Genomic DNA, 286,637 nt, shown 5'->3' with positions numbered 1-286,637 from the left:
ATGTTTAAAATTTGAACACTTGAATATAATTTAAACACTTTGAATCTCTTCTTCAAAAAAAAAAACACTTTGAATCTCTATGACATGGACCACGTATTAACAGTGTGAACACTAGGTCAGTTCATAGAAGAAACGCGTTGTATAACTCAAGTACAATGTTAAATGAGCAAGGGTGGATACATCTTTGTAAACGAATGTGAGTAAAGAAGTTAGTTCACGAGACCAGAACCTGTTTTAGAACATGGAATAAAGGCCCCCTTACTTGAAAATATATGAAAATAGTTGACGATGTGACTAGGAGAAAGATTAATTTTATGTGCCAACAAGAAACTAAAGGGGTGGCTGAAAAGGTGAAAGAATTAGATAGTTCAAGATTTAAGCATTGGTACACTGGAAAAGTTGGATCAAGAAATGGTGTAGGCATTATTGTGGATAAATAATGGAAAAAGGATATTGTAGATGTAAAGAGGATATGAGATTGGATTGTATCCCACAAATTTGTAGTTGAATAAGACATCTTTAAATATTTTTTGAAAGGATATAAGACAACTTTATTATTATTAGTGTTTATGAACCTTAGGTAGGGTTGGAAGAATATCCTAATGTAAAATTTTGGAAGGATTTGAAAGACTTAATTCAAGACATACCACAAGAAGAAAATATTTTTCTAGGAGGGGATCTAAATGGGCATGTAAGGAGTGTTTGATAAGTTTTGAAGACGTGAATGAGGGTATAGCTTCGCGGAGATAAATGCATAGGGTAAATCCATCCTATATTTTTTGTTGTCTTTTAATCTTACTTTATGAAAACAAAATGGAGTTTTATTACATACAAGAGTGAGATGTCATGTTTTCAGATAGATTTATTTCTTATAGTAATTATGACAGAATGTTTGTTTGAACTTAAAGTTTTACCTACAGAGAGTTTGACTATCCAACATATAGTATTAGTTATTGATGCAAGGGTTAAGAGAAGAGAGAAGAGGAGATACCACAATTGGGATACAAGGATCAAATGGTGGCACTTAAAGGATGAAAACACAAAGTGTTTTCCTACAAAAGATTTTAAAGGAAGGTTGCGTCAAGCTACATAGAAGCGAAAATGATATGTGGAACAAGATGACATATGAGATTAGAAAAGAAGCAAAAAAAGCACTAGGAGAATTAATAGGTTTTGGAACTAGATAGGAGTAAAGAATCTTGGTGGCACTAACATGTTCAAATTAAAGTGAGAATCAAAAGGGGATGTTTTAAAGTGTGGTATATGTGTCCAAGTACAAATATTTAGGAAAATTATAAGAGAGCTAAGAAAGGGTCTAAGATGGCATTGAACGCAGTAAGAACACAAGCTTTTGATGGGTCATACCAAACCTTACACATCAATGCGAGAGAAAAGTTTTATATATATATTTTTCGGTAGTTAGCACTTTTCTATCTACATTTTTCAAAAACAAAAAAAAAAACTAAGAAAGAAAACATGGATCAAGTGAAGTGTATTAAAAAGGAAGATGATAAATTTATTGTTCAGGAAAGAGATATAAATGGTAAATAGAAGTAGTATTTTCAAAACTTATTTAATAAAGGCTGTGATATATATACTCGAACATGATAGACATCGGAGAGGAGGATATAAACTATAACTACTATCATCAGATTCAAGAACACGAGGTAAAAGAAGTGTTGAAATGGATAAGACAATAAGGTAGTTGAGCTTGAAAATATATCTATTGAAGGGTAAATAAGTACGTTAATTTCCCGTGCTTAGCATGGGTATCACACTAGCTTATCATTGAGAAACATTGATCAGACCAATGGACTGTGTAATGGTACGAGGCTGACAGTTACACATCTAGGGAAGAGCACGATAGCTGCTACCGTAATTACAGGAAAAAGGGCAGGTACCAGGGTATTCATTCCCAGGAATGGATGAATCTTATTCCGAGTGATACAGGACTACCCTTCAAATTCATGCGCAGACAATTTCCATTGACACTTTGTTTTGCAGTGACAATAAATATAAGTCAGGGTCAATCTTTATCTCGAGTGGGAGTTGATCTTCCTAAACCCGTGTTCACGGATGGACAACTCTATGTCGCTGTCTCTCGAGTTACTTCTTGAAAAGGTTTGAAGATGCTCATCTTCGATGAAGATAATAATGTTTGCAAGGAGACCACAAATGTTGTGTATCATGAAGTTTTTTCAAAAAGTATGATCATTGGTTATGTTTTAGAATTGTTGTTGCTATAATTTAGAAAACTAAAGTTGCATATTGTTTGGAAGTCGTTTTTTTTTAATTTCTTTGTAAGGCGTACTGGTCATTACAGGAAATGCAATTTCTATATAAGCAGATCCTCCTACCATTGACTTTTAATTGATGCACTTTTCAGGTATAACAATACGCGAAACTATTTTTTTTACATCGTTGTTACCCTAAAATACGATATTTACTAGACATGGCAACAAACCCCGCCCCCGCCAGACCCGGCCGTCCCAGCCCCGAATTTAACGGGGAAAAACCGATTTAACCGGGTGCGGGTCTGGGGGAAATTTGGAGTTTTAGTACGGGGCGGGGGCCGGGTGCGGGGGATGCTTACACCCGCCCCGCACCCAACCCCGCTCCGCATCCGCTTTTTAAAATTTTGTTTATTAAATTTTATAATCTTATTTCCATAAGCACCAACCTATTTTAATATATTATTACTCTTTAGAAACATATTTACAATAATTATTTTGCTCTTTTGAAATAAGTTTATTAGATAGATAATTATTAATATAATTATTGTATTTTTGTTGCTATGAAAAAATATGCATTTTTTAAATATTTTATAAAAAATAAAGTTTTCGCGGGTGGGGGTGGGGGCGTGGCCGGGAGACCCGTCCCCATTGGGGGCGGGGGCGGGTGTTCAATTTTTACCCCCGCCGGGGCGGGGGCAGGTGCATGGGGGTGTGGTTATGGTGCATAAGGAGATCCTTATGCACCGTGCATAATTGCTTTCTACACCCAACATAATTGCTTTCTACACCTCAAGTGAAAGCTTAATTCTAATAAGTAGAGGTGTCAATAGAGCCCCAAATTTCTAATGACTCATGTTAACCAAGGCTTTGAATTCCCAAGAAGAATTTTGGAGAGAAAAAGCTTGAGATCAGCGTTTTGTTAGTGGGGATCGTAATACTGCATATTTTCATAGGACTTCCAAAATCCGGGCAGCTACAAAATCTATTTCTTTTTTACAAGATGGGGATAACGTTATTACAGATCCTACGGAGCTAGAAATGCATATTTTATCATATTTTCAGGCAATATTTAGCATGGAGAACAATTGTGTACAAAATGCTTTGGTGGATGACACTATTCCTTCTTTAGTGACAGAGGCAGATAATCAAATGTTGCTGCGTTTTCCTTCGAATATTGATATCAAAGATGCTGTGTTTGCACTCAATGGTGACTCAGCACCGGGTCCGGATGGTTTCGGTGGCCATTTTTATCAATCTTATTGGGATATTATTGGTCCAGATGTAGTCAATTCCGTGCAGCAATTCTTTCATGGTGCGGTGCTTCCTCCTAATATTAATTCAAACATGATTGTGTTAATTCCGAAGGTCCCAAGTGCAAGTTCTATGGGAGACTATCGTCCTATTGCGCTCGCTAATTTTCACTTCAAAATTATTACAAAGATAGTGGCGGATAGGCTTGCTAGTATCACTTCTCGTATTATCTCCGTGGAACAAAAGGGCTTTGTTAAAGATCGCAACATTTCGGATTGTGTCATTATTGCTTCTGAAGCGATTAACTCTCTTGGTAAAAGTCAATATGGTGGGAACATTGCTCTTAAGGTTGACATATCCAAGGCATTTGATACTTTAGATTGGAACTTTTTGATCCTGGTTCTCAGCAATTTCGGTTTTTCTCCAACTTTCATCAATTGGATTCTTGCCATTCTTAATTCAGCCCGTCTGTCTATTTTGGTTAATGGGAAAGCGGTTGGATTTTTCTCTTGCACTCGTGGAGTTAGACAGGGCGACCCTCTCTCCCCTTTATTGTTTTGTTTGGCTGAAGAGGTTCTTAGCCGAGCCATATCTGCTTCTGTTGCCAGGGGGCGCCTTCTTCCCATGTCTTACTGTCGGAGTACAGCTTTTCCAACACATGTATTGTATGCTGATGATATAATGATATTTTGTACAGGTTTGAAGAGTAATATCCGGGAGATTCTCAGTATTTTTAATGAATATTCTGCTGCTTCTGGCCAGATTGTAAACAATGCAAAAAGTCGTTTCTACACAGGTTCTATGTCTGTGTCCCGGATTAATATGATTGCTAATATGTTGGGCTTCAATGTTGGCGCGGTGCCATTCATGTATCTTGGTTGTCCTATCTTTCTCGGGAAACCAAAAGTCAATCATTTCAGAATGATCACGGACAAGATTCGCAATAAGCTAGCAACGTGGAAGGGATCTATCCTTTCAATCATGGGTCGTGTGCAGCTGGTGAAATCTATCATTCATGGGATGCTTGTATACTCATTTCATGTTTATTTTTGGCCTAGGCGGCTGCTGAAGCTTTTGGACTCTTGGCTAAAAAAAATTATTTGGAGCGGTGACGTTCAAACAAGAAAGGTTTGTACGGTTTCTTGGAAGATAATGTGTCGGCCCTGGTCTGAAGGGGGGCTGGATATTAAACCTACTCGGCTGATCAACGAAGCTTTAATTCTTAAGTTGGCGTGGGATTTCTTGTCTACGGAGTCGCAGTGGGCTGATCTTTTCAAGAGGCGTTATTTCAAGCATGGGAAGCCGATTGCACACTATTTCAAATCTTCGATATGGTCGGGTATAAAAGGTCAGATTGGTACAGTCATGGAGAATTCTTTGTGGATTGTAGGCAATGGTGAAAAAATTAACTTTTGGATGGACAATTGGCTTGGGGAAACTTTGGTGGACTTAATTCAGTTAGAACCTATTTATCATGCTCATCTTCAAGGGAACGTGTCTGATGTTATTGTTGATGGGGGCTGGCTGCTGCCTTCGGCTTTAAGGAATTTTGGGGACATTCAAAGTCGCTTAAATTCTTTAACTATTCCTATGGGACAGCTCCCTGACGTGTTGGTGTGGACTCACGCTTCCGATGGTCTTCTGACATCGAAGGCTGCATTATCTTTTCTGCGTCCTTCGTCATCTTTGATTCCATGGGCTGACTGTAACGCCCGTCTTAATTATTTACTTAATTTAATGAGGATTTATATATTTATTTATATATATGATTTAAGAATTTAAATATGTTTGCATGATTTATAGATAAATTATGTGATTTTCTAGAATGACGTGAAGTATATTGATGTTGTGAAGTTGTTATGTTGGTGTGACTTATTTTATTATTAAATAAAATAAGATATGAGAAATAAAATAAAAATATTAGAATTGGGCTGTGATGTGTAAAGAGTAAGTTTAGAGGTGAGAAGAGTAATACGAAAAGATAAATAGGGCAAACATAAGTTAGAAACGTTTTGACGTGAAACGCTTTTGGAGAAAAGGGAGAAAAGTCAGAAAAGAGGAGAACTAGAGGGAGAGCTGCGATTTCATCATAACCAGGTAGGGTGAGACTAATTTTCAATATTATTAAGAGTATGATTCTATAGGATGAATTTAGCATGATCAGGTTAAGTTTTGGTGAGAATTGAGAATTAGGTTTAAGAACAATTTTGATGATTGAACCATGAACAGATGTTAGATTGATGCTAAATTAGTGTACAGAACTCAGATATACCATAAGATGATAATTAGATGTTGAATTGAGGTTAGAATTAGGAGATTAAGTGAAAAGTTGGAATTTTTAGGTTTCTGGCCGTACTGACATTCATCGCTCGCACCTGCGAGCAAGAACACTCGCAACTGCGAGCTAGAACCCAGAACTCGCAACTGCGAGCAATGCAACTCGCAACTGCGAGTGACCTGTGAGCCCGCAACTGCGAGCAGAATAACTCGCCACTGCGAGTAAATACGTAGGAACCCAGAATGCACACTTTGCTCGCCATTGCGAGTGAAGTTACTCGCCACTGCGAGTTAGGCTGTTAGTTGCCCAAAATTGTCCCGATGCGATCCTTTCGCACGTGTAGTCTTGAGATGACCTTAGAAGTAAGTTAGAGAGCTGTTTAGGATGCTTTCATAAGCTCCAGAAGTCTGTTATGGTGACTGAAACTAGAAGTGTTGCTGCATGAATGCTATAATGATGTTTTATGATATTTATATTGATGTAATTAATTCTTTATGTGAATGTTAACACATTCAAGCGTTGTTAATTGTTGTATGTTGCTGCTGTTTTCTGTTGTCGACTGTTAGTGTCTTGAGGTTGCATGAGTCGGTCTATGTTGTTGGAATTTAAGAAGTCGTCCGTGATTATGAGTCGTATGAGTTGTACACGTCGTTGTCTAAGTTGTTGGAAGTTGAGTTCATTGCATACTCATTAAAGTTGGGGGCTTTAAGCCCGGCAGCCTTTGTGCTCATTAAAGTTGGGGGCTTTAGGCCCGGCAGCCTTTGTGCTCATTAAAGTTGGGGGCTTTAGGCCCGGCAGCCTTTGTGCTCACACGTTGAAGAGCCTATTATGCTCATTTTGTTGCTGATTGGTACCACATGCATTTGCATATCAAGAAGTTCATGATGTTTAAGTTGTCGAGTTGTTGTCGAGTTGATAGAGTTGCATGGTCAAAGATGAGTCGTGTTGTCAGGTTGTTGTTGAGTTGATAGAGTTGCATGGTCAAGGATGAGTTGTGTCGTCAAGTTGAGTGTTAAGTTGATTATGATTTGTGATGAAAATTAGTAATGGTATTTGATGATTGTATTTGTTATGAAATGAAAAATATGCTAATTGTTAATTGTTGATATGTTATTAATGTTTAAGTTGTTAAATGCATTTTATTAGATTATATGCTTAATGTATTGATTATGAAATCTCACCCCTTCTGCGTATATGTTGCCTCGACCGTGGGTAATGTGCAGGTAATAAAGACTAGCTGTGTTCGTGAGTAGACTCCTCACATCGTGTCGTCTAGGATGCTCTGATACGTAACGGGATGGGGATTGTCTGATGCTTGTTTTCCTTGTTACGTATTTTATTTAATAAATGTTGAACATTTTTATGGAGACTATTTGAGATGTTAAGTTGTGGCCTTTTATGCCAAAGATTTTATGTGACGTTGCGAACTAAATTTCCGCTGCATTTGATTATTGAATTTTATAAAGACAGGTTGCTTAAATAAATAGTATTTCCTAGTATTATATTTGTTGTTAAATGATGTATTGATGTATGTGATGCTTCGTTATGTTGATAAACTCTGATAATTTTTATGTAATTTTTAAGTCGGGAAAACGGGGTGTTACAATTGGTATCAGAGCAGGTCGGTCCGTCCGGCCAAGTAGTGAGTCGAGTTGTGTCTTTAGGAGTTGGAATACCACTATATGATATTCTAAATGTTGTGTGTTGTGCAGAGAAGAGACCTGGAGGCTGCGAATCTTATTTGCTATAAGAGGACTAGAATGGCTGGAAGAAATGATGCTGCGATTGCTGCTGCTTTGGAAGCTGTTGCCCAAGCTGTGGGACAACATCCAAATGCTGGTGCTGGTGCTAATGCTGATGTGAGAATGTTGGAGACCTTTCTGAGAAATCATCCTCCTACCTTCAAAGGAAGGTACGACCCTGATGGAGCACAGACGTGGCTCAAGGAGGTTGAGAGAATTTTCAGAGTTATGCAATGTACTGATGATCAGAAGGTGCGTTTTGGAACGCATATGCTGGCTGAGGAAGCTGATTACTGGTGGGTGAGCCTCCAACCTACCCTAGAGCAGGATGATGCAGTTATTACTTGGGCTGTGTTTATGAGAGAATTCCTAAACAGATATTTTCCTGAGGATGTTCGCGGGAGAAAAGATATCGAGTTCCTTGAGCTAAAGCAAGGAAGCATGTCGGTGACAGAGTATGCAGCAAGGTTTGTGGAGCTGGCTCAGTTCTATCCACACTACACGGGGGACAATGCTGAGTTCTCCAAGTGTATCAAGTTTGAGAATGGTTTGCGTGCTGATATTAAGCGAGCCATTGGTTACCAACAGATCCGTGACTTTTCTGCTTTGGTGAGCAGATGCAGAATCTATGAAGATGACAGCAAAGCTCATTATAAGATTGTGAGTGAGAAGAGGGGTAAGGGCCAACAAAGTCTCCCAAAGCCTTACAGTGCTCCTGCTGACAAAGGAAAAGGAAGAGCTAATGATGAGAGGAGGTCTAATAAGAAGGATGCTGGTGCTGAGGTTGTTTGTTACACTTGTGGCGAGAAAGGCCATAAGAGTACTGCTTGTACTAAGGATATTAAACGGTGCTTTCGTTGTGGCAGTAAAGGACATACACTTGCAGAGTGTAAGCATGCGGACATTGTGTGTTTTAACTGCAAAGAAGAGGGTCATATTGGGTCTCAGTGTACGAATCCGAAGAAGACTCAGACTAGAGGGAAGGTGTTTGCTTTGACTGGTACCCAGACTGAAAATGAGGATCGTTTGATCAGAGGTACTTGTTATATTAACAATACTCCTTTAGTTGCTATTATTGATACTGGTGCTACACATTGTTTTGTTGCTTTTGATTGTGCTTCTAAGTTGGGTCTTGTTGTGTCTGATATGAGTGGAGAAATGGTCGTCGAAACTCCAGCTAAGGGTTCGGTGACTACTTCTCTTGTTTGTTTACGATGTCCTTTGTCTATGTTTGATCGTGATTTTGAGATTGATTTAGTTTGTCTGCCTCTGAGTGGAATGGATGTAATTCTGGGTATGAACTAGTTAGAGTACAACCATGTTCTCATTAATTGTTTTAGTAAGTCGGTGCGTTTCTCTTCTGCTGAAGAGGAAAGTGGAGCAGAATTTTTGTCTACTAAGCAGCTGAAGCAATTAGAACGCGATGGGATCTTGATGTTTTCCTTGATGGCATCCTTATCTTTGGAGAATCAAGCAGTGATTGATAAGTTGCAGGTGGTGTGTGATTTTCTTGAAGTTTTCCCTGATGAAATCCCTGATGTACCACCGGAGAGAGAAGTTGAATTTTCTATTGACCTTGTTCCGGGAACGAAGCCTGTGTCTATGACACCTTATCGTATGTCAGCTTCTGAGTTGGTTGAGTTGAAGAAACAGTTGGAGGAATTGCTAGATAAGAAGTTCATTAGACCGAGTGTTTCACCTTGGGGAGCGCCGGTATTGTTGGTTAAGAAGAAAGATGGAAGTATGAGGTTGTGCATTGATTATCGACAACTGAATAAAGTAACTATAAAGAATAGATATCCACTTCCTAGAATTGATGATTTGATGGACCAGCTGGTGGGTGCACGTGTGTTCAGCAAGATTGATTTAAGGTCGGGTTATCATCAGATTAAAGTAAAAGATGAAGACATGCAGAAGACGGCCTTTAGGACGCGATATGGTCATTATGAATATAAGGTGATGCCTTTTGGTGTGAGTAATGCGCCTGGCGTGTTTATGGAGTATATGAATCGCATTTTCCATGCATTTTTGGATCGCTTTGTGGTTGTGTTCATCGATGATATTTTGATTTACTCTAAGACAGAAGAAGAACATGCAGAACATTTGAAAATCGTTTTGCAAGTGCTGAAAGAGAAGAAGTTGTATGCTAAATTGTCTAAGTGTGAATTCTGGTTGAACGAGGTAAGTTTTCTGGGCCATGTTATTTCTGGTAGTGGTATTGCAGTCGATCCATCTAAAGTTGAAGCAGTATCACAATGGGAGACTCCTAAGTCAGTTACAGAGATTAGAAGCTTTTTGGGTTTGGCAGGATACTATCGAAGATTTATAGAAGGATTTTCTAAGTTGGCACTTCCGTTAACACAGTTGACGTGTAAAGGTAAAACCTTTGTGTGGGATGTTCATTGTGTGAATAGTTTTAATGAATTGAAGAAGCGTTTGACGACGGCTCCAGTTTTGATTTTGCCAAAACCTGATGAACCTTTTGCGGTGTATTGTGATGCGTCCAAATTGGGCTTAGGCGGTGTGCTTATGCAAAATGGTAAAGTTGTTGCTTATGCATCAAGACAGTTGAGAACTCATGAACGAAACTATCCTACTCATGACCTTGAATTAGCTGCAGTCGTATTTGTCCTTAAGATTTGGAGACACTACTTGTATGGTTCGAGATTCGAGGTGTTTAGTGATCACAAGAGCTTGAAGTATTTGTTTGATCAGAAAGAATTGAATATGCGACAGCGACGGTGGCTCGAATTGTTGAAGGATTATGACTTTAGTTTGAATTACCATCCGGGTAAAGCTAATGTTGTTGCGGATGCCTTAAGTAGGAAGAGTTTACATATGTCTGCTATGATGGTGAAGGAATTTGAATTACTTGAACAGTTTAGAGATATGAGCTTAGTTTGTGAAATGTCGTCTCGGAGCGTTAAGTTAGGAATGCTGAAAATTGATAACGATTTCTTGAAAAGTATTAGAGATGCACAGAAGGTTGATGTTAAGTTTGTGGACTTGTTGGTTGCTAGTAATCAAACTGAAGATGGTGACTTTAAAGTCGATGATCAAGGTGTGTTGAGGTTCCGAGGTAGGATTTGTATTCCAGACAATGATGAGATAAAAAGGATGATTCTGGAAGAGAGTCATAGGAGTAGCTTGAGCATTCATCCGGGAGCTACAAAGATGTATCATGATTTAAAGAAGCTGTTTTGGTGGTCAGGATTGAAACGTGATGTGGCACAATTTGTGTACTCTTGTTTGATTTGTCAGAAGTCGAAGGTAGAGCATCAGAAACCTGCTGGGTTGATGACACCGTTAGATGTACCAGAATGGAAATGGGATAGTATATCCATGGATTTTGTGACGAGTTTGCCAAATACTCCTAAAGGGAATGACGCAATTTGGGTGATTGTTGACAGATTGACGAAGTCGGCACATTTCCTTCCGATTAATATTAGTTTTCCTGTGGCTCAGTTGGCAGATATTTATATTCGAGACATTGTGAAGCTGCATGGTGTTCCTTCGAGCATTGTGTCAGATAGAGACCCACGATTTACTTCTAGATTTTGGAAGAGTTTGCAAGAGGCTTTAGGCTCTAAGTTGAGATTGAGTTCGGCTTATCATCCTCAGACAGATGGTCAGTCGGAAAGAACAATTCAGTCACTCGAAGACTTGTTGAGAGTTTGTGTACTTGAGCAAGGTGGGACTTGGGATAGTCATCTCCCGTTAATAGAGTTCACATATAATAACAGCTATCATTCAAGTATTGGGATGGCACCTTTCGAGGCTTTGTATGGTCGGAAGTGTAGGACTCCGTTGTGTTGGTTTGAAACAGGTGAAAGTGTAGTTTTAGGACCAGAAATTGTTCAGCAGACTACTGAGAAAGTGAAAATGATTCAAGAAAATATGAAAGCGTAGCAGAGTCGACAAAAGAGTTACCATGATAAGCGTAGGAAAGACATTGAGTTTCAAGAAGGGGACCACGTGTTCTTGAGAGTTACTCCGATGACCGGTGTTGGTCGTGCATTGAAGTCTAAGAAGTTGACTCCGAAGTTTATTGGTCCTTATCAGATATCTGAGAGAATTGGCACGGTGGCTTATAGAGTTGGCTTACCACCGCATTTATCAAATTTGCATGATGTGTTTCATGTGTCGCAGCTGAGGAAGTATGTTCCAGACCCGTCCCATGTGATTCAGAGTGATGACGTGCAAGTTAGAGACAACCTTACGGTGGAGACTTTACCTTTGAGGATTGATGATCGCAAAATGAAGACGTTGAGAGGCAAAGAAATACCTCTAGTGAGAGTTGTTTGGAGCGGCACTACTGGTGAAAGCTTGACGTGGGAGCTGGAGAGTAAGATGATGGAGTCTTACCCAGAGTTGTTTGCTTGAGGTAAATTTTCGAGGACGAAAATTCTATAAGTTGGGGAGAGTTGTAACGCCCGTCTTAATTATTTACTTAATTTAATGAGGATTTATATATTTATTTATATATATATGATTTAAGAATTTAAATATGTTTGCATGATTTATAGATAAATTATGTGATTTTCTAGAATGACGTGAACTATATTGATGTTGTGAAGTTGTTATGTTGGTGTGACTTATTTTATTATTAAATAAAATAAGATATGAGAAATAAAATAAAAATATTAGAATTGGGCTGTGATGTGTAAAGAGTAAGTTTAGAGGTGAGAAGAGTAATACGAAAAGATAAATAGGGCAAACATAAGTTAGAAACGTTTTGACGTGAAACGCTTTTGGAGAAAAGGGAGAAAAGTCAGAAAAGAGGAGAACTAGAGGGAGAGCTGCGATTTCATCATAACCAGGTAGGGTGAGACTAATTTTCAATATTATTAAGAGTATGATTCTATAGGATGAATTTAGCATGATCAGGTTAAGTTTTGGTGAGAATTGAGAATTAGGTTTAAGAACAATTTTGATGATTGAACCATGAACAGATGTTAGATTGATGCTAAATTAGTGTACAGAACTCAGATATACCATAAGATGATAATTAGATGTTGAATTGAGGTTAGAATTAGGAGATTAAGTGAAAAGTTGGAATTTTTAGGTTTCTGGCCGTACTGACATTCATCGCTCGCACCTGCGAGCAAGAACACTCGCAACTGCGAGCTAGAACCCAGAACTCGCAACTGCGAGTGACCTGTGAGCCCGCAACTGCGAGCAGAATAACTCGCCACTGCGAGTAAATACGTAGGAACCCAGAATGCACACTTTGCTCGCCATTGCGAGTGAAGTTACTCGCCACTGCGAGTTAGGCTGTTAGTTGCCCAAAATTGTCCCGATGCGATCCTTTCACACGTGTAGTCTTGAGATGACCTTAGAAGTAAGTTAGAGAGCTGTTTAGGATGCTTTCATAAGCTCCAGAAGTCTCTTATGGTGACTGAAACTAGAAGTGTTGCTGCATGAATGCTATAATGATGTTTTATGATATTTATATTGATGTAATTAATTCTTTATGTGAATGTTAACACATTCAAGCGTTGTTAATTGTTGTATGTTGCTGCTGTTTTCTGTTGTCGACTGTTAGTGTCTTGAGGTTGCATGAGTCGGTCTATGTTGTTGGAATTTAAGAAGTCGTCCGTGATTATGAGTCGTATGAGTTGTACACGTCGTTGTCTAAGTTGTTGGAAGTTGAGTTCATTGCATACTCATTAAAGTTGGGGGCTTTAAGCCCGGCAGCCTTTGTGCTCATTAAAGTTGGGGGCTTTAGGCCCGGCAGCCTTTGTGCTCATTAAAGTTGGGGGCTTTAGGCCCGGCAGCCTTTGTGCTCACACGTTGAAGAGCCTATTATGCTCATTTTGTTGCTGATTGGTACCACATGCATTTGCATATCAAGAAGTTCATGATGTTTAAGTTGTCGAGTTGTTGTCGAGTTGATAGAGTTGCATGGTCAAAGATGAGTCGTGTTGTCAGGTTGTTGTTGAGTTGATAGAGTTGCATGGTCAAGGATGAGTTGTGTCGTCAAGTTGAGTGTTAAGTTGATTATGATTTGTGATGAAAATTAGTAATGGTATTTGATGATTGTATTTGTTATGAAATGAAAAATATGCTAATTGTTAATTGTTGATATGTTATTAATGTTTAAGTTGTTAAATGCATTTTATTAGATTATATGCTTAATGTATTGATTATGAAATCTCACCCCTTCTGCGTATATGTTGCCTCGACCGTGGGTAATGTGCAGGTAATAAAGACTAGCTGTGTTCGTGAGTAGACTCCTCACATCGTGTCGTCTAGGATGCTCTGATACGTAACGGGATGGGGATTGTCTGATGCTTGTTTTCCTTGTTACGTATTTTATTTAATAAATGTTGAACATTTTTATGGAGACTATTTGAGATGTTAAGTTGTGGCCTTTTATGCCAAAGATTTTATGTGACGTTGCGAACTAAATTTCCGCTGCATTTGATTATTGAATTTTATAAAGACAGGTTGCTTAAATAAATAGTATTTCCTAGTATTATATTTGTTGTTAAATGATGTATTGATGTATGTGATGCTCCGTTATGTTGATAAACTCTGATAATTTTTATGTAATTTTTAAGTCGGGAAAACGGGGTGTTACACTGACCGCATTTGGTGTTGTGCTATACCTCCTTCTCATTCTTTTATTTTTTGGAGGATTCATCATGGTAAGATGCCCACGGACGACAATCTTCGTGCCCGTGGTTGCATTGTAGTGTCGATTTGCAGTTTGTGCTTGTCGGCGGAGGAAACGTCGGATCATCTTTTTCTTAGGTGTCCTTTTGCATTGCATTTGTGGAACTGGATAAGTGGTAAATTGAATTGTTTTATTGATTGCACTTCAGCAGACACCCTCCTCTCTTGTACACCAGTCATGTGCTCCTCACAGGTTTCAAACGTATTTTTGGCGGCAATTTTGCATACACTGCATGCTATTTGGTGGGCTAGGAATTCCTTGCGGTTTACAAATGTCACGCAAACTTTGCACTCAGCCAAGGCTCGTATTCACTCAAACATTGCAATGTCCGGGAATCTCTCGAACGGTAAGTGCTTGCAATCTGATTTCTCTTTCCTTGACACTTTTGCGGTTTCACCTAACTGTAGACGTGTCAAAGATATTATTATGGTTATGTGGAAGGCTCCGACGCCTCCGTGGTTAAAGGTTAATACAGATGGTTCGGTGATAAATGGCTATGCAGCTTGCGGTGGTCTATTCCGTGATAACTTAGGTACTTTCCGAGGTGCTTTTTATAGTAATATTGGAATTCAGTCAGTTTTTTATGCCGAAGTCATGGGAATTATTATTGCTATTGAAAATGCCGCTAAATATAATTGGACTCATTTGTGGATAGAAAGTGACTCTACTAGTGCTCTTAGGATATTTTCCAACTCTTCTTTGGTTCCGATGATGTTGAGAAACAGATGGTATAATGCTAGAAACCTTGGTGTTCAGGTAATTTCCTCACATATTTACAGGGAAGGAAACAATTGTGCAGATAAGTTAGCGAATTTGGGACATTCAATAGTGGGTGATATTTGGCTTGATAATCTCCCGGCTGCGTTAAACATTGATTTTTTTAGAGACAGATGTGGGTTGCCTAATTATAGGTTTCCATAACCCCTTGGTGGGCGGTTTCTTTATTTTTCTGTTTATTTTTCTGTTTTTGTTTTCTGTTTCTCTGGAGGGTTTTGGCCTAGTCCCCCCTTCTTTTGTATTTATTTTTCCCCCCTTTTTTAATAAAATTGTTGAGATGGGCGGCATAGGATGAAGGTCTCTCGGGGTGCCAACCTAGTTGGGATGTCGATGATGCCTTCTGATGCCTGTCTTTTCTCCTTGCTTATCAAAAAAAAAAAAAAAACTTAAAAAAGCTCCCACCAAACCCACTAAATTAAAGCCCCATATTATAATTTTTTTCTTAACAATTTATTTATGCAAAATAGTTTATTCGAAATAGTTTATTTATGCAAAACAACTTATTAGAATGATTTTTTAAAAACCGCTTATTCAAAACAACTTATTTATGCAAAACAGCTTATTCCGATCTCATTTTAAAAAGCAACTTATTCAAAACAGCTTATTTATGCAAAACAGCTTATTCGAAACAACTTATTAGGATCACTTTTTTTAAAACCGCTTATTCAAAACAACTTATTTATGCAAAACAACTTATTCCGATTTCATTTTTAAAAAACAACTTATACAAAACAACTTATTTATGCAAAACAACATATTTATGCAAAACTGCTTATTTATGCAAAACAGCTTATTCGAAACAACTTATTTATACAAAACAGCTTATTTGTGCAAAACAACTTATTTATACAAAACAGCTTATTCCGATTTCATTTTAAAAAACAACTTATTCAAAACAACTTATTTATGCAAAACAACATATTTTTGCAAAACAGCTTATTCAAAACAACTTATTTATGCAAAACAGCTTATTCGAAACAACGTATTTACACAAAATAGCTTATTTGTGCAAAACAACTTATTCAAAACAACTTATTTATACAAAACAACTTATTTGTGCGAAACAGCTTATTCAAAACAGCTTATTTATACAAAACAACTTATTCCGATTTCATTTTAAAAAACAACTTATTCAAAACAACTTATTTATGCAAAACAACATATTTATGCAAAACAACTTATTCAAAACAGCTTATTTATGCAAAACAGCTTATTCGAAACAACTTATTTATACAAAATAGCTTATTTGTGCAAAACAGCTTATTCAAAACAACTTATTTATACAAAACAGCTTATTTATACAAAACAGCTTATTCCGATTTCATTTTAAAAAACAACTTATTCAAAACAACTTATATATGCAAAACAACATATTTATGCAAAACAACTTATTCAAAACAGCTTATTTATGCAAAACAGCTTATTCAAAACAACTTATTTATACAAAATAGCTTATTTGTGCAAAACAGCTTATTCAAAATAACTTATTTATACAAAACAACTTATTTGTGCAAAACAGCTTATTCAAAACAGCTTATTTATACAAAACAACTTATTCCGATTTCATTTTAAAAAATAACTTATTCAAAACAACTTATTTATGCAAAACAACATATTTATGCAAAAACAACTTATTCAAAACAGCTTATTTATGCAAAACAGCTTATCCGAAACAACTTATTTATACAAAATAGCATATTTGTGCAAAACAGCTTAATCAAAACAACTTATTTATACAAAACAGCTTATTTGTGCAAAACAGCTTATTTATACAAAACAGCTTATTCCGATTTCATTTTAAAAAACAACTTATTCAAAACAACTTATATATGCAAAACAACATATTTACGCAAAACAACTTATTCAAAACAGCTTATTTATGCAAAACAGCTTATTCGAAACAACTTATTTATACAAAATAGCTTATTTGTGCAAAACAGCTTATTCAAAACAACTTATTTATACAAAACAGCTTATTTGTGCAAAACAGGTTATTTATACAAAACAGCTTATTCGAAACAACTTATTTATATAAAAGAGCTTATTTGTGCAAAACAGCTTATTCAAAACAACTTATTTATGCAAAACAGCTTGTTTGTGAAAAACAGCTATTTTGCACAAAATAAGCTGTTTTGAATAAGCTTTTTAAGAGTTAGAGAGAGAAATGAGTATGGATTATGAGTTTCTTTACTGGAACGTTGTTTAACATGTTATACACTGAAATTATTACTGAAACCATAATTATGGTTTAATGGTTTTGATAATCATGTATGTGAAACCAAGATAAATGTGTAATGATTTTTAATGAAATTATTATTGTTAGATGGTTTTGAATAATGATTAAGATGTTATACACTGAAATTATTACTGAAACCATAATTATGGTTTAATGGTTTTGATAGTCTTCTATGAGAAACCAAAATAATTGTCTAATGGTTTTGCTATGGCTATGGTTTCTGTGAGTTGGTTTCAAAACCATTTTGCTGTGGAAATGGTTTCCGTGAGTTGTACTCCAAAACCATTTTGCAGTGAAAATGGTTTCCGTGAGTTAGACTCCAAAACCATTTTGCAGTGAAAATGGTTTCCGTGAGTAATGCTAACACCAGATCCGAACTGGATTGATCATAAACAACACAATTCATCACAACATTCTCAATAATTCATCAAATCCGAATTCCAGCTTATACCAACAGATTTCACATCGAATCATTTCCCAATTCCAGTGAAAATGGTTTTGTAATAAAAAAAATTTGATAAACATTTAAATCATTATTAAGTAACCACTTAATAGTACACACTTATAACCTAATGTGAATTAATCCATAAGTAACCACTTTTTTGTAAAGCCTCGTCATCTCTCTTTTATTTCTTACGTTGTAAAACGAATTTCTGACTTTGTCTAAATATAATCGTGCTTTAATGGTTTTAATAGACTTGTATGTGAAAGAAAAATAATTGTCAAATGCTAAATAAAATAAAAGAATAGTGAAAATTATTATTGACAAATGATTTTAAATAAAAACTATTACTGAAACCATAAGTGTGGTTTAATGCTTTTGATAGTGTTCTACACGAAACCAAACTAATTGTTTAATGGTTTTGCTATGGGTATGGTTTCTGTGAGTTGTACTCCAAAACCATTTTGCTGTGGAAATGGTTTATGTGAGTTGTACTCCAAAACCATTAGATGTACTTAATGGTTTTCTTTGATCCAACATGGTGCATATCACAATCAAAAATAAAAAACATATGGAATTTTCTAACCATAACAGAGCATTTTCAAAACCATCAGATTCAGGCACCAACTTTGAATTCTTAGCAACAGAATCACAATTCTCAGAAAAATTCCCAATTTGATTTCGATAATTTCTCAAACCAAGTCCATCATCAATTTTCCCAAATTCAAATAAATCCCTAATCCCTCCAACTCATTACTCCCAATTCTCCTCCTCTTCAACGTCGTCCTTTCACAATCAACGTCGTCCTTTTTCTTCCAAAAATCAAGAATGCAAAGGAACTTGAAAATCTCCAGCAAACTTCATCACCAAACCAATCAAACCCATCATCTATATGTAACCAAAATTGAAAATCATAGCAAGATTCGAATTCAAACACAAAATCATCGGTAGTAACAGTTGACAAATTCCTGAAAGGATGGGACCTGAGAATTGAACCAAAACAAGTGAATGAAATAAAAGTGAAGAAAATATGAATTTTAATCAAAACAGAACACAGTAACATACCTTTGATTTTCTCAATGCGTCTCTTGATTTCTTGTGAACAAGCTTCACAATACATGTGAACTTTCAGAATCACTATCATAACCTTAGGCTGCACCATATAATAAAATAAAAATGATCCATCACAGATTCAAATAAATTTAAAAAGAAAAAAAATTAATTAACCTCTTCAGCTTTCTTTTCTTCCTCTGGCTTAGGTTTCTCTTTCTCTTCAATTTTTTTCTCTTGTTCTGAAGGTGGTTTTGGGATCGGAGAAAGAAGCTCAACTTGTCTATGACTCTTCCTCTGAACTCTTTCAAGAACCTTCAATGGATCCGCTTTTCCTCCTTTAACAACAACCTTGTGAGATTTGCAATCAGTAACCACATCTTCATAATTATAAATCTACACGATTTCACGCATAGCGTTCCGCAATTCAAAATTGAAATCTCTACAAATTCACAATCACGCAAACTTGTCACGAATTACAATACACACATACCTCAGAAGAATAGGGATGATCTGCAATTCCGTTTGGGATCGGCGACCTAGGAATCGAATAAGCTGTTTGTGCAAAATAGCTTATTTTGTGCAAAATAGCTTATTTGCACAAATAAGCTGTTTTGTATAAATAAGTTGTTTTGAATAAGCTGTTTTGCACAAATAAGCTATTTTGTATAAATAAGTTGTTTCGAATAAGCAGTTTTGTATAAATAAGCTGTTTTGAATAAGCTGTTTTGCACAAATACGCTGTTTTGTATAAATAAGTTGCTTCGAATAAGCTGTTTTGCATAAATAAACTGTTTTGAATAAGTTGTTTTGCATAAATATGTTGTTTTGCATAAATAAGTTGTTTTTAAAATGAAATTGGAATAAGTTGTTTTGTATAAATAAGCTGTTTTGAATAAGCAGTTTTGCACAAATAAGCTGTTTTGTATAAATAAGTTGTTTTGAATAAGCTGTTTTGCACAAATAAGCTGTTTTGTATAAATAAGTTGTTTCGAATAAGCTGTTTTGCATAAATAAGTTGTTTTGAATAAGTTGTTTTGCATAAATATGTTGTTTTGAATAAGTTATTTTTTAAAATGAAATCGGAATAAGTTGTTTTGTAAAAATAAGCTGTTTTGAATAAGTTGTTTTGCACAAATAAGCTGTTTTGTATAAATAAGTTGTTTTGAATAAGCTGTTTTGCACAAATAAGCTGTTTTGTATAAATAAGTTGTTTCGAATAAGCTGTTTTGCATAAATAAGCTGTTTTGAATAAGTTTTGCATAAATATGTTGTTTTGCATAAATAAGTTGTTTTGAATAAGTTGTTTTTTAAAATGAAATCGGAATAAGCTGTTTTGTATAAATAAGCTGTTTTGAATAAGTTGTTTTGCATAAATAAGCTGTTTTGAATAAGCGGTTTTAAAAAAAGTGATCCTAATAAGTTGTTTCGAATAAGCTGTTTTGCATAAATAAGCTATTTTGAATAAGTTGGTTTTTAAAATTAATCAGAATAAGCTGTTTTGTATAAATAAGTTGTTTTGAATAAGCTGTTTTGCAAAAATAAGCTGTTTTGTATAAATAAGTTGTTTTGAATAAGCTGTTTTGCACAAATAAGCTCTTTTGTATAAATAAGTTGTTTCAAATAAGCTGTTTTGCAAAAATAAGCTGTTTTGAATAAGTTGTTTTGCATAAATATGTTGTTGTGCATAAATAAGTTGTTTTGAATAAGTTGTTTTTTAAAATGAAATCGGAATAAGTTGTTTTGTATAAATAAGCTGTTTTGAATAAGCTGTTTTGCACAAATAAGCTATTTTGTATAAATAAGTTGTTTTGAATAAGTTGTTTTGCACAAATAAGCTATTTTGTATAAATAAGTTGTTTCGAATAAGCTATTTTGCATAAATAAGCTGTTTTGAATAAGTTGTTTTGCATAAATATGTTGTTTTGCATAAATAAGTTGTTTTGAATAAGTTGTTTTTTAAAATGAAATCGGAATAAGCTGTTTTGTATAAATAAGCTGTTTTGAATAAGCTGTTTTGAACAAATAAGTTGTTTTGCATAAATAAGCTGTTTTGAATAAGTGGTTTTAAAAAAAGTGATCCTAATAAGTTGTTTCGAATAAGCTGTTTTACATAAATAAGCTATTTTGAATAAGTTGGTTTTTAAAATTAATCGGAATAAGCTGTTTTGCATAAATAAGTTGTTTTGAATAAGCGGTTTTTAAAAAATCATTCTAATAAGTTGTTTTGCATAAATAAACTATTTCGAATAAGCTATTTTGCATAAATAAATTGTTAAGAAAAAAATTATAATATGAGGCTTTATTAGGCCCACAAATAAATAGATTTTATAGTGGACCCAAATAATTCTTTTCACTTGGGGTGTAGAAAGCAATTATGCACGGTGCATAAGGATCTCCTTATGCATAATAACTTTTGCCGGTGCATGGAAGCGTGGGCGGGGATACTCAAACCCGCCTTCAATCCGCCCCGTTGCCATGTCTAATATTTACATTAGACCATTGCTTTTTTGTAGCCCAAACTATATTTATACACATCCGTAAAAAAAATTAACGTTTGGATTCACAGACTAGGTGTATACATCTGACACGGACTATTATATAAAAAAATACAATTTTTTTTAGTTTTTATGATTAATAATATACATTATGTCAACAAATAATAATATACAGTATGTCGGTGTATTTTTGCAAAAATATTGCAATGCTAAGTTTAACAATGAGTTATTGTTAAAAAAAAAAAAAACAATGAGTACTTCTTATACTACAAATAATTAGTATAAGTATAAATCCAAATACTTTAAAAGTTATGTGCAATGTTTAGATATTTCAAAATATATACAAAATTAAAAAAAATTAAGTTGATATTTTTTTCCATATCAAATTTAAATTATAACCACACTTATAACTTTAAGATAACACTCTCAAAAAAAAAACTTTAAGATAACATAATATAAAATCTTTACATTTGATTAAAAAAGTTTTTTATTTCCCCGTGCTTGGCACGGGTGTCCATACTAGTAATAATAATAATAATAGCCTCAATTCAAAGGTTTTAAACCCTAATCACAAAAAAAATCAGAACAGATTGAATTAAATGACAAGACACTCAATTTCACAAAAAACGAACCAGAAACGTGATTGGCAGAGAGGTGAGTGAATATCGGCAACCCTAGAATTATAAAAACAAACAAGTATATATATATTTTTCAAATAATTCTTTACTTAGTTGATTATCAAAGTAAAAAATAAAAGTGAAAATTCAATGAATTAACACATATAAATGTAATATAAAATTATATTTACTCGTTTCGTTATTTATAATTTTAAAGATCGAATATATAAATATCTATAACCGTAACGTATCTAATTTATTTAAAATTGTTTTCCTCGCCGTTTTAGTTTACGACTAGTGTACGAAAATGTTTACAATTTATTTTTGTGCTTGACATTATTTAAACATATTAAAAATATTATTTATATAAAAAATTATAAGAGTATTTTGTAGTACTTTTTTTATATAAAAAAAATGTAATTTTTAATACGGGCCGGCCCGTTAGCCCGCGGCCCGTGTAGGGCCGGGCTCGGGTAGTATATTTCAAACCCGTTTTTCAACCGGGCTTTTTGGCCAAGCCCGATAAAGCTCGAAGCCCGTTAGGGCCGTGCCGCCTGTTTTGACAGCTCTAACAGCCCCCACTGTTAACTTGCACCCACCTAAAAACACTAAGGTGCAAGTTAACAAGCCGCACTTACTAGTTATTTACCAAAACACCCATGTTTTTCTATTATAAACAAATATTATTTATGCTATTTACAAAAATGTCATTTTAATTAAAATAAAGTTTAATAGAGACAAAATGGTGTTTTAGTAAGTACAAGTATGTGCAGTTTGTTAACTTGCACCTTAGTGTTTTTAGGTGGGTACAAGTTAACAACCCCTTATATATATATATATATATATATATATATATATATATATATATATATATATATATATATATATATATCCTTATTATCTAATCCTAAACTACAATGTAAACAAAACTTCTAAAACCCTAATCCTATGTTTTGAGCGGGAAACTAATGACTTAACCTCACTTAATGCGATTTTTGAATTTCAAATCAAGTCCTCTTTAGAATAGCGCGCTTAACAATCCTTCCTGGCTATTAAATGAGCTTTTTACATTCTCTAGACTCTTGACATACAGCCTGTATGTGAATACGAATAGTCTCTACATCTGCTATTAATGTTTTGCAGTTTTTCAACGTAACAGTTACCCATGCAATGCACCATACGATAGTATAAATATGACTGATCTTTCTGATTTCCCTACACTTCCAATCTGTTTCACTCTGCCATGGCACACAATGGAATTCAGACCTTTCTTTCATACCAGATGTTGATTGGCACATTTTACATTCTATCTCTTGCTGTTCTGTTTTGTATATTTGAGATTTGGTTTTACTTTTTATGAATAATTCGTTTATTAACATCTCAACGGTTTATTGCAGCACCTTTGGATCCCAATCCATCAACTGACATATGAGCTGAGGTTGAAATATAGAACATATATGGTTGAGAATGATGTTGATTGGGTGAGTATATTAAAGTTGTTTTAATATGTCGTGCTTTACATATATACACACGACACACAATCATATGCTTATCATTTTGTTTCTTTCGTATAGGCTTCTGTCATGCTCCCTATGTTGTTTGCTCACGATTTTGGTGACCAAATAGGTCAATTGGGGCAGCTATGCTGTGAAGCGAATCACTGATGTGAGGGATGTGGTTAAAAGGTTCATGGTTCTTCATAATATCAAGGTGCTATGTCAATACCATATCAAGGTTCATAATTACATATTTTACAAAAACTGTGTATAATCATTGTTTTTATTGCTGTGCAGTCAATTACTGAAGATGAAAATGATGTGAATGATGACAACGTTGTTACTTTGAGCGATTTTGTTAGGTATATTTTCTGTGTTGACATAAATGTAGGTTGCATGCATAAGTAGGAAATTAGAAGCAGATGTCTTATTAATCAATGAATAATCACCGCTATTTAGAACCATAGGCTTCAAAGCAACTTTGCTGTTATCTTATAGTTTTGATTCTAGCTGTGTATATTTTGTTATGTGGCCAATCTACTTTTACTACTATTAGATCCGTAGAATCTGTAAAATTGCAGAAGCATTGGCAGGTAGTTTTTTCCTTTGTAGAAGAAACACTAATAATAATAAAATTGGGTCTTTTATTCACGCATGTACCATTTATGTTAACCAATAAACCAGTAATTGTGTCAGCTTGTGTACTCGGAATTCTTTGTAAAATTCAGTCTTATAGAAGTATTTTTATAAGTACACTATATTTCTATATGGTTTATTAATTTTTATAAGTACACTATATTTCTATATGGTTTATTATTTAGTTTAGAATCACCGCCATTTTAAACTAATGTTTTCAAGTGTGTTTCCTTTATCTTTAAAGAATTCTGAGATGTCAAAAACTTATTTTGTTTATTGTATAATGAAGGTTGAGGGTGTTGGTTCATCCAAATCTGCCGCTAATCAAAACGAAACGAATGTCATCCAGCTGAATGATCGAGGCAAAGAGGATGAACAGACACCTTGCAGCAAACTGGTGGGGAAAAGATCAGCTGAGAAGGGTGTTTCTGAACTGACGGCTTATGAGTTGGACGGCGACCAATCTACAACAAAATATGTCATGCTGAAATGTGTGAAGATTGAGCCTAAAGATTAAGAGGAGTGTCATGTTCCAGTCCGTTTCTTACATTATTTTTACAATTGTCTGGATGTTATGGGTTTTGTCTTATTTGCTATTGTTCTATCTTATTTAAGTACTATTTGTTCGTGCTCCTTTAAGCGCCTGTTATGGTGTATGACATTTTGTATCCGTACTTTGTTTAATTTCGAATGATATCCTTATTTCAGCTTAAATTTGAATGATTTCGTAAAGTATTCAATTCCTTTGTAGTATGTCTTTTAGCTTTATAAGGCACCATACAGTTGTCAACCATGACATCTATGGAACATAAAGACAAGTTCGGATTAGAACCATATTACTAACTTATTTGTCGAATTTGTGCATTTTGCTGCCAGACTTTGTAAACAGATGTATATTACCAAGTTTATGCTACTGATAACTTCGTATTTGTCATTTATAAGCATCTATAATCATGTACAGCGGTGATTTGCCATATGTCGCGTATGAAATTAACAGTTAGTTTACAACATAGCATCAAATTAGAATGTATGTCCTATTTGCATTCCTTTTTAATTCCAATTCATATTTGTTAATAAGATCATATCCTCAATCGCGGTGATTAGACATATGTAACTAATGGTATCCAATAAGAAAAGCACCATCCTAGATAGCGGTTGTTAGTCTAAAATGAATGCAGTTTTTTTTTTTACGAGTATATTTTTAAAATTACCTTATCTGTTTAGTGCTTCCACTATCATTTTTAAAACAGTAGTTTCATGATATATGCGACCTATAGCTACTTATATATGTTTAATCCATCTCCAACATGTGGATGCAAAATGAATATACAAAGATGCGGTTATAGACTTATGAACGGACTATGTCACCGCAAATATTTGCAAAGTCTTGGCATATCACTACATCAATAATCATTTTGTTCTCAAGTTGTTTTGGAGTAGTGCAGTTTTGGCTTCTGACATTATAATACACTCAAAGAAATTGGTAATTAATATTCACATTGGAAAACGACACATTAAATTAAGTCTGCCTTTTGCTCTGCCTACACACGCCATTCAATGCTGGTTGTATAACCAATATTCAGTGAGCAGTTATACAATCAGGTAATCCTTATTATCTAATCCTAAGCTACAATGTAAACAAATATGCAAAACCCTAATTCTTTAGTTTGAGCGGGAAATCTTGCAAACCTATTCATTTAATGCGATTTTCAAAATTCAAATTCCTCTTACCTTATGCCTAGGCGCTTAATGCATCTCTTGATGCCAATTAAATGTATATTTCCCATTAACGAGGCTCTAAACTAGGTTTTCTAAGCAATTTCTACAGACTCTTCATATTCCTTTATCACATTCATTGAATAGGTTTGCGTTTTTCCATAGCAACATTTACCAATGGAATGTGTTTCATGCATCTATAAATACTCCCTCCGTCCTAAAATATAAGCAAAAAAATCTCATTTTCTTTGTATCAAAATATAAGCAAAAAACACCAACTTTTATGTTATTATTGTGTTTTTTCAAACAAATCATCTTTTCCAATATAAAATTAAATGCATGTTGCATTCAATTTGTTTCTCTTTTTATTTTCTCCACAATTTTTAACCAATGAAAATTATTTTTACATCTTTCCATGAAACTTATTCCAAGGAGAACACAAAAAATTATACCTCAAATCACTAAGTATTGGTTTTCTTAATAAGTGTGAATTAGTGTTTTTTGCTTATAAAAAAAGACGGAGGGGGTACATCCCATCTTTATGGATTCTTGCAATGATACGAGTGCAGTGCAGCCACCAACCATCTGTCTTCCAACAACTGCAGTTAATGTTTTGTGTCTTTCCAATGTGCCCAATACTTATCTTTTAATGATGTATATTTCCCATGCAGCAACTACTACCCAATGCCTATACAACAATTACTAATGCACCTAATCTCTACCTCTCTATATATGGAACAAATGAGTTCCTTTTGTTCTACCTGCGTCTCTCACAAGAAGAGTAAAACTATGGCTCACTATAACTTACAAGATCTGCACTCTTACTATTGTTTAACCGATGTGTAAATATCTTTCATTCTATGTGTGTTTTAGTTATCTTATGTGTGAATGTTGTCTTATGGAGACAATTCCTGTGAAGACTATTATTCCTTCAACTTCACTCATTCACAATCATGCTTTCAAAAGGAAAACAACAACTCACATAACCTCTCCTACAAGAATTTCAAGTTCAAGACTTTTACGCTTTTCCTAATTAAGCCTTGGCGTGTCTCCCTTTTCAACAACGATCCGACCAAGCAAACCGGCTTTTCCTCCGCCGCGATTCGTCAGTGTTGCGTCCACCTTGGCCTGGATATCCTAATGCTAAAGAGCTTATTTGTGATGCATATGGTAAATGCAAACACGCAATGGAGAAAGCAAAGGACAAAGCCTCATAAACAATTGATAAGAAGAGAGATATTGTTTATTCAAACAAAGAAGCAGTGAAAGAAGTTGTTAACAATGTTGTTGATGCAGTTGATAATGCTAAAGAGAAAGTTTATGATAAAGCTAATGATGTTTATGATAATGTTCAAGATTCCACAAAAGGGTCATTGGAAAAAGGAAAAAAAATGGGACAAACGTTTAAGGAACATGTTGATAATGTGACCGAGACGAAAGACGGTGTGAAGAAGTTTGTGTCATTATCTATGGAGAGAGTTGAATCATTGACGAATGAGTTGAATTTGTTGGGGATTTGCAAGTGGTTATGGAATTTGTGTTTGGATCACTTTTAATTGACATGTTGTTTCTTGGAGTTCATCAAAAGCGCTTTAGATGAGATGTTGGTTTCAAGCATTAGTTTATATTTTGGATTCAATCTTTGTTCTACTTTAACCTTTGTTTTATTGTTGCAATTCTGTACTCCAGTTACTTTAATCCACTCCAACTTTTAATGAATGGTGTGTTTTTTCTCTATAATTAGTTATTATAATGGCAATTTCTATGGTACACTCGAAAATTTTGAGTGTACCGGTACACCCGTGTATTTAAATGTACAATTTAATGATTTATTTTATTTAGAAAAAATATTTTCTATCATTTATAATTATAATAATTATATTTTATTTATCAAAAGTGTGGCAAAGCAAAATTCAAATTTTTTTAAAATTTTTTATTACTCATAATAGTGAATATTGATTATTTTTTTAATAAAATGTTAAAAAATTTAGTATGATTCTTATAAAGAATGAAATGATGTTTTTTTATGGGATAATATTTTCTAAAATATAAAAGTTCATAAATATCTCTTTATTACATAAAAATTATCGTTAACTTATTGATTTATGAAATAGGTGTACCAGTACACCTTAATTTAAGGGTGTATCGTAGAAACTCCCTATTATAATAGCATTTGAATATTTTGTTTTTTTACTGCATCATGCATTAATATTATATTATTATAGCATTTTTACCAAGAAACGTATACAGGTAAAAAAAATGAGTTTTATAATAGAATTTTAATATAGTTTTTGATAGAAATGGGATATAATTTGATAGTATCTATATATCGCACCCAAGCTTGAATAATTTTAATTTAATTTTCTATTGATACCTTATTTAATAATATGAGCATATGAATATGATCATACCAATTTAAGTCTGAAAACTCAACTCAATGCCTTGCACGTTTTCTATCAATTATTGATTGCTCTAAGATGTTAATTTTGCACCTAATGTTAATATGAATGCCTATACCTGCTATAATTGGCTGCCATGCCTTGCGAGCAAGGATTCCTGAAATCATTGACACATATAGTAACAAAAAATCATCTACAACTACCAAATTGTCTATAATTAATTTTATTATTCTTGATTGATTCAAATTTTCCCTAGAAGGCACAGCTACTTCAATTAACACCATTGCTGCATCCGGACTACCTAATCACAAAATCAAGTTAAAAGTTGGAGTCTCTGTGATGTTATTGAGAAATTTGGACCAATCCGCAGGCCTATGCAATGGTACAAGATTGATAATTACATAAATGGGTAGATATGTTCTTGAAGGAAAGGTGATAACATGTAGCAGCATTGGTGATAAGGTATATATACCTAGATTGTCACTAACATCGTCGGATACAAGGATACCGTTTAAATTCCAACGTAGGCAGTTTCCTCTATCTGTATGTTTTGCAATGACAATCAACAAGAGTCAAGGACAATCACTCAAACAAGTGGTTGTGTACCTTCCTCAACCTGTATTCTCTCATGGTCAACTTTATGTCGCAATATCCAAAGTGACTTCCACGAGTGGTTTGAAGATTTAAATGACTGATGAGAATGGTGCTAGCATGGATAACACTTCTAATGTAGTTTACAAGGAGATTTTCTGCAATCTACCGACCTAAGGTCTTTTTTTTCATTGTAATTTTATTATCAACATTTTATTTTGTACCACAAGCACATTAATTTCAATATATTTACATGTTTTCTTTCCAATCGATATGACCTGTGCGACAGCACGGGTGGGTGGTCTAGTATATATATATATATGAAACACCCACCCACTTTTATGAAGGTATGGTTTAGCATTGACCACCTTCTATGTTTGGACAAAAAACCTCAATGATTCCTTTTCAAAACAAGTAAGTTGGAGGGCACTTATGTAATTCAACGATTACCTTTTTAATTTTTCTGATCCTACCTCTTCTCCCTCAATACTCATCATTGTTGTGCTGAAAGCCACACACGCACATGGTAGATTTAAAGAGAGTTAAAGAGTTTTTTTTTTTTTTGTTACTTTTTTTTTTCGATTTTCATTTCAAGGAGGAAAAGCAATTTGCTTTTATATTTTAATTCCAAAAGCATGATGCAGATTTCAATTTGAATTGTTTCAAAGTTAAACGGCGGCGGTACTTCCTTTGGATCAATTCCCAATTGCGGACACAAATGGAAGCTATCGGAACCGCCGTAGTCTTCTTCGTTGGAGACGGAGGATTTGTCAGAATCCAGATATGTAGTTTTCATTTTTATCAGGTTGAATCTAATAGAAATTGCCCCTTCACGGCATTGAGGGGGTTGAGACGAAAGAGCTGAGACGAGGATGGTACCGTAAAAAAAGATAAACTCTACTGTTGCAATTGCAGGAACACAAGAGAGAATGAGTTTTTTTTTTTTTTTTTGTCAGAAGAGAGAATGATTTGAAAGGAAAATTAAAAATTATAACGTGTAAAGTGAGAGAATTGGGTAAATAAATTAAAAATAAATACTTGAATTACATAAGTGCCCTCCAACGGTGCTGTTGAGAAAGAAAACTTCGACGGTGCTGTTGTTGACGGTGAAATTGATGAGAGTTACTGCACTCCGACGGTGCTCTTGTAAGAGGAAGCTTATCGATGAATTTTCATCATAACAACTCACCCTCCATTTCCACACCTACAAATTTTGAAATGGCATCATATCAATATAAATAGTATATATATAAGGTAAGATTTTTTTTATGCCACATATCACTTCCACATTCATTCTCAATATTTTTATTATTTTTTCTATTTTTAAAAACCAATATTTTATTTAACATATAAATATCTCAACAAACTTTTGATCTCATGCACTCAATATTTTCTTTAAATTTTTATTGAATTTCTAATATTTTATGTAGCAGAAATATCTCAACAAACTACACATAATACTTTCAACAAAATTTACATATACGATCTTATTTTATGATTAAAACACTCCAATTTGTTTATTTGTTTTTAGGAAAAGAAACTTCAATTAGTTATTACTAATCTTTTAGCACTATATCATTCAACCACTTTCTTCCCTTTCAATCGATTTTTCTCTCTCATACGCATGAGCCACGAAACAAACTCATGACCACATGTTTAAAGGGACCCAAAACTCTTACCACTTGGACTAATTCATTATTGATTTTGTTACACTTTTTATTTTTGCATTGGACATTCATCTCATCATTTATATTTATTTTTATGATCTTATTATAATTGTAAATTTAAATAAATTCAATCTAATATACTGACACGTGTATTCATGCACACAAACTTATAAAACTTACTCCCTCCGGTCCTAAATATAAACAAATTTGACTTTTTAGATTCATTCAATTAATGATGTATGTGGTCCATAATATGAACCACATACATTATTCATTGAATGAACCTAAAAAGTTAAATTTGCTTATATTTAGGACCGGAGGGAGTATTTAATATCTAACCCGGGTAACGCCTGGTCTCTAAACTATTTTAAACTAAAAAATCCACATACACATGAAGAAAAAAATAAGATGTTGAAGAAAAGAAAATTTGTGAATCTACCTCTCAGTTGCTTCGCTTGATCAGTCTTAGTCTGAAATATTCAAGTAAAAAAGAGACAAACCAAGAAAAATGTAACAAAAAGTAGATGATTTTTGGAAGAAGGAAATATGTGAACTAAATTCGAAACGTTTTATTTTTAAAGTTGCTCAGTTCACAATTTTGAAGGAGGTGTGAATAGCTCAGCAGTTGAAGAAGAAGGAAATAGCAGAAAACAAAACGTCAATTTAGGCTTTAGCTCACTGGAAGTCTGAGGAGGATGGCGGCGATGATGTCGTCTCAAAATGGACGCGTTTGCAGATCAAGAAGAAGAGGGAATGAGAAGAAGATGAAGATAGGGGTAAAACTGTCATTTCACGTGTGGGTTGACCAATTAACAGCGCCACGCCATCAAAGTAATGACGTGGCAGTCATTAAGTGGGTTAAGGGACAAAATTTTAAATGATTTTGCAAGGGTAATTTGCCAGGATTAACGATTACAGGGACTAATTTTTAAATGACTTCTGATTACAAGGACGAAACACATATTAAAGTCTATATATAATAATAACTGAATCGACCATTTACCCAGCCAAACCCAATTCGGGCTTCAAGCTTATTGGGCCATGTTTTTAAGAATTTTGCTCTCCCCTGAACTTTTCGCTCGCACCCAGCTGAAAATACTATAATGCCCTTGGGCTAGTTAACTAGTGGAAGTGTAAAATAAAGCGCAAGTTAAGTTAAGTGACGCTTAGTGGCTACTTTTTTTAAATTTATTCACTATAATCAAATTATTTTATTTACTTTATTCTAAATTATTTTATTTACTTTTTTTTGACAAAATTATTTTATTTATTTTACTCTAAATTATTTGTTCACTTTATTCTAATTATTTATTTACTATATTCTAATTTATTTATGAACTTAAAATAAATTATAATTTATTTATGCACTTAAAATAAATTCGAAATTATAAAATAAATTCGATTTTATTCTTATTCAATATTTATTCTAATTTATTTATTCATTAAATACAAAATTAGAAAATAAATTCGATTTTATTTATTCAATACATAATCCTGAACATAAAATAAATGCAAATATAAATACAAATAAAAAACAAAATTAATAAATATAACTCTCGTTTTATTAATATCATTCAAACATTACAATAATTAATACATATATTTTATTTGAATTTGAAGTAGCAATAAACGTCACAAGAAAGGGGGGTTTGAATTGTGACCCTTTTAAAAATTATTCCTGGAAGTTAAATAAAAATATATGCTCAAGAAAATCTTGGTTAGTGTTAGTTATAATAAAATATTATAATATTAGGACCAGAGAACTCTGGATAGTAAAATAAATAAAAGGACCAGAAAGTTCTGGAATAAAAGACTGAAATAAATAGAGCAGTAAAGGACCAGAAAACTCTGGATATATAACTGAAATAAATAAAGCAGTAAAGGACCAGAAAACTCTGGATATATAACTGAAATAAATAAAACGATAAAGGATAAGAAAACTCTGGATATATATAACTGAAATAAATAAAGCGATAAAGGACCAGAAAGTTCTGGATAATTATTAAGTGGTAGGTTAATTATTTAATTTTAGTTTTAAGGACCAGAGCACTCTGGAAAATTAATATATTTAATTATAGTTATATGTGACGGCCAGAAATTAAGAGATGAGAGAAGAGAGAGAACACAAGAGATTTATCCTGGTTCGTCTAACCGGCTACGTCCAGTCCCCACACTACGTGTGAGATTATCCACTATAGTATCCTGCTATCAGAAACTTCTGAATAACACTATAATTTGTTGATCACACCAGATCAGTCCGTTACACTCTGTATTATCAACCTCAGCAGGCTTCTACTATTCTTGATCACACAAGAAAAGTTCTATCTCAAACTAGTAAGCCTAATAGACTTGAGATCTAGTTACAATTTGTATGGTGGTGGGTGTTGGTAAAATATGGAATCTCAAAAGAGAAAAAGTATCTCATGTGGAGATTTCAAAATAATATCTCAAAGAGATATTTTAAATACAAACTCTCAGGGATATCTAAGCATTAAGAAGAAAGATATGTGTAGCTTGCTTTGTTGTTGTTGTTGAAGAGCTTGAGAATATTTCTTTTGAATATTCACGTGAATGAGAGAATGGAATTCTTGTGTGTAAGCTCTTGAAGAATTTGCCTTGCTATATGCTTGTATTTATAGAGGCTTGATTTGTGAAGCTCACTTGAAATGTACATGAACATACAGCTGTGAAGCTTGTACGTAAGAAACAACCCATGTGCTCTTGCTTTTGTTGCTAGATGCACAAGTGTTGCAAAAAATGTGTTATTCCAAGTGAAGAATGTTCTGAAGAACATTCTCTTCTTTCTAGCCTTTTGAAGACAGCCCACGTGAGGTTGTAATACAGCTGTGCATGAGTTGTAATTGGCTGTGTTTGAATGATAGCATCCTTATCCATATTTGTAGTTTCATCAGAATGTTCTCAAGAACATTCTTTCTTTGTAAAACAGCTTTGTTTCTTCTTTTTCTATGGTACGTGCTTTTCCATTTCTTTTCTAAGTGCAAAGCCTTTATGTAATCATATGAAATTCTATTTATGTCATGTATCCCAAGTATCTTCTTTTGGTGAGACAGAGAGAATATTTTGCTTCTTGTTTTTGTACCAAAAATTCCATTTATGTCCTTTTGCTTAATTGCTTTGATAAGGACGTTTTTAACTTGTCTTGTGAGCAAAGAACCTTCTTCTTATGTTAAGAACATTCTCATGAAACATTTCTCACAAAATTCATTAGTAGATAAAAATAAGTATTAAATGTTTGTAATCTTTAAAACATCAAATAAGGATTTTGTCCTCAACAATCTCCCCCTTTTTGATGATGACAAACATTTATAATTTGTTTTTGATTTTGATATTAAATTTGAGATTTGATAATTTATTTGTGAAATAATTTTATCAATAACTCCCCCTCAATTTTAGCATCCAAGATCTTTTTGAATAAATTGAGAATATATGCAATAATGCACCAAAATAAATAATGAAACGAAAATATCATTTCGTATATAAAGATAATGATACATACTTCAAGTTCACATAAGGTTCATATATCAAAATAGCATAAAGTAGCAAAATGACATAGAAACAAAATATAAAAAGTGCATAATACAGAAGTACATGGAATGTTTTTAATACAAGGCAGCAATAATATTTAAAGCAGCAAGCTAGCAACCTAAAATATATCCTTGTATGCATCATGTGCGCAGCAACACCATTCCAAAAACAAAAGTTGTACTTCTAATTATCTCCCCCTTTGTCACATAAAAAAGGAGATAAAGCACCAAGTCTTCAAGCTTCACTTAGAAGGAGAAGATCCATCAGAAGAGGATGAATTAGATGGAACCGGCATAGGAATAGCAGGTGGTGGAGGAAAAGGATTAGTCATAGGTGGTTCAACACCCCATTTGGCACTTAGAGAATTGTACCATTGCCTTAAACATGTATTTTCCATAGAATCATACACAATATGATTCATGATTCCATGAAATGCTTCAAACAACTTCAAGACATCCTTCCTAATCTTTCTTATTTCCCTTTCAACTCTTGTCTTCTTAGGAGGAGGTTCATCCATGGAAGGAGGGAGAGATTCGCCAGTTAGCACATTGAAAGAAGGAGAAGAGGATTGCATTTTATGATGAGGAGTAGGAGACTCATAAAAAGGTGGATCCATGAAAAACTTATCAATTGATTCAGATCTAAACAAGGCTGAATAATTGTGTTTTGGAGGAGACACATAGAGTGGTGCAGCCACTGACACTTTGTTTGTGGGAGCAATTTCACCAAAGAAACTTTGCATCTCATACAAGTTTTGAAACTTTGGAAAGATGAGATTTTGAGCAAAGTTTTCTAACAACCTAGCATGGTCTTTAGACACAGGAGAACTCTTTCTAAGAGGTTCTAACTCAGGTTGAAGGCATTGAAAAAGATGTTCCATAGAAATAGGATTCTTTCTTTTGGTACCTTGAGAGTGTGACACATTTTCAGCAGGGGGAATGTGAATCTCAGGTTCATCCTTCATTTGATGAACATTTTTAGGTCCAAAGGTTGAGAACTTAAAACTAGAGAGTTCATCATCAAGTGGAACATTGAGTTTCTTGAGAATTTTTGACAAAGCCATTCCATAAGGGAAAGTGCCCTTTTTGCTGGAATTTTTGGCAGCAAGCATCATGTTTTGAATGATGATTTGAGGTAAATTGAGTGGTTCACCTTTAAACATGTGATAGATGAGCAATATGTCATTGTGAGAAATTTGATCATAGCTGCCATTTTTAGGGAGCAAGCTATAGTGACACATGTTTGCTAGAATTTTGGTGGTGGGAAGCAAGCTAGAGTATGCGTGGTCTGGTGCATCTGGTTTAAAGATGGTTTTGCACACAGTGTCATAATCTAGACCTAAAACATCGTATCAACCATCACCAAAAACAATTGGTCCAGAAATAGGAATGTTAAGAATTGTGGAAATTTCATCTAAAGAGATGTACACTTCGACATCTTTGATTGTGGAAACAATCAAATCTTTTTCAGGATAGCATTTAGCCATTAGATAGGAAGCTTGAATTACCTCTGGATAATGTCTTTCCCTAATTTGAAGGAAAGGAACCCAACCTAGTTTCTCAGGATATTGTTTGATAAAAATTTCATCTAATTCTAACTTATCAAAGTCATAGAATCTACCTACACCAATGGGCCTAGAAGACCATTTTTCATAAAAAGGTATTGTTCAGGGAAGGATCAATCAACAGAGGGAACTTAGATTTAGACACAGAAAGATTTCGAGACTTTACCCTTTTGTTGAAACTGACTTCTTTGACAGAAGAACGTTCTTGAGAACGTTCTGATCTTTCAGACATTTTTCTTTTTCCCTTCCTTCTGGCGAGAGGGACTTCTGGAGAATGTTCTGGATTGGCTTCATCAATTTCCTTCTCCTTTTCTTTGTCACACAGAGGTGGAGAAGCTTCCCTTGGAACTTCGATTGGAGAGGGAGGCTTTTCAGGAGAGACTTCAACAGCTATTGATTGTGATTTGATTACAACACAATCAGAGGGATTTTGAAGTGATGTATCTTCCTTATTTGGAGGATCATTTGTTTCCTCATTTGTAGAGAGAGGATTAGTTTCCTTAGGAGTAGGAAGAGGAGCGACATTCTCAGAAGTAGGAGTAGGTTGTTGAGCAATTTCCTTTTGGACAACATCATCATCGCTGATTACATGCACTGTGTTGTCTAGTACATTAGTCTTCTTCTTTCCCATTAACCTTTGCGATTTCCTTGGAGCTAAATTTGGGGCTGAGGTCACTTTCTTTGGCTTAGATTTAAGGTGAGGAGGGGTTTGATTCAAGTTAGGAGCCGAGGCTTGAAAGAGAGGTGGAAGCATGAAGTTTAATGGCATGGCCCTTACTGGAAGAGAGGGTTCGGTTGGAGTGGGTTCAGGAAGTGAAGAAGGTTCTTAAACAATGTTAAGGTTTGAAGATTGTTTAGGGTTAGGCTCGGTTTGAGGAGAAGAGTGAGGGGTTGCTTCGTTTGGAGTTTGATAGTCTGAGGATTCCGGTGAGGCTGGTGGAGGGTTCGTCGGAGAGGAGGCCGTGACGGTGGTGAAGGTGGTGATGGAGAGCGAGGTGGAGAGGGTGATGGTGAGGGAGTTCTGAAGTTAACATGGTTTCCTTTTGTTCTTGCCATTGTTATGGAATAAGAAAGGTTTGATTTTGATGGAAGAAGATTTTGAGTTTTATAGAAGATGAAAGGATTTGTTGATGGTGGTTTTGCAGAAGAAGAGAGAAAAAGTTGCGGTTTAGGGTAGAGAGAGGGAAGTGAAAGTGATTTGATTTAGAGTGGTATTGGAAACATGAGAGAGTTCAAGTGGGCCTTACTTAGTGATGTGATTAGCATCCAACTTGTGTTGGGCAGTGTTAAAATATTGTTAGAACAATCTAATGATGATTTTAGTTCACTTAACTAGAGAAGTACAACTAAATTTTTTGAACGTGAGCCCCACATATGCACACATAGAGAACACACAAAAAGAATGTTCTAAAGACATTCTAAGAATTTACATCCTATTTTTTATGAGGATTTTGAATAATATTTAATTTATCTTTGATAAAATTAAATCTATCCTCAACAAGAGGTTTAGTGAAAATATCAGCTAACTGATTTTCAGTGTCTACGAATATTAATTCGATTTCACTTTTATTCACATGATCTCTAATAAAATGGTGTTTTATTTCAATATGCTTTGATCTTGAATGCTGAATGGGATTTTTTGATAAATTTATAGCACTTGTATTATCACAAAAGACAGGAATATTTGTGTACCTTTTTGAGAAATCTTCGAGTTGATTTATGATCCACAATACCTGGGAGCAACAATTTGCTACTGACAGATATTCTACTTCAGTCGTTGACATAGCAATTGTGTTTTGTTTTCTGCATGACCAACTGATAAGTGCATTCCCGAGGAACTGACATGCTCCACTTGTGCTTTTTCTTTCAATTTTGTCTCCAGCGTAGTCAGCATCACAATAGGCTACAAGATCAAAAGAAGAACCTTTTCTATACCAAAGGCCAAGATCAGTAGTACCTACTAAATATCTGCAAATTATTTTTACTGCCGTTAAATGAGATTCTTTTGGAGCAGTTTGAAAACGTGCACACAAACCAACTGCAAAGACAATATCTGGTCTACTAGCAGTTAAGTATAACAGGGAACCAATCATTCCCCTGTATTCTTTGTCAAAGATATTTTTTCCGTTTTCATCCTTATCTAAACTTGAGGAAGGATGCATGGGAGTAGCCATAATTTTGGCTTCATTCATTTTATATTTTTTAAGGAGATCTTTAATATATTTTTCTTGACAAATAAATATTCCATCATTTTCTTGTTTAATTTGTAAACCAAGAAAAAATCTTAATTCTCCCATCATACTCATTTCAAATTCACTTTGCATGAGATTGGAAAATTCTTCACACATTTTTTCAACATAGATTGGAAAATTCACTTTGCATGATGTCATCAACATAGATTTGGACAATTAAAAAATTTGACTCATCGTCTTTTCTAAAAAGTGTGGTGTCAATTTTTCCTCTAGAAAAATTATTTTTGATTAAGAATGTACTTAACCTTTCATACCAAGCTTGTGGAGCTTGTTTAAGACCATATAATGCCTTTGTTAGTTTAAACACATGATTAGGTTTGTCAGTGTTTTCAAAACCAGGTGGTTGGTGCACATAAACTTCTTCGTTTAAGAATCCATTTAAAAAGGCACTTTTTACATCCATTTGAAATAATTTAATATTTTTATAAGATGCATATGCAATAAGAATTCGTATTGCTTCTAACCTGGCTACTGGAGCGAATGTTTCATCGTAGTCAATACCTTCTTGTTGATTGTAGCCTTGTGCTACTAATCTGGCTTTGTTTCTGATGACTTTTCCTTCTTCATCCAGCTTATTTCTAAATACCCATCTTGTTCCAATTATGGAATGACCTTGAGGTTTAGAAACAAGATTCCATACTTCGTTTTTCTCAAATTGAGAAAGTTCTTCTTTCATGGCATTTACCCATGATTCTTCACATATAGCTTCATGAATATTTTTTGGTTCAATATGTGAGATCATTGCCATGTTGTTGTTGTTATCTTTGAAGGATAGTCTTGTTCTAATCCCAACAGATGTATTTCCAATAATTTGTTCTGGAGGATGATCACCAACAAGCTTCCAACTTTTTGGAGGAGTTTGAGATGAAGATGCTTGATCTATATTGCTTATAGTTTCTTGATTTGTCAAAATTTCCTCATCATCTTCTTTGTTAGTGACTAAATCATCAAACTCATCAAACACAACATGCATGCTTATTTCCATGGTTTGATTTTTTAGATTAAATACTCTGTAACCCTTAGAATTTGTTGCATATCCTAAAAAGATTCCTTTATCTGATTTAGAATCAAATTTTCCTAGGTTTTCTTTATCATTTAAAATATAACAAAAACAACCAAAAATATGAAATTAAGAAATGTTTGGTTTTCTGTTTCTCCAGAGTTCGTAAGGGGTTTTGTTTAGAATTTTTCTAATAGAAACACGATTTAGAATATAGCAAGATGTGTTAATGGCTTCAACCCAAAAATATTTTTCAACATTTGATTCATTAATCATTGTTCTTGCCATTTCTTGTAGGGTTCTATTTTTTCTTTCAACAACTCCATTTTGTTGGGGAGTTCTTGCACAAGAAAAATTGTGTGAAATACCCTTTTTATCAAAGAATGTTTTAAATGATAAATTTTCAAATTCACCTCCATGATCACTTCTGACGGAGATGATGTTTGATTCTTTTTCATTTTGAACAAGATTACAAAAATTTTCAAAAGCATTAAAAGTTTCGTCTTTGTGTTTTAAAAATAAAACCCATGTATATCTGGAGTAGTCATCGACTATAACAAAACCATATTGTTTTCCAGCAAGACTTGCAGTTCTAACGGGTCTAAATAAATCTATGTGAAGAAGCTCAAGAGGTTTTTTAGTGGAAATAATATTATTTGATTTAAAACTACTCTTGACTTGTTTTCCTTTAGTACATGCTTCACATATCTTATCTTTCTCAAAATTGATTTTTGGAAGACCCCTTACCAAGTCGAGTTGTGATATTTTTGAAATAGTTTTCATACTTATATGTCCATCTCTTTTAGGCCAAATCCATTTGTCTTTGTCAATCGACATAAAGCAAGATTCAGTTGGAAGGTCATCTAAGTATAAAACATAAAGATTTTTCATTCGAGAAGCAGTGAAGAAAATATTTCCCGTGGAAACCTTTTTGACTTCACGTATGTTAGGTTTAAAAGTCACTTCAAAGTCACTGTCACATAATTGACTTATGCTTAGTAGATTGTGTTTTGAACCTTCAACATATTGAACATCTTCTATTTTAGCAGAGTTATTCTTACCAATAATACCTTTACCTTTGATTTGACCTTTGTCATTGTTACCAAAGGTTACTGCTCCTCCTTCTCTTTTTATGAAGGAGATAAAGCAGTGTTTGTCCCCTGTCATGTGTCTGGAACAGCCACTGTCCAAGTACCATGGCTTTTTCTTTGCATTTTGAGAGGATTCCTGCATTTTGAGTTAGTGGTTTCTTAGGTACCCCAGAGTCTGTGGGTCCTTTTTTGTTAGTTTTCAATAACTCAAGATTTCTAATCTTGAGAAAACAATCAACATCTAAGTGACCACTTCTTTTACAAAAAGTACATTTTTTAAAGAAGGTTCTTTCTTGGTGTTGAAGAGAATGTTCTTTCATTCTTTTCTTTTGAAAGCACATAGATTCACTATGTCCATTTTTGTTACAGAATGAACATCTTAATTTGTCTTTTCCTGGTATAAAAATGTTTTCATATATTTTTTTATGTTTAGAAGCATCAAAACCTATACCAGTATGACTGTTCATTCCTACTTGAGATCCTATAATTTTTTGAAAAGTTTCAGTTGATTTAATGAAAAGAGTTAGATCGTTTCTCAAACTGTTGATTTCATTTTTTAGAAAAATGTTTTCATTTTTAGTGTAAATAGGATTTTGAGTTTTGCTAAGATCTTTCATTTTTTCATTTATTTGAAAATATGAGTCTTGCAAACTTTGAATGATTTTCTTTTGATCATCGTTCATAGTTTGAAGTTTTTCTTTTTCTTCTTTTATTTCATTCATTTCTCTTTGTAAAGAATAACATTTGTTTGTTAGAAAGTTTGAGTCAAATAAAAGACTGTCAATTGTATTTTCTAATTCATTGTTTAAAGGAGCTTTGTCGAATAGAATTACCTCTTCGTTATCTGAGTTTGCCATCAAACATATGTTTGCTTCTTCTTCTTTTTATTCTTCTTCTTGTGGTTCTTCAAGATCGTCTCATGTCATTAATGCCGTTTTCTTAAAAGGAGATTTTTGGTTCCTTTTGTTTTGTGGACATTCATTTTTATAGTGACTTAGCTTGTTGCATCCAAAGCAGGTTACTTGATTTTTATCAACTTCCTTCTTTGAGTTGTCTCGTCTGGTTAGGAAGTATCTTTTGATTTGGTTTCTTCTTTTCATCATTCTTTGAATTTTCTTTGATATTAGAGCTAGTTCAGCTTCCGCTTCTTCTTGAACAATCTGTTCTTCTTCTATTTCTTTTTCCTCAATTTGTGAGGATATTTCATCTAGATTGTCTTGAGTAGCTTGAGATGCTTTAAGAGCAATCATTTTTCCCTTCCTCATCGGTTTGTCTTCTTGAAGTAGAACTTCATGAGATCTTAGTGTCCCAATGAGATCTTCTAAAGCCAAAGTATTCAGATCTTTGGCTTGAGTGATTGCTGTAACCATAGGTCTCCACGTGCTTGGGAGACATCTTAGTATTTTTCTTATTCTGTCATGAGGGGAATATATTTTCCCTAATGACCTTAATTCATTTACTATTGAAGTAAATCTGGAATACATTTCATCAATGTTTTCCTCTTCATTCATTTCGAAAATTTCAAATTTTCTTACGCCAATATCTATTCTTGTTTCTTTTACATGGCTTGTTCCTTCATGGTGAATTTTTAAAGTGTCCCAAATATCTTTTGCAGTATTGCATTCATATATTCTTTCACTTTCTTCCATGGTTAAAGCACATTGTAAAAAGAGTTGAGCTTTAGAGTTTAAGAGAACTCTCTTTTTCTCGTCATCAGTTCATGATGCCTCAGATTTGATAGTCACTACAGCTGTGACTGCATCAGTGGTTTGTGGTATGAAGTTACCGTCAGTGACAACTTTCCACATGTTTATACCTTGAGATTTTAGGAATAGTTCCATTTTCCCTTTCCAGAAGTAATAGTTCTTTCCATTAAATAATGGAGGCCTAGTACAAGAAAGTCCTTCTGGTATGTAAGACATTGCTTCTTTCTGAATCTTTTTCTTTAGCACGTGTTAAGTGATTTATCTTTTTCAGAAACCAGGCTCTGATACCAATTGAAGTAGCAATAAACGTCACAAGAAAGGGGGGGGGGGGGGGGGGGGGGGTTGAATTGTGACCCTTTTAAAAATTATTCCTGTAAGTTAAATAAAAATATATGCTCAAGAAAATCTTGGTTAGTGTTAGTAATAATAAAATATTATAATATTAGGACCAGAGAACTCTGGATAATAAAATAAATAAAAGGACCAGAAAGTTCTGGAATAAAAGACTGAAATAAATAAAGCAGTAAAGGACCAGAAAACTCTGGATATATAACTGAAATAAATAAAGCAGTAAAGGACCAGAAAACTCTGGATATATAACTGAAATAAATAAAACGATAAAGGACCAGAAAACTCTGGATATATATAACTGAAATAAATAAAGCGATAAAGGACCAGAAAGTTCTGGATAATTATTAAGTGGTAGGTTAATTATTTAATTTTAGTTTTAAGGACCAGAGCACTCTGGAAAATTAATATATTTAATTATAGTTATATGTGACGGCCAGAAATTAAGAGATGAGAGAAGGGAGAGAACGCAAGAGATTTATCCTGGTTCGCCTAACCGGCTACGTCCAGTCCCCACACTACGTGTGAGATTATCCACTATAGTATCCTGCTATCAGAAACTTCTGAATAGCACTATAATTTGTTGATCACACCAGATCAGTCCGTTACACTCTGTATTATCAACCTCAGCAGGCTTCTACTATTCTTGATCACACAAGAAAAGTTCTATCTCAAACTATTAAGCCTAATAGACTTGAAATCTAGTTACAATTTGTATGGTGGTGGGTGTTGGTAAAATATGGAATCTCAAAAGAGAAAAAGTATCTCACGTGGAGATTTCAAAATAATATCTCAAAGAGATATTTTAAATACAAACTCTCAGGGATATCTAAGATTTAAGAAGAAAGATATGTGTAGCTTGCTTTGTTGTTGTTGTTGTTGAAGAGCTTGAGAATATTTCTTTTGAATATTCACGTGAATGAGAGAATGGAATTCTTGTGTGTAAGCTCTTGAAGAATTTGTCTTGCTATATGCTTGTATTTATAGAGGCTTGATTTGTGAAGCTCACTTGAAATGTACATGAACATACAGCTGTGAAGCTTGTACGTAAGAAACAACCCATGTGCTCTTGATTTTGTTGCTAGATGCACAAGTGTTGCAAAAAATGTGTTATTCCAAGTGAAGAATGTTCTGAAGAACATTCTCTGATTTCTAGCCTTTTGAAGACAGCCCACGTGAGGTTGTAATACAGTTGTGCATGAGTTGTAATTGGCTGTGTTTGAATGACAACATCCTTATCCATATTTGTAGTTTCACCAGAATGTTCTCAAGAACATTCTTTCTTTGTAAAACAGCTTTGTTTCTTCTTTTTCTATGGTACGTGCTTTTCCATTTCTTTTATAAGTGCAAAGTCTTTATGTAATCATATGATATTCTATTTATGTCATGTATCCCAAGTATCTTCTTTTGGTGAGACATAGAGAATATTTTGCTTCTTGTTTTTGTACCAAAAAGTCCATTTATGTCCTTTTGCTTAATTGCTTTGATAAGGACGTTTTTAACTTGTCTTGTGAGCAAAGAACCTTCTTCTTATGTTAAGAACATTCTCATGAAACATTTCTCACAAAATTCATTAGTAGATAACAAGTTAAAAAATAAGTATTAAATGTTTGTAATCTTTAAAACATCAAATAAGGATTTTGTCCTCAACAGAATTCACTAATCTACTTATTATCTTTTTACCCTCTTGGGTATATAGTGATAGCACTTGGGGGAAATAGTGATCAGTCTTATTGGGAAAAAGACATCAAGATCCCTTGAGGTGAATTTAAATTTGGTTCCTTTTATACCCTCAGGGTGATTCTTTTTACCCACAGTAAAAATATTTTGGGAGTAAAAGGAAGCAAACCCAATTTTACCTCAAGGGATGATGTCTTTTTCCCCAACTCGTCTTACCACTATTTCCCCCAAGAACCGACCACTATATACCTAAAGGGGTAAAAAGAGCCTAGAGACTATAGAAGAAAAAAAGAAGAAGAGAAAGAGGGGGAGAGAGTGGGAGGAGATAATGTGAAATGGTGTGAGGAAATGAGGAAGTTTGTGAGGGTATTTATAGGTAGGAATGATAACCTAGTTTGTATCTACCATAAATGTGGTAAAAAAAAACTTGTAAATTGAATGTTAAAAACCTGACCAAAGTGAAGAAAAAAAAACGTTTGTTCTTCAGTTCTGACCACCGACCAACTTGCGTGAGTTAACTTGCGCAAAGACTCAGTGGTGCGTGACTTAAGTCACGCAAAGATTATAAGGTGTGTGAGTTAAGTCATGCAGCGTGACTTAACTCAGGCAGGGGTATATTTGGAAATCATACTGGACGTGAGCAAAATGTGTTGGGGGAAGAGCAGAAATCTGTTTTAAAATAGATAAATTTTGTTATCTTTTCTTCTGTTGTACTGTCTCATGAACTTGTGTTCCTTGATGCTTACATTACACATGAATCGGAAATACGTATCACTAAAATTTAAACTTATGAACGTAGCAATATTCATCACTTTTTCTACACAAGAATTTTCATCCTACAACTTCTTTCCGTTCTCTTGTTCGTAAACACTAATTCCAACATTTATTTCTCGTTCCCAAAATCAATTCCTAGGTTTGAATTGAAAACGCACCTGATTGGAAGATTGAGAAGAAGAAATGAAGAATGCATTGCATGCAACAAGGAGTTGGAACAGAGTTTTTTTCTCCCTTTTCTTTTCCTGTTCAGTTTTTGTACGTGTGAGAGGGTAAGAGAAGGAAAAAAAAATGGATTTTTTATTTTATTTTTAATAATGGTTTGTTCTATTTTTTATTTTTTATTTTTTGAGAGAATGGTTTGTTCTATTTATATGTCTATAGTGAATACCCTCACATATGAATAAGTGGAATGTTTTAGTTCGAACTCAACCTGGATATATTATGTAATATCTTTTTAGTTAGACTCAGACGAAATTTCTAATTGACTTTAAGAAATGAGAATAATTTATTTTACTATATTTTTGGCTATGAAAATATGTTTAGCTGAGTCTTCGTCTATGGTGGTGGAGTCATAAATGTTATGTCGTTTCTAACATTAAAAAAGTTGGGAAAGAACATGGATGTCGTTTCCTGCAAAATAGCTATTTTGTGTCTAGCTACCACAATAAAATATATTTATCTACCTTATTTGTACAAAATCGAGAGAAATAAAGTACTCAAAAGATTACCACTTGTTTAAAAGATTTATTTTGTCTTATATTGACATTTTCGATATCTTATGCAAGATATTATTAGCAATGAATTGTAAAGATAAACCAAAAAATAAAATTACCTAGTTGTTTAAATTATAAATATAAATAAAGTCAATTATAGATGATGACTTTGACTCTTTGAAGTGTTGTTGAGCTCATTTCTTTTAATAAATAGCTATTTTTTTGTGTTACTTTAATTTACATTTTATATTAGTAAAATGATTGTGATTTTTTTTATTACGAATTAAATTTAATATATATATATATATATATATATATATATATATAAATATATATATAGGTTTTGCTAGAAGCCACCCATGAAAGTGTCTTTTAGCAACTCACACCTCAAGGTGTGCTTTCCACTTTTTAGTTATAACTTTGTTAAAAGACACCTTCATAAAAGATGTCTTCTAGCAAAACCACATATATATATATATATATATATATATATATATATATATATATATATCTGTGTGTGTGTGTGACCACCCCATATAAATTTGGCTAGCTTAGCCGCTGGTTGATCCCAACTAACTTTTTTTTTTTTTGAGAGAAGTAAAATTATAGCATTTCATTCATCAAAATGTGTTCAATACAATATGTGTTGGAACAAAATGTGTTTAACAATGAACCTTAAAGAGTTTTGATGATAACAAGGTATTAAAAATTGTAAATTGGACTAGCTAATATTTGTTCAAGTGTACAGGACCATAATTATAAAGTTACATCATCATTGGTTCTGAATGAGCAAATAAAGAGCAAAAGAAAATGAAGCTTAGATGATTCTGAAGGCAAAGCGCTCCTGAAGTCAAGCTGCTCCTGAAGAAATAGCGCTCCTGAAGTAAAGCTGCTCCTGAAGAATAGTGCTTCTGAAGACAAGAGGTCCAGAAGCCACATCATCAGAAGCTGCGTCATCAGAAGCTGCAGAAGTCATATCATCAGAAGTTGCATCATCAGAAGCTGCCTCATCAGAAGCTATTTCACCAGAAGCTGAATCTCAACTGGATTTACAAAAGATTCAAGAATTGAAGAATTATCAATGCAAAAGCTGTCTATTGGATTCGAAAACACAAACAAAGGATTAGTGGAATTTTGCAACGGTCATTTCAAAGGTGTTTGAAGGCTTGTGCTTGCAATTTGGACGAAAGCGTTGACATTGTACTTTGTACGAATTGTACAACCACGTTCTCCACTACTCTGTTTTGTGTCCACGCTACAAGACAAGAAAACAGCTCCAGAATACAGCTTCGCCTGCATAGATGTTCCTTTGGATAAGGAATGGATTTCAAATTGGTTCTTCGTAGGACAACAGCCAAATCAGGCAAAAGATCATTGGTGAAAGATCAAGCTTCAACAAACGACTCTTTGGTGTGCTGGCAATTTCACAACGTCTCTTTCACACCTCTATATAAAGGAGTGAAGACCTAGAGATTTGGTAATGCAAGAACGCTGAACGAAAGACTCACAAGATTTTCACAAGTACCAAACCTCTGCTGAAATTGTTCTGCATTCACTTAGAATTTCTGTGTCTCAAAGTCATATCTTAGAAATTCTTAAGTCCATTGAGTCTGTATCTGATTTGTATTGTGAGCACCTCTGATTGTATATCAAGTGTTCAACCTTAAACAATTTTCTGTGTAATTTTGTTTAGTTAGGAAGTCTCTTGCAGTTGTGCTTGAGCAGGAAGTCTCTTGATTGTGTTCTTGAGCAAAGGAAGTCTCTTGCTTGTGTGCTTGAGCATTGGAAGTCTCTTGCTTGTGTGCTTGAGCATTTGTAATCAGATATTACTCATAGTGAAATCTCCTTGGAAGTGCAAGGGGGACTGGACTACTTCCGGATTGTGGAAGGAACCAGTATAATTGCTTTGTGTCGTTCTTCTTCTCTCTCTCTGTTTTATTCCGCTGCATTTAGATTCTGATTATCACTTCAGAAGCTGTCTCACCTAGCTTCTGATCAGTGTGTTCAGTTTTTAGGAGAAACGAAGAATTTTTCAAAACACAATTCAACCCCCCTTCTTGTGTTTTTCTCACCTTCAATATGGTATTTCTACCAATATTTGGAAACTAGCCGATAACAAGGCCGCTTTTGCTAAATTATGAGCAACCTCGTTTGCTTGTCTCCGCACAAACTCGACACGTGAGTTTTCATAGAAATTACTACAGAGAGATTTACAATGCTCAATTATACTCCCAAATTCCGTGACATCGCAATTTCGGGAGTCGAAACTATCAACCACTCTCTTAGCATCCATCTCAAAATCCACAGGTCCTAAATTTAAATTATGCACCCAATCTAGAGCCGACAAAAGTCCTAAAGCTTCTCCAATGTGCACCTCACAAATGGGACTAAAAAATTCTTGCTTAGCCAGAACAAATGTACCATTTTCATCTCTGATACACATTCCTATTCCAACCATATTTGAAACCTCAAAGAAAGATGCATCAATATTACATTTAAATCGACCTGGAATTGGCTTCACCCATTTAGCAATACACTCTGGTTGTTGATGGGTAGATGAAGCTCCCCGTATAAATTTTGCTGAATTCCAATCATCTAACATGGTCTTTGCACGGTCAAAAACAAAAACCTGCGCATCACTCACTTCGTTCCAAATTTTATTATTCCGTTGCTTCCAAATACTCCATAAGATACAACAAAATAAAGATGCATCATTGCTTGCTAATACCTGTAGCGAATTAAATATAACACCTCTTGCATCTTGATTTTGAGTGAAAAAATTACTTACAGAATGGAAAGCATCCCACATGTGCCATATATTCATACTACTAGGACACTTAAACAGAAGATGCATACTATCTTCTTCACTTGAGCTGCAGAAGGCACAACTAGCTGTGCAGTTCACACCTTTTTCACGAAGTCTGCTACGCGTAGGAAGACAATTTCTACAAATGCGCCAGATCAGATTTTTTATTTTAGGTGGCACTTTGAGCTTCCAAACTAAATCCCATGAACCTTGCATTTTAAAGTGTGAAGTGTCCAACAACTCATCCATGCATAAACGATAGGCACTTCGAACTGAGTAGTTACCATTGTTTTCCTTCTTCCAAATAACATGATCTTCACGCACGGAAGGAAACAAAGGTGTGTTGACAATATGCTCCACAACCTGCTGATTGAAAACCGAATGCAGGAAAGGCAAATTCCAAGATTTATGATTTGGCAATATACAATCTGAGACGCGCAGATTAGCTAGCGTAGTTGCAACATCCTCAAGTGGGTATAACGTAACATTCTCCTTCATCCAATAATTATTCCAAACCGGGATAGACATACCATCACCAATTTTCCACCTACTTTCTGATTTGAGAATGAATTTGGAATTGCAAATACTTCTCCAAACAAAACTTGGGTTGTGCCCTATACTTGCTTCGAGAAAATTACACCGCGGGAAATATCTTGCTTTATAAATTCTAGCAATAAGAGTATCAGGGTTTGTCATAATCTTCCATCCTTGCTTGCCTAACATTGCCAGATTAAAAGTACCAAGACTTTTAAAGCTCATACCTCCATCTTTTTTATGCATTGCTAGTTTATCCCAAGACATCCAGTGTATTCCTCTCTTATTTGATCCAGAATGACCCCACCAAAAAGAATTCATCATCTTTTCAATTTCATCACACAAAGATGACGGAAGAGTGAATAAACTCATAAAATAAGTTGGAATAGATTGCAGTACAGATTTGATCAGAACTTCTCTCCCTGCCTTAGATAGACACTTACTACTCCAAGAATTTATTTTCTTCCAGATTCGATCTTTGATGAAATTGAAGGTTGCTTTCTTACTTCGACCTATCATGGAGGGAAGGCCTAAATATTTGCCTGTGCCTAAAACAGCCTGTACACCAAGGATATTGGCTATGTTGTTGTGATCGGCCCTTGGAACATTTCTGCTACAGAATATTTCAGACTTTTGGAGGTTGACAGCTTGACCCGACGCCTTCTCATAAACCGAAAGAATCTCCCTCATCTTCAAAGCTTGAATCCCAACTAACTTGAAAATGACTAATTTCATGGATGAAGCATCTAACGCCTTGGGAATTCTTATAACCGATGTTGTGGTGGGATTAAATGAAGTGAGATTTGCTTTCATTGTTATATATGGAAAACTTGCATACTCTATCATCCTTGACAAAGACTGGATGCATATAAGTAAATGTGTACATTCTACACATCACCAGAGGCTCATGTTCGGTAGGCGGTAGTGTTGAGAGTGTTGAGGCAGACAAGAATCCTTTCTCATCAGAGGTTAAAATGTTAGAAGTGTTCTTCCACCCACCTAACTTAAGTCCTATTAGTGTTCATAAGGAATATGAAAGAGTGATATTAGCTTGTTAATTATAATTTGAAGTATTCTCAATGTTGGTTTGGAACCTTGGAACATGTTCCTCTCAAAATCTCAAATTTGATTCTTCATGTTACCAATTTCATTAGGCTGGTTTTGACTTCTTAAAAAAATTAAAATTTAGAATAATCTAAAATTATTTAGAGTTGTCATGATATCTATTAAAATCTAAAAATGCTTAAATCATAGAAAAGTGTGGAATGTGTCTTGAACTGTGTATTAAGGAAGTTCCTACAAATGGGTCTATAGTTATCTATTAGCAGTACAAAATTCCTCCTTGTACTTGACATTTGAGACCAATAAAATTGTAAGTTTTCTACAGAGATACTCCCATTCCTTTAACAATAAACGGAGCAAGATTAAGACAACATTTTAAAGCGATAGATGAGTCAGTTTCTATTTTATTTTGTTTTTACTCCCATCCATCTCTGATCTTCGATTACCTAAAAAAAAACTCTGATCTTCGATTATTTTCAGATTATTATTTATCGCCACAAAACTTGAGTACTTAATCGGAGCGGATCTAGATATTCGGTATACGTTTGATTAAAATTTCAAAGAAACAATAATGTAAACTATATTAAAAATAAAAAATAATAATGTTTGATGCAATACAATTCAATGAAAATCATCTCCTATCCATTTGTTAAAAATACGCTAAAATAACATCATTGTTAATTGTTAAAATAACATTTCTTTTAATTGTTAAAATAACATTTCTTTCTATTTAAGCTACAACACTGTCATTTAGCCACTGATCACCCATTTTATTACATAGTTGACTCTTCACAACTTTCATAGTTGAAAAAACACGCTCAACAATTGCAGTATTTGTTTTCACAAGTTTTGCACAAAGATCTGAAAGCCCTTTCAACTTAGCAAATTTTAGGTCAGGTTGAACTTTCATAACAATATTCCGAAGTTGATGGCGCAACGCCACTTCCAGCACATCTACAAAATCATTTGGATAAAGGTCAGTCATCCTCAATAATTTGTTCGCATCAAAAGCTACAAATGACTTTCAAGACTCAAACATGAAACACATTGTAAAAGTTTGGTTTTTTCTTCATCAAACCTAGCATTGAGCTCCTGCAACTGCAAATATAAACACTATACAAACAATCATTCTTATAATGATGCAAATTAGAAACACTAGAAGTTGAAGAGCGATGTCTAAGTTTCTTCCTTTACACATACGGTGCATCCATATCAAGCACGTCAATAATAACATATTATTATTTGTATTTTCCAAAATCTCGACCATCATTGTAACACCCCCGATTTTGATCTAAAGACATTACGTCTATTTTTTTCATTTAGAAAAGAGGACTATTTTTTTCAATAATAATTCCTAACATAAACTTATACAAAATTTCGTAAGGTAATTTAGTTAAAAGTCTTAAAATAAACAACCTTTAAAATTATTAAAAATTACAATCCAATCAAAAACTCAACTTTGTCTCCCGTACGCGCCACAAGCACACGTCATCTCTTCTTTGGTACCTAAAATGTTAGTCTTCAACATCCATGAAATAAAATCAATAATAAATTAAGATATCAAATAAGAATATACAACCATCATCTAGGAATTGTGCTAAGACATTTCATTTTACTTTATTTTAAACACACGACCCAATTTTCTTCTTCTTCTTCTTCTTCTTCTTCTTCTTCTTTTTCTTCTTCTGAAGACGACAAAAGAGTCAATGCAAAAGCATGAAATGTAAGTAGACCATGATCCCAATGGGCATAACAATTTTAATCGCTCCATTTGGCACTTAATAATGAATCGTCACATTTGGCATTTAAAATTGAATTGCCTCATTCGACACTTAATAATGAATCATTCCATTTGACACTTAAAATTGAATTGCCCCACTAGAACAAAACTATATGGCATGCATGCTATGTAATCTTTCTTTAAATTACAAACTCTTCGGACTCTTAAACCACATAATTTAACAATTTCACATAATCATTAAAACTTCAAAATTAAGAAACTTTCACACAACTTTTAAACCACATGCACAACAAAAATCACTTTAACTCATCAGCATGTCCCATTTCTCAAATCATCACCATCACATATTCATCAAATCCCCTACTTTAATAAAATGCAAGTCACCAATTATTATATTTATCAACCACAAAATTAAAAAATTAAAACATAGTAAATCTTTTCACTTATTCATTGACTCAAGAAGCATATCAAAATCAGTATCATATATATTATTTTCATGTAAATCATGGTAAGGACAAGAGCCCTTACCTAATAAGCTTTCATTCCTAATCCTATAGAATCTAGCACAAACTCTAAAGATCCAGAAGAGAATTTGCAAAGAGATTTGGACTCGAGCTTCAGTAGAAGAATATTCACGATTAGAATCAAGGTGAAAAAGAGTGATAGAAAAGAATCGTTGAAATATCTTAACTTTACCATACACAGTTTTTGAAAAGCAAGAAACTTTGGAATTTTGGATGGACAATGTGACGATGATCAATGTTTAGGCATGTGACTTGTGTGATAGTATGAGAATAAAAAGAAAATAGGGACAGAGTGTCCAAAACCGAGATTTTGGGACTAATATCTCAAACTTGTGTTTGATTATGCATACCAGGGAAGAATAAGATGGAATTAAAGGTGTAGAGTCAGCATGAGATTTAAAGTGGCAAGTGACAACTAAAGAACTCTCTAATATAATATTATGCATTCATGGTTGGGTTGATTTTGATTTGATAAAATAATGAGGCAATGTTCTTCTGATTAAAAACGTTACAAAACCAAATAGACATGGCTAATTTAAAATTGCCTTAGCCTGGCCTTCCAAGGATAAGAGTAACAAGAACACACGACTATAATACAGATGGCAAGGGAATTTTAAAGAGAGTAGAGGGAGGGAAGTATGTGAGGGAGGTTTAATTCTCTAGATTGTGCATATCGTAATACTAGCTAGTGCTAAGAAAGATCAAAAAACGTATAATTCTCCCTCAAACCCACATGCTTATATGTACACTCACACTCTAATTAAAATATGACCAAGTCAATAATTAATCTCTCTATCGAACATGCAAGCAACTATTCCATCATTTTCGGTTCCACCAAGTAGGAGAGGGAAACAGGCATTAGTCTTTTCATGACTCATTCAAAAGAGAAAAATGATTAATTAGAATATTACTACGTATAGAGCAAGTAAAGGGTCAAGTTGAGTAAATTGCGAAGAAAATACTTTTCACGTGAGAGAGCGGTTACTCAACAATTTAAGCTTCTCGCAACCTAAGGCAGTAGAACTCAGAAGAAATTGAATAAACCAGAGTATTCAATGGGTACACGTTTGAAATGAAGTGCCTAGTGAGGGGAGGCAAATTCACGTACGTGTGTAATGGAGTGGGAGGAATCCACCATGATAGTTAACAATTTTGACTTGGGGACCCTCACATTCCAAACTATTCCATATAGATTTAAATAAACTAAACAGTCAGATTAATGTAAATTTTCAAAACTACTTGGTATAAGAGATTCCTAGCAAGAAAATGACATGGCGAAACAATCATGTTCAGTGTTATCTTGACAGTAACAGTGATTGAAGGGTTTTTGCCAAGTAAATTACAAACCCAGATTCATGACAAAAAGTAGGGGAAGAAAAGCAAAAAATAAACAGTCAAAGATCTGCTATTACATTTAGTTTTGAGATGCTAATTCATCTTCCCATTGTAACAAGCACAGGTTCATACATCTAAAATATCAATCTAACATATTTCTTTGCTTCGCTTGTGTCTCAACTCCTGCACACCTGTAAAGAATGGCAGATTTATACCTTTTTAATTTCATTCTATTTAGAGCCTACACCTCTAAAAAAGAAAAAGCTATGAGCATCTAATAGCCACAACAAAATGTTCCAATAAAAGTGGCAACACATAACCATTGGCATCTAATAGCAACAAAAAACAAATGAAGACAGCACAATAATCAATATTTTATTGTAAGAAGTTAGAAGCCCAATATTTCACATGGTTGTGCGGATATACGTCTCAATTGAATAAATGTCTAGCCACTTGGCGAATGTGTCATTTTAAAGCTTTTGACCACATAAAGAAGCCAAACTATAATGGTACCGGTGGAGATTCTCTCCCGTTAAAGAGTTGTCCAGTGAAATCTGGGTCATTTAATTTTCTTTATTGCAGGCATTTATGATTGTTAAAAATGCAATCAAAGGTCCAGATGTACACTGTACAGCCTCCAGTGGAGAGGCTCCAAGTCCGGATGGTACCAATACTCCTATATGCAGAATTAAAAAATAATATTCAAGGTAATCAGGCTTCTCAATTGAATAATTGTCCCCGAAGGTAGGAATCACATAACTACCAAAAATCAAATCTTTAAAAAGGCCATACAGATCTAAATGTTTTTTACATGTTCAACCAAGAAGTAAAATTAAAATTGAAACAAAATTGCAATACCAATGTAATCATCCCTTATATAACAAAAATATAGTGTGCAGACTGACTACTCAAAATATGATAAAAACCAAAAGAATGTTGTTAGGTTTAGTATATACCTACTCAAAATGCTGCTTCATATGTAATATTGACCTGAAAAAGAAAGATTTATACATTTTCAATTCCTTTAATCTAGTATAGAAATTCATTTAAAAGAAAATTGTAAAAAAAATAAAATAAACAACCTTAACACAAAAACTGCAAATTAGCTTGAATTTCACTGCAGTATAATTGAGGTACTTGTTTGCTAGGAATCTCGCTCTTCAATGTCCGAACGATGCCCTGAACAAATTTTTTAGTTTTGCCGGCACCACCAGATTTGTCGGCAGATATACGAAAGGCCTCAACAAAGGCAGTACTTGCAATCTTCTTCACTCTTGATAATTTTCTTATATCACCCTTCCGGTAACACTTTGGTTTTGAGTAAATATATGACCAGTCTCTTTTTCTGAAGACACGTTTTCTAACGCTTCCCACGTCAGCAAATTCATTCCTCCTACAAGATGTTACCATGATTGCATTTGAAGAAAGAGAATTGTTTCGTTTAACTTTCTTATTGCATGGCTTAATCTGTTCCATCGCTAGCCCTTGGAAAATGCCTCCACTAAAGCAAAAATCCATTATTAAAGTGAAATTGCGATCATGCCAAACCTTGTTCATTATACGCAGAAGTTGTGAACCTACAATAAAACACAGACATATAAATTCTATTATTGCAAATGAAAAAGCATAAGAAAACTGTAAATCACGTTTAAAGTACAAACAATAAATACAAAGGCAAATGAATTAATATCCCATACCATTTATCTGGGTCCCATTTGCACAGATCATGTAATAGTTTGATATGTCATCAGTAAATGGTACATGTGCTCCCCCATGACCAATATAAAAAAACAACAATTTGTCACCCGGCTTGGACTTTGTTTTCATCTTCTTCAATTCTTGCAAAATGTTACGAGCAGTACCAACACTACGATCTTCTTCATCAATTAATAGGGTGATATTGTTGTCTTTAAAACCAAATCGACGAATCAAACAAGACTTCAGCCTCCGAGCTGCTCCAGGACCTCCATAAATCGTTTCGTGATCTTCTAACATATAAGACAACCCAACCCCAAGACCCCACTTCTCCATTGTTTAGAACTCGGCAAATTCTATTTAATGTTTTGATCAAATAAGAAACAAAAGGATGAGGTTATTTCATTATGGATGAAAGTTAAAAAGGAAAATAAAAACAAGCACAACAGCAAACATCCACAAACAGAATAGAAGCCATGCATAAATGGGATGAATTTCCCAAACCTGGCAACAACGGAAAGATAAACATAACCAACTTATGTGCATAAACTCAATCAAGAGGTTGCATTTTTATAAAACAGAAAAGCAAAAAAAAAAATTGTCTCTTCACATGGTTTTAAAGTTTAAATCATAACAGATGGATGAAGTGCATGTTAACTCTCAGTAATTTAATTGCAAAGAACATATTAAAGCAGCATGACACATTGAACAAAATTTACTTTCTACTATTAGCTTCCATGCAATATCATAAAACATGAAATGTTTAAGTGCAAGAAAATTGACCTATAAAGAGCATACTAATACAACATTACTGGATTGAAATATCAACTAAAATTTCTAGTATCTCTAAAAAAGTCCTAAGTCAAAGTTTTTTATCCTAATCCCCAAAACGTAAATCCTAAACCCCAAAACTTCAGTATCAAGCAGAACTGAAAAAGCAACAAAAATAAGTGTGGTTCAAAGTTTAAAATTGCATGAAAGGACGCTCAACTACACCAAATCTCTTAAAAAAAACAATTCAAAGATTTAAAACACTAATACCCAGGATGAATTCCAGAAAAGATAAAACTATCAAAAAAATATGTGTGGTGCAGAGCTTAAAATTGCATGAAAAGACACTGGACTACACAAAATCTCTACAAAAAAGAAAAAAGCCTCCAATGCAAAGTTTTGAAACCCTAATACCCAAAATAAATTACAGAAAAGATAGAACTATCAACAAAAATAAGTGAGGTGCAGTGTATAAAATTACATGATAAGAAACTCAACTTCACAAAATCTCAACAAAAGAAAGCCCCAATTAAAGGATTGAAACCCAAATACTCAAAAATTAGGTTTGAAACCCTAAAACCCACAAAATAAATTACAGAACAGATTGAACTAGTTCAGAGTTTTAAAATTACATGAAATGACAATCAATTTCACGAAACATCTAAAAAAAAATTGTCTCTTCACATGGTTTTAAAGTTTAAATCATAACAGATGGATGAAGTGCATGTTAACTCAAAAGTAATTTAATTGCAAAGAACATATTAAAGCAGCATTACACATTGAACAAAATTTACTTTCTACTTTTAGCTTCCATGCAATATCGTAAAACACGAAATGTTTAAGTGCAAGTAAATTGACCTACAAAGAGCATACTAATACAACATTACTGGATTGAAATATCAACTAGAATTTCTAGTCTCTCTAAAAAAGTCCTAAGTCAAAGTTTTTTATCCTAATCCACAAAACGTAAATCCTAAACCCCAAAACTTCAGAATCAAGCAGAACTGAAAAAGCAACAAAAATAAGTGTGGTTCAAAGTTTAAAATTGCATGAAAGGACGCTCAACTACACCAAATCTCTTAAAAAAACAATTCAAAGATTTAAAACACTAATACCCAGGATAAATTCCAGAAAAGATAAAACTATCAAAAAAATGTGTGGTGCATAGTTTAAAATTGCATGAAAAGACACTGCAGAAAAGATAGAACTATCAACAAAAATAAGTGAGGTGCAGTGTTTAAAATTACATGATAAGACACTCAACTTCACAAAATCTCAACAACAAAAAAAGCCCCAATTAAAGGATTGAAACCCTAATACTCAAAAATTAGGTTTGAACCCTCAAACCCACAAAATAAATTACAGAACCGATTGAACTAGTTCAGAGTTTTAAAATTACATGAAATGACAATCAATTTCACGAAACATCTAAAAAAAAATTGTCTCTTCACATGGTTTTAAAGTTTAAATCATAACAGATGGATGAAGTGCATGTTAACTCAAAGTAATTTAATTGCAAAGAACATATTAAAACAGCATGACACATTGAACAAAATTTACTTTCTACTTTTAGCTTCCATGCAATATCATAAAACATGAAATGTTTAAGTGCAGGTAAATTAACCTACAAAGAGCATACTAATACAACATTACTGGATTGAAATATCAACTAGAATTTCTAGTATCTCTAAAAAAGTCCTAAGTCAAAGTTTTTTATCCTAATCCCCAAAACGTAAATCCTAAACCCCAAAACTTCGGTATCAAGCAGAACTGAAAAGGCAACAAAAATAAGTGTGGTTCAAAGTTTAAAATTGCATGAAAGGACGCTCAACTACACCAAATCTCTTAAAAAAAACAATTCAAGGATTTAAAACACTAATACCCAGGATGAATTCCAGAAAAGATAAAACTATCAAAAAAATATGTGTGGTGCAGAGTTTAAAATTGCATGAAAAGACACTGGACTACACAAAATCTCTACAAAAAAGAAAAAAGCCTCCAATGCAAAGTTTTGAAACCCTAATACCCAAAATAAATTACAGAAAAGATAGAACTATCAACAAAAATAAGTGAGGTGCAGTGTTTAAAATTACATGATAAGACACTCAACTTCACAAAATCTCAACAAAAAAAAGCCCCAATTAAAGGATTGAAACTCTAATACTCAAAAATTAGGTTTGAAACCCTAAAACCCACTAAATAAATTACAGAACAGATTGAGCTAGTTCAGAGTTTTAAAATTACATGAAATGACAATCAATTTCACGAAACATCTAAAAAAAGAAGCCCAAATCCGAGAAGATTTGAATAAGAAAGAGAATACCTGTTGAGTAGAGCGAATAAAGCTGTCGTGCGCATACACAGAGAAAAACACCTGAAAATGAAAGAAAGAATCAAATCAGTGGCAATGACCGTGAAAACCATGGGGAGAAAACCGAAAAAGAAGGAAGAAGACTACAAACCAGACAGAAACGCGATACAAGAGGAGAGAGACCTTCCCTCAAAAAGAGGAGAGAGACCTGAACGAATTGAGCCAACCCAGCGAGTATATGTATCTCCATAAAACGGGTTATCCCAATTTGGGCCCCTTTTAGGTACTCGGATCAGAAGATATAAACATGCTAGAAGCAACAAAAAAAAAATACAAAATTTAGTATCTTATCTTAATATCTTAATGCTTAGGGTTAATTATGATTTTGTTCCTACTAACATTTAATTTTATTCTATCTAAAATTTTCCTTCAATTTTTAGTCCCTGTGAAATTTTCGATCACTATGTTTTGGTCCTTACTTTAATGTTAATTTTTGTATTTTTTTTAATAAAATGTGTAGACTATTGTTAAAATCTTTCCAAAAAAAAAAAAATCGAATTTTTTAACAAAAACATAAATTAAATATGAATTTTCAACCGTCAAAAATATTAAAATTTAAATTTAATTTATGTTTTGTTAAAAAATTGTAATTCTTATAATATTATAAACTTTTCAACAAAATTATATTCAAAAATATGAATTTTACATATGATTTTACTTTAAATGATGGACCAAAAGTTGAAGAATTTTTTTAGAAGGATTAAAAAGAAAAGTTGACATATTTATATTTTATAGGGATAAAAACATATTTCACACTAATCCTTGTGATTGTGTGTGCGTGTGTGTATATAATTATAATTTATAAATATTATAAAAACGTACCGTTCCTTTCATTTTCCTTCTCGTCTGCCCTCTCCATTTGAACTTGTGTCCCTCGATATAATACATGCATACACACGGGCAGTGACGGAGCCATGATTATTATAAAGTTTAGGCAAAAAAAAATTGCAACACATTTATTGGGACTTACATAAAAAAATTGCAAACAAATAATAAAAAAATCTAAAAAAATTTCCCAATTTATAGGGGTTTATATAAGAAATTCAAAAGGATTTACATAAGAAATTGCAATAATTTTGGGCCGGAGCCCGGGCAACTGTCCAGGCTCGCCGAGCCTTAGAACCGCCCCTGCACACCGGTTCAAAATGAAATTTTACACATGAAATGAAAATATGTATCCCCACCTAAAATGTCCTAAGATTTAAATTTAATAGGAACTTGTTAATTCTCATTCATCGGCACTACATTGCATAACCAAAGCCCATTATTCACTAATAGCACTTATCATCACTACGCTTATTGTTGTAATGAATTTCGTATATTGCTTCCAAAACATAGGAGATACCCATGTACTCCCATCATTCATCATTAAAGGTGATTTTAACAAGCACCGGAATTGCTTTAGAACCATCATAACTATATCAAATCATTGAACACTACAAACCGGATCAAAACAACAAAAAGTGGGTGGTCAGAGACTGGGCATCCGTGTGAGCCATCCGCGAGTCTCGATGTCCACCTGCAAGAATGCAGGCTCTTGACTATTTTCATGCATAAAACACACCAAAAAAAACTCATCTAAAACAGTCCCAACAATTCAACTTCAGTCACAAGTCAATTTACCATAATCAACCAGGAGCCCACGATAGTGCTCAAATGTATAAAACATAGTTTAATTATTAAATTCATCGGGGTTTCTTAACTCATCAAATTAGGAAATTCCAACTCTAATAAAATGTAAACTTACGAACATAGCAATATTCATCATACCCATTCCTTTTTCTTAACATAGAATACTAATAACAAAAGTCTAAACTTACGAATTTTCAGCCCACAACTTGTATCCATTGTCTTGTTCATAAGAATCTAAAAAAAAAAAAAAAACAATTTCAACATCTATTTATCATTCCTAAAACCAATTCCTAGGTTTGAATTCAAAACATAAGAAAATTCATAAGAATCTCAGAAGAAGAAAAAAAAATTCAACATCTATTTATCATTCCTAAAACCAATTCCTAGGTTTGAATTGAAAACATAAGAAAATTCATAAGAATCTCAAAAAAAAAAAAAAACAATCAACATCAATTTTTCATTCCTAAAACCAAATCCTAGGTTTTGAATTTAAAACATAAGAAAATTCATAAGAATCTAAAAAAACAAAAAAAAAAACAATTTCAACATCAATTTATCATTCCTAAATCCAATTCCTAGGTTTGAATTCAAAACATAAGAAAACTCACCTAATTGAAAGATCGAGTAAAAGATTGAGAAGAATTGAAGATTGCATGCAAGAGGAAGTAAGTAGTTGGAAGAGAGCTTTTTTTACTCCCAATTCCTAGATCTGTACGTGTTCTTTTTTTTTTTTTGGTTACCCTAGATCTGTACGTGTAAGAGAGGAGGATAATTAGGAATTTTTTATTTATGAGGGTTTGTTCTATATTTATAGGTTGAATTTACTTCATTGCCCCTCTTCTAAGTGATTTTCTAATCTGGCTTAGCAAAATAAGGAAGGAAAGAGTATTTAGCAATTGTTTTTGGAGTGCGACAATGTATTAAAAAAATAAAATTATTTGCAGTTATTGGCTATAGTTTAGTGCACACACAATATCTAATGGATGGTAAACTATTCAACAAACATCAAGAGAAATGAGACTAATTTGTTTCACTGTCAATGTGTCTGAATGTGTCTGAATATATCAGAACATTTTCATAAGAAAGACCTCATTCATTTGGTGAGGTCCCTTGATGCCAAAATTTGACCACTTTTGGGACAACATATAAAAATACACATTAATTAAGTGGTAGTTTAATTAAAAGAGAGAAAAATTATTATTAATTAAAAAGAAAAAAATTATTAATTACAACCGTATAAAAAAATTATCAAAAAAAAAACATAAAAATTTATAGTGTCGGACAACTTTTGGTTGTCGAAATCACCTTTCTCTTAGAATAGTACATCTATTTTTTACTGGATATGCCAAAAACCTTGAGGTATGTTTATTTGAACAACCATTTTATAATGTGAGTATGAGAGATAAAGTTATCACAATATGGTTGTACAAATATCATTTCTCACAACCTTAACCCTCCAACAGTATGCAAAAACCAGAACCACTACATGATTCTATTTTTACATTACCAAGGAGTAGTCCAATGGTATAGGTTGGACACCAATCCAGTGTTGTGTATGAGGTTCAGAATTCAACCCCTACTACCGACAAATCTCTTTTTTTCCTCATAAATTAGTAGTAATTAACAATATACCTCTGGAAGAAAAAAAACTACTTTTACCACAACCCATTGGACACATGGTATTGGTGCACATTAAGTTCTTCAAAATTCTCACATGTCCTGCAACCAATGGCAGTTTTGTGCATCCTTCTCTAAATTATCTTTCAGCTTCCTAACTTCTAGCCAAGCTTGCGTTTTGTCCATGTTTTCTAGTAGCAAAGCAACAAATGCTTCAAGAATTTAGTAAGCCTTTGCTGCCCCTGTAGACATCTCATCAGCTTCAAACACTCTAACCTGCCTGAAAATTATAAGTGCAAAACTTGAACGATTCATTTCAATGATGAGAATTTGATCAAAACATATTTATTAAAATTTTGCAGAGATAAGCGAGACAACTATTTTTAATATATTAACATTAAAATATTGAAACAGTGAGGGGAAAGATAAAGGAGAATTAGCTTAGCAAAGAGTGAAGACACACATTAACAGTGGCATCCTTTGAAACCTAAATACAAGGGGTTCAGGTGCAATTGTGCAAGTGACTACTCCCTCCATGATAAGGTTACGCTATTTTACAATTTTAAGTTTTCTAAATTAGATACGGTTGCTTCAACCACCAGAGTTAGACGAAAAATTAAGTTGTCGGTTCCTTATATGCCAAGAATTGCTGAAACAACTACCTAAATTAGAAATTTTGGAAAGGAATTTGCAACAATAGGTATTATTGCAATCAAACAAAACAAAAGCTATTGTAACAAATGGCTGAAAAAAGACAAACAAATAGAAAGAAAATAATTCTCCCTCTAAAGATAAACCTTGTGAAGTTTGTTTCATGCCTCAACAATTGCTTAAAATTGAAGTTTTTACCGATGAACCGGAGATCAGAATATTGTTGCAAACAAGGAAAACAGGAGAGCATATGAGTGAATGTATGTGTTTGAATTACACAGAATATTATATATACCAAGGGTCACAGTTACCCTAGTTACATAACTGCATAATAATACAACACAGAAACAGCTCATAATTAACCTACTTAAATTATACTCCGGTCCTATTTATAAGAGACATTTGGTAACAAAAGTTGATGTATCTGGTCTAAATTTTGAACCATGTAAGGTACATCAACTTTTGACAGGAATATCTAGCACGTTTGTATGGGAGTATCTAGCATTTACCTTGTCCTCAGAGCAAATCATATTAACCAGGCTTGTTACAATATTTTTTTTACAAAGCATAATGTAAACTAACAGTACTCTAATATTGACGTATGCAACCAATTAAATGCAACATAAAATTGAATGACAATAGAAAACTGATAAGTCCGCCTCCCTCTGAGTCATGCAAAACTATTGAATCACACTGTTGAATCTTCCAAACCATGCTAAAGGAAATTGTTTAAGATGATACAAGAATTTGCAAAAATGGAAGACAGGTCTTGAAGATCCCCCTTAAGCAAAAAACATAGCAGGTTGCTCTCCATATAAACTTCTTCCATGTTATTACAGTCAAAGAATTTTTATTTTTATATTAGGCTAGTATTGAGGAATCAAAAACAGTTGGCAACATGTCTACATCAAGAGATGAATTATTCAATACAAACAATAAGGCAGACCATGCAGAGTTCAAAGTGGGTACAGCCAGGAGACACATCATGTAATCAAGTTTGAGCTCAGAATAGGTTGAAGCTTGAAGCTCTGGGAAAGGTGTTTCTTAGGCTTGCTCTGTTTAACAACACATTATAAACATTGAATTTCACTGATCCAACCATTGATTCCTGTTTTTTTTTTTTTAAGAAGCTAAACTAGCCCACCCAAATCGGCACCGAGGAGAATTGAACCTGAGACCTTGAGGAGGAGCACACTCCAATGTCCCAAGCCAACACCACCAGGCCAACCATTGATTACTGTTATATCATGTTAATGATCATATGCACAAAGATTTATAAATCTAAAATTTGTAGCTATGTAATCTGAAAGTCAAATTTTACTTGTGTTTTAAAAAAAACTTATTATACATTCATTTGAAGTTATTTAATGAAGTATCAAATAATTTCTAACAAATACCATTCTATACGAGCATTAAAACTGATGCTTTGATGGTTGGTAAAATATCAGTCACCATAGCAATTTAGACCAGTTTCAACTTTCAAGCAATTCCCACTATTCCAATCCCATTAAAGTTATTATTTATTTTTATGAAGCATTAAAATTTTGTGATATGAGAAGAACAAAGCTCTTTGTTATGCATTTAGAATCAAGATAGCTAATCTAAATTTGATATAAAAATAAATAAATCATTCAACAAGTTGCTTTATGCCAAGTAAAAGTCACAAAGCAAAAATGCTACTGATAGGGGCCAAAAATATGGAATAGCACTCACTTGGCAAACACCAGCACCAACACGAGCAAAAATGCAATCACGAACAGATATGCTGACTTTGTCACATGGAACAAAGCAACCAACTTGGGCCATCAAAATATTCACTCCCACCTACACATACAAGAAAGGTGAGACACTCCAATTTGATGGCCATGCCATGCTTAACATCAGCATAAAAGTAGAAAGACAATGTCCAAAAATTAATTACAAGACAAATAACAGTGATTAATTTTACAAATAAAGTAATACAAAAGATAAGTACCTGCCGGATGAATGTCGGCCCTGTTATTATTTGAAACCAACTGTTTCCTCTGATCTGATAAGTTACAAAAAGCAAAATACAAATTCACAAGTGCCCGTAAAATTTAAATGAGTACATTCCGATGACCTTATGAATACTTACAAGCTTGCAATCATTTGGTATGAAATTCACCCAGTCTTGAGCCTCCACATAAGGGTGTCTGCTACCTTCTAAAATAATATCTCCTTCGTCCTATTAAAGCCAAGACGATAATGTTCAATGCTAATTATCAAAGATTTACCCGACCATATTAGGAGAAAAATATAAACGGAGGTTAAGATCAAGAAAACAGTGCAGTTATTGAGAGAATAGAAAGTGACTATTAAGGAGGTACCGATGAGGTGATGTCAGGCCTTGTATAGGGAGTAGGACAACTAGAAGCCAAATCAGCAAAGCTTAGTAACACATCCAATTCGGAAATCAATTCAGCTAAAGATTCAAACACCTGCAGAACGAAAGTCCTTCCAGTTAAAGCAGATGAAACCAATAAATAACCAAAACTAAGGTCATAACTAGTGTGTTCTGGGGAAGGGGGCAAGGGGGGTTAACCTAATAAACATGCATTAGATCCACCTACCTCGAAGAAAGATGCTAAAATTTCAACTACTTTTATAACCAACTGTTTTTGACAACTTTTGTACTCTTCAAGAATTTGTTGATATTTGTCCCCTAATTTTTTAGCTTAGTGTTGGTAAACTTCACTCCATCTTTACTGGTTTCCAGCACGATAAACTGGGTGTTGAGCTTTGTCCTTATTTTCGGCTCTTCCTTCTTTGTGATTCTAAAAACATGTCCAAATTGTGTTACCTTGTCTAACTTTAATGCCTTATGTACAGGCAGATCAAGATCAATGGCAGTTTGTTTATGCAAGTCATGTATTTGACTCTCTAGTAATTCTTGCTGCTCCTTCAGTCCAGTTAGCGTAGTGTCATAACTTGAAGAAATCATGTATTCCCCGTTCTCCAGATGATCAAGGTCAACACAATTTTCTACAAGCTCAATAAATTTGTTTAGGAGATCAGCACCAGTCAATAACTCCAAATCTTTCAAATACTTGCTCTTCATTATTGAAGAAAACTGTCCATCATACCAGTCCAGAGCACTTTTAATGTAAGGCAGTCTTATACTTGACTGCACACAAAAGACAAAAACGGAGTTTAGAAAAAGCCATGTCATTAGTCATATATGTGTAGTACATATAATCAATAATGTGATTAGAGTGGATGCTTAGCAAGCTCCTACATATACATATACAAGTACATATACATATACATATACATTTACATATAAAGGAAGGCTGGAGGATCCTTCATGACTTTGCTGAAATATTCAACAAAGAAGTGAAAAATGTGTCTTAAATGGAATAACAATAATAATAAACTTCCCAAAGAGGGAAAGAATCAATATTTAAATGTCCTGAATGATTCTTTATCCCATACATCACTTCTACGTCAATAAATAAAAGCTATTGATTACAAAATCTGAACAGACGGAAAAAGGGGTTGGGAACAATGTCACAGATTCCAGAGCTGGATCATAAAGCAAACTACAACTATAATGTAAGACAGTTGTAGCAAAGGTAAAATTCTACATTTTCTATTAAAACCTAATATTGAATACAGATAAAATTCTACCTTATAAAGCTTAACAACATGTTGTAGACCAGCTTTTCGCTTCTGAAGATTGTGCACGAGTCACTCAATGTCTGATATTCTTTTCAGATGCTGTCTCAGATCTTGGCGAAGCACGGTGTCCTCTACAAATGCTTGTACTACATCCAACCTGGAGTTAATATCGTTTACATTTAATAATGGCTGTTTTAGCCACATATGCAATAGTCATTTTCCCATTCAAGCTGTACAGGTCCTATTCATGGGACCAAATAAACTAAAAAATGTGTTTGCATCAGTTTTGCTTTCTAAGATATTAAGTGCCCTCATGGCTGCAGAATCTAACCTCATGTAACTGTCAAGATTGTACCTACGCAGAGTATAATTTTCATAATTGCTTTCGTCTGCAAGTAACTCTGCATAAGAGAGCAGTGCCCCCAAAGCACCGGGTGCAAATTCAAATCCAGACACTAAATCTTGAACTGCTTCAATAGAACCTTTGACAAGCCTTCCAAGATCCTGTACCAGGTCTCTAGTCTTAAACTCGGGTTTATTTCTCTCAGTTAGCATCACGCCACATTTAGTCAACACATCACACAACATATTATACTCAATAGATTTTCCACGCTCAATTGGCACAAGGCACTCTTTGCAGCCAAGAACAACCAATGCCGACTTGACATTTGGGAAGTGACTGACATCAAGGAATTCAGCCATCCCAAGTAGTCTGTTAGTAAGATCAACAAATCATAATCCAATGGTGCACCCCTATTTTCGGGGAAATTAAGTGACAGTGCAACAACCGGTTACCGGAGAATCTTGCATTACACTGTTAGCAAACAGAACATCTTCAAATCTGATAATATTACCAGGTGTGCCACTTTTGACCAGTTGCCAGTTAGAGTCGTTGCCCTTGTAAACCTCAAGTGTATGGTCTGTTCTCTCCAAGAGTATATCACAGGCTATTGTTTCAAACATGTTCCTATTACTGACACTCACGCTGGTAACAGCATTTGATCCACTACCCAACGGTCGCACAGTAGGTTTTGGCAATGAATGTTGCATTCTCACCATGGGTGGTGTTTTTTTTTTTTTTTTTTTGGTTATAAACCGGGTATCCTCCGCGTGCTCGAGCATTGTGGGACCCAAATGGGCTGCAGGCTCTCCCTAAGAGTTTCTGAATAATTGAAAATATATATATAATCCAACTACTCATCAACGTGCATAAAATGAAGAAGGGTATGAAGTAGATGAATCCATTGACATTTGACACAACATATAGAAAATTATACTCCCTCCATCTCACAACATTGGTCGTTTAAGGTTTGTGCACGATTATTTAGAAAATGATTAATTGTGATAATTTCAATGATAAATTAGTAGCATTTATTAAAACACACTTATTAATTATAGTTAGTGGATTAAGTTAGATGAAATTCAATAAACAAGGATATAATAGTGAAAAAAAATAAAAAAATGTTAGACGGAGTGAGTACTCAACAAAAAGCTATAAATTTGGAAACGCTTCAAATTATGAAAAGTGGGAAAAGGAAATTTATGGTTTGTAAATCACTAGTAGTAGCTTTCTACCGTGACAACTTTCTGGGTTTTGAAAAATGAGAGAAACCCTTGCACAACGGATTATAAAAAACACAAAACCCATTAACAAACCTCAATCAATCAGTCAATCACCAACAACAAAGAAAAAAAACACAAAACCCATTAAAAATTGAATTTTTTTTATAAATAATATAAAAAAAATAAAAAAATAAAAGTGGGTGAAAATGCGAAACCTAATTTGAGCTCGAGGAGTTTATAATCATTGAATCCGTCGAAGTTTTCGTCCATTGGAGCTTAGGGTTCAACACAGAAACGATGACGTGTGTGAATGCAGTCTCTGAATAAATAAATGATTTGGAAAATAAATATAGTGAAAGTGTTTTTGTAGGTCGTGTGCGTGTGTTCTTGTGTTGCTGGCGGGAAATATGTAACTTGTTTATCTCCGATCAATCATACGTCTACTACGATACTCATTTTATGGTAATACTTAAGCATTGATTTTCTCCGACCCAGCATCTCAAACAAAATTATTAAGTAGATCTCATAAGTAATTCTACATCGTTGCATTTCAACAAAATTTATTTACTGGGTCTTGCTAACGTGTATCCTAAAGATATTGGTTAAAAAATGTTTTGACTTTCTAACGTCTCGAAAAGAGGACAATCTTACTTGAGTTCTATAAACGTGTCTTGATCTTATGATATCTACAAATAGTATGTTAAAGGTGATTGTGCCTATTAGACTTACCTAGGGGTGGCAAAATGGATGGATTTGATGGATATGGATTTGAATTCTAATGGATGGATAAAAAAAAATCCATTAATCCATTAAAATCCACTATTTTTTTGTTGAAAAAATAACCATCCAATCCATCCATTAAAAATAACCATTTTTTTCAAATTGACTATTCTATACGAAAATATGATAATATCTAGGCTTTAATATGTGTTTCGTCCCTGCAATTAGGGGTCATTTAAAATTTGGTCCTTGTAATCGTTAATCCTTGCAAACTACCCTCCCAAAGTTTAATCATTTAAATGATTAAACTTTGGGAGGGTAGTTTGCAAGGATTAACGATTACAAGGACCAAATTTAAATGATTAAACTTTGGGAGGGTAGTTTGCAAGGATTAACGATTACAATGACCAAATTTTAAATGACCCCTAATTGCAGGGACGAAACACATATTAAAGCCTAATATCTAACTAATAAGATAAGTATAATAAGATGAGATTACACGCGGGAATGGACATTTTTCTAAATCAACTATTCTAGACGAAAATATGTTAATATTTGAATATAATATAATATAAGTAATATTAATAATAACATTTCACATCCGTAAAAAAAATATTTACACACATGAATGAACATTTTTTTCGAAAATATATCCTCTCTCCATAAAACAAAATTCAGTTTGTTTTCGAGATCTTTTGTTATATTTTTTATTAAACTAGGAAGAGAGAAGTCATGGTTATTTAAAGATTTTATAAGCAAATATCACAACTTTAACAAAAAGATTACTTAAATATCACAACTTTATTAAACTAGGAAGAGAGACGTCATGGTTATTTAAAGTGGCAATAATGGTCGTTTTATAAAATCATGTTCGTCACAATGTTATAAACTAAAATATGATAGTTTATTAATTATATTTTAAGATATGATAAGCAAATATCACAACTTTAACAAAATAGTTAACTTTAACAAAGAACTAACCGGGTCGTTTAAGCCAGTAACATAATTCAACTCGTTGCAGCGCTAAATAACACATTATAAGAATATTTTATCTATAATGGAGAAAAATAAATCCCTATATCTCTGTAATTTGGTTGCAATGTAGGTAGGGATTTCAATTACACTACTCGAGTAAAATAAACCCCTATATATATACTCACTCCGTCCCGAATTAACTGGGTCAAAATCTCATTTAAAAAAAATGTTTAAATGAAGGAGAGAGAAAAATAGTTTTAAGTGCACTTGTTAAGTATTGATGCATTCTCCACTATCATAAACGTAAAGTGGAATATATTGAATCGAAAATAATGAAAGTAATATTAATTAGAGTTATAATAGGAAAAAAGTAATTAATATTGTATTGAAAAGTGAAATGGCTCAGTTATTTTGGGACACTTCTTTTTTCCAAATGACTCAGTTATTATGGGACGGAGGGAGTATATCGCTATAACTTGGTTGCAATGTAGGGAGGGATTTCAATTACACTTTTAGTATAACCTCAGTGTATAAAACAACTAAATTTACAACATTCACATATTATCCACTAAAATTTATGGTTTAATTGCAAAATGGAATCCGACCAACAGTGATATGGTTCAACAAAATTGGAATAATTGGGATGCAAATTGCAAATCATGATGGAAGTTAATACTACAGGAGATTAATAATAACAAACATGCAGAAAGTAGTCTTTATACATCATAGATCATTATCTAGCAGCAACATAAGTTACGCATAACATAGCCCACTAACACACGATTCCAACTTACAATTGAAAGTACTCGAGTAACTGCTGCCTTATTAAAAACTACTGTTACGGCTCTTCCAACTTATTACAGCAACTCATCAAGCCACATCACTATCAATATCAGCCTCCAACTCTTCCTTCTCCTTTGAAGCATTCTCGAGAAACTGTTGGTTTGGAAATTGGTATTATGGAATTCAAATATGCACAAAGAAACTAAATTTCTAAAACTTATTTCAAAAGCAATGCTAAAGGCCTCATAAACATAGTTAAGATTTCCAGAAGAACTTGCCTTAAGATGCATCTTGTAGCAATCACACGTATGAGGAATAGGTATCCATTTGGCATACTTTTCTGTTAAATGTTTTCAAAAAATAAGAAGCGAAAGGGTGAGATAATTTAATATGGCTGAAACTTAAAAAAAGAAAAAGATGAGGCACAATAGCCAAAAACAAAATAGAAGACATCATTTAAATGCTTCCTCAATACCAAAATATAAGTCGTTTTGAGAAAATATTTTGTCCCAAATTATAAGCCGTTTTATAATACCAATGAAGCATTAATGAAGGACAATTTTGTAAAGTTACTTAAATAATTTCATTTTTCTATAGAACATTACATTTCTTAATCCATCAAAACGACTTATCATTTGGAATGGAGGGAGCAATTAAATGGGCTTAATTTCTGAAGTCCAGCAACAATAACAAGATAAACATGACCAACTTATATGCATATTAACTCAATCAAGAGGTTGCATTTTTATAAAACCGGAATGCAGAAAGAATTTTGTCTTCACATGGTTTTGAAGTCAGTCTAAATCATAACAGATGGATGGAGTGCACATTAACAAAAATTAATTGTACTACAAAGAAAATATTAATAGAACATTACAGCATCGAGTAAACTTACTTGGTCCTTTTTGCTTCTTCAACATCAAACGAGACTCTGCCTCTACGCTTCTTACTTTTTGCTTCTTAGCAGCTTCATTTTTGTTGTTTCTTGAACTGCGCTTCTTAGTAAATTCTGTTTAAAGTTTTGATCAAATAAGAAATGAAGGGTGGTTATTTTAATATGGCAGAAAGTGTTAAAAAAACAAAAAAATAAAAAAGACAACGCACAATAGCCACAAAATAATAGAGAATGAAATGGGCAAAATTTCCCAAGCCTAGCAACAATGGCAAGATAAACATATGTGCATATTAACATGCAATCAAGAACTTGCATTTTCATAAAACAGGAAAGCAAAAATAATTGTATCTTCACATGGTATTGATGTCAACAGGTAAATCACAACAGATCAAATACAGCTCTCGCTCTGTGCCCCCTACTTTTTGTTTAACTGCAAAGAATATATCAATACACCATTACAGCATTCAATAAAACTTACTTTCTCCTTTTTGCTGCTTAGCAAGAAGCGGTTTGGACGTCAAATACAGCTCTCGCTCTGTGCCCCCTACTTTTTGTTTCTTAGCAACTTCATTCTTGTTGCTTTTTGCACGACGCTTCTTAGCAAGACACAGTGTCAAAGAAGGCTCTCGCTCTGTTCCCTTTACTTCTTGTTTCTTAGCAACTTCATTCTTGTTTTTTGCAGGTCGAACATGCCACACACGAATGTTTCCCTTTGTGAACCGTGATTTTGGCTTCTTAGTAACTTCATTTTTGTTTGTTTTTAAACAACGCATCGTAGCAAATTCTGTTTAATGTTTTGATCAGATGAAAAATGAAAGTGTGAGGTTATTTTAACATGGTTGAAAGTTAAAAAAAAGGAAAGGCTTAAAAGATAAGGCACAACAGTAGCAACAAACAGAATAGAAGACCGGAATAGGATATAATAGGGAATGAAATGAGCTAAATCAAGATAAAAAGCATAACCAACTTATGTGCATATTAACAATCAATCAAGAGTTTGCATTTTCGTACAACAGGAGCAGAACACATTGTTTTAAAGTCAAAAGGTATAACATAACAGATGTGAAGAGGTGATTTGAGTTACCCATTTGTGCTTTGTGAGATTCAGCTGCTGCTAAAATAATACGAAAGAACGAAATTATTAAAAGCGCCAAAATAATAATAATAATAATAATAATAATAATAATAATAATAATAATAATAATAAAAGGTTTGAAATCGTAATATCCCAAGATAAATTATAGAACAGAACAATCAAATAAAATAAGTGTGGTGCAGAGTTTAAAACCCAAAAAAGACACTCAACTTCACAAAATCTCAGACAAAAAACAGTCACAATTTAGAGGTTTGAAACTGTAATTCCCCAAGATAAATTACAGAACAGAACAAACAGAAATAAGATTAAAATTACACGAAAAAGACACACAATCTCGACAAAAACAGTCGCAATTTAAAGGTTTAAAACTGTAATTCCCCAAGATAAATTACAGAACAGAACAATCAACAAAAATAAGTGTGGAGCAGAGTTTAAAATTACACGAGAAAACACTCAACTTCACAAAATCTCGACAAAAAACAGTCACAATTCTAAGGTTTGAAACCCTAATATCCCAAAATAAACTACAGAACAAATTGAACTATTAAGTGCGATGCAGAGTTTAAAGTTACACGAAAAAGACACTCAACTTCACAAAATCTCGACAAAAAAAAGTCCCAATTCAAAGGTTTGAAACCCTAATATCCCAACATAAATTACAGAACAAATTGAACTATCAATATAAATAAGTGTGGTGCAGAGTTTAAAATTACATGAAAAAACACTCAATTACACTAAACCTCTAAAAAAGAAGCCAAAATACGAGAAGATTCGAATGAGAGAAAATACCTTGCGAAGAAAGATGTCGAGCGGGCCTAGACGGAGAAAAACGCCTGAAAATGAAAAAAAAAATGCGAATAAGGAATCAATGTAAAAACCAGCGGCAAGAAAACCGAAGAAGAAATGAAAGAAAAAAAACGAACCAGAAACGCGTTGAGAGAGAAAGGTGAGTGAATCTCCGCAACCCTAGAATTTTGTAGATTGACAAAATGGGGTTGTCCCAATTTGGGCTACACGATTTGTTGGTCCGTGTAATTATATATAGGGTGTGTTCAGTGAGAATAAGTTAGGGAAAATAGTCATTTTAGTCCCTGAACGAGGAACGAATAGTCACAATAGTCTCTCAATGTATCGAAATTTTAAAATAGTCCCTGATTTTGCATTTTGTTAGTCAAAATAGTCCTTGATATTAAAATATTTTGGTTAATATTGTCATATTAGTCCTTCAATAGACTTACTTATTATCATATTAGTCCTTATATGTACTTACTTATTGTCATTTTAGTCCCTATATAAAAAGAGTTATTGTAAGTATTAAGGGATTATTTAAGCGTTAGGGACTATTTTGACTAACAAAGTGGACAATCAGAGACTATTTTAGAATTTTGATACATTGAAGGACTAGTATGACTACTTGCTACACATTCAGGGACCAAAGTGACTATTACCCCGAATAAGTTATAAGCTGAATTTTTCAAATATAATACCTTCAATGCTTATGTAAATCGTCCCTGTAATTTGGCGTGTTTTTTATTTTCGTCCTTGTATCTTTTTTTTATTCTAAAACAATCCTTGTAAGTTAATAACTTTTTCATTTTCGTCCCTCCCGTCAACTTTCGTTACAAAACACACATGTGGCAAACGGAGGATGACGTGGCGATGTCGGACGTGGTAGACGATGCTGCCGCGACAAACTTATTGATGAGTCATGCAGTGAGAGGGACCAAAATCAAAAAACGAAATTTATAGAGGGACCAAAGCCAAAAAAACAAAATTCGTAAAGGTACCAAAACAAAACCCAAAAAATGAAATTTGTAGATGGACCCTTACTATTTTCAAGACCAAAACCAAAAAACGAAATTTTCAGAGGGACCAAAACCAAAAAACGAGAAGACGAAAAATTCAAATTTAATTACATTTCTTCATCTTCTTCCCACATCTTCTTCTTCATTACTGTCATTGTCTTCATAAACTTCATCATCATCGTCAAACAAACACAGAAATTCATCACTTCAAAATCCAAAAATCCATCAACTCAAAACAACAACAGACTCGACCCAACACCTTCAATTATACCTTCATGTGACAACTTCTCTTTTATTTCTTCTCACAAACAATAAAATCAAATTAAACAAATATACCCATTGTTCAACGTGCAATCCAATTTCACACACTTTAAAATCGTTTAAAATAAAACTCGTCTCAATTCAACATTCCAGCATATTTTTCAATTCTATTTATTATCCCTCTAGATCTTCAAGTGAAAACAATATTCATATCAAGCTTGAACCTTTCTCTTATAATCCAATTTCACACAACAATCTTTCAAATCAACCGGAAAAAAAAGAACACGACCCAAATGTTCAAAACAAAAATGATGAGACTAGAGTTCAAAGAACTGACGAATAAAGCATTTGGAGTGACCAAGAAACAGCAAAGACGCGAGATCAATGATGAGACAAGAGTTGGTAATGAAAAAAAACAGAAAATTCATTCTCTAGGTTTTTCAATTTGAGAATTTTGTGAATTTTTTCAATATTGGGAATTCGAACATTCACAATGAGGATTTTGTTATTATAATTTGATTTTGATATTATCAATAAAAGTTTAGTTGAGACTATGGACTTTGTGGATTTTAGTGTTGAGATGTCAATCTGACCATTGACAATGGGGATTTTGTTTGGGTTTGTGAGAAGTTGTCTATTGAGGGTGAGATGATGATTTTGAGTTTTTTTTTTTTATTTATCTCTTTTCTGAGTATTTTTTCTGGGTTTTTTGATGAATTTATGAAGACAATGATGAAGATGTAAAAGAGGTGGAAGGGAGAAGATGAAAAAAGATATTTTTTTTCTCGCTTTTTGGTTTTGGTCCCTTTACGAATTTTTATTTTTTGGCTTTGGTCCCTCTAAAAATTTCGTTTTTTTGGTTTTGATACCTCTCATTGTGCGACTCATCAATAAGTTTGCCACGTCAGCATCGTCTACCACGTAAGACACTGCCATGTCATCCTCTGTTTGCCACATGTGCATTTTTGTAACGGAAGTTGACGGGAGGGACGAAAATCAAAAAGTTATTAACTTACAGGGGTTGTTTTAGAACAAAAAAAGATACAGGGACGATTTACATATTTAAGCCTACTTTCAAAGTTAAAAATACATTAATCATAAGTAGTTATTTATCATTCTCCATAAAACCATTCTCTATTTTTTTTTTAAAGATTTCTATATTTTTTCCTCTAAACTTATCCCTCCAACACCCTCCCCTCCCTTCCCCTCCAAACACCCAAACATAGTCCAAGGCTTTGTTTGCGAGTTTGGAGGAGAATGGATGGGAGGATTTGTAAAAAAAAAAAAGGGAAGGGGTAAGTGAAAGACATTGGGAGGAGGAGCTTTAGGGAGCTTATTTTTCTTCAAAATATAAAACCCTCATCATGGGGAACTAAAAGATTGTATTGGAAGAAGGTTTTGGGGTTTGAGAGAGTTTATATGAATTAAAAATATATGATGTTATAATATTCTTATAATTAAAAATATATTAATCATAAACATTAATTTATCACTCTTTAAAAAAAAAATCAAAAAATGTGAAAGATTTCTCAATTTTTCTCTATATTTCTATCCCTATAAACCCTTTCTTTCACCTCCCCTCCAAACTTTCAAGCAAAGCCTAAGAAGAAAACTCACCTAATTTGAAATCGATCAAAATCACTCATATGTCTTAATAAAAGACAATCAAAAGATTTTGATTGATGCTAACTTAGATGGGGTAACCTCTATCTTTTTTTTTTAATATAATTGTCACATAAATCATGACCATTGAAGAAAGATGAATTATACTCACACATCACACATACAAGATAGTCTTGTGTAGGCACAAGCATTTAGGCACAAACATTTAGGCAATAAAAAAAATTAAAAGATAAATAAAACAGTCACATCAATCAAAATCACTTTAATTCTTTTCTTTTTAATTTTTTTAGCTTCATGGGTGTGGGTCTAACATGTAATATTTAGTGTTGTGTCTAACCAAGTATTTCTCCACACATACATATTTAAATCAAGTTTAGTCGAGTTAAAATCCTCTCCATCTACTAACAATATATGAAAGTTGAAGTATAGCAAAATTTTATAATCGTCCTCTTTAAAACTCATAATCTCCTTAATTTTAAGTGCATAATGGTAATATTGTAAAATTTAATTTAATTGTTTTTTATTTTTTTTAAAATTAATTAATGGATAATGGTTATCACAACTGTAACAAATTTTCACGAATAACTATGAAATTAATCTACTAACAATATATCTACTAACAATATATGAAAGTTGAAGTATAGAAAAATTTCATAATCGTCCTCTTTAAAACTCATAATCTCCTTAATTTTAAGTGCATAATGGTAATTTTGTAATCTACTAACAATATATGAAAGTTGAAGTATAGCAAAATTTCATAATCGTCCTCTTTAAAACTCATAATCTCCTTAATTTTAAGTGCATAATGGTAATTTTGTAAAATTTAATTTAATTGTTTTTTATTTTATTAAAAATTAATTAATGGATAATGGTTATCACAACTGTAACAAATTTCCACGAATAACTATGAAATTAATTAATTAATTAAAAAAATTACGGATAATGGTCATAACAAGTCTAACAAATTTTTACGGATAACTATATAATCAATTTATTTGTTTTAAAAAATGACTAAAAACAAATACTACGAAATTATCCACAAATATAACACATTTCCACGCATATTTATTTTTGAGGTTGAAAAATTAAAAAGTCTATGGAATACTTTTAAAACATAATTTGTTTTTTAACTAAAAACAAAAAAGTGTAGCCAATTTTTTCTCTACAAAAAAATTGTAAATTTGCACCTTCACAGATGGATGAATATAAATTTGTTTTTTGGATGCAAAATTAATAAGTCTTTAGAATACTTTTAATTTTAAAATATTATTTGTTTTTTAATCAACTAACAATATATAAAAAATAATTTAAAAAACCAATATATAAAAATCAAAATCCAATAAAATTTCATAATTGTCCTTTTTAAAAGCCAATATATTATCATGATAACTACGGACGACTATCTTTCCATTTAATTTTGGAGATATAAACACATAAATTCTACAACGAGTGCGTTATAAAAATATAACGGTATTTTGGAGAAATAATAAAATGATGTTGATTTGATAAAAAAAATACAGTGATGTTGATATTTTGAAAATAGTCACGAGTTTTCTAAATTTTATCATATCGACTATCACATATCGTTAAATAAAAAAAAAGCATATATAAGCATATAAAATCTTCAACGAGTGCGGTGTAAATATTTAACGGTGTTTTAAATATAAAATAAAAATTTATTTAATAGAAACACTAAATTAATGTTGATATTCTCAAAATAGTCGAGTTTCCAAAATTTTATTATATCGATTTTCTCATATTGAACATAAAAATTTATTTATGCATATATAAGCACATAAAATCTGCAACAGGTGCGGTGCAAACATTGAATGATGTTTAGCATATATAAAAAGTTATTCAATAGAAACATTGTATTAATGTTTATATTTTGACAATATTAATGAGTTTCCACAATTTTATCATAAGTTTACATAGAAATATGTTTCTCTAGATGAAATGCATAAAATCTGCAATGGGTGCGGTGCAAACATTGAATGGTGTTTTGCATATAAAATAAAAAATTTATTTAATATAAACACTATATTGATGTTGATATTTTGAAAATAGTCATGAGTTTCTAAAATTTTATAATATCGATTTTCTCATATAAGTACATAAAAATTTATTTATGCATATACAAGCACATAAAAATTGCAACTAATGCGGCGCAAACATTGAACAGTGTTTTGCATATAAAATACAAAGTTCTTCAACAGAAACACTATATTAATGTTTATATTATGATAACATTAATGAGTTTCCACAATTTTATCACATCAATTTCCTCATATATTTACATAAAATGTGTTTTTGCAGATAAAACACACAAAATCTGCAACGGGTGCGATACAAACATTGAACGATGTTTTGCATATAAAAAAAGTTATTTAATAAAACCATTATATTAATTATGATATTTTGAAAATAATCATGAGTTTTCATTTAACATTTGACAATATTAACAATATAATTATTTTATATATGATTACCGCAATGTTATGCGGGGTCTATTACTAGTTTAGCAAAATAAATAAAGTTTACAATTTGGAGAGAGATAAATACCAAAAGAGTAATGATATTTTGACATCCATTTGATGACAACTTTGTTGACAACCTTGTTTTTCTCACTTCTTATTGGTCAAAAACAATGGAGAGAGAAAAAGGAAGAGAGAGAATAACAATATCATGTGAGTATGAGAGAGAAAGTTGTCAAAAAATTGTAAAAAAGTGGTTGTCAAAATATAATTTCTCATACCAAAAATAGATGGTAGATCCTACCACTAAGTGGATCCCACCATCATTAATTATATCTTTTTTTTTTTTAAGATTTTAAGTGTCTTTAACTCTTTGTCTCTCCAAATAGAAGAAATGGAAGGTACATAAAGGAGGGTTAAAATCCTCTCCATTTGTAATTTGTTCAATTTGTTGCAATTTGGAGAGAGATAGACACAAAAAAATAAGTGGTGAGTCCTATCACTAAGTGGATCCCACCATCATTAATTTTTTGTGTCTATCTCTCTGCAAATTACAAACAAATTACAAATGGAGAGGATCGTAACTCAGTTCAGTCTACCAATGAGAATGTCCCAAAACCAAAATTCCACGTGGAATGGGTGATGCTGTTAAACCTCAAACACAAAAGATGTACTCCCTCCTGTCACTATTATAGCTAATGTTAACTTGTGCCCTCAAGGCACAAGTTAAGAAGTAAAAGTAGAAATATTTTGTTGTAATTAATACATTTGAATTTAACTTTTTGACTTTTAACTAATTGAATGCACAAAATTTAAGAAATAATTTCTACATTTGGGTTGCTTAACATGTGCCCCAAGGGCACAAGTTAACATGACCCCACTATTATAAGCAAATTTTGACTTTTTAAGTTCATTCAATAAATGATGTATGTGGTCTATATTGTACACCACATACATCATTTATTGAATGAACCTAAAAAGTAGAAATTTATTTATAATAATGACCGGAGGGAGGGAGTACATGGGTTTTTCTAAAAAAAAAAAAGATGCTACAAGGTGAACATAAAAAGTGGTCGAATCTTTAGATTTCAACCACACATCTTTTTTTTTTTTTTTGAGAGAATCAACCACACATCTCTAATCACCAAACACTCCTCCAAAAAAAAAAAAAAACACAAACACTACTCCACTTCACTCTTCTATCATCAACCAACCACTAGCAACTAACAATGGCAATGGAGATTACAGCCATGGCTTCACTACCAACAACAAAACCTTCACTTCCATCTCCTTCCACTTTACCTCACACAATCACCACCTTCTTAAAACCTCAACATAGACGCATATCATTACCAACATCAACCACCATTTCACTACTTGCTCTCTTCACCCCTCCAAATGAAGCTAAAGCTGCTGTTAACATCTCCAAGGACCAAATTGTTTCTTCTCTCACCCAAGTAAGTTTTTCTTTCAAAGTTTCAAACTTCACCATGTTCCTTCAATTTACATGCATGCCCTTTAACTCGAAATGCATTTTTATTATTATATAGGTGGAGCAGACTATTGATCAGGTTCAGGTGGTTGGTTCTGGTTTTTTGGACTCAGCACAACGTGTTGCTGAAGCTGTAGGGAGTGCTTTGAAGCCTGGCTTTGATACGGCGTTGCCAATTGTGCAGCAGGCTGGACAAGAGGCTTTGAAAATTGCTTCTCCAGCCTTCTCTGTGGCTTCCAAGAAGGCTCAAGAAGCACTTCAAAGTTCTGGTCTTGATATCCAAACAGCTGCTAAGGTTTGCTTAATTCATTCAGTCTTGGGATTGGGACCGTTTGGATGATAAATTTAACTAAGCACTTATAGTATGATAACTATTTAAGTGTTTATGTGTAAGTTATTTCTATAACAAAAGATAAAATAAAGTCAAACTGTTTTTATACAAGTTATAAGTTGTTTTCATAAGTTATCCCGAAGAGCTATGAATATAAGTTCAAAACAACTTATCAACATGTCATAAGTTCTTTTTATAAGCTCTTTCAGGCCATCTCACAAATGTTTATGCTGGTAGATAAGCTTGAATAAATCAATTCAGACATACTCTTGCTATGTTATTTGAGACCAATTTTATCCGGATTGATAATGACATTTGCTCTGGTACCATCTATCTGTGGCATGGCAATGTTTGTTAACTTTTAGGGCATTGTAATTTTTTTGCAATGTTGAATTTGATTCCTATTTGAGCTATAATGTGCCAAATAAACTTTTCGGATCCAAATTCCATAAACACACTCTTTTATGTCTTTGGTTTTATATGGTCACCTGTGGATAGAAAGCAATTATGAGGGTGAGGGTTGGTTTGAGGTCCATTTTTACACCATCACTTTCCATTGTACTACTAACTGCACCCTTAGTGAGTGGATAAATGTTTACACTGTCACATGCATTTGGAGAGATTTGGGCTGATGTACTTTCATGTGAACTGGAAAAGTTCTTTTGGATTTTGAATCGTTCTTTTCAAATATCTAACTAGATGCTGCTATACTAGACACTTATAGAGATTCAAAGCTATATACAAGACATAGAATTTGCTTGGTTCCACTTTTGGAGGAGCCATAATTGATTTAAGATGTGTAGAACTAATTTCCACATATTTGAATATTCTCAAGTAGAATTGATTTTGCCTTCAGAATTGATTCTAACTTGAAGCTAGAATTTACAGCTTTTACAAAACCAAGTTAATTTATCAATCTGATTCGGATATCATCATTGATTTAGACAGTGGCAGATGCTGCACAACAAACAACCAAGGTGATTGAAGGTGCCAAGCCAATAGCCTCATCAACCATGGAAACTATAACTTCATCAGATCCTACCGTGATTGCTGGAACAGCTGGAGCACTATTCATTGCATACCTCTTGTTTCCTCCTATCTGGTCTGCCATCTCCTTCAATTTTCGCGGTTACAAAGGTACTACTACCCTTGACATGCTTTGATGCAAATTTTGTGCTTCTATATGGTTTTCAAGCTCCTTATGTCAAACAACATTTTTCTTTCTTTGGATGATGCATGTGTTTTCTTTGCAGGAGACTTGACACCAGCTCAAACACTTGATATGTTATGCACACAAAACTACATTTTGATTGATATTAGGTCAGAGAAGGATAAGGACAAATCCGGTATTCCTCGCCTTCCATCTAGTGCTAAAAACAAGATGGTTGCCATTCCGTAAGTATCTTACCTCTATCTAGTACTCATAGTACAATTTGTATTTAGATTCTCGTGGAAATCACACGTTTGATGCAGTCGTGCAATCTAAACCTTTAAGTTAAGATTTGTTGCCTTCGTTATGATCAGTTATTATGTATAAAGTGTATCCTATACTCATTGTAATAAACTTTTCTTATTTTATCAATTTCAAATAATCATAGCATGAGCCTCACTTCTTATGGCTTTGATTTGAACTCAGATTGGAAGAAGTTCCAAACAAAATACGGGGACTGGTAAGGAATGTGAAGAGAGTGGAAGCTGAAATAGCAGCATTAAAGATTTCATATCTGAAGAAAATCAACAAAGGCACCAACATTGTGATCTTGGACTCGTAGGTTTCCTTTCAAATCTATCTTACTATTAACTAATCATTTTCAGTTCACTATATGGCGGATGATTATCTACGAGACGCAGACTCAGAACACGCCACCGACACTTGATAATTTGAGAAAATAGAATTATTGAATGTAACCTCACGTGTCGGTGTCATGTCAGTGTTCATGTGTCGAACATCTGAGACACTTTCAATACTTAACTTATTAACTTTTTGGGTCATGCTTACTAGTGCCCCTGGGGCACTTGTTCGCATTTTCCTAACTTTCTTTTTAGTGTTAATCAACTTCTGATTTTTGGACAATACGTATAATATAGGTACTCGGACTCAGCAAAGATAGTTGCTAGAACACTAACAGGGCTTGGATTTAAGAACACATGGATCGTTGGTGATGGATTTTCTGGAGGCAAAGGGTGGTTACAGAGTAGATTAGGAACAGATTCGTATAAATTTTCGTTTGCAGAGGTGTTGTCACCATCCAGAATCATCCCTGCAGGTGTTAGAGGAGGTTTTGGAACAACCAGCAGGCAATCTACTCAGAAACTTCTTCCTGGGGCTGATTGAGATTCTTTTTCCTCACTCAACATTGATCTCTCACAAATATATATGTGAATGTGTGCCTTGATTAATCAAATCCTCGAAAATATATTAATTTGATTATTTCTTATATACAAGTTAAATCCCTTTTAAACTCTTCCACTCGTGTACGCTTAGTGGCTACTTCGCTTGAGTTGCAATCCCCTAAAACTAGTGGCCGCCCCCCATCATATCGGATACAACTAAAAATAATCAAGCTCAATGTTTTTTAATGGTGGTTATAATGAAGGAGTTGAACACTTCCTTGTTATCAGTCTAATCCCTATGTTGATCCCTTCAAAAGACCCTAACTCACCTTATTATCACTCCATGTGTATACTTGACATTAAACATTTCATTAGAATATTGACAGAGGTTTGATTGGGTTAATTGTTTATAGGCAGGAGAGATAGGAAGAGAAACATGACTTGAAAGTGGATGTTAGAATTCTTTAAGGCTCTTCTTGTTTGGTACAGTTGTGCATAATTATAAAAGTCGTGTTAAGGCACTCTTAAAGTATTATAAATCAAGTAATTATTCTTTAAAAAAGTTAAGTTTTCAATTTTCAATGCATTTTATTACACAAACTTTTATAAAATGTTATCATTTAAAGTCCTTAACCAATGTCGTGTGACACTAGTTAACATTTCTCTTATTTTTAAATAGGAATGAATAAAATCAACCATAGGAACCAAAGGATTTATTGTTGGAAAATTTGAAGTTTTGGTTTATGAAGTCACTTTGCAGAGGCATGCTTATATTCCTTGAAGATTACCTCCTAGTCAACTAACAGCAAACCTGCAAAAATCTGACGTTAATGTACACCATTATTGTTGTATAAAAAAGTTCAACTTTCTAAGTTACATGACTTGCAATTAGATTTTTTTACTTTTTTTAAGACGAATAAGTGGGGTGTTCGGGGTTCAAATCCCGACCTCTGAATATAAAAATGTATGTCCTTGCCAACAAAGTTATGTTCACGGGGACATTAAAAAAATGTAATAGTTATTTTGTTTTTTGAATGCGTAACGAATAAATACAATAATCCTTTAATGTATCAAAATATTAACATAAGTTTTGGTTGTGCATTATGTTAGTAAAAATAGTCTTTAAAAGAGTATTATGACTACTCATTACATATCAAGGACCAAATAATAATAATTATTACAGAGCATAAAATTTACTATCTTAAAAAAGGGCTCTCTTAAAAAATTGATTTATCTTTTTCATAGTTCTATCTCTAAATTTTTACTGTATTGATTGTCTTTTTGACAAATGAACTTTTTTTTAGGGAGGGGCTCTAACAATGAACTGAAAAAAATAAGATCATTATTTATATACGAATGATTTTTTTGACGTATATATGAATGAATTAAAAAAAGAAAAACGGGACATGTGGTAGTTTGCAGTGCACACGGCGCAGTGTAGCATTGGAGGTGTGTTACACACTAAAATAATAACGTAATCTGCTATCGTTGTTGTTCCTCCCTCTTGCAGAACGAACGAAAGGAAAAGAACGCGTTCCTTTGGTCCGGCGAGTTCAACAACATGCTCTTCAATTAGTGATTGGGAAATAATAACTCTTCTTCAATTCACTCTCTCAACAACAACAACAACATGGCTTCTCTTTCACTTTCATCTCCCAATTTCGCCACCGCTTTCCTCTCCAAAAAACTGTACTCCTTCTTCCTTAATTCATTTATTCGCTTCAATTTTCAGTTTAATCACTGATTCAACTTCCATATTAATTAATTAATTAATTAATGCTTTTGGATTCTGCAGGCCCCTCCGGGAAAATACAAGGAATCCCACAACGTTTCGCCAAGTTTCGTTTCGTACTAAGTGCGCTGTAGACACACCATATGGAGGTATAATCATTAAAATACTAGTAACATGAACAATTTCATTATATTGATCGTATGTATCACATATTCACTATCTATATTATTTAGTTTTCACAACAATAATAACAAAATGTCTTATCCCATTAGGTTTTATTCCGTTGAATCGTGGAAGTGTATCTAAAACATTGAACTTTTGTTTAAAATGCACCGGCTTTTAGTTTTGCACTTGTTGTAAGCAAATAGTAAGGGTTCGTTTGGGAATTTAGGAGGGGAGGGTTTGAAAACTAGGGAAGGAGGAAGCTGAAGGAATATGGAAGCACTAGTTGATTAGCTATCGATGTACTAGAGCCAAGCACAGGTTGTTGAGCTAGTGCTGTTAGATAGTGGTCATCGTGGATTTGTGTCAGCCGCCATAGCAATTTGTGAAGTGCCATCTACCATTGCGGCACTATAGGTTGCAATCCCGCATTTTTATGTGGAATTTTAGCCAATCAACCATAAACTGCCAGACACCACTGCAACATTAGTTCAAGCTGGATTTTCTAGTTCATTTGCTCAAGCTTCTGAATTTTTTACTTATGTCAACATTCCTTTCTCCCACCCTCCTTTTCCACCTTCAGGATGTAGCAATGATCCCTTAACCTTTGGCGTATAATATAGATTAGTGGACAGTTCTATTTTCAATGTTTAAGCTATCAAATATATTGAAATTTCAATTGCCTAGAATTTATCGTTATTTATAAGACATTCATCACCATTCCCTAAACATTTCATAATACATGCTGAGAAGCAAACAAGGCTTTGATAAGTATGCCTGTAGGTTATTTTTCGGGGCGGGGGTAGTGAGTACTTAAGTTGAAATAGCCCAAGCTAAGCAGGACGTCATTTCAGGAAACAAATAGAAGCAACATCAATTATAAGGATAGAGGGAAGGCATGCGGGGGCACTATAAAAGTTCCATACAACAGGGAGAGTGCTCCTGACCAGCCAAAAAATTAGGATTGCAATTTCAATCTCCGATTTTAGTTGGAGCCAACTGTCACTCTGTCGAAGAGGAACTTGATCTTTGATTTGATGGTCATAGTAATGAGTGGCAGAGCAGTCATGTTTTCATAGATTGACAGCATTTATATTCCTTTCTTGGTTGAGAATCTTTTATGTCCAATAAAAAACTTCAGATCTACTATTTGATCTCAAGCACAACATTACATTTACTAGTTTTATGTCCTCTTCTGGTAACTAGCTGGGTGGTTTGGAATTTCCTTAGCTTTAAGATGATTTTTGGATCATTGCATCATTATTATTCATATAAAATCAAAAATCATGAAGTCTGTGTTTCTGCTACTTAGTTACACTTCTCTGTCTTCTATTTTCCACCTTATGGAATAAATAAATTTATATGTGTGCATACGTGCATCCTTTTATACAGGTAATGTCCCAAAATTCCCCAGAGTTAGTGTTTGGGATCCTTACCGACGCCTTGGTGTTAGCCATGATGCTTCTGAAGAAGAAATTTGGGGGTCAAGAAATTTTCTGTTGCAACAGTATGCTGGACATGAGAGGAGCGTAGAATCAATAGAGGCTGCTTTTGAAAAAATATTGATGGCTAGTTTCGTACAAAGGAGGAAAACAAAAATTAATTTGAAAAGCAAGTTGAAGAAGAAAGTTGAGGAGTCCCCACCATGGGTCAAGAATGTGCTAAACATTGTTGAATTTCCACCAACTGAAATTATCCTCAGAAGATTGTTTCTCTTTGCCTTCATGGGTGGCTGGAGCATTATGAATTCTGCTGAAACTGGACCTGCTTTTCAGGTTTGATTTGAATTTCTTTCATTATTTCTTTTTGTGCAGTGTATACTCTCAAATGCACAACTCTTGAAAACAAAATTGTATTTTATATATAAAAAAATAAAGAAATATAGGAAATTGCAACTATTCCACTTGAAAATTATTCCTCCAAAATTGTAGAAAAAAATGGTATATGTTCGCTTGGCAATTAATATTAATTTCTCAAACCGTGGGTGAATTACAGTTGTTCTCCATACTGAATGTTAAGTCATCTACAAAGGGTGAATATTCTTTCTTCCTAGGCTTTAGGATGCCTGATGTACTTGTCATTTGTCAAGTTGTCAATTGTCATACCTTGCTAACAAGACTTTAGTGACTGCTATCTTTGGTTATCAATAAAGGCTGTAAATGAATTTCAGAATAGCCACTGAGCTGGTCATGTCTTGTGGCTATCAGACTTTCGGTTATAGTTTTTAACACTTCAACAGTCAAACATAGTTTTGATCTTGATTTGCAACTTGATTGTGCACATTTTCAAGTCTTCCAGTCTTTTTGGATAAAGTTTTGATTTTACGATTACCTTTGTTTATACAAGTCTATATTCTTCCGTCTATTCACTATTATATCCTTCAAGGCATAATGGCATATTAAGGACAGGTGAATGTGTTTGGAAGTTAGAACAATTTAATCTTAAGGTTCACCTATTCTTGGAGTCACGTCAGGGGACATTATTGAAAAGATAATTTGGCTTGCTCTCTCTCACTGCCATGTGCCTGAAAAAATTGCATATTGACAGTACTATTCTCTTGCTACAGGTGGCAATCTCTTTGGCTGCTTGCATATACTTCCTAAATGAAAAGACAAAGAGTTTGGCTAGAGCGTTCGTTATTGGGTGAGTGGTATAACTTGGCTTCGACTTGTGTTTTTCCTTTAATTTTTGTTAACCATTTATTTTCCTTTACTGCACAATTATAGGTTTGGAGCTCTTGTGGCTGGATGGGTCTCTGGTTCATTGCTGGTACCCAATATTCCAACAATGTTGCTGCGCCCAACTTGGAGCCTTGAACTCTTAACATCGTTGGTAGTTTACTTTTTCTTGTTCATTGGTTGTACCTTTTTCAAGTGAAGTGGCAACTATTCGTCCATAGTTTCATTCAATGTACTGTAACTCAACATTTTTTTTTTTGGAGTTAGCCAAGTTGCCTACTATTGTTAGCATAGTGGTTCTTTGATTAAATTTCGGTTGTCTTCAAAGCAATTTCCTCTTTGATATGTATCTTTGCATCGGTTATCAAACTCATCTTTGCAACTGATTTGTTCTAATTTTGGTTCATGGTGTGTTATGGTAATGAGCATGAGTTGATCATGATAGAAAATTTGTATTCCAAACACGCTCAGATTGAGATTAGTAACAAGCTCCTAACCTCGCCATATCTTGAGTTTAATATCTCTCTGGCATCTCTAGTAAAACTTAATCTATAACTAATTAAAATAAAAATTAAGTACGAATGGAATTCGAAAGAAATGCCCCATCAATTGACACCAGGTACTAATTTTGAAAAGATTAAATTTTGATTTTTAATCCTATCACTACTTCTGCTTTGATTATTCATTTCAATATATATATATATATATATATATATATATATATATATATATATATATATATATATATATATATATATATATATATATATATATATATATTTGGCCTTTTAAAAGAAATATTAATTAGAAATGTTGCCGTTGAAACTTATAATATAAACACTGGTAGCCTAAGGATGGATATATAAGATCAGTTTAAGGTTCATCGAGCTATATCCATCAAATGGTCAAAGAAAAAAAACTATATATATCCATCAAAATCATATAATAAAAAATGGACAAAACTTAGAAGCAGCACATAGGTACTGTTCATCCTGTTGCTCAATAATAACACAACAGTTGGACTCACTAATACACGTCATATCCAACTCTATTAGAAAATGAACTCCATTAATTAGTTCGTTTAAGCTCCGTTAACCTCTAACAAAGTTAAAAAAAAAAAAAAAACTTTCTCGTTCAAAAACACAAATCCCAACCGTGATGAATCCCCTTCAATTAAGAAAAAACTTTCTCCTTCTTTGAATCGATGTTCCCAAAACTAAATTGTTGAATAAAAAAACCTTCAATTAAGAAAATTCTCACAACTGTTAACTACAGTAATCAATTCTCAGATTCTTTCTCAATTTTAATTTGATTATCAGTAAAATTTCAACCTCATTTCATCCTTTAATAGCCATTGGAATCGATACTATTTTTCGCCACCACAATACTTATCAAGAACAAATTGCTTTGCTTTTCCCCCTGCAATCTTTAGGTGTTGCCATTTAAATGGAAGAATATATTTTTATTCATGGGTCTTCCTCTTTGATGATGGGCAAGAAGTATCTCAATAGGATCGATCATGGAGAAGAAGCAGGCCATAATAGGTGTTAAACAAAACAGATAAGTTAAACCCAGAGTTAATAGAGACTAAACACAATTAGCAGAATCAAGAGGGTCTAAGTATGACGTGTATTAGTGAGTCCAGTTGTTTTTTTTTTTTTTTTTGAAAGGATGAGTCCAGTTGTTATGATCCATAAAAAATATACGTGCAAATATTATGGAGAATAAAGCGTGATGAATATAAAGTTAAATACGATAAGTATATATATAACAATCAATATAGCTGACACACGTAGCCGGCCCTAATTTTTTAGTGAGAGAAACTCTGCCTTCTCTCTAAGTTTTCTTCCTCTTTCACACATCGAGGAGGGGTGATTTTAGGGAATGGATCCTCTCCAGTGATTGGAGGGTCCAGTGAAATCTCAGCCTTTAAATCAAAATAAATTCTTGAAAATCTAAATGTTTAAAACTTGAAATTATGAGAGATAATAAATTTAATGGTGTAGATTCCCACACTGCAGAAAACAGGAGAAAAATACACTGGAGGAAATCCCCTCCCGTGATTTTAGGTCAATTTTTGACCTAGAATCACACATCGAGGTCTCTTTTCCCCTTTCTTTCAATCTAAATAAGTGATCTCCACATACATCAAGTTTTTCTTTTGTGTTTTTTCGTGATTTCGTCGTCTTAGTGCGACGTTGTGTTGTTCGTCGTCTTGTGCGACGTTGTTTGATTTCGCATCTTTTGTTGTGCGGTGTTCGTTTGCTTCGTATTGAAAGATCAGCTTCAGTCAATCACAAATTCAATCAATGATTTGGGCGTCAACGTTGCAGATCCAGAAGCATGGGTATTCTGATGATTTAGATTTTATCATATTATTTGTAGGCATTTTGCCGTTGAATGCTATTAACTTGGGTGCTGTGAGTTTGTTCGCAGATTCACCCTTTACGTTCTTAGCGATATTGATCATGTTATTGACTCTGATGTATTCTATCAATATGAATGAATGAATATCTTTTGTTTTTGTCAAAAAAAAAAAAATAACAATCAATATGATCATGCATCCTTAAAAAAAAAAAATCAATATGATCATGCATATCAAAAGAAAAATATTACCATCGACCTTCCTTCACTCTCCATCCATTGCACGTGTTGTTCGAGTTGCATGTAGGAGTTTGATTGCGCATCAACATCCCATTATGTTTCCACAAACTTTTTGTTAAATATTCAACTTTCTTCCTTGAACTCACAATACATTAGACTTCCTCAAAGAACACATATTTTCAAGTCCTTGTTTTCTTGACTCGTGATCGTCCGAACACAACAAGATCATACCATATGCATATATTGCTTCCTTATGACCTTTTTGAGCAGCAATCTTTAATCTCTCAAGATCATCAATGTTTCCATTCGGATAACTAAAGTATTCTCGCAATCCTTCTCTAAACAAGATTTCAATATTTCCACTTTCCATGCAATGTTTCAAAAAAAGACAATGCTTTATCGTTAGGAAACCATTGAACTAATGAGAAATTGTCTAAAGAAACTTTTTGCAACACATAGTTTTCTTCCGTGACTTGAAGAAAATCTTTGCAACATATTTTCATGTTGTGAATGCCATGAAAAGATTGAAAGGCTAGGGTTGAAACAACCTCAATTAAGTGATTGTATGGCAACATGTTTTCTTCTCTTGTTGCTTTCTCTCCTTGATAATATTCTTTGATACCATGATTTAAGAAAATTGAGTTGTTGGGAAAACTAAAAAACTTGGAGACTTGGAGAGACTTAAGAAGTGTAAGTGTTTATATATAGGCGTTGTATCTTCTTTTTTTATGGCGGGGTGTGTGCAGCTTGGTTTTAAGTGATAAGGCCCTATTTGTTTTCAATAAATTTAAGATTCAAAAAATCCAAAATCAATCAAAATCATAATTTCCTAAAAATAGAGGAGAAAAGTATTCCAGATACAAGAGATAGATTTCAATTGATATGCCTATCTATATTTCAAGGGATATATTTATCATCAAATCTAATAATATCACCTAAAAACCAAATCTAATATCTGGATTGAGAAACAAAAAAAGGAGTACCTTCTGAGTTTAAGTTTCAAATAAATATATTAAAAAAAACTGCGAAATTGCGTAAAACAAAATCTGCAAAAAGATCTATTTACTTTCAAAGATTTTGGTATAAAAAAATTGAACTCAAGGAAAATTGCAACACTTAGTTATCCGAAGTTAATTCATAGGATAAGATTTGATATGATATTCGAAAAACTAACACACAAACAACAATAACATTTGCAAGAGTTGATTATAGTAGTTCCGAAGTTAATTCAAAATACTATACGTTACTTAATTTTCAAAATTTTGTTCCAAAAAAAATTCAAATTTAAATGCTAAATATGCTAGATACCGAATGAAAATTGATTAATTAAAACAAAGTTAGGGACTTAAGAAGTTACCAAAGAAAAAACAAGTTAAGGAAATTGAATGTCTGGAGATCCAAAACACCAAAGCACACGACCATACAAAATAAACACAAATCTTAAAGATGACCATACTTGAAACTAATACATAGTGCCTAATAACAAATTTAAGACATTAAAACTAATTATGGAAGATTGCTGCGAGAGTCCAATCGATTGTTCCTGATCGCGTAGCACCCCATGGCGTAAATGGCAGTGACAAGTACAAGCACAAAACCATTGAATACAGTTAAATGTCTCCATTGGTTCCTTATGTTGGCCAAAACTCCTCCTTTGCATGCATTGCAATCGTAACACAGTTTCTCCTGCCTATTGTTCCATGTTGCACAATCTGAATTATTTGCTGCCAAACCTGATTTTGGTACTTCCCAATATGTAGCATTCTTCATTGTAAACCCACAGTACACCGGTGGCTTACAGCACCCAGCCTGCGAAAGTATAAAATTAAAACAACACAAGACAATAACCATCAATTATCTATCCGTTTTTTGCTTGATAAAAATAATGGAAGAAACAAAATTTTATGTAATTATTTAAAAAGTATAATTTTCTCTGTCGTAAAAGGATTCAAAAGGTAAAATGTATTTGGTGCAAAATTTAGTCTAAAAACATTTGACTGTTTATCATTTTGCTTATAAATATTAAAGTTGAATGAAAAAAAAAACTATACAAAAATATTCATCATAATGTACACCTTTTCAAATTTTGGATGAAGTACTACTTGTACTATTTTCCATTCTCTTGATTCAATAAATTTTGCCATTAACAAAAACGTCGTAATGAAGTTAAAAATTGAACCTGGGTGGTAGATAAGTGTTTGAAAATGAGGGAGTCGTTATTCCGGCCACCATTGACGGCGAGATTCTGACAAACATGAGCATCCTTCAAACAACTCTTGAACTCATCCCAATTCTCTTCATTCACAACATATCGTTGCAACCAATGAGAGAAATCAGCAACCCTATACTCACCATACCCTTTACCAGAAATCTGTTTCCCCACCCCTCTATTGGTGACAAACAAAGCAAACACAGTGAAGAAAGCAAGTCCCAACACAAGCAAGAATGTCACCAAAAGGTAACCATAGAGTGCCGTGTTGATTCCGAACAACGATCCCGCGATTCCAAGTCCCGACACAATCACGACGAATACCCCACCGATTAGGAGGGGATATTGAAGCACCTTTTGGCAGTCTGAACCACCTTTGATGTGGATGTAGGCGGAGGAACCGATTGCAGCGAGGCCGAGGAGTAAGGAGAGTATGTTGAGTGCACCGACCACGGTGTTGCTTATACGGAAACGGAACATTTTCACGTTGAAGACAAAATTGGTGTGTGTGAGACTAATGTTAAGTTTTGGTAACGTAGAAAAGAAATTGTAACTGTTTTATAAGTAGAGATAGTGAAAGTGATTTTTTTTGGAGCGAAAACGGTTTCTGAGTTTGAATGTTTGTAAGAATGGATATGGAGTTGCGGTTATTTACGGATATGCCATTCATTGGTGGTTTTGTGTTCGAGTTGGCAAACTGTGGTGCTGCCACCTCAGTGATAACCGGTTATACTTTGTGGCCCCACTACTATATACAGTTGGGACTTGCAGTTTACCTTCATGTACGACGGAAAAAGAGATCAACCTTAATAATTCATCTCTAAAATAAAAAAAACCTTAATAATTCATCAATTTAATCCAAAATTTATTAATTTTATGTACTAATATATTCTTTAAATTACATAATATATAATAAATATTATTTTTATTTTTTTCCCTAATTTTTTATTTCTCTAAAAAAAACATATTATTGAGATTCAACTTCAAATTCTCTACTTATTAACTTTAAAATGTAGATTTCTAATCTCTAGTCTGGCGACAAAAGAAAATGTTTGAGGGTCATGTTTGTAACAGCCCAATTTTCGTTAGATTTATTTTTAATCATTTTTATGTGTGTTTATATGTGCTCATATGTGATTAATTGTCTCTGTGTGTATTTTTGGTTGAGATTATTAGAATTCGGTGTTAGAGGAGTATTTTCAGTTGCTTTTTAGCATATTATTTGATGGTTCACTTGTAACAGGTTTGCACTGCCAAAGTGAATATTGAGTGATGAGGTGGACCTGGAGGATTATTGTCACGACCCTATCCATGGCCATGACCGGCGCACAGACTAACATTCATTAAACAATTTAACAAGTTGGCAAGCCTAACATAAAGACGCACCTATTTTTACTAACACACGATTTTTCAAAAATTCAGCAGAGTTTCCTATGTTTTGTTTCCAACATTTCCAAAATATTTACATATTCCTGTTTTATATTCACATCAAAATATCATCCAACAGTATTTACATTACTCATATTCCATTGTTGTCACGTATTCAAAAAGATAGTATGCTTGTACACTTCCAGTCAACCGATACAAAGACATGTTCAAGGAGCCCAAATCAGAAAGCTCTTTCAATACCTGCAACAAGATTTTTACCGAGACTATTCCTAGAAAAATCAATGATACTCAAAACATGAATTTGTACGAAATCGCCAGATAATATTTCACATGCTCAAAAAGTTAGTGGCCTAATATTGGAGGCAACCCAAGGTCTCACCAAAATAAGGACAAACTTGAGTTTCTTAAAGATGGTCTAGCCTACAAATATTCTCCAATTCTGTCATGATACTTTTCTTAGTTACTAGGATTATTTACAATTCCATGCTTTAAAACATATCAAGAGGCATACACAATTTGCATACTCTCCTATCACAATAATGCTTCAACTCAAAGAATTATTAATAATGGAAGATAGGATACCTAATAATCAAGAGTAATAGTAAGTAACATTCAGCTTCTTCTACCTCTAACCAATAATAATTAGCAAAGTCAAAAAGCATGATTATTCTTCTCGAGGTTGGCCTTGAAAATTTTAGCCCAATAATAAAATCATAATCCACCAATCAACAATTCTTTAAATTAAACTCATTCACGCTCTAAAATTTTCTATTACGTACTTCAGTTGTCTATCAGTCTGTAATAGCTTACTAACAGAACTTTTACTCACTCTCATATCATAATTTAATATTTGTGAAAAAAAAAATTTCAAATCAATGTTTTAGCATCCCACTACAAGAAATGTTGCATTTTGCCAGGGGCAGAAGCCCTGACAAAATGCAAAAATCCTTGGCAAATGGACGTTTGCCAGGGGTTTTGCCAGGAGCAGAATCACTAGCAAATCCGCTCATCGCAAATTGTCCTGCCAGGGGTTTAGCTCCTGGCAAAATGCGCTCCTGGCATAGACCCTGGCTCAACCCCTGGCAAATTGTATTGCAACTTTTATGACACATTCTGGTCAATGCAGGCTTTGCAGACTGTGCCAGGAACATTGCAGCTTTTATCACATGTCATTTTCAAAACATGCCAGGGACGTTGTGAGGGGTTAACCCCTGGCAAATTGTGTACGATTTTTTTTTAAAAAAACGTTATTAAAATATTTAAAATAACCGTTTTTCTATTGTTTTATTTCTTTTTTAAAAGATTGTTTTAATAATAAAAATTTAAATAATTTTTTTAAACTTAGAAATATTGATCCCATACACTTATACCTCTACCCCACAAACACCATAAACTTAGAATATTCAAGGAAATTTAACATGAACCATACACTTATACCTCTACCCCACAAACACCATAAACTTCCCAAATTCAAAGTTAAAACAGGATGAATGATTGCAGAAAAAATCTAGTGTGTGAACCTATTACATTTGTGTTGACTCTTTTGGTATCATTAACAACAAGAAATATGCATTTTCAGCAAAACAAGGATACATAACAAGATAAAAGATGATTTTATGAGAGATTACACGATTGTAGAAGTATTTATTGTGAGGACAGCAGAATTTTTTGGTAGTACAGTATTAGTAAAAATGTTTTATTTAAACATTTTTGCATAAGGGAAAAATTTCTATTCACCAAAAACTCATTCAAATTTCCAGACTATATGAACAAGAGGTAGAACTTCCCAAAATATATGTACATAAGGGAAAAATTAAGACCTTGATTTGAAACAAAGAGAACACAACAATGGAGCTATAAACTTCGGCGGTAGCTATGGATGAGTTCACGGCGGTGGGAGAAAAATGGGTAGCGCAAAAATTTCTCCTTTCATGAAACTAAAGGAACCAATAGAAAGCTCTCGCTGAGGAGATGAAGAAAATGATCTTTTTTTGATTTGATCGGTGAAAACAGCACTAGGAATTGCATCAAGAATGGTGGTGTGGTTATAAGAAGGGAAAAAAAAGTTCTTTGGTGCGGTTTATGAGTTTTGGAATCATGTTATTTGGTCTTTGGAGAGATGACAGGTGATAAAAGAAAATGTGGTAATGTGTGTATTTGTATGGTCCACAAAATAAGAGATATAGAAAATGAAGGAAAGATAACGTGTGGTGTGTGTGTGTTTGTTTCAATAAAATATAAAATAATAAGCAATAAGAGAGTGAAAAGTAAACAAATAGTCTGCACACCCTGCCACTCCCATGTGCTCTTGTCTCTATTTAAATTTCAATTTTCCCGCTTGCACTTTGCCAGGGGATATTTCATTTTGCCAGGGTCAAACCCTTGTTTTACATGAACTCTGTCCCATCTTTCCTAAAGTCGATTTGCCAGGGGTGTTCCTGGCATAGCTCCTGGCAAATTTGCCAGGAGTTCTTGCTCCTGGCATCATTCTGTGGCAAAATGCAATATTTTTAGTAGTGTCCATTCAGGCCTCATGTTTAAGAGGTTGTGGACCATCATACGTCGTTCAGTCTTTAACATATTATCTCAAGTGTCCAACCTTAAACATGGCTCATGTTTTGTTTGTCGTGAACAAGGGAATTATCTGGTTGTCTTTAGCATTTCATCCATATAGGTTTCATGCTTCGGGTTATAGACCAACATATACCCCATACACACACACACACACACTCAACCCTAAGCTCAATTGATCAGTGATATTTCTATCTAGTAGCCTAACCCATAACACAAATAAACCTCTGATACCAACCCATTTTCTAAATTGACCAAGTCTTAGTGTCATCAACCACGTGTGTTTACTCGGTTAAGACTTCAAAGAACCTGATAAAGGAGAGGTTCATATTACTATGGAGCCATCAACTTGACCCCTATATATATAACTCATAGTAAGCCTAGGACTAGTCATTTTTGTCTAAACATTAAGCATCTAGGGTCGTTAGAAGTTACTAATCAGATGTAATTAGAACCATTTTTCAAATGATTAATATTTGCAATGGTAAAATAGAAGGATTAGTAACTTCATGGACGAAAATTCAAATGACTTATATTTACAAGGACGAAAGACCTATTTAAGCCAATATTTAAATTGCATGATTTGAATGGTTGCATGCGTAAAAACTTTACACTATCAATGTATCCAAATTAAATTAATTGTATATCATCATTCATATATAACCTATGACTTTAATTAGTATATCCTGTCAGTATACAATTATTTTACACATACATCAAATAATGTGTTGTCACGTGAATTAATGAATATGAAAACACACGAGTTATCACATTTAATTTATTAATTGATGTGACAACACATCGTTTAATGCATGTATAAAATAATTGTACACTGATAAAGCATGATACAAAATTAGCAAGTGTACTAATTAATATCGAAGTAATAAAATAATTTGTTTCCTCAGGGACTGTTTTGATCTCTTCTTAACAACAACGTTAGTATTAAGATGTAATTAAATCAGGTGGGTTTCCGTAGGCAAATTGGATTTGTTTGTAATAATAAATAGATAACTGAAAAATCAATTTGGTTTTTGGAATATTTAAAAGAGATGACTAGGTCAATCGAATCATCTATACATCACTCATTTAGTAACCTGTATCTTAAGCTTACAAATTTCACAAAGTCAACGACGAATTAACAATTTAACTTAGTTCAATCCCTTGATCCTAAGTCCTCTCATCTAATCATAATCCCCTAATTCCTTAGGTGAACCTATAATTATCAAAGGCTATTTAATGCGTTAATTCAATTGTCACTATCTAACAACGCCCTATCCCTAGATTGTCCGTTAGAAAGAACAACATAAATATTTCTGAGATACACGCTAGTGTCAATAGTCATATATTCTCTTAGATCAATTATATTGGGTCAGAATCATAAAAGCATTAAGAATGAAATATGCTGAATAAACTAGATTGAAATTCATAAAGATAAGAGTTTCAGGTTACATCACATGAGCTAGTACAGAATCATCTCTTGACCTAATCACAACAGATCTAGCTACTCATGGCTAAAGCATAAATAACTAATGATAAAGAAAAGTTCATTACATTCAATTGATGACTGACTATGAGTTTTGATGGTCTCCCACCGTTGGCTCAATGCTTCAGACTCAAAATCAAGCTTTCTCCGTAAAAATTCCGAACCTTTATCTCAGAAAACATTCTGGCTTTTATAGGAAAAAAATTAGGTCACACCCAAATCGTACTGCAATGCATAGGATCGTAGTATGATGCTTCATTAACCATCAGACGCTCCCCCCAGATCGTAGTACGATGCGTGCAGATCGTACTACGATATTTCCAGTGGCCAAAGCTCTTCAAAACAACTCCAAATCGTAGTACGATGCTAGAGATTGTAGTACGATGCATTCTGTACTCATGCAATTGAATTTCACTTCTTTGTAGCTCATAACTCATGCAAAATCACCTGAACTCGACTGAAAATACAAATGAATCAAAGCAAAAGTGATATATGACCTAGTGTCATCAGAGCATACTAATTAAATTCATAACTTATTTATTTAAGTATATTGTATTCCCATGCATTATGAATTTTCTCAAATTAATTTTTATACGCTAACTTATTTATTTAAACCTCATAAAAAACTTCGGTAAAAAAAAGGGTTAAATATGTTTTTAGTCCCTACATGTAGAGAGACTTTGAATAATAGTCCTTACCTTTCATAAAATGTTTTTAAAATCCCTACATTTTTACTCCGTTACCAAAATTGATCCCTGTCGTCTATTTTTGCCTAATAAGCAAACAGAATACTGATGTGACAATATTTTTATTTTATTTTATATTACTTGTAAAAATTAAAACCGGGTTTGGGCCAAATGATTTGATTCAACCCGGTTCATATGGGTTTGACCCGTGTTCATCTTTTCTTTTTTTTCTTCCAGATCATTGTTGCTGCAGGTTCCATTCTGGTTCATAACCAATCATCCCTTTAGCTTTTGTGACACCCACCCTATCAAAGGTATTTTATTTCACCACCCCATCCCTTCCTCTTCTGTCTTCTGGTGTACAACTCAATCATCTCTCCACATCAACTCAGAAACCCCTAACTTCCTCCATTGTCAGCCGCCGAAAACCACCTGCCACTGTCCTCGTTTGTATTTTTCTGAATAATTCTCAAAATCATCATCATCGTTCACCCTCTCTCTCACACACATGCATCTTCCTGCATAATTCCCAGAATCATCATCTGAAAACAATGATGCAAGTAATTTTTCAGATCTAGCTTTGACGTAAGATCCAAAAACAACAACGAGGGTGGTAAATGTGAGAGTAGGAGAGGCAACATCATCAGAAGAATCACGGTGTTGTGAATGTGATTCAGCATTTCCTCTGAATAGAAGAGGACTTGAAGAAGAAGATTTGATGATTCTTTTACTGTCCATGATGATTTATTTGTTTGCGTAGAAATGAAATTAAAAGAGCTAGTTAATGGTTAGTGTGTGTAGTATATCTATGATTATGAATATATCAATGGTGGAGTTGACCAAAATTGGTTTGTTGTTAGGGTATGAGAGGGAAGAAATTCATTGAGGTTGTTGTTGTTGTTGTTGTTGTTAGCTTATGTTGTTGTTGTTAGATTTTTGTTTGGTTTAAGAGAAGAAAAGGATGAAGATGATTTTAGATTGAAGATGAGAAAGATGAAGATGAAGAAGAGAGAGATGTAAAAGATGAATGTTGTCTGGTTTATTAGACTAAATTAAATGAATTTTTTTTTTATGCCCTAAACTCAAACCAAAAATCAAAAACTACCCTACTTGAAAAGAAAATTCCGAATCTACCCTACTTTTAGAAAGTTGACCACTATGTCTCAAGTCCAACTTGAGACATACCCTATGTCTCAATTCCAACTTGAGACATACCCCATATGTCTCAAGTCCTACTTGCGCCATACACATTCTCTCAAAGTTTGCATTTTTTTTTTGTCTTTATTATATGTCTCAAGTCCAACTTGAGACATATTTATTTTATTAATTTCGTTTTTAATTTAATTATTTTAATAGAATTAGTTTTAAAAATTTTAAAAAAATAATTGAAATAAATATTTATGATTATTTTTTTAGGGAAAATATGTCTTATTTATTAGTATGACACATTTAAAAGGACAATACATTTTTGAACGGAGAATAAATATTTAATAAAATACAAACCAAATGCAATAAAAAAAGCCTAAATTGCTACTGATGTTCAGTATTAATGCAATTTTTTCGGGAATGACCGGTCATCTTACAAATGCCGCATTTTCTACCTTCATTTTCCACAACGTCCATCTCGGTCCTAATGCGAGTAATTGTGGGACGACCTTTCTTTGCTCTACGCATGGCTGAATCGGGAACCACCTTTGAGCCTACATAAGTTGGTCAATACTGTTGGTGGTGAACCCCCAACCTGTAGTAGGTTGCTGGTCATGCGACTCTACTCTGTATACAATATCCCTTTCGACGTGGTTCACCACCAACAGTATTGGCCAACTTATGTAGGCAAGCATGTATTGTATACAATATCCCTTTCGACATGCTTGCCTACATAAGTTGGCCAATACTGTTGGTGGTGAACCACGTCGAAAGGGATATTGTATACAGAGTAGAGTCGCATGACCAGCAACCTACTACAGGTTGGGGGTTCACCACCAACAGTATTGGTTAACTTATGTAGGCTCAAAGGTGGTTCCCGATTCAGCCATGCGTAGAGCAAAGAAAGGTCGTCCCGCAATTACTCGCATTAGGACCGAGATGGACGTTGTGGAAAATGAAGGGAGAAAATGCGGCATTTGTAAGATGACCGGTCATTCCCGAAAAAATTGCATTAATACTGAACATCAGTAGCAATTTAGGCATTTTTTTATTGCATTTGGTTTGTATTTTATTAAATATTTATTCTCCGTTCAAAAATGTATTGTCCTTTTAAATGTGTCATACTAATAAATAATACATATTTTCCCTAAAAAAATTAATCATAAATATTTATTTCAATTATTTTTTTAAAATTTTTAAAACTAATTCTATTAAAATAATTAAATTAAAAACGAAATTAATAAAATAAATATGTCTCAAGTTGGACTTGAGACATATAATAAAGACAAAAAAAAATGCAAACTTTGAGAGAATGTGTATGGCGCAAGTAGGACTTGAGACATATGGGGTATGTCTCAAGTTGGAATTGAGACATAGGGTATGTCTCAAGTTGGACTTGAGACATAGTGGTCAACTTTCTAAAAGTATGGTAGATTTGGAATTTTCTTTTCAAGTAGGATAGTTTTTGATTTTTAGTTTGAGTTTAGGGCATAAAAAAAAAATTCGAATTATTTATTTTTTTACAATTAAATCTGCCACATAAGACAAAAAATGGGTCCCACTCATTGTTACATCAACGTTCTGTTAATGAAATAGACGACGAGGACCAATTTCGGTAACGGAGGAAAAATATAGGGATTTTAAAAACATTTATTAAAATGTAGGGACTATTATCAAAATCGTGCAAAATGTAGGGACCAAAAACATATTTAACCCAAAAAAAAAACCTCATAAAAACTTATTTATTTAAACAAATTCAAAAAGGAAAAAAATCACAATTAGTTTTCTCATAAAAAAAATTGATATTTGGTAACGTGAGAAATTATTTTTGACTGAGTTATTTATTTTTTTTTTGACCATATTATTAAAAAAAAAACTGTTTTGGTAAAGACTAATAAAGTATACAATTTAAATCTTTTTGACAATATAAAATTTAGGGTTAAATATGTTTTTGGTCCCTATAAAATGGCGACCTTCTAAGTTTAGTCTTTACTTAATTTTAATAGCTTTTTTAATCCCTACAAAAAAAAATTTACTTATAATTTTATTCCCTGCTAAAATAAATTTTGTTTAATTATAATTAAACTCTTAAATTTTTTAACGATTCTTTTTATACAAGTTTAGAACACTATGAAAGGTTCATTTACTAAAATCTATAATTTTTTAACATGAAATAAATTAAATATGAATTTTTTAAAACGACAAAAGTCTAAGATATAAGTAACAAAAATATGGACGTAGAAATCAAATTTTTGCGATATTTTTTTCGGAGGACCTTTTTATAACGTTCTTAACACGCCTGTAAAAAATTGTTGAAAAACTTAAGAGTTTAAGCATAAATTAAACAAATTTGGATTGAGTAAGGACTAATATTGAGTGCAAAATTTTTTTGTAGGGATTAAAAATGCTATTAAAATTAAGTAAGGACTAAACTTACAAGGTCGCAATTTTGTAGGGACCAAAAACATAATTAACCCTAAAATTTATATATGTAATATATTTAATGGTGCAGGAATATTTAGATAGATATCAATTAAAATTCTTTTAAAAAAAATAAAAAGGATATCAATTTAAATTTGTCTTTTTTCACTCTCCGCTATTTTTTAGGAAACCAAGATTTTGATTGACTTTTTGAATATTACATTTATTGCATGAAAAAGGAAAAAACACTACACCCTCACACAGAAGAAAAAATATAACTTCCCTATATAATCAAATCAATGTCCCCCTCTCCAAGTACACCACACCACCCAAAAGAAAAACCTCTCAAAATCTCTTGTTTTATAGTTTTTCCAATATCTCAATTTTCTTGAACCATGGCACCATCAAAAAGAAAATTGAAGAGAAAAAGTAACAAAACATTGAAGAGAAAAAGCAACAAAATACAGGTGCCATTTAGAATGGGAAAGTGTTAGACTTTCCCACGATGGCCAAGTGAGTCAAACACCATAGATATATTATTTTTATATTCCAACGGTGTAGATGCTTTACCTGGAACCTCTTAGTGACTTATTGCTGATAATTTTGGAAAAAAAATGTGACCCCACAAAAATCATAAATTAACATTATTTGTTATTTTGTTATATCTATATTTTATGTTTTTTTTTTGAGAGGATATTTTATTTGTTATATTGGGCTCTTTGCTGAAAATGTAACGAGGGCCACAATTATTTTTTGCAATTTGGAGTTAATTTATTTATTTTAATTGAAACTCATTGAATGAAATCCAGATTAAAGATTTTAAGTTGACAACATAGTATACTTTGTTGCTATTTTATTTTACTTTTTAATTAAAAATAAATATTTATCTCATGTATGTTCTTGAAAGAAATCTTCATCTTCTACATTCTTTTTCTTCCTAAAAAATCATATCTAGAAACAGGAAAGTTCTATAAACCATCACAATAACAGAACCACACCCTTTTCTTAAGATCCACCATAGTACACATTAATATGTCTCTTAAAAATGATTTAAATGCCAATTTTTTGTTTCTATAAGTTGAACTGGTCACGACTTGCTTTCCATCTTCAACCTCCTTAAATCTAAACCCACACAACCAAAAAGGACAAAGTAGCCTAGAAGAAGAGATGGAAGTATAGACTGTTTTTTCAACTTAGCAACCATAGAAGTGAGAGTTAATACATAATCTATTTTCATGTGGAGGAGCTTTCTCTTTGTTTTTTTGTGAAGTAGTAGACATAGATCTTAGAACTTAGAGAAGAAAATTAGGAAACTCTTGTTGTTGACTTGAATTGTAGATCTAAACAAGACCTGTTGATTGCGATTATGGGATATTAAAACTTAATTTTGTTTGCTTGATGAAACAACTTTTTACAGAATGCTGAGTTGAGAAGATGGGACGTGTTAATTATTTTACGGAGAAAAGTAGAGATGTGTTTATCAAATTCAATTTTGCAAATTTTATCTATTAAAATATATTTTCACATTAAAAAAGAAAAACATTCAGAACAGGTAAAAACTGGCACGTGGATGTAAAAAGTGGAGTTGCCCATCATGGGAAAGTCTAACACTTTCCCATTCTAAATGGCACCCAAAATACAACATGCACCATCTTCTTTAGAGGCCGTACCATCACTTCCCAAAGATTTGCTAATCGATCTGTTTGCAACAATAGCCGCTAAATCTCTTAGTGACTTTCATAAAATTAAAGTTTGTTGCAAATATTTTCTTGAACTCACCCAAGAAAGATATGTGTTACAACAAATTTCTTTCGACAATTTTCCATTGATCCAATGGTTTCCGAATGAGAACGTATCGTCTTTTTTAAGAAGTTGCTTAGAAAGTGAAAATACGGAAATAATATTTAGAGAAGGATTGCTTGAATACTTTGGCTATCCGAATGGAAACATTGATGGTCTTGAGAGATTAAAGATTGCTGCTGAAAAAGGTCACAAGGAAGCCATATACATGTATGGTATGATCTTGTTGTGTTCCGAAAATCACGAGTCAAGAAAACAAGGACTTGAGCATATGCGTTTCTTGAGGAAGTCCAAATGTATTGTGAGTTCAAGGAGTAAGGTTAAATATTTAACAAAATATATGTGGAAGAATAATGGGATGTTAATGCGCAATCAAATTCCTCTATGCAACTCAAAGAGCACGTGCGAGGGATGGAGAGTGAAGAAAGGTCCATGGTTTTTACTGGAAGATGAAGATGATGAAGATGATGACATGACAATGTGTGAAGATTGTAGGTGGGATCATGAATTGGAGTTCTTTTATAAGTTATTTAATGTTCACTAGAGTGGTTGGTTTTTTGTGTACACTAGTTCTGTCTCGTTGTTGCTTATGTGCTCTGTGATTTTGATCAGCTTGCTCCTACCTTATTGTGTTGATGCATTTGTTTTTTATTTTATTTGTTTTTGGGAAGGGAACTATTTTGGTGTGTTTGGTTTTGTGTTTTGAAGTATTTGAGTATGTTGGTTTTTAGTGTATCTTTTGGTGGTAGTCTACTACAGGGTTTTGGCTTTTGAAATAAAATTGCCTCAATAAAAAAATAATTCATTAGTTGTTGTTTCTTTATTGAAAGAAAAAAAAACTAGTTCTAATTTCTTGAAATTTATGTTATGGAATAGTATTAGTTTAATTTTCATTCAACAAAAATAATGAGTATTGAACCAGGAAGCATTGTTTAGATCATATCTATAATAATATAATGTTTTCTTTTGATATTATATGCTTGATATCCATGATTATATATACATATATATGAATTTTCTTTATATATTCATTCCGTTTTATTCTCACAATATTTGCATGCACATTATATGATTGTTTTTTGGCTACAATACATTATATGATTTTGATAGACAGAGTTTTTAATGAAGGCGAAACACTTTTTCTTTTTTTATTATAATGATTTTTTTTTTAACTCAACATGTTAATGAATTTTTTATCATCATGAGACCAATATTTATATTTTTACATAGTGTACATTCAAATTTTGTCCAACCAATTAAAAAAACAATATTTATATTTTTACATAGTGTATATTCAAATTTTGTCCAACCAATTAAAAAAATTCAATTAAAAAAATAATATTCCCTCCGTTTCAAAATGAGTGTCGTTTTAGCCAAAAAAAAATTGTTTCAAAATGAATATCACTTTCAGTTTCCAATGCAATAATAACTTTTTCTTTTCAATTGTACCATCCAATTAATACTCTGCACACTACTTCCAAAGTATTACTTTTAAAACTAACCAATAGTTAATAAGGATAATTTGGTAAAATAACCATTCTCTTTCTTATAATCATTGCATTTCTTAATATTTGTGTAAACACCTAAAACGACACTCATTTTGAAACAGAGGGAGTTATACTTTAAATTTTATGATGTTTGCCGTCCTTTTCTAAGCTCCTAAAAACTCTAAAATAATTTCCTTGGAACTTAACCACTTGCTATCAACTCGGTCGTCATATTTAACCACTTATTATCAATTTAGTAATTTATATATTTCTACACTTTCATTAGCTTTGCATTTTATAGGAAACAACCATTTTGTTGCCTACCGTCTTCTTATTTTATGAAAAGTCAGCTATACAAATGAGCATTTCCCAAAAAAAAAAATAAACATAGGATAGGAGATTTGCAAAGGTTGACCAAAGACTATTTCTAATTCTATCATTGTACGGTTGGACTGAAATTTCGGGAATCGAATTTGGCGGGAATGGAAGGAAGCATGAGCAGAGAGAGCGACGCTGTTTTCGAATCGGTGATGAATCTGAATCCACAACTCTTCTTCAACGAAGTTCTCAACACTGTTGATGATTTCGTCCTCGATACTTTCGATTTCTCTCCTTCCATTATTCAAAGAAATTGCTTAATTCAATTTAATTAACTTTAATTAGGGTAATTAACGAACTCTTTCATTAAAATTGATTATTTGTTTCTGTGAAAGGGTGTTGATTGCATTCGTCAAAAGGTTCAATCTGTTTTGGATCAAAAGCTCGCTGTTTGGGAAAAATACTGCCTTTATCATTGTTTTTCTCTTCCCGAAGGTTTTCAATTGCCAAACACTCTCAATGTATGTTCTGCTCCAACTTGTTGTTATTCGCTAATTATGGTCAATGTGGCCTCAATCACAGTCCATTGCAGTCACAGAGACATCAAAATCTATGCTATTGCGGCCCATATTGTGGTCGCCTACCTTTATTTAAAGAGATTAAAGGAAATGCACGGTCAGTGAAAAGTTATTTTACACTGACAACCAATCACAACTTGCCAAGACATCAAACAATACAATTATGTTACTATTTTTTCAGTTTCTTTATTTTAAAAATGTATTATATGATGTGGCAAATTGAAAACTTGTGATTGAATGTTTTGTGTAAAATTACTTTTCATTGACAGTGTATATTCCTTAATCTCTTTTCTAAAACCTTGTTCCTTTGTATAATTTTTTCTTAAGAAAGTGTACTTTCTTTCAGGGTGAAACAAGTGGGAATGTCATTGATCCTGGTTCTACTTCCAATCTGGAATTAGATGCTCAGTTAGAATCATTGAGGAAAAAACTAGTTGAGGTAATAAGAGTGTGGAATGTACATTGTTAAAGTCTTCATTTTGTAGATGGTGAAATTGTTACTTATTTTGTTTCTCATTTGATTTTTCTTGGTAATAAATGTGCTGTCAGGTGGGGAAAGAGTCTGAAATGCTGAATCAAGAAATTCATGCATTAGAGAGTCAGTCTTCTCACAATGCTCGGTATATCAACGAGGCAGTACAATTATTTGAGCAAAACTCTTACGCTGAGTTGTTTCAGGGTAATTTAAGAGCTTCTTATCGTCTTTTTCATATTTTGACGTTTCGCAAATAAGATCCCGTGCTACTCAGAACTGGTATTGATATCCATTTTGATACCTGTTTGTTTGTATGTATTAAGTATTAACACATGTATTTTACTTTTCTCAAGCAGTTTTATAATACAAAAGAACATTGAATTATTAGGATATGGTTTTATTTTTTGTTTTCCAATTACACAGTCAGTAATATAAGAAACTAGTATCTCATAATATTTTACTAGCAAATAATGGACATTTAGGATAGTCCGTCTTTTGATTGTGTTTTATACTTATAATGTCTTTCGTTTCTATATGGAAAAATCAAGATAAGATTTGTTTGATAGGAGGACTATATTTAGGGGGCACCAATATAGGTATCATAGGTCAGGATGTTAATACTGTGAACCTTAGTAAAAGAGAAATGAAACAAATAATGTCAACAATTTCCTGGAGCTCTGCATTATTGCAAGTAGGCAAGAATGTATTTGGTTTTTCTGATTGAAATTATTAACAAATTATTAGCTAATATTATATGTTGAACTTTAAGTCAGTACATTTTTACATTTATGGTTGTGTTCCTGCAGAGATTATGGCAACCGCCTCAGAACTTCGACTCAAGATAGGAAAGCTAAACACCAACAAGATTGAAGAGACCGGAAAAATGAAAGCAAAAAGGATTGACAACAATAAAATGGACATTTCTGCTATATATGCTTCTAAAGGTAACCAAAATATCATTTATTGTTCTACATGAATTAATTTTCACAGGTTAAACTCCATAGTTCTGAATTGAACATTTCTGGTTGCAGGCCTCTCTAATACGAAATTTGAAGATCTTCAAGAATTTGTAACTCTTATGAAGAGTACTTGAGCTTGTATATATTTCTCATCATACTGGACTTACGCTTGTTGTACCTGTGATTGTTTATTCGTAGTCTATTAGTTGGAATTTCCTTCTCATGCTGAAATGAGTGGATTTAAATTATTCTGTCTTCTCAATTTAATTGGGCGAAGGCAGAAGCTAGAGGTTTGTAAGTGACAAGTTCCAAAGTAAAATACATTACAGGTCACAGGGAGATACTTCTGCTTTTTATTTATTAATTTTAATTTCATTGTTAGCTGAGTTTACTAGGTTGTGATAAAGCCCTGGATTGCTAAATCTTTGATGAGATTTCTGCCCAAAAGGGGAATATGTAAAGGGAAAGTCATAAAAAAAACATTATCCATGTTAAGGAATAGTTGTTTACAGCTTTATTGGTCTATTTGTTGAATTGGTTCTTAATTGATGGACATAAATGTTTAGAAATAATTTTACTGGTTTTCATGCGAGTGTATAACCACTCATTTCAAATGTATGGTACTTGGCTCTCTTGCCTTTAGAAAGTAGAGATTCGCTTATTTGTGGCTTTTTATAAGATCTTTGGCATTTACACAATCTTACAGAAGTCTCGTTACTTAAAAACTCTGTTGGAACTAATTTATCGAGTATTTTTAGTTGTCTATTTTGTCAGAAAAGTACGCTGCCTTTGACTCTGATGCATGAGTGAGTATTTAGTTGTCTATTTTGTTAGTCTATGTAAATGGTGATCAAAACAGTATATTTTGTTAGTCTATGTATATGTTTTTGAATGCCACTGTGAGTGTATAATATAATCAATAATTTTCTTTATTTAGTCCTTAGGTAAATTTTTTTCATAGCCATACAAATTTCTTTATTTAGTCCTTAGGTGATTTTTTTTCATAGCCATACAAAGATGGCAACAAGTAAAAAACTCTAGGGAGTAAAAATGATTGCATAAGAAGCAAGCAGGGAGCCACCATAGAGTGTTCCATTGTACTCTTGAACCTCACTAGCCGGTTCAAGAAGACCATACTCTTCAACAAGAGAGACAATCTGTAAAACTATACCATTCTCGGTCACTCTAACACCCGAAGACAAAGTAAGACTATTAACTGCAATCCAAAATTGGCCTCTTGAATTCCTCTTTATGTTATCTGGTCTTCCAGCAAGTAGCATGAATAAATCTGAGGAATTTGCTTTTGGTCCTTTCAACCACACTCTCCGAATTGTGTTAGCAAAATATTCACTAACAAGTACAAATGAGCCATCTCCGCTTACTGCCACCCCAGATGCAAATTTAAGATTTCTCAGTACCACTGTTGTCTGGTTGTTGCTTGGATCATAACTCAATAGGCTTCCTGAATTATCTCCAATGCCACTGGTTAGCAGCGCTGTCTGGAAATCTCTATTAAAAATCAAGTTACGTGCACATTTGTTACTTGCATGCACTAATATAAAATGTGATACTGCCTCTATGATTTTGAAACTAAACAAATGTTTAATCAACCATAAACAATAACATAATTGAACCCTCCAAATTATTTGAGGAAAGAAAGCAGAAATAGAAAAGAGCATGCGTCACAGATGTTAGGGGTATATTCATAACGTATTTGAACATATTTTTATGATATAAACACTTGAGAGAATATATGAAAACATCTTGTCACGTGTTTATAAGTTATTTTTCAGTTTAATTCAATATTATTTTTTGAATACATATTATAAGCTGATAATTTATGAGAAAAATTGGTATTTAGCTGCAAAGACAATATTGTAAGTAGAGAAAACTATGCTTACTTGAGCTGGAATTTAGTGCTAGCTATGGTAAAATAAACGATTCCAGTGTTTGGGTCCACATCTAAACCATCAGCAAACACGGTAGAATTGGCTTGTGCAGGTCCAACTAATTGGGTTGCTTTCCCTCCATTGGGGCCAACCTTTACAAGCCCATAATAAGCATCAGCTGCATACAAATCTCCTGTTTGATGATTGAAACCCAATCCTAATGGCCTTCCACATATTGCTTGGATTTCTGAGAAGTCAGAAAATCCATCACAGATTGTCCTGTTCCTGAACCAAAAAATAAAAAACAATCATTTTTTACTTTCTTTTCTGTTTTTACTTTTATTTATAAAAATAAATTACTATGTAAATGGTCACTTGATTCATGTTAGGGTAATAGCTGATGAATGATTTATATATTTACCTCTTGGGAGAAGTGTAAGCATATTCCTTGAAACCTTCACTTGGACCAACATATTTGAAAATTCTTCCATCAGAAGAAGTAACATAAGGTCCTTCACCGTTTCTGTCAAATGCAAGAGAATCAGGTCCTTTCACTGGTGATGGTAGCTGAAGCTTGTTCAGTAATATGGCTATGGATGATGGAGAACACAGTAGAAAGATAGCAAGAATGGCAGTGACAACCATCACCATAGAATTATTAATGTTCAACATTATTATTGCCAATAATGAGTTAATTTTATTTTTCAGGTAAGGTGTGAATTATAACTATGGAACCAAGTAATGTATTTATAGTCATATTGGCTTCATTACAAGCATGCAATGCAACATGTGGAAAATGTGATGCCAACTTGATTAACCTAGTGAAAAGGGCACGCAAATTAAGCAACATTTCTTCTGTCAAAAGAAACATTCATAGTTTGATAGAAGTGACAGTGACGGATCTATAAAATTTTACTTGAGGGGCAAGATTTTATATGATAAATATTTATACAAAAAATTTAGCATTGTATAAGTGATAAAATCATTAGCATTTTATATAATAACATCATTATTATTGAACAAAATAGTTGAGATTATAAACACTACATTATTATATTTAGAAAATTGAAAGATTCCTTAACTTATACAAATTAAAATTGTTCTTTATGTGTCATTATATTTAAAAAGGTATTGTAGAATTTTGCTCATATTCAACACTATAAAAAATTCTCTCTATATTATGGCTCTGTTTGGTAAGGCCACCAAATGAGCTTATAGCTTATAGCTTATAGCTTATAAGCTCGTTTGACAAAAAAAGCTCTGTTTGGTAACGATCTTTTACCACGAGCTTATAGCTTATTTCACGAATTTCCACGAGCTTATAAGCTATTTTTTTGAAGCTATTTCAAGTAGCGTTTGAGCTTATAGCTTATAGCTTATTGTATTTTATTCCACTTTTGCCCTTGCTATTTTATCTAAAATCCCTTTTTACCCTTTATATTTTATTACAATCTGAAACATGTTACGTTAATGCTGAAACAATTTTCAATCCCATTTTTTTGTCACATGATTTTTTTTTCATTTAGCAATATAAGTAATTTTTTTGAAAAATGCTAAATAGTACGGAACTTGTGGCCACGAAAATTCACGGACAGGCTAACTGCGGCACTTTTTTTTTTTTTTGAATAGTAAGTGATTTAATTAACTTTTTGGTTCTGATTTAATTAACTTATAAAAGAGAGTTTAAAGGTAAGTACTCTTTTTATTTTATTTTTTTTCGTGAAGGGTTAGCACTCTTTAATCTTTAACACTATTTTTTTTTGAGGGAATTAATCTTAAGCAAACGGTGCAACAAATTGAAACGGTGCTGACCACCTTTTTCTTTGGTTGAATTGCATAACAATAAAGACATAGTGCATAATAATAGATACCGTTCAGGTTGCTTATATGTTCAAGCGTCCGTGAATTTTCGTGAAAATAAATCCCGTACTATATAGCACTTCTCAATTTTTTTTACGTAATATGAATCGTAAATATAAGTAATTTTTTTTACGTAATATGAATCGTAAATATAAGTAATTTTTTTTACGTAATATGAATCGTAAATTAAGTATTTTGACCAAAAAATAAAATATTAATTTATTAATCTATAAAATATATATTAAATTGATTAATTTAAATTATTAAATATCTTAAATATTAATTTATAGTAGTATAAATTTTATATGAATTAATAATGTCCTTTTATGTAATTTTACATTTATCAGCTAGTTCAACCGCTATTATTACCAAACACTTTAATTAGCTTATCAGCTATAAGCTATCAGCTAAAAGCTATCAGCTAGCTTATCAGTTAAAAGCTATCAGCTAGCTTATCAGCTAGCTTATAAGCTATCCGCTATTTTTACCAAACAGAGCCTATGTGAAAAAATCATTCAAAATTTAATCTCAAATGCATTCGCACATTTGATTCTGTAAAATTCATGAGAAAAACTCTTCTAATGGTATAAATTTTCAATTCATGGAGGCAATCTATTATTTTAAGAGGGGACAATAATCAAAATATCAAATATTTTATCACATATAACATAAACATTAGTAAGGCAATTGCCCCCAATACCATATGCTTGGATCCGTGCCCGGAAGTGACTCCAAAGGTGCAATCCAACTTTGGCATCTTAAGTGGGGTACATGATGCTACATCATCTTGAAGCAACTTATCCTTTTTTTTTTTTACTCTAATGATACAACTCTCAAGGACTCATATAGGGTATGGATTTCAATCTCTCATTCCCGTCGAGGATCGGGTAGGATAATGGGTAAAAATATGGAATTCAGGGACGGGGATGGGGACAGGGGAGATGAAATTCGTCCCTGTCCCATTGTCATGCCTACAATACAACTTCATGCTTATATCATTTTTTTAACTACTTAAAAAGAGTAACTCTTCTAACATTTAATCTTATCATAATATTATTAATAAATATAAATATGAATATAGATGGAATAAAGTCTCCAAGCTAACCCTAGACAACCAAATCTAATTTATCTCTTAATAAAAAAAACCCTAGCCTGCCTAAAATTTAACCAAGTTTACTATTTGGCCTAATTTGAATTTGAATAACCCTTTCCCGCCTCAAAGAAATAGGAATTGACAAACAATCATATCTATGATCCACTTCCAAATTTAAAAAGACGGCGCCTAACATTAATTAGATTAGATTAGGAGCATCTTAAATGTAAGGGAAATTAAAAATAGCCACGTTACGGTAAGGACCTTCTCTATTTTCTTAAAATAAATAGAAAATGCAATTTAGATAGGGAGACATAAAAAAAAATTAGTGGGTCATAATATTAGTGTGTCCCACCATCATTAATTATTTATATTTTGGGTTGAATGTGTTTTTGGTCCCTATAAATATACCAACTTTTCGTTTTAGTTCCTCTAAAAATTTCCTTCAACTTTTAGTCTCTATGAAATTTTCAATCACTACTTTTGGTCCTTATTATTAAGTTAATTTTTGTATTTTTTAATGAAATTGTGCATAAATGTGTATAATATTGTAAAAAAAAAATCTCCAAAAAAATTAGAATTGTTAACAAAACATAAATTAAATATGAATTTTTAACCGTCAAAAATATAAAAATTCATCTTAAATTCATGTTTTGTTAAAAAATTCTAATTTTTTTTGGGAGACATTTTTATAATATTATGAATTTTTCTGCAAAATTTTATGAAAAAATATGAACTCTACATATGAGTTTACTTTAAAATAGGGACCAAAAGTGAAGATGGAAAATTTTAGAGGGACTAAAAGTTGAAGGAAAATTTTAAAGGGAATAAAACGAAAAGTTGATATATTTATAGAGATCAAAAACATATTTAACCCTTATATTTTTTTGCAAACTTTTTATCTCTTTATTTCTTCAAACGAAAATGGAGAGGATACTCTCCTAGACAACTACTCTTTTGTAAACGTGAATTCCTTTAAAGGTTGTGTGGCTCAAGATCACATGCATAGGGAAATGCTAACAAATCTTAAGAACTTTTGTTAAGAAATTTCATGTGATAATATAATCTTGAAAGCAATGTAGTCACTTTTATAGGAAGTTTTTTTTTTTAGGTTAATTGAATAAGTGATGCATCTAGTCTACATTATTGACCAAATACATTAATTATTCAAAGAACTTAAAAAATATTTTTTTTTTTTGCACATAATGGTGACCGGAAGAAGTATTGAATACAAGAAAAATATTGATTTGACAGAGATGTTTCTCGGGGGCAAAAACACCTCACAAATTTGCCAAGAGCAAGACCTTGACAAGAAGAATGTAGTGATGAATCGATGGTTACAATGATGGTTACCGTTGCCAAAATGGGTTGTTGTTGTTGTAGTGAACCAAATGAGTTGTACTGCTATAGAAATGAATGGACACAAGTTGTTGCAGTAGTGACCAAAATGGGTTGTTGTTGATGAATTTGTTGTTGACAGAATTTGGCTCTATGTTATAGAATTTGATGAATTTGGAGAAAAAAAAAATTGGGATTCAATTAATTTTGAGATTTCAATGAAGGATTAAATCAATTTTTGGGTTTGTTTGTAAATTTTGGCTCTATGTTATAGAATTTGATGAATTTGGAGAAAAAAAAAATTGGGATTCAATTAATTTGAGATTTCAATGAAGGATTAAATCAATTTTTGGGTTTGTTTGTAAATAAATTAGTTGTTGGTGATACACTATAAGATCCAGTATATCCTCCTTATTCAACTATCTCCTTTTTTAGGGGAACACGTTGAATAACGGCAAGTGAGTTGAGGGACCAATTTGTAAAAATTAAGAGTTATGAGATCAAATCGAAACAAAGAAATAAGTTAAGGGACGTGTGGTTCAATTAAGCCATTCTTTTTTCTATTTTATAAAAAAAAAAAAAATCAATGTTCATAAACACTAAGGTATTGGAGTTATTGATTCATCATTTTTTTTAATTTACAGTTAAAAAAATCATTTTTTTAGTGTTCATTCATCATAATTTTAAATTAGAAAAGAAATTGTTTTTTTTTTGGCTAAACTTTATTTTAATTAATTGTATTTTTTAAATATTTAATTTGTTAAATTTGAAATAGATTTTTTTTAAGTGTTAGATCGTTGCAAAAGAACTTTTTGATTAAAAAAAAATTAATAATCAATTTTCAATTTAATTAAAAAATCAAATTCGTATTACAAAATAATTTTTTTTTTATTTATAAAAGACCAAGGTAAGGCCCTCGCTTTGTCCCTCGCAAAGCTAGTCTGTCAAACTGATGTGATTTCACATCAGTCTGAAGTGTTATAGTTAACCGAAACGTTTTGCCATAAGTTATTCCAAGAACACCCTCGCTTTTTGACAATGCATTTGCGATGGGTTTGACCTTCGCATATTTCACAAGGGTCATACCCCCTCGAAATACATTTGCGACAAGTGTTTTTGTGAGGAATCATGCCCCTCATTTAGGTCCTCACGATTCTATGTTTGCCAGGGATTTTGTTACTTTTCCCAGGGGTTCCGCCCCTTGCAAATTACAGATTTTCTTGTAGTGATTTAATAATACCTTGAAATTTTAAAAACATGACATTTTTCACATTATTTTTTTCTTTTATTTCTTTTCTTGTTTCCTTAACAAGTCTCTTTTTTTTTTTCTCCTGTATTTATGATTTCTATTTTATTCAAGCTTGGGATACTCCATTTTTGTACCTGTCTCTATGTATTAAGTATCAACACATTTGTGTCTTCGTGAGTTTAACTCAGTTGGTAGGGACAATGCATAATATATGCAAGGTCAACAAAAAAAAGTATCAACACATTTATACTGCTTTTCTCATGCAATTTGATGATACAAAAGAACACTAAATTCTTTGGATACACTTTTGTTGTGTTTTTCCATTACACAGTCAGTTAAATAAGCAACCAGTAGTATCTCAAAATAATTTTGTAAATAATGAACATTCAGGACAATCTGTCTTTTGATTGTGCTTTATACTTCACATATAGTTTGTTTAATGAAATGGGAGCAACATTTAGGGGCGACCAGCATAGGTACCATAGGTCAGGATGTTAATACCGTGAACCTTATCAAGGAAGAAATCACTATTACCAAACTCTTATCAATAGCGCTACATTAAAATTATGTTACGCGACATGCTATTTAGGTTCACAGTGAACATTATTCCTGCTATAGCGGTGCAACTGTGAACCTTGTTCGAGTTTTTTGCTAAATAGTTTATCACGGAACAAGAGTGATAATGTTCAAATTCTCTTACATAGCACTGTAACGCTGCTATAGCAGCTGTTTGACAACACGGGGAGAAATGAACCAAATAATGCCAACATTTTCATGGAGATCTGCATTACTTTTTTATGAAGTTAGGAAGGAATGAATTTTTATTTTCTGATTAAAATTAACAACAAATTATTAGCTAATATTAATGTTAAACTTTAAGTCAGTAGATTTTTACATTTATGATTGTGTTCCTGTAGAGATTATGACAACCCCTCAGAACTTCGAATGAAGATGGGAAAGGTTGATACCAACATGATTGAAGAGACAGGAAAAACGAAAGCAAAAAGGATTGACAACAATAAAATGGACATTTCTGCTATATATGCAGCCAAAGGTAACCAAAATATCATTCATTGTTCTGAAACATGAATTAATTTTCACAGGTTGAACTTCTTAGTTCTGAGTTGAACATTTCAGATTGCAGGAAATTTGAAGATATTTCTTCCCCAAAGGTGAATATGTGAAGGGAAAGTCATAAAGAAAACATCAACACATGTTAAGGAATTGTTGTTTACGGCTTTAGTTTTCTGTTTAATGAATTGATTCTTAATTCATGGATATTAATGTTAATTTTACTGGTTTTCATGCGAGCCTTGCAGGGATATAGTAAATAAACATTCATTTCAATACTTGGTTGTTGCCTTTAGAGAGTAGAGTTTCACTTAGGCTAACATTTTTTTTCATAGCCATACAAAGATAGAAATGAGTAAAAAAAACTCTAGGGAGTAAATGAGGTTGCATAAGAAGCAAGCAGGGAGCCACCATAGAGTGTTCCATTGTACTCTTGAACCTCACTAGCCGCTTCAGGACCATACTCTTCAACAAGAGACACAATCTGTAAAACTATACCATTTTCATTCACTCTAACACCTGAAGGTAAAGTAGAACATCCTGGAGATCTTGGTGTCCCTAAAAAACTACTAACTGATATCCAAAACTGGCCTCCTGAATTCCTCTTGATGTTATCTGGTCTTCCGGCAAGTAGCATGAATAATTCTGATGAATTTGCTCTCGGTCCTTTCAACCACACTCGCTGAATTCTGTTTGCTAAATATTCGCTAACAAGTACAAATGATCCATCTTTGCTTACTGCCACTCCAGATGGCACTGTAAGATTTCTTAGCAACACTGTTGTTTGGTTGGTGCTTGGATCATATCTCAATAGGCTTCCTGAATTATCTCCACTGCCACTAGCTACCACTGTCTGGAAATCTCTGTAAAAAACCAAGTGACATTCACATTTGTCAACCATAAACAATAATATAATTGAATCCTACAAATTATTCGAGGAAAGAAAGCAAAAATAGAAAATAACAGGTGTCTTCCATCCATGTAAGATATTGAGGTGCGCTTGTTAAACTTTATTCATAATTCATCTGAACTTATTTTTATGATATAATAAGCACTTGAGAGAATATATGAAAACAGCTTGTCACATACATGTTTTTAAGTTTTTTTCAGCTTATTTCAATAATCTTTTCTGAATACATGTTATAAGATGATATTTTATGAGAAGAAATGGGATTTAGATGCAAAGACAATATTGTAACTTGTAAGTAGAGAAAACAATACTTACTTGAGCTTGTAATTAGAGCTAGCTATGGTAAAATAAACGACTCCAGTGTCCGGATCTACATCCAAACCATCGGCAAACATAGTTGAATTGGCTTGTGTCGGTCCAACTAATTGAGTTGCATTCCCACCATTGGGGCCAACCTTAACAAGTCCAAAATAAGCATCAGCTACATATAAATCGTTTGTCTGATGATTGAAACCCAATCCTAAAGGTCTTCCACATATTGCTTGGACTACTGAGAAGTCAGCAAGGCCATCACAGACTGTCCTATTCCTGAACCAAAAAAATAAAAAACAGTCATTTCTGATTTTCATTTTCTGTTTTTACTTTTATCTATAAAATTATCACATTGTTTTCGATCTATTTCTTGTTTTTAAATAATTTGCACAAAACAACAATTTTGTTTTTGTTTAAGATGCTTTCTAAAAGAACACGGAAAAGAGAAAACAAGATGAATGTTTCGTAACTAAAAGTGAAAAACAAAAATCATTTTTACAAAGTAAACGATCACTTGATTCATGTTGGGCTAATAGTTGATGAATGATTTATATATTTACCTGTTGGGAGAAGTGTAAGCATATTCCTTGAAACCTTCATTTGAACCAACATATTTGAAAATTCTTCCATCAGAAGAAGTAACATAAGGTCCTCCACCGTTTCTATCAAATGCAAGTGACTCAGGTCCTGTCACTGGTGCTGGTAGCTGAAGCTTGTTCAGTAATACGGCTACCGATGATGGAGAACGCAGTAGAAAGATAGCAAGAAGAATGACAGTGACAACCATCGACTTGGACATGGTATTATTAATGTTCAACATGATTATTGCCAATAACAAGTTAATTTTAATTTTGATGTAAGGTGTGAATTCTAAGTAGAACTTGGTAATGTATTTATAGGCAATATTGGTATCATGCCATGCATGCAGTGCAATAAGTGGAAAATGTGATGCCAACTCATCCTTGATTAACCTAGTGAAAAGAACACACAAATTAAGGCAAGAATTCCCCTGTCACAAGAAACGTTCATAGTTTGTTAGAGCATCTTCAATGGTGTGATCCAACTTTAGTATCTTAAGTGAGGCTCACACTACTACATCATTTGAAGCAACTTACTAATTCTTGTTTCATAATATTTATATGAAAAATAAATTAAAAAATAAAAGAAAGTTAAAAAAGAATTGTAACAATTGAAAATTAACGTTAAATACATGAACCTGTATAATTAAAAACGATAAAAATAAATAGCATTATATAATTAGTAAAATTTAAATTTTGTTATACTCATGACCAAAGCGTTCCCATACTCCGCTAAATCCGCTTGAAGTTGTCAATGAACTTATTTCGGTTGTTGAGATGTCATTATTCATAATATATCATAAGAGCAATTAAAGTCACCTCCATATGCATGTTCTTCGTCTTCAACAATTATGTTAGGTAAAATGATGCATGCGTATGTTGTATGCTTGAGGTTTCCACGAGCCATGCCCGAGGGTTTTCATTGTTAGCTGCCTTTACTAGGTTGTGGTACAGCCCTGGATCATGATAAAGCTATTTTTTCATTGCTAATATTTTGATGAGATTTCTGTTTACTGCCCAAAATGTGAATATGAAAAGGGAAAGTCATAAGGAAAGCGTTAGCACACGTTAATTGCCAAGGAATACTCTGTTGTTTAGGGCTGTAATTTCTGTTGACTCATGGATATTGATGTTTGAACATAATTTTACTGGTTTTCATGTGAGCGTTGCAGAGTTATGGTAAGTAACCATTCATTTCAAATGTATAATACTTGGTTGCTGCCTTAAGAGAGTGCTAACATCTTTTGTCATTTGAAGTTAGATGTTGTATATTTGTGGCCTTTTAAAGCCTTTGGCATTTACACAACTAGAGCTTATGACTACAGAAGTGTTGTATGATCTCATTATTTAAACATTCTGTTAGAATAAAAAAAATTAGGATTTAGTTGTCTATTTTGGCAGAAAATTGTGCTGCCTTATGAGTTTAAGTGTACAGACACACACTTCTACTAATCTATATTGGAATGCAATTTTTTTCCCTCTTGATGAAAGTACACCAAAATGTGTAGCTTTATTGAAGGTTAGTATTTTTTTCTTGCTGTGTATTTCCTGCTACACTGCATGTTGATCGGTTTGAGTACAGATTCAGCCATTTAGTTAGACTGGAAATTTATTCTGAAATTATTTTGTTATCATATGCTTGAAGATTCTTGAAGTACGGCACTGGGAGACCAGAAGTTCAGCCCTGAACTTAGTTTTCTTCGAGTCTTTTGACTGAACGTATCAGTTAGTTTTGAAAATGTAAAGCATTGTGCGTTGAACCAAAGATAGGGTTCAATTTGACTGAATAGTGTGAGCTGTAAATGTTTTGATTATTATTTTGTCGATACCATCCAAATCGGTACAAATCCCCTTTGCTTGTATAATTTTAGTACGTATAATATGCAACTGTCATTAACACCGTCTTCATTAATCAATGCAGTAACCCATTACCACAATTCAAACTAGTTTTTTATATTTTCATGTTAGTGATTTGCAATTTACATGAAAAATGTTGCATTTACAAGGTACCTCGCCATCTTCTGAAGTTAAATGAAGATGCTTATACACCAAAGTTTATCTCAATAGGTCCTTTTCACAGTCATAATCCAGAACTAAATCAAGAGAAACAGAAACAAAGGTACTTTCATGCATTTTGGAAACGTTTGTCAAATAAACAAACTTTAGCTTTGGTACAATATAAAGCTTTTCTTGAAGAAAACAGAGAAAATATTGGTAATTGTACAAGAACTTTGCAAGGATGAGAAGTTTTTGGAAATGAGTTTGTTAGACTCAGTTTCATAATGGAGTTGTTTTTGAGAAAAGCTAAAGAATCTGAACAGAAAAATGATTTCATGTTTACGACATCATGGATTTACAAAATCACACAGAGATTTGTTGCTGCTTGAAAATCAAATTCCTATTTTTTTTTTTTTGGAGGAATTACACAAAAGGGTGTTATTAGGTGAAAAGAATGGTTGCAATAGCAATAAGAAAATTATGTTAATTTTATTGATCTTGCTTTTAACTACTTTGAAGATTATTATCCTCAAAAGTTAAGTCAAAAATTGGAGTTGACTCAAAATTACAAATCTTGCAAACCCTTCACTGTTTTGATTAGATATACTTATCTTCCAATAGAAATTCAAGTTAATGGTATGAATCCATCACAAAGTTTCACACCTTTTAGATCAGAATATGTACTAAGAACAGCTACAAAGTTGAGTGAAGCAGGTATTAGCTTTGAGAAAGTTCAAGGTAGAAGCTATTGTGACTTAAAGTTTAAGAAGACACCAATTTTGAGCTGGTTTTTGTGCTTAGGTTGTGTACCATGTTTTAAATTTGTCGAATCTAAGTTACAAATCCCGCATTTGAAAGTAGACCAAGCAACAGAATGTGTTCTTAGGAACCTCATCGCGTCACTATTCAAACCAACCTTTCATATGCAACTAAGTTTCTTTAATTGATTCTTTGATTCATACACATGAAGATGTTGAGTTGTTGGTTGACACAGAAATCATTAGCCATGAACTTGGAAGTCATGCAGAATTGGCAACATTGGTTAATCGTCTTTGCAAATATGTTGTGGTGACATCAAATTGTTATGTAAAGATCATTAAGGAAATGAATGAACATTATAATAACTGGTTGAAACGTTATATGGGAATGTTAAGGTCAGTGTACTTTCGTGATCCTCGGAGGCTTAGTTCAACTGTTGTGGGAATGCTATTTGCTTATTTGCTGTTGTCAATTTTCTTAGAGTTATTGGTGTAGTTCGTTTGAGTGGGAATGCTATTTGCTTATTTGCTGTTGTCAATTTTCTTAGAGTTATTGGTGTAGTTCGTTTGAAGTAATTAATTTTTAGTACTAGTTGATTTTGTTAGAATTTCCACACATATCATATTATGTTTCATGAATTATATTATTAGTTTCTGGAATTATATGTTATGTCATGTTAACATAAAAAAAAAAAATTAAATCAAAAGAGTAGAGGTTATTGGGTGCCATTGCAAGTATATATTGATCAATAATTTTCTTTTAGTCCCCATGTATTATTTTCTTTCATAGCAATACATAAAATACTCTAGCCGATAAAAATGCTAGCATAAGAAGCGAGCAGGGAGCCAGCATAGAGTTTTCCATTGTACTCTTGAACCTCACTAGCTGGTTCAGTACCATACTCAGCAGCAAGAGATGCAATTTGTAAAATTATACGATTCTCAGACACTCTGACTCCACGAGGCAAAGCCGTGCGCCTTGGAGATATTGGTAGTCCTAATCCTAAAACACTATGCACTGAAATCCAAAATTGGCCTCCTGAATTCCTCTTGATGTTATTTGGTCTTCCAGTAAGTAGCATGAATAGTTCTGACGAATTTGCTCTTGGTCCTGTCAGCCATACTCTTTGAATTCTGTTTGATAGATATTCACTAACAAGTACAAATGAGCCATCTTTGCTTACTGCCACACCAGATGGCATTGCAAGATTGCTTAGCAACACCGTCGTTTGGTTGGTGCTAGGATCATATCTCAATAAGCTTCCCGAACTATCTCCACTAGTTAGCAGTGTTTGGTAATCCCTACAAAAAATAAAGTAAAGTGAACATTTGTTATAGTAATGCAGAATTGGCATTTAAGTGCAAAAGATCAACAACATTGTAAGTAGAAAAACAATGCTTACTTGAGTTGGAAGTTAGTGCTAGCTATGGTAAAATAAACGATTCCAGTGTCAGGATCTACATCTAAACCATCAGCAAACATAGTAGAATTGCCTTGTGCAGGTCCAACTAATTGGGTTACATTCCCTCCATCGGGACTAACCTTAACAAGCCCCAAATAAGCATCAGCTACATACAATTCGCCTGTTTGATGATTGAAACCCAATCCTAATGGCCTTCCACATGTTGCTTGGACTGCTGAGAAGTCAGAAAGTCCATCACAGACTGTCTTGTTCCTGATCCAAAATAAAAAAAATTATTTCTCACTTTCATTTTTTGTTTTTACTAAATAAGAAAATAATGATTCTATATAAACACAAAGTTCGTGAGGTATATATGAAAAAGAAAAATATAAAAAAGTACTAAAAAAAAAAAAAAAGGAAACAAATTGAAAACAAGAAAATAGTCTTGTAACTAAAAATGAAAATAGTACTTTTTCAAAATAAATGGTCACTTAACTCATTAGGCTTTGAATCTAGCTAGATAATAGTTGGTGAGTGAAATATTTAGTTACCTGTTTGGGGAAGTGTAAGCATATTCCTTGAAACCTACATCTGGACCATTATATTTGAAAATTCTTCCATCAGAGGAGCCAACATAAGGTCCTTCACCGTTTTTATCAAATGCAAGTGACTCAGGTCCTGTCACTGGTGATGGTAGCTGAAGCTTGTTCAGTAATATAGCTACTGATGATGGAGAACACAATAGTAAGATAACAAGTGTAGTTGAAGTCACAACCATTGCCATATTCATCATGATTGCCAATAATAAGTTTAATGATATTTGATGTAACTTTGTAAGATGTGAGTCCTAACAATGAACTAAGCAATGTATTTATAGGCATTTTGGCATCATGCTATGCATGCAGTGCATTAGATGGAAAATGTGATATGCCAACTCATCATTATTAACCTCGTGAACATGCAAGTTAAGCAAAGCAAGACTTACACCGTCAAAAGAAACGTTAAGAGTTTGTGTCATGATTACTTTAGTAATTATGTGTTTATGAACAAAACATAACATGTGAATACTGTAAAATTAAAATGTGAAACTCTAGAACTATAATAGGAAAAAGATATGGTCGGTTAGTGAGTCATGAAAACTCCTCTTCTTCAAAATGTAATGCATTAATGTGCACTCAATTACGTGAATTGATATCATTTGATTTATAAAAATTAGTTGATAGATGGACACCGACTTATTTTTCACATTTCTCAATAAAGGTCATAGTCAGCCTTTATCGCAACGAAAATTAAACTTCAACTTTTGAACAAAATTTTATCATTTATATTGTTATTTTGATATTACTAAATTTTTAAATAAATTAAATTAGGATTTTGTTTTGATTTTGTTTTCTAAGATTAATTAAATAAAATTAAATTAGGATCAGATCAAATTTGATTTGCTAAAGAACAATATAATTCTAAACAAAAAAAATCAAAAATAAAATTGGAAGAAAAAAAACTAGAACAAACCTTTCTTAGTTGGTTTTATAATATTTTTTTTGGTGTTAAACTAGTCCAAAACTTGATATTCCCTTTACACAGAGACGAGTGTTTGAACATACGCACGTTTTTCCTATGGAACAACATTCCTCTAGTAGGTCAATTCCTCTGGTATAAGCTTGAAGATAATTCTAGAATAATCATCAAGATAAGACCAAACAATTCTCACAATCATACGGGAGTACAATACAGTCTATAATAGTACATGAATAGTATAAATATTTCAAACGACTAATTGTAAAAGAGAAAATTTTATAGGGAAATCCCCATGAGATTGTTATTATGAACATCCATAAAAAAGAGAAAAGAAAAATAAATAGGCATCCATAAAAAAGAGAAAGGAAAAATAAATAGGCATGTTCAATTATAAAATGAAATATTTATAAAAAGCCTTGAACACATGAAAAGCTTAATAGAAAATCCTCTCAGTTGAGAGTTATTAGATCATGATGTAAATCAACCAAGAACTCATTCATATAAACAACTCTTTAAGAATTATTACTTGAATGGATATAAGATTAAAACTGTAATTATCCTCTCTCTTGACGAAAAAAAAATGCAAAATCCTCTCTGAGTGTTACAATCATATAATTGACTTTGTATTAATTCAGAAACAAACTCATTGTAGTAATTTAGTTCGGTAGTGGCAACAACTTCTATGTTAAAGGGAAGGGAAGCCTTGACAAACATGGTAAAGAATACCCACTTCCTTAAGATGCATAGCAAAGAATACTTGATTCTTCAACAAGGCAATTGCTAGAATTTTGTTGAGAAGACTAGAAAGGTCTCTATTGGGCAGTCTCGAGAGGCGATGAGAAGAATAGTCTAAGTAGATTAGAGAAGAAGAGTAAATAATAGTATTCATGATTCCTGAGGAGGAAGAGTAAATAATACATGGTTAGTGAAACAAGTCCTTGAAGACAAAACAAAATCATGATGACTAAATTTAACAACAAATTGTTGTAAGCTAGTATAAAAATATGGGTCATGCTAGCACATGTTAAAGATTCTACAAATAAAAAGTTTATTGATACAAATTAATTTTTAACTTTTTGAGAAATAGATTAACACAATTTTTACATTGAGTTTCTTAACCTGTGTCCTAACATGTTAGCATTTTCCTAAAATTATTTGTGTGTTCTTCTCATTCACTTTATGTCTTTAAGTTAGCTATGATTTCTCAAAATGTAGTAAACAACTCTTATTACAATGCCTTCGATTCCTATTTATAGAAAAATCCTATAACGGATGTAGACGTGTGTTTGTCATGTGTTTTAGACTAATAATTGTCTTAAACATAGGATAGTTTTTTTTTTGTTGACAAGATTAGACATAGGATAGTTATTTATGGTACTTCTAATCGACATATATGTTACTAGATTTGTAGTTGTTTTTGTGTCCACAAGTTTTTTCTTGCACTCTTCATGCAGCTGATTGCTCCTTATAATTTTATTTATTTGTAAAAATACAAATAAATTTGTCCCGTCAAAGGATATGCTAGACACTTGTGAAAGCCAATTTAATACCGTTAGTTGAAAAGTTTACGCCAAAATTTACAAACGAACACCTTGTATATGTCACTTACTATTGTTTTAACTTTTAAGCATCTCATGTAGCTTGGAGATTTTTGTGACAAAAACTGGTGCTAAGGTTACGGCAGAAAATCCCTCCAAAAGGGCACTGAACCGGGTTAGTGGAGTTATGAAGTTCATAACAATGTTCTGCGGATATTTGGAATGTAATGGGTAATGATTTTAATAAACCTGTTGATAAAGGAAAATAATTTAATCGAAAATACTTAATTTTATACCATTTCAAGTGATATTAAATGCAGGGTTAATATGTTTTTAGTCCCTGCAAAATCATAAATTAAGTTCAATCACTAAAAAAAATTCATGTTAATTTTCGTCCTTCATAATATTATAGTAGGTAAGAATAGTCTCTATTTTGAATTTATTCTTTTACAAAAACAGACACTTTTAGTACTCAAAGTAGCCCCTATAAAAGATAAAAAAGAGTCTAAAAGTTAATAAATTTTTAAGAAATTAAATTTGAAAACTTAGATTTAGAAACATATTTAACTTTGTTGTCAATACCTCTAATGGCTTATAAAACATCTCCACTAAATTCCCACAATATAGAGAAAAGCTAAATTGTACCCTCCATTAAATTGAACCAATCAATTAACATATAAGATACGTTCCTTCCAAAAAAAGGACAAAACTTATGTACAGTACCATAGGTACTGTTTTTACTGTTGTCCTCTTAAAACATAACACGTGTATTTTAAATACTTCAATTAATTTAAAATTAATTAATGAGTTAACACCGCTTCTTCTCAATCGTTCCCAGAAGGCCAAATCAGTGCCTTTCTTTCTCCAAAATCAACCTCCTTCACCATGAAATTATAACTGCAGCATGAAACCAATACCTCATATATCCATCACCATAACTAACAAATATGTGAGACCACACATAGAGGATGCGAGCAATAAAATTAATGGCGTGTAGATTGAGATCCAATGCTCTCAAAGCAACTTTGCATTGAATTTGTAACGCTGCAGTCACTTTTACGAGAGAATACACCTCCATCACCGGCACCGCCGAACACCCCTCAACGTTATCTGATGTTTAAAATCACAAGACACAACTGTTGCAAGACAGCACAGGTCCCCGTCATCCCTCTGAAACCCACAAATGAACAGATATATCATTGTATTTTAAATAATCAGATACTTCATTGTATGTCTTCTTCGCTTACCTCCCTATGTTCCTGTCAATTATGTTGTTGATGGGGTTGAAGGAAACTTTGATTGTGGAGGATGATATGAGACATTGGTCATGATGGAGGTACGTGAGTTAGTGTTGTCTCACAAAGATAACGATTACACTAACAGCGTTAAAATTATTTAATTGAAAAAACAATCGGTACACGTGTTATGTTTTAAGAGGACAACAGCAAAAACAGTACCTATGGTACTGTACATAAGTTTTGTCCTCAATTTTTATTCTCCATGAATTCTGAAAAAATTTACTAGCCAATCATGTATCCTTAAAAGATTGCACAAAGAATTTTATTATTTAGATCTATTAAACAATTCTTGAAAAACTTAAAAAGAAAATCAAAATATATATATATATATATATATATATATATATATATATATATATATATAAAAATATAGGGACAGTGATATGCCTTTACTAATTTCATAAACATATTTGTGCATATCTCGCTACGATTTTTGTTTATATCTTGCATAAATTATTTTTCTCCTAAGTGACTATTTTTGGTTCTATTTTATCTTGCTTAATTCTACAATTCGATGATAGTATTAAAATGTTGAATCTTTCAAAATTTGACAGAGGCTCTTGACATTACAGAAAAGAATTACTCGTCTTGAGCTTTGTATGTTTAAATTCATTTAGCTGCAGAAGGCAATGATGCTATCAAAGAAAGAAAACATCTAATCAACAAAAAGCAAAAGTTATTTCTACGTCGCTATCTTCACGAAGAACATAGAAATGAATACCTTATTATAAAAGATTAATTTGTCCTTTGAAACGATTGAAAAGAAAGATATGAGCACCAAAAAACTATTAGTCTCCCAAAAGCTCGTTATAATTGGATGCATTTACGTTTGAAAGATGATAAAATAGTAAATGCATATAATTCAGGATCACTTATCAATTGGAGTTGTGTGGAGAGAAAAGTAACTACTGAAGATATGTTAGAAAAACATTATCCAACTTTCCATGCATCTAATGTGCTCCTGCGGCAGCAATATCGAGAAAAGGGATTTAAGAAATATTCTGAATTGATTTCTTGTCTTCTTGTGGCTGAGCAAAATAATGAACTTAAAATAAAAAACCTTGAAGTTCATCCCACTAGTGTTGCTCCTATCATAGAAGTGAATGCACACTATCACTATGGACAAAGTTATCATGTGTTGTTGAATTCACTTCAGGAATATGCAGCAGAACATATAGGATGAACTTCATCATTTTTTATTAAAAGTTCATTATTTTGCTCGGCCACAAGAAGGCAAGAAATCAAGTCAGAATATTTGTTAAATCCCTTTCCGGGATACTGTTGTTGCAGTAGCACATTAGATGCATGAAAAGTGAAGAATGTTCTTTTCTAACATACCTTCATTGACTACATTTTCTCCCACACAAGTCCAATTGAGAAATGATTATAAATACCGCAAAATTATATGCAGCTACTGTTTTAAAATCTTGCAAACGTAAATGCATTCAGTCATAACGAGCTTTTGGGAGAATAATAGTTTTTCGGTGCTCATATCTTTCTTTTAAATAGTTTCAAAGAACAAGTGGATATTTTACCGTAAGATATTCATTTTTAAGATCTTCATGAAGATAGTGACGAAGGAATATCATGGCTTTTGCCTTTTGTTGATTAGATGCTTTATTTCCTTCTTTGATAGCATTTCCATTGCTTTCAGCAGCTAGATGATTTCAGCATCCAAAGCCCAAGGTAAATAATTCTTTCTCGAAATGTCAAAAGCATAAAAGTCAAGTTAATACTATCATCAAGTTGTAAAATTAAGCAAGTTAGATAAAATATAACTAAAAAACAGTCACTTAAGAGGAAAAAAAAACTTTAAAAAGCAATTATTTATGAAAGATATTTATGAAGTTCTTGAGTCGACATGACAAGAATAATCCAAATTTTCAATCATTATCGGAAGACAGTAGGGACGAGAAGAACATAACTGTATTTAACTTTTATCCTATTGATAAACACAATGAGTTGAGGGGAATACAAGGGTTGTTGAGACATCAATAAGTTTTTAAAACTTCAAATAATTACCCTAATGATCATAACAAAGACAAGGTTCATATGGTAAGAACACCACTAACATCAATGCTCAAACTTCGTCACGTCAACACAGATAGATCAACCATAAGACATCTTACAATCTTAAACAAGTACTATAAACTAAAGCAGACTTAACTGTTGGAAATGTGGCTTTGTGACTACTCTCGTAATGTATTGGCAAAAATTTCAGCAGTATTCATCTGTCTTGGTTTTAAGGACAAAATGATACCATTGTATAATCAACAAAACAACCCTAATCTAGGGCACATAGGTTACATTCTACTCCTGGGCTAGTGTATTTCTATATCCCAAGAACTGGGTATGAAGCTCAAGGCAATTAGAAGTCACCCAACTAGCAGGGCATCTTGATTCCCAGATTGAATTAATAATACACTCAATATCCAGGGGGCAAAGGCAACCTATAAACAAAATTAATATCAGTCTAACAAAATTTTGACGGAGAGATGATGCAGTAGTCGGGGAAGAGGGGTGAAATATACAGAAGAGCAAGAGGCATGGAAAAGTACAAAACTGCACCATCACAAGCTGATAATAGGAAATAGTCTGGAGACACTTACATTTGATTCAAATAATCCTTACAAGAAACTTTCAATGTTGAGTTCTACAAAGGAGCAGGGATCAGGAATGTCGAAGCTGTTTAATACCTGAAAGAATACACAAGAATAATAATAATTTGTTTTAGATGTATGACTCCAAGTACATATAGAGACATTTATTGCAAGAGAGATACAGTCTACTCCACAGGAAAATTGCATACTTAAGACTCCATTCTGCAAATGTCCCTTTTGTAATCATTTTAACTCAAAAAAAATTCAATTGCTTATGACTTGATTCAAAAAAATATGTGTGATTACCAGAATATTCATAAGAAGCAGGAATGCAAAATTATGTACCAAACAATTGGCCATATTAAATCAAGATGACACAATTTCAGTGATCACAAGTACCTCTGGATGAACAATGCCGAAAGTCCCAACTTGCTTTCCCTTGTAAATAATTCTGGCTTGTCTACCAGCAAGAAACTCGGGCTCCTTCAATAAGCAGTTGTGTTCATAAATTAGTAGTCAGAAGCAGAATAAGTTTTCCTAACAAAAAAACAGGAAAAGTAAAACCAGTGGGGTCCTGTGTAGTAATATAAACTTACATCTGACCGCTCAATATAATACCCTGATTTATTGCCAGGTGAAACAAAGGTAATCCCATTCTTTTCCATTACTTTGTCCACCAATCCATGAATTATCTACATATATTATCATCATTGATAAATTTAAGTATAATGATCCAATCAAGCAGAGACACTGATGTATTCAATGAGCGCAAAACGAAATAAATTGCATCAAGTCATTACTGAATATACCTCAAATCCTGCATTAGCACCACAATAAAGTGCAGCAAGTTGGCGGAGATTTTTTGCACCAACATCATTGTCATCCAAAATAGCTATATCACCCACTTCAAAAATCTGAACCAAAAGTTAAAAAAATATATTCATATAAGCTTACAACATAATTGGGAGAAAATGATACCAAAAGTTTAAGAAATATATTCATATAAGCTTACAACATAGTTGGCAGAAAATGATAAATTGAATTATCTACTGCAGAGGTAGAGTTGATCAATTTTGTCTGACTGAATTTTAAATCTTTCAGATTGCTTGGTCGATTTCAGAAATAAAGGCAATTTAACATGAATCAGAATCAACTGGTTATGTAATTGACAGAAGACTTGCAATGTAATGTACTAATATCACAATCTTTTTAAAAAGAAAAAGTTGGCACTGGCCAACAATTAATATGTACAAGCCAAAAATATATATTGGACAAAAATATTGGATACCAAAAGGGCGATAAACATTTTTTGTTGTAGCACCATTCAAACTCAAATTTACAAACTTGATTTTGACATGGGCGGTTCGAGAACAGGGAGACTACTAATCAATATGGGTATGGAGATAACATAGTCAGTAGCTGAATGCATGTCCAAACATGGGGGAACACATACAACCATTTTTAGTGTTTTTGGAAGAGGAAGTCTCTCTAAAACAACTGACTGAATTAAGATTGAAGAGAAAATGGCTCCTAAAATCAAGAGACATAGCATTGGAATACATAGGCAGTTTTGCAGCCTCAACTATATATTTGCATACGGAGATAACAGAACTAAAGGAAGCGTCCAGACCATCACACCTCAAAACCATCTGAAATCCAGTTATTTTAACGTTTTTTTAGTCAATTACAATTTTTGCCAGCCAGCTTACCACTTTCTTTACTACTTTCCTGTTTAATACAACTTTACAAGTCATTTAATGCTGCTTTCTTTGATTCGATGCTTAAGTTCAGGAATCTAACAAGGTTTATTTCACCAATCCATAGATGATTCATAAATATTACAATAAAGGACATAAATAATACAAAAGATCATATACAATTAAGTATCAATAGAACAGAATATCTATGTTAGTATCCCATTTCATAGAATAAAATTACTGCAAAGGATCATATGATAAAAATATCAATGACCACAACAAAGAAGTTTAAGTTTTACCTTTATGGGCTTTGGGTGGTCCTTGTTGTGAGCAACAGTTTTCAAAATGCCAGGCATAAGACTAGTCCGAACAGCCTGAATATAATAAAGATACAAAAATCAAATTAAAGCAAAAAAACTTAATTACCAAAATCAATTTTATAGTGGGGAAAAACCACTAAATAAATCAAAAGAAAACTATCCAACCATATGCTCAAAACAACTTTTAAAAGCATACTAAACTAAAAGCAAAGGAATAGATTACATTATCACCAGATAGGATGGAATGCATTTTAGGTTCTGAGCAAATAGTGGGAAGATTAAAACAATACAAATCATCAACATAATGGACCCAATAATGCCAGGTCAACAAAAATGTATATAATGCACCCTAACTGTTTTACTATAGTTCTGTCCATTCAAGTATGCAACTGGTTCAACTTCAACATTTATTTCCATGTAAATTTACTGCTACTGAGCAGACTGCAGATAAAATACAGGTGTTTGATGCAGTTGAGAGTGTGAACTTCAGTTAATCCAATACATGTGGGAGCATAACCCATGCAGCAGCAAAAATATAAAGCAATACAGGAAAGTGTATGAACCTCGAAGTCTGAAGACCTAGGGTTTCCAATGATAACCGCTTTGGATTTGTCATCTTTGCGGTTTAGCATGGAAAAGTTTTCTTTTTTAGAGCAGAGTATAAAAGTCAAAACCTCCGTGAACCCAATCATTGCAACCTGAAAAGAATTTGGGAATAAAAGGATTCAGGTAACTAGGCACTACAAATAATTAACAATATCATTTATGAATATTCCATGTAGTAATTTATTATGTTGCACTTGGTTTTAACATAGACAATAAACTGATTGGCATATTTTAAGGAAAATCAAAAGCATGAAACTTTAATCTGCCTCAATCAAAGAAGTCGTATAATCTGTGGTTTTATTCTATACCTCTTTCCTGATAAGATCACTCAGTTCATTCAGAGGAAGTAGTGTCAAGGAAGCAGCTAATCTCTTTGAACCCTTATTATCGACTATTGCTTGATCCTTGATAGCATTGAATCCATAAGCTATTGCAACATCCTTCAGATAACAGAACCAAAGAGGGATGTCTAGTCAGTAAAACATTTATGTAATAGATTCAATATGCACCCATGATTGGTCATTCGCTAACGTACCTCCATAACATCACATGGATGAAGAACATCACTTCTAGTAGGAGGTACAGATACAATAAAGTTGCACTGTTTATTGTCAGATGTAGATTGCTTGGCGTGCAATTGCATCCGGTTTAAGAACTTGGTAACCTGAAGAAATTGTGAAAAATTATGGAACAAGAATGACAATGTTCATTTCAGTTTCTATCAGAAAACAAAAGCATTGAATCTTACATTAGAGACATTGCATGAAAGGAACATCTGACGAACTCAACCATAGAAGTAAAAAAAACATAGTAACCTTGTAATATTTACAAATATTTAAAATAAAAAAAAAAAAAGCTGTAAATTAAAATCTGGAAAGAACAGCAGCAGAAAACTTCTATTTTAAAAATAAATAAATAAAAAAAAATGACGGTATAATATGAAATGCAGAAAGATTAATCGGATAAACAAAGGTGATACACACTACTGTGTGCAAAACCCCAAAAAAAACAAAAAAAATACTCGCTAAAAAGTATATCAACGATTATCCAACAATTACCTCAAAATATAAAATTAAGTATAATTGACTATTGTCAAAAATAATGTATAAAGGAAAATATCAATTGATTCCTCAAGCCTAATTAATGCTGATAGAAAGCTTATAACCAGTCTATATTCAGGAACACATTTCTCCTTAAATTTTGCATTAGCAAGAAATTGGAAATAATTACCTCTTCAGCCTCCAATGATACTCCAATCAATCCAGTAATGTAAGATAGAGAAACTTCCATATTGTAGACAGATAAATCAGGGTATATGTGAGATTTTCCATCAGAAGAAATCACTTCAACTGGTTCAATGACAAACTTATTTTCACAATATTCCGCAAAGGCTGTTACCTAAGAAAACAAAGAATAGTTTGCCGTAATCCAAAATATTGCAACACCAAGCAAATGCAGACAAAAAAGTCAGCAAAATTCACTGCTATACCATTGTATTTAAAACAATCTTCGCCTTTGTCAGATCAGTAGCGGTGCATTCAATAAATACGTTCTTTGTCTCCAGAGTGATGGCCGAATGTGCACCATTGATAATTGGGGGTAAAGATAAAACAGTTCTGTCAAAAAAATCATAGCAAATCAATAACTGACTTCAACAACAGCATATGCGAAGCAACATTAGTGAAAATTAAAGGCCAAGTGCCACAATTATCTGTTTACAAGAAAGTGCAATTAACAGAAAATAAAGTAGGAGCAATAAGCACTTCACTTTTTCGTTGAAGAAATTTATTATGCCTTTACAAAACATACAAAGAGTATATTATATGCTTTAAATAGTTATATTTCAAAGTTTATGAATTAGAATTTCAACAGATAGGGTGTCTTGTGATAGACATTTTATTAGAAAGAGGTGGAAGACGAGGATTCCCACTAACTAAAACAAATGAGACACTAACTGTGCAAGCAAGGCTTCACACTAAAGGTAAATCCACAAAGTCAACATTTCCTGTATACAAGTATTGAAGCATCTGCTTTCATACTGATACAAGAAGTAACCCAATCACCTCTGACTTTTCAATTTAAAATCTCAAAGCGTGAAATCAACCCCCGTACACATCAACAAAAAGTACAACCAAAAACAGACAGTACCCTGAGCCTTTTAGACAATAGACAGATTTGAGTCAACACCAATGCCCCTGTCCTCTAATGACAAGCAAGACCAAAACTAAAAATAAATAAAAACATGTGACCAATAGCAATAGGATGCTCTGATTTTAGGAACTTAAATACTTCAGTTAAAGTTAATTAGTTCTGAAAAATATTTAAAAGTCAAGTATATAGAATTTTAGAATCATTAGCATAATTTTTTTAATCAGAAATTAAAAAAATTGAACATGTTTGAAAATAAAATTATCTTAATTACCATACCAGAAATCTTTCCAATATATTGTGTCATACATCCTGATTATTTTTTAACACAGTAAAATAGAATCATAAAGAGCATTTTCACACCATTTTTTTTTTTTGGTAACATCCATCCTCAGTTTAACTATTTCTTTAGTGTAATGTAATTTAGCATGCATTCCCATCCATACGTTAAAATAATAATACCAATGATAATTATAATATGCATATATACAAACAAAGCTGTGATAGTATTACCAAGATGAGAGCTAAAAGATTTCAAAGTTTTGCAAATTTAAATATGAGGATATACAATTACAATATACCTCTTACTATCATATATAACAGGATAAACGGGAGAGTCCTCAATTATATGCAAGAATTTCTTCAGTTTCAAATCTGACTGTCAAAATTTAATCAAAAACGTATTCAGAAACATCTCAAAGGAAGTATGTCCAAACAGAAAAATAGAATAAATGAAAACCTTGTTGGGCGGACTTGAATGACTCATAAGCCTACTCGTGCTAGGTTCATAACAACTTGTAAAAATATAAAGCAGCGAAACAATATTCAAAAACTCACTTTGTAGAACTCCATGAGCTCATCAGCCCTGAAGCTCCTTTCCTGCCATGCCAAAGAACAGAGGGAGGAAAATCATTAAAAGTTTGATTTGCAGCTTGATTAATAAATTCATAGACCAATAAATATTTTTATCTTTTGAGTATTACACAATGGAGTATAAGTCAAAACATGTGCTTTTGCATCAAAGGATGCTATAGTAGTATGTGATTTCAAACATATTCTTTCATAGAAACTGAATGATCTGAATAAAAGTTACCTGTTTTAGTGGCGTAAAGTTAATGCTTGAAGGTGGTAAAGCCTGAAAGAAAAACATTAGAAAAATCAATATGCTGATGACCTAGAGAACCAGATATAATCAAATCAGTAATAAAATGGCAATTGATTATTGAGATCTCTCTTGGTTAAACTGCCTTGAAAAATTTATATACAGGGCTTGGGTCTATGCTAAATCAAGCAGCAGTACACAGTACATTATTGTCTCTCAAAATCTTAAATTTGATGAATTTTTTATCCACAATGCATTTAACTTTCATGCTCTGGAGTTTGAAAGAAATAAACCTCGTAGGTAAAAGGACCCTCCAGTTTATCCAGATCATGAGTGCCAATGGCAACAAGGGTTCTTCGCCTGAAAAAGATTGAAAAGAAATTAATCGAAATTCATTCTTAAAGTGCTGTGGTATGGGATTACATAAACGACATAACAATAAACTGCTGAATAAAAAGGGAACCTAATTTGGAAAGAAAACAGCATAAATTGGAAATAAATAAAAAAATCCAAAAGCCACCGACAGACAATAAGAGTTTTCCAATTGTTCCATGAAAAATAAAGTGGCAAGCGATTACGAAAAGAATAATGAAATAATACACAATATAAACAAATCTGAACTTGGAGTACGGGGGATAACTATTTATGTTCTAAAAAATCATGTACGATGTCAAAAACTCAATAAGGAGAAGATAAAAAAAGTAGCACACGTGACAGCATTCAAACTCACAAGGCTATTCTGGTTTGAAGAAATCTAGAGAGAATGCAAGACAGAAAGGTAGAAACAAAATTTAGTGATAGATTTGTGATACAGAAAATAAACCAAACATATGAAGTCTGCTAAACTATGTATTGTACACAGCTACAACAGCTTGTTTTGCAAGCTATTCATTCCACAGAAACTTACAAGTTACAACTGCTGTAACACTACAAAATTATCCTACAATAGAAGTCTGATACAGCAGTATAGCTGACAAAAGATAACTCTAGAATATCTAAGTAAATAGATAAGAGCATGTGCATCATTGATTTGAGAAACAGGTAGTGTGCAGCTCAAAATAAAATAGGCGGTAATTCAAATCACATTACCTACAAATATTTTGATGCAATTTGTCCTGGAGGTCAATGAAGCTGTTGTATCTCGCTTTATCGAAAGTTAAACCTCTTAGTACGGCACATACAATATGGGGACGAATCAGAGATGTCTGCAATGATAAAAAGAAACGACAATTTATATCCACTTAGCAAAGGCTCGTACTTAAAAATTGTGCATGTATAGCACACCCACCTCTGGCTTTACATGCATTTTAAGCATTGCATCCTTGCTAATGTCAGACAATTTGTAAGTGGGGATTTCCTGGAACCCACAGAAAACTCGGAGGGCTTGAGCCAATCCTTCGAGGCAGAGTAGATCATATCTAAGCAAAAAGTAAACAGCAATTCAGCAAGACTTTTTTGCTTTAAAGGAAACGACGTTTTTTTCCACATATGATTTCGAAAGGGTATCAAAGTGTGATGTCAAGCTCCAAATGGTTACATAATTAAATAACTTTGCAATTGCTATGAGAAAACCATGTACCACATATTGTATTTGTTTTCCGGCAATAAAAAAACACTGTTGCATTTTTTTGTCAATGTACTCAATCAAAGCTTATTTCAAATGCAACATAGAGTGTGAATCACAAATCAAAGAGGAAATTTAAGAGAGGAACCAAATAAATGTTAATCTGGATACATAGTTAATAAAACCATATTAAACAAATGAATGAGAACCTTTGTACCACCGACACTTCTGATCGAAGGCGTGTCGGTGCTAGACACCGACATGTGGTTGCAAACAATTAAATCATTTTTTCAAATAATTATTGGTGTCGAGTCGCGTCCAGTGTCGTAATCACGTTTTGTTGAATAACATTTGCAGCATAAACATTTACCTATTAGCAGGAATTTCAATTTTGTATATAATTTCTTCATCCTCATCAGCTTCTTCTTCCAAATGCTTTTCTTTTCTCACAATTGCTTTTTCTGTAGTCTAATATACAATCACAATCAGATTATGATAATGTTGATTAAAAAAACAATAATTAAAGCTTTTTGACCAAAAAAAAAGCTGAAAAAAATTACTTACAACATCGTCGAGCTCAATCCCAAAACTGAAACATAGGTCTTCAAATTCCTCTTGTGCTGAACAAAATTCGAAAAGAGGAAAAACCAATGTGATAATCTTAGACATGAAAAATTATGATTGATATTTATTGATATGAATAATGGAAGCTTACTGTAAGTTTTTCCTAGAGCCGCGAACAAACGATCCCGCCCTACACTGACGGTAGGCATGGTGTTCTGAGTAAGTGCGTTTGTGATAAGCTGAAACTTTTCGCTTTCACTTCGCCGTGCGTTTGAGGTGGTCTCCAACGCGGAAACAGCTTATGCGACGAAATAAGTTGGCTAAACCCGAAAGCTTTGTTTTAGGTTTTTGTATGGGCCGTTACTTTCATTTCGACCAAGAATTATGCTCTTTACCCAACACATTTTGCTCATTTCCAACTGAAATTTTAAAAATACCCTTGCGTGAGTTAACTTGTACGGGGAATTATGAAAATTTCAGTTGGGAACGAGCAATTTTGGTTGGATAAAGAGCAGAATTCTTCGACCAATAAGCCCAATCCACAACCCAAAATATTATAATTTATTCCCTCCATCTTAAAATAATAGTTGAATTTTAACACAAATTTTTAAGAAAATGATTAATTGTGTTAATTTTAATTATAAAATTACAATCTTTTACTAAAATACTCTACTTAATTGTAGTTAGTTGAGTAGCTAAGTTTGATAAAATTCAATAAATAAGGGTATAATAATCGATAAATAATAATAAATGTTGTATTCATATTTGAAAATGACAGTTATTTTGAGATAGAGAAAATTTATTAAAGAGATCATTATTTTGAGACGGATGGAGTAGGATTTAACTAAAGGATCCCCGTAGATTTTTAGAATTTGGTTTTCAATAACTACAAAAAAATCTCATTTTTTAATTCTTATAAAATTTTCGTCAGGATTTTTAGTCTTGTGAAATTTTTTCTCAACATTTTTTGTCTCTGAAAATATTAAAGGAAATGCTACAGAGACTAAAAAATATGATTTTATTTAGAGACTACAAGAAATTATGGATATTTATAAGTCATTTATTTAATCAACCCTATATTTTTTTTTTGAGCAAATCAACCCTATAATTTATTCCCCGCCTATGTATTCTATGGATATTCTCTTCATCCCTTTCTGAATCCACCAATCAGTATTTGTGTGTTTGGTTTCGAAGGCAAAAGTAGATACGTCGTAAGAGAGAGTGTGAGAAGAGAAAAAGAAGTAAAATATACAATAGATTTGATGTATTATTCGGTATGATAAAAATACAAGTGAAAGGGATGTTATTATTTTTAAAAACACAAAAATATCCTTGAGTTAGTGACAAAAATAAGCAACTCGTATTTTAAAAATCCAATGGCACAAGAGACAAAAACATCTCTATCTCCTCTATTTATCTCAAAATAAACAAAGTTTACAATATTATTCTAAGTATTTGTCTGGTAAAGCATCACGTTGAATCAAATCACAACAACTTTTCACGTCAATGCATAAGCTACCATTTGGAGTTTTTTGAAATCACGGCAAAAACACTTTGGAAACTGCGAAAAACGTCAATCTAGGGTAGAAAATTTGAAACCAAGCACACACTAAAAATGATATACAAGATGCATTCAGACTCTAGAATCGATCAGGATAAAGTGTATAAATCTAGAATCGATCAGGATAAAGTGAGTAAAATATAGGGTGCGTGAGTAGCAATTTCGCAGAAAATAATATATAAGCCCAATAAAGATGGGCCGGACTACCCGGATTGGCCCAAGAAAAATGAGTCACGTGTCTAGAAACCCTAATTAAAACCCAAGCTTGAGACTTGAGAGACCGTAAAACCCTAATTCCCAAATCTTTCAACGAAGCACACGCAGAGAGAAATGGGAAGCGACAGTGAAGGTGAGAAATCGGTGCAGAGGGAGAAGGAGAGGAAGAAGATGCAGGCTCTAGCCCCCATTGCAAAACCTCTTGCTGGAAAGAAGCTTTCCAAGAAAACACTCAAGCTTGTTAAAAGAGGTATTTTCGAAGCTTTTAAACACTATAGCTTGTTGAATTAATGAAAATCGTTAATTTGTGGCTTCTAAGCATTGCAGTGTTTCTGGGTTTTTGGAGTTAGTAAGAAAAATCACAACTTCTCTTTAATTTCAAAATGTATAATGCATCGAGTTTCTTATGTATGCTATGTAATTAGAGTATAAACTTCAAAAATGAACTTGTTATGGAATTAAGGGCCTGTTTGGATAAACAACTTATTTACAGCTTATAGCTCAAGCGCTTATCACACTTATGTACAAGCTTGCATAAGCTATGTTTATAGCAAAAGATTAAATTAACGTTAATTTGTTTTTGTATATGCCTAAGTTGTTTTTATAAGCTATAAACTATATTGGAGAGTTCTTGAAAATAAGTGGACAAAAGCTTATGAAAATTGTTATCAGCTGTTTTTACAAATTCTCCAAAACAGACTTACAAAATGTATGCCAGTAGATCAGCTGAAATAAGCCAATCCAAACTGGCCCCAAGAATGTTATGTTATGAATCTAAGTATTATATTTTGCTGTCTGCTGTTACCTTTTTGCTGTCTTTTTACCATACAAATTTGCTGCCGTTTTTTCTTTTTTTTTGGAATGGCTAATGTTAATTTGTTGATTCTGTAATTTAAAAAGGAAAAAAATTAGCTTGAATGTTTTGTCAATTTGGATTACATAAATCTTTGTCTTATGGGACTATACTAATCTATGTGTGTTCTTTTCAGCTGCTGAAAACAAGTGCATAAAGAGAGGAGTTAAGGAGGTGGTTAAAAGTATAAGGCGAGGTCAAAAAGGGTCAGTATTAAGCTAACATTAGATTGCTCACAAAGGGCATTAGAAATAATTAATTAATTCAAACTATGTTACTATCATTTATCTTCCTTGACAAAATGGTTACTCAAGGTGTATGTGAAGTGAATTCCCATTTTTTATGTTTCAATTGTGGAAAATAAATGTGTACCCTTATTTTTTGCCTTCTTCTCAACGCAGAGTGTGTATTATAGCTGGGAACATATCGCCTATTGATGTCATCACTCATGTTCCGATTTTATGTGAGGATAAGGACATTCCATATGTATATGTCTCATCTAAAGAAGTAAGTAACCAACTTTGCGCTGAATCTTGATGGTTTTTATCATTTAGTTAATACTATTGACCGCCTGTTTCCCTAATCTCTCTTTAGAATAAGAAAAATTTGTTGTCATATATTTTCTTACACATATAGCCTGAGGTTAATTTGATGTCATAAATAACTAAAAGTTGAGGCTTTTTCCTCATTGATGATGTTGCACCTTGTTTTGTAACTTGAGTGCTTTTCCTTATGCCGGCATTCATAACACAAATTGTGTTGACAGGAGTTGAGTCCATATAACATATTTGAATGGTATGTATGCTTTTCTATACTGGATTGAATCATTTAGAGTATATCATACTTCAAGAAACATCTTTCAGCTATTTTAATTTTTTTATAGACACATCTGCCATCTATAATCCAGCTCATAGACCTGTATATTATGAATACAATAGTCATTGCACAGTTTATCGAGAAAGAAAGGATAATTTTTTGCTTCTCTTACCTACATAATATATCAACAATTCAACATGTGATGTTTTCAGTTTCGTTTTAAATATGGTATTAAGAGAAACATGGTTGAAATTGCTATTTTTCAAAAAAAATCTGCTATGCAATCATTTGGTGTTCATATATATGTTAAGAAACTCCAATTACTCTAGTACTTTGAAAGTTCATATATTAAATTTTTGAGATATTTGTCCAGGACCTTGCAACGGCAGGAGCAACGAAGAGACCAACTTGTTGTGTTTTAGTGATGACCAAGCCTTCAAAGGGTGAACTATCTCAAGAGGTACAAGAGAAACTAAAGTCAGAGTATGATCAAGTTGCATCAGAGTGTAGAGAGCTTCAGTCTACACTTTTTTGAAACAAACGCAAATGTATTTGTACTGTTTTTGGCTACAATGGATTAACATATTGGCAATGTAACTTGCAATCATTTTGATCTATGGATAATGATCTATCTATTTCATTATTATAAAGAGTGTTGCTTGCTTATCTTTTGTATCATTTCTCACTGCTTCGTTTGTGTCTGAGCAATAATGTGGGTAGGGCAACACAAGTTTTTCATATCTGCTAACATCACAAATCTGTCCTATACTAAGTTGAAAATTCAACTACAACACTACCCTTTTTGTCAAATCCATTTTCTCAAATCTGTCCTATACAAAGATTATGAAAGTAAAAACTAAAATGTACAATTGTAGGGTTGAACTTGTTCTTTTTTGTATTTGTATTGTATTTTTCAAATCCTGTGTTTTGATTACTTTTTACTATTGGATGGAAAAAATTGAATCAACTTGAATGTAATTATTCAAATTTTTACTATGAGCTTAAAAAGATTATAAGTTATGATAGTAAAAACTCCAAAATTCTGAAGACGATAACTATAATTTTATGTTGCTTCTGAGGCAAGAGGCAAGACAATAAACTTTTTTTTTTTTGAAACGACAATAAAACTATTATTATTAGGAAATTATGTTGAGTGTTATATGTAAGTCTTAAAAGCAAATTAGTATTTAATTGACATACAAATATTTGATATTTTCACTTTTACTTCCTCATTTTTTTACAATATTTTGGCTTTTTGATATTTTCACTTTTACTTCCTTATTTTTTTACAATATTTTGGCTTTGGGTGGATTTAATAATAAAATAAACCAGCAACTACCGAGACCTTTTATCGCGAACTCCTAACGAAGAAAATTGCTTTTCTGACATAGAATACTTCCTATTGACACAAGTAAATGACCAAATTACCTCCAGCGGTAGTTAACTACCATTGGTTAAAGTGCCGGTAGTTAACTGCCGCTGGAAAATTGCTTTTCTTTACTATCCCACTTGCTTTTCTTTACTCTGCCACTTTTTCACTTTTTCACTATTCCACTTGTTTTTGGAAAATGGGTTGTTTCTGTTAAAATTTCCTACATCGTCGCCCGGTGTTTCTGCCCTTGATCCCTGTTCAGTGTTCATTCACAAAGAATAATCGTCATAGTCCAAAACAGATTTTTATCAGATAAAGTCATGTTTGAATAAACAACTTAATTAAGGTTTTATAAAATACGTATTTATCATATAAATGCTTATATACAACCTACTTTTATAGTAAAAATAAGTTCATTAGGAAGTAAAAATAAGTTAAAAATAACTTATAGACATGTTTGAAACTGTATTCATAATTAAGTTGTTCCAAATAGTCACACATCACTGATTGTTCAACTCAGATAAATAAATTCAAAGATACCCAAATCAGATTAGATTGTTCAAATCAAACACAGCACCAATTAGGATTACCCATTGTTTGTTTATTTTTTATTTTATTTTTTTGAAGAAAGATGGTCAATTGTTATTGTTAAGTTTGATAGCATTTCATTTCACACGGAAGATTTTCCCTTTTGATTCCAATGTGGCATAATTGGATGGATAGAACATAGACACCTACCTTAAATTGGACAAAGCAGCAAGAATATTTCACTCTTGAAAAAACTGGAAAAGTGGCAGAACAAGTGGGATAGTAAAGAAAAGCAATTTTCCAGCGGTAGTTAACTACCGTTGAGTCCAGCGGCAGTTAACTACCTGCGCTTTAACCAACGGTAGTTAACTACCGCTGGGGGTAATTTGGTCATTTACTTGTGTCAATAGGAAATATTCTATGTCAGAAAAGCAATTTTCCCTAACGAATTGTTATCGACTCAATCTAATCTCATACTAGCCGCGAAAAAACAGGGGTAGTAGAGTATAATTGAGGTTGGACTTTCAATTGTGCAGCGCTTAGTTGCCTTCCTGAACTTCTTGCGAGTTTTTCAGGGTGTTAACTGTTAAGCATTTCCCTAAAGATATATAATGTGAGTATTCCATCACGTGGATGGATTATTTTGCAAGCACAAAGATACACACAATATTTATTTTTGACAAAAGCTCAAAGATATAAAAGCTTATATATATTAAGGTATTAGCTCGTTAACACTTGTTACTTTTCTTTTTGGACAAACACTTATTACTTGTATGTTACATTTTGTATAAATGCATATATATACCATCAGCTGCCTAAGGTGGTCCACTATTACATGTTAAGCAGAATGGTAATTGTTTAAAGAAATGAGGAATCTCTCATAAATGGTGATCACGAGAAACAAAATAGACGCCCATCATTTGTTAGATGTCAAACCCTTGAACAAGAACACACCAACAGCACCAATGGCCAAAGTCAGAACCAGAGGGATTGCAATGGATTCAACTTCACGCATTCCACCTGCCTGGTCTGTCCTTCCCATACGGGACCTTTCTCCGAAATATTCTTGCATAAGATTGCTCAGAGTATCTAGTTGATGCATGATTTGACGTTGTCCTCGGGCAACAAGTAATACCTATATCAAGGGAGCGGGCAGGTACAGTATGTCATGATTAAAGTAATTCCATTATGTGCTTTAACGCAATACCACACTTAATGTTGTGTGAATTCAAAATGAGAGGATATATCACCTACCTCTTCCATTAGGGGAGACTCTCTAACGAGATGAGAGGATGATGTAGAATTAGCAAGCATTGATCCAGTCAATGAACCATTGCTTAATCCAGTAACAAAAAGAGAAGTGGGGCCAGAGCCATTGCAGGGGTCAGCCTGTAAAGCCAAGTTTTGTTGACTGGCTGAAACTTTTTTAACGTCGAATTTTGAATTCAGCTCTTCAATACGGGAGGTGAACTCATCCATTCTTTCATTTAGTGTGGAAATTTGATCAGAAAGTTGAATGATAACTCCCTGGCAGCTTAAAAACAAATATCAGTAGATGAATCATTCAGATGAGTAGAAAAATTAACAGAAAATAAAACCTCTAGTCAGAAAAGCAGACACTTTCTCTAAGCCAAAGTAATGCATAAATATAATTTCCACAACAAAGTTAAATATAAACTTGCTCTCGTCTAAGTTTATTGCCAATATGCAGTGCAATTGCATCCATTATTCTTTCAACATTTCTGCTTACTACTGATTCAGCAGGTAACAAGATCAGCAGGTAATACATCAATGAATGAAATGGCCAAAATGATTGTCATTGTATGACTTCTTATAGCAAATATATCTTACTTGGTTGGCAATCGGAGCAGGTGATTCTAGAGCTCTCCCGTTAAAACTTCTGTTATTTATAGCAAGTTTAGTCAAATTAGGTAGAATCTTGTCCCTTCGATTTGAATATGACTGTGTAATACCACTGCAGAAGACCAACATGAGAAAAACATCACGAGGACCTTTTTTCAACACATTTTCATTTCAAAAATCTTATCCCAAACATGAAAAGCAAGTAGAAGACATGTCAACATTCTTTATAAGGCAAGTTAAATATGTGAAGAAAATTAGTAAGTACCGATTAAGATACTTCATTCTCCTATCTGCAGAAGCTCTGGAAAGTGCTTCTTTGGGGCTTGAAACCGAATCATCCTCTATGCTGAGTTTTGTCTTCAGATCATCTGGCAGTGTCTGAGGTTTAACTAGATCAGTGATTTGGTGTACAAATATGCAAAACGCAAGCAAAGAGTAAGTATTCATACCATCACATCATTTACAAGCTTTTCTAGCTGAATTTGTTCAATGTAAGTGCGAGGAACATAGGAACCCTCCAAACCCAGTTTCTCTGCTACAAATTTAATATAGTTTCTATCTTTCCCTTGCACCTTCAAAACAACATGAACATTTATTTAGTTTCTTACAACAATAAGATCTAATACACACTTGGAATATACACAGGGATTTGTCCCAAGGAAAGAAATTGTAACAAACAAAATCCAGAACAAAAGAAATTGTATTTTCGAAACCTTTATATGTTAACAGTAAATTAATATATATAAAAAACTGTAAATCTACCACAGAAACTGTTAAAAGAAATATATATATATATATGATAGTTAATATATTCTAAATACAGTCGAGTTGTAAAATGTATACAGTGTTTTCTAGAATAAGATATTGTACTAGTAGCATGGTACTTTACTTTTTTTGTAAACTAATAAGATACATTATCAACAAATATGTTAGACCGACACTCTTTGCACCACATGTATTTCATAAGCATTGATTGTTTGAAACTCGGCTGCAATTATGAAGTAAATGATTGCATAACCACCTCTCCCCATCAAAGACATAACATACACAAAATTGAAAGTCAATAAAACATTAAAACTGAGAGAAATGTTCTTAGTATGTGTGAATTAACCGGGTGGGTCAACACTGATTACTGTTAACATAGGATCTTAGGTGGGTCAAGAAGTGACCTTACCCCCATAAATGGAGTACCAAGTAGGTAACAAGTTAATAGTAACATATATGAATGGAAGAAAACTCTCAACAAAAGAATAGAGGGAAAAGAGCAGGTTGTGAGAGTCGAGCTAGTATTGGAATTTCTTTTGTACCAGACAATATTGGCGATTAAGCATAGAAAAAAGTAAGAAGGGAGAGATACAAACAATATGCTGTTATACCTGGACATATTGGCGATTAAGCTGTTCGAGCCAGTCAGTTTTTATGGATACTTTATCATCGTGAAAAACATGGCTGCTTCTTTTCAGGATTGCTGCAATTGTATACCCCAAGGCCATCAGCCCTCCAAGAAGACGCACACTGACCTCAAAAGTAATTCTAGGTGATATAATGAATGGACTATCCGTAACCCATTCCTGAAAACAATAAATCAATATAGGGATTTTCCAGTGATTTTGCTGTAAGTGCAAACTTTCTGCAAATCTCAGACATGTGAAGGTAGGCTAGCTAATGATACGATCTGCAAAGCCCTTATTTTCTAAGCTGCAATTTCAATAGTATCCTCCATTGTAAAGCACAAGAGTTCAAATTTTTGTCAATCTTTTTTGACCAAACTTGACATTTCTTTTAACCGGCCTTTTACCAGAATATATGCATACAGACAAAACCATAGAGATCGATCAAAAGAAAGAAATAAAGAGTAGAAAACTGCTTGCTCGAAAAGATAGGACCATTTTTTATCTCACAGCAGAAGGACAAGAGCACTATTATGAGTGAAGCAGTGGCATAAAATAAATACATATCATATCAACAACTCAGACAAGTGTGTTTTCAATGACCTAACCTCAAACATAAGATTGTACTTTCCATCCCGGTTTCTCATTCTCAAATATGATTGACATGCTTCAGGGTCTTCTCCAGGGGGTAGAAGATATATGTCATATGTTTCCTCTTTCGTTTCAGTATGCTCTGCAGCAATAACTGCCTTGATTTGATCCACCGTCACAACCTTTGCTGACTAAAACGGTAGAAACAATCGAAGTAGTGTATCATCAAGAAGATACTTGAAAATATAGAAAATTACTATGTGATAATATAGACCACAGGGTTACCTTCAGTATGTAGGTGGGATTCTGGAATCCGGTGAATGGATTAAACTTGTTAATAATTTTTATATGCGCTGTTTGGAGATCTGGCTCTATAAAAGCTTTGTACATGGGGTATACCTACAAAAGGAAACAAAATATTATCTAAGAATTAAAGAAGATAACTCTTAGCCTTAAAGATTTGCATTTCCAAAACTCCTAAAAAAACAAAATCTAACATGGGATCAGAGAGAAACCGTTTCAGAGATTTGATGAATTATTTCTTCAGGCTCTTGACCAGCTCGTTGAATGTCCCGCAAAACACGCTTGACAAGGTCAAAATGAACTCCACCGGTGACAGAAACACGAAGATCAAGCAATGGTCGTAATTTTTCACTTAAGGCATAGATGCCTTCAATGATTACGATACGGGAGCTAGGGACTTCAATAGTTCTGTGCGGTAAATAGTACAAAAGAAATTAATAAAATAACTATAAATGCAGTATCATCTTGGTTGGGAATAATATATATATATATATATATATATATATATATATATATATATATATATGATGCTATTTGTTAAAGCTTATGCGTGTCCAAATTTACACATGCTATCTTGCACCTCTTTTAGCGACACAATAGACACTCATGTGCATGTATGTGTTGAGTGTCTCTACATCTCAAAGACTACGAATGTTGGAAGGTGAATGCAGAGACAGAGAGCAATGAAGCATACTACAAAAGGTTGCTGCCTGACATTATATTTGTTTGTGAACCATATAAAATAACAAACTTTTCTAAAAAAAAAAATGTTGAGCATTTTGCATATAACATGTACCTCTAAATGTCATTAATAAATTCACAGGTTATACTACAAATCACTTTTCAGTTTAGATATCCAAAAGCAAAAGCATAATAGATTATTGAATAATTTATACATAAATAATCCAAACACAATCCAAAGATTCCATATAAGCAGAAACTTCAAGGACTTCCCAATTCCACACCTAAAGAATTTTGGATACATTAACTTGATAATGGATGGCATGGTTAAATTCTATTTTTTTTTTGTTCTACTTTTCAGGTTTACCTAATTGGTGGGAGAAAACCTAAATGGCACGGCTATAAAAGAAACTTTTGCATATTCTTAAAAGGTGAAGTCGAGAGGTACACAACCTGTATCCGATGCGAGAACTGGACTTGAAATCATATATCGGAACCTGAGCAGGCTTCCCTGATTTAAGATCCTGTATATTTTTTAGCAAGGTATCATAATCCGTCAATCGAGGGTCTGTTTCAAAGAATGATGACATTAGAACTCTGGTTTGCATAACATCCCTTCCTATTTCTTGATTACTACTAAGATGATAAATAGGTCAAAGCATTTCCAATAAATGAAATGAGTAAAATAAAATTATCAGCAATAGGTGACAAACATGTTGTGCACGATTTGTCGGTACTTTGATTGGTTATCTTGTATCACTTATGATTTTATTCTACTTTGAAATTCTCTTAGCATATAATATTGTCACTTGCATGCCCACACAGACAGACGATTTGTCGGCATTTTTAAAGGATGTCTTCTCTCACTCAATGGTTTCATTCCACTTCAAAGTTTCTATGAATGTAAGTTTGTCTAATCATCACTTACTAATTTTGTTTGTTCAAACCAAAGTTAACTAATTTGTAACTCACTTATATATGTCTGAATTGCAATAATTGTCGAATTTATAATGGATTGCAAGCCTTGTAGTCTACTACGTTCCAAGAAAGTGGGAGGGGCCACTATCATTCTATCTTCTCGTCTACACTTCACGAATCTCACCCCAAAACCAAAAAATCTTGACATAAGTTCTACCACTGGCCATAGATAACATGGATGCTATCTAATACATAAAAATGCTATAATTAGCTTCCACTTAACAAAAAGCTTGAGATTGATCCAGGGAAAATCAAGAAAGCAATTATAAAACAAAACTAATAAATCTAAAATCACAACATCATAGTAACTATGCAGCCATACAAATCATAGAAACTTGTGTCGGTGTTTTCGTTCTTTGAACTTCATAGACATGGCAATTTCCCAGATATCATTCACAAACTTTGGATAATACAATTACATGGTCAAAGCCATATACTCATGACTAACAATAAAAATAGATTATGGGCATGTTCAAATTGACTTATTTGAGTTTATCCACCAACATAAACTCTTCTGAGACGGTTTCACAAAGCCTGTGGAAACTTCATGACATACGCATAAGCTGTTTTCAGCCTATTTCCATAAACTCTCCATAATAGCTTATGAAACTATTAAGCACTTAGCGTACTTAATTAAGTTGATTATCCAAATATAGTAAAAAATAAACTTTGCAACAAGAAAGATCAGTTAATTAAACTTTGCAATTCACTAAATAAATAAATAAACAAAAGCTGTAAAGAAAAAACGTTACCATCAAAGTTTCCATCTATGATTCGACTAGAATCATTATAATTATCCATAGTAATAACAGCAATACTTGGCATAAAACTGAAAACCTTATCAGTAAAAACAGTTTTGCCAGCTCCAGAAGGACCAGCAACTCCTACCAAAATAATTCCATCATTGTTTTGAGCCAATAACTGACATGCACGAATAACAATGAAGAATCCTTTCTCAAATGACAAAGAATCTTGAATTGGAACAATCTCATAGCGATCAGAACCATCTTTTCTTTTAACTATTTGAACTTGATCTCGAAGTAAACCTTGACGACGTTGAGGTGATTCAGCACCAGAAGATACAATTACAGTGTCTTGTGCCATTAGAAAACAACCAAAGATGTTTGTGTAATATGATCACTTGTGTCTTGTATGGCTGTAATGAAAAAGGATAATAACTACAAAATGTGTCACACACACACGAGTCGGTCATAACTGGTCCTTCCGTCCTTGTTTCTTTTGTTTTACTATGACTTTTTTGCTTATGATGACTTGAAAAGTAGTTGAAATGGAATTTTTCCTACTATTTACTTTTGACTGCAATGTAGTAGTTCATCCTGCACAAAATTTGGCACGTATAGATTCTTTTTTGAGGAAACCAACGAGTTAGATGGTCATTGACTTTGTCAAACCTTCTCAATCCGTCCAGAACTCTATTAAAAATATACTCCCCTCTGTCCCTTAATGCAGACATTCATTGTCTTTTTCACATTTCTTAAGAAAAGTTGTCAGTGTAATTAATGTGTCTGTTTTGTGTGTTAATATTACCAAATTGTCCTTTATTTGTATGAGTATAAAATTTGACTTTTCATATTTCAAAATAAGTTAGTAGTATTAATTAGGGATATGTTTAGGAAAAAAATAATAAATGCATCTAGTAATTTGAAAAGGGGGTTACATTTAGGGAGAAAAATAAAATCAAATTGGTGTTTAAATATAAGGACGGAAGGAGTATTTTAAAAGAAGAATGCTCACAAATGCTCTTAAGAGTATTCTTAAAGAAGATAAATGCGGTAAATTTTTATAGAAAAATATGTAATCATTACATTTTCAATTGTTTAAGTTGCAAAAAAGTTATATTTTTAAGAACAAAAATTAATGTATCTGGTTATAAATTCAGTCTAGATACATTGAGTTTTGTTGACCCAATTTTCTCTTATAAATTGGACCGGAGGGAGTACTTCTTTAACCATTTTTTGGCTACTCATTAGCAAGACCCATCTAAATTAGTGTCAAAATAGTCATGACATGTCACTTAATGAGAGGGTTATATAAATGTAGATTTGTTGTTGAGAAGGAGGAATGTAAGTAACGTCCCCAATTGAGACATCAGTTTCCAAATGGCAAACACTTCTTTTGTCTCAGTGAGGATGTCTTGTTGTAACGTTGCATCGGCTCCAATTCCACTTGGGCCGATGGGGAGACCGTTGGCGCTAGATGTCTTGTTTGGAAGGACAATACTGTATTATGGTGTTTTTAAAATAAAATAAAAAAAATCTTTTAACTTGCAAGGAATATCAACACATAAAAGTTGTTACTTGATTGATGATGTATGTTAACCTCAAAGCATACTTTAATTAGACAAGCAACTTATTGGTAGACTCGGGAGAAACCATCTTCTCCTTGGATGTTTGGCGAGAGGTCTTCGCCCTTTGACGCGATAACAAGATGGTGAGTTAGAGGACTAGTCATCAAGAAGAAAACAATATGGATCAAGTAGATGGAAGAACTATATTAGGGAGTATTTTAAGCATCTTTTAGTGTGAATGGGAGTATTTTACTTGTTATTATCTTTGTTTCTCATAGGCTCTCAATATTAGGGATAATCTTAATTATTTGATACATGTTATGTTAGATAGGGGTGTTCAAAACCGAACCAACCTAATAGAAAAACCGCAAATCGAAAACCGCAAAAAACCGCATTTGGTTCGGATGTAATCGGATCGTTTTCTTACTCAACCGTATGGTTTGGTTTGGTTTACGGTTTTCATTTTACCAACCGAACCAAACCAAACCAAACTGCAACATAAGAAAAATGTTAATTAAACATATCTCACCTAGACCAATACTCATAGAAACTCAATGGAAACTTTTATAAAATGACATATTTTTTCTCTTGTTAAATTCCTTCTTTGCTTTTTATTTAAAAAACGTATTTATGTGCTACTTAAAATTTTAGAGAATGATAAAATCTTAGTCTTTTGCATTTCTTACAAAATAGAATTACGTTTTGTCCATGTTTTTAACTTGGTCTATGTTGTTGGAAACATAATAAAATGAAAATGAAATTGTAATATTTGATGAAATTTAAAACATTGATGAAAATATGTTATGTTTCAGCTTTTTAACTTGATTTTAATGTTGCAAACAAAAATATATATCGTCTTGAAAAAAACCGCACCAACTGATCCAACCAAAACCGCATTTGTTTGGTTTGGTTTGATTCAGATTTTATTTTTAAAGTCAACTGAACCAAACCAAACCGCATATTTTTTTATGTTGCGGTTCAGATGACTTTTACCCTCAAAACCGACCAAACTGCATCGCGAACATCCCTAATGTTAGACACTACATGTTAGTGAATTATATGAGATTTGAACCTTGAATATTTTTTTAATCAATTACTTTTTCTCCTAAAAATAAATCAAATAAATCAAATTGATTAGTTGCGAATTTAATCTCACTATTTTAAAGAGGCAAATTTTACATAAGACCATTTACAATGGTTTCAACTTTCAAGACACTCTTTTTCTTTTCCCAATATTCCATATCATTTTCTCTCTCTTCCACCTAATAATTCAACACTCATTCAACTTTTACACTTTCCAATGATTTTTTTAAAAACATTCAACACTCTACCCCACTACTTTTTATTTCATATTCTTATTTAATTTTATAATTATCGATTATAATTGAATTAAAATAATAAACACATAACAGTTTATCTTTTAGATTTTTTTTTAAAAAACAAAATTTATTTAAATAATTTATTTTTATTTTCTTATCTTATATTATTAATAAAAAGGTTCATCTTTCAATTAAATAAACTCTAGAAATAACAATTGTCATTATCAAACAAACAAACATTACAATTGTTGGGATTTTGGTAGTCAAGTGGGTAATTAGAAGAATTCTGGATGTTGAAAGGATTATTATTGGGATCCATTTCACTAGGATTATTATTGGGATCCATTTCACTAAAAAGAAGATTAAAACTTCAAAAGAAAAGCTAATAGAAAGATAATAATATTAAGATGGTGAAAAAATTTGTTTTTTTTTTGTGTCCAAATCAAATGAAACAAGATTATATTTTATAGACAAAAAAAATAAAGAAATTTGGCAAAAAAAAATATCATTTGCAATGAAATAATTGAGTTCAAATAATTAAGATGAGATAAAACCAGCAAGCGCCACATGGCAATTATTATCCACTCCATCTTCTCTCTTCGCGTCTGGTCAACGACCACTCGCGTCTGTTTGGCGCATAGGCTACACGCGCGCTGGCAGCCTCTCCTGTTGCGCCGCGTGGCCTGCTCCTTGGCCCACCATTGCAGATTTCAACATGTTGACATCTTTCAACCTCTCTCTCTTCCACCTCATCTTAATATATAAATGTCTCTGCAGGGAGTTGAACTCGCAACCCATTGCCTCCATCCAAGCACTTTGACCACTTGACCAGTAGTTGTTTTAGTGTTATAATATCGTTTCTACTAATGCATATCCTATACCAAACAGACATTTTAAAAGGCAATTAATCTATTTTCCTCTCCTTCCCGACTTTAACGTTATACGGTTCTGAAGTCATGTTCTCCCCTTATTCATGCGATCTCAACCCAGAAATCAACCATTTCCATCCCTTTCTTCCCCCTTTTCCTTCGATTTCTCCGCAAAAATATGGTTCTGATGCATATTTCGTCCATGATAACTTATTAATGGTATGATCACTAAACTAAATTTGATATCAATGCTATTTTATTATTTTATTCATTTTGATTTTCTGGATAGTGATTAGGGTTTCAAAATTTGGGGATTTTATGATTTTTCAATTCAATTAAGATTGTTTCTCAATCCTTGAATTTTCAAGGGTTAATATGTGTTTACCCCCCTGTAATTTGGGCGAGTTTCGGTTTTCCCCCTGTAAAAAATTTTGTTTGAATTGCACCCTTGTAAAAAAAAAAAATTCCGGAAAACACCCCTCCCCCCTCCAACTCAGCAGATTCGCTGACGTGGCTCTGACGTGGCGCTGACTTGGCTTTTTTTTATCATTTTTTATTTTTTTTAAATGGCCAGGTGTAAAAAAAATGCCACGTCATATTTTTGTTTTAAAAATATTTAAAAATAAATTTTAAAAAACAAAAAAATCCAAAAACTAATAAAAAAAATTAAGTTTTTTTTCCAAAAATTTAAAAAATCGAAAAATAATTTTAGAAAAATAAAAAAAAACATAAAAATATTCAGTTTTTTTTCCAAAAATGTAAAAAATCGAAAAATAATTTTCAAAAATAAAAAAATACAAAAAATAATAAAAAAATTCAGTTTTTTTCCAAAAAATTTAAAAATCGAAAAATAATTTTAAAAAATTTTCCACGTCATATTTTTTTTTCAAAAAAAATAAAAAATCGAAAAAAAATTAGATTTTTTTCAATAATTTAAAAATTATAAAAAAACTATTAAGATTTTTTTGAAAATTTAAAAAATTAGAAAAAAATCAGAAAATATAATCAGATTTTTTTAAAATTAAAAAGATTTTTAAAAATTCTGGAATTTAATTTTCAAAATACAAAAAAAGTAAATTTTCAAAATTAGAAAAAAAGGTCAGATTTTTTAAAAAATATTCTGGAAAAAAATTAATTTTTAAAAATCTGAATACAAATTTAGAGGTTTTTATAAAAGTCGTGGAAATTCCATTTTTCCTATAATTAAGCTCTTCATTAGAGGAGGTAGAATTCATAAATCATAAATCTTATAAAATCTTTCCACGACGATGACAAAACTCTCTGATATTATTTGAGAATAAAAATTCTTATTATAGCCCCAAAACGGATTTTTGTTAGAATCATTAGGCAAAAAAAATTTGTGGAATGAAATGATTTTTTTCCCAATATTTTATTAAAATTGTGGTATAAAATTTTCGAATAAAAAATCTGACTATTTTTCTAATTTTTAAAATTTTTGAAAAAAAATCTAATTTTTTTTTATTTTTAACTTTTTTGGAAAAAAAAAAATATGACTATTTTTCTGCTTTTTTGATATTTTGGAAAAAATCTTAATATTTTTTCTGAATTTTTAAAATTTTGTAAAAAAAAACTGAATATTTTTATGATTTTTTGGATTTTTTTATTTTTTCAAAATTATTTTTTGATTTTTTAAATTTTTTGGAAAAAAAACTGAATATTTTTATTTTTTTTGGATTTTTCTAAAATTATTTTTCGATTTTTTAAATTTTTGGAAAAAAAAACTTAAATTTTTTTATTATTTTTTGGATTTTTTTGTTTTTTAAAATTTATTTTTAAATATTTTTAAAACAAAAATATGACGTGTCATTTTTTTTTTACACCTGGCCATTTAAAAAAAAAATGAAAAAAAAAACCAAGTCAGCGCCACGTCAGCGAATCTGCTGAGTTGGAGGGGGGAGGGGTGTTTTCCGGAAAAAAATTTTTTTACAAGGGTGCAATTCAAACAAAATTTTTTACAGGGGAAAAACCGAAACTCGCCCAAATTACTGGGGGGTAAACACATATTAACCCAATTTTCAAATATACAGTCTTCACGTTTTCTGATATAGGTTAGGATTGGCAATGGTTATAATTTCTAATAGTGATTTAATCCTAAAAAATAGGGAAAATTGCCACCTCAATGTATTTTTGTTATTGTATCCTTAAACACTGCTTAGGTAGTTTTTTTCAGCCTGAACACACGTGCAAATGTTGTTCCTAGAAAATAGCCACGCCAAGCATGACTGATGTGTAGTGGCCTTTCATAAATCCTTGAAAATATAGTCTTGACCCTGAACACTTACAATGTTGTTGCTTGAAAACCCTTGAAAATAGCCACTCCAACCATGACTGATGTGTAGTGGGTTTAGATAAATCCTTGAGAATAGCCACGACTCCAAGCATCGTGGGTGGTTTTTCATGATAACTTTCAAATTCTCACTCTCTTCTTATAAATAGGTGTCTTTGTTGTTGCCCTTCATGTTCTGTTTTCCATAATCTCATAAATCATTGAAAATAGGTAACGCTCCAAGCATAACTAATGTGTAGTGGTTTTACATAACTGACTCCCCCTTTATAATTCACTCATCTGATGAATCCTTGAAAATTGTCACCACTCCAAGCATAATAATAACTGATATGTAGTGAATCACAATTTATTTATTTGTACTCACTAATATAAAAACCCTAAACCTAATTCAAATCTAACAATTACCTTTGTGTCCCCCACTTTAATTTCTTTTTCATTTTCCAAAAATGTTACTTTATCTATGTCATCCCTTTTTTTTCAACTTCAATACACCATTTTTTTCATTGTTCCATCTCCTTCTCTCTCACTTCTCTGTTCACTATCACCATTCATTATCCACACCATCAGTGCAGTAACCAAACAATAAGTTATCACACCGTATCCATCTGTCATCACTAACCAACCGACAATATATTTAATGTCAGTTTCAACAAATGAAACACCTGTATATGTTAGTATATGGTGGAGATGGTTCTCATCTTTTAGATTGCGGCGAATTTTTGAATCATTCAAATCATCCTAAATACAATGTTGTTTACAAGGAAATTTTTCGTAATGTACTAGCATGATTTGTTCCCTTTTTTTAAGTTGTATTATTATTTTTAACATTGTATTTGCACAAATAGATTATGAATTAACAGTATAATTGAATATTTTGTTTGCCATCAATATGACCCGTGTGGCAGCACGGGTGCAAGGTCTAGTTTTTACTCAACTCTCAACACACCATTGCATGCATTTTAAGAGTAGAAAATCATTTTCAACACACAATTGTAAATGGTCGAAGACCCACATTAACAGGTGATCTATTCAAAAAATTGTTCAAAATAGCAATAATGATAGTGACATACCCTATAGAAGTAGAAACTCTCGTTCTTCTTTGTTATCACAAATGAGAGATGAATTGATAGATGTCAATTTTAGAAAAAAACAATGAAAGCAACGAATATAAATGTTTGTTGGCTTAATTACAATTTTAATTCTCCTATTTTCATTCATTTACGAGATTTTTGTACTTAAGTACGATGATTTAACATATTTCAAAACGTGATGATGTTAAGTGATCACCGATTAAAAATCCAAATAAAAACTTTCAGTTTCAAACTTTATTTCATCATTTTTAAGTTCAAAATTACGATGGAAGGACAAAAGCATAATGATTTTAAAATGAGACATAATTTTATAAGTAGAAATGATCAAAACTACGCGAGTAAAAATGATGAAAGCTTTAACTAAACCTTGTTTGTTTTGTTTTTGTCAAATTGACACGGATCGTGCCACAAGTTACATTAGAAAAATCCTTGAACTCCCTTCTAAATATCATTGTCATTCAATTATTAAACAATTGAATATTGCTTGGATTTCCACCACCATTGAGAATCTTCAAAGCAAAAGAAGTTACATCCTTGCCAACTATACTTCAAAATTGTTGATAAAATAACGCAGGCATTCTGTCCGGCTCCAGAGCAGCATGAGGCTTTATATTTTTAACGGCTAGGAAAACCTCATTTTCTGTGAACTCAGCTTCTACTATGTTATGCATAGCATCCGATAATCTATCTTTGACCACTTGCACAGCTTCAGTAATTCTTTCTGGGTGACTTGTAGAGAAAATATCTTGAAAGAAATTATTAAAAACTATGGCAATGCCTTCCTCATCATCAAATTTTCCCCATGATCGTCACATATAGATTCCACCCAATTTCTAGATTTTCTCTGAGAAGCTTTTTGATGAAATTTTTTTGTACTTTTATCTCCATGCTTTAACCACAAAACACGAGACCTCTGAGCCCACCAAATTTCTTCCCTGTCCACCAAGTCATTCAATCTATACATATATTTGTCTCATTCCAAAAAAGAAGAAGCCGAAGGTGCCAAGTGATTTTCGACCTATTTCTCTTTGCAACGTCATTTTTAAAATAATTACAAAAACAATTGCAAATAGGTTGAAATTGATTCTTCCTGATATCATTGGAAAATTCCAAAGTGCTTTCGTGTTGGGACATCTAATTACCATTTTTGTCGCGCCATTTTTCGGAGATCAAGGCTATTTGATTAGCGTTTGACTCACTAGTTTATTTCACGACTGAACATTTTTCTTTTCAAAAGAAAGTGGAAAAAGGTTCAAGTACAACATTTTAAAAGATTTAGGGTTCGGGGGTTGGTTACATAAAGGGAAGGTATTAGCACCATTTATGTTCGTAGTACTCTACGAGAACCTCTTGGTTTTTATTTAACTTTTTGTGCTTAAACTTGCTTGCTTTTAAAAAGGAGTTAGAGTGGTGATTAAATAAAAGAAAAAAATAAAGTTTTTTATTTACATTTTTTATTGATTTGGAAGGACTAGGTCCTTTGCCTACGTACCCGTAAGGGATCAAAACCTCGTAGTTCGGGGTAGAAATTGATGTTTGATTGGTTTGTGTTTTTTATTAGTTTTGAAAAAAGTTTTAAAATAAAAAGACAAGTGGCAAATAAGAGAATAAACTTGAAGTAGAATTAAAATTGATTTGAAATTTGATTAAGAAAGAAAATAAAAAGAACGATCATTTGACTGAAAATCAAGGTTTATTATGAAAATATTTTTGTGATTCGAGTGGAATTTTTTGATCGAGTGATTTTCAATTGTATTTCCACTGTTTCTTTCTCTGTTTTGTTGAATGGAAGTCCTTGTCAGAAGTTTTATCCTCAACGAGGCCTCCGTCAAGGAGACCCTTTATCTCCTAACCTATTTATCTTATGTGCTAAGGTTTTTTCTGGGTTTCTAATTAAGGCATAAACAGAAAAATGCCTTCATGGAATTCAAATTACTAGAGGAGCGCCAAAAATTAATCATTTATTTTTTTGCAGATGATAGCCTCATTTTCTGTAGGGATTCTTTTCAAGATTCTCAGACCATTCAGGAAATTCTTAATACTTACCAATCTGCTTCTGGTCAACTTATTAATTTGGACAAATCTGAAATCTCTTTTAGACGAAATGTACCTGATGATCGTAAAATCTTGTTCCAAGGTTGGATGCAAATTAAGGTTGTTGAGTGTCATTCAAAGTATTTGGGGCTGCCTGCTTTTGTTGGTAGATCTAAGAAACAAGTTTTCAATTTTGTCCAAGATAGGGTGTGGAAGAAGCTGAAAGATTGAAAAGAAAAATTTCTATCAACTGTTGGGAGAGAAGTTTTGATCAAGTCAGCGGTTCAAGCTATTCCTACGTATGTGATGAGTTGTTTTTTACTTCCGATGGGTTTATGTGAGCATATTGAAAGTATGATTAGTAAGTACTGGTGGGATAACAAACTTGGTGAGCATAAAATTCATTGGATTAAATGGGAGACGTTATGTAAAGAAAAAAAAGAAAGGTGGAATAGGCTTTCGAACATTTCATGAGTTTAACCTTGCAATGTTGTCTAAACAAGGTTGGCGTATTATGCACAACGACAACTTATTGATCTCACAATGTTTGAAAGCAAGGTATTTCCCTAGAAGCAATTTCTTGAAAGCTTCAACTGGTTACTGCCCAAGTTATACATGGAGAAGTATATTGCAAGCACGAGTGGATGTTATTGAGAAAGTTGGTATTTGGAGAGTAGGAGACGGTCATCTAATTAATGTATGGGAGGATAATTGGCTTACTTATCAAAATGGGCACAAGGTTTGGTCCCCTAAACCCCCTAATTGCGATATTATGTTTGTCTCAGATCTCATTCACCATGACATTCGATGTTGGGATGCTCCTTTAATTAATGAAATTTTTCTCCCTTTTGAGGTTCAACAAATTCTTCAATTGCCAATTTCATTTTCTCAATTGCAAGATGAATTTGTATGGGGTGCTTCACGGTCAGCTACTTTTTATGTGAAGAGTTCATACCATTTCTTAAAGGCAAGGCGTGAAGCAGGTGGCTCACATAGCTCAATGCAGGACAATAATCACCAAGTGTGGAAAAAATTTTGGAAAATGAAAAGTATTCTAAGACACATCCGTTTTTCTTGGAGGATTCTACATGAAAAACTACCAGTAAAAAATGATCTTTTTAAAAAAGGAATAAGTAGCGATCCTTTGTGTGTTCTTTGTGGGGAACATAATGAGACAATTTCACACCTCTTTATGGTGTGTCATTGGTCAAAGAAGATATGGTTTGCTTCCTCTTTAGGTGTGGTGTTTAATTTGCATGATTCCAGGTACGTTCCTTTTCATAAATGGTTGGAGCAAAATATTATTGATGTCGATGAGGATATTATAGTCCATGTTTTGGCCTTGTGTTATGAGATATGGTGTGCTAGAAATAAGAAATGTTTTGAGGGGACTGAGGTTGATGTGGCTGCCACTATTCAAAAGGCACAAAGATCTATTGAGAATTTTAAGAGTGCTAGTACGGTGTTGGTGGAGACACTAAGTGGAGGTCCAATTTTGCCAATATCTGATGTGCATTGGACACTTCCTTTTAGTGGTTTCTATAAAATTAATGTTGATGCAGTAGGTCCGATAGAGGGTGATAATTGGGGCATTGGTGTTGTGGTGAGAGATAATGAAGGTGTTGTTGTTGGTGCTAGTTCCTGGCAAGTCTTTTCATTACCAGATTCAGAGGTTGCAGAAGCTTTAGCTATGCGGAAGGGTTTGGAATTTGCAACAGCCACGTCTTTTCTGATTCTTATAGCAGAATCAGATGCTTCTAATGTGGTTTTAGCGTTGAATGCTCACCAACAATCAACCAACTATGTTGGCTCTATTATTCGAGATTGTATTAGTTTTAAGGTTAGTTTTTGTAGTTTAAATTTTTTTCACGTTAGGCGTGAAGCCAACCAAGCTGCTCATTATTTAGCTAAATATGCTCTTAAGAATTCAGATTCTATATGGATCGAAGAAACTCCGCCTTGTATTTCTGCAGTCTTGACATTTGATTTATTGTCAGACTTTCGTTAATGAAATTGTCTTTATCGTCAAAAAAATAAAATAAACAATTGAATATCTCGTTGATCTTACCCGAAATATAATATGGATGGATGAGATATGCTTGGACCACCTAGGTCCACATTAGAACTTACTTGCCATTCTCTTTTATTAGGGAAAAAAAAAGGGTTAATTAAGTAAATGGTCCCTATAAATATTTAGAATTTTGTTTTTAGTCCCTACAAAATAAAATCATACTTTTTAGTCCCTATAAAATTTTCCATCAACATTTTTAGTCCTTATAGAATTTTTCAACAGTATTTTTAGTCCCTATAAAATTTTTCCATCAGCATTTTTAGTCCCTAAAATGCTTAAGGAAAATGTCACAGGGACTAAAAAGTGTGATTTTATTTTGTAGGGACTAAAAACAAAACTGTGAATATTTATAGGGATTAAAAACTTAATTAACCCAAAAAAAAAAACTTGGTATTCGAAAGATTCGCCGTCTTTCCGGTATGAACAAAAAAAAAGTAAAGAATAATTTGAAAAGCAAAGTAAAGCATATGCAAGTACACGGGAGCCCATAAATTAGATTCCATAATTTGAAAAGCAATGAATTTTTTTTAATTATTAGCAAAATTTTATTGATAATAATAAATAATAACCTCCATTCCTCCTCCTTGCTTAGTGAAGAGTCGAAATGGCTGAGCATCCACTTTGTTCTGCAATGTAAGTTTTCATTTCGTTTCATTCTCTAGACCAGAAGCGGCAAATTATACATCATGCATATTGTATGTTTGGTATTCTAAAGAGGCAAATTCTAGGGTGAACCACCTTGATAAGTTTTTTTTTTTGTTACAGAAAGTTTAGGTGGGTTCGGCTCGGTAACCACCAGGGTCAGGGCAGACCTCAGGGCTCAGAGGAATTTCTTCACAAAGAGCGCTTATAGAGGTACTTGCAGATCACCCACGAATACCGTCCTCACATCGGCAGCGGGAGTCGAACAATACATTTAAAAGTTATATAAAAAACAATACATTTTTATTTTATCAAATTAACATTGATCACATCATGTCATTTTGACACACCTTATAGACATTTACTTGTGAGTTACTTATAACGGCTTAACAACAATTTTCATTTCTTTCTGTCAAAAAAAAAACAATTTTCATTTCTCTATTTCTACACAATTATGGTCTCTCGTTTCATTTTTTAACCAACCTATTATTTTGATCATTCAACTTGACGACGTGTCAACAAATTATGTGAATTACTCAAACACATGATGTTGAGAGTCTTAAAAAACAAGGTGATAAAAAGAGTCACGAGCAAACATACAAACTCAAAAGAATAGCAATTGAAATGATAGGAAGCTTGGAGAAAATAATTTGTTGCCATACCATTAGATTGAGTAGTCATGATCAAAATTTCTCAAACAAAACTAAAATTGCGGTTTTGGTAAAAATAGGACTAAAGCTATCTTTAAAACCTTATTATATATTGAAGTAATGATATTTGTACAACAATTTGTTGTTGACACCTTTTGTGATAGTATTCTTTTTCTTTATTCTTATTGGTTAAAAACAATAAAAAAAACATAATGTAAGTATAAAAGAAAAAGTTGTTCAAAAGTTATCATTAAATAATTAAATAATTGTACAAATATTATTTATCTATATTTTGAGACAATTTTAAAGTTAAACCTTTTTTTTTAGTAAACTACCAAACTGATAATTGTTTTTGTAAGTCATTCTCAAATTAGTCTATGACTTTGTCAATATTTTAAAGTAGCTCTTGTCTTTGTCAAAAGTTTCTCAATTAGGTCATTGTTTTTATGTTTTTGTCACATGACGAGGGGCCTAATTGAGAAACTTTTGACAAAGACAGAGACTAGTTTAAAATAGGAGAATGTTAAATAGTGCCCCCAAGACATTGGTTAAGCAACAAAAACAAGTAATTTTTTTTATTAAAAGTAGTATAATTATTACTTAATCAAAAGTCAAAACTTATATCAAGACAAATTTTCTATTTATAGATTCTTTAACCATTACCCTGAGGGTAGAGCTGTCAAATGGGTTGACCCGACCCAACCCGTATTGGCCTGGTTGGCTAACACATATAAATGGGCTGAAGGGGGTCGACCCATTTTATTCATGGCTGCCTAAATTGAGCTCAACCCAATTAGTAGTGGGCTACACAGCCAGATTGGTCGGTTCGACCCTTATTTCAAAATGTATTATTGCATTTTTTATATAAAAGTGATGCTAAAAACAATAAAGCTGCATATCACATATTTTTTTTGGAAACATCACAAATTATTATCCATCAAATAATCATATGTCTTCATAAACTTAGTTAAGTGGCATATAAAATATCTATTAAATCAATATCCATAATAGATAAATACCAAAAACATCTGTTAAATCAATATTCATAAAAGATAAATATCATAAAAAAACATCCATGCAAAAGAAGATAGTGTTTATCACAACTCACAAAGTGCAATGTTGGAATTTGAAACAACAAGTTATGTCTTAGATAACAAAATAATTACCAATCCAACTACTCAAAATAGAAGACAAAATAAATTATAAAATTGACAACTTTTGAAGTTAAGTCTCTTGAACACTTGATACCGTAGACAATAGTGTATATATTCTACCTTTCGTATATCTCTTACCAAAGTCAACCAACATTATTTTATATTTTTTTTTAGTATTTTTATTGGGCCAAGCCGCAAGCCTGACCCAGCCCTTGAAAAATATAGGTCCAGTGGGCAGGCCCAAAAAGATAAGGTCACTTTTTTCATACTTTTTTACGAACCGGCCCGTACTAAAATAGTTGATTGAGGGGCCGACCCATTTTGACAGCTCTACCTGATGGCACTGATTAGCAAGACTCTTTAAAATATGGGGAAATTGCACTCACCTCCCCTGAGGTTTCATTGAATGGCACAGACACCCCCTCTAGTTTTAAATTAGACATTCACCTCCCTTGTGGTTAACACCGTTGGTCAAATAAACTTCAGAAGGAAAAGAAAAAACAGAAATGTTCCCTTGCAATTCGGTTCTATGAATTTCAACCATGTCCTAGCTTCCGTTTTTCTCACCAAGGCAGCAAAACCTCTCTCAATTTTGTAACTATGCTTTTATGGCATTGTCAATCCTGCCCATTTGTGAGCTGCAACTTTCCTTTTTTATTATTATGTCTTTCTTTATGCTTTCTGCTATATGCGCATTTGTGACACAAATTAACTGGCCAAATTGTTTTATATTGGAGAAGCAACTTATTAATAGTTTGATGTGACAACAATTGTGGTATGGCATCCATTTGCAACAATCAACAACCCACTAATTCGAGGAAATAATCGAAACTTGGATATGAATATCCATTTGTTCCTGTAATAACAATAAGAAACCAAACTTAACAATAGTGTGCCAGTTATTTTTTTGTATGAATATCCGTTTGTTCCTATGATGTTACCTATTTCAACAAAGGACAAGTCCAAACGAAAACAATAGGGAAACCCAATTAGGGATGCTGCAAAATTCAAGAAAAAACATGAAATATTAGAGAAACCGATACAACTATTATAGAAGAAAAGAGGAATAAGTCAGTTGAGAGAAATAATTCAAGAAAGAAAGAAAGAAATATGTAGAGAGCCTCAGGCGAGTGGGAACATGCCAATGAACTTTAACGGACAACAAACAGCGTTAAACAAAAGAGGGAGGTAATTGTCAATTGAAAAATTAATTAGGGGAGGTAAGTGATTAATTTAAAACTAGAAGGGGTGTTTGTGACATTCAATGAAACCTCGAGGGAGGTGAGTGTAATTTCCCCTTAAAATATCAATGGCTTAATTACAGTTTTGACCCTCTAAGTATCAGAAAGTTGAGATTTTGGCCCTTTAACAAAAACAATAAGAAACGAGCCCTCTAAGTTTAACCTCTTTTGCAGTTTTGGCCCCTAGATCAGTTTTAACGAAGCCAATGCACACATGGATGTCACATGTGTAATTTTCAATTTAAAACTAAATAAAAATACCACATGTGTAATGCTTTAGTTAAAAAATTAAAAAAACAAAAAAAAAAAAACTCTTTAAAAATAAATAAAAATGCCAGTAATGCTTTAATTAAAAATAATAATAATTAAAAAAAATAAAACAAAAAACTCCTTCTTTCTCTTCTCTCTGTTCTCATTTCTCCCCACTCTCAGTTTCAATTGATTCAGATTCCTCACCCACGGCCACGAAATGCTCTCGCCTCAGCCACGAAAACGTTCATCCACAGATTCACACTCAAATCCTCTATTTACCCTCAAACCCTTGATTCACGCTCTTCTTCCGTTTTTTAATGTTCAAGGTTGCTTCACCCCCAAATCATGATTTCTAATGTTCGATCTAATTCTTCAACCTGTGTGCGCCTCTTTGGGGGGATTTGTTTCGATCTCATGACTGTGCTGGTGTTTGTTGGTGGAGGCAATGGATAACAATGGCTAGCATGTCATAGACGTGGACGTTTTACTCAATAAAGTTTTTTATGGACTTGCAGAGGTTTAGTTGTGTTTGAGATAGAGGCATATGGTCGTTTCTGATCTGTGGAGTAAGCTTTTGAATTAACCAGTCTCAAAAGAAGTAAGCTTTTCATTGGTGAAGGTAAGAGGTGGCTGGTTAACACATTAAGGATTGAGGTTTATGTATTTTTTTTTTTTAAAGGAGTTTGTTTTTTTTTTTTTAAAAGGGTGAAAAATAATTAGGCTAAAATATGGTTTTGATCCCTGCAAAATAGGCCAGTTTTGGTTTTAGTCCCTGCAATTTTTTTTTATAGCTTTTGGTCCCTGCAAAAATAGGTCAGTTTTGGTTTTAGTCCCTGCAAAATTATTTTATAGCTTTTGGTCCCTGCAAAAATAGGTCAGTTTTGGTTTTAGTCCCTGCAAATTTTTTTTTATAGTTTTTGGTCCCTGCAAAAATATGTCAGTTTTGCTTTTAGTCCCTGCAAATCTTTTTTATAAAGTAAAAAATTCTGGAAAAATTAAAAATTAATAAAAAATTGAAAAAATATTAAAAAATTCATGAAAATCGAAAAATTAATAAAAAAAATTTAAAAAATTAAAAATTCTGGAAAAATTAAAAATTAATACAAAAATTGAAAAAAATATTAAAACATTCTGGAAAAATGAAAAATCAATAAAAAAATTGAAAAAAATATTAAAAAATTCTGGAAAAATTAATAAAAATAAAAAATGATTAAAAAATAAAATAATCTAATAAAATGAAAAATAGTGAAAAAATTTTGGAAAATAAAAAATATTCTGATTAGTATATATGTCGAAATTTCGAAATTATGGAAAAAATGTATTTTTCAAAATTTCGAAATTTTGATTAGTATATATGTCGAGCTTAGGTTTTTTCAGTGTATTTTTTCCCTTATTCTCGGTTTATAAATACCCAAAAGTTCCCGCTTTATAAATACACAAAAATTCCCGGAAAAAATACTAATGAAAATTTCGAAATTTTGAAAAATACATAAAAAACCTAAGCTCGGTTTATAAATACACATATTTTTTCCCTTATTCTCGGTTTATAAATACACAAAAATTCCCAAATTTTTTTTGAGAAATACTAATGAAAATTTCAAAAATTTCGAAAATTTTTCATTAAAATTTTATTTTTCCAGAATTTTATTTTTATTTTTGAAAATTTAAAATTTATTTTCCAGAATTTCAATAAAATTTAAAATTTCATTTTTCCAGAATTTTAATTTTTTTAGAAAATTTTCGAAATTTTATTTTTCCAGAATTTTTTAATCTTTTTTAATTTTTTCCTTTTTTTCTCATTTTTATTAATTTTTCAATTTTCCAGAATTTTTTAATATTTTTTTCAATTTTTTATTATTTTTTCAGATTTTTTTATTGATTTTTCCTTTTTCCAGAATTTTTTAATTTTTTTATTAATTTTTCGATTTTCCAGAATTTTTCAATTTTTTATTAATTTTTAATTTTTCCAGAATTTTTTTATTTTTTTAAAAAACTATAAAAAAAATTATAAAAGATTTGCAGGGACTAAAAGCAAAACTGACATATTTTTGCAGGGACCAAAAACTATAAAAAAAAATTTGCAGGGACTAAAACCAAAACTGACCTATTTTTGCAGGGACCAAAAGCTATAAAAAAAAATTTGCAGGGACTAAAACCAAAACTGACCTATTTTTGCAGGGACCAAAAGCTATAAAAATATTTTGCAGGGACTAAAACCAAAACTGACCTATTTTGCAGGGACCAAAACCATATTTTAGCCAAATAATTAAAAGGAGTTTTTTTTTTAATTAAAGCATTACAGATGTGTCGTTTTTATTTATTTTTAAATTCCAAATTACACTCGTAGCGTCCACATGTGCTAAATTTAGAGGGCTCGTTTGTTATTATTTTTGTTAGATGACCAAAATCGCAACTTTTTAATACTTAAGGAGTCAAAACTGCAGTTAAATCAATATTAATAAAGTCGAAGATTAATTTGAGAATGACTTAAAATGACATAGACCAATTTAATGGTTTAATTTATTTTATTTTTTTTACAAGATTCCTTTGTGAAAGTAGACTGTCAGTCCACAACCACATGAACGTAGACGAATAGAATCGAATCGAATCTAGGAAGAGCAAGTAGGCAAGTACACGGGACCCCCCATAATTCAAGGGACATGGAATCTCAACTCACTTTAATGCCTTTCGCTTTTCTTCCACCGTTAGATAGAGAAGTCAGACCACTTAGATCACGCCACGTGGACAAGCTTTATTTATTTATTTTTTGGTCAAGGACAAGTATTATTTTATTTGGCGAAGAAAAATCAAAACAGATGAGTAAAAGTAGGACGCGAGACGGAACCTAAAATCCTTTGTTGTCGCCGTTGTCCATAATCATTCATTCTGTTATGTAATTTTATTTTATTTTCATTCAATCTTCTTAATTAAACAAACTCATGCATATTACATGTTTGTTTATTTATTTACACCATCTTCATTATTTTCCCTCAATGAAACAGAAACGATTGCGAAGAACAGAGCAAAATCAGAGAGTGAGAATATTGCATGATGCATCTAGAAAACACGCCTTCTTTTCATGGCTTTCACATGCCTGCAGAATGGGAACCTCACTCTCAGTGTTGGATGGGTTGGCCCGTAAGTATTTTTATTTACTACTTCACACATACTCCATGTTATGATGATTAAGCTTGATGTTATTGTGTGACAGGAACGCGCCGATAATTGGCGTGACGGTGCCGTTCATGCTCAACTTGTGTTTGCCAGAGTGGCGGCTGCAATCTCTAGATTCGAGAAAGTCACCGTTTGTGCTAGTTCAGCTCAGGTTGGTTAAACTTGTTGCCATTTTAATTGTTATAAATTGTGGACCCGGCCCAATACTTATAAATCAGAAATTATAACGATGGTGACTTGTTGATTGCGAGTTACATATTTATTTTCCGACTTTATAATTAAAATTAAACCTGTCTCAACCGTGAAAATGATTAGACCTCTACTTCTGAGAGACGAAATCTGTTGTCATTAGTCTTGAACATTTTCAAGCATTGGTCCATGGCCCCATATTAGAATTTGCCTATTACGTTCTGATAATTTGTTTCTAATTATGTGCTTTGGTTTGGTTCGGTTCATGATTTTAGTGGGAGAATGCCCGGAATCAGCTACCGGATCATGTTAGAGTCGTTGAGATTAGCTCCAACGATTCTTGGTTTCGTGACATTGGACCCACTGTGAGTTTTTCTGACCATTTTCAGGGCAATTCTTTGAATTTATAAGCATGCATTGTTGATTGTGTTTTTTTGTTGTTGTTTGTTTTGTTTAACAGTTTGTAGTGAGGAGAGAAACATTGAAATCCGATGATGCGGAGCATAGGATTGCGGGAATTGACTGGACTTTCAATAGTTGGGGAGGTGAGCATAAAGTGTTTTTATATTCAGATATTTTAAGAAGTTCAATTTGAAGACTAATTAATGGAAAAAACCAATGTGATTCATTGAATTGATTATTATGTCTTGGTTGTTGGTTCTTCTACTAATTGAGTTTTATAAAATGTTTAGGTTTAGAAGATGGATGTTACTGTGATTGGAGTCTCGACAGCCTTGTTAAAAAGAAGGTTAGGTTGGTTAAATATGTAATTTATTTATTCACGTTCTAGCTGTGGTAATCACTTACTGATTTTGACACTACCAATACATGTTTGGTAGATTTTGGATGTTGAGAGGATTCCTAGATTTTCCCATTCTATGGTGCTTGAAGGCGGAAGCATCCATGTAGATGGAGAAGGTGAGAGTTAATGCAGTGATTTATTGGCATGCTAGTTATCCAGCTCTTGTGATTAAACATCACTGTCCACCTAAATGTAATTTTTTCATGAATGAGGATTAGTGGCAATTAGGCAAGATTATTTTGTATTTGTTATATTCACGAGTGCCGTCTACTCTTTTGTCTTCAGGAACATGTAGATGTACCGCTTGAAACTTAGATATCCTTACTGAATTGCTTTTGAAATGTCTGTTTTTCTGTTTACTTTAGCAATTTTTCCTTCCTTCAGGAACATGTATTACCACCGAAGAGTGTCTATTGAACAAGAACAGGAACCCACATTTGAGTAAGAGCCAAATAGAGGATGAACTTAAGGCATATCTTGGAGTTAGGAAGGTTATATGGTTGCCTCATGGATTATATGGTATGTAAACTTGATACTGATCTTTTAGATTAAGAATCTCCCTATGAATTGATATTATTGCTCAGGAGATTTAATACAATATACTAAAAATAATGACCATTTATCATGATTTTATAGATTTTTTTTTTTTTTGGGCAAGAACTCTAATTATATATAAAAAAATCCGAAGTCAACATAAAACCAATGGAGTAATGAACCATTGCAGATGCAGCTATATAACAAGTTGCTCAACCAGTTCATGGTAAATACTTATTGTCATCAAGTATGATGAGTGAAACCTGTCTGTTCTTGTGTTGAATCCACTCTGGCAAGAGAATAACTTATGTGGTTTTGACTATGCTATCACCATGTACTTATGAGGTTCCAGATCTTACTCAATTAGTTCATATTGATTATCACAGAATGGAAGTATTTTGCCGCATTTTAGAGTGAAACAAAGTATGGTAAACTTGATGCATTTGTTTCCATCTTAATTCAAAAATAGCTAAGTCTGGGTATTAATAACATGAAATTTGACCTCAATTGTATTTTTATTCTACAAATTGAATCAGGAAGTTGGTAGTGGTTTTATTTTGTTAAGATGTTCTTAGTTCTTACAACTTTTTCTTTGAGGATCTTTATGTCGATGTTGCTTACTTCATTGCAATCTACTTTATTCACACACGAATCAAAATCAAAGTAGCAGATTTTAATAGCAAAGATCTATGTGCATAGTTGAAAATGACTGTGTTAATCTCCACACATTCAAAGAAGTTCCCAAGCTGGGATATTTATTAGACACTTCCACAGAGACACTCTAATAAATGGGATACACGATTTAGGTTCAAAAGGTATTAAGTTTCTATATATTGCCTATGTTGTTATTAAGAAGTATGTTGTTTTATACAGGAGATGATGATACAAATGGTCATGTTGATAACATGTGCTGTTTTGTGAGGCCTGGTGTGGTTCTTCTGTCTTGGACTGATGATAAAACTGATCCTCAGTATGAAAGATCTGAAGAAGCATATTCTTTGTTTTCAAGTATAACTGATGCTAATGGTAGAAAATTTGAAGTGATCAAACTCCATGTTCCCGGTCCATTATACATGACTGAGAAAGAGGCTGCTGGGGTTTTTCAGGTAAACATCCAAATTGTGTTTCTTTCTTTTTCCAGTTATATTTAACTCTTAATGATTGAAAATATAATAAATGAAGTGATTTTCAAAATGCAAAGCCTATTACCATCAGAGTGTATCTTTGTTTCTGTATGGTCATCAGTTGAAGTTTAAGATGTCATGTTCGCGGTTTTCTTTTCTGTGGCCAGATGATTTGATGCTTTCAAATGATAGGCCTTATATTGGTTAAAACGAAGTTTAAGCATTGGTTGTAAAGATGTCGCGAAACACATATCATTGGACGGGATACCACATGGAAAACTATATAGACCTAAGAATTTTTGCTGTCCACTTTGAAGGATTCAGATGAAGAGACTGAATATTTGTTTTTGGTTGGCTTGCATAGTTGCATTTTTCAAGTATTGGATGTAGTGTTTCTTTAATGGAGTCTCTGGTGTCTGGTTAAATGGTAACCTCAAAGGCCCAGTGGTAACCCTATGATTGCATCTCTACAATAATTTGATAATTAGGTTAAGAATTTCAATTGCAGTCAAGCCAGTTTTGTTTCCAATAGGATAGGATGTAATATCAAGAAGAGCTAATTACTAGAAAACGACCTATTGCATTTACTACTCAGATTCAATGCTTCCTCTCATTGTTTTGCTCTCAGCTAATTTAAATTGAACACTGTAAAAGGAATCATAAATTAGATTTAGATATTGGGCATGCAATCTTTGGAATGCTGGTAGTTAGCAGTCGGTTAATTAAGAACAAAACATTCAGTAGTTGTAATAAAATATCCTAATGATGAGACTATCCTGCAACTCATTATATGAAAAATTATATGCTGAACTAGTAGCAAGATTGATTGATACCTGGTATGGTTAAGAATGAATATCACTGTTTATTACATTTCTGAGTGATAAGTTATTCGTGCAACTACACAATATAAACCTCTACTGGATGTTCTGGTGTAATTCTATATTTTTCAGGATGATGGAGCCAAGCCAAGGCTTCCTGGTACTAGACTTGCTGCTTCCTATGTAAACTTTTACATTGCAAATGGTGCTATCATTGCTCCACAATTTGGAGATAAAAAGTGGGATGATGAAGCTATCCGAATTCTGTCTAAGACCTTCCCTCATCATGAAGTGAGTATTTTTAATTTATTTATTTTGGTGTAAATAATTGATTGTCGAAATACTCTTTTTGAGTTGAAGAAATGTTCTATGATATCGTAATCTTTCAAAAACACGTATTGTTTGCACTAACTACTGCAGTTATGTGGATGAAAGAGTATTTCTGAATGAGTTATATTTCCAAGTGATGAAGTTTGTGGCCGAAGATCTGTGGCTCAAACTACTGCTGTTTGTTCTAAATATAGCTTAGAGCTAATGCTATCAATCTTCATTGTTCTCATATTGATTCTTTATAAAACAAACCATGTTCTCATCCAACCAAATCATCATGAATAAGAGATGCATTAGACATTGTATTGTTTTCCACAAACTCGCAAATGTCCCAATCCAGTAGTTTCATTATAGTACTACTAAATTGTATCTTTACTCTAGTATTTTACAATTTGTTTATGAACTGTAACATTTAGGTATCACTTTTGAGTTGTTTTGGATACTGAATGACATTTTATAATGTTTGTTGATTCCTAGGTTGTGGGAATTGAAGGTTCCAGGGAGATTGTTTTGTCAGGTGGAAATATACATTGCATCACTCAGCAACAACCAGCCATTTAGAAATATTCTCTCAACAACTTTGATATGTATTTTATTGGATCATTTTATTAGAATGATTGATTAATTGCTTGGTTCGCTCTGATTTTCAAATGCAACTAGTTGGACACCCGTGCAAGTCGTGTTTCGACGCACATTGTGGTATTAAATATTGTAATACTTGTTGGAATTACAAGAAAGACAACAATTTAAGAATGCTAACATGTGTAAAAAAAAAAATGAAGTGTAGCATTAAAATATAAAAAATCAGTGATTTAGTGATTGGTTTTTTTGACAATGTGAAGTTAAATTTATTCAGAAGTCGATAACCAAAGGATGAGTTATATGTTGAAGTGAGGGTTTCTTTCTCCAATGGAATGAGAGTATTGTAAAGTGTACAGCAAAAAAAGGCATCAGTACAAAAACTAGCAATCAACAATTTTGAAGACTAATAAGAGCACATAGTTGAGAACATTATGGTTTGTTTGGGAGGGAGTTTTGGTGGGGAGGATAACAGCACATAGTTGAGAACATTATGGTTTGTTTGGGCGGGAGTTTTGGTGGGGAGGATTTTTTGAAGGCTAAGTCTACATTTTAAAATATATATTTGTTATTTTTAAAAAAACATTCAAAGAATAGTATGATAAATAATCATATAATATTTTGATCACATTTAATTGATTTTAAAAAATATACTATCCGTAATTTAAAAGAGAAAAGTAAGTTTCTCTTTAAAATCCTTCATCAGAACACACCCTTAACTAACTATGAAGTAGTAAATTGGTATAGTTGCTATATATTCAGGCATGACCAAAATTGCCAAAGTTGATTTCAACTAAAAGGAATAATACAGTTAAAACTCTATAAATTAATAATGTCAGGACCGGAGAAATTTATTAATTTAAAGAGTTATTAATTTATCGATAAATTAATAATTATTAATTTAAAGAGTTTTTAAGTAATTATACTGTACATACCAAACAAAAAGGCAAATTAGTCTATGCCTCTTAGAATTACGTTGCAGCGAACGTTGGGACTCAACGTAAATTAGTAACTACTGTGTTCATATGCATTGGAAATCAATAATGACTTTTGAAGTACAGTAAATGTAAACAAGAGGAACAAATGTGTTCAATGTATTCTTAATATATTTTTTTTGAGTTTCTATGAATTATTAATTTATGATTTTCTTGGGACCGAAAATTATAAAGGATCTCCCGAAAAATTATTATCTTATTATTTTATCGAGTTTTTCAATTTTTTACATTGGCCCAAGTCGGGACTGGACAAATTTATTATTTTAGAGAGTTTATTAATTTACCGAGTATTAAATTAAAGAGTTTCTACTGTAGTTTGTATAATTTTGAAATAGAACACATAAGACCAAGTCCAATGGGGGTATTGAAAGGGTATTTAGAGTTGTTGAATGATTGGAGAAGAGGGTATTGAAGATGAGATGGAGGAGGGAAGTGATGAAGCCATTCAATAAGTTGAAGCCTGCACCGGATTGCCACGCGACGCGTTTCTGTTGGTCCAGGCAAGCGCGTGTAACACACGCACCGACAGGGCGCGTGGGACGCTGCAAATGCGGAGAGAGAAGAAGCTTTTGAATAAAGCTGTGACACGTGGTGTTATCTGGTTGGCTGCCTGGATTTTTATCTTCTTAATAATTTGGACTCAATTATTTCATTGCAAATAATTTTTTTATTTTTTTACCAAAATTCGTGATTTTTTTTTCTCTATAAATAGAGACTTGGATCATTTGATTTGGACACAGAAAAAAAATCAAGTTTTTCACTCTCTTAATCTTATTATTAGCATTTCTTTTGAAGTTTTAGTCTTTGATTAGTAACATGGATCTCAATAACAATCAATTCAACACCCAAAATTCTTCTAATTACCCATTTAGCTATCAAAATCCCAACAATTATCAACACCCAAATCAATTTTCCAACCAACATCCTCAAAACCCAAATCAATTTCCCAACCAAAATCCTCAAAACATGCCTAATTTTGGTTATGCCTCAAATTTCAATCACACATCCTCTGTTCCAAACAACTTTCATCCATATTCTAGATCTATGATGGGATATTCATCTCAAACACCCCCATTTAACGGTTATATGCCAATGATGAATGAAAGTTTTCAGAGTGTTGGTGAATATCCTGAATTTTCATCACAAATAAATCGTGATGGAATGACTGAAGTAGATAAAATAGTCACAAGAAAGGGGGGTTTGAATTGTGACCCTTTAAAAATAACCTGTAACTTAAAAATAATTCTCAAGAAAATTCTTGGAATGGTTAAGTTAACTTTCTGAACTCAGAACGTTCTGAAGTTCATACACAGAAACTGATTAATGAAGTAAATGTGTTGGTGTGTGTTGTGTATACTGAAATTAAAGAGTATAAGGAAGAAAGAAAGAACACACAAAGATTTATAGAGGTTCACCCAATGTGGGCTAGTCCTCTCCTCACAATCTTGTGAGAGTTTTCCACTATGATGCTTGAGATAACTTCTCAACTCCTGCACCTTACAAATTGTGTTCACCTGAACACTTACAACCTGTATTCTCTAAGCCTCAGCAGGCTTGCACCTTGTTGCTAAGTAACCCACTTAGACTTTTACAATTCTTGCTCAAGCTAACACTTTAGAACCCCTAAAGCTAGATGAGACTTTGTTACAATTTGTGTGAAAGTTTGAATGTGAATCAGACAAACAGAAGAAGAGAGGAAGGAAGAAGTTATCTGTGAATAAGATAACAAAGAGGGAGAAAGAAAATTGATGTACACTATAAAGAAGGTAAGAAGAAAGCCTTCAGTGATGATCAATTGAATTGCAAGAGCTTCAAACAAATTAAGTTGTTTTCTTGTATGCTTTGCAATGGTGCAAGTAATGCTGAGCCTTTGATCTCTATTTATAGAGTTTTTGGGCTCATATAGCCGTTGTAAGGTGACCAATGGTGTTATGCCACGTGTCCTGGGCCCCACAAGCTTTTACTTGAAAATCTGGGTGAACATTCTGACCATCAGAATGTTGTTGAGTTCCCAGGATGAACATCAGAATGTTGCTGTGTTCTTCATCAGAATGTTGGATATTCATGATGTTCTTCATCTGGGTTCATCATGGATGAATGTTGGATGAATATCTGGGCTTGCCCAGCACGTGGTATGAGATTTGTATGAGTTTTATCCTCCAAAAAGTAGCCTTTCCATATGCATCCAGTTTTGCTGGAAAAGGTGGGATAAAGTACACCAAATCTGTCTTGGACTTTGTGCAGGAGAGAGAGAGCAGTGGATCTGCAACTTCAGGCTCATGCTTCAAAGAAATCTGCTTGTTTACAGCTCAGAGGTCAGGTTATCTCTGATGTAAGATCTCTTTTGCTTTGCTTGCTAACTTTTCACCAACTACACTGTTCATTGGCTGAAGCATGCGCAAACATGAACATTCTGACCATCAGAATGTTCCATTTGTGCTTACTTTAGGATGATTTGTAAGACTAGCTTTTAATGTAATCAATCCTAATAGTAAGGACATAACTGAAGTGCAGTGAATGCAACATCTAGGATTAAATTCACATTGGAATATTCCTAGTACTTTAATGTTCATAGTCTTGGATGAACATTAAAGATCCTTTTCACATGATTCCTTGTTCATGCCTTTATTTGTTGATAGGCCCATGCAAATGTACTTTTCTGGACCTTTCATTTATGTCAAATGTACTAGCATGTTCTTCACGTTCTTGATGAACCTGGGTTTGCTTATGAACACCCTTCTGGGTTTCCATCAGAACGTTCAGCTTTCTGATCAACATTCTGAACAACCTTCTGAACTAACTTTCTGAACTCAGATTTAGTTCATGAGTTTAAATGTCCTTTGATTTGGTATGATTTAAACATGTTCCTGTCTTAGTAAAACACTCAAGAGCACAAGTTAAATACCAAGGAATTAATCAAAGTCCATTTAATCCTTTAATCATTTAAAGTTTATTATCTTTAAAATTAATTAGGGATTTTGCCTCAACAATGACAATAGCTAATGAAGTCACTCCAGAGGATACAACTCCTAAGAGCAAGAAAAACCAGCAACCAGCATGGAACACTGAACAAAATTTGGTGTTAATTAGTGGGTGGATAAAATATGGAACATGCAGTGTTGTCGGGAGAAACCAGACAAGTGAATCATATTGGGGTAAAATTGCTGAGTATTGTAATGACCATTGCTCATTCGATTCTCCACGCGATGTCATTGCATGCCGAAACCGTTTTAATTATATGAGCAAATTAATACATAAATGGGTTGGTGCTTATGATACCGCTAAGCGTCAGCAAGCAAGCGGTTGGTCGGAAGATGATGTGTTGGCAAAAGCCCAAGAAATATATGCAGGTGGGAAGAATGTTCAATTTACTTTAAAGGAAGAATGGCGCGCTCTCCGTGATCAACCTCGTTATGGCAGTCAAGTGGGAGGAAGTGTTGGCTCAGGAAGTAGTGGATCTAAGAGATCTCACGATGACTCTGTAGGATCTAGTGCTCGTCCAATGGGTAGGGAGGCAGCTAAAAAAAAAGGAAAAGGAAAAAAGAAAAGCAAGGACGCTGGCTTGGAGGAGGTGGAACAGGAGTGGGTTCAATTCAAAGAAATGAAGGTGCAAGAGATGGAACACTTTAAAGAGTACACCGAAAAAATGGAAAAGTACACCGCAGTGCAACAAGAGAAAAACAAATTGAAGAAAATGGACATGTACATAAAGTTAACTTCCCAAGAGCATCTCGATGACAGAAAAAAAAATGGTGGAAAACTTGGAGCGTGAGCTGTTTGGAAATTAATTTCACTAATATTTGTTTGTATTCGGTCAAAATTATCAGTGTTGTCTAGTCCCCAATGTTTACTTTAAATAATTGTCAGTGTTGTCTAGTCCTCAATGTTGCTTTAAATAATTGTCAGTGTTGTCTAGTCCTCAATGTTGCTTTAATAATTATGCATAATATTTGTCCCGTGACTTTTTTCACAAACTTTAATTTCACAGCACATGGTATTCCTCACTAGTTTTTTCACAGCCCATGGTATTACTTTACTATGCATACTTTTTTCACTCCCCGTGCTTCAACTATTTGCTTATATATAGGGACTTGAATAGCATTCATATCTACTTGGTATTGCCACTTGAATATTGTTTAAACTATTTCCTTTCTCAAATTGCATTCATATCTACTTCCAAACACCATCAATGGATCCTTTTGGTTTTGATATGAAAGCCTACTTCCAAAAACGTGATGCTGAAGACACTTATATCGTCAACCGAATTATTCAGCGTCGAAAAAAACTAGAGGAAGGTAGTGGATCAGGTAGTGGATCTCGTAAAAACAAATATTTAAATAGAGATCATGCAGCAGCTAACCAAAGACTCATTGACGACTACTTTGCCAATGAGCCTAGATATGACGATGCAATGTTTCGTCGTCGGTTCCGGATGCAAAAACACGTTTTCCTTCGAATCGTTGGAGACCTTTCAAGTAGTGATAACTACTTCACCCAGCGAGTTGATGCCACCAACAAAGAAGGTATATCACCATTAGCAAAATGTACCACAGCAATGCGAATGTTAGCATATGGTGTGGCAGCAGATGCGGTCGATGAATACATCAAAATAGGAAGTAGTACAACATTGGAGTGCTTGCTTAGATTCTGCAAAGGAATCATACGACTGTATGAGCAAGTGTACTTGAGAGCACCGACCCAAGATGACCTGCAAAGAATATTACATGTTAGTGAAATGCGGGGGTTCCCAGGGATGATCGGGAGTATTGACTGCATGCACTGGGAGTGGAAAAATTGTCCTAAAGCATGGGAAGGTCAATTTACCGGGGGGATAAGGGAACCACCACAGTTATTCTTGAAGCAGTTGCATCTCATGATCTATGGATCTGGCATGCCTTTTTTGGATGTCCGGGAACGTTGAACGATATAAACGTTCTAGACCGGTCACCAGTGTTTGATGATGTGGAACAGGGAAAGACTCCAAGGGTGAATTTCTTCGTGAATCAACGTCCCTATAATATGACATACTATCTAGCTGATGGTATCTACCCTTCTTATTCAACTTTCGTCAAATCAATTAGACTTCCTCAAAGTGAACCCGATAAGTTATTTGCAAAACATCAAGAGGGATGTCGGAAGGACATCGAACGTGCTTTTGGAGTGCTTCAAGCTCGATTTAAAATCATCCGTGAACCAGCTCGCTTGTGGGACATAGCCGATTTGGGTATCATTATGAGGTCATGCATCATATTACACAATATGATTGTTGAGGATGAACGAGATACATATGCTCAACGTTGGAGCGATTTTGAGCAATCTGAGGGAAGTGGATCTAGTACACCGCAACCATACTCGACCGAGGTGTTACCCACTTTTGCAAATCATGTGCGTGCTAGATCCGAGTTGCGTGATCCAAATGTTCACCACGCATTGCAGGCAGATCTAGTGAAGCACATATGGACAAAGTTTGGAATGTTTCGAGTTTGAAGATCATTTGTATCGTACTAAATAAATTACGTGTGTGTTGTATGCTTGTTTGTTGTCTTGCATTTTAAGCTAATCGTGTGTCGCGTGCTTAGTTTGTTGTATTGCATTTTAAGTTAAGAAAATAAAAATAAATTATTTAAAAAAATATTGTTTTTTTAAAAAAATTATTTGTATTATTTTAATTTAATTATAATTGATAATTATAATTTTATGCAATTATAAAAACAAAAATTAAATAAGAATAAGAAATAAAAAGTGGTGCGGTAGGGTGTTGAATGAAAACTATTGGAGTGGTAAAAATTGAATGGGTGTTGAATTAAGAGAGAGAAAATGATGTGGAGTGTTGGGAATTGAAAAAGTGGGTGTTGAAGGTTATTGAATATTTTTTGCCATTGGACATGGTCTAAGAGCAGACACCAAACTCCAAGTTTTCTTGCTAACCCGAGTTGTTATTGTAAAAGTTGATAAAATGGAACCTCGCTCAATCGTGTCCCTTTAAATAGGTAATCATTATAATTGAAAATAGGTCAGATCGGTTACTAGGGACCTACAACCTAGTCTACATTAGGTTCGGTTCAAACTGTTTTTTTTTATAAAAAAGAAAAAGAAAAGAGAGGAGACAACGACTATTTCAAAAATCGATTTAGCTATAAAGGTCAGAGGGGTTGCATGATTTGATGCCAACATATTTTTCTATGATAGAGCGATGAAGCTTAGTTGAATATTGCATGTGTGAGAAACTGATCACTCAAAAAAATTTCCAACTAACAGTGTGGTTGCCGACATCATCGTGGTTGATAGAGGCAGAAAATTCGAAGTACATATCATCGTAACAACGGAGTGAAACCACTCAAATAACGATGTTATAGATATAACATAAATAATGAAGAAGACAAATAAATAATTTTGATTGACGTCAACTCAACATAAATAACTCTACCCACGTTTATTTTGGTCAAGTAGCCTAGTAATTATAAATTCTTCCTTATGCTAAATAAGTGGAAATCAGGGGTTCGAACATCGTACAACCGTCTCTAACGTTATGCTCAAAGTGACAACTCTATTTACCATTTATTGATGAGTAAATTAAATAAAAATTTGTCCTTTTTTAGATTAAAAAAACAACTCAAAATAAAAAAAAGCATCTTCTCCTTTCATGTATGTTGGTGCCTCGCCGGTAACAACTCACCAGTCACCCCCACTGTTATTTTTTTGGCGGGCAAAGATAGTGTACTTCTTAGAGAAAAAAAAAAGGAGTCAGACACGTGGCTTAACTTGAAGCACGAGATTCACCAAACTACTTTACACACAGCACCGTTTTTTCCGTTTTAAAATTAAAATAGCTGATTCGGATCCATTAATTCTCTCCTCTAAAACTAAAACAAGTCAACTGTTTCTCTTCTTCTCTACTCCTCTCCTTGTTGTGGAATGTAAGTTTTCATTTTCATTTCAACTTTATTTCTTTTCGTCACTTGCATTACACAATATTATATATATATTAGAAATAGAGAAGAGTTGTTTGCAGTACGACTACAAAAATTAATTCATGCATTATAAGTTAATTATTGGCAAAATTACACAAATAGTCCCACAACTTATTTTTAGGTAACGTTTTCGTCCTTTATCTTATTTTTTTTCCCATTTTCGTCCTTTATGTTTTTAAAATGTTTCACTATTACCCTTTAACTAGAATCCGTTGCCCATTCCGTTAAAAAAAAATAAATCTCACGTTAACTTCATCTTCTCCAATGTTACATAGGAGCACAGGAACCATACAAATCAATCCTTGGAATCTATGACATCCTCACACACAAAGTTATTTTATGGTTTCTTCAGTGACCTCGCCTTCAACGAGAATGTTTCTGTAGGATGCATCATGTCGTGCGAACAGTTACGATATTGAATCATCCTCTTTAAAACTGAATCGAAAATCAAATCAACATTATTGTGTCAAAACAAAGCAGAATCGAATCAGAACAGAATCAAATCGTGTTTTACTGTAGCATTGCGTTTCTGGGTTTCCCTCTTCTATTTCAGAATCACAAATCAGTCTTGCAAATTGAATCACAGCATATGCTACTTCCTCCTTCTTCTTTTCTTCTTCCTTCTACGTTTCTGGGTTAAAGGATAGCTAGAAAAGGGTGATAAGAAAGGGTTAAAGGCTAATTAGAAAAAAGGAAAATAATAAGATAAAAGGATAATCTAAATTGTGTGGTTTTTTTTAACAGATGAGTAACAGAAGGGTAACGGTGATAAATTTTAAAAAGATAAAGGATGAAAATGGGAAAAATAAAAGATAAAGGACTAAAATGTTACCTGAAAATAAGTTAAGGGACTATTTATGTAATTTTGCCTTAATTATTAGTAGCATCACAGTCCAGACCTCACTCGAGAGAGAAAACTGAACCGAGAATATTGGCATGATGAATCTTCAAGACACGCCTTCATCTCATGGCTTCCACATGCCAGCAGAATGGGAACCTCACTCTCAGTGTTGGATGGGTTGGCTTGTGAGTATACTCCATAGTACTATTCTCTTCTTCTGATGTTGTTATGGAAATTAACCTTTGTCCTTGCTGTTGTTGCGGGACAGGAACGCGCTGATAATTGGCGTGACAATGCCGTTCATGCTCAACGTGTTTTTGCCAGGGTGGCGGCTGCGATCTCCAGATTCGAGAGAGTAACCGTTTGTGCTAGTTCCTCTCAGGTAAGTTAAACTTGTTAAGTTTTTACTAATTGTTATTGGTTATTTATTTATATTGATCTATGAGAATTTGTTCTGATTATGTGATTTGGTTGGGTTTATGATATCAGTGGGAGAATGCACGGAGTCAGCTTCCAGATAATGTTAGAATTGTCGAGATCAGCGCCAATGATTCTTGGTTTCGTGACATGGGACCTACTGTGAGTTTTTCTGGTCAGTAGTTTGGATTTATAAACATGCATTGTAGATTGTGTTTTTTTTTTATTGTTCATATGGTTTTCTCTTCTTTTTTTTTGTTATTGCTTGTTTTGTTTAACAGTTTGTGGTGAGGAGAGAAACGTCGAAATCTGATGATGTGGAGCATAGGATTGCCGGAATCGACTGGACTTTTAATAGTTGGGGAGGTAAGCACAGCAACAATTTTACATTCATATCTATTAGGATGTGTAATTTGAGGATTGATTAAACAAAAAAACCAATGTGATCCATTGAATTGATTACTGGGTCTTGGACTGGTTGTTGGTTCTTCAACTGATGGACTTTTATACAATGTTTAGGTTTAGAAGATGGATGTTACAGTGATTGGAGTCTCGATGCCCTTGTTAAAAAGAAGGTTAGGCTGGTTATGTCATTCATTATTTCTGTTCTTGCTGTGGTAATGACTTACTAGTTTTGATATTACCACCATATGTTTTCTAGATTTTGGAAGTTGAGAGGATTCCTAGATTTCCGCAATCTATGGTGCTTGAAGGTGGAAGAATCCATGTGGATGGAGAAGGTAAGAGTTAATGCAGTGATTTTCCAGCATGATAGTTATCCAGCTCTTATGATTAAACATCACTGTCCACCTAAATGTAGGTTCAGTGCCGATATATTTATGAACAAGGATAAGTGGCAGTTAGGCAGGATTGTTTTGGATTTGTTATATTTATGAATTGTTGTGCTCTGTTGCCTTCATTTCAATCCATCCTGAAATCAGATCATATATACTCAGATTTACCAGTCTAAACGTGGATCTCCATTCTCCTTACCAAATTGCTTTTGAAATATCTATGTTTTGCTATTTTACTTCAGCAGTCTTTTCTTCCTTCAGGAACATGTATTACCACCGAAGAGTGTCTATTGAACAAGAACAGGAATCCACATTTGAGTAAGAGCCAAATAGAGGACGAACTCAAGGCATATCTTGGAGTCAAGAAGGTTGTATGGTTGCCTCGTGGATTATATGGTATGTAAACTTGACAGATTAAGAATCTTCCTATGAAATGATTGTATTTTTCCTCAATAACATGGAATTAATAACATTGAATTTGGCCTCAACCGTTTTTTGGAAGTATCTGTGAATCAATAACATGGAATTTAGCTTGAATCGTTTTTCATTAGCTAATTTTCTACAAAAAGACACAGGAAGCTAATAGTGTTTTATTTTGTTAGGATGTTTTGACAGCTTTTTCTTTGAGGATCCTTATGTTGGTTTTACTAACTTCATTACAATCTTACTGTTATATCCACACATGTACTCCAACCAAAGTAGTGATTTTAACAGCATAGACTTATCTGCATGTTGAAAATGACTGTGTCAATCTACATGCGTTTAAAGAATTCCCCAAGCTGGAAGACACTTCCAAAGAGACGATCCGGAATAATTGCGATACAAGTTTTAGGTTCAAAGGGGTTTTTAGTTTTTGTATATTCCCTATGTTGTTATTAAGAAGTACAATATGTTGTTTTATATAGGAGATGATGATACAAATGGTCATATTGATAGCATATGCTGTTTTGTGAGGCCTGGTGTGGTTATTCTGTCTTGGACTGATGATAAAACTGATCCTCAGTATGAAAGATCTGAAGAAGCATATTCTTTGCTTTCAAGTGTAACTGATGCTAATGGTAGAAAATTTGAAATTACTAAGCTCCATGTTCCCGGTCCACTATACATGACTGAGAAAGAGGCTGCTGGGGTTTTTCAGGTAAACATCTAAATTTTTGGATCATTCTTTTTCCAGTTAAATTTGTTTCTTAATGATTGAAAATATAATAAAAAAGAAGTAATTTTACAAACCTAATTGCCATCGGAGTGTATATTTGTTACTGAATGGTCACCAGTTGTAGAAGTTTAAAATGTATGGCATATTTGAGGTTGTTCTTTTCTTTGTGGCCAGATGATTTGAAATTTTTCAAATCGCAGCAGGCCCTATAATCATCAATACCAAGTTTAACTGTTGGTTGTACCGATGACGTAAAACATATATCATTGAATTTGATACCACATGGAAAACTATATAGGTAGGCCTAAGTGTTTTTTGGTGTCCACATGGAAGGATTCATATGAAGAGTCCATACATTTGTTTTGGTTGTCTTGCATAGTTTCGTTTTTCAAGTATTGGGTATAGTGTGTCTTTAATGAAGTCTGGTTATATGGAAAGCTCAAAGGCCTAGTGGTAACCCTGTGATTACATCTCTAACATAATTTGATAATTAGGTTAATGAATTTCATTTCCAATCAATAAATAAATGAGCCAGTTTTGTTTTCAATAGGATGTAATATCAAGAAGAGTAATTACTAGAAAGTGATATATTGCATATACTACTCAGATTCAGTGCATCCTCTCATTATTTTTCTCTCAACTTATTTAAATTTTCACACTGCAAAAGGAATCAGAAGTTGAATTTAGATTCTATTTAGATATTGAACCTATGTACTGTGGGTAATATATGCTGGGCAGTGCAATCTTCGAAATGGAGTTATAAGCAGCCAGCTATAATTAAGACATGGGTTTTAGATGGAGATTTCAAGCTTCAATTTCTGCTTTCAAAGAACAAAGCGAGAACAAATTAAATATTGCCAATACTTCAGTAGTTGCAATCAAGTATATTTTAAAGATATTCTAACAATGACTATCCTGCAACTCATTATATCAAAAATTATATGTTGAACTTGGAGCAAGGTTGATTCATAGTATGGTTAAGAGTGGATAGTCTGTTTATTACGTTCCTGAGTAATAAGTTATTCATGCAACTACACAATATAAACCTTTGTCAGATGTTCTGGTTTAATTCTGTATTTTTCAGGCTGATGAGGCCAAGCCAAGACTTCCCGGTACTAGGCTTGCTGCTTCCTATGTAAACTTTTACATTGCAAATGGTGCTATCATTGCTCCACAATTTGGAGATAAAAAGTGGGATGATGAAGCTATCCGAGTTCTGTCTATGGCTTTCCCTCATCATGAAGTGAGTAATTTTTTGTTGTTGTAAACAATTGATTGTTGAACTACTCTTTTTCAGTTGAAGAATTGTTCTGACTGCGATATGGTAATTTTTCAATAATATGTATTGCTTGCACTAACCACTGCAGTTAGTAGAGATCAAGGAATATTTCTGAATGAGTTATATTTCTGAGTGATGAGGTTTGTGTTGTGGCCGATGATATGTGGCTCAAACTATTGTTGTTTTTCTAAAGATAGCTTAGAGCTAATGCTATCAATCATCATGATACATTTTTGCATTGATTCTTTATAAATCAAACCTTGTTTCTTATGCAACCAAATCATCTTGAATAACCGGTGCATTAGACATTGAATAGTTTTCCACAAAAACTGGCAAATATATATCATCGTAGTAGTTTTATTATAGTACTACGTTTAGGGATGATCTATGGTTGCTGAGTCAGGTTTATGCCCCGTCAACTTTTTGTACTTTCTTTTTATTTATTATATTTTCCTTTGCTTAAAAAATAATAATATTATAGTACTAAATTGTATCTTTACTCTAGTATTTCACAAGTAGTTTATGAACTGTTACATTTAGGTATCATTTTTGAGTTGTTTTGGATACTGAATGACATTTTATAATGTTTGCTGGTTCCTAGGTTGTAGGAATTGAAGGTTCCAGGGAGATTGTTTTGTCCGGTGGAAATATACATTGCATCACTCAGCAACAACCAGCCATTTAGAGATACTCTCTCAACAACGCTGATATGTATTTTATTATTAGATAATTTTTTTAGTATGATCGACTAATTGCTCGATTCGCTCCTTTTAAGCAAGTACGCTGATATTCAAATACAATAGTTGCATTGAAGTGTCTGCAAACAAATGGAAAACCATTGAAAATAAAACAATTGATATTTAAATTGTGAAAACATGGCTTATTCTCATGAATGATTGGATAGTGCTTACATACTAAGAGTTTGTTTGGGATTTTTGAGAGAAAAGGAGGAGGACTCTGAGGATCAAGGAAGAATTTAGTATAGAGTTTTGTGTGTAACCTAATATCAGTTATTATTTACTTGACTATGTCTTCAAAATTTCCTTGAAAATTGTTATAAACTTCACTTACTACTCAATTATCTCTATGCCCATCACATTAATTGTGCAATTGTTAAGTTTCAAAGTTAGTCAGCTACAAAGGTTAAAATATGGGATGTGATGTCCAAACTTTGATCTGGCAATTGCCAAGTTACAAGAGGAAACATAAAACCAACATTCTCCCACTCAGTCCATACATCCACAATAGTAAGCAATATAATAGTAATGTTTATTGTTTCTTGATTGATATATAGGCAGAATTTCAATAACAATATAAGCACGAACACGAAGAAGCAAAGAGCTTCAATAAAAGGAAATTAATAGAAAACTTATTTATAACAAAACAACCTCTGATATTGTGAAATTCGTATAAAAATATTATATGGTGGGATAAGAAGCATGTGAGCAATGCCACACTGACCTCCTGGTTCACTACTTTCCCTCAACAACTTCATGTAACCTTCTTCACCCCAAGAATTTTTAATCAACCAATACTTAGTTCCATCTTCACTTACACCGTAACCAACTGCAGCAACTGCATGGTTCATTGATTGTCCACATGTTCCTGAATAAACATCTCCCATGTAATGTTGAAATTCATCACCGACTTCAATGCCAACTGATACTGGTTGATGTGCTACAGCTTGTAGTAGTTGTTGTTCATCATTGGCAGGTCCGTCTACAAAATTTGTTATTTGAGCTGCGAACTTCATTTGATCATTTAATTGGCATGTCTGACTACCTTCTTGGTATGGATGATCTGTCTCACTAACAATATCTTGGGTTTGTATTATATATTTGAAGGAAATATCCATATTACCTCCACCACACCCATAGTTCTGTTCATCACAGTCAACCAATTGTTGCTCTGATAATGAGATCACCTCACCAGTGTTGATTTTCACAGCACCTTCTACAGCAGCCACGACTGAAAATGCCCAACAACATTCTACAAAACATATGGAATAATATCATACTGATATGCTTATTTTTTTTTTTTTTTGAAGAAACTAATCGAAATATATTAAAGATACTGATATGCTTATTCTTAAATTCAATTTTTCTTTGTAAGACAAGTCACTTTTCATAAAGTCACATGTAATTATTGTATATTAAAGATACTGATATGCTTATTCTTAAATTCAATTTTTCTATGTAAGACAAGTCACTTTTCATAAAGTCACATGTAATTATTGTGGTTCCTTAATATTAAAATCTAACTTTTTATCTCAACAAAAGAACAAATGTTAAAATCATCCAGCACAAACACTAATCGAATTAGGTGTCACTGTATCTGACACACATCTATTTTGACACCCATAAAATGAGACCCATGACTGACAACATCGACTAGTGTCCCCCAAAAAATATTTTTCTTTTCTTTGACACTCAATATACGTTTTGTGAGCAGTTAGACACATACACAATAATTATTTAGTATGAAGGAAGAATTTAGGGAAATGAAAGGGTGAGAGAGGTTCTCCTATCTTTCCCGGGAAATACTTGGGTGCCATTAATGGCACCGTGCCATTACATCCTGGCCATTGATGGCACCCAAACATTGTGGATGTGTGTGTGTGTGTGGTGGAGATCTAATGGCATGGTGCCATTAATGGCACCAAAGTGCCACCCATCTTTCCCATACCCCTCATTCCCTCGAAAGTCCTTCTATTTTCTCCCAAATCTCAAAATTCCCAAAGAAAGTCTAAATATTAAATCCCAACAAATTTATCTTGCTAGCAGTGGCGGAGCCACTTACAGCCTTGTATGGGCATGTGCCTACACTATTAATTTCAATTTTGTATTTAATAGTGTTAAAGCAGCTGTATGCCCCCATTACTAAGTAAACGAAAATACTTATCTTACCAAACTAAAATTAGTCGAGTTATTTAATATCTTATGATAAATTGAACAATAAATCATAATATTTCAATGCAATCTTATTTAGATTTTATGATTGTATACTGATAGTTGCATTATTTTTAAGTCAATGACTTCTACTTTGTATTTACGAAAATGTAAATACATTAATATTTGATAAGAGTGGTTTTGTAAAAGTGTATTTACTTCTCTTTTATTTATATATTTTTTCGGTCCTTTTTATAAGAAATAAAATACATAAACTAGGTCTTTTTTATAAGAAACAAAATACATAAACCATCAAGACAAGACCAATGAAAAATATTGAAAATAGTTATTTTTCATTCAATAATCCTATAAATTTAAACTGATTCCATGGATACCCCTATTTTTTATTGTTGATAGACGAAATGACAAGAGTCATTGCACAAACAAGTAAATGAGCCAAAATTCGAACCCCAATCACAGCGTCCAGACTATCAATTTCGGCATTTTTTTTGTCAACTGACTTAGGACTTGGGAAATTGATACTCCTATATTAATTACTCTTAATTTCAATAACTAACTTACATCATGTCAGTTTGGACTCCACTTATCAGCATCCTTCTATCCCCATGCCCAGTTTACACCATCAGAGACTGAGAAATTGTCATAATCTCCATCAAAATCAGCTAATCAAAAGAGGACCAAAAGTTAGGGGGTCAAAATATCCATTTTTTTTAAAGGGGGCCAAAAATCGCAACTTTTTGAAACATAGGGGGTGACAAGTGCATTTAAGCCAAAATATTAACACTCTTGTTTTTTTTAAAAAAAAAAAAAGATTGGAGAAAGTATAATTGTAGATGCTTATTTATTTATTTTTTTTGGTCAGGTAGCCTAGTGGCTAGAATTCACCTTACAAGGTGAATAAATGGGGTGTCCGGTGTTCGAACCCCGGCCCCTGCATATAATAATGCATTGTCCTACCAACTGAGCTATGCTCACGGGACTGTAGATGCTTATTTTACCTTCATCTTAAAGAAACCTAAATAATAAGTTTTCATTTTTTGGTAAAATAATAATTGAAAATTGTTGTTGACACATTTGGTTAGGCTAAAAAAACACATGTAAAAGACGAAAATACACCTCGGTAGTTAACTGCCGAGGAAAAATAAAACCGGCTGTAGTTAACTACCGATGAAAACATCGGCAAGAAATCTAATTTAATCCTTCGGCACTTAAGTGCCGTGGAAATCATGCATTTGTTTTATTTATTGTTTTATTTTAATAGAGACAAAGAACACCCCACCAAACCTTGCTTCTTCTTCTTCTTCTTCTTCTTCTTCCAACAACATGCTAATAGTCCCTCTAGGCCCCATCAACACAATCAGGATCACCATCAGGAAAAACAAATGGGGTTTCCTTAAATCAATCAAAGGTTGTTTCTTTGCAAGATTTTGGAAGAGAACAACATGGAAGGGTTGTTATTTTGTGCACCGTGAGATCATGCCAATAAGCCAATTATATGAAAATAGTTCTTCAAGTGTAGAATGGATTTAAAAATTCAATTGAAATGTTTAAAGAAATTTCCAGAATCAGAATAAGAAAAAAATTCAATTGAAAATAACTCTAAAATTAATGTGGATAAAACCCATCTTATGAAATTTTAAAACACAATGATGTTTAATTTTCTTCAATTGATAAAGCTGAAAGATGATGAAAACGCAGTTTGTTGTTTTAACACAAAGCTGGAATCAGAGATACATCAAGAAGCCAATAACGGTTACGGTATTACCCATATCTGGATGACATTGTTTGGCTTAAAAAACAATGATTCATTGTATTAGATTAAGCCAATATGTGTTTTGTCTAATACTTTAGATTAATTTTTTTTTTTTATGTTCTGTAAAACTTTAATGGTTCAGATGCAAGCCATTAAAAATACTCTCAGAAGCAAAGACATGGGATGAACAATGATGATTTGTATTTAGTGCTTTTGTGATTTCCACGGCACTTAAGTGCCGAAGGATTAAATTAGATTTCGGCAGTTAACTACCGAGATTTTCCTCGGTAGTTAACTGCAGCCGGTTTTATTTTTTTCGGCAGTTAACTACCGAGGGGTATTTTCGTCTTTTACATGTGTTTTTCAGCCTAACCGAATGTGTCAACAACAATTTTCATAATAATTTTAGTGTTACGGTATATGATGAATCTTATCCCACAATCTAAAATTTCTGGCTCCATCATTTGCTACTTATCATTTTTCGTTTGTCATACCAAGTCTACCATCACTTTATTTTTTATGTTTTCCATTCCAATTTTCAGATTATATTCAGTCTCACTATCCATCTCTATATAACTTGCATTTTTCGTTTGGAGAAAGTAATCGATGGTTGAAAGTGTGTGAAAACTAGAACCACTGGCCGATATTGATGTGACTGCATGGAGCAGTGAGAGTAGTCAATCCATGTCCCTTAAAATATAACGGTAAAAATTAGTATAAATTAAGTTAAATCATCATCTTAAGAAAATGCGATGATAATTATTACGAATAACCATCTAGAAGTCCTAGTTCAACTGGCAAATGTCGAAATTGCAAGGCCGGACGTCGTAACTTGGGTTCGAACCCGGGACCTCACAGTTGTGTATGAGTTTAAATTCAATGGATTTACCACTTCATTTAAGACAAAAAAAAAATTATTACGAATAACCGACTCGCGAAAGCATTACGATGCAAAACTGACTAGGTGACACAATATCCATGCCATAGCCAATGAATTTTTCGGTCAATAGAGAAGTTTATTTTTTACTACATGAAATTGGTATGAAGTTTCCACTGTTATGTCTAATCTCGATCAATAAAAGATTTAATTGGTTGACTAAAAATTGTGACTTTTTTATGAGTGAAACCACAATGATATTTAACATAGCTCATTAAAGAAAATATCGACTGCCATTCCAATTTGGAGGTTGAAAATCGCAATTGACCTAGCCGAGGATTTCTTTTTATGCCCCATCAATATCTCTTTGTGCTGATAATTATCTATCGAATGTGTTAAAATAAAAAAAATCATTTAGGAGTTATCTCTCGAATTTTTTAGCATTCCCAGAAGACATTGAGGGGCCTAAAAAGAACTATTCGCCAAAAATGGAGGTCAAATTTGACGACCCAAGCCATTTTGTACCTCACTTGTTATTTATATATGACTTTGGACCTTTGTATTGACTTGAAGGCGATATTGGATAAAATTTAAATGTCTTCTTGATTGAATTTTCGGAGGAGTCAAAATTGATTATAGATTTGAGAAATTGATTTTAACAGGTTTGATTGACTTATGTTGTGTGTGTTTGTGCGGTGCACCAAGCACATACACACGTTTTGCTTAAAGCTAGTATTTTGAACTTCATAAAAATCAAGGTGATTGAGCATTGAAACACGATATTTTTGTTCCCACCACCAGGCCAAACAACCTATTAGATACTCCCTCCGTCCCATAATACATGACACACTTGACTCTATTACGCATGTCAATGCATAATTTTGAGCTTAAATATATTGAATAATATATTAGAAAATTTATAAAAATTTGATATTTTAAAAATATTCATCGAGACGAAGCTAACGAAATTTTATATGATATTATTTATCTTTGTATATTAGTAGAAAAATATGGTCAAATAAGTTAAGGCAAAATTGCAGCAAATTTTTAAATGGATCATCTATTACAGGATGAAGGGAGTAGAATTGACTTTGTCTTTCGTAATTAATTATGAGTTGAAACTAATTAATTATGAAAGATAACAAAGACATACACCCTCCGGTCACAAATATAAGCAAAAATTCATGTTTTAGATTCATTCAATAAATGATGTATGTGGTCTTTATTGTAGACAACATACATCATTTATTGAATGAATCTAAAATATGGATTTTTGCTTATATTTATGACCGGAGGGTGTAACCAAGATACAATTAAATCGGACATCGAGTTTTGGTTATCCTCTTATTACTCGCTCGGGTCCCAATAGTGTCTACACTGTCACAAAGTCAACCACTGAACCCATGAAAAAATAATTTGGCAAATCTAAAAAAAAAAAAAAAAAGGGGGCAAAAATAAACAGTAGACACACACATGTGTTTGGTTGAAAATCGAGCGATCCAAGAAAGGAGGTCGTACCGTATCGTAATAAATAAAAATGAAGTGAGATTCAATCAGAACGAACTCATTACATTACTCAACCGACGACGTGAAATCAGGTCTTTGAAAATCACTTTTTGGACACCTAATTTCAGTGCCAAACATATTTCATATACAAAACGCAAACAGAGTGAGAAATAGAGGATCTGAAGAAGAAAAATGGGTTGCTCATTCTCCGGTTTAAATGCATTATATGATTCTGTGAACGGAGGTGGTGATGTTTGGATCAACGAGAATCGATTCCGCATCCTGAGGCAGCTCGGAGAAGGTGGCTTTGCTTACGTTTATCTCGTTAAGGAAGCTCCTAATGACTCTGCTACCGGTGGTCTCGCTAATAAGCTCAAAGACTCTTCTCATCTCGCAGGTTCGATTCCTTTCGATCCATTTTTAATTGTTAAGATGTGTCATAGCCTGATCTATGTCATTTGTTGAATTTTTTTACTCGATCTGTGATTGCATTGAAATTAAGATATGTTTTGATTTTCCGATCCGGTGAAGCTGAATTTTCATTTGTGTTTCTGTTGTGTTGCATTGCATGCTCTTGTTATTGCGTTTTATGGTGAAGTGATTTTGTGATTAGACTCGGTAAAGCTCGTGTTGGTTGCTTTGATGATGCTAATTGATAACAGAAGTTCTGTTTTGTTAATCGATTTATCGAGTTTGAGCTTAATTTTGATAATAAGTGGTGAAAAAAAAATTCCATTTTGCTGTAGTAACCAAGAGTAAAAGCTTTTTATGTAAACTGCTTTTTGTTTTTAAATGAATATAGATGGCAATGTGTTATTCCGTGGATCTCTGTGTGCGTGTGCGCGCGCGATTGTTTTGGCGAGCATTTAGCAATTTTGAATTGAAATTGGAATTGATTTGTTATAGTCTTAGTTAAAATTGAGTTTGAAGTCAAGTGATTTATGTTTGAATGTTTTGGCTTTGAAATCAACTTTGATATGTAAAATTTTCAATTTTCCCCAAAAGCTACTTTTCATCACTTCTAGTCAAACCAAGGTTTCGAAAGATGTTTGGTTTCACTTCCAAAGGAGTCAAAATTACTGACATGTTTGGTTACTTTTGAGTAGAATCAATTTTGTCTCCAAAATTGATTCTACTTAACGATATGATTTTTAGCTTTTGATTCTAGAATTGATTTTTACACACAAATTTATAGTTCACCTCACTTTTACATGAATGAATCCAAACCATGTCACTTTACATTTTACTCACTTTTAGTCAGAGTCAATTTTACAAAATCAATTCACTCAAAATCAATTTTTGTCACCGCAGAACCAAACATACACACAAAAGATCAATTCTGATGGTTTCCACTGTGAAATCAAACACACACACACTAATAGATCAACTATACTGTCTCTTATCTGCAGATGATGGATCTTATGCTATGAAAAAGGTCCTCATTCAGAACAACGAGCAGCTGGAGTTGGTCAGGGAGGAGATCCGCGTCTCTTCACTGTTTAGTCACCCCAATCTCCTCCCACTTCTTGATCATGCAATCATATCTGTTAAGGTGAAGTAGTAATTAATTGCAACCAACACTTACACCTTTCCTGCTTAGCTCGGCATGCTTTTGTGATTGTACGATGATGTAGAATGTGTCCCTTTTGTTGGCAGCCTACTCAAGAAACATCTTGGACCCATGAAGCGTACTTGTTATTTCCAGTTCATTTGGATGGAACATTGCTAGACAATGCCAAAACAATGAAAGCCAAGAAGGAACACTATTCCACCTCAGATGTTCTTCAAATATTTCGGCAGGTAAAAAGGACAGTATTTTTATTATGCATTTTACTTATAATATCTTTTTTCATCAGGGGAGGGCGACTAGGGACCTGAAGCATCACTTTTGCAATTCAACATTTATTATCTGCCGTTTAGACCTTATTATAGTCATTCTTGGTTGTCACACACAAATTAGTATCATGCAAGTAATTCATGACATGAGACTTGGGTTATTGCTGCCTTGAGAATCATTTGTACAAAAAGAATGGATTTCTCTGGTCTTATTTCAGCTTTTAGTTTCCATCTTCTTTTTGAGATTTTAGTTCTACTATCAATTTGAAGTGACAAAAATTGTTTTATGATAAGACCCTTTTAACCTCGTAAAATCAACTCAACAGCTTTGTGCAGGACTAAAGCACATGCACAATTTAGATCCTCCTTATGCTCACAATGATGTCAAACCTGGTAATGTTCTCATAACACACAGAAAAGGACAACCACCACTGGCCATACTGATGGATTTTGGCAGTGCTCGTCCCGCAAGGAAGAAGATTAGCTCCAGATCAGAGGCACTCCAGTTGCAGGTGATTCATTCTTCCTTTTTTTTAGTGTTTGTAAATAAAAACTTTCTACTGCTTTAATATTTTAGAACTTCCACTTGCAGAACTGGTTTCTGTGACACAGCACAAAAATGTGTGGTGCTTATAACTATATCACATTTTGGATGTCTTTGTGATTCTTTTGCTCCATTTGTATTATGTGAAATTGTATTGCCTAATGTGGTAGGTGCATATGCATCATCAAGGTGATAATAGATTTTGTATTTCTTAATTTACATTACCTGGTCTTACATTCCATTTAAAACTAAATTTCTTTGCTTGTAATTTCTTTTTGGCAATACTAGTTCTTCTGATAGTTTTTCCAGTTTCGTGTAGATTTTAAAAATATGAAAAAGAAAAGCTTCTTTTCGGTCATCTAGCTTGGATTTTCTGACCTGGTGTTTGCCACTTGTCTTGCTATGTAGGAATGGGCATCTGAACATGTCTCTGCTCCTTTCCGAGCCCCTGAGCTGTGGGATTGCCCAAGCCATGCTGATATAGACGAGAGGACTGACGTTTGGTCACTAGGATGCACATTATATGCAATAATGTGAGGATTAATTCTTCTTTTGTAATTATGTTAATTTGATGTTTACATTTTATATCAAGTGTGCCTTCATAACCACATTTTGGTCCTCAACTCCTCATATGTGCCATGCACTTGATCTAAACCCTTAATGTGCATATTGATCCTGCAAGTTAGCAATGGATTGAAATTTAGGTTGTATATTTCAATTATCAAAGCTACTATGTCATCATCCCCTGCTAGTATTGTTTTTCATATATTTGGTATATGTTGTTCACATGTCTGTGTGTGAGGAAGTGCTTATCAAGTTTCAAACTAGTTTGTCTTTACAATTTAGAAACAACATTTGAGAGTTTTATTTATTTGTTTCTTTAGTGTAGCCTATAAAATAAGAGAAAGGAAGGGTTTTTTTTGCCCTGACCAAAATGTTCTTGTAGATGAGATGTCAAGAGGGCTGAGCTCTGGAGAGGGGAAAGTGACCAAGTCCTACTAAAGAGCCAGAGTCACTAATTCAAATTGTGAAATGTTTGTGTGATAAAAAGTTAGAAATCACATTAAACATCAATACTATTTTTGAATTTTGAGTAATGTTTACTGATGCCCATGCTATTGGATCACTATGCATATATTATTGTTTTGGGGTAATGCTCATATCAAAACTTGTTTGCTAGTCCACGTGAATAAAATCCAATAGCTTTGTATAGAAGTTTGACCGTGTTTTCTTGACTCTTGAGGGCCTCTCCCTTGGAATTATTGCTTGATTTAGCACTCAACAGAAATCCAATAGAGTTGGGATAATTTTTATTTACTCTTTCAAGTATTAGCAAAGTCAACAAACTACTTCCATCAGTACCATCAAATAACTCTTGCTTGAAAACAACTATCCGGTGTTAGAAACATATCTTGTCAGCTTTAGTACAGATGTGTTTGATTCTTTATTAATTCATGTGGCTAAAATTTTCAGGTATGGGGTATCTCCGTTTGAATATGCACTTGGAGAGTCTGGTGGAAGCCTGCAACTGGCTATTGTAAATGCTCAGGTCAAATGGCCAGCTGGACTTAAACCTTCATATCCAGAAGCTCTTCATCAGTTCGTGTCATGGATGCTTCAGCCCCAAGCTGCTATGAGGCCCCGGATAGACGATATCATTATCCATGTTGATAAGTTGATTGCAAAGTTCTCTCAATGAGTTATCATCGTAGGGAACAGTGTGGCATGGTCACATTTAAAGAACTCATGTGCAATTGTGCATTTACCGTCCAGTTATATATCTAAAAGCAGTAATAGTTCATCGCCCCACAGAGTTAAACGTATCTGTATCTTTTTTTTTTCTTTTCGTTTTTGGTGTTAGTCTAGATAGTAGGGCGTTGGGTTTATTAAAGAATTGTTTGTCATTTTCACATAATTTTGTCTCTTGTAATTTATGAAATGGCCAATCTCCCTGTGTCTTCCTCAGATTTTATGCGCATAAATGGGATATAATTATTTATTCATTGTTCTTTGTTCATATTTTGATCACCTGGTGATCGTCTCTATGTTCATTGATTCATTTTTATCAGTATCACTGCATTATTGTAGCTCCTTACGAGGAGCACCAATACACATGTCTAGTATATCTCTATCAATCTCATCTACCATTAAACCATCTTCTCTGGCTGAACTCGGATGTATTCAATCTTGTGTAGCATCTACATAGTATGAACAGATAATTTAGCTGGAAATGTTGGTACAGTCAGGTCTTCATATCCAGTATACACACGTAACCAATAACCACCCTCATACTCCAGTTGGGCACTTTAATTTCGTTTGAACCTTCCTCTGTGGTACAAAACCAGAATTCTTTCAAATGTCATCACGAAAATACAATTACCAACAATAATTCTTTTTTTTTTCTTTAAAAAAAAAACAATAATTCTTTTTTTGAAATTTTTGAATTCCACAAGTCTGTTTGGACTTAAAACATTGGTGTGTCAAAACATGTTTAGATGCACAAATATTATGTATTACTACTTAATAAAAATGGCATGTATCCCATAACAACATAAAACAAATAAAGACAATACAAAACAAAAAACGCCAAATGTGGGAAATACTGAAACAGGGTCGGACCGCCACTACTCAAACAACATAAATTCTTTAAATTTCTACAAAAACCAAGGTTTTGAACTAGACTGATCTCTTAGAAATGACTTCACTTTGCAGACCAAAAAAGAAAGAAAGAAATGGTTTCAACTGCAACAATTGTACACGGTGGCGCGGAAGCAGCAAGGGTGGCACTGAATGGGATGGACACCATGACGGCATGGAGGGTTAATCACTTAATTGGTCTCATGGAGACTTACAGTTAGGTCCCAATTATTATTTTGTCCGGATGTTTTTAACTGATGCCATACTCCCTCTGCTATTGTTTAAGATTTTGTATCATCTATAGCTATATTGTTTTTTTTTTCTTTTTCTGAATGGTAAGGGGCAACAACCCCCTTATATATCTATATTGTTAATATGACTTGTTCAAATCAATATCTCTCTGTCTATCAAAAACAAAAATCAACATTTCTTGGATTCATATTTTATTTTGGATAAGCAAATATCTTTTGGATTCATGGTGAGGCCATCATCATATTATCTAGAAATGAAGCCAAGTAGTATATATCAATGTATTCTTTTTACACGAATTGTTTTTTCTTTACTTCTAAATTTTGACAAAGTCATTTCAGAAGTTTGTCGGAACAAATTTATAAATAAATTAACATTTTATATATTTAAAAAATAATTAATACATAGCCTTTGAAGAACATAAAAAAAATCTTTGAATCCTGTTTCTTAAAATTAAACAAATACTAACAAGGTACATAACTACCTATAAGAATGCAATCAAACTCTACCAATTACAAAAAAACTACCTAAGTAGCTTAACTGAGTGAAATATCTATATGTATGTATATATCTAAACAAATATTTATAGATATGAATCAGTCAACAGTTCATCATGGATCGTTTAAATGGAGTTGGGACTCCTCAGTGGCATTTCTCTACGGTGGCCTTGCACCCATTTTTATAATTATTGGAGTAGCGTTGCTGACGGTAGCTTGTTCGCGGTGTCTTAGGCCTGAAATTGATCACTCGCCGATGACAAGTATTGATTCAAACAAGTCCCGGGGTGAAACAATCACCGAAGTTGATCTTGAACCTGACATTCTGGTAATTGTAGCTGGAGAAAACCACCCAACTCATTTGGCAAAGCCAAGTAATCACCCTTAAACATTAGTATTTGTAACACCAAACTATATGTTACAATGATTGTTTCTTTCATGTATAGTTGATTTGTTTCTGGCTGGATAAAAATAGGTGCATGTTAATTGCATGTATATTTGATTCACTGTGATTATATCTATTTAATGTGGTTGTTCTTGATCGATCGAGACTTATTACATAGAGAATAATGTTACCCAACACATTTTTTTTAACACTCTCCTTTATGAGTTACGATCTTTCAATTTTCTCTCTTCATTTTCCTTCTCCATTACTATAATTTTGAAGAGTTTTAAAATGTATATTAAATGATTAAGCTCATCAAAATGTCACATTATTGTATTTATATTCCCAAAACTTTAATAATAAAAAAATTGAGAGGGTAAAGAGTGAAAAATATTTTGACTTCTTTTTATTGGTTAAAATTTACGATTCCTTCAAAATTTATATGAGCCATATAATTTGATGGAACTCATATAAACTTTAATAGATAATAGAGTGTATTAGAAAATGTTAAAGATTGTGTTGCTACTTGCTAGCATTCATCTTAAAGAAAATAGTGTGATTGTAGAAAAAGAAAAAATGCATTATGTTCATGTCCTCTTGTGTTGGTAAAAACAAATAACATATAACAAAAAACACAAGTTTTTGTTCCTATTTATTTATTTTAAATGACAAATGTTAATAATTAATTGTTAGATCCTATTATTTGTTCTTCAAATAAGAAATCGTTGTTGCTTCGTTTTTTTACTAACTATTTTGTTTTTTTTAGAGGACTACCTGTTCTTGCTTCTTTGGTCCGATTAATTAGAAATTCTAATATAAAAACAACTAATTACATTAGACCTTAATACGTTATTTTTTCATTTTTTGGGGTACAAGTCCTTGCTACATTTTATTTGAATACACTCTATATCTTTAAAAAAAACTTATATAAATAGTAGTGGATCTCGATCAGCACACGTCATACTAACATATAGTGTTCCTCAAATCTCAGAAGCAAATGTCCAAACAACAGTAGCAACACCATCCAGCACAACTGCAAACAAAAATATTTAGATAATTAATTTGATAAATAGTTTCAAATATTTGACTAAGATCAGTTCGTATTTGATAAACTTAATTTCAAAAATAAAGAAAAAGAAAATCTTAATTGGCTAAAAAATTACGAGACCAAAATCATATATAATATGAAAATGGAGGACAAAATTTTATATCAATTCATTAAATTATTTTTATTCTTTTTTGAATGGCTAACGGTAGTATGTAATTGTTATGTTTATTCAATTATAAATATTTGCTTGATTCAATAACCGATAAAATATTATCCTCCTTGATTCAAAAATAAATAAATATTACCATCCTCTCCAGAAACCTGATCCTTTGAATTTAGTTTCTCTGTTTTGAGGAACATTTCGAGAGTAACCCTTGTGAATAGTAGCAGGTGGTGGAGGTAAATATGGACCCGCTGCAGTGTCTTTTGATTGATCATCATATGCTACAGTATAATTCCAAAATGCAATTACAAGTAATATACACAACTTTATAACAAAATCTTCTTTTACACACTTACTTGCACGTACTAATTCATGATAAAAAAATATTTAAAAAATAAATAAATAGTCAAAGTTTTTGAGTTTCTCTATATATTCTGTTTTTCACCATAGTGGAAAAAAATAATATAAAAGTTATTCAATATAGGGTCTGATACCTTGAGGCTGGTTGTGACTCATGCTTGATATTAAAGTTGTGAGAGAACTACATAATTAGTTGATTGGAGATGAAAGATGATGAGGACTTATATATAATAGATAATGGACAGAATGGTTTAGTTTAATTTAATTAAGGAACGATCTTAATTACTTTTTTTGTGGAGTGGTTGAACCTGCTAACAATAGCACTTTTTAAATGGAAGTTTCCTAGTATATGCATAAAATTGTGCAGATTTAAACCATTAAATGGATAATATATATTTTACACCCATGGTCATGGAGTTTGAGAGTAGTGTATCAAAGTAAAAATGGAAAGTGAAAGAAGAAAGTGGAGATATATTATCTAATGAATTATATAATATTGTTTAAATAAATGTAATAACAACAAAAAAAACTATAATATGAACTAACGAAAAGGAAACACGAGCTAAATGCACGCATAACCAGTTGAGTTATCCAAACTTTGTAAAATAATTCATCTTATTTATTATTAAATGGTATAATATTGATTTTTTGTTTGAAGGGCTAATAACCTTTCAGCAAATTTGTTTTTTTTTCCTCAAATAAGATCTTGGACCGTCTTATCCAATTATAACTAGATCGACTCTAATTTGATTTTTTCGAAAATTCATTGAAAGAAACATATTTCAGTTGTTTTAGTCGCCACACATGTATAAAAGCAACACTAATGAGTAAAATGTCTTGCTCATGAGTGTCTACGGGACACTCTATACAAATATTAAATTAACAAATTATTCTTTAAAAAAGTCAATTCCTAATACATTGAATAGACAAATTTTCATAAACGTTTCTATTTAAAGTCTTTACATAGTGTCTCGTTATCATTTCTCATAAGTAAATAATCAAATATGTGATATACTTTCTAATTTCCAATAAAATTTCTAAAATAGTACTAAATTAATAGAGGTGATATATAATTTTTGGTAAAGATGAAAATAAAATTATTTAAACATTAACAAATTATTCTTAAGAAAAAACATTAACAAACTAATAATTTAGAGCCGTTGGATAACTTAACTGGTTTGATAGATCAGATGAGTTAGAGAGGTTAGATTTGACTGGCTTATGCTCAATTTGTGAATGGTGTGTATATAAAGTATTGGTTTAGGGTGCTAATTAAGCTGTTACTTTTGGAAGAGGTTTATGACCAAATATTTGACTAAGATCAGTTCGTATTTCATAAACCTCTGTCATATTTTATAATAGAAGACCAATTCCACAAAATGGTAAAAATACAAGGATCAAAATTGTAATTAAGGCAACTATATATTATATAGGGTTTTGCTATAAGCCACCCATGAAAGTGTCTTTTAACAATCCACATCTCAAGGTGTGATTTCCACTTTTTAGTTATAACTTTGTTAAAAGAACTTTCATAAAAATTAATTGGTGTCTTTTAACAAATGCTCATAGAATAACTTGCTAAAAGACATCTTCATAAAATGTGTTTTCTTGCAAAACCCTATTATATAATACCCACCCAATTTTTATAATAATGAGAATTTCCCTTTCTATAAACTCACAAATATATCTTGGTGTAAAAAATCTCACAAAACCTCATCTCTTTATATTTTTTTGGGTCAAATGCATCTAAATGTCCTTTAAGTTTTTCATTTTTCTCAAAGTGGTCCTTTAAGTTTCAAAAGTCTCAAACAAGTCCTTTTAGTTTTTGAATCGTTTCAAACAAGTCCTATTGTAGATAGCATAGTTGGTAATTGCTTCCTTGAACTCATCTTTGGTACCAAATCTGGCTCCTAACACTCACTTAAAATTAGTCATCTTTTTAGGCATCGCAGATGGTGGATAATGTTCTTTGTTGCTATCATCTGAATCATCATCATCATCCTCTAAAAGGACTTGTTTGAAACGATTCAAAAACTAAAAGGATTTGTTTGAGACTTTTGAAATTTAAAAGACTTGTTTGGGACTTTTGAAACTTAAATGACGACTTTGGGAAAAACGAAAAACCTAAAGGACCTTGAGATGCATTTGACCTATTTTTTTCTCAACAACTCTGTCCTTTTCTCTTCTTGAACCTTCTCTTTCATCATTTGCTCTGATCTTCTTCTTCCATATATTATATAGTTCAAAACTATTTGTGGTGCATGCATCCCCAAACAGTAAATGGAAAAAAAAATTGTTTTGCAACTTCTTATTTGGTGAAAAAATTGTACTGTAATTTTTACTTGGAATGTGATATTTTATACTTGCACAATCTCTATATATAATTTAATTTTATTTCACTCATGAATCAAAAAATGAATGGTTCCTCTTAAATTTCGTCACTGCATAACTATATGTCCCTCACATGCGGCTTAAAAACTCATTTAATTATATAAGGTAGGAGACTACATCCTTGCTAACTGCCAAAAAGTGTTCTTGTAAATTAGAATACTGTGGTGGTAGCAGAATAACAAAAATTTCAACCAAGCATTTCTCTTCCACCATATACATTTGTTCTATGTGACAGAAGGTCGTGAACCATGTGCTGAGTTAATTTGCATATTGAGTTAAAATGTCCTTTCAAATGTCAACTCCTAACTTAAGGCTGTGGTAAAATTCAAACACCTATTTAATTACTTCTTCACCTAACAGTACTTCTTTTCAATGTGTGTCAAAGATGAGTCTGTCCTTATCCTTGATACTATTACGTAGAATAGAATTGTTGTACATAAATGTAGCAGATGCAACTTTATCGCTATTACATTGCATGTGAGGAGACAAATAACACACATTGCTCTCACAAAACATGATGCCTAATGTGTACCCTAAAATTTCTTCACCAAATTTTAGTCTATTGCATTCATTCACAGGCTATTTGAGATTTGATAGAAGATAGATATACATGTTATTAGTTTATTGATGTTTTGATGTCTTAGGTGTATGAGTTTTATTTTTGGTGTTTCGCCCATATATTGTGCTTTTTGTTTGTTGTTTTTGTCTTGTCGATATTATTTGTTTTATACAAGGTCTTGATTATTAATAAATTTTGTTGCTAAAAAAAAGATATACAAGCTCATGTGCATACTAAATATCTAATTTGGTCTTTAAACTTATAAGTTGTTGTCAATTTAGTTCCCTACCTTATCATTTGAGTCCAATTGATTTGATTTTTTTATTTTTAACAATGCACCTTTTATGTTGAACAGGGGGCTAATTAAAGAAGGCGATAAAATGACTTGACAATCCGAGTCTATCTAAATTGTCTATCAAACTTGATTGCAAACAAGTGGTTAACGACATTGCTAGGAGACTCAACACCAACTCTATGTTTGGCGGTATTCTTAATATTTGTAAAGCTTCACTTAGAATCTACCAAAACTTTAAGATAAGTTTCATAAGAAGACAAACAAATAGTGTTGTCCATATGCTAAGTGCGACATTATCTTATGTTAGCTCTCATTTTCATGATCATATGTCATCTTGTAGTGATTGTTATTATTAATGAAATGAGTTAAATTTACTTCTGTCATATATATATATATATATAGAGAGAGAGAGAGGATTTACTGTCTTTATCCAAACCAAGCACTCCCAATGTGGTGAACAAATATTTAAATTACAGTAGTTGAAATAAATATCCACATTTAGGGCTTACCGTGCCTTGAGTACAAATGGAAAAACAAAAACAAAAACGTGGAATCCTATTTGTCGTGTAATTCTATATAGGAAAAAGATATTGAGGTATGATATCACAGTAACTTGGTTACTCCAATCCAACAACAACCAATAAGTGATCTTTGCAGTTAAATTTAGTAACTCCACTCTCCCGTTGGATTTTGCAGTTTTTCATAGAAGTGAAAAAAGTCATCTTGTTTCTTTCGACGAGACAAAAGAATTAAAGGGGTTTGAGACCTAAATAAGGTAATGAATAAGTCCTCTTAAACTATAGGTCTTATATATATTCTCTTTAGTTTTGTTTACTATATAGCCCTGTTGCAATCTACCAATATGCATTTAAATATATCTGTCTTTCTCATTAATAACAGGTGCAGAGAAATCATTAATGATGATTGCATCTTCTTTCTCTTTAAAAATGAATCACCCCTTTTTGTCCTTTCAAATTCAAGCAACACTCTTTGTATTTATGTTTTTTTGTAGCATTTCACTTTCATTGACTGCTTCTATAGCTGGCTGCTGCTTGGTAAGTCAGAGAATTTAATTGGTATTTAGATTTCCAGGTGTTGTGGCATGATATGGTATCACCACAAGAAAGCAGTGAAATTCCGAGGCACAAAATTCCACGGAAATCGTCCAAATCTCCTCGGAATACCAACTTTTTCCGAGGAACTCATGTCCTGGAAAAATAGTTGGTTGCAATCCAAATACCGAGGAAATTTCCGAGGAACTTTTGTTTCCGAGGAAATATGTCCTCGGAATTAAGATGTGACGGCTGACACACATACTGGTGCTACTGTTGTGGCTGACATAGAAGTGACTAGCATTTCCGAGGAACTTTGTCCTCGGATTGTATTATATTTAAAAAAATAATAAAATTATAATTATTTTCCTTTTTCAAAATTTTAAATTTCAAAAAAGTGCATGTTTTTAAATTTTAAATTTCAAATTTCTAAAGAAGCGCCAAATATTTTAATATTCCAAAATTCAAAAAAATGCCAAATTTTAAATTTCGAATTTCAAAATAGCAGTAGCACACATATGCATTTCAAAATGAGTAGTAATCCTAGAAAAAAGACTAAATGAGAGTACAAGTTACATTAAAGCTCAATTCAACAATACATATAGTGATAAAAACCCCTTAAAAAACCACCAAAATACAAGACAAAGAAAAACAGAATTGTTTCAAGCCTAAATCAAAAACAAATCACAGCAGATTCCTTCAACAACACAAGCTCTCCGACACCAGCAAAAAAACCAAAGGCTGCTAACCGAAACACCAAAACTGGCGAACAAACTACTGCTAGGCAACAAAACAGGCACTAAAAACCGCCCCTCAAGCACAGAACAGAGGCTACCGAAACAGCAATAAAAACCAGCAGCAAAGAGCCCAAGCAAAAGAAATCAGGACGAAAAACCAAAGCACCAGAAGAACCGCAGCAGGATAGGATATCATGATTATAAACCACATACAAAATCAAAAAGGGTGCCCAAATGATTATAAACCCTAATCCCCAAAGAATAACCAATTGAATAAAAAATCATAAAAATCCACCAGAAATCATCAACTTAAAGCTAAAATGAAAAATAGAATTTTGGGGAAAAAGGGTTTTGTGGGTTCAGCGAAAAATCAAAAACAAAAATGGAGAATGTCAACTCAGCTTGATTCTTTTTAGCTTCTATTGAAAGATTTGAGAAGAATCACTAAAAATATTTCAAAGATTATAAACCCTAATCACCAAATCATACAATAAAAGGATGAGAATACCTTTGAATATTTGATTGAGTTCTTCAATGGTTGTGTGACCCAGCTTCAGTTACTTGAAGGAAGGATTTGGTGAGAGTTCTTCAATTGTGAGAAGGAAAATTGCCGAGTTTGGTTCTGTGAGAGAATGAGAAGCGCTAGATCTAACCTTTTGAGAGAGAGAGAGAGAGAGAGAGAGAGAGAGAGAGTGAGGCAGAGAGGAATGTGCTCCCAAATATATCAAAATCCTTGTTACACGCTTTGAAAAGAATTTGATAATGACAACATGTTTTCCGAGGAACATTTTCCTCGGTATTTAACTTGGAAAAGCGCACCACACTGACTTTGCAGGTAGGGGGAGCAGAGATTCTGACATGGACATACCGAGGAAAAAGTTCCTCGGAAATCCTTAATTTCAGCGAGAAACCATTGTTCCTCGGAACTTTTTGGTCGGAATACTCAAGCTTTCTTGTAGTGTATGGTGAGTGAGACTTATCCTTAAGTTATTATGAATATACACTTTTTTTTAAAAAGTGACTTATTTGAAATGTGAATTGATCAAGAAAGTGTCGAGCTGGTGCTAAGAGTTTGACTTTGTAAAGACTAAAGTTTAAATTCTCTTAAAAAACAATTGTAAATCGAGGGTTCACATACCGAGAATATTTTATAAATATTTACTCTACTCAACATACCGAAGTTGACAAGAGGGTTCACATAAGACTCGAAACGGACAATACCTCGAAAAAGCAGTAGCAGCGTCGGTCGGAACAAAACAAACATTTGTTGTTGTTTTCCTATTTAAGAGAGATATATACTGTTTCTTCCTTCTATCTTCTTTTGTTAACCATTCTCCTTGTTGTTGCCTTTAAGATGAAACCATCCAAAAATTTTGGAAGTGAAGAGGAATGTGAAAGCAGTGAATCTGGATGGACCATGTATATTGGGTCCCACATAGAAGATGATAGTGATGGAGATATTGATAACATGGATGATGAAGGAAGAACTCATCAAGCTGATCCAGAAGATGATGAAAGTGATGATTCTATGGTTTCTGATGCTTCTTCTGGGCCAATTCATCAACATGGGAAAGACTATGGTTTCAAGCAAGTGGTGGTTGAAGTTGAAGAGAAACAATATGATGATGAAAACAAGTATTGCTTAGAGAAAAAAGCAAATAAAACTTTGGAAAAGCAAAGGAACGGAAAGAAAGTGGAAAACAAAGAGAAGAAGTTTGCAGATGGTAATGGTAAAGGCAAGCCTTCAGTTCAGGGTGGTGGCAAGGGGAGAAAAAGGAAATAGGCTTGATTTTTCGCATGAATTGAACTTAGTATCTTGAGATTTACGAAGACGCTAACACACTACGCACCAACCACTTATGCTAGATTCCGGTGATATGTATTTTCTGATTAATAGATGGTTTATTAGTATGTTTTTAGCTCCATTTTAACTAAATAATAGCTTCAATTCCTGTGTTGTACTGATTTGTGTTTTCGGATTTGTTACTATGATGTTGATGAAATTTGAATCAAGAAAATGTCATGGCCATATAGTATTTGCTGCATGCCACGATTAAAGAGTAATGGATGCATCTTAAATATCTTGGTATGATATGTATACACTAATTGTGTTTTAGCAACTTAATTGGTACGTGAGGCATTATCTCAGTCTCTATCTTTAACGATAGATATTGTGATTAGGTAATTTGATATTTCAGTCAGTCTACATTCCTATCTCTAGTCTCTACTGTCCTTAGAAATAAATTTCTTCTGATTTAAGCTACGAAGTTTCACACATCCTTTTTCTTCCATTTTTTCTTCGACTAAATTTGTACCACACCACAAAATCTTTACTTATTTGCTTATACGAAAGAAAAATGATATTTTGACACAATTCGACAACAACTTAAATAGTTAACGCAGTTTAAATATATGGTTGATTACATTCAACATATATTACCACAACTTTGAACGTTATTTTTAGGTGAATATTTAAACTTAAACTTCGGTTAATGAATATTATGTATATTTGAATACATAAAAACCACAAACACATACACTTAAATTGTGTGTGTGAGTGTGTGTACGCTCTTAAAATTTTGAATGAAAGTAGTGGCTAATAAAATTCATAATCGTGATTAATTATAGTCAATTGATAATTAATAAATCATGACATCTTTTATATTAACTGGTTGGAGAACGTAGTTAATCACATTTTGTATTGTATTCACCATTTAAGTTGTTGTCGAATTTTGATGTCAACATTGTGTGTCAAAATAAAACAATTCTATGTCAAAGTAAAAAATTAATTAATTACACATATTAAGAATTGTTTTAGGCATGGAGGATTCACAATCCAACTAAAGGAACATCTCTGTATTTAAAAACACAAGATCAAATCTCATGGTCGAATCACTTCTTTTTTATCATAATCAAATGACAATTTATGAATCACGCTGAATTGATCACAATAGAATAATCGTTAATGCAAGAGTGTTCTTGCCCTCGAAGAAAGAGAGAAAATGAAATAATTTGAGAGAAGAAAAATATAGTGTATAACTTGTATTTTATTGATTGTGAATTGAATAGTTCGTATGGTACTTATACGAGTATTTATGTACGCGATCTCTTACTTGAATAACAAATAAACTAATTAACTACCTCTTAACAAACAAGTTACTAACTAACAATTAACTCTAACTACTCGATAATATAATTATACAACTACATGTTCCCTTTATTCAACTACTAATCATTCAATCAATTGAACAATTCCTAGTTTCTTCCTAAGATTCAAAAACATGTCTTTTTTCAAACCCATAGTTAATATATCAGCATGTCGTGATTCACTAATTGGACAATGATTCACTTCTAGCCTACCATTATCCACGTAATCCCTCAAGAAGGGAAACCTAACTTCAATATGCTTTCTCCTACCATGTAAGATATGATTTTCGGCAAGTCTATGGCAGATGTGTTGTCGACCTGCAAAGTGATGGGACTTTTCACTAGAATTTTCTTTCAACACTAATTAAATCCAAATAGTTTGGCAAGATACAAATTATCAAACTATATATTCTGCACCACACAATGATAGAGCTACTAATGACTGTTTCCTTGAGCAATGAGATATCCTGGGATCATCAATGAACCTGCTAATCAGACCAAGGGCAAATCATATGTCGGACCTACTACTTGTAGAGCATCTCAGTGATCCAAAAATTTATTTGAAGATTGTTGAGTCCACTTTATCTTCTTTGGTGTTCTTCTCAAATTTTAGGTTTGCTTCTATTGTGTGGATTTATGACTGCAATCAATCATACAAAACCTTTTGACAACTTCTTTTCCATACTTTCTCTGATGTAGGTTCTCCATCTGCTAATAAAGCAAAATGGAATGGCAATCAAGTGGTATATCACATCCTTATGATGCAATATTCAAGTAGAATGAAAAAAAGATGTATTTTGGTGTATTTTTTTAAAATGTGAGGGTTATTGGAAATTATTTAAAAAAGATATAAAAAAACACATGTTTGCCTTGAGAACAAACATGCCTTTCAATCTATTTAATGTAGCATGCAAATTTATATTTAATTTCACCTTTAACCTCTAACTTTCTCAATTGCGTGAATTTGTTCTTTGTGATTTTTTTTTTTCGATTTTGACTTTGTATTTATTCCCTTACACTCCACACCGTTTTATCCCCCTAGTTGAGTCGACAATTTTTAATGATGTAACACCCTTTGTCTTTTTGTCATCGCTACTAGTATAATAATCTTTTTAGGGGATGATCCGCAAGACATTTGTTAATATTCGTTAAACTTTGTGGCATATTTCAATTTACCTAAACTTTTTTCCATTAAAAAATATTCACATAAACCCAACATAAACGAGAAATTTTTGTTTTTCAATATAATCCAAGATGCTTTTGCTCCATTTGTTACATCGATCAAACCTCTTGTTTAATACACAATAATTAACCAAGTGATTAAAATGAAATGGTTAATGACAAATTGTTTGAAAGAATTAAATTGAATTTATTTATGAATAAATCAATTATTGCTGAGCAGAGTGCTTACACCACTAAACGGCGACGTGGCGGAAAAATGGACCAATTGTTAATAGTTCCGGCGCAAAAACCATGTAGTATTATCGACGGAAATGTCACTCACACGCTCCGCAATCCACCGCTTCCGTTACATCATCTCACCTCCAATTACTCATGCCTTTCAATCCCAACGCCACCGCTCCTTTCTCTCTCATCCCATTCCCATACCCTTCCATTTCCACTCTTCTTCCTATTCTACCCTTAAACCGGACTCCGTTGCTGGTGGCCGTGGCGATGAAAATTATCCCACCGGTGACTTTGATTTTAAGCCGGTCACCGGCTTCAACAAATTTCTAGTCAAGCTCAAAATGCTAATAGCATTCCCATGGGAGCGTGTTCAACACGGAAGCATCTTGAAAATCATTTTGCGAGGCCAGGTTTTGCATTCTCTCTAACTTCTCGATTCTCACTGTATTAATTTTATTAGTTTTTCAATTTTTGCATGTTTCTGTAGATATCTGATCAGCTGAATAATAGATTCTCCAAGAAGGGGTTATCTCTTCCCCAAATTTGCGATAATTTGTTGAAAGCAGCTTATGATCCTCGTATTTCTGGTGTGTATCTTCAAATTGACAGTTTAAATTGTGGTTGGGCTAAACTCGATGAAATTCGAAGACAGATCTTAAATTTCAGAAAATCAGGTAGGTATCATATTCACAACTCTGCATTTACCCAATTTCTTCTTAATCTACTAGTGTTTAATGGAAATGTGTGAAGCCTAAGTCTCTCTTTGACAAAGTCAAACCTGTAGCTTATAGCATATAAACTCGTATGATCAAAGTAGAGTTGTTTGGTAACGATCCTTTCTCACTAGTTTATAACTTTTCACGACCTTATCGTGTTTTTTGAAATGCTGGTTGAACTGATAGCTTATAGCGTATCATATTTTTCTCTCAATTTCAGAAAACTTGTATTATCTTAAGTTCAACTGCTAGTTTTACTAAACACTTCAAATTCAATCTGCTAGCCTATCCTATCAGCTAGCCTATTCGTCATCGGCTACTTTTTACCAAACAAAATCTAAGAAGGTATAATGCTTTGCAAACTTATTTTGTTGTGTTTCGTTTTGCATCGGTTCAAGAGATTGATCTTTATCTATGTTAATTATCAGCGACATGTAAGTAGCATGATTCTGTTGCTTAAGTACATAATTTTCTCTTTTCATTGAGCATTGCTGTATGTGATTTTCTGTTAGGTTTGCATACCTTTGAGTACATATGGTGATATTTAAATTTAATCTTTAAATGCTTCTGACACACATTACTGATCTTTGTTACTTATGAAAGACCTTGATAGTTGATGATGCTTGTAGGAAAATTTGTTGTGGCTTATGTCCCTTCATGTCGAGAAAAAGAATATTACATTGCTTGCGCATGTGAAGAAATATATGCCCCTCCGAGTGCTTATTTTTCTTTGTTTGGATTCAGCGTTCAAGCGGCATTTGTCAAAGGTATGCTAATTCTGCTTTTCATTGCATCTTTTTGAACAAAGTTTGACTTTTAGTATGGCGACATACCTCCCTACTAAATTTATTATACCTTTGCAATGCTAGTTGTTCAGATGTGATCATAATGCTTGATGTATTAGCTCATTTTTATTTTTATTTTACATTTTCTTTTGGAAAAATGATTTTAAATGTAGGGAAATTTGTCGTTAAAGGGTTTAAGTTTTTCTTCCATTCATCTTGTAGATGCATATCGGGAAATTTTTCGTTAAACCCTTTTAAATTTGTTGATGTTTATACTTAGGCCTAAGACTCGTGTTAATTCTTTCAGGTGTTTTTGACAACCTTGGAATTGAACCAAACATTGAAAAATTTGGTAAATATAAAAGTGCAGGAGATCAACTAACCCGTAAAACCATGTCTGAAGATCACCGTGAGATGCTGACTGCATTACTGGATAATATCTATTCAAATTGGCTGGATACAGTATCTTCCGCCAGAGGTGCATTTACATTTGAAGTCCTATTTGTACCTTAAATAAATAAATGAACTTATGGGTTTCTGCAAATTCTATACAGGTAAAAAAAGAACAGATATTGAGAACTTCATAAATGAAGGTGTCTATCAAGTAGACAGACTGAAAGAAGAGGGTTTCATAACAAGCATACTCTATGATGATGAGGTACATGCACTACTTTGGTATCACGTGACTGCTTATTAGCATGTGTATGGTTGTTGTTGTCACTTGTCAGCTTGATTAACGTAATCATATTGAGAGAGTAAGACATAATCTCATCTTGTGGCTAGTGAGGAATGCAAATTTAAATGGATACATTCAAAAACAAATATTTTGAACGACCTACTCGTGCCTTTTTAAAAAAAAAAAAAAAAATAGAAAGAGAAAATTAGGTAAGGGGAGATTATTATTAATAATAATCATGGTATTATTGGCCATTTTACAACTGTTCCATATGAGATTTGAACTCTGTCTCTTGAGGTAACAAAGTCAAGCTCTTACCGCTGAGTTGACACCTCATATATGTGGAGCCTGATGAAATTATAGGGTTTTAGATTTATTGGGGTAGAAGAAGGAAAATAATAGACTAGAAGAAAATGCTTTAATTCGATATTTACTTGATGAGAATGTATTGGATGTGTTAGATGAAGCAGAATATTAATCCCCAATTAGACTTGTACTAGATTTATGTCTTAATTAAATAAGAAACAGATCACAAAATCATGAATATAAGAAAATGTGGAAACCAATTCTAAAAACCACCTAAGATACTACAGAATGTTCTACAATACAAAAGTTATTTGTGAGATTCTTTTTAAATTTAACCCTCCCTCAAACTAAAGCTTTAAGGTTTAAACTAGTTACAATTAGAATGTTCAACAAGAATTCTGGAATGATCGTCATCCATGAAAGCCAATTAGAATGTTGCATGACGAAGTAATAGATTTTGTTGGAACGGTTATTGGCAGAAACTTCCTTGCAAGTAACATAACTATAACAAAAAGTTCTTCAAACTCATCAAGAATAACATTTGGAAGTTTCAAACTGTAAGAAAACTCACAACACCCAAAATGAAACAAAATGAGAATTACCTTTGAGCAACAAAATGAGAATTGTCTGGGACCAGAATAAAGATGCAAACGATCAAAACAATGTGGAAAGGTGCCGAAAGGCTGCGTTACAATGGTCCACTACTTGAACAACACTGGTTGAAAGGGAAGATATGTTGGATGAGTTATAAAAGATATAATTCTAAACCCTATTTATACTTGTACAAGACTAAATCATAATTAAATATAGTAATATCATTAAGTATAAGGAGATTTTGAAATCTCTCCCGAGAGATCATCTAAGATACTCTAAATTTTTCTGAATTACAATATTAAATTTGGAAGCTATTTTATATATATTTTCTAATAATGCCCACTCGTGTATATATAATTAATACTGGCTATTGAATTGTTTTAGAGGATGCACTCAAATGAGGATTAAGACTAAAAGGAATGAGAAACATAAAATGTTTTGCAGGTTATCACTAAGTTGAAGGAGAGACTTCAGGTGAAAACAGACAAAAAACTGCCTGTGGTTGATTTCAGGTAAATTTACCATTCTTTGAGTAGGTTACGTCGTTTCTTCAGCATAGATAAAGGCTGGCTTAAAAAATGTATGTATATATATATATATATATATATATATATATATATATATATATATATATATATATATATATATATATATATATATATATATATATATATATATATATATATATATATATGGGATGTATCAAATGAGAGGAGTTCTTATTGTGAGAGGTGAGAGGATCTAATCTTGACCATTCAATTCAAATCAACGGCTCTAATCAATTTTTACTTTAAAACTACACCTGCAACATCTTCCTTCTGTATACGCGCGCGTGGCTTTGTCCATCCCTCACAAACCATGGTGCCATTGCATATAGTAGAAATGAACCACAATCCTTCGAAACACTCCATGGACGAACTCCTTTCTATATCAATCTCTACAAAATCATATTTATTTTTTAAATCTACAAAATCATTCATTTACAATAGAATTACTTTCCATAGACATCTATGTCAACGATTCCATATCCATATAACCATGGAATCCCAATTTCTTAATTCAGGGTTTTATGTATTTTCACAAATTTTGATTTAAATTTCATAACTGATTTTTTTATGAATCTGAGTCTGAGTCCTTTTTCTTCTTTTTAGTAGTCAATTAATCCATGATTATTTGGTTCCAAATCCAACCTAGAAGTTGTGTTTTAAGGAGCTTACAGAGCCAAATCTCATTTGGAGAAATATCAATCCTTTATGCCGAGAGATATGAGAAACAGATGTAAGGAGAGATATGCGTAGATTAACAAGAGAGAATCGGATTGGAGAAGAAACAGACATGGAGGCAGATGCACGTGAAAAAAGAAAAAGAGGAGAGACAAAGTCACGTGTTATGTTAAAACTCAATTGTTATCTAATCCGTTGATTTAAATTGAATGGTCAGGATTAGCTCCTCTCACCTCTCACAATAAGAGCTCCTCTCATTTGATACATCCCCTATATATATATATATATATATATATATATATATATATATATATATATATATATATATATATATATATATATATATATATATATATATATATCCTTAGTTGGATAAAATTCATGTCTTTGTTTCATTTTCTAGTTTAGAAATCTACAATGGTGTTTGATGACTGCAATAATGTCCAAAATCAAATAACATAACTATAATTCATCTCATGAATAACAGAACCGTAGTTCTCATGACTTGTACCTGTTTTAAATAAAAACTGTTCTAACTAGGAACTATCTAATATGGATTGCTATGGCTTCCTGTTTCTTAACAGACTTATATTAGATCCAGTTTTATATATTAAAATATGCCAAATAACTCATTAAGCATAAATAGATAGTTCCTTTGCTCAAATACAGAAAATACTCTGGAGTTAGAAAATGGACTGTTGGAATATCAGGTGGTAAAGATCTGATAGCCGTCATCCGAGCCTCAGGGACCATTCGTCGTACTGAGGGTCCATTTAGTGCCCCTAGCAAAGGTGTTGTTGGAGAGAAGTTCATTGAGAAGATCCGTAGGGTCAGAGGTACACTTATTATCGTATAAATTTTAGTTCCTTAAATTTCAAAGCAGATAATAAGTGAAATGTATGTTGCTACTTATATTGATGATGTGAGTTTTCATTAATGCAGCATCATAGCTATCTTTGTGTAGAGTTATATTATTTTCCATAACAGACTGGGCTTGGGAGGCGAAAGTATTTCACTTAATTTAAGTATTTCCTACTGAGCACCGGCCTTTAGAATCCTTCCCTTGATTTTAACAAATATAAAAGGAAGTAGATTGTACAAAAGAAACTGCAAGAACAAGCATCAGGATGACACCTTTTTTTTTTTTTTTTTAAAGTTTTTAGAACTAAAACAGGGACTTTTGAAGTATAGCTTCCTTACCAATTGTGAGGTATAAATTTGACACAGACCCCCTGCTAGTAGAAATCAGAGAAAATATATAAACATTTATGACTTGAATAGATCGTGACCAATTCCAGTGTAAATAAATTTTGTAGGGACTAAAACAAAACAAGGACCATAAGCAAAAAGTTGTATATTGCAGGAACTAAAAGTTTATTTTATAGGAATTAAGCAAAAAATGCCATATTTGCAGGGACCAAAAATTACATTTAAATGTGCATTTTTTAGCTCATCGTATCTGCTCCATCGTTTGTGTCCTGGTCACACGAGTCGTCTTTTTTCTTTTCAGAGTCAAATAAATTCAAGGCTGCTATTATCCGAATTGACAGTCCAGGAGGTGATGCTCTTGCTTCTGATTTGTAAGTTCTGGTAGATTCCTTTCTGTTCAAATTGCACTCACTTTTTAATAAGACGTGCAATAAATGGTTTTTTTGATTCATAAAGCAATGATCTATGCCATGGCAATACAACTTAATGAGAACCTGAACCACATTGGTTTTCCTAATAACTTTTTTGAGATGCTACTTGTAGATTTCAGATGGGTTAACATAGCCTTTATGGTCTAATTAAATTTGCAGTACATCTGTGATCTTTGTCATTGAATTGTGATACTAATTGCTAACTATTTGGGAAAGTTTGCATGTTTAGCTGATAAAGTTTTGATATCATGGTCTACAGAATGTGGAGAGAAATCAGGCTTCTGGCTGCCAAAAAACCAGTCATTGCTTCAATGTCCGATGTGGCAGCAAGTGGAGGATACTACATGGCAATGGGAGCAGGAGCTATTGTTGCAGAAAGTCTTACCTTAACTGGTTCAATTGGAGTGGTCACAGGTGAACCTGGGTCTTTTGGTAGAAGAAAGGAGGTGTCCTATGAGTGGATACTAATTTAATGAACAAAATATTTGTTATGAACCATTAACCAACATACACATGCTGATATAATTGAAATAAATGAGATCATCCATGTGTTAGATCCTATATGGTATTTGCTTAATTTAAGAAACTATAGTGTGGCCGGGCACTCAACTATAATCAGTATTTTTTTTACCCCCTTGACTGATATAGTTGTGTAAGGTATCCCTAGATGTTCTTCGCTTCTTGTTGTGGTCTTGTAGCTAGATTACCATTTTCACCGAGTTTTATGTCAAAAATATTTTGAACTTGTTTTGATTTTAAAAAATATAGCAGTTTGAAATATCATTTGAATGGTAATCATATGCAACCAATGGAAGCTGTAGCTGAAAAAAAAAACAATTGAGTTCTGAAATAATGATGACATGGTAAAGTCATGAACAGTCAGGATTCCATTTCCTTATATTCTATTGTATATTCTCCTTGGGTTTTATAATCTATTAAGTTGATGACATAACTTACTTTTGTAGGAAAATTTAGCCTTGGGAAACTTTACGAGAAGATTGGTTTCAACAAAGAAATTATATCAAGGGGTAAATATGCTGAGCTCCTTGCAGCTGAACAACGTTCCTTTAGGTAATAGAATTTGTTCATTTATTCATTAAGATTCTAGAGGGGTAACCTTGGCGCAACTGGTAAAGTTGTTGTCATGTGACTGGAAGGTCACGGGTTCAAGTCCTGGAAACAGCCTCTTGTGTAAAAAATAGGTAAGGTTGCGTACAATACACCAAATGGTGGGACCCCTTCCCGGACCCTGCTTATGCGGGAGCTTTAGTGCACCGGGTTGCCCTTTATTCATTAAGATTCTAGAAGAGAATTTTAATGTACACTGCCATCTGATATCCAACTGTACGACACTTTCTGTGAGACGAGAAGACTTAATATTTTATGTCTTAGTGTTCTCCAAGCTCCAGTCTAGTTCTAATTAGTGTAGTTCTATTTTATCTCCAATATATGAATCCGGTTGAAATCATTTAAACCCAATCTGGGTTCAATATATTCCTTATTTTTTGAATTCCGGTTTTAGGTAAAGTTCCTCAATCGAGTTATTGAGTGTGATGATAGTGGATAAAATCCAGTGTGGATTCCACGTGAGTTTAGTTTGTCGTAGTGGCAATTGTAGGTGCCCTTTTCAGGATCCCTTCGATAAGATCCTCAAGATATCCCTAAAAGTTGTAGTAGAAACAGATCAAAGACTTTGGGGATGTAGATTGGTGGAATGTATAATTATTCTGCTTTAGCTTTACATCTAACTGAAAACTGTAGATTTTATTTTGATCTTTGGCTTGCAGCTGCCCTAGTTCCCTCAGCCATCAGTATAAGGCACTACTAGTCATCACCTTAAGTAGGCGCCGGGCTTACAGTGTAGGAATATATTTTTATCCATGTTTTATAGTTGTGATATTTGGACACCACCACCTCATATATACCTCGGGTGGGTCCCACACTCCCACTCTCCAAGACACAATAAGGAGAGACGGGAGAAATCAAGAGAGAGAAGAGGTGTGGATTGGGTGGGTGGGGTGTCTTCCAATCTTTTTCATGTTTTATATAGCCTGCTTGTCATTAGTGTTGCCTTTTTCTCTGATTTATGATTTAATTTTCTACGTTTGATTGATTCATGGGTTCGGGTTGGTACCATTTTTTTCCGCATCAGTTTATATTTTTGATTTCCAAGGCAGACACATATACTCTCTCTCTCTCTCTCTCAAGTACAGGCCACATGAAGCAGAGCTATTTGCCAAGTCTGCACAAAATTTTTATAAACAATTTCGAGATAAGGCGGCTTTTTCCAGATCAATGACTGTATGTTTTAAATTCATATAAGAAAAAGCTATTTTCTGTTCTTCCTCCTTCTATGTCCAATAGTTACAGCTACTATCCCGTTGCTAGGTAGACAAGATGGAAGAGGTTGCACAGGGGAGGGTTTGGACCGGTAAGGATGCAGCATCCCATGGTTTGGTTGATGCTATTGGTGGGATATCTCGTGCTATTGCTATAGCAAAATTGAAAGCTAATATACCTCAAGACAGACAGGTTGATTTGACAACACCTTTTATCTTGATACTGTTTGTTTATTTGATAATTTTTTTATTTTTTTTTTATAATTGAAAGCTAATATACCTTATGATTCTATGCCAGGTTACTGTTGTGGAGCTCTCTAGACCTCGTCCTTCTCTACCCGAGATTTTAAGCGGTCTTGGTAATTCTCTGGTTGGAGTGGACGAAACACTCAAGGAACTACTAGAGGACTTGACATTTTCTGATGGAGTTCAAGCGCGAATGGATGGAATCATGTTTCAGAAATTGGAAGGAAATCCATCTGCTAACCCCATTTTGGCATTGATGAAAGATTACCTCAGTTCTACTACATAGAGAGAGGGGGAGACTTTCTTCATTGTTGTATAATAATAGAAGATCTACATGGAATAAAGAGAGTGATTTTCTTTGTATAATAGCAAATCGACATGAAACCCACTGAGAAATCTAATTTCTCTATCTAATACGTATTTGGAACCATGTTGTCATAATGTTGAGAAATTTGTATTCTGAAGGCAAATCAGAAACGCTCCTCTACACAAATAAAGTTTTTTACAAGATACTCCGCTCGTTTGGATTCACGTTGGCGAAGCAAATCTAACGTCCTAATGATTGTGTGCAGAGGAGGGGTAAGTGATGTGAGATTTAGTCTGTTTGACTGTTGCCTCCCAGGGCATGTTGCCATCGAACTCTCTCTTAGTGATGACCAACAACATCTATGTAGTGTGAATTTAAGTTATGATACACTCATACACATACACACTAGTAAAAGATATTAAATATATGAAGAAAAAAAATAATAATATGATTATTATTATTTTTTTTGACAAAAATAATATGGTTATTATTTTGAAATGTTTGATTAAAGATATTGAAAAAAAAATATTTACAGTTTCTTCTTCAAAAAAAAAAAAATTATTAACAGTTATATTAATTTTTGAGAAATGATATTTGTACAACCTTTTTTGACAACTTTTAGACAATTTTCTCTGTTATACTCACATTATATTCTTACTCTCTCTCTTCCTTTTTCTCTCTCCATTGTTTTTGACCAATGAAAAGAGAGAAAAGGGAGGTTGTCATCAAAGTTGTTAGCAAATGATTGTTCAAATATCATTTGCTCTTAATATTTTGAAATGTTTAACGGATAAATCATGCAAATCCTATTATTGAAACCTAGTCTTATTTCCCTTTTCCCTATTAGCATACCGTTTTACCAACTGTTAGACATGGTCTTATAAATTTCTTTGCCTTCTATCACTCATCCATTCTTCTTACTTTTTCATTCGTCCTGCTCCAAGCAATTATTTTTTATTTTTTTATGTTAACCATGCTCTAGTAGTTTGAAGTTCCGTTGAAGGTAGGGTAAAGTCCGGTAAAAATTGGTTCTTCTCAACAATTCGTCTTTTGCTGAAATTAGACTAATTGTAAAATGACGAAATGGCCAATCACCTCCATACCGAGACAATTTCCTGCTTTCAAATTCCAAAGCTTTCTCAAATTATTAAAACCGCTTTTCAAATTCAAACCATTCCAATCCCGGTCTTCTTCCTCATCCTCAAATTCTACTCTTAAATAAAAACCTGTCAATGGCAAAGACAAAGATTATCCCACTGGTGACTTTGATTTTAAACCTGTCACCGGCTTCAACAAGTTTCTCGTCAAACTCAAGATACTAATAGCATTACCGTGGGAGCATGTTGAACACGGTAGCGTATTGAAAATCATCTTGCACGGCCAGGTTTTCCACTCTCACTCACACGAACACTCGACACCAGTAATAAATAAATTAATTTGAATAGGATACCTTGACTCCTTTGATCAAGGCTTCTCACTCATACCATTGCTTTGCTTAATTTTTTTTAGTTCTTTTTCTTATGTCTTTGTAGATATCCGATCAGCTTCTGCCCCAAATTTGGGATAATTTGTTGAAAGCAGCTTATGATCCTCGCATTTCTGCGGTTTATCTTCATATTGATACTTTAAATTGCGATTGGGCTAAACTCGATGAAATTCAAAGGCGGATATTAAGTTTCAGAAAATCAGGTGCGAGCACAACTCGAAACACTCGGAGAATTTCGTGTTACAATCTATCTATATCAACCATTTGATAACTGATGTTGCTTGTAGGAAAATTTGTTGTGGCTTATCTCCCTTCAATTCGAGAAAAAGAGTATTACATTGCTTGTGCATGTGAAGAAATATATGCCCCTCCGAGTGCTTTGTTTCTTTGTTTGGATTCATCATTCAAAGAACATTTATTAGAGGTATTTGATTATGCTTTTCTTGGTATTTTTTTTTATACAAAGTTTTATGTTTTTGTCGGTGCTGCTACAATTCATGTGAATCGGCTACGAACAGCTAGTCTGCACTGAACAGATTGACCTCACAGACTTCTATGCCTATTGCAGAAAGCTCGGATTTGATAGACCCTTCTTGGTAATAGAACGGAGGATACAAAATAAAGTTACTAAATGAGAGCTTGTTAGGTTCACATAAAAATGAGTCAAGTTCACCTATAAATAGGGAAAGTGGTATACTAGAGAAAAAATGGAGTAACAGAGTTAGACTAAGTCAAACATAAGATATAACCAAAAGGATTGGACCAAGCCAAAAATTATTATAAGTCACAAATAAAATAAATAATAATAAGGCAAATTCTACTACGAAATTTTGTATTCATATTTCTCGCTTAAACATATGATCATATATTTAAAACTTTTTAAATATACAAAAAAAGTCGCAACAGGCTGTTTAGTAACGGTGTCACCTCACTGCTACATTTATAAAACTTCTAGTGTTTGTTGCTCAAATATAATCGTAATGCTTAATGGTTTTTAGTATAGGGAAATTTATTGTTAAACCCTTTTAAATTTAAACTTGTTGATGTTCATACTTAAGTCTAACACTCATGTTAATTCTTTCAGGATTTTATGATTTACTTGGAATTGAACCACAAGTTGAGAGAATTGGCAAATATAAAAGTGCAGGAGATACACTAACCCATAAAACCATGTCCGAAGAGAACCGTGAGGCATTGACTGCAATATTGGATAATATCTCTTCAAATTGGCTAGATAAAGTCTCTTCTGCTAGAGGTGCATTTGCATTTGATGTCCTAATTGTATCTTAAACAATAAACAAATAAATTAACTTTTGGGCTTCTGCAAATGCTATACAGGAAAGAAAAGAGAAGCTATTGAAAAATGCATAAACGAAGGTGTCTATCAAGTAGACAGACTCAAAAAAGAGGGTTTCATACTCTATGATGATGAGGTACATGCAGTACTTTGGTTTATATGATTGATTTCTTGCATCTGTCTAAGAGATCACCTAAGAGATGTTGGGGAATCGGGTTCTGGTTGTGTTGAATCGGAGGGAATATAATAGTGTTGGATGAGTTATAATAAGGCAAGTTCAAAACCAATCCTAAGAGATCACCTAAAATACTCTAAAATTTTCTGAATTACAAATATTAATGTTGCGGATGTTACTTTTTTTATTCTCAAATAGAACCAACTCCTTACTATGGATAGATAATTAATAATGCCTATTAAAATGTTTTAGAGGATACACTCAAAAGGGGGTTAAGACTAAAAAGAATGAGAAACATAAAATGTTCTGCAGGTTATCACTAGGTTGATGAAGTCAAAGAGACTTCAGGTGAAATCAAACAATCATCTACCTATGGTTTATTACTGGTAAATTTCCTTTTTATAGGGCAGGGGCCTGTATTATGCCATTTCTTCAGTATAGATAAAGGTTGACTTAAAAAATGTCTATGACTATAAATCCTTAGTTTGATAAAATTCATTTGTCGCTGTTTTAGTTTCTTGTTCATAAATCTACAATACTGTTTGATGACTTTGATAATTTCCATAATTGAAGAACTTAACTATAATTTTTCTCACTAATAACGAGAACTATTTATACATGGAAATAGTTATCAGTGCAAATGATGTTTTTTTTATTTTTATAAAAATATATTTTATTGGTATATACATTTTATTTATATTTTTGAGACTTAATAGAGATAGAATCTTAGTTCTCATGCCTTGTACTTATTTTGTATAAAGAACTGTTTAATTATCTACTATGAGTATGACTTGCTATGGCTTCCTGTTTCCTATCAAACTTATATTCGATACATTTTTTATAGATTAAAATATGCCAAATAACTCCTTAAGCATAAATTGATTGTTCCTTTCCTAAAATACAGAAAATACTCTAGAGTTAAAAAATGGACTGTTGGAATATCAGGTGGTAAAGAAATGATAGCTGTCATCCGAGCCTCAGGAACCATCAATCGTGTTGGTGGCAAAGGTATCATTGGAGAGAAGTTTATTAATGAGATACAAATGGTCGGAGGTACACTTTTTCTCTTATAAGTTTATCTTCACTAAATTTCGAAGAACATAATACATGTTATGATGCTACTTACATTGATTATGGAAGTTTTTATTAATGCAACCACATAGTTAAATTTGTTTAGAGTTATATTACACTTATTCTTAGTAACTTCAATGGAATACAAGCCTTTGGAATCCTTCCAAGATTTGAAAAATATAAAAGCAAGTGGATTGTAAAAAAGAAACTGCAACACTAGCTTAGGGATGATGCCTCTTTTTAAGTTTTTACAGCTAAAACTGGGACTTTTGAAGGATGGCTTCCTTCCCAAGTGAGGTATAAATTTGACAAGAACTCGTTTGCTAGTGGAAATCCGAGAAAATATATGAACATTTATGAGTTGAATAGATCTTCATCCTTATGTTCCAGGACCTACGAAGCGGGGATTAATTATGTTAGTTTATGTAACTTATGTGTTGACCAGCAACGTACATACTACTAATCTATTTTCCTGACGTATCATAACACAAGGAAACATTGTTTTCACAGTTTTTCTATGACGATGTTTGTTAAACCTGAAATTTTTTATGGTGTTATTTACATATATTTAGCTCATCACGTCTGCACCATTTTTTAGTCCCGGTCACACTCTGTCGTCTTTTTCTTCTCAGCATCAAACAAATTCAAGGCTGCTGTTATTCGAATTGACAGTCCAGGAGGTGATGCTCTTGCTTCTGATTTGTAAGTACTTGTAGATTCCTCTCTGTTCAAAATGCAGTCACTTTTAATAAGACATAGAAGAAATGGTTGGTTGTATTCATATAGCAATGATATATACCATGGCCATAAAATTCATGATAACCTGAACTATATTGATTTTTCCTAATAACTTTTTTAAGATGCTAGTTACTTTAAGATTTCAAAGATAAGTTAATATTACCTTTATGGTCTAGTTGAATTGAAGTACTTCTCTGATCTGTGTCATTGAATAATGATGCTAATAGATACTAGTAATTATTTTGGAAAGTTTGCATGCTTAGCTGATAAATTTTGATATCATGGTCTACAGAATGTGGAGAGAAATCAGGCTTCTTGCTGCCATAAAACCAGTTGTTGCTTCAATGTCTGATGTGGCAGCAAGTGGAAGTGGAGGATACTACATGGCAATGGGAGCAGGTGTCATTGTTGCAGAAAATCTTACCTTAACTGGTTCGATTGGAGTGATCATGAGTAAGAGAAAGTAGAAGGCTAGTCATGGATAGTGATTTAACTTAAACTAATAACAGATATTTATTGTGAATTATTAGCCAACATACACATGCTGGTATAATTGAAACAGATGAGGCCATCCATGTGTTAGATCCTAAATGGCGGTCATGGCGCCGCCATGGCCGTGCCATGGGAAATTTTTGGACAACCGTTAAATTTGTTAGATCCACGTATTTTTGGACAACCCGGACCCTGCATATGCGGGAGCTTCAGTGCACCGGGTTGCCCTTTCACGTATTTTTGGACAACCGTCATAGGAAATTTGTTAAGGGGTGCCCGCCATGGCGGCGCCATGGGCCACAATGGCGTGTTTATATGGCGGATTTTTGGCCTTCCACCATATTCGCTCAATTTAGGAAACTCATATTATGGCCAGCCACTCAGCTAAAATCCGTATTCTTTTACCCCCCCTTGGCTAAGATAGTTGTGTTGTAAGATATTCGTAAAGCCTCCTCACTTCTTGTTGTGGTCTTGTAGCCATATACCATTTCACAGAGTTTTATGGTAATATGGTAATTACGTTCTGAAATTATTTTGATTAAAAAACTATAGTATTTTGAAATATCATTTGAATGGTAATCATATGCAACCAATGTAAATTGTTTGTAGCTGAAAAGAACGAAATGAATTGAACTCTGAAATAATGAGGGACACGGTCCCATCATAACAGTCAGTGTTCCACTTTCATATATTTTTCTTGGGTTTTGTGATCTACTAACTTGATGGCATAACTTGCATTTGTAGAAAAATTTAACTATGAGAAACTTCATAAGAGGATTGGTTTCAACAAAGAAGTTATATCAAGGGGTAAATATGCCGAGCTCTTTGAAGCTGATCATCGTTCTTTTAGGTACCTTACAGACTTTGTTCATTTATACATGAAGAATCTAGTAGAGAATGTTAATGTGCACTGTGCCATCTGATATACAACTGTAATGTCGAACACTTTCTGTTGAGAAGGGAATACTAATCTTTTATGACTTGACTGCAATATTTGAATTCGGTTAAAATCATTTAATCCCACTCTGGGTACAGGCCACATGAAGCAAAGCTGTTTGCCAAGAGAACAGAAAATGTTTATAAACAATTTCGAGACAAAGCTGCTCTGTCTAGATCAATGACTGTATGTTTTAAATTTATTTAAGAAAAATCTATTTTTCATGCTTTCTGTTCTTCCTTTGTATATCCAGTAGTTACTTACTGCTACTGTACTGTCACTAGGTAGACAAAATGCTTTCTTTTTTTTATTTAAACTTTTTTATTTCAAATTTTATCCTTCTGAAGCTAATCAAATCAAATTTGATCAAATCCTAAATTATTTTTTCTTAATTAATCTCAAAAAAAAATCAAATCAAAACTAATCCTAATTTAATTTTGAATTCAAATTCAAAATATAGTAATAAAAATTAAATAACAATACTAAATGATAACAAATTCTAAAAGTTGAAGTTCAATTTTTCACTATGATAAAGGTCGACTATGATCTTTATCGAAAAAAAGGGATAAATAAGTAAGTGGTTTTTTTTTTTTTGACAGGAATAAGTAAGTGGTTGTTTACCCACTAGTTTTTATAAATCAAATGAGTTCACATACTCGTAAATATTGGTGCACGCTATTGAGTGCACATTTAGTAAGTTACATTTGAAGAAGAAAAGTTTTCATGAGTCACAAACCGACCATATCTTTTTCCTGCTATAGTTCTTTAGTTTCACATTTTAATTCTACAGTCTTCACATGTTATATGCTTTGTTCATAAACACATAATTATGAACTAACTAGAACTTGTAAAAAACTATATATGAACGTTTCTTTTGACAGGGAAGTCTTGCTTAGCATAATTTTGCGTGTTCTTTTGTTGATTCTTTTGTGAATTAATGATGAGTTGGCATATCACATTTTCCATCTAATGCACTGCATGCATAGCATGATGCCAATATGCCTATAAATACATAGCTTAGTTCATAGTTAGGACTCACATCTTACAAAGTTACATCAAATATCATTAAACTTGTTATTAGCAATCATGTTGAATATGGCAATGGTTGTGACTGCAACTACTCTTGTTATCTTACTGTTGTGTTCTCCATCATCAGTAGCTATATTACTGAACAAGCTACCACCACCAGTGACAGGACCTGAGTCACTTGCATTCGATAAAAACGGTGAAGGACCTTATGTTGGCTCCTCTGATGGAAGAATTTTCAAATATGTTGGTCCAAATAAAGGTTTCTTCAAGGAATATGCTTACACTTCACCAAACAGGTAACTAATATTTCACCAACATTAGCCAGTTCTCCTTTCATAAAAAAAATGTATTAGCTAGTTTGTTTGTAAAAAAAAACTATTAATTAGTTAACTAGATTCAAAGCCTAATGAGTTAAGTGACCATTTATTTTGTAAAAGTACTATTTTCAATTTTTAAATACAAGCATATCATCTTGTTTTTAATTTGTTTCCCTTTTCTTTTTACATTTTTATATTTTCCTTTTTACCACTAAAGCTAAGACCTCACGAACTTCATGTTTATATAGAAAACACTGGATTTTTTTTTCCTTCTTATTTTTTGTGTGAATCAACAACGTGAGAATTTTATAAATGAAAGTAAAAGCAGAAAATGGAAATCAGAAATTACTTCTATTTTTTTATCAGGAACAAGACAGTCTGTGATGGCATTGATGACTTCTCAGCACTCCAACCAACATGTGGGAGGCCATTAGGATTGAGTTTCAATCATCAAACAAACGACTTGTATATAGCTGATGCTTATTATGGACTACTTATGGTTGGTCCCAATGGAGGGAAAGCAACCCAATTAGTTGGACCTGCACAAGTCAATTCTACTGTGTTTGCTGATGGTTTGGATATAGACCCAAACACTGGAATCATTTATTTTACAATAGCTAGCGCTAAATTCCAGCTCAAGTAAGCATAGTTTGTCTACTTACAATGTTGTCTTTTGCACCTAAATGCCAATTCAGCATTACAGTAACAAATGTTCACATCACTTGATTTTTTGTAGGGATTTTCTCAAACTGGTAGACAGTGGAGATCATTCAGGAAGCCTATTGAGATATGATCCTAGCACCAACCAAACAACAGTGTTGCTAAGCAATCTTGCAGTGCCAACTGGTGTGGCAGTCAGTAGAGATGGCTCATTCGCACTTGTTAACGAATTTCTATCCTTCAAAGTTCGGAAAGTGTGGCTGAAAGGACCAAGAGCAAATTCATCAGAATTATTCATGCTGCTTGCTGGAAGACCAAATAACATTAAGAACTCAAGGGGCCAATTTTGGATTTCAGTGAATAGTTTTTTAGGACGGCCAGGATCTCCAAGACGTACGAATTTGCCTATAGGAGTCAGAGTGACTGAGAATCGTTTAATTTTACAGATTGTATCTCTTCCTGCTGAGTATGGTACTCAACTAAGTAGTGAGGTTCAAGAGTACAATGGAACACTCTATGGTGGTTCCCTGCTTGCTTCTTATGCTAGCATCTTTTCCCCCTAAAGTTTTTCACTCATTTGCTACATTTGTATTGCTATGAAGAAAAGAAAAAAAAATACATGGGGACTAAATAAAGAAAATTATTGATCATATACTCTTGCTAAGGCACCCAAAAATCTCTATTCTTCTGATCAACATTTGCATACACTTACAACATAAGTTAATGAAAAAGTGGAAGATCACGAGTCTATAACCTTAATGGTAGTGTGTTTGTAATGCATAGACAGGCAGCACGATATTCTGGAAAATAGACAACAAAATCCTCAAGAATTTAAATATAACAGAATGTTTAACTACTAAGAACATAAAATACTTCAGTTGTCATAAGTTCTACATTAAGTAAATGCCAGAGACCTTAAAAGGCCACAAATAAGTAACATCAACTTCAAATGACATAAGATGTTGGACCAAGTGAACCTTCACCTTCTAAAGGAACAACCAAGTACTGTACATTTGAAATACCATAACCCTGTATGACTCACAAAAACACCAGTAAAATTATTTTTGAACATCAACGAATCAATAATCAATAAAAAAACAAGTAAACATTTATTCCTTAACATGTGCTTATATTTCCCTTCAACTTTCCCTTTACATATTCACCTTTTGTGCAGTAAAAAGAAATCTCGTCAAAATGTTTGCAATGCAAAAATAGTTTTATCACAATATAGGGCTTTACCACAACCTAGTAAACTCGGCTAACAATTAATTAAAATTAATAATTAAAGAAACACAAGTATCTCCCTGTAACTTGTCAGGCACTTCACTTTGGTACCTATCACTTACAAACTTCTAGCTTCTGCCTTTGCACAACCAAATTGAGAAAGACTACGAGATTCTTCAGGTATCTCCAAATAATTTAAATCCATTAATTTCAGTACAAGAGAGGAAAATTCCAACTAATAGACTACCAATAAACAATTACAGGTACAGCAAGCATGAGTGATAAGACCAGTCCAACTGGGTTGATGAAAAATATATACAAGCTCACGTGCTCTTCATAAGAGTTACAAATTCTTGAAGATCTTCGAATTTCGTATTAGATACGCCTGCATACAGAAATGTTCAAATCAGAACTATGGAGTTCAGCCTTGTGGAAATAATTCATGTTGCAGAAGAATGAATGATATTCTGGTTACCTTTGGAAGCATATATAGCAGAAATGTCCATTTTATTGTTGTCAATCCTTTTTGCTTTCACTTTTCCTGTCTCTTCAATCAAGTTGGTGTTAAGCTTTCCCATCTTCATTCGAAGTTCTGAGGCAGTTGTCATGATCTCTACAGGAACACAATCATAAATGTAAAAATCTACTGACTTAAAGTTCAACATATAATATTAGCTAATAATTTGTTAATAATTTCAATCAGAAAAAACAAATTCATTCTTTCCTACTTGCAATAGTGCAGAGCTCCAGGAAATTTTTGACATTATTTGTTTCATTTCTCTTTTACTAAGGTTCACAGTATTAACATCCTGACCTATGGTACCTGTATTGGTGCCCCCAAAATGTTGGCCCCCTTTCAAACAAATCTTATCTTAATCTTTACATGTAGACATGAAAGGCATTAAAAGAAGTATAAAACACAATCAAAAGACAGACTATCCTGGATGTTCATTATTTGCAAAAATATTCTGAGACAATAGTTTCTTATATTACTGACTGTGTAATTGGAAAACAAAACAAAACCGTATCCAAATAATTCAATGTTCTTTTGTATCATAAAACTGCATGAGAAAAGCAATATACATGTGTTAATATAGTTAATGCATACAAACAGGTACCAAAATGGAGAATCCCAGGATTGATTAAATAGAAATCATAAAAACAGTATCAATACTAGTTCTGAGTAGCACAGGATCTTATCTGCAAAACGTTAAAACATGAGCAATAGGATGATAAGAAGCTCTTAAATTACCCTGAAACAACTCAATGTAAGAGTTTTGCTCAAATAATTGTAATGCCTCATTGATGTACTGGGCATTGTGAGAAGACTGCCTCTCTAATGCATGAATTTCTTGATTCAGCATTTCAGACTCTTTCCCCACCTGACAGCACATTTATTACCAAGAAAAATCAAATGAGAAACAAAATAAGTAACAATTTCACCATCTACAAAATGAAGACTTTAACAATGTACATTCCACACTCTTATTACCTCAACTAGTTTTTTCCTCAATGATTCTAACTGAGCATCTAATTCCAGATTGGAAGTAGAACCAGGATCAATGACATTCCCACTTGTTTCACCCTGAAAGAAAGTACACTTTCTTAAGAAAAAATTATACAAAGGAACAAGGTTTTAGATAAGAGATGAAGGAATATACACTATCAATGAAAAATTACTTACACTGACATTCAATCACAAATTTCAGTTTGCCACATCATATCATGCATTTTAAAAATAAGAAAAAACAGTAGCATAATTGTATTGTTTGATATCTTGGCAAGTAGTGATTGGTTGTCAATGTAAAATAACTTTACACTGACCATGCATTTCCTTTAATCTCGTTAAAAAAAGGTATGTGGCCGCAATCTAGGCCGCATATCTGGGTTTTTTATGTCTCTACAACTGTAATGCAACTTTGATTGAGGCCACGTTGACCATGATTCTCCGCAATATTTGTGAATGGCGAAAAAAATTAAACAGAACATACATTGAGAGTGTTTGGCAATTGAAAACCTTCGGGAAGAGAAAAACAATGATAAAGGCAGTATTTTTCCCAAACAGCGAGCTTTTGATCCAAAACAGATTGAACCTTTCGACGAATGCAATCAACACCCTTTCACAGAAACAAATAAACAAATTTAATGAAAGAGTTCGTTAATTACCCTAATTAAAGATAATTAAATTGAATTAAGCAATTTCTTTGAATAATGGAAGGAGAGAAATGAAACCTGTGTGAGATGTTGGGATCTTTGAGTAGCTTCCGCATTGAGCTTGGTGGATGCTTCCCTGAAACAACAAGATTTAATTTTAATTTTGCTATAGCAACAATTAAAATTTGAAAGAAAAAAAAGAAGAAGAAGAAGCGAAAGGGGTTAGTTACTGGAAGTAGAAATCGAAAGTATCGAGGACGAAATCATCAACAGTGTTGAGAACTTCGTTGAAGAAGAGTTGTGGATTCAGATTCATCACCGATTCGAAAACAGCGTCGCTCTCTCTGCTCATGCTTCCTTCCATTCCCGCCAAATTTGATTCCCCAATTTCAAAACAACCTAATGCATGTGCCTCTTTCTTCACTTCCTCTGTTACTACCACAACCAAACTTTTTTAATAATCTTCGTATGGGATTAAACTGTAACTTTTATTAACAAATATTTATCTTTTCTAACACATATTCCGGCTAATATTTACTCTCTAATTTGATGAAACTCATGTGTCCCACTTTTTTAGAAATAAATTCTTGTAATGTGAGACCTATGTAAAGTTTTATACAATAAAAAATAAAGAGCAAATGTTAGAGAAATAAGATTACTCTTTAATTTAGATATTCTTACTGCATTTTTTTTTAATAAATATATTCTCACTACATGAACATGGATATTTTACCCAAAATTGATTGATGAATTTTGATTTTTTTTTTGTTTTAAGTAAATTTTGGTGTTTAGTTATAATTTTCTTTTAAGCACTACCAAAAATAATTTTCTTTTAAGAATGTTTAGTTATAAATTTAACTGGTAAATAAGTTTTTTGTGCTTATAAATATGTTAAATTTCATTTTTTTTAAGGAATGCTAAATTTCATTTTTATTCCTTTTAAAATAATTTAGCAATTTTGATCATTAAATGTTTTCCGTCCTGGTTTTTTCTTTTTTTTGACAAATTCCATCATGGCTTTTTTTGACAATTTCATTTTTCTTTTTTTACCCTAAAATATGAATTTTTAACAACTAATAATTTACAAATTCATATTTAATTCATCATTTGTTGAAAAATGAAACTTTAGTAAAAGAGGTTTCTATAATATACTAAACATAAATGCAAAAAAAAAAAAAAAATTGGAGTGGTAACAAAAAATATTTAAGAGACTAAAACATGATGAAAAATTTTAAACTGACTAAAATGTGAAATTTAAAAGTTTTATAGTGACCAAAAATTTATTCAATCCTAAATTTAAGGGTTAAATGTTTCTTTTCCTAGACAAAATTAGAAGGGCAAATGATCATTATGACTTGATAACATCACAACAAGCCAACAATCATCTCACCTCAAAAAACCAACAATCATCTCCAACACTTCAATAATAACAATAATAATATGAAATAAAGCAAGCAAAAAGACGTGGCAACACCAAATTCATCAAAGAAATTCAACAAGATGTAATATTAGGGAAACGAAACCTATTACAAAATGAGAAATGATATTTGTATAATAATTTTTTGACAAATTTTATCACATACTTTCATTATATTTTTACTTTCTCTCTCTATTGTTTTGCTTCTCATGCCAATATTTCAATTTTTTTTTTGTAAATTATGGTTGTCTCATAAGTTATCATTAAAATGGTTGTTCAAATATCACAACTCTTATAAAATAGTCATCTGTAATATAATTTGTAGAACCTCAAGACCTTCAAATCTTCTGCTACGTGCAATCCTTGAGCAATTTCCAACATGATCATTTCATTGGTAGGAGCTCTATCAAATTTCCTCGGTGTTGAACCTCAAGAAAAATCCCCCAAGCCTTTGAAGGAGAAAATAATGCCTCTTGTATCCTTTCAAACTTTGAGCACCCTTAAATTCCTTAAAAGAAACAAACCATACACAAGTCTAATTGCATCTCCTAACTTCGAATCAACCTCACAATGAATCTTGATGAAAGTTTTTTAGTAAGATTTTTGAGAGAGAGAGAGAGAGTCGAGCGAAAAGTGAATGAACACTTCAATAATGAAAAAGTGGGAAAGAGGATTATATTTATAGTTAGAAGGTTTTAGAACAAGAGAAAGCTAAAAAAATAGCCTAAACCCCTTTGTGATTCGAATCACTCATTTAGTGAGTTGAATTATATGTTGAAAATAATTGTTGGGTTCGTTTGAAGATTGATTTGATACATACGAATAATGATTTAAATCATCATCACGATTGATGATCCTGATGAAGAATGATTCGAGTCGCCAGATTTGTGATTCAAATTGTTGCAAACAAAAGATCTAGATTTTGATAAATCTATTCATGATTTGAATCTCAAAGCATGTAGAATGATGATTCGTTGCAAAAAGAATAACGAAGAATGATTGGACCATTATGATTCTAATCACAAAAATGTTTCATGGGATGATTCAAATCGTTGAAAACAAAATTTTATTCTAATACAAAGTTTTTATGCAAATGAAATCATTTTCATGAAGATTTAAAATATATAATGATCTTAAGACAGAGGGTGCATACAGAAAAAACTAATATACGAGACATCACTCAAAACTTAACCAAACATTCCAAGACTTAGACAATAGTGCACTTACATGTTACAAGACATATATAATATTACTACAATCTGTATTCCAACAATACGCTCTAAATGTACTGCGAGGGCTATCGCTCCCTGTACCACCTAGTCTATGCCGCAAGTTAGGACTAACAAGTGTTCACGCCAAACGTAAGAGCAAGTGCCAAGGGAGCTTCACTACGCTAGTTTAACTCCTCTGCCTTTTGCCCTTCTTGTGTGACTAGTTTGAAAATAGTTAGAGTGTGTTAAACATGATAGCATTTTGAAAATAACTTTGTGTGACCAGTTTTTCCATTCCCACTCATACATATGTTATTGCTACTCGTAGCACTAACACACTTCTCATCGAAAGCGTGTCCGATAGTGAGACATGTTATAACATTAGATGATGTCATTTTCTGAAATTAGTATAGATATGTTGGTTGGTTCATGATTGTGTGTCAAACTCCAACTGTACCAACAATCGTCCCTCTCCCAAGCTATGTATCATAAACTCTAGAAGCGTTTTTATGGATCGTACCAGGTTATGGCATGAAGGCGCTACATTGAATCAGTTGACATCTATGTTAATTTTTAAAAATGCATACGTGAACGAGTTCATGTATGATTCACATGTACATAGAAAAATACAAAAATACAAAAATTTGATTAAAAACTTTACTTATTCAATGGAATATAATATTAATGAATTTTTTTTAGCTTAATCATTAACATTCCATTAAGTTTGTTCACGTTCCATGAATTTTGGATGTTTATAAGAGATGAAAAGTAAGATTAAAAGGAAATAAAAATAGATGTAAAATCAATGAAAAACTTCCATTAATGAAAGAGATCACATGTTACTGATTCTATAAATAGTAAATATTTATTTGAAAAAAAATTCAATTTTTTGATAAATAAATTGACATAATTTCTAATGCATAATTGTTAGTGTATTTGTGGAATCACTAACATGTGCTTCCATTATGAAAAATACTATTAATGAAAGACTTGTATTGAATGCGAGTCAGAAACAAAGAGTCAAGTTTCTTTGTTACTTTCCTTTCATTCCAAAGTTTACTTTTTCACACTCTTTCTTCTTTTCCCTCCCACATTTTGCAGTTGTGAAGTGTCGGAAATGTCAAATCACCGCCAAACATCACCACCACCACCACCATCATCCTTCATGAGTACTCGCTTTCAACTCCAACGCTTTCTCACTCAGCGCATTCTCAAACCCAAACCCTTCAAATTTCACTATTCTTGTTACTCATCATCTTCAAATTCTACTCTTAAACAAGACTCTGTTAATGCCAATCACAATGATTTTCCCACGGGTGACTTTGATTTTAAGCCCGTTACCGGCTTCAACAAGCTTCTCGTCAAGCTCAACTTGTTAACAGCTGACTCTTCGGAGCGTGTTCCACACGGCAGCATCTTGAAGATCATTTTGCGCGGACAGGTTTTCCCTTTTTTCTAACAAAGCACCGACATAGACAACAGACACGACACTAATACACATATGTAATAATAATTTGAGAAAATGAATTGAATGTGATCACGTGACACGTTGACACTTCTCTGAGAAAATGAATTAGTCGAATGTAATCACATTAGTGTGTCTGTGTCCGAGGTGTCGGATACCAGACATGCCTTTGACCAGAGGGTGTCGTGCAAACATAGCTTTCTCACTCATACTATTGCTTTGCTTAATCTTTCATTTCATTTTTCTGTCTATGTAGATAGCCGATCAGCTTCTGCCCCAAATTTGGGATAATTTGTTGAAAGCTGCTTACGATCCTCGTATTTCTGCCGTGTATCTTCAAATCGATAGTTTGAATTGTGGTTGGGCTAAAGCTGATGAAATTCGAAGACAAATCTTGAATTTCAGAAAATCAGGTGCCATTACAACTCTACATTTGTAAAATTTTGTGTTGCAATATCTATCTATGTTAACTATTCAATTATATTAACCTTTGTTGCTTATAAAAGACCTTGATAGTTGATGACATTTGTAGGAAAATGTGTTGTGGCTTATCTCCCTTTAATTCGAGAAAAGGAATATTATATTGCTTGTGCATGTGAAGAAATATATGCTCCTCCGAGTGCTTATGTTCGTTTGTTTGGATTCACTGTTCAAGGGACATTTGTTAGAGGTATGCTCATTCTGCCTTTCCTTTCCTTGCATCTCTTTAAACAAAGTTTGACGTTGTTGTCAATGCCGCAATGAACAACTATCCTCAAGGATTTATACGTGTGCGGAAATCTCCGGATTTAAACTAGATTACTAAATGAGTTTTTTTTACATTCTCATAAAAACGAGTCAAGTTCACATATAAATAAGGAAAGTGGTTTACTAAAGAGAAAAATGAGGAAAGGGAATTACAACAGACTGTTTAGTGATGGTGGCATGACTCCCAACTACATTTACAAAACTTGCAGTGTTATTGCTCAAATGTAATCATAATGCTTAATGGTTTTTAATATAGGGAAATTTGTTGTTAAACCTTTTTAAATTGAAATTTGTTGATGTCTATACTTAAGTCTAACACTTGTGTTAATTCTTTCAGGTGTTTATGACTATCTTGGAATTGAACCACAAGTTGAAAGAATTGGCAAATATAAAAGTGCGGGAGATAGACTAACCCGTAAAACCATGTCTGAAGATCATCGTGAGATGCTGACTGCAATATTGGATAATATCTATTCAAATTGGCTGGATAAAGTCTCTTCTGCTAGAGGTACATTTGCATTTAATGTCCTAATTGTATCTTAAACAAATGAATTAACCTTTGGGCTTCTGCAAATTATATACAGGAAAGAAAAGAGAAGATGTTGAGAACTTCATAAATGAAGGTGTCTATCAAGTAGACAGACTGGAAAAGAAGGGTTTCATAACAAGCATACTCTATGATGATGAGGTACATGCAGTACTTTGGTATTATGCGACTGATTACCTGCATGTTTCACAGTAGCAGTTGAAAAAAAAAAAAAAAGACTAAAGAATGAGAAACGTAAAATATATTGCAGGTTATACCTAGGTTGAAGAAGAGACTTCAGGTGAAATCAAACAAATATCCACCTGTGGTTTATTTCAGGTAAATTTACCTTTTATAGAGTAGGGGCCTTTATATTTTATTATGCCATTTCTTCAGCAAGATAAAGGTTGACTCGAAAAAAAAATCAATAAATCCTTATCTTGATAAAATTCTGTTGTGTTTGTTTTATTTTCTTGTTCAGAAATCTATAATGTTGTATGATGACTGCGATAATTTCTATAATCAAAGAACTTAACTATAATTCTTCTCACTAATAACAAGAACTATATATACATGGAAATGGTTATCAGTGCAATTGGTTTTTTTTTTTGTTTTTTTTTGTATCGGTATGTACATTTTATTTTTGAGACTTAATAGTAGAGAAAGAACCTTAGTTCTCATGACTTGTACTTGTATAAAGCACTGCTCTAATTCTCTGATATGAGTATGAATTGCTATGGCTTCCTGTTTTCTATCAAGCTTATATTAGATGCATCTGTTATAGATTAAAATATGCCAAATAGCTCATTAAGCAGATTGTTCCTTTCCTCAAATACAGAAAATACTCTGGAGTTAAAAAAGAGACCGTTGGAATATCAGGTGGTAAAGAACAGATAGCTGTCATCCAAGCCTCGGGGACCATCAGTCGTGTTGGTGGCAAAGGTATCATTGCAGAGGAGTTTATTAATAACATCCATAGGGTCAAAGGTACACTTTTGATATTATAATATTTTCTTTCTTTAACCCACCTGGGTTGGTCTGGTGGTATTGACTTGGGACTTGGGAGTGTGCTCCTCCTCAAGGTCTCAGGTTCGATTCTCTTCGGTACCAATTTGAGTGGGCTAATTTAGCTTCTTCAAAAAAAAAAAAAAAAAAATATTTTCTTCTTTAAATTTCAAAGCACATAATAAGTGAAGTGTTATGATGCTAATTACATTGATTATGGCATTTTTTATTAATTAATGCAGCCACATAGTTATCTTTGTTTAGAGTTGTATTATTTGCTATAACAGATGGGAAGCGAAAGTATTGCACTTATTCTTAGTATTTTTAAGTTTCAACTGAGCACGGGACTTTAGAATCCTTCATGATTTTGAAAAATATAAAAGGAAGAGGATCTTGCAAAAGAAACTGCAAGAAATAGCTTAGTGATGACACCTTTTTTTATGTCTTTACAACTAAAACTGGGACTTCTGAAGTATGGCTTCCTTCAGAAGTAAGGTATAAATTTGACAGAGAGAAACCCATCTGCTAGTGGAAATCAGAGAGATTAATTATGTTTGTTTATGTAAATTACGTATTAACCAACAATGTACATACTCCTAATCTATTTTCCTGACCTACCATAACACAAGGATAACATTGGTTTTCAGGTTTACGCTATATGCTGAACTTTAAATTTTTTTACGGTGTTATTTACATATATTTAGCTCGTCATATGTGCGTCGTTGTTTGATTCTCGGTCACACTGAGCTGTTTTTTCTTCTCAGCATCGAACAAATTCAAGGCTGCTGTTATCCGAATTGATAGTCCAGGAGGTGATGCTCTTGCTTCTGATTTGTAAGTAGTACATTCCTCTCTGTTCAAAATGAAGTCACTTTTAATAAGACATGCAAGAAATGGTTGGTTGTATTCATATAGAAATGATCTATACCACTTGACCCAAAAAAAAAAAATGATTTATACCATGGCCATAAAGTTCATGATAACCTGAACTATATTGATTTTTCCTAATAACTTTTTTAAGATGCTACTTTTAGATTTCAAAGTTAAGTTAATATTTCCTTTATGGTCTAATTAAATTTGAAGTACTTCTCTGATCTGTGTCATTGAATAGTGGTGCTAATTGATACTAGTATTTTTTTTGAAAGTTTTCATGCTTAGTTGATAAAGTTTTGATATCATGGTCTACAGAATGTGGAGAGAAATCAGGCTTCTTGCAGCCAAAAAACCAATCATTGCTTCAATGTCTGATGTGGCAGCTAGTGGAGGATACTATATGGCGATGGGAGCAGATGCTATCGTTGCAGAAAATCTGACCTTAACTGGTTCGATTGGAGTACTCACGAGTAAGAGAAAGGAGAAGGCTGTGCATGGATTATAATTTAACTGAAACTAAGAACAGATTTATTGTGAATTATTAGCCAACATACACATGCTGGTATAATTGAAACAGACGAGGTCATCCTTGTGCTAGATCCTAAATGTCAGTGTTGTTGAATGGTGTTCATGGCGCCCCCATGGCGGACTGGCATGGAAGATTTTTGGACAACTGTCATAGGAAATTTGTGAAGGAACGTCTGACATGGTGGCGCCATAGGCCGCAATGGTGTGTTTGGATTTTTGGCCTTCCACCATATTCGCTCAATTTAGGAAAGTCTTATTATGGCCAGGCACTCGGCTAAAATCCGTTTTTTTTACCCGCTTGCCTGAGATAGTTGTGTAAAATATCCTTAGAGGCTCCTCACTTCTTGTTGTGCTCTTATAGCTATTTTACCATTTTCACTGGGTTTTATATCAATTACGTTTGAACTTATTTTGATTAAAATACTATAGTAGTTTGAAATATCATTTGAATGGTAATCATATGCAATCAATAGATATTGTAGTTGAAAGGAAAGAAATCAATTGAGCTCATAAATTTCTTCAAAAAAAATTGAGCTCATAAATAATGAGGAAAGACATGGTACCATCATGAACAATCATGGTTCCACTTCAGTATATTCTTCTTGAGTTTTGTAATCTACTAACTTGATGACATAAGTTACTTATGTAGGAAAATTTAACTATGAGAAACTTGATGAGGAGATTGGCTTCAACAAAGAACTTATATCAAGGGGTCAATATGCCGAGATCTTTGCAGCTGATCATCGTTCTTTCAGGTGCCTAATAGATTTTGTGATTTATTCATGAAGATTTTAGTAGACATTACCTTAAGCAGGCCCGGGGCTTGCGGTATAGGAATATAATTTGCTATTGCTGGTGGGGGGCTTTTATCCATGTTTCATATAGTCTGTTTGTGTTGGCCTTAATAATCTACTTCTGTTTGATTCATGGGTTGGTACCTTTTTTTTGCATCAATTTATATTTGATTTCTGAGGCAGGAACATATAATCACTTTCTCTATCTCTCTGGTATAGGCCACATGAAGCAAAGCTATTTGCCAAGAGAACACAGAATGTTTATAAACAATTTCGAGACAAAGCTGCCCTTTCCCGAGCTATGACTGTATGTTTTAAATTTATATAAGAAAAATCTATTTTCCATGCTTTCTGTTCTTCCCTTGTATATCCAATAGTTACTTACCGCTACTGTCCTGTCACTAGGTAGACAAGATGGAAGAGGCTGCACAGGGGAGGGTTTGGACCGGTAAGGACGCAGTATCTCATGGTCTGGTTGATGCTATTGGTGGGCTATCACGTGCTATTGCTATAGCCAAATTGAAGGCCAATATACCTCAAGATAGACAGGTTGAATTTGAGAACACCTTTATTTTGATGCCTGTTGATTTATTTGATGATTTCATGATTCCTATAATGATCGTGCTTGAGCTATGCCAGGTTGCTGTTGTGGAGCTCTCAAGTCCCAGTCCTATTCTACCCAAGGTTTTAAGCAATCTAGGCAATTCACTCGTTGGAGCAGACCAAACACTTGAGGAACTACGACAGGACTTGCCATTTTCCGATGAAGTTCAAGCGCGGATGGATGAAACCATGTTTCAGAATTTGGGTGGATATCCATCTGCCAACCCCATTTTGGCACTGATGACTGATTACCTCAATTCTATGTAGGGAGAGATTTTCTCCATAGTATACTAACTAGTAGGGTAAATTATATTAGCCTCCCTTAAGTTGTGATTCAAAATCTTGCACCTCCCCTCTAGTTTGTAAATGGTCAATTACCTCCCCAACCTGTAAAGTCGTTCCCTAACAGATGAAATTATACGACAACGTCTTAAAAAAAATTATTCATAAAGTTAGTCAACATCTCTGTGGTTCTCCTTCTGAAGCTGCTATATTCTTTATATATTATTTGTTGTGCCATGAACGTTGCCTTTAATAACGAGACTTGGATACTGTTCTCCTGTTAAGTTTTCAGTTTGGCTGATGGAGATGAGGCTCAGAGTGATGTGTCTCTTAGGAAGCAGTCATATAACCAAAAGCATATATTACAGTGTAACATGTTTTTTCCTTTCTAACTACAGATTTGTATGGATATGAAGATTAAGAAAAATATTATAACTTGAAGAACTATATCTACATGAGTGTCTCAAACTCTTGTTCTCTCATAAACTGATTAGGTTTATGGTAAAATGTCAGAACTTGAGGCTCAAAATGAAGATACTTTTATTTTAGCAATTTAAAGGCTTGGCTAATTGTAATATTACCACAAGATGATTCATCTCAATCATCAAGCAAAAGGGCGTCAGTGTTTGCCACATAACCAAACCCTTTGATCTGTTGAAGCAAATTGTCTAAAACTAAAGATATAGGAGCGAAGTCGCTGTCTTTGGCCATAAACTTGTGGATTTCATTATTCACTTCAATCCAACTACAAGCCGGTTCTTTTACAACTCCACTTATGTCCATTTTTTCCCTCAACCTTCTGACATTTACCCACATCCCTTTTGATGCAAATATATTTGAAAGTAATACATATGATGCACTATCTGCTGGGTCACATGATATTGCCATCTCAGCTGCATATGTTCCCAGTTCAACATTACCGGAAACTCAGCATGCACTGAGTAGGCTTCTCCATACTGCCGCTGCTTGTTTTATTGGCATCTTCTCGATAAATTTCTTAGCTTCGTATACTTTACCAGCACGGCCCAAGAGAGAAACCATGCATACATAATGCTCAATTCCCGGTTCAATTCCAAATTGAGACATTGAGTCAAAGTGATCAAATCCAAGGTCAAGAAGTCCAGCATGGCTACATGCTGATAGCACACCTACAAAGGTGCCATAATTTGGTTTCACTCCTTCCATAATCATGTCCTCAAACACCTGAAGAGCTTTTTCCGCTTCTCCATGTTGGGCATAAGCCACAATCATCGAATTCCAACATGCAGTGGCTTTCCAATTTGTGTAGATAAATGCTTTGTGAGCCTCTTCAATGCTTCCACTTTTGGCATACATATTAACTAAAGCATTTGCGACCAAGGGGTCATCTTCAAAACCCATCTTTATGACTTGGTTGTGAAACTGTTGACCATGTCGCAGACTTGCTATATTACTTGCTGCAGTGATTACAGCAGCAAAAGTGAACTCCTTGGGTTTTTGTCTTGCATCAGTCGAGGAATCGCATTTGGCATACATGTCAATCAAACCAGTTTTCACAAAATCATGATTATCAATATTGACTTTGATAGCATAAGCATGCACTTGTCTTCCCTTTTCCAAAGCCACGAGTGAACCACACGAACTAAGAACGCTCGTGCAACAAAATGCATCAGGCTTCCAACCCATTCTAGCCATTTCAACAAATAGGTCAAGGGCATCCTGATGGAAGGAATTTTGCATACAACCAGCAATCACAGTGGTCCATGAAACAACATTTTTATATACCATCCGATCAAATAACTTCCTACCCAACTCCACTTTGCGACACTTTAAGTAAAAATCTATAAGTCCATTGACCATTGAGACAAGCACCAAACAAGCACAAACAAGCATCAAACAAGCACTCAAAACACTAGAAAGTACATATTTATTTGGACAAACATCACCCTCTCTCATTCGGTCAAACAACTTCAAAGACACTTCACTTCTTCCGTGTTTCGAATACCCTGCAATGATTGCAGTCCACGTGACGCTGGTTTTAACTTGTAAACCATCAAAAAGCAACCTTGCATCATCAATACAACCATGTTTGGTATAAAAATCAATCAAAGAGTTACCAAAACAACATCTTGAACATATCCACCCTTAACAACCAAACCATGTATCTGTAGAGCTTGGTCGAGACCACTAAATTGCGTGCAAGCTTTAACGACACTATCTAAAATGTATTCATTTGGTTTCTCATTACAACTTCTCATGAACTGAACAAACAACATCAATGCTTCTACATTGTAACTATGCTGAGTGTACATAGAAACCATATTAGACCAAGTAACATGGTTTCTCTTAGACATTGTATCAAACAGCGTCTATGCATCGTTTACTAGGTTCAGTTTTGAGTATGCATGCAAGAGAGTGTTAACAACGAAGATATCGTGTTGGTGAAAACCACACACCACAATTTTGGCGTGGATTTTCTTGCAACAAGGAACGGGAATGTTCCGACGTGGTAATTGCAACAAGTTGGCTAATTCACGACCAAATGTACGTTGTCTGATGATTGGAGGAATGTGTGGGTCATGTGGTTGAAGATGTTGATGTAAGAGAGTGGAGAAGTTCAAAGTTTTGATCACATTGATTTTGTTAAGCAAGTTTGGTTTGGATGCTGATGATAGTAGTTGATAATGATGGAATTGCATAATAGATACTAGAGATTATTTTGGCTTCTTTGTGATCAATCATAAATTCACACCATAGTCATGTCTAATGGATGGTTACATTGTTGGGATGTTCAGTTAATAAGTTCCTAGGTTCCACCAAGTAGAATTGAATTTGTTTTCTTTGTAACTGTTGCCACGTTTTTACACGTGAGTTGAACTTTTCATTCTTATCATGCAAGGCTATATATAATATATGCCACCTTTATGTTATTTATTCAATAAAGTCAGTTTTTCATTCCATAAAACTCTAACATACATTTGAAGAATGATTTGATCCTTTCAGCCCGTTTTATATGATAAATGCTGCATTGAGAAGAGAAACGTGTAGAGATAAAGAAGGAAGAAAAAAAAAATGCCACTTGTGGGCTGTAGATTATGCAGTCATTATGCTTCAGCTGCTGCTCTCTCTCTCTCATTTATTGGATTGTACAGATTCCTGGCTAAAATACCCAGTCATCAATCTATGTAATTCTATTTGATTTGTGCATGTTTATGTGAAAAGAAAAAGCACTTTTAAGGACTACAAAACAAAAACTGCCTCTCGGTCTATACTGGTTTTTGTTGAAAACTGTTTCTGGGTTTACTGCATAATTAAGTTTCCAATACCCACTACTACTATCTGCCGCAAATTAGACTTTAAAAAAAAAAAGTACTTATTTATTCAACTTTTTCTTTTTGTCAATAAATAAATTATTTTTCTGGTTTTTTCTGCAATTTTTATTTTGCCTCTTTTGATGTGTTCTGTGTCTGAACCATAAGCAAATTTAATTGGTGCAAAATTAAGGTTGGAATCTATTGACTATTGGAAGAGATTGTTACTACATAGGAAGAACGCCTATTTGCTTGACGAATTTAATTGCAAAATATAAGCAATTTCATAGGCCTGCAATTAAATGTCTGCATAAGATTCCACAATCAATCATTCAATTGTTTATGCTGCACCCTGAAAGCATCACCAAAATAAAGATATAAATGACAAAAAAATAAGTGTTATTAGAACACAGATCATGAAATTTTGATGTACCTCTACAACGCATGCCACTTCCTTCTACTCAAAATCGCTATGCTCGGGAAATTGTAAGTTTGTAACTAGACGAGTTGAAAGGTTGGCTGGGAAGCCACTAGGGATGTGGTGAGGTATACCAACATTTCTGGTCGTAACCAACAAAGTAGATAGTACCGCTTGAAGAGAGGAAACTTTGCCTTTAAGTTGAGCATTTTGTTGGTTGATTAGTTGGTTACATTCCAACAAGTAAATGATCTTTTGGGACAATTGATGGTTCAGCGCCTGCAGGTGATTCACTTGATACCACAGGACTTCAATTCGCTGCTTCTTTCTCATTCGCGACCGACGAGCAGATTCTCTGTTAGAGAACATCCTTTTCTTCTTTCGATCATCAAGGAGATCCTTTGCTTTACCAGAGTTGTTGTTACTGTTTGATGATGAGTTGGGAGAAGATTTATGGTCTGGAATTTGAATGGGACTGTCGCTGTCGTTAGAGAGGTGAAGCTGGGAGTAGTGAAATGGAATATCATGTAAACCTTGAGATGGATACAGATGGGTCAAAGAATGGCCTTCTCCATTTTTCAGGTTTTGCAGGCTTGAGTTCATGATGGGTTTCTGGGTTGGAGAAGGATAGGAAAGGTACTGTATCACGGAAGCATAGGGTACTTCATGGAGTTCCTCATCATTGCGTACCATCTCTCTCTAATTGAACTCTCATACGTGGAGAGAGGGAGGGAGAGAGTGGGAATTAATAGGCTAGGAGATTTTTCAAAGATGAGATTAATTAATGCAGATAACATAAGTAAGGGAGTTTCTTGCCATTTAAGTTTACTGATGAATATTTTCAGTTAAGTTCAGAGTCGTAGATAATTTTGGTTCTGTAAACCATAGTTTTGGACCGGCCGATCCGACCGGTTGGACCGTGAACCGGTCACCGGTTCGAGCTGTTTATCAGATCGGTCATGCAATTGAACCGGTTAAAACCGTCGTGGCTCGGTAAAAACCGATGGAAACCGGTGACTCGGCCGGTTTTCCGAGTCAATCCGGTTTGGTAATTTTTTTCTTCAATTTCTACCATAATTAGTCATTAAGCACAGATTAATAGTAATTAATGCTCAGTTTAATACATTTAATAGCAATTAATGCTTCAACAGCTTGGACTTTTGTAGAAAAATCTGAAATATGAAAAAGTTGGGGACAATAGGAATCGAACCGTGGACATTAAGAAAAATCTGAAATATGAAAAAGTTGGGGACAATAGGAATCGAACCGTGGACATTAAAATGAATATTAAAAATGAATATTAAAATGAATAGTTGGAAGCTTAACCACAACAACAACTTTGGAAGCTTAACCACAACAACAACTTCTAATCTTTGTTACAAATTGAAATATATTATATATGTAAATATATTACATTTTAATTTAATAAGAGGAAAGAACACATCATTTTTTCTTTCTTTTAAAGAGAGCACATTATTGTTAAATATAATATTTACACAATAATAATAATAATAATAATAATAATATACACATCATATTTTTTTTAGAAAATCTACATATTATATTAATATTAATATATTTCCTGTCAACAAAATATAGCTGTACAAATATTAATATACATAATGTCAGTTTTTTTTTAGTTTTTAAGTGAATGAGTCGCCGATTAAATCCGATTTAATCCGGTTAAATAGCTATATAAATTTAATCTCAAGACCGAGTTATCTAACCGAGTTGATCCGGTTCAGTCATGCGGTTCGACCAATGACTCAGTTGTTTGACCATTGACCCATCAACCAAGTATCCTTGTCGAGTCGATGACCGAGCCGAGTTTTAAAACTATGCTGTAAACTAGGAAAAGAATACAAAGGTGATCACGATTAATAACAAATTGCGGTTAAAGTATATATTTTTTGCTCTGCAAAATGGTTGAGGCAGTAATTAACATACAGACATAAGAAATTGAAAAGTATGGCTATGCAAAATAGTAGTAAAAAAAATCATAATAAGTTTTGATACATAATCAAGTAATTAATTGGCACTGACTTTTGGATTATGCATGCTTAAAGCATGGTAGAAAGCAACAAAATAAACCACTCCCAACCTCAGCTGCGGAATAGACCAATATCTAATTTCAGTAAAATGCTAGCTCCTAGCTAGGTGACTCTATCTGCAATTCTTTTTTCTAATTCTAGTCATAATTAATTAATTATATAACCCTACCCAAGAATAAACGGTAATGCGTGTTAACTACATCTATTTCATTTCAAGTTAACATTAGGATACAGCCGAATAACAAACTGAAGTTCACTCAGCCGAAAGCAGAAATCAGAATGACTGCCATTTAGGGATTTGGTCAAAAAATGAAGATGCTAATTGGTAATTGCAGTGTTTTCACGTTCTAAATTAAAGACAATGCCAGATTATATGGGAAAAGAAAAAAAAAATGATTTGCATTTTTGGCACCTACATAGACTATCTCGTCATAAGCTTACATTTTTCCCTCGCGGGCTATGACAATGAATCATTAAGGCTGTGTTTATTTCAAAGGAAAGATTGTGAGGAGGAAAGAAAGTTGAAGGAAAGAAACACTTTCCATTGTTTGGAACTCAATTAAAATGACCAAGGAAAGAAAGAATTCAGTGGGACCCACACTAAAAACTTTCCCCTCATAGATGGACGGAAAAGTGGAGAAGCCCACATATTTTGTATGTAAAGTCCAAAACACCCTAACTTTATTCCTTTTGTTATTTTTTTGTGTGTAATTCCTTTATTCATTTCACGGTTCACCCGTAATCTTTCTTTTTTATTTTTCAATTCATTGCCTATTAGTATTTTTTGCCATGTCTCTATGGCATGCAATTGAATTATTATTCACAATCTAGCCCCACTTTCTTTTTTAGACATATGTTTAGGGATATGATGTATTATTTATATTTCAGGGTATTTATGTCAATTTATCATTTATATATCTTTCTTTCTTTTAACTATCCACTCTACTTTCTCTTATACCAAACAACCAAAATAATCCCCTCACTTTCTACTCTTTTTCTTTCCTCATACAATCTTTCCTATCTCTTTCTTTCCTTTTCCTTTCATTCTTCAACCAAACAAAGCCTAACTTACACGGATTGTGTTAGTATGACAAAGTTTATACGTTTGCAAAACGTATTTTCCATGCCACTGAAAAGGCCCTTTCTTTCTTAGTCAATGCATCCTCCTTAATATAAGAAGATTCAATGTTGTGGAAAAACCCAAGCTGGACATCCTATACAACTGCCACGTCCTAATTTAAGGGGTAAAAGAAGTCTAAATAATGCTTTTTGTAACTAAATGATCTCACTTGACTGAAATGAGGTCATGTAAGTACTAACAACTCACACTTTAGTTTTTTTTGCCTCTTAACTAACGAGTACAATTTGTTTTCAACTACACAAGGGTGGGTTCAATTGAGAGGGAAAGGATATAGTTAACTTTTTCTTTTCAAACTCAACATGTCACATAAGCTGTCCTCTTATTACATTTCCCAATGTCACTTCAAATTCAAAATTTCTTTTCCCTCTCTTCACTTATTTCAAATCTAATATTTCTATAAGATACTCTCTTCCCACTTGAGTATCTGTAAACAAAAAAACATTTTCATCAATATTTCAAATCTAATATTTCTATAAATGATCTCCATCAAACTGTAAACAAAAAAACACAGACAAGTAAATGATTAGAAAGCAAGAGGAAGAATGGTGAGTGAGTTCATTGAATACTCTTATACTCTCACCATTCTCACATTTTCATCTTCTCTAATTCAACACAAAGCTAAAGAAACAACTTCAACACCATTGGTAAAGCTTCTGCAAACTTGAATGGTTTTATTGTCTCTTCTGCACCATAAAATGAAAGAAGAAGAAAACACACGGGTCAGTAAATGAATATCTAACTATTTATGGTATGTTCTTTTATAGAATTAGTTATGTTTTGGGAAGTAACTTTTTTTGAAACAATGTTTTGGAAAATAAATGAATATCTAACTTTTTTTTAACTTCAAAACTTAGTTACTATTTACCTAATTCAAAAGAGAGAGAGAGAGAGAGAGAGCAAAGACATGTCTAAGCATATAAATATATTTATTAATATTTATACTACTATTTACCTATTTCTTGAACTTTTTTTTTTTTAAGTTATATGTGAAGCACCTTTGGTTAAAGGCCTGTTCTTTGCTTGAGAAAAAAAAAAAACATTTTGGCAAGAATGATTTGGTCATTAGTCATTTCGATGAACTTTTTTTGCAAAAGACCTTCTCATTGTCCATATATTTGTTGTATAAACTTTTTCACTTTATTTTATTTTGCAGTGTTACATTCAAAAAAGTTCTTATTTTATTCAAAAGTTTTAATCTTTTATATCTAACCAAAAAATTCTATTATGTAGAACAAAAAAAGTTATCTACTTTTTTAGATCTATAGAGTAATATATTTAACAAAGATCCAAAAAAAAAAAAAATAACATAGTATTGTTATTAAGAAGATGATGAAGAAACATAGATCCAAAAACATTTTCAAGAGTAAAATCTTACACTTCTCTCATTCATTTTTTCTTCTGTATGTTGTACTGAGTTCCATTTTATGTTCTTCATTTTGCAGGAGATTTGAAAGCTGCTCCCAAGTCAACAATTGATAATGTTCTGCCAAATAAAAATTAAAAAGAATTTAAATTATTTTGTTTCCTACCCAACAAAATAAATATATAACAAAATATAAAATGAATTTTTTTTAAGCTCATCAATGTTTTTTCATAAATGAGTTAAAAATTATTTTTCCATTCACATAAAATCATTTAAATTCAAATATAGTTTACACATCAAAAGAAAAGAATATGACAATTTGAGGACTCATGGTATTGTAAATCTCAACAATTGTACTTAGTAAAAAAGAAAGAGTCTTTCATGAAAAGGAAAGATGTCCATTAAGAATAAGGAAATGAGAAAAAATAAATAAGTACCCAATTTAAGTTCATTTAAATTTATTTAGTGAGTCTTTTTTCCCCATAAGCAGGCTAGCACCAGCAGCGAAATATTTTTTTATTTTTTTTTACCAAATTATGTTTTTTATTAAAAAATAACAAAAAGAAAAAATAATAATTATTAACAAAGAAAGTAGAAAAAAAACAAACCGAGATAAGAACATAAATACATATATTCCTACGATGACAAACTAATATAATTTCACATGCATCTCTGAGAAATTAAAAATAAACCTGCTTCAGATCTAATTTTTTTTTTTTTGGGAAGGCAAAGTGAGAACATGTTATTTTGCATGTAAAACTGATCAAAAAATACAACACAGTCATTTTCAGATTTGAGCTGGACAAAGGTTGAGATCTCAAAAAAAAAAAATAAAGAACATGTCTAAAATGGCTTTACCAAGAAGAGAGGTGGATGATTTACCCAGAAAAATAAAGAAACTACACTGTACGGAGGCTGTCCTCAGTGGTTACCGAAGAAGTGGCCGGAAACGGCCTCTAAAGTCGGCGGTATGAAAAATCGGAGATATTAAAAAAATTATGTTTTATACAGAATGGAGATATTGGTTTGGTGGTGGTGGTGGTGGTGCATCCAAACGGTGGCCGGAAATCTCATTTTTAAAATCGAGAAATTTTCAAGCTATTTCCTTTTGAAAATCTAATTTGATAGAAAGATAGAGGAGAATGAAGTGATGAATAATATGTAATTTTTTTTGAGTAAAGGTCGTCGGAAAGATGTAGATCTGGTCGGAAGTTTCTGGTGATGGTTGTTAATGGTGGAGAAGAAAATGATAATTGATGGTTTAGTCGATAGAGAGAGAGGGGAAGTATGTGAGAGAAGTGGACTGGAAACTGATAATTTTGGTTAAAGAATTTACAAATTATTAAATAATATTAAATGAAAAATAAATATACATGAGACGTGTGAGGATTTCAGAAATGGAATAGAGAGAGAGTGGTGATGTGTAGAGATTTGAAAAGTGGTAGTACAAGGTACACGTGTGGTGTGGCAATAATTTGAAAAATTAGCATTAAAACAAATTTACAATTAATTAATATTTTTTAATGGAACAATTAATTAATGACTAAATCATCACAATGCATAATATATGCAAGGTCCGGGGTTCAAACATCGACCACCATAAAAAAAATCATCAATTTGGTCCATTTCTTTGAAAATCATTTTCAATTTAGTCGCTGACTCTATTAATATATCAAAAATAATGTTTGTCAAAATTTTCTCAATTAAATATTTATCAATGTTTTTTATCACACGACGAATTACTTAATTGAGAAATTTTTGACAAAAACATATGCTATTTTGAAATATTATCAAAAGTTTTTAAATTAAATTTTTATATCTATGTTATTATCACATTACGAAGGACTTAATTGAGAAATTTTTGAAAAAGAAAAAGATTATTTCCAAATAAAAATAAAGTTATGGAATAATTCGAGAGTGTTTTGCAAAGACAAACACCAATTTGGTGGTTTACTCATTACTACTCCATATGCTTCAAAGGAATATTATACCTGGGACAAGTCATCACTAATACACACGAGAAGTTGGCAAACATATTATAAAATTTTATAAGTCGAAAATTATTATACACTTAAATAATTGTCATTGCTAAAATTCTATACAATGTAAAAAAAGTCTCCACAATATAAGAAAGGGATAAGTTGAAATACTTGGAAGAAAAGAGGATTGACTAAAATTTCCAAAAGCAATGTAAATGCACGGGATAAGTTGTCGCTGACTAAACCAACCTTGATGCAGAAAACCGACTGTTATTTATGAAAAAATATTCCTGCTATTTATAATATTGTCGTTGCTAAAATTCTATACAATGTAAAAAAGTCTGCACCATATAAGAAAGGGATAAGTTGTTACTGCTAAAAAGTTAAAAATAATAATTATACAGGGAATACGTCGTCAGATCATGTTTTAAAATGATTATTATACTCATGACAGGTTGTCACAAATAAATTTTTAAAATGATTACTTTATACTTGAAAAATTGTTGCTGTTAAAAATATAAAAATTATCTTTATACACAAGATAAGTCGTCACTAATACAAGAGACATGTTTTCGTTGATAAAAACTTAAAGTAATTATAATACACGAGTCATGTTGTCATTGATATAAATTTTTAAATAATTATTATACCTGGGACATCTCATCACTAATACACACGAGAAGTTGGCAAACATATTATAAAATTTTATAAGTCGAAAATTATTATACACTTAAATAATTGTTGTTGCTAAAATTCTATACAATGTAAAAAAGTCTCCACAATATAAGAAAGGGATAAGTTGAAATACTTGGAAGAAGTGAGGATTGACTAAAATTTCCAAAAGCAATGTAAATGCACGGGATAAGTTGTCTCTGACTAAACTAACCTTGATGCAGAAAACCGACTGTTATTTATAAAAAAATATTCCTGCTATTTATAATATTGTCGTTGCTAAAATTCTATACAATGTAAAAGTCTGCACCATATAAGAAAGGGATAAGTTGTTACTGCTAAAAAGTTAAAAATAATAATTATACATGGAATACGCCGTCAGATCATGTTTCAAAATGATTATTATACTCATGAAAGGTTGTCACAAATAAATTTTTAAAATGATTATTTTATACTTGAAAAATTGTTGCTGTTAAAAATATAAAAATTATCTTTATACACAAGATAAGTCGTCACTAATACAAGAGACATGTTTTCATTGATAAAAACTTAAAGTAATTATAATACACGAGTCACGTTGTCATTGATATAAATTTTTAAATAATTATTATACCTGGGACAAGTCATCACTAATACACACGAGAAGTTGGCAAACATATTATAAAATTTTATAAGTCGAAAATTATTATACACTTAAATAATTGTCATTGCTAAAATTGTATACAATGTAAAAAAGTCTCCACAATATAAGAAAGGGATAAGTTGAAATACTTGGAAGAAGTGAGGATTGACTAAAATTTCCAAAAGCAATGTAAATGCACGGGATAAGTTGTCGCTGACTAAACTAACCTTGATGCAGAAAACCGACTGTTATTTATAAAAAAATATTCCTGCTATTTATAATATTGCCGTTGCTAAAATTCTATACAATGTAAAAAAGTCTGCACCATATAAGAAAGGGATAAGTTGTTACTGCTAAAAAGTTAAAAATAATAATTATACATGGAATACGCAGTCAGATCATGTTTTAAAATGATTATTATACTCATGACAAGTTGTCACAAATAAATTTTTAAAATGATTATTTTATACTTGAAAAATTGTTGCTGTTAAAAATATAAAAATTATCTTTATACACAAGATAAGTCGTCACTAATACAAGAGACATGTTTTCATTGATAAAAACTTAAGTAATTATATTACACGAGTCATGTTGTCATTGATATAAATTTTTAAAATAATTATTAAACATGGGACGAGTCGTCACTATATACGAGACATGTTCTCATTAATTAAAAACTTAAAGTAATTATAATACACGTGTCGTATTGTCATTGATTAAAAAATTAAAATAATAAGTATACACGAGACATGTTGTCACTGATAAATTTTTAAAATGATTATTATACGCATGGCAATTTGATAAACATATTTTAAAATTATATTAGTCGATATTTTTTTAGGAGAAAAATCATATAAGTTTATAATATTATTGTTTCATTTGCATATAAAAATTTTCGATATTATAACATAAATCATTATATAAAAAATTTGCAAGTTTGCACATGATAGAAAAACCTATTTTTAATAATCATTTTTGTTATCCAACGTTTTATATACTACTCCCTCCGGTCCTATTTATAAGAGAAATTTGGGTCAACAAAAGTTGATGTATTTGGTTAAAAATTCAGCCCAGATACATTAATTTTTGTTGACCCAACTTTTTCTTATAAATAGGATCGGAGGGAGTACATTACAAAAATATTAATAATAATTTGTTTAATATGTATACATTTCAACTGTTTACAAATTCTTTCTCTTTAAAAAAAATTGTTTACAAATACTTAATGTCAAGTTTATACTGCACAAATTCGTCCCCGACCAACCAGCGCCCGTGCGGATGCACGGGTATGTTACTAGTATATATAGTAGTTATGCTAATCAAAAGTCTAATATTCCTATGATAAGGATTCTCGTGAGTCGTGGCCTAATCCATGGCAAGTGGCAACTCACCAGTACTTAGCTTCCACTCTCAAGTGGAGTTTCAAACAGGCCAATTTCCAGCATCACGTATGGATCTTTTGGCCAATTCGTAGCAGCAGTTACTAGTCTAGCACAACACAAGACAGAAACTTGAAGGTTTTAAAAACCCAATGTTTCAGGTTTTAAATTACTCAATTTAATGAAATAAACCCAATGTACTATAAAAAATAAATTAAAAAAAAAAAAAAAAAAAAAAGTATGCGAGATACATACAAAAAACTGCTTGAAACTGTAAAATGCACAGCTTCTTAAAAAGTAGTTTGCAAAACTTGGTAGCAAAGATAGAGAATCCAAGCCATATGTTTGGACCAAGGGTAAGTAACAATGATAGATTGCAGCAGAAGGACAAATTATTAACTCAGATAATTATCATTTGGGACTGGGTTCATGGCAGATAGGAAAAGCAAAAGCACACAGTCAAGAGATCTCGACTTCAGATAGATCCATTGCATCATAATCCAACGCCACATCATTGTAAACTAGAAAAGATCGAGAATGTCTCCTCTCTCATGCATCTATAGTCATTTTTATTCAATCAACTTCCATGAAAAAAATAGCATTGTTTCTAAAGTGATAATGGACACTCCTGGTAATAGAACTCATGATTACGAATCTTAAGCGTGTAACTTAATTATGCAGAAACACACCTCACATCCAATGCTGGATAGGTAGGCCCCTAAGAAAGGAAGGAATCTCTAGGTGTTCATATCAACCAAAATAATAACTTTCATAAACAAATATCAGACTTAAAGAACTCAAACAAAAATGTAATCTTTGTATTCCTCATTAATCCACTCTTACGAAATGTCACTAAACATTTGAGTGTATACTTAACTAGAATTCTATTGCTAAAACCATAAGTAAAATGCTTAATCATAGTATTATGCAAGAAAGTAGGTATGGTAGTCTAACCATGTCGTCTACCCTGTAAATACAGGGAAGCCATTTTGTCATCAAACCCAAACACTGCAATGAGTTAATGACAACAAGTCCTAAAAAACACACCAGCTGAAAAAAGTGATTCAGGTGAGAATTGTTTCCTCAAAGGCAAAAAAAGCCACCAAGACTAGTGAATGCAAGATGAAAAAGGCAATGATAGCCACTATTAAACAACAAAGCGGAACACAAGAAGCGAGCTGAAAACAAGCTAATAGGCCAAGTTAGTCAATCGGTCTATTGACATATGAAACTCAAGTGCTGAATCATGGTCAAAGAATTAAAAAACCCTCCACTCTCTCCTATCATTTAGGTTGTCGAAGGTACCTGATCACACTTCAGAGTTCTACTATATTATCGAAGAATAAAGATAAAGATAAGTTAGAAAACAAATATGAACATTCAGATAGCAGAACAAATGTATATATTCCTTAGAAAATTGATTCATTTTTATGATGTATCCCATAATACAATTTGCAGATGAACATTATACTACAAATCTCCATATGAAAAATCCAAAATTAACAAACGCATGCAATTTTTCAGGACCAAAAAACCTAAACTCTTAACAGCCTAGCAACAACAAATTGTTAAACCATATCCAAGTATCCAACCCTAACAACAATGACATACACAATCAAGTGCTCCGAGCCAACATTGGGGCTTTCCTACGTTCATAATCAGCATCATCAGTAGGAAACTCACAGCGACAAACAGGACAAGTATTCCTAATCCCCAACCAAGGCATAATACAATCACCATGATATTGATGAGAACACGGCAACAACTTCACCTCTTCTCCAACAGCAAATTCATCTTTACAAACTGCACACAACGCATTGTTGTTATCTACGTCCTCTTTAGTCACAAGCACCGACGGAAGATTCTCAACAAACGCTACAGAAGCTGGTGGCTTACTGGTAAACGAATTCACATTATCCGCGAATTGACCAAACATCATCTCATACTCCGCAGTGTAAATGTAATCATCATTGTCCCCAAAATCAGGCTCTGAAATCACATGATAAGTTTCAGGACTTGCGGAATTCAACAAAACTTGCCAATCAAGATTTTCTGTCCCTCCACCAACCCTCATCATGTTAACCTCTTCTCCATCTACCCTCAACATAGTAACCTCTTCTCCATCTTCTTCCTCGTGTTCTTCTTCTTCTTGTTCAATAAACGAAGTACCGCGAGGACGACCACCATTAACAGACCTATTGTTACTGTTTTCGTCATCATCACCAGCAAACATCAAACCAAGAATTTCCCTATCATCAAAGCCACCACCATCAACTTCCTCCCACTCAAAATCCTCGTAAATTTGAGGATCATCCTCCAACTGAAGCGAATCCCAACGAAGAGGAAAACTCCCAATTTCTTCTTCCTCAATTACATTGTTAAAATCATCTTCATCAGCATCAGAATGCATACAGATTCCACAAAACACGTTGTCTCCGTTTCCATTTCTATCAACTTCTTCACCATCAGAATCCGAATCAATCTCAACAATACGTAAACCGTCAATTGGATCAGATCTAGAAACCGTAATATCAGGAAAATCATCATCGTCTTCTTCAGCAGCGATATTGAGATCGAGATGAATGTCGGAAGGATTGAACCCTAAATCGAAACTTAAACTGTCGAAAACGGAGTCGTTTAACGATTGATGAATTGGATCGGTGTGATTAGTAATTTGAGATTGTTCAACGCGTTGTTGGAAAAGATCCATCACAAAATTCTCGCGAGAAAAGCGGTGGTTGTTGTGATTGGATGGGAATTCGGGATCGGAAGAGTAGAGATCGAAATCGAAGTCGAGATCGAGATCGGAAGTGGAAGGCCAATAAGGTAAAGGGATTAGGGTTTGATCATCGTCGGGTTCGTGGTGGTGGTGACGACGGAGATAGGTTACATCAGCCATTGGAATTTTGAGAATGAATGAATGAAGTGTTGTTTGAAAGTGTGGTTTGGGATGAAGGATCTGATTCTGGACTATAACGCGTCGGGATGTGGAATGACGGATATGCCCTCTTTATTGTTTTTGTGGTTATATATTTTTTTTTAGAATTCAATGACTATAGCTTGACGCTTCCGAAATACGAGGAAGAACGGCGTCTCTTGCTCTCTTACGCACACGTTGAGCGTTAGATATCAATTTTCACTTGAAAATATTCTACTCCATACCCGTTTTTTTGTGGACCTTTTTCTCTAAAGATTTTGTTCCATATCCTAGCTACATAAACTTAAAAAAGCAAATTTGTTTAAGGAAAATGTTAACAGGAAATAACACTTGAGTGATATTGATGTTGGTTATATTGGTGACATTAAACTAACCACAATGTCATATGTGATTTTCTTCTTTCTTTCTTACAATGATGTTTTGTTTTTTTGTATACTTGCGACATTTGTGGTTGACCAATATCACTAATATCACAAACCACAATGTCACTCGAGTATACTCGTTAACAAGTGGGTTATGACATTTTATAAGAAGTTAAATTTCATAGGAAGTTAAAAGAGAAAATTTTATTTGGGATTTGTATATTGAACATATTGAAGCATTGAAAAGTAATTTTTTTCTTCATAAAAATTATCAATTGCCATTTTTAAATCTTTTAACAAGTGTCGATCCTTTGTTTAAATATTACAACTTTTGATCTACTTACTATATATAAAATATAAGTCCCCATGATTTTACCATTTTGTCCCTAAGAGAGGCATTTTTGTAATTTCCTATTGATGGGATGTGGTTAGAGCCACCTCATCATTTTTAGGGTGCATTTCTCATTTTGCCCCTCACCATTTTTTTAAATTATTTTATAATTTTATATTTTTAATAATTTTTATATTTTTAATAACTTTAAACTATTTTCCAATTTTTTCCCTAAAAAAAAAACTGTTTTCCAATTTTTGATTTATTTAACTATTTTTCAATATTTTCACTCAAATTCAGTTGTTTCTACATTGCCGTTGTGGGAGATTACCTCACAAATATTTTTATTCACATTGTCATTTAATGATACCAAATACTTTTATTTTCTTTCTTCAACCTCGCAAATATTTACACACAACATTAACGTTTAGAGTAATATTTTATGTTCGTCTGTCTGTGTTTTTGTTACGCTGATGCATATAATTTTTTTCAGTGTTGCTTGGTTGAGTGCTACCTCACCGGTTTTTTTAACTATTTTCCAATTTTTATATTTTTAAAAACATTTAACTATTTTCCAATTTTTAACTATTTTCCAATTTTTCTCCCAAATTCAGTTTCTTCTACACTGCCGTTGTGGGAGATTAAGATACCGTTTGACCCGATTTTTTTTCTACTTCTCTACATTTTTAAGGAGAAGTTAGGTCAAACACAATATAAATTAAGTACTTACTAGAAAGGGAACTTTTTTTTAATTCATAAAATTGAATGGAATGAGCGTTGGCCAAAAGTTGTTGAATGCTACTTTAAAAAACTACTTCTCGACAATATATTTCACAAGTACCTCTTTTCAACTCACGCTGGGAACCTTTTCTTTTATTTTTTAATATTATATTTCAATATGTTTTCTTTTCATTTAACTTTATTTTATTTTATTTTTTGAACCGTTCCATTTAATATTATTATCTTTTTTCAAAAGAATTTTTTTATCTTTTTATCACTTATATATTTAATTTCAATATTGTTTAATCATCACAACCTCACAAATATTTTTATTCACGCTGTCATTTAATGATATCAAATATTTTTATTTCCTTTCTTCAACCTCGCAAATACACACACACACTCATTAACGTTTAAAGTAATATTTTATGTCCGTCTGTCTGTTTTTTGTTACGCTAATGCATATATATTTTTTTAGTATTGTTTGGTTGAGTGCTACCTCACCGATTTTTTTTAACTATTTTCCAATTTTCATATTTTTAAAAACTTTTGACTATTTTCCAATTTTTTTATTTTTAACTATTTTCTAATTTTTTTTCTCCCAAATTCAGTTGCTTCTACACTGCCGTTGTGGGAGATTAAGATACCTTTTGACCCCTTTTTTTTTCAACTTCTCTATATTTTTAAGGAGAAGTTAGGCCAAATACAATATCAATTAAGTACTTACTAAAAAAGGTACTTTTATCTTTTTATCACTTATATATTTAATTTAAATATCGTTTAATCATAACAACCTCACAAATATTTTTATTCACGCTATCATTTAATGATACAAAATATTTTTATTTTCTTTCTTCAACCTCGCAAATATACAGACACACATATTAACGTTTAGAGTAATACTTTATGTGTGTCTGTTTTTTTGTTACGCTAATGCGTATAATTTTTATAAAATTTTGATTTTAATTAAAAGTAAAATTGTAGATGTCTTTTCTTCAAAAAAGGTATAGATGCCTAAAAAAATTATGCTTATCTTTTATATATATATATATATATATACACACACACACACACACACACACACACATAAAAGGTATAGATGCCTAAAAAAATTATACTTATCTATTATATATATATATATATATATATATATATATATATATATATATATATGTGTGTGTGTGTTGCACCTTTATATTGTAACAAACTATGCATATCTTTTTCTTATTCAAAAAAACTAAACATTGCTAAATAGAAAAGGTATTATTTTCTATTTTGTCAGCATCAGATGATAGGATTTTGTATAAGTTTGATAATGACCCGAAAGATGTCTTTCCTTATGTAGTGGGAATATAGTTGATGTAACACTATGGGAAAAATACTCCGTAGCTTTATCATTGACCATCTATTTACCTTGAGTTCTTTGCTTCCATTTTGTAGTCAATGGCAACCCAAATATATGTAACAATTGGTCAGGTTCAAGGCTGCTCATCAACCTACATCATCCGGTTGTTGAGAAATTTAAGATTTAGTAAGTTTGCATTATGATTTCACAATACAGTGTTAGAGTAACTTATTATTTCACAATCCGATTTGATTGTTTTTTTGACCATTTTTCTTGAATTGTTGTTGTGACCTTAACACTTCTCAAGCTCAAAGTCAAAGCTTCAGTTAGAACTTAAGTCAGAGTTCGATTTCTTCTCAACGTACTTCGTACAATGATTTTTCCAAACTGTCTCAGGTTAGGCCAATTGCTGAATTTATAAACTTAGTCAATGTATGCTTTTTTAATGCACAAACATGCTTTGAGTTTTTTTACGCACAAATTAAAAATACATATTGCATTATTCTTTATTTCATGTGCAAAATTTGTGTTAGGAAACATACTGCATCACTATTTGAAAAACAACTAAATTCAATCCTAACCAGTTTGGATTGTATTATGAGAGTTGCACCAAATGTTTGAAGACATCAATGTCAAATGATGCTAGCTATATATGCACATGCGGAAGTGATGCTTAATTTCCATTTGTTTCAACAATGTTAATTGGTCAACGGGGTACATATAATGTACATGCATGCATTTATCTAGACTTTATAGGAAGATAATAGGAAGATAAATTAGAAGTCCTGCTAGATTTTCTTTAGCTTAAAATCAGTTATGCTACCTTTATTTTATAAATTATATGTAACTATATTCGCATACATCTTATCCATGTAAATATGCATTAGACTAATATTGCAGTTATTTTCCTGTTTAACATTTCCCAAACGAGGTGTCAAGAACAACTCCGAAAGGAAAGCGCAAAACAATCACTCTCATTGATGACTAGACACAGAGACAGTATAATTGTAACCTCATTACCGCCGATAGAGCAAGCTATGAAAATTACTTGGGTGGGCAGTGGTTCAATTTCTTTAGATAACGAGTGATGGAAGACGGTGGTAAGCTCATCTTTGATCTCGAAAAGTCACAGAAGAACTTGCAAATTCGAGTTGTTCCAAAGTAGATCTTTGTTGTTGAACTATTTGAACTTCTACTGTTTTGACGTATCGCTTTGGACTATAGTGGTAAACTATCTTGACTTTGGTATGTCATTTGTTCTTTTCATTCTGTCTGATGTAAATATTGGCAAAAATCCCTTTTTGGTTAGTCTATGAAACTTGCAATCTCTTTTATAAACCTAACTATTATGTAACATTAATCTGCACATTGTTGGTTCCTTCATTGGTTCCAATTAGTATCATGTTAATTGTAATGTTGTTTTCATAATCTCTTGAACAAAATAAAACATGCTCTTTTCCTACAGTAAATCTTTATAATGCTTTGGTAAATATTTTAGAAATGTACATATATATAACTTCCACTGCAATTTGTTTTGTACCTAGCACTTCTCAAATGTGATATCAATGACATTTCTAAAAGGAACACGGAAAACAATCACACTCATCGACAAAAATCTCAAAAAAGGTATAAATGTCGCTTGATAACAGCAAATAGAGCAAGTTACAGAAAATACCTAGGCGGCCAATGGTTCAAATTTTGCCGAGAACATATGTTAGAGGTAAGTGATAAGTTAATTTTTGATCTAGAGAAGCCACCTAAAAATATGCACGTTCAAGTCGTTTCCAATTAAATATTTGGTGTTCATGATCCACACTTTCAACAAATCACCTTAACTCTAATCCTAGACTAGATTTTCTTCACTCACCGATGCTACTTCTCTGCTTGATTTCATTTGATGTAAATATGGGTATCAATCATTTTTTGGTAACTCTATAACAACAACACTCTTTTTTATAATTTTGAATAATATGTAAATTCACACATCATTAGTTCTTTTATTGGTTCCAATTGTTTTCATCCTAAATATTATGTCAATTCCTAATCTCATAAACTGATTATATGCTCTCTTAATCAGCACATATATATTTTATGATGAATCACAATGTTCCGTCGTTTTAACATCTCTTCTTTCAAAGAATTTTTTTATCGAATACGTTAGTAAACCCATACGAAGCACGGATTTGTAACCAGTTCTATTATAAAATATAAACAAAAAGGATAAGTGAAAAGTTGATACATGTGATTGAAATGCAAGACCTAGTGGTTTATCCATTCATTCCAACTACCATTGTTACTAGTACCCACTTTATTTTTTCTTGATAAAGTAGTTTATTGATTAGAATTTCACCTTATGTGGTTACAGGAACCGCTTTGTTCTTTTTTAAGTGTGAAAATATTTGTTCTTTTTATTTGTAGCTTTTAAATTTCAAAGTAGTATAAAACTATAAATGTAGTGTTATCAAAAACTTTGCTTATTTAATAGAGAGCGAGGAGGAGTGAGTAAGTGTAATTAATAATTAAGATGAAATTGTTTATGAAAAACTACCAAAATTTAATAGTTTTATTGGTTCATTGTAAACAACCTTAAATGGAAACAGAGATAGTATAAATGTGTTTGGCTTTGCCGTGAAAATGATTGATTTTGATTGAATTAATTTCTTAAAAATGAGTCGAACCTAAAGTGAATTATGCTTAAATTCCATCAAAATTAGAATTTTGTATGAAATATGTTGTTTAAATAGTCCATGTTGAAATTACTTTTTGGGCGTGTAACGATCAAAATGGTCTTTAACATGTACTATTTTCGATCATATTTATAAGCAAAAAAACAACTTTATAGATTCATTGAATAACTAATGTATTTGATTTGTAAATGTGACCAGATACATTAGTTATTCAATAAATTTAAAAAGATGATTTTTTACTTATAAATGTGACTGAATAGAGTATTTATAGTATTTATATATAGATTGACTTTCTTGTTTATTTTGTTTTTCTAATTTATTTAATTTATTTTGAGTAATTGACAATAAAAATATTAGATTAGTATAATTGTTAACAACAAAATGTTCAGATAGTAAACAGGAAAAAAACAAAATGTTGAGATAAAAATACAAGTAGGCAATATCATTTTAAACAATAACGCTTTCTTTAAGAAAATAAAATAAAGAATTTGCTAACTTGTGTTCGGCACAAGATAAGAAACTAAAATATGTACAACTTTTTTTTTGTGGTGGCTGAGTTTTGAACCCCGGACCTTGCATATTACCATGCGTTGTCCCTACCAACTAAGTTAAGCTCACGAGGACAAATATGTACAACTATTACAACACCATAAAATAATGTGAGGAGCACGCAAATCAAAATCAATCAGAAAATATTAAAAAAACAACAAATAAATTGTTAATTGTACAATACAACACCATAAAACAATGCGAGGAGCACGCAAATCAAAATCAATTAGAAAATATTAAAAAACAACAAATAAATTGTCGATTGTACAAATAGATTGTCCACAAATCATTCCTCTTTGAGAAGAGATGTGTTATTTGTACCACCAAAGTTCGTCGAAAAAATTACTTAAAAGGCTTTTGAGAATGTAAGAGGGAGAAGAAATATTCCTTTATTTTTAGAGGAATGCCAGCAACACACATTTTAACACACACTTTTCAACACAATCTCTTTGATTGGTTAAACTCATGTAGGTCCCACCAAATCATGTGAGTCTCATATAAATTTGATGAGTGTCATGTGAATTAGAACCGATCAAAGAGAGCGTATTGCAAAGTGTGTGTTGAAATTTGTGTTACTAGCATTTGTCTTATTTTTATGAAACGGTAGTTAACTACCTCCGAAAAGATCGATAGTTAACTACCGTTCGAGACAAAAATAGATTTTTCATGCGTTGTTTAAGAAAGTTCATAGGGGTAAAAAGCAATTTTCGTAGGACTGGGCCTAGTTTATCATATCATATCGTGTATTTAAGCTCGTCTTATTTTCCTAACACTGTTCCTCGTCTTTATCGCAAATTCACGACCACCGTCTGGTCCCGAATTTGTCTTCTGAGCAGAACTAAGAGATTTCACAAACATGTCGACCTCGTTGCCTACATCAAACAAACGCATCAAAACCGAAGTGAAAACTGAAGAAGAAGACGACAATGACAATAACCAAGATGTTTGCTGTGGAATTTGCTACATCGAACGCGGAATTTCAGTCCCTGCACAAATTGATTGCTGCAACCATTATTTTTGCTTCGTTTGCATCATGGAATGGGCCAAACATGAATCTCGATGCCCACTTTGTCGCCAGAGATTCTCAAACGTTCGTAGACTCCCTATGCATGATGTCTTTTCTTCCTCACGGGATGTTAAGATTCCTATTCGCGATCAGGTCATTCTCTTCTCCGTAACACATTCAAAATTGCATGAAACCCTAGGTTAGCTAGACTTCATTAAGACCTAGGAGTGTGCTCTTTTTTATGTCTCAGGGTTCGAATCCCATAGCTGTCAACAATTCATGTGTTAGGGCGGTCCATACACAGCTTTTCCTTCAATTGGGACCGTTAGTGGACGGTGGGATTGGTCCCCGGATTAGTTGGTCCTGTGCCCCGCTAGTGAATTCCTAAACTAATGATAGTGAAAAACATGTTGATCTTGACTGAAATTGTAGAGCCATATATTTATAATAAGTATTACTAATATTCAATGTGAAGAACAAAGTCAAATCTTGGTGTAGTGGTAATCGCTTCATTTAACCTCACGTGCGTGGTTTGAATGTTCGCATCGCATTATTTCAATAATAAATTAATAATGCACTAATTGGAAGAAAAAAATGACAACTATCGGGATCGATTCCTCTCAAAAACTATCGGGATCGATCGCTGAACCATCAACTCGCTAAACAGACTCTTGCCACTCCGCCACTAGATACATTTGACAATATTTGGGGAAACTTATAATATATAGTAAAACACTCTTGAGGAATAGAAGGAATAAAATTTTGAGGGGAGACATGGCACATCCCTGCTCGAGAGAAGGTCCGCGAATGTTTAGATTTTAGACTTGTTAAACATTCAAATTACATACCTTTCATAATTTTGTTGTCTATATATTATTTACTGCTGGTGATCAATGAACGGCTGAGCTAATAATATTTATGTAAGTGCAGTAATGTTATAAGTAACCAACAGGCTAATGATTTTTTTATTTTATTTTTTATATTTTCTAGGTTTACCATCCTCATGGAAATATGACCAGTGGTCCTGTTGATTCTAATGCTGAACGCAAGTGTTGTATTTGCGATGGTGCGAAAGATGAAAACCTTATACTAATATGTGATCTTTGTGATACTGTTTCACATACGTTTTGTGTTGGATTGGGCTACACCGTTCCTGAAGGTGATTGGTTTTGTCATGATTGTGCTGTTTCCCTGGAGACTAATGCTAATTATATGCTGGACCAACAAAATGTTGAGCTAAAAGCGGCGCCTGATGTAACCATCTTAAATATTGTGAGAGGAACAGGCAGCCAAGTGGTTAGAAGACCAATGGCATCTCCTGTACGACAAAACAATTCCTTGCCTTCTGATATTCCTTTACTTGATAGGGTGAGCAGATCCGAAGGTAAGAAACCTGTGTCGGAAGTCCAGCGTGCCCTGCGTAATGTTCAACTGCTTCGTGAAAATTGGAATTCTTTAAGAAGTGGTAAATTAAGGTTCCATAGCAAAACATTTCAATCTGGTGGTACAAGTAGTCAAACAGAAAATTCTAGTTCTTTATCAAGTGGCAAATTAGATGATTCACATTCAATGGCTTCCGCAAGCCGTCAACAATCCACAGTCCAACGTGCTCAATCAAGTAACATGTTGAGTAATGGTGGTTTGAAAGATGACGTTGACAAAGCTTGGAAAATGATGCGTAAGGCAAAGACGATGCAACAGACTCCTAGAAGAACAAGTAGAATTCAACAGGAAGTGGATGATGGTCCCTCATGCAGTGGTGCTAGAGAAAAATCATTTTCACCTCGTAGTTGCCCAGAATCTAAAAAACAACAACCCAGAACATTAGACTTTATGTACGCCAAAATGCAGGAGAAGTGTGACTACTCTTGTCCCCCAAAAAATTTGGAAAATCATCGGTCTCCGATGTTGGGAGAGAAAAGGCAAAGTAGGGTCTTGTGTGAGGAGAAGATACAACATTTGAGAAACCATAATACTCATTTAGAAGGATACAGGGAACGTCCATTGCCCAGTAAGGTCCATACTAGTAGTAGTACCCACAAAGCTCCCTGTCACAATGAAAGAAATGCCTCAAAGGAACAAAGGCAGTCTGCTTACTTGGTAACTTCAGTAGGTTCAGCACCCTCAAGTGGAAAATCTAGTAGCGTGTTCACCTCTAAGAAGGATGTTGATATTTTCAATAAAGAAAAGAGGTTGGCTAAAAGCTTCGGGAATGGAATCACAAAAAATACTGAAGATGCAAAAACAGAGATCCAATCTCTTGTTAAACTAAATTTGAATTGCTTAGCTATCAATAAACAATTAGGTAATACTAATTCATTGTGAAATTTATTTTCCCCCTCCATATTTACATGATCATTGTTGGCTATAATATTTATAGATAAATGTTCCACACACTTTTACAATCCATTTGTGGTCACTAGATAAACTCATTTGGTATGTGCATTGAACATTTAGCTTATCCATGTTACTGCTGAATACTCATATTTCCATTCATTAGCATGCATATGACAGCCTTTTAATTGAATGAAAGTATTTTACATGCAGTTGTTTGTCACGCAGGTGTCGAAACCTTCAAGGTAGTTGCAAGGCAAGCCACCCATACCATCTTGGCTGCTTGCCATTCCGAGCAGCAAAAGTCTAATATATATTCCTCGAACTCAGTATGCAGCCATACTGACCATAATCTTCAGTTTCAGAAGTCTAATTTAATGCCCAATTGTTGCCGGCAATGCTTTCATGTCTTCGTGAACGATGTTGTCAAGTCGGTGTTGGAAAAAGTGGGCTGTTCTTGATCTACATTTTTTTTCACATTCTGTTATTCCATTTCAGTGATTATTGTTTTCAAGCAACTGTGTAAATAAATTCAGGTTGCCCCTTAGCTTAGGGCCTCAGGCAACCGCACTGTTAATTTAATGTTGGAGGTAGGCGTGGCAATTCAATCAGTTTACTTTTCCACCTAAATGGTAAAGAAATTGAAAAAAAAAATGTACTGAAAATGTCTTAATCTTTAAAAGTAGATAAGTTTGTACTATCTAACCACTGCTCATTTTAGGCGTAATCTGGGTATTTTATGCGATTACATAATTTATTTATTTACATAATCTGGATATTCAGTTTGATTTAGTCACATATTTTGAAATCTTTATAACTTGAAATTCTATTAAACCTGAATAACTAATTTCTTGCCAAAAAAATGCTCCAGCAGTGGTTATACTGTTATTTCATGTGCAGCCTAAAACGTCTGCCATGAGTTGCCTTTACTCTTTGGTTTATTTATTTTCCAATGCATTATTCCTTTTTTGCATTCATTGCTCCACACACACTAAGCTCTTTGCTGTGCTGCTATGGTTCATTTGGTTCATTTTCCAATTGCCAAGCTGCTGATCGGAACTGTAAGAGTGCATGATTGATAGCTGTTATGCAGCATAACAGAGAAGTCTTGTTATGTAGGTGATGGTGATTATTATTATGATATTTTGATGTGTTTCATCTGTTTTTGTTTGAATGTGTAAGTGTTTGCTCTTTGTTAAAATTTGTGGCATGATATCTCATCCTTTAAATGAATAGTAGATTTTGCCTTCTATGTAACTAACTACTCAACTACAAGTTAAAATCAGTTTAAATAAGATCGAGTTCTTAGAGGATAATCGAGAAATTTGGAAATAATGCATGGTTGCTTAATGCTTAAATGATGTAAAAAGTATCTGATACACTATTTTCCATGTGTCTTATATCTCTAAATAGAAGAACCTTCCAAAAAAAATTGGGTAATCTTCCTACAATGAAGTGATGTACGTGAACCGAGTTCATGCAAGATCTAAAAACTCCAAATTTACAGGTACATAAATTAAGTTTGAGTTCGCGTAAACTCTAAAAACTCCAAATTTACAGGTACATAAATTAAGTTTGAGTTCGCGTAAACATACGTGAATTGAGTTTACATAAATATTGTGAAATGAGTTCACTTTGTATTAGAAACACTGAATTCTAAGATTTAATTTTATGTGTGAAATTTCAATTCACGTACTATGCTCAGACATCGCAAAAATACACACTATGAAACAGGAATATCACTTATAATTTGAACATTGGAGAAAGGGAAGAGTGGAGAAGATTGTTTAGAAAGATGAAATATGATTCTAGAGGTACTTTGGAGTATTGTGTTAATTAAATGGTTTTAAAGGTGTAACTTTGTTTGAAGAAGCCAAGCTAACCTCCGAAATTGGCACCATAAAGAATCGAACATATGTAATCCATTCTTAGTTGGGTATTGGCTTGAGCATTAACCACCACCGCCTTCCTCTGGTGAGTACAAAACATGTATAGTTCATGTTTAAAACCTTCTCAACAGACTATCAAACATGTTTTATTTTATTTTTTAGCTTTGATACGTGCAAATTACATTTGTATCTAGTAAAAGATGAAAACCATCAATAATGTATGACTCTACTTTGATCTTTTTATTGTTTCTACATAGTGAAAGAATCAAAGAGGTGTTAGGAGCATCTCTACTTCTCTTTTTCTTAGCAAATGATCATCTCTACTTACCAAAATGGCGAACAAGAAACTTGGTCAAAGCTCAAACGAAAATTAAAGGGAAGGTTGGGAGAAAGGGGGTAATTTTTTGAAATTCTGATACGTGATTCAAGATAATTTGTTTGAGCTTTTCAAAATCCAATAGGGGGTGTAACTTTGAATTATGGAGTGAAGAAATTTTCTTTGTTATTATGGTTATAGGTGACAGATGCCATCGGCTTCAGGCCCATACTGAAACTCGTAGTTTGACTTGGGCTTAAAGAATTCCTTTACTTGATATGTTTTTGCTCATTCCCGTCCTACGTGAATTAACTCACGCTGAAAAATACATCTATATGAGTTAACTCACGTTGAAAATACACTTGCATGAGTTAACTCATGCTCGACTATTTGACGGGAATAAGCAAAAACAGATGGGAGAAGAGCAATTATCAGTGGAGATCCACTCTCAACCAAAAAAATACCGAAGCAAATATTTTTTAGGGGAACTGAAGCAAATTTATCACCTCGTATTTTATAAAATCATGAACAATTTTTTTGGAAGCTTACTTCTAGAAAGCATTTTTTTAAAGTTTTTCAAGATACTAAAAAGTGTCATATTATTGGAAATTAAAGGTAATAATAGTTTATAAACAACATTTACATTTCTCTACATATTAAAGCGCCTTTAATAAATTGTGATAAAAAGAAATGCTTTTAACAAAATACAAAGGGAAAAATACATTCACCTCCCCTGAGTTTTCTTTAAATGACATAGACACCCCCTCTATTTTTAAAATAGACAATGTCCTCCCTTAAATTCTCAATGAATAAACAAATACCTCCCTTCTCTTTTGACACCGTTATCTCTCAGTTAAAATACAAACTTAAGTTTTCTCCATCTTTAGCCATTCAATTGATTTTTCTAGGAAGATATCCTCATCCCATAGAACCAGTTAATTATTTACTTAACTCTCTTTAAGTGAGCCTCCAGAGTGTTGGAAAAAAGGGGTTAGATGGACTTCAAATTTGATATATTTAGTGTGAAAGTTGATGTTGATTACCAGAATTTAAAGATAAAATGATAATGAATTCTAGGACAAGGAGAAATACAGGAAGGTATATGTATTTTGAGGGAAGGTAAATATATAATATAGTTTTCTAGTGTTAAGATTAATCAGTATAAACCAAAAACATGTTGAAGGGTAATACACTGCCACTACACAACTGCTTGTTGCCATCGATGAAGAATTTTGATTAATAATGTTAGGCTTAATTGGTTCTAGCGGCGCTAATGCATTCCATCAGTTTCAAGATTGTAATTTTCATCAGCAAGGATGTTCACGCTCTACCCATTGCTAGTTTGCGAGGCTTTCTTTTCTGAATTAAACAGATAGTTAACAGAGTTAGATTGAGGGGAGGTTGTTGTATTATTGAAATTAGAGGGGAGGTATGTGTCATTTAACCAAACCTTAGGGAAGGTTATTGTAATTTTCCCAAATACAAAATAGTGGAAACTTAAACTCAAAAAAAAAAAAAAAAGACCTCAAAGCGGATAATACATCAGAAAAACGGTGTGTCAGACTTACTCTCGTCTATGAAAAACAAGCTTCAAAGACACGAACAAAAATTGATAGATCTTTTAGCCCCTTAACATAAAAAATTTGTCAATGATAAACTCTCATACTCCTCTATTCACTAAAATGCTTTAAAAGACAAAATTGTAAGAGCTCAAATACAAGATTTAGAGTAAACAATACTTTTGAATTGCACAATTTTTTTCCAGATGTGTATATTTGAGTGAAGTTTTTTATTTGGGTTGTTTGAATAGGAAATTGAGATATATTGAACTTGAAGCATGGGTAGGGTAGTGCTACTCTACATTGTGTAGTATATTCTAATATGTGCCATGGTCGATGGAGACACTTGTCCTACCATAGGTGGGTCTACGTTGTACCTATGAGTTTACAAGCAAAAAACGACAAAAAAAAAACGAGGATAAAAAAATAACACGAGAGAGTGGCACGTGAGTGAACCACGTCATGTGATGATAGAAAGAACAAGTAACAACCACTCTCTCTCTTTAATGTGTGTGCTTGGATCGCTTTCAGATTTGAATGACCCATAAACGACAGGTCAGTTGAGAAGGAAGAGCACATGCCCCCACTAAGTTTTTGCCTCACCTTTTTTCTTTTCTTTTTTATTTTGCTTTTTAATGGGTGCATTTGTGGGTCCCTTACCCACCCCCACGTGACACCGTCACGAGAAAGAAAACGACACCATTAGAGTTTAGAGAGAGAAAGGGCACCGCCATCCCATCAAGTATCTACAAAGTGAAAGTCCCTCTTCTTCCACTCCACCACGTGCTCTCACTTATGTTTGGTTGATATTGCCAATTTTCTCAATTCATGCCCATAATAATAACATTACACATTCTTTCCTTTTTCTCATCTTATTTTATCCCTATAAATGAAAGTAGGGTTTTGTTAACCAGTATTCACATGAGACTTTTCAAGTATTTTAAAGGCTAAACTGCACTTTTCACCCCCTAAGTTTCAAAATGTTGCGATTTTGGCCCCTTATTAAAAAAAATTAAAATTTGGCCCCTTGCGTTTCAAAATTGCTGAGAAGACGCCACGTGTCCCAAAAAAGGGGCCATAATCGCACCTATTTGTAAAGATAAGGGGTCAAAAAACATATTTCCCTTATGTTAGGGGGTTAAAAGAGTATATTTCCCTAAACATGGAGGGTCACTTTTTAATTTTTTTTAATAGGGGGCCAAAATCGCAACATTGTCAAAGTTAGGGGGTCAAAACTGCAGTTTAGCCTATTTTAAATTAAATAATTACAATTATTTTTTTAAGAAAAATGCTAACAAATGTGTTTAGAGCACATGTTAAAAAGTCCAAAGAAAAAGTTTTATCTTATAAATAATGCATTCAACCAATTAAAAAACTTAAAATATTTCGATTTCTATTGTATCAAATACACATATTTTTATGGCTTAAATGCTCAATTGGTCTCTTAACTTTTTTTTGACAAAAACAAAAGGATATTCATTCATTCAAATCGATAGAGTACATCAGATACAAACATCGCTAAAAACGTAAAGGGTGAATCTGCGAACAAACTCACAGCACCCAAGTTAATAGCATACAACGGCAAAATGCCTACAAATAATTTGATAAAACCTAATTCACCGAAATACCCATGCTTCCGGATCTACAACGTTGACGCCCAAATCATTGGTTGAATTTGTAATTGACTGATGTAGATCTTTCAATAGGAACTAAACGAACACCGCGACAAGACGCAAAATCAAGCGCCGCACAAGACGACGAACAACACAACGCCGCACTTAGAAGACGAAATCACAAAAAACACAAAAGAAAAAACTTGATATATGTGAAAACCGCTTATTTAGATTGAAATAAAAGAGTAAAAAGATGTAGAGGGGTGATTCTAGGTCAAAAAATGACCTAAAACCACCCCTCCTCGATGAACGAAGGAGAAAGAAAGTTTAGAGAGAAGTTAGAGTTTCTCTCACTAAAAAACTAGGGTCGGCAGTCAAATTGGTCTCTTAACTTGATTTCAAGTATCGGTTTGGTCCCATAAGTAATAAAAGGTCTGTTTAGGTCCCTTAACTTTATTTAAAGTATCAGTTTGGTCCTTTCTTTTAATTTAATTCAAAAAACGTTAAGTTTAGGGACCAACCTAATACTAATTAAATAAGTTAAGGGACAAAAATTTAACGTTTTTTTGAATTAAATTAACAAAAGGGACCAAACCGTTACTTTAAATAAAGTTAATGGACCTAAACGGACCTTTTATTACTTATGGGACCAAATCGATACTTGAAATCAAGTTAAGGGACTAATTGAGCATTTAAGCCTATTTTTATAAATATTTATCATTCTTGATCTTGAATGAATATCTCAAAAACACTCGATAATTAATGAATCTAGATGTAAACAATCATGTTGGTTCACAAGAATCGTCTTTGAATGTCTCAAAATTTACATTTTATATGACTAATAAAATAAACATTTGAAGACCAAAATAGCAAACTAAAGAGACGTTAGGGATGTATTTCAATTTTTAATACATTCAAAGACTATACAATTAATGGCATCACTCACATATTGAGAAATCAAAATGATGGTTTATCCTAAATCTATAATCATATAGGGGTGACACTTTGGTGACATTGAGATGGCAATGTCTTGTGATATTGGCCAACTACAATGTCACAAGTGTGAAAAGGACAAAAAATCATGACATTGTGGTTGACCAATGTTACATGACATTGGCACTCCAATGTCATCAAAGTACTACCCCTCATATAGATAGTAGTAAAAGAATGGTATAGAGCAAATCATGATTTATAATTATTTTTTGAGTTTAATGACCATACATTGTGTGCATAAAATAATGTTACATTGATATATAATATGTTTAGAATTACAATATACTTGATAAAATAATAGCAGCAATGTGATTTTGTTAAATCTTGGAGACGTTACTTTTATTTAATTATTACTATGATTCATAGTAGATAGATTTTTTTTCCCTCAAATTAACCCACTTGGGTTGGTCTCGTGGTCTTGACTTGGGATTTGGGAGTGTGCTCTTCTTCAAGGTCTCAGGTTTGATTCTCCCCCATGCCAATTTGAGCAGGCTAATTTTACTTCTTCAACAAAAAAGATTTTTTTTTTCTCAAATTATTTATTGACTAAAATTCTTAAAATGAATAAGTGGAGAATTAACCATTCAAATTTCGGTCATTACATATTACAATTTCCTTATCAACTTAATTATACTCATAGGGATTCATTGTACATAATTTCACTATATTTACCACAAATCTAAACATTCATCAAATACATATGTTTGATCACAGTGAAGTAAAATTGATTTCACCTCCAAAATATTATTATAATTAATAGAGATGAAAAAAATTAGCTTTTGAGTTAGGTTGGAGAATTCACATCAACAATATCAAACTTTTTCTCACTAAATAAAGTTAGCAACCAACAATAATCAAACTTTTCTCACTAACTAAAGTCAGCTACGTAGAGAATTCACAACAACCAAAATAAAAATAAAGCAACCTCACAAAAATTCAAATAGCAATCCGTAGACTAAAGAAGAAAAAAAAAACTCAATTGTCTGGCATGAGGGTAGCAAAAGAAATTCCAGTTCAGTGAAGAACCAAGCACTAATAAAACATTTGTTTTTGGGATGTGATGTCCACAGTTCTCTTTGGTCACTTGTGTTACATTGGTTAGATATTTCATCGGTTCTTGCGGGTGAGTTTCGACATCATTTTTTACAGTTTATTCATATGACTGGTTTGCTTACATCTTCATCTAAGGGTAATTTGGTTTGCTTCTGTTTGGGTGATTTGGAAGGAAAGGAATAACCGCGTCTTCAACAATGCGGCCTCTACTCCTTCTATTCTCATAGAAAAAGTCAAGCTAAATTCATTTTTATGGTTGAAATCAAAATAGACGGATTTCAGTTACAGTTATCATGATTGGTGGAAACATCCTCTCTTGTGTATGGGTGTCCACTAGCTGTTTTGTTTTTTGATGGTACTTTCTTTGTTTTGGCACCTTATTTTGTAAATACTCTTGGTTGTTTCACCTTTTGCACACCTTGTGCGGGGTGATTCATTATTGTTATTATATATCATTTTAGTTTGTTAAAAAAAAAACACTAACAAAAATAAAATGATCATTCATTCAAAAAAAAAAAATGACCATTCAATTATAATCTACCAACTGGCCTATAAGTATAATGAATTGAAAGAAATAATACTGATAGTATAATATCTCAGCATTCAAAATTTTAGAATAAGGGCAAAGTGGGATATTTAAGTGAAGGGCAAAAGTGGTAATAACATAGTAACAAAGCAAATAACGATCCTTAACAGTGGTTACCAACGAACGAAGACGTGAAATGAAGGTTGAAGCCAAAAGTCGCCACTCGACGGAAAAGTGGTCCCCACCGCACGCGGGGATAGACCAGCTGCAGGGGATGAGGGATGAATGCACATGACTACCTGCTGCTCACGTGCTCTACGTAACTATGCTTCTGTTGAAGTGAAACAGTAGCTTGGAGTTTTGCATGGTTCCATATTTTGTTTTTGGTACAATGTTTGGTTCCATTTACTACCAGAATATTTTGGTTCCATTTACTACCAGAATATAAGAAGAGAAGAAAGAAGCTCGTTGAATTAATTTTCACATTCATTTTATCATTAATTTGATTTTCACAACCCTACCTAGACTAACAATCAAACTAGCCTCTCAGAGTATATATAATTAAATTTATTTCTTTTATGGTAATCTCTCACGCAAGATTTTGACGCTTAAAACATTAACTTTAATTGCTTGACACTTGGACTGACTATGCGATTGGGTTTTGAATATTTTACAAATCATCTGGATATAAGCATACTATATGATATGCCGTCATTAGAAGGATGACGACTCATGAGCAGCAATGGGTGCCACAAGCTCGTTGAGTTTACTGCAAAGTTTCTGACTTGGTTTGATCAAATCGTTTCTTTGCTTTGTTATCATTAAAACATCAACTGTATGATATTGTTTCAGAATCAACTTATTCTTACAAGCTCCATTTTTAACGATGACAAACAACTTTACATACTCCTTCTAAGTATGAAACCAATTTATATATGAAAAGTACAAGGGTGACTTATACATTAAGTAAGAGACATAGTCTCCCTCTGAGTATAATGTTAGAAAGAACAAAACATAATGAAAGTATGGAGATGTAGAATGAGACTCAAGAACGAATAACTTGAGCCTATTGAATTCACATTCTACTAAGGATATTAAGCCCAATGCAAGCATTTCTTATTTTCCATGGATGTTCGCATTTATAAATAATAGTAAGTTGCAGGGTGGCATTTAGGATACACAAGTGAATCTTTTTGTGTACCATACCCAAAAGCAACACTAGCCTTTGATTTATAATTTAAAAGATCAACGGTGACCATTCTAATGGGTACTATGTTGTAGGAAGCATGTGATTGCTTTTTCTTGTCTGACACAAACTCACAAAGTATACGGAAGTGAGCTGTACTATTTGGTAACATATACTCCCTCCGTCCCGGAATAACTGACCCATTTTCTAAAAAAAAGTGTCCTAAAATAACTGACCCATTTCAATTTTCAATACAACTTTCATCATTCTCAATACAATATAACACTAAATAATACTACTTTTATCATTCCCAATACAATATATTCCACTTTCCCCTTTATTTATACACTTTTCTTAATCTGTGTGAAAAACCAAAGTAGGTCAATTAAATTGGGACGGAGGGAGTATTTATAATCATCATTAAGTCAACTAATTTTTATGAATAACAAGTAATGTTATAACTTTCCTTCAAAAAAAAAAAAGTAATGTTATAACTTTTCTTCAAAAAAAAAGTAATGTTATAACTTATAATTAATAAAAAATGGGGCCGTCAAAAAAATAACTTCTTTTTTAAACAAAACACTGATAGTTTTGCAGGTGAGAAAAAAAAAGAATTTTTTCTTTAAAAAATAGAATTAATTAAACAAATGGTATTTATAAATATTCAGAATTTTTTTAGTCCCTATAAATAAAAACCATATTTTTTAATCATTGTAATATTTTCTTTTAGCATTTTAGGAACCAAAACTGCTGACGGAAATTTTTACAAGGACTAAACATGATGATGAGAAATCAATGCATGTCCCACCACTTTGTGTGAGTTCAATTTTCAAAGTGTAGACCCAAAATGTTTCAAAGTGTAGACCCACAATGTTTTAAATTAATAAGAAAGTAAATATTAGAAAGAGTGTTTAAAAGAAAGTGTTGCTGGTAGTATTCATCTTTAATATCTCTAAAAAAAATATCATTAATAGTAGACTAAATAACATTTTTTTCTCTTACCTACAATTAAGTGTGTAGGTAAGAAACAATCATTAATCTAGTCGTGGGAACTCACACATTTTAAATTTGAAAAAATTGTGTCCAAGATTTGATCTTTTTTTTTTTTGAGAAAAAAAATATTGTTTCTTCTTCTAAAATATCGTTTTTATATGAAAATAAAATATTGTTTCCATTCATAAGATTTAATAAATTTCCTAAAAAAGAATTAATAATTTAGATGAATAAAAACGGCTATCCATAAAAAAATTTAAGACCCATGCAGTTTATTGGATTCCACTTTCTCTGGTAAATCAATAATAAAAGATACCCTTGTACTTTTTTAACCGAACAAAAGATTCCATACTTCTTATAACATGTTATCTTTATAGAATCACTGCCATTGAAATTCTAAATTATAGATCAATGGTTAGCATTACTTTTGGGTATGGTACACAAAAAGAGTCACTTGTGTATTCTAAATGCCACCAAGTTGCAGACACATATGAAGACTCACGACTTTTGAGAATTCAGAACTCCATAAGATGTTAAGCATGTTGAATTTATGTTCTTCTTAAGATCTTAAACCTAGATAGAACATTTCGTATTTTTTAAGGATGTTAAGTCTTGTCAAAGAAGAGTGTGAAAATTTATGTAATATATGCAATGTAGAGGATGAATGATTCAAGATACAATGTAGGAAATAAAAAGGAACCAAATGATAAAACATAATGTAAAGAAAAAGAGACAACCTAAAACATATTTGTCCCCCCAATACAAGAATGGGGTAAAGAAAAAGCTATAAACATACATTGTTATCCTAAATAGAAACCATCTAATTCTTTTACTACATAATCCTAATTATTTTCCCTCCTACTATATTGTAAACAAAATATCTAATCCTAATGGTATTTTTGTTTAATTGAGAAGTAACCGAAAATTGTTAGGACACGAGGGGAGTTGGGGAGTCATCCACATTGGACGCAGTGCAACCATAAAGTGAGTTAGACACCACACTTCAACCCATTATCTTAAGGCAACAAGTTTATAGGTCCTCTCGCTTATAAAATGTTCAACCTCCACTTTTATAAACAATGTGAGACTTCTAACTGACACTTGCCACACAACAATCTCTACTTCAAGTGTGAGCCAATTAATTCATCATGGCCATCCCTCAAGCGGAAGCTCTTGCATATGCAAACGCTTGCTTGCATCATTGTTGTCGTTTTCCTCAATGGAGCACGCCGCCTAAACACCTTGTCGGAAAGACTTTTCATACGAAGTGTCTGATCGAACCCTTTTTCGAAAATCAAGTATGATACCATTGTTGAAATACGAGGAGACCCTGGAGATCAGCAACATTAGGCTCTAAGCAACCAAGTGAGTTGAAGAATATTTCTTAACCCAAAGTTTTAAGACAATAAATTTACGAATCCACACATTTATAAAGTGTTTAATGTTCATTTTCATAAACAATACGAAACTTCTAATACACGAAGACAACTTCACAATGTTCATAAAAATTAGGATGGAGTACTAAAATATGGTGGGACCAGAAGGTATGCTATATGAGTTGGCCACGTGATGTAAGAAAGTGGGCAAGCATTAATCACGTGATAGAACGCGGATTAAAGGATAAACTGACCTCTGTCCACTAAATTAAACAGCATGCAAACCCATTAGCATAATCTACTCTTATATTATATGCACTGTATTGCCACTGGCTTAAGTCATAACTCATTCATCGTCATTGTAAATTTATTAACTATTCAATAATTAATTTAAAATACCTGTTTTTTGTTAATAATAATAGTATGTACTTCTGTCAAAAGAAGAAAAAAAAAATATACCTATTGTTTGTGATTATAAAAAAGAAAAGCCAGCAAAAGCCAAAGTTCAAAATTGTGCTGCTTCATCTTGCAATTTTTTTGTGTCATGCGTATGACTTTTGCAATTAGATTATATTATTAGCAAGAATGTCTCTATTAGGATTAGGATCAAATGAAGACTTGTGCAGAGACTATTAAAAAGAATAGAGTGGTACGAATTAGTAGTGATTATTACACGACACCCAAATTGAAATGGATTTGTTAACTAATCCCTAAACCGATTCCCTAGCAGAGGAATGTCAGCTTCCTTAGCCAGCAATCACATGACATAAATATAAAATATATTTTTTCCAAATAGTATAATTTATAGTATTTATCTCAGTACTATAATAAATCATCTGTTTATCTCTATCAGGTTTAACTCAACAAGTTCAATAAGTAAACGAAGAGGTTGTTATGGTGAACATTTTCTATAATTAACCGAGCTTAAACATGAGATTTTTTTCGTGTATAAGTTTTCATGTGGTGTTTGTTACTCCGTCACTTTATTTTATTATCTATTTATTTGAAGTAATTGTTTTGAAATAAATGAATCTTTTAATTTTCAATATAAAATTATTTAGTTTTTGTTATTGTATCTTCTAATTAATATTATTTCATTTCTCACACGTCAATATATTTGATTTTATAATTCATGGTAGAGATAAATAAATACTCCAATAATTTTTCTTTTATTTAAATGTTGTTAAGCAAAAATATTAGTATCTTTCATTTATCGGGCAATAAGTTATTTTGATTAAATGTGTAATGAATAATCCCTTTAATGTATTAAAATTTTAAAATTGTTTTTTAATGTACACTTCGTTAGTCAAAATAGTCTTTGACATTAAAATAGTTATTCAATATTGATATTAACTCTTTTCATATAAGGATTGATATGATAGTAAGTATCTATAAAGACCGATATGACAATAAATAAATATATTGAGAGAGTAATATGACAATATTAACGAAATATTTTAAAATAAAAGACTACTTTGACTAACATATATAGTGCACAATCATGGAATATTATGGTACATTATAAGACTGTTGTGGCTATTCGTTATACATTCAATAACCAAAATGACTATTAGTTTTTTTAAGGAAACAAATCAATGCATTTCATTATCTAAAAGATCCAAATAGACGACGGTACATCATCATAAATAGTGGGGCTAGGATCGTATGAGGCTGCCATCGCTAATTTGTGAGAGACCCCCTATTAGCTTGCCTCCTATTAAACTCGACATGAGAGTTTTGAAAACTATCCTGAAACAACTGTCTACAAGCGGTAATAATACAACCAAATTTACTATCATCTACCCCTGTATGAAAGGAATCCATGACATGTTGTGAATCTAATACAAAGTCTACACTATCAAATTGAAGGTCTGATACCCATTGCAGAGTCGTGTGTAACTCTACTGCTTCTCTTATGGTAACATCATATAGAGGAGAAAACAATCAGTTCTCGCAACCACAAAGTCACTTGCATCATCCCGGATACACATTCCAAGGCCAACTCAGTTAAGAGATGAGGAGAATGAGGCACCGATATTACATTTGTACCTACCTCTCGCTGGTTTTTCCCATCTGATCACATCTTGCCGGTTTGGCTCCTGATGATTTGTCTCGATCTTCTGTTGCCATAACTTTAAGTTTCTCCTTTTTCCAAAGGCTCCACGTATATTGTTGCAAAAAGAGCACTTTGAGATAGACTAAGTGTAGATAACATTTAAATATCACCGCATCCATATTATAATTTTTCCTAAGAGCTCTGTCAATCCTGTCCTAAAGGTTACCCTCACACCATATACATAGCACTATGGTATTCTAATAAAACATAGATACTGTCTTCAAAATTGCTATCACAAAGTGCACAACCAATGGGGCAATGTATACCTCTGCTGCTTAGGCAAGCTCTAATAGGAAAACAACCCCGACATACTCGCCAAACAAGATTCTTGATCTTGAGAGGGACTTTTAACTTCCAAATAAGGTTCCACCGGCCTGGTAAAGGGAATTATCTGCAATTTTAGTAACACAAAGTCTATAGGCACTACGCACCGAATACCTACCATTCTTTTCTGCTTTTCATATTAACTTATCTTCAGTAACCAGAGGTTGTAATAGTGTATTTAGAATTAGATGGGTCGAATTATGATCAAACAAATAATAGATTAAAGAAGCATTCCATATCTTGTGATGTTGATCAATAATGTCTTTCATTGTTGCATGAGCTAATGGAACAAATATGAGATTGTAAATGACTATTTGTTTATTACCTCTTCTTTTATCATGTAAAACGGGTACAAATTTCACAAGAGTGGAAAAGAAAAGGGAAAAAGAAATGGAGAAAAAGGGTGAAGTTCTCTATTCTTGTTTGACAGAAAAGGGAAAAATTTGATAAAGATTATAATCATGAGTGAAAAATAGACATTTATGTCATAAGTGCAACTTTTATCATAAAAGTGTGCTGAGAACTCTGTTATGTTAGGGTACAAGTTTAATCCATTATTTTTCATTTTTTTCAGGATATAGTTTGTGTTAGTTTCAGTGCAAAGGCTCTTTAAAAAATAGATAGACATTCATTTGTAACAAATTATTGTCTATTATGACATTTTTTCTTCATGTGATGAGATGAAATATTTGTTAATACAATTTATTTTTCATTTTACTTTTAGTTATTGTGTCCTTAGAAGAGAGAAACACTTCCAGAGCCATCTTTTATTTCCGCGTTTTGCAAATTTTAAAGCTAAAAGCACTACTTGACTTAAAAAAATGAAAGAAATACTAAACAAAAAAAAATAAAAAATCAAAAGCACTACTCTATAATTAATCCTCTAAACCCGTAGGTTTCAGATTTTTTGTTTCTTAAAGAGAGAGGTTTGTTCGTATCCTTCAAAAAAAAGGTTTGTTCGTAGGAATTGGTCATTTACAAAAAAAAAAGAAAAACACAATGATTCGTTTGCAAGTTATTATATACTCTCTCCGTTCCTTTTTAAGTGTCGTTTTAGAATTTTAACACAAAAATAGCGAAGTGTATTTTTGCACACTTTTTTCGTATTATACCCTCATTTTAATCCACTAATAATTTCCTATTTTTTTGCACACACTTTATCTTTCCAATAAATTTAATACTCCCTCCGTTTCAAAATGAGTGTCGTTTTAGGTGTTTACACACATATTAAGAAATGCAATGATTAAAAGAAAGAGAATGGTTATTTTACCAAATTATCCTTATTAACTATTGGTTAGTTTTAAAAGTAATACTTTGGAAGTAGTGTGCAGAGTATTAATTGGAGGGTACAATTGAAAAGAAAAAGTTATTATTGCATTGGAAAGAGAAAGTGACATTCATTTTGAAACAATTTTTTTTTGGCTAAAGCGACACTCATTTTGAAACGGAGGGAGTATGTAACAAAAAATTGTTAGTTACTACTCTCTTTCTCCAATAAATTCCTATTTTTTTGCGTGCTTTATCTTTCTGTCATAACAAAAAAATTCCAATTTTCTAAATAGTGTGCATATATCTTGAAATTTTTAACAAGTACTACTCATGTTATGTATAGAATTTTAACTCTTCATGGAACTATTATCATAGGTAACAAAATTTTGTTTAAATTTAAAGATAACAAGAAACAAATTTTGTTTTAAAACAAAACAAACAAACTTTGTTTAAAGAAACAAACTTTAGCTTTCCAAATATATAGCATGAATTAGTTTTATTGGAAAATATAAAAATAATTGACAAAGGGTATAATTGACAAATTATACCCTTAAAATACCAAAACGACAATTAAATATGAACGAAAAATTCACCTTAAAAAGACACTTAAACAAGAACGGAGGGAGTACATTTTAATTTTTTTTGGATTATTACAATATATTTTTCGCTTCTTATAAATAGGCAAAGTTCACGAAGCAAAGTGTTGCAACTGTTGTGCATGTATCTGACAAGCTGTCTTTATGTATCAGAATTCAGAATCTTCTCTTATCTTCGTTTAAAAGAAGAACTTTGCTTATATGGTCTTAAAAGTAATCATTTTCGCCATTAAAAGGGTCATTTGTAGTCGTAGTAGTCCACATAGATCAATGAATAATATTTTAAACTAACTGATATGTGCCTCTCTGTTGGCCAAATAAATTTCTAACGTTATCTCAAGACTTGAAACCGTTTGTTATTTATGACGTGTATTACAAGTTGATCAATTGGATCAATATGGCAGTTCTACTTAAAATATAATGATAAAATTTGCGAATATAAACTTGTTTGATTTGAGAAAAAAACTTGTTTGATTAATTGTTTGTGTTGAATGAATTTTATGGATAAACTAATCTTATTGGCCAAATCATGTACATACAAAATTTAGCTTTAATTGACAATTTTTACGGATGTCTTTTTGGTTCTAGATGCATGCTCCACATTTGAGTCGTTCTTCCTCTATGTCACGATATTTCCGTTTTCCCTATTTATGTGTAGGTGTACATTAATGCTTCAAATTACGCATTTGTGAAAATTAAATAGTTGTTGCAGTCAGTTAGTGGCGATGTAAACATGAAACATAAGACCATCCCCAATGGTTTTTCCATTAAACACCATTCAACACCCACTTTTTCAATTCCCAACACTCCACATTATTTTCTCTCTCTTATTCAACACTCATTCAACTTTTACCCTCTCCAATGGTTTTTCATTCAACACTCTACCCCACCACTTCACTTTTATTTCTTATTCTTATTTAACTTTTATTTTTATAATTACATAAAATTATAGATTATAATTAAATTAAAATAATACAATTAACTATTTATTTTTTGGTATTTTTGATAATTGTTGGAATTTTCATAATTAAATGGGTAATTAGAATAATTTTGGTTGTTGAATTGATTATTATTGGAATCCATTTCACTAGAAATAAGGTTAAAACTTCACTTAGTTTGCTAATAGAAAGATAAAGGTAGTGAAAATTTTGGTTTTTTTTTTCTGTGTCCAAATCAAATGAACCAAGTCTCTATTTATAGAGGAAAAAAATCATGAATTTTGGTAAAAAAAAAATTTTAAATTAATTTTCACCGAAATAATTGAGGTTTAATAATTAAAATGATAAAAATCCGGACAGCCAATCAGAATTGAACATGTGGCAGCTGTTATCCATAAAGCAGTTTCTCTCTCATCCGGTCTGCAGCTCACGCGCTTCTGTAGGCACGTGTTAGACACGCGCGCGTTTGGACAAATGAGGCTTCGCCACGTGGCATCGGATGACAGATTCAATTGTGTTGAATTGGTTCATCGTCTCTCTCCTCCAGCACAGGTTTCAACATGCATTCAACATACCATTGGACTGCTTTTTGTTGTTGAATGTCAGATTAAACATACCATTGTAAATGGTCAAACAAAATGATGAATTGTCAAGTTCTATGTGCCCTTAATCGATTATGACACTTTCATGACCTCAATGAACCTCGATGGATTTGAAAAATCTTCGCATTTTTGTATTCGATAATCTTGCATTAGACTATCTGAAATCCGGCTAAACCTAATTTGGTTATTTGTTGTAATCGGCTAACAACTTAAAAAATTATTAGGTGTAAACAATATTTAAAAACAAAATTTTTGTCAAATGATGTTTATGATTAGCCCAACTAGGGATAAGTAAAGTTACCAAACACGAGAGCGATAAAACTTAGAAAATTGTTGTTGACACATTTGATAAGGCTGAGAAACACGAGTAAAATACGATTTTGCTCCCTCGGCAGTTAACTGCCGAACTGCCGAGGAATTCAAAACCGGTTGCAGTTAACTGCCGAGGAAAACCTCGGTAGTTAACTGCCGAGGAAACCTCAAACCTGTTTTTTTTTTGTTGACAAAAACCATAAATTATCATTATTAATATTTATTGATTTTGAATGTTTCAATCATTATTTTGGTACGTTTCAAACAATTGCAATATTATACTTATGCGTATATATCTTAATAAGAATAGCATTTAAATCAGTGTAAAAATTAAGCATTTGAATATTGTTTTGCACATTACTTAAATAAAAATAATAATAATAAAATCGTTAAAATAATTGTGCACAACGATTTTTTTTAAGGTATAATATGTTGTTATATTTTCTACATTAAAATAATTGTGCACAAAGATTTTTTTTTATTTAAGTAATTTACAAAATGATATTCAAATGCTTAATTTTTACACTTATTGAAATGTTTTTTGAGGACTTAAATGCTTTTTATTTTTTTGGTCAAGATTTAAATGATATTCTTATTAAGATATATATATATATATATATATATATATAATACTGCAATTGTTTGAAACGTACAAAATAATGATTTAAACATTCAAAATCAATAAATATTATTAATGACAATTTATGGTTTTTGTCAAAAAAAAAAACAGGTTTGAGGTTTCCTCGACAGTTAACTGCCGAAGTTTTCAGTTTTCTTCGGTAGTTTATTGCCGAAGTTTTCCTCGGTAGTTAACTGCAGCCGGTTCCATACTTCGGCAGTTAACTGTCGAGGGGCATTTTCATCTTTTACATACGTTTCTCAGCCAAACCAAATGTGTCAACAGCAATTTTCTAAAACTTACGAATGAAAGAGTAAAACACGAGTCTCCTTGTTAAATGTTCATCGGAGAGAATTCCAAAGTATTTTTTTTAGGGAAGTTCTCATCCCAAAGTTGTTGCTATATACTCCCTCCGTCCCATTTTATTTGAGCCAGTTTGGTTTTTCACACAGATTAAGAAAAATGTATAAATAAAGGGGAAAGTGGAATATATTGTATTGGGAATGATGAAAGTAGTATTAATTAGAGTTATATTGTATTGGAAATGATGAAAGTTGTATTGAAAATTGAAATGACTCAGTTATTTTGGGACACTTCTTTTTTAGAAAATGGGTCAGATATTTCGGAAGGGAGGGAGTACATAATTGACTTGAGAAATTGGTTATGGAAGAGAAAAAGTGGGTGACCCGTGACTTGTTCTTCCTAATCCTAAGGTGTGGTGGTATGGTCCAGTGAAATGTGATGTAATTAAGAACAAACTACTTTTTTTATACAGAAATATTAAGGACAGTATATTGGTTACGTAATGTTGCACACACTCCTTTCATTTTTCTACACACGTGACTTGAGGTTTAGGTCACGTGGCCCCCATCCCTGTCCATCTGTATCCACAGTCATAAAACTGACGAAAGTGATCGCTGATCATTTTCTAACAATACAGTACATCTCTTTTCTTTGGAACTAATTTGTTCAATCCAAAATATATTATATTATTGATAATTCTGGCATATAAAACAGATAAATCATCAATTTTTCTATATTTGACCAAAAAAATTCCCTGCAATGGAATTGGATAAATGGTAGTTATATAATGAACTTTCTAGATGTAAGGTTGTTATTATACTATTTTTTACCATACGTAATAGGTATATATTGTTTATCGTCGTTTATTGATGACTAATTTTTTTTATAAAATCATAAGACATATGGTATAGCTTTTCCCTTTTCATATAGATTTATTCATTCAATAGCTATAGATTGAACCTCTGATCATACACAAGTCTTTTCGCTCTTATTTTTTTTTCAATTAACATGATAATTGAATCGGTAAAAATAACCTATAAATCCGTGAGAAAACGAGGTTATAGACCAAGATTAATTTAGCCACGGAAATATTTAAATTATACTTTCAAATTACAAGCTGTTTTGACTATTTGACATGAATTAAAAAATAAAAATAAATAATTAAGAATATAATAGAAAAAAATTAAATAACACTAATATTTTTTTATATTATTAAATAATTTATAATTTGAAACTAATTTTTTTGTTAAATCAAATTATAATTTAAGATAGAGAGAGTAAGATGTAAGCTATAAAAAACTTATCTAACCAAATACCTTACTATAACCCATTGGAACTTTAACATTTATCCTCCTTAAACAAAAACTTATTTATCCTCCTTCAAAAAAAAAAAAAAAAACTTATTTATCCAAAAGGAAAAGTAGAAAGATAAAGATATCGTCACTCCTCGCTGTCCTATTGTATCTTTGCATCACAACGTAAATGCTCGCCATGATTACCGGAGGGGCTAAAGAATCGTTTCATTAATCTATTGATCAATTGATATTTCTTTATTTAATTCAAAGTGAAAGATATAATTATAAAACACGATTTAACAAAACAAAAGAAGGTAAGGGGAAGCTACAGGCCGGCGGAAAGAGAAGAAAGTCCGACACATAGGTTTTAAATTCACATGCCACTACATAATCAACTTAGGAATGTGACAAATTTATAAATAAATTTGAGATTATTATATTTAAAGAGCCGTTTCTTTCAATTATATGCATGATAAATTAAACTAAGAAAATGAAATGCGTGGATTAATATGAAAGGTGCCAAATAATTAAATAAATAGCAAAAATGATATAGCCATACTGAAATAATATACTATCATTTATGAAACCCTAATTAAAGAATGGGGAATACAAGTACATGTTTTGAAGCAAGCAACCATATGTGTCGTTACATTTTAATTGCGTATATAAAAACCGCAATTAGTGGAAGTACATGTATTGTCCATGTATGTGGTGGGTATGAATGAGTGTGAGAGAATCTTGAGGACCTTGCACATGGAGGCATAGGGCAAAGCATGTAGAGAAAGTAAAGAACAAAAACATACATAACATTGTTTAATTATATGTTGATGATCAACAACATTGTTTAATTATTTTTGATGATCAAGATCATTGTTTAATCTAAGACCCTTAAAAAAAGAATCCCGTATTTGACGGCACAGCTAAAAAGATCAACTTCCATGCTTCAGAATATTGAGAAACCTGATGAGAGATGGTACATCACGTGACATTTCTTCCTTATTACCAACACCTACTGCTTTTCCTCTCTGGCTTCATTCTTCATTTTCTATCTCTTGTATAAAAAAACAAAACAAGAAAAATGTATACTCATAGTAGTAGAGTTTAGCTTAATAAATTTAAATGAAGTTTAGTTGGATAATATTGCTTGGGATCTGTGCACTAATCATCGTATCCATATTTTTATCTCTTTAATTTCATTTTATGGACATCAACTGATCACTGTTCCCACGTCAACGCTTGTGCCTTGTTCTGGTCACGCTTTCTCCCCACGTGACTGTCTTCTTGCATTTACCATCACTAGTACAATATTTGTTTGGTACTAAAGTAGTTATTGCGAATGTCTTATAGTAAGAAAATATAATTTCAATTCAAAAATATAAAAAAAATTGAGATGTTTATAAAATGTATTGCTAGTCTGTATTTTAATTTTATATAAGTTACCTAAAAAAAATTATTCACGGTATTTAATTGACATATGTCTTTAAAATACAAATAATTATCAGTTTCCTGTTTAAAATAAGTAAATACCTCTATCTTTTTTTTTTTTTTATAAAAAAGCTAGTCATACCCAATTTGGTTTTTCGTTATTCAATTTAGTCTCTCGCAAAAATAATATTCGATATAGTTCATTGTACTTTTATACGCGAGACAATTAATTATTTTTTTAGGGGACAAATTTTTTATTTTTTTTAAAAGAAATTGATCTTTTATTGATTTTGAGTAATTATAATAGAAAGCTAATTTTTTTAGTACAATTATAACAAAAGACTAATTTTTTAGGTACAAAATAGAAGGCTAATTTATTCGGTAATAAAAATGTTAGAGATAATATTATTTTTATTTTTTTTAGAACAGAGATAAAGTTGGGTTCACTGGGTTCAAGGTGGGGATATCGGGTTTGGTGGTGTCTAATCTCTGGTATGCATGTTATTTTTGAATTGGGTTATGCTCTTCGAGTTAACTTTGTTAATAGTTGTGTCATAAATGTTAATTTGGATGTAACCTTATTAAGGATGGCAGAGTCTGGGACGTCCAATATAATTCGGAGATCATGTTAAAATCTTGACAATTTTTCGTTTCAAACAAAATTGAAAAAAAAAAAATTTAACACCACTTATGGTGACAGACAACTAAGGCTTTGTTTGTGAGTTTGGAGGGGAGGGGAATGGAAGGCTTTAGAGGATGGAAAATGTGAGGGAAAAGGGGGAAATCTTTCAAAAAATTTAAAAGAGTAATTTTTTAAAGAATGATAAATTAATGCATATGATTACTATATATTTAATTTTAAAAATATAATAACAATATAAATTAAATTTGAAGAATTCATATAAACTCTCCAAAACCCTCCTTCAATACAATTTTTAACTTTCCCCAAATGAGGAAAGTTTTGTATTATGAAGAAAAGTTAACCCTCCAAAACCCTTCCCTCTCATTTTCATCTATTTCTTCCACTTGCTCACTCATTTTTTCCCAAGCATTCCCCTCCATTCTCTTCCAAACTCGCAAACAAAGCCTAAGTTGTAGTTAAATATACGAGCAATGTTTCAAACATGGCTTTTACCTACAGACATATATACATTTATCTGTGAAAAATGCATAATTGACAACATAATACTTTTACCTACGAAAAAAGACATTTAGTGACGAATTTTGGCCCCATGTACAAGTTCTATTTTTTCTTCCAAATTTTAAGGTCCCTCTAAATTTAAAGCCTTGGGAAGAGAGGTACTTGAATTTTACGCTTTGTCTTTTCATTTCATGTATCTGGGCCTTCTAGGGGGAGGATATGAGCAAAGATGTGACTTTGGGATCGCCCTCACGCTTGTTATAGATTGTGGAACAACTGATTTGTTAGTTTGGGTGGGGTAAACTCTAATTAATTTGGTCGTTAATTTTATCCCCATATTTTGCCTTTATTTTTGTCAGGATGCGTGTTAAGGAGTGAACAATGGAAACAAATCGTGTGTCTCTAGAGAATTTTAATTTGAGGTCGTCTAAAGGTGGCCCAAGTTTTCACGAGTTCATTAGTTTAAGGTTTGCAAGACTAAGTGTACATGAGGCCTTGGAGTGCGGGAATTAAGTCTGTTTAATATGACCTTTTTATGTAAGCGGTGTTGGAGGGTTTATTATGGAGGGTAGTCGAGGTGGGGGTAAGAGCATCATCCGTTTGATGGAAAAGTGTCACAGTAGGTGAGCATCATCTACCTCATATTAGTTCTCAAAATGGGTAATCAGGGTCGTCTACAATAGATTAGATACTTCCTTCAGAAGCAATCCCTAGGTAAGATCGGTAACCTGAAATATCCTCTTTCAAAGTTTCTTCTTGGTTTTAGAATAAAAATGTTTTAGGGTTAGGCTTTAGAGTAATTGGATGGGGATTCCTCAGTGTGGTACTTTAGATGGAAGAGACGACTTTTTGCTTTGGAGCAAGAGCTAGGTACCAATTTGATGGCAATTCTAGTAGATTTATCCCCCTCAAATGTTTTTGATCTTTGATTGTGGAAGCATGATGCTAATAGTTTGTACTCAATTAGCTCAATGTACTCGGTGCTTTCATAAGCATCTCAGTTGGTGGTCGTTCGGGAAGTACTATTTTTAGTGAAGGTTTGAAATAGGGGAACACCTTATAAGCAAATTAATTTCTCTTGGAAGATCCTACACGATAGAATTTCTACTCGCCGTTGTATGTGGAAACAAAGGGTAATAATGGATCTCATTTGTATTTCCTCGGTGTTTTATGGGGATCTAGAAGAACCTGATAGCCATTTGGTTTTCACTAATGACTTTGCTTCTTCGGAGCGGTATAATATTTTTTTTTTTTGAAGGAAATATTTTTAGATGGTTGGGTTGGGAGTTGATTTTGCCTACATATTTGTTTTTATTTCATTGTATAATATTGTTTTTTGTTTGCTATTTTGTGACTTCTTAGACCTGTTACTATAACACACACACACACATTAGAAATGTTTGAAATAATATTAATAATTAAAGGATCTTGTTAACGAGTGTTCCTGAGGCATTCTATAAGGATAATAAAACAAGAAATTATTTTATAAAAAAGTTAAATATTTTGATTTTCGATGCATTGATTACACATATTTTCATGATAAGTTACCTTTTAAAGCATTAACTAGTGCCCCTAACATTTCCCATAATTAAATGATATTATTAAAAATCGAAAAGTTCTATTAACTAGAGACATTCAGTTTTTATAAATGAATCACTTATTATGAGATAGCATGACTATATTCATTTTTTCTTTGCAACATATAGGGGGTATATTCTTATTTGATACAATGAATATTCAACTATAAAGAAATTTCATTTTATTTTAAAAATAATTAAATTAAACTTACTATATCACACACTTTTTTTTTTACAAATACGTTACACACTTTTTATTTTATTTGCCTTTCATTAAAATTTCATGTATGT

At 32.9% G+C, this 286,637-nt stretch overlaps 25 protein-coding genes, 5 long non-coding RNA genes and 6 pseudogenes across 42 annotated transcripts; 19 read left to right on the top strand and 17 right to left on the bottom strand.

Annotated features, from left to right (window-relative positions):
* Window positions 1-17,936: 17,936 nt before the first annotated feature.
* Window positions 17,937-19,449, bottom strand: LOC146902058 (uncharacterized). 2 transcript variants are annotated; one of them, XR_015023409.1, is made up of 4 exons: window positions 19,183-19,449; window positions 18,867-19,085; window positions 18,705-18,792; window positions 17,937-18,622 (listed from the first exon to the last, which is right to left on the bottom strand). It is a non-coding gene; the product is annotated as an uncharacterized LOC146902058 (long non-coding RNA). The 2 variants fall into 2 exon arrangements; XR_015023408.1 differs by having other exon boundaries at window positions 18,867-19,439.
* Window positions 19,450-23,377: 3,928 nt separating this feature from the next.
* On the top strand, window positions 23,378-24,650 carry LOC146902057 (uncharacterized). The gene is made up of 3 exons (XR_015023607.1): window positions 23,378-23,514; window positions 23,598-23,662; window positions 24,226-24,650. It is a non-coding gene; the product is annotated as an uncharacterized LOC146902057 (long non-coding RNA).
* A 28,275-nt stretch (window positions 24,651-52,925) lies between these two features.
* LOC146902056 (DNA mismatch repair protein MSH2-like) lies at window positions 52,926-67,540 on the bottom strand (annotated as a pseudogene). The gene is made up of 14 exons (XR_015021140.1): window positions 65,374-67,540; window positions 64,317-64,870; window positions 64,074-64,184; window positions 63,842-63,931; window positions 63,701-63,754; window positions 63,439-63,549; window positions 60,066-61,354; window positions 58,648-59,691; window positions 57,917-58,075; window positions 57,778-57,828; window positions 54,686-55,039; window positions 54,071-54,565; window positions 53,945-53,978; window positions 52,926-53,179 (listed from the first exon to the last, which is right to left on the bottom strand). The product of XR_015021140.1 is annotated as a DNA mismatch repair protein MSH2-like (transcript).
* A 1,747-nt stretch (window positions 67,541-69,287) lies between these two features.
* Window positions 69,288-72,410, bottom strand: LOC146902055 (uncharacterized). Its single transcript, XM_085731552.1, has 7 exons — window positions 72,320-72,410; window positions 72,186-72,229; window positions 71,385-71,414; window positions 70,779-71,084; window positions 70,301-70,414; window positions 69,684-69,745; window positions 69,288-69,558 (listed from the first exon to the last, which is right to left on the bottom strand). Exons 3-7 carry the CDS (start codon window positions 71,386-71,388, stop codon window positions 69,493-69,495), a joined length of 552 nt encoding a protein of 183 aa, XP_085587678.1. The 5' UTR covers window positions 71,389-71,414; window positions 72,186-72,229; window positions 72,320-72,410; the 3' UTR covers window positions 69,288-69,492.
* A 6,356-nt stretch (window positions 72,411-78,766) lies between these two features.
* CAS (calcium sensing receptor) lies at window positions 78,767-81,844 on the top strand. Its single transcript, XM_085739163.1, has 6 exons — window positions 78,767-79,016; window positions 79,110-79,346; window positions 80,327-80,519; window positions 80,636-80,777; window positions 81,019-81,150; window positions 81,471-81,844. The coding sequence occupies exons 1-6, from the start codon at window positions 78,789-78,791 to the stop codon at window positions 81,715-81,717; spliced, it is 1,179 nt and encodes a 392-aa protein (XP_085595289.1). The 5' UTR covers window positions 78,767-78,788; the 3' UTR covers window positions 81,718-81,844.
* Window positions 81,845-83,209: 1,365 nt separating this feature from the next.
* On the top strand, window positions 83,210-86,737 carry CDF1 (cell growth defect factor-like protein (DUF3353)). The gene is made up of 5 exons (XM_085739164.1): window positions 83,210-83,405; window positions 83,512-83,597; window positions 85,003-85,385; window positions 86,177-86,253; window positions 86,337-86,737. The coding sequence occupies exons 1-5, from the start codon at window positions 83,347-83,349 to the stop codon at window positions 86,485-86,487; spliced, it is 756 nt and encodes a 251-aa protein (XP_085595290.1). The 5' UTR covers window positions 83,210-83,346; the 3' UTR covers window positions 86,488-86,737.
* A 3,460-nt stretch (window positions 86,738-90,197) lies between these two features.
* Window positions 90,198-91,624, bottom strand: LOC146902052 (tetraspanin-11-like). Its single transcript, XM_085737449.1, has 2 exons — window positions 91,072-91,624; window positions 90,198-90,701 (listed from the first exon to the last, which is right to left on the bottom strand). Exons 1-2 carry the CDS (start codon window positions 91,579-91,581, stop codon window positions 90,399-90,401), a joined length of 813 nt encoding a protein of 270 aa, XP_085593575.1. The 5' UTR covers window positions 91,582-91,624; the 3' UTR covers window positions 90,198-90,398.
* Window positions 91,625-102,421: 10,797 nt separating this feature from the next.
* Window positions 102,422-103,141, top strand: LOC146902051 (F-box protein At2g35280-like). The gene has a single exon (XM_085737103.1). The coding sequence runs from the start codon at window positions 102,422-102,424 to the stop codon at window positions 103,139-103,141; it is 720 nt and encodes a 239-aa protein (XP_085593229.1).
* Window positions 103,142-104,442: 1,301 nt separating this feature from the next.
* LOC146902050 (protein MIS12 homolog) lies at window positions 104,443-106,967 on the top strand (annotated as a pseudogene). Its single transcript, XR_015022802.1, has 5 exons — window positions 104,443-104,923; window positions 105,327-105,419; window positions 105,530-105,659; window positions 106,262-106,399; window positions 106,487-106,967. The product of XR_015022802.1 is annotated as a protein MIS12 homolog (transcript).
* Window positions 106,968-107,325: 358 nt separating this feature from the next.
* Window positions 107,326-109,019, bottom strand: LOC146902049 (protein STRICTOSIDINE SYNTHASE-LIKE 12-like). The gene is made up of 3 exons (XM_085735759.1): window positions 108,725-109,019; window positions 108,316-108,588; window positions 107,326-107,923 (listed from the first exon to the last, which is right to left on the bottom strand). The coding sequence occupies exons 1-3, from the start codon at window positions 108,973-108,975 to the stop codon at window positions 107,452-107,454; spliced, it is 996 nt and encodes a 331-aa protein (XP_085591885.1). The 5' UTR covers window positions 108,976-109,019; the 3' UTR covers window positions 107,326-107,451.
* A 6,184-nt stretch (window positions 109,020-115,203) lies between these two features.
* Window positions 115,204-116,984, bottom strand: LOC146902048 (protein STRICTOSIDINE SYNTHASE-LIKE 12-like). The gene is made up of 3 exons (XM_085735758.1): window positions 116,697-116,984; window positions 116,140-116,412; window positions 115,204-115,777 (listed from the first exon to the last, which is right to left on the bottom strand). The coding sequence occupies exons 1-3, from the start codon at window positions 116,954-116,956 to the stop codon at window positions 115,282-115,284; spliced, it is 1,029 nt and encodes a 342-aa protein (XP_085591884.1). The 5' UTR covers window positions 116,957-116,984; the 3' UTR covers window positions 115,204-115,281.
* Window positions 116,985-118,675: 1,691 nt separating this feature from the next.
* Window positions 118,676-120,046, top strand: LOC146902047 (UPF0481 protein At3g47200-like; annotated as a pseudogene).
* A 166-nt stretch (window positions 120,047-120,212) lies between these two features.
* LOC146902046 (protein STRICTOSIDINE SYNTHASE-LIKE 10-like) lies at window positions 120,213-121,731 on the bottom strand. Its single transcript, XM_085737973.1, has 3 exons — window positions 121,425-121,731; window positions 120,874-121,146; window positions 120,213-120,772 (listed from the first exon to the last, which is right to left on the bottom strand). The coding sequence occupies exons 1-3, from the start codon at window positions 121,664-121,666 to the stop codon at window positions 120,277-120,279; spliced, it is 1,011 nt and encodes a 336-aa protein (XP_085594099.1). The 5' UTR covers window positions 121,667-121,731; the 3' UTR covers window positions 120,213-120,276.
* A 5,404-nt stretch (window positions 121,732-127,135) lies between these two features.
* On the bottom strand, window positions 127,136-136,150 carry LOC146902045 (phenylalanine--tRNA ligase beta subunit, cytoplasmic-like). Its single transcript, XM_085737971.1, has 20 exons — window positions 135,980-136,150; window positions 135,829-135,884; window positions 135,635-135,732; window positions 134,989-135,118; window positions 134,790-134,905; window positions 133,994-134,060; window positions 133,692-133,733; window positions 133,436-133,477; window positions 133,180-133,256; window positions 131,940-132,066; window positions 131,681-131,848; window positions 130,986-131,114; window positions 130,759-130,890; window positions 130,408-130,542; window positions 129,824-129,898; window positions 128,637-128,741; window positions 128,424-128,519; window positions 128,227-128,310; window positions 127,837-127,923; window positions 127,136-127,677 (listed from the first exon to the last, which is right to left on the bottom strand). Exons 1-19 carry the CDS (start codon window positions 136,035-136,037, stop codon window positions 127,855-127,857), a joined length of 1,806 nt encoding a protein of 601 aa, XP_085594097.1. The 5' UTR covers window positions 136,038-136,150; the 3' UTR covers window positions 127,136-127,677; window positions 127,837-127,854.
* A 1,505-nt stretch (window positions 136,151-137,655) lies between these two features.
* Window positions 137,656-139,940, top strand: LOC146902044 (Ribosomal protein L7Ae/L30e/S12e/Gadd45 family protein). The gene is made up of 4 exons (XM_085733210.1): window positions 137,656-137,855; window positions 138,595-138,664; window positions 138,860-138,965; window positions 139,648-139,940. The coding sequence occupies exons 1-4, from the start codon at window positions 137,720-137,722 to the stop codon at window positions 139,807-139,809; spliced, it is 474 nt and encodes a 157-aa protein (XP_085589336.1). The 5' UTR covers window positions 137,656-137,719; the 3' UTR covers window positions 139,810-139,940.
* Window positions 139,941-141,843: 1,903 nt separating this feature from the next.
* On the bottom strand, window positions 141,844-148,126 carry LOC146902043 (Phosphoribulokinase / Uridine kinase family). Of its 3 annotated transcripts, none has more exons than XM_085734261.1 (11): window positions 147,734-148,126; window positions 146,457-146,571; window positions 145,535-145,730; window positions 145,305-145,418; window positions 145,037-145,210; window positions 144,414-144,608; window positions 143,487-143,609; window positions 143,303-143,415; window positions 143,026-143,149; window positions 142,429-142,701; window positions 141,844-142,309 (listed from the first exon to the last, which is right to left on the bottom strand). In XM_085734261.1, exons 1-11 carry the CDS (start codon window positions 148,083-148,085, stop codon window positions 142,091-142,093), a joined length of 1,998 nt encoding a protein of 665 aa, XP_085590387.1. In that variant the 5' UTR covers window positions 148,086-148,126; the 3' UTR covers window positions 141,844-142,090. The 3 variants fall into 3 exon arrangements, with proteins under 3 accessions (XP_085590387.1, XP_085590388.1, XP_085590389.1); XM_085734262.1 differs by having other exon boundaries at window positions 143,026-143,074; XM_085734263.1 differs by having other exon boundaries at window positions 146,457-146,527.
* Window positions 148,127-163,019: 14,893 nt separating this feature from the next.
* LOC146902042 (agmatine deiminase) lies at window positions 163,020-170,710 on the top strand. 3 transcript variants are annotated; one of them, XM_085734260.1, is made up of 11 exons: window positions 163,020-163,539; window positions 165,923-166,058; window positions 166,132-166,245; window positions 166,559-166,648; window positions 166,744-166,828; window positions 166,976-167,031; window positions 167,123-167,201; window positions 167,470-167,604; window positions 168,493-168,725; window positions 169,694-169,852; window positions 170,369-170,710. In XM_085734260.1, the coding sequence occupies exons 2-11, from the start codon at window positions 165,969-165,971 to the stop codon at window positions 170,450-170,452; spliced, it is 1,125 nt and encodes a 374-aa protein (XP_085590386.1). In that variant the 5' UTR covers window positions 163,020-163,539; window positions 165,923-165,968; the 3' UTR covers window positions 170,453-170,710. The 3 variants fall into 3 exon arrangements, with proteins under 3 accessions (XP_085590386.1, XP_085590385.1, XP_085590384.1); XM_085734259.1 differs by lacking the exon at window positions 163,020-163,539 and adding an exon at window positions 165,707-165,808; XM_085734258.1 differs by lacking the exon at window positions 163,020-163,539 and adding an exon at window positions 165,707-165,813.
* Window positions 170,711-174,454: 3,744 nt separating this feature from the next.
* LOC146902041 (glutathione S-transferase T3-like) lies at window positions 174,455-175,237 on the top strand. Its single transcript, XM_085737102.1, has one exon. The coding sequence runs from the start codon at window positions 174,455-174,457 to the stop codon at window positions 175,235-175,237; it is 783 nt and encodes a 260-aa protein (XP_085593228.1).
* A 417-nt stretch (window positions 175,238-175,654) lies between these two features.
* Window positions 175,655-176,952, top strand: LOC146902040 (uncharacterized). The gene is made up of 2 exons (XM_085737100.1): window positions 175,655-176,133; window positions 176,271-176,952. Exons 1-2 carry the CDS (start codon window positions 175,655-175,657, stop codon window positions 176,950-176,952), a joined length of 1,161 nt encoding a protein of 386 aa, XP_085593226.1.
* A 1,359-nt stretch (window positions 176,953-178,311) lies between these two features.
* On the top strand, window positions 178,312-183,797 carry LOC146902039 (agmatine deiminase-like). The gene is made up of 11 exons (XM_085736018.1): window positions 178,312-178,382; window positions 179,329-179,462; window positions 179,546-179,659; window positions 179,767-179,856; window positions 179,976-180,060; window positions 180,214-180,269; window positions 180,356-180,434; window positions 180,750-180,884; window positions 181,394-181,626; window positions 182,729-182,887; window positions 183,525-183,797. The coding sequence occupies exons 2-11, from the start codon at window positions 179,373-179,375 to the stop codon at window positions 183,606-183,608; spliced, it is 1,125 nt and encodes a 374-aa protein (XP_085592144.1). The 5' UTR covers window positions 178,312-178,382; window positions 179,329-179,372; the 3' UTR covers window positions 183,609-183,797.
* Window positions 183,798-184,341: 544 nt separating this feature from the next.
* On the bottom strand, window positions 184,342-185,298 carry LOC146902038 (senescence-specific cysteine protease SAG12 pseudogene; annotated as a pseudogene).
* A 4,724-nt stretch (window positions 185,299-190,022) lies between these two features.
* PK3 (serine/threonine protein kinase 3) lies at window positions 190,023-194,351 on the top strand. The gene is made up of 6 exons (XM_085734257.1): window positions 190,023-190,365; window positions 191,378-191,520; window positions 191,625-191,768; window positions 192,131-192,316; window positions 192,757-192,881; window positions 193,822-194,351. Exons 1-6 carry the CDS (start codon window positions 190,161-190,163, stop codon window positions 194,045-194,047), a joined length of 1,029 nt encoding a protein of 342 aa, XP_085590383.1. The 5' UTR covers window positions 190,023-190,160; the 3' UTR covers window positions 194,048-194,351.
* Window positions 194,352-196,950: 2,599 nt separating this feature from the next.
* On the bottom strand, window positions 196,951-197,882 carry LOC146902036 (uncharacterized). Its single transcript, XR_015022608.1, has 2 exons — window positions 197,822-197,882; window positions 196,951-197,149 (listed from the first exon to the last, which is right to left on the bottom strand). It is a non-coding gene; the product is annotated as an uncharacterized LOC146902036 (long non-coding RNA).
* Window positions 197,883-201,451: 3,569 nt separating this feature from the next.
* Window positions 201,452-204,856, top strand: LOC146902034 (uncharacterized). The gene is made up of 2 exons (XM_085736318.1): window positions 201,452-201,707; window positions 204,076-204,856. The coding sequence occupies exon 2, from the start codon at window positions 204,076-204,078 to the stop codon at window positions 204,502-204,504; it is 429 nt and encodes a 142-aa protein (XP_085592444.1). The 5' UTR covers window positions 201,452-201,707; the 3' UTR covers window positions 204,505-204,856.
* On the bottom strand, window positions 202,508-203,682 carry LOC146902035 (uncharacterized). The gene is made up of 2 exons (XR_015023114.1): window positions 203,230-203,682; window positions 202,508-202,815 (listed from the first exon to the last, which is right to left on the bottom strand). It is a non-coding gene; the product is annotated as an uncharacterized LOC146902035 (long non-coding RNA).
* A 2,429-nt stretch (window positions 204,857-207,285) lies between the features above and the next one.
* LOC146902033 (serine protease SPPA, chloroplastic-like) lies at window positions 207,286-216,312 on the top strand. 2 transcript variants are annotated; one of them, XM_085734250.1, is made up of 13 exons: window positions 207,286-207,685; window positions 207,775-207,949; window positions 208,621-208,758; window positions 209,084-209,254; window positions 209,331-209,434; window positions 210,797-210,864; window positions 212,245-212,411; window positions 213,086-213,155; window positions 213,475-213,629; window positions 214,181-214,286; window positions 215,429-215,516; window positions 215,604-215,747; window positions 215,853-216,312. In XM_085734250.1, exons 1-13 carry the CDS (start codon window positions 207,362-207,364, stop codon window positions 216,084-216,086), a joined length of 1,944 nt encoding a protein of 647 aa, XP_085590376.1. In that variant the 5' UTR covers window positions 207,286-207,361; the 3' UTR covers window positions 216,087-216,312. The 2 variants fall into 2 exon arrangements, with proteins under 2 accessions (XP_085590376.1, XP_085590375.1); XM_085734249.1 differs by having other exon boundaries at window positions 207,763-207,949.
* A 1,017-nt stretch (window positions 216,313-217,329) lies between these two features.
* On the top strand, window positions 217,330-218,883 carry LOC146902032 (serine protease SPPA, chloroplastic-like; annotated as a pseudogene). The gene is made up of 4 exons (XR_015023240.1): window positions 217,330-217,491; window positions 217,640-217,796; window positions 217,881-218,017; window positions 218,678-218,883. The product of XR_015023240.1 is annotated as a serine protease SPPA, chloroplastic-like (transcript).
* A 1,083-nt stretch (window positions 218,884-219,966) lies between these two features.
* On the top strand, window positions 219,967-221,464 carry LOC146902031 (serine protease SPPA, chloroplastic-like). Its single transcript, XM_085734256.1, has 3 exons — window positions 219,967-220,118; window positions 220,769-220,838; window positions 221,167-221,464. Exons 1-3 carry the CDS (start codon window positions 220,022-220,024, stop codon window positions 221,339-221,341), a joined length of 342 nt encoding a protein of 113 aa, XP_085590382.1. The 5' UTR covers window positions 219,967-220,021; the 3' UTR covers window positions 221,342-221,464.
* A 1,788-nt stretch (window positions 221,465-223,252) lies between these two features.
* On the top strand, window positions 223,253-224,961 carry LOC146902030 (protein STRICTOSIDINE SYNTHASE-LIKE 12-like). Its single transcript, XM_085734254.1, has 3 exons — window positions 223,253-223,628; window positions 224,016-224,288; window positions 224,386-224,961. Exons 1-3 carry the CDS (start codon window positions 223,390-223,392, stop codon window positions 224,870-224,872), a joined length of 999 nt encoding a protein of 332 aa, XP_085590380.1. The 5' UTR covers window positions 223,253-223,389; the 3' UTR covers window positions 224,873-224,961.
* Window positions 224,962-225,558: 597 nt separating this feature from the next.
* On the bottom strand, window positions 225,559-228,356 carry LOC146902029 (protein MIS12 homolog). The gene is made up of 7 exons (XM_085734255.1): window positions 227,918-228,356; window positions 227,766-227,823; window positions 227,525-227,650; window positions 227,026-227,118; window positions 226,786-226,915; window positions 226,009-226,146; window positions 225,559-225,918 (listed from the first exon to the last, which is right to left on the bottom strand). The coding sequence occupies exons 1-7, from the start codon at window positions 228,049-228,051 to the stop codon at window positions 225,857-225,859; spliced, it is 741 nt and encodes a 246-aa protein (XP_085590381.1). The 5' UTR covers window positions 228,052-228,356; the 3' UTR covers window positions 225,559-225,856.
* A 2,954-nt stretch (window positions 228,357-231,310) lies between these two features.
* LOC146902028 (serine protease SPPA, chloroplastic-like) lies at window positions 231,311-237,316 on the top strand. 3 transcript variants are annotated; one of them, XM_085734252.1, is made up of 13 exons: window positions 231,311-231,756; window positions 232,037-232,193; window positions 232,313-232,450; window positions 232,865-233,035; window positions 233,112-233,215; window positions 233,325-233,392; window positions 233,892-234,040; window positions 234,823-234,892; window positions 235,247-235,401; window positions 236,109-236,214; window positions 236,473-236,560; window positions 236,659-236,802; window positions 236,893-237,316. In XM_085734252.1, exons 1-13 carry the CDS (start codon window positions 231,433-231,435, stop codon window positions 237,121-237,123), a joined length of 1,905 nt encoding a protein of 634 aa, XP_085590378.1. In that variant the 5' UTR covers window positions 231,311-231,432; the 3' UTR covers window positions 237,124-237,316. The 3 variants fall into 3 exon arrangements, with proteins under 3 accessions (XP_085590378.1, XP_085590377.1, XP_085590379.1); XM_085734251.1 differs by having other exon boundaries at window positions 236,097-236,214; XM_085734253.1 differs by lacking the exons at window positions 236,659-236,802; window positions 236,893-237,316 and having other exon boundaries at window positions 236,097-236,214; window positions 236,473-236,652.
* Window positions 234,788-239,946, bottom strand: LOC146902027 (pentatricopeptide repeat-containing protein At4g39530 pseudogene; annotated as a pseudogene). The gene is made up of 2 exons (XR_015022244.1): window positions 237,720-239,946; window positions 234,788-234,911 (listed from the first exon to the last, which is right to left on the bottom strand). The product of XR_015022244.1 is annotated as a pentatricopeptide repeat-containing protein At4g39530 pseudogene (transcript).
* A 939-nt stretch (window positions 239,947-240,885) lies between these two features.
* Window positions 240,886-241,539, bottom strand: LOC146902026 (uncharacterized). The gene has a single exon (XM_085737099.1). The coding sequence runs from the start codon at window positions 241,537-241,539 to the stop codon at window positions 240,886-240,888; it is 654 nt and encodes a 217-aa protein (XP_085593225.1).
* A 2,667-nt stretch (window positions 241,540-244,206) lies between these two features.
* LOC146902025 (uncharacterized) lies at window positions 244,207-246,731 on the bottom strand. Its single transcript, XR_015022242.1, has 3 exons — window positions 246,284-246,731; window positions 245,414-245,521; window positions 244,207-244,721 (listed from the first exon to the last, which is right to left on the bottom strand). It is a non-coding gene; the product is annotated as an uncharacterized LOC146902025 (long non-coding RNA).
* A 4,707-nt stretch (window positions 246,732-251,438) lies between these two features.
* Window positions 251,439-252,995, bottom strand: LOC146902024 (uncharacterized). The gene has a single exon (XM_085734247.1). The coding sequence runs from the start codon at window positions 252,950-252,952 to the stop codon at window positions 251,669-251,671; it is 1,284 nt and encodes a 427-aa protein (XP_085590373.1). The 5' UTR covers window positions 252,953-252,995; the 3' UTR covers window positions 251,439-251,668.
* Window positions 252,996-259,759: 6,764 nt separating this feature from the next.
* LOC146902023 (uncharacterized) lies at window positions 259,760-263,030 on the top strand. The gene is made up of 3 exons (XM_085733956.1): window positions 259,760-260,144; window positions 260,982-262,296; window positions 262,554-263,030. Exons 1-3 carry the CDS (start codon window positions 259,842-259,844, stop codon window positions 262,784-262,786), a joined length of 1,851 nt encoding a protein of 616 aa, XP_085590082.1. The 5' UTR covers window positions 259,760-259,841; the 3' UTR covers window positions 262,787-263,030.
* The last annotated feature ends 23,607 nt before the right edge of the window (window positions 263,031-286,637 follow it).

This window comes from Medicago sativa, chromosome 8 (genome assembly GCF_051527215.1).
Source record: "Medicago sativa cultivar Bolivia chromosome 8, Bolivia_mono, whole genome shotgun sequence".
NCBI lineage: Eukaryota > Viridiplantae > Streptophyta > Magnoliopsida > Fabales > Fabaceae > Medicago > Medicago sativa.
This window is presented reverse-complemented; position numbering and strand designations above follow the sequence as displayed.

What these genes read in the sequence shown, in the direction of transcription:
- LOC146902026 (XM_085737099.1), bottom strand. Translation starts at nt 241,539, where the DNA reads ATGGTACGCAATGATGAGGAACTCCATGAAGTACCCTATGCTTCCGTG.
- LOC146902051 (XM_085737103.1), top strand. Translation starts at nt 102,422, where the DNA reads ATGGCACCCAAAATACAACATGCACCATCTTCTTTAGAGGCCGTACCA.
- LOC146902031 (XM_085734256.1), top strand. Translation starts at nt 220,022, where the DNA reads ATGATAGCTGTCATCCGAGCCTCAGGAACCATCAATCGTGTTGGTGGC. An exon ending in TGAGATACAAATGGTCGGAG is followed by an intron (nt 220,119 to 220,768) that starts GTACACTTTTTC and finishes TTTTCTTCTCAG; the next exon opens with CATCAAACAAATTCAAGGCT. An exon ending in GATGCTCTTGCTTCTGATTT is followed by an intron (nt 220,839 to 221,166) that starts GTAAGTACTTGT and finishes CATGGTCTACAG; the next exon opens with AATGTGGAGAGAAATCAGGC.
- LOC146902043 (XM_085734261.1), bottom strand. Translation starts at nt 148,085, where the DNA reads ATGGCACAAGACACTGTAATTGTATCTTCTGGTGCTGAATCACCTCAA. An exon ending in AGTACAATCTTATGTTTGAG is followed by an intron (nt 144,609 to 145,036) that starts GTTAGGTCATTG and finishes TATTGTTTTCAG; the next exon opens with GAATGGGTTACGGATAGTCC. An exon ending in CTGCTCCGATTGCCAACCAA is followed by an intron (nt 142,702 to 143,025) that starts GTAAGATATATT and finishes TTAAGCTGCCAG; the next exon opens with GGAGTTATCATTCAACTTTC.
- LOC146902039 (XM_085736018.1), top strand. Translation starts at nt 179,373, where the DNA reads ATGATGAATCTTCAAGACACGCCTTCATCTCATGGCTTCCACATGCCA. An exon ending in AGTGTTGGATGGGTTGGCTT is followed by an intron (nt 179,463 to 179,545) that starts GTGAGTATACTC and finishes GTTGCGGGACAG; the next exon opens with GAACGCGCTGATAATTGGCG. An exon ending in AGGCTGCTGGGGTTTTTCAG is followed by an intron (nt 181,627 to 182,728) that starts GTAAACATCTAA and finishes TGTATTTTTCAG; the next exon opens with GCTGATGAGGCCAAGCCAAG.
- LOC146902028 (XM_085734251.1), top strand. Translation starts at nt 231,433, where the DNA reads ATGTCAAATCACCGCCAAACATCACCACCACCACCACCATCATCCTTC. An exon ending in TAAAGTCTCTTCTGCTAGAG is followed by an intron (nt 233,036 to 233,111) that starts GTACATTTGCAT and finishes AATTATATACAG; the next exon opens with GAAAGAAAAGAGAAGATGTT. An exon ending in CCACCTGTGGTTTATTTCAG is followed by an intron (nt 233,393 to 233,891) that starts GTAAATTTACCT and finishes CCTCAAATACAG; the next exon opens with AAAATACTCTGGAGTTAAAA.
- PK3 (XM_085734257.1), top strand. Translation starts at nt 190,161, where the DNA reads ATGGGTTGCTCATTCTCCGGTTTAAATGCATTATATGATTCTGTGAAC. An exon ending in AGACTCTTCTCATCTCGCAG is followed by an intron (nt 190,366 to 191,377) that starts GTTCGATTCCTT and finishes TCTTATCTGCAG; the next exon opens with ATGATGGATCTTATGCTATG. An exon ending in ATGCAATCATATCTGTTAAG is followed by an intron (nt 191,521 to 191,624) that starts GTGAAGTAGTAA and finishes TTTTGTTGGCAG; the next exon opens with CCTACTCAAGAAACATCTTG.
- LOC146902049 (XM_085735759.1), bottom strand. Translation starts at nt 108,975, where the DNA reads ATGTTGAACATTAATAATTCTATGGTGATGGTTGTCACTGCCATTCTT. An exon ending in GCTTACACTTCTCCCAAGAG is followed by an intron (nt 108,589 to 108,724) that starts GTAAATATATAA and finishes TTTTTGGTTCAG; the next exon opens with GAACAGGACAATCTGTGATG. An exon ending in AGCACTAAATTCCAGCTCAA is followed by an intron (nt 107,924 to 108,315) that starts GTAAGCATAGTT and finishes GATTTTTAATAG; the next exon opens with AGATTTCCAGACAGCGCTGC.
- LOC146902041 (XM_085737102.1), top strand. Translation starts at nt 174,455, where the DNA reads ATGACAATAGCTAATGAAGTCACTCCAGAGGATACAACTCCTAAGAGC.
- LOC146902046 (XM_085737973.1), bottom strand. Translation starts at nt 121,666, where the DNA reads ATGATGAATATGGCAATGGTTGTGACTTCAACTACACTTGTTATCTTA. An exon ending in GCTTACACTTCCCCAAACAG is followed by an intron (nt 121,147 to 121,424) that starts GTAACTAAATAT and finishes ATTTTGGATCAG; the next exon opens with GAACAAGACAGTCTGTGATG. An exon ending in AGCACTAACTTCCAACTCAA is followed by an intron (nt 120,773 to 120,873) that starts GTAAGCATTGTT and finishes TATTTTTTGTAG; the next exon opens with GGATTACCAAACACTGCTAA.
- LOC146902030 (XM_085734254.1), top strand. Translation starts at nt 223,390, where the DNA reads ATGTTGAATATGGCAATGGTTGTGACTGCAACTACTCTTGTTATCTTA. An exon ending in GCTTACACTTCACCAAACAG is followed by an intron (nt 223,629 to 224,015) that starts GTAACTAATATT and finishes TTTTTTTATCAG; the next exon opens with GAACAAGACAGTCTGTGATG. An exon ending in AGCGCTAAATTCCAGCTCAA is followed by an intron (nt 224,289 to 224,385) that starts GTAAGCATAGTT and finishes GATTTTTTGTAG; the next exon opens with GGATTTTCTCAAACTGGTAG.
- LOC146902048 (XM_085735758.1), bottom strand. Translation starts at nt 116,956, where the DNA reads ATGTTGAACATTAATAATACCATGTCCAAGTCGATGGTTGTCACTGTC. An exon ending in GCTTACACTTCTCCCAACAG is followed by an intron (nt 116,413 to 116,696) that starts GTAAATATATAA and finishes TTTTTGGTTCAG; the next exon opens with GAATAGGACAGTCTGTGATG. An exon ending in AGCTCTAATTACAAGCTCAA is followed by an intron (nt 115,778 to 116,139) that starts GTAAGTATTGTT and finishes GGTTTTTTACAG; the next exon opens with AGATTTCCAGACAGTGGTAG.
- CAS (XM_085739163.1), top strand. Translation starts at nt 78,789, where the DNA reads ATGGCAATGGAGATTACAGCCATGGCTTCACTACCAACAACAAAACCT. An exon ending in TTGTTTCTTCTCTCACCCAA is followed by an intron (nt 79,017 to 79,109) that starts GTAAGTTTTTCT and finishes ATTATTATATAG; the next exon opens with GTGGAGCAGACTATTGATCA. An exon ending in ATATCCAAACAGCTGCTAAG is followed by an intron (nt 79,347 to 80,326) that starts GTTTGCTTAATT and finishes TCATTGATTTAG; the next exon opens with ACAGTGGCAGATGCTGCACA.
- LOC146902034 (XM_085736318.1), top strand. Translation starts at nt 204,076, where the DNA reads ATGAAACCATCCAAAAATTTTGGAAGTGAAGAGGAATGTGAAAGCAGT.
- CDF1 (XM_085739164.1), top strand. Translation starts at nt 83,347, where the DNA reads ATGGCTTCTCTTTCACTTTCATCTCCCAATTTCGCCACCGCTTTCCTC. An exon ending in AAACTGGACCTGCTTTTCAG is followed by an intron (nt 85,386 to 86,176) that starts GTTTGATTTGAA and finishes CTCTTGCTACAG; the next exon opens with GTGGCAATCTCTTTGGCTGC. An exon ending in GCTAGAGCGTTCGTTATTGG is followed by an intron (nt 86,254 to 86,336) that starts GTGAGTGGTATA and finishes GCACAATTATAG; the next exon opens with GTTTGGAGCTCTTGTGGCTG.
- LOC146902044 (XM_085733210.1), top strand. Translation starts at nt 137,720, where the DNA reads ATGGGAAGCGACAGTGAAGGTGAGAAATCGGTGCAGAGGGAGAAGGAG. An exon ending in ATAAGGCGAGGTCAAAAAGG is followed by an intron (nt 138,665 to 138,859) that starts GTCAGTATTAAG and finishes TTCTCAACGCAG; the next exon opens with AGTGTGTATTATAGCTGGGA. An exon ending in TATATGTCTCATCTAAAGAA is followed by an intron (nt 138,966 to 139,647) that starts GTAAGTAACCAA and finishes ATATTTGTCCAG; the next exon opens with GACCTTGCAACGGCAGGAGC.
- LOC146902052 (XM_085737449.1), bottom strand. Translation starts at nt 91,581, where the DNA reads ATGTTCCGTTTCCGTATAAGCAACACCGTGGTCGGTGCACTCAACATA. An exon ending in AACACTTATCTACCACCCAG is followed by an intron (nt 90,702 to 91,071) that starts GTTCAATTTTTA and finishes ATACTTTCGCAG; the next exon opens with GCTGGGTGCTGTAAGCCACC.
- LOC146902033 (XM_085734249.1), top strand. Translation starts at nt 207,362, where the DNA reads ATGTCACTCACACGCTCCGCAATCCACCGCTTCCGTTACATCATCTCA. An exon ending in CTGCCTGTGGTTGATTTCAG is followed by an intron (nt 210,865 to 212,244) that starts GTAAATTTACCA and finishes GCTCAAATACAG; the next exon opens with AAAATACTCTGGAGTTAGAA. An exon ending in ATATACCTCAAGACAGACAG is followed by an intron (nt 215,748 to 215,852) that starts GTTGATTTGACA and finishes ATTCTATGCCAG; the next exon opens with GTTACTGTTGTGGAGCTCTC.
- LOC146902029 (XM_085734255.1), bottom strand. Translation starts at nt 228,051, where the DNA reads ATGGAAGGAAGCATGAGCAGAGAGAGCGACGCTGTTTTCGAATCGGTG. An exon ending in TGAGGAAAAAACTAGTTGAG is followed by an intron (nt 226,916 to 227,025) that starts GTAATAAGAGTG and finishes ATGTGCTGTCAG; the next exon opens with GTGGGGAAAGAGTCTGAAAT. An exon ending in TTACATTGAGTTGTTTCAGG is followed by an intron (nt 226,147 to 226,785) that starts GTAATTTAAGAG and finishes GTGTTCCTGTAG; the next exon opens with AGATCATGACAACTGCCTCA.
- LOC146902024 (XM_085734247.1), bottom strand. Translation starts at nt 252,952, where the DNA reads ATGGCTGATGTAACCTATCTCCGTCGTCACCACCACCACGAACCCGAC.
- LOC146902045 (XM_085737971.1), bottom strand. Translation starts at nt 136,037, where the DNA reads ATGCCTACCGTCAGTGTAGGGCGGGATCGTTTGTTCGCGGCTCTAGGA. An exon ending in GGCTCTAGGAAAAACTTACA is followed by an intron (nt 135,885 to 135,979) that starts GTAAGCTTCCAT and finishes AATTTTGTTCAG; the next exon opens with CACAAGAGGAATTTGAAGAC. An exon ending in ATCCATGTGATGTTATGGAG is followed by an intron (nt 130,891 to 130,985) that starts GTACGTTAGCGA and finishes TGTTATCTGAAG; the next exon opens with GATGTTGCAATAGCTTATGG.
- LOC146902055 (XM_085731552.1), bottom strand. An exon ending in GAAGAAGCAAAAAGGACCAA is followed by an intron (nt 69,746 to 70,300) that starts GTAAGTTTACTC and finishes AACATTTAACAG; the next exon opens with AAAAGTATGCCAAATGGATA. An exon ending in GCTACAAGATGCATCTTAAG is followed by an intron (nt 69,559 to 69,683) that starts GCAAGTTCTTCT and finishes CCAAACCAACAG; the next exon opens with TTTCTCGAGAATGCTTCAAA.
- LOC146902040 (XM_085737100.1), top strand. Translation starts at nt 175,655, where the DNA reads ATGGATCCTTTTGGTTTTGATATGAAAGCCTACTTCCAAAAACGTGAT. An exon ending in TGCAAAGGAATCATACGACT is followed by an intron (nt 176,134 to 176,270) that starts GTATGAGCAAGT and finishes ATTGTCCTAAAG; the next exon opens with CATGGGAAGGTCAATTTACC.
- LOC146902023 (XM_085733956.1), top strand. Translation starts at nt 259,842, where the DNA reads ATGTCGACCTCGTTGCCTACATCAAACAAACGCATCAAAACCGAAGTG. An exon ending in AGATTCCTATTCGCGATCAG is followed by an intron (nt 260,145 to 260,981) that starts GTCATTCTCTTC and finishes TATATTTTCTAG; the next exon opens with GTTTACCATCCTCATGGAAA. An exon ending in AGCTATCAATAAACAATTAG is followed by an intron (nt 262,297 to 262,553) that starts GTAATACTAATT and finishes TTTGTCACGCAG; the next exon opens with GTGTCGAAACCTTCAAGGTA.
- LOC146902042 (XM_085734260.1), top strand. Translation starts at nt 165,969, where the DNA reads ATGATGCATCTAGAAAACACGCCTTCTTTTCATGGCTTTCACATGCCT. An exon ending in AGTGTTGGATGGGTTGGCCC is followed by an intron (nt 166,059 to 166,131) that starts GTAAGTATTTTT and finishes ATTGTGTGACAG; the next exon opens with GAACGCGCCGATAATTGGCG. An exon ending in GTTGCCTCATGGATTATATG is followed by an intron (nt 167,605 to 168,492) that starts GTATGTAAACTT and finishes TGTTTTATACAG; the next exon opens with GAGATGATGATACAAATGGT.